The sequence below is a fragment of the Scomber japonicus genome, chromosome 12 (assembly GCF_027409825.1).
Source record: "Scomber japonicus isolate fScoJap1 chromosome 12, fScoJap1.pri, whole genome shotgun sequence".
Classification (NCBI taxonomy): Eukaryota; Metazoa; Chordata; class Actinopteri; order Scombriformes; family Scombridae; genus Scomber; species Scomber japonicus.
In genome coordinates, this window is record NC_070589.1 from 18,425,811 (window position 1) to 18,685,832 (window position 260,022).

General features: G+C 41.1%; 8 protein-coding genes across 11 annotated transcripts; 3 read left to right on the forward strand and 5 right to left on the reverse strand.

The window, feature by feature from the left end:
• Positions 1 to 2,371: 2,371 nt before the first annotated feature.
• Positions 2,372 to 26,000, reverse strand: bcl2b (BCL2 apoptosis regulator b). The gene is made up of 2 exons (XM_053330141.1): positions 24,947 to 26,000; positions 2,372 to 5,291 (listed from the first exon to the last, which is right to left on the reverse strand). Exons 1-2 carry the CDS (start codon positions 25,487 to 25,489, stop codon positions 5,154 to 5,156), a joined length of 681 nt encoding a protein of 226 aa, XP_053186116.1. The 5' UTR covers positions 25,490 to 26,000; the 3' UTR covers positions 2,372 to 5,153.
• A 753-nt stretch (positions 26,001 to 26,753) lies between these two features.
• kdsr (3-ketodihydrosphingosine reductase) lies at positions 26,754 to 33,008 on the reverse strand. The gene is made up of 10 exons (XM_053330077.1): positions 32,608 to 33,008; positions 31,713 to 31,802; positions 31,355 to 31,411; positions 31,159 to 31,224; positions 30,970 to 31,065; positions 30,315 to 30,506; positions 29,996 to 30,079; positions 29,799 to 29,882; positions 29,593 to 29,694; positions 26,754 to 29,452 (listed from the first exon to the last, which is right to left on the reverse strand). Exons 1-10 carry the CDS (start codon positions 32,794 to 32,796, stop codon positions 29,333 to 29,335), a joined length of 1,080 nt encoding a protein of 359 aa, XP_053186052.1. The 5' UTR covers positions 32,797 to 33,008; the 3' UTR covers positions 26,754 to 29,332.
• Positions 33,009 to 33,349: 341 nt separating this feature from the next.
• vps4b (vacuolar protein sorting 4 homolog B) lies at positions 33,350 to 43,773 on the reverse strand. 2 transcript variants are annotated; one of them, XM_053329383.1, is made up of 13 exons: positions 43,394 to 43,773; positions 42,066 to 42,177; positions 41,698 to 41,798; positions 39,210 to 39,321; positions 38,684 to 38,834; positions 38,491 to 38,549; positions 38,245 to 38,364; positions 37,891 to 38,047; positions 37,638 to 37,786; positions 35,516 to 35,597; positions 35,209 to 35,428; positions 34,952 to 35,092; positions 33,350 to 34,860 (listed from the first exon to the last, which is right to left on the reverse strand). In XM_053329383.1, the coding sequence occupies exons 1-13, from the start codon at positions 43,412 to 43,414 to the stop codon at positions 34,759 to 34,761; spliced, it is 1,527 nt and encodes a 508-aa protein (XP_053185358.1). In that variant the 5' UTR covers positions 43,415 to 43,773; the 3' UTR covers positions 33,350 to 34,758. The 2 variants fall into 2 exon arrangements, with proteins under 2 accessions (XP_053185358.1, XP_053185359.1); XM_053329384.1 differs by lacking the exons at positions 41,698 to 41,798; positions 42,066 to 42,177; positions 43,394 to 43,773 and adding an exon at positions 40,475 to 40,677.
• Positions 43,774 to 44,952: 1,179 nt separating this feature from the next.
• On the forward strand, positions 44,953 to 96,919 carry LOC128369650 (laminin subunit alpha-3-like). The gene is made up of 77 exons (XM_053330728.1): positions 44,953 to 45,225; positions 45,773 to 45,925; positions 54,146 to 54,263; positions 55,462 to 55,580; positions 55,679 to 55,849; positions 56,525 to 56,619; positions 57,399 to 57,514; positions 58,233 to 58,351; positions 58,798 to 58,888; positions 60,396 to 60,527; positions 62,086 to 62,136; positions 62,249 to 62,296; positions 63,471 to 63,605; positions 64,245 to 64,379; positions 64,778 to 64,912; positions 65,158 to 65,210; positions 65,707 to 65,806; positions 66,650 to 66,702; positions 66,837 to 66,942; positions 67,057 to 67,156; positions 67,694 to 67,850; positions 68,451 to 68,589; positions 68,777 to 68,919; positions 69,052 to 69,155; positions 69,359 to 69,515; positions 69,757 to 69,920; positions 70,043 to 70,151; positions 70,236 to 70,333; positions 72,704 to 72,902; positions 73,078 to 73,204; positions 73,497 to 73,645; positions 74,159 to 74,274; positions 74,578 to 74,789; positions 74,914 to 75,118; positions 76,003 to 76,147; positions 76,260 to 76,400; positions 76,769 to 76,930; positions 77,534 to 77,635; positions 77,720 to 77,803; positions 78,447 to 78,677; positions 81,816 to 81,929; positions 82,587 to 82,705; positions 82,787 to 82,867; positions 83,004 to 83,104; positions 83,190 to 83,243; positions 83,325 to 83,476; positions 84,084 to 84,194; positions 84,555 to 84,666; positions 84,886 to 85,053; positions 85,255 to 85,451; positions 85,662 to 85,778; positions 86,052 to 86,206; positions 86,418 to 86,559; positions 86,694 to 86,793; positions 86,882 to 86,998; positions 87,105 to 87,275; positions 87,429 to 87,580; positions 87,715 to 87,909; positions 88,007 to 88,155; positions 88,362 to 88,524; positions 88,652 to 88,779; positions 89,133 to 89,280; positions 89,394 to 89,489; positions 89,597 to 89,745; positions 89,833 to 89,950; positions 90,074 to 90,214; positions 90,309 to 90,439; positions 90,648 to 90,782; positions 90,940 to 91,060; positions 93,299 to 93,423; positions 93,602 to 93,782; positions 93,878 to 94,036; positions 94,175 to 94,340; positions 95,114 to 95,268; positions 95,632 to 95,725; positions 95,848 to 95,967; positions 96,639 to 96,919. The coding sequence occupies exons 1-77, from the start codon at positions 44,962 to 44,964 to the stop codon at positions 96,779 to 96,781; spliced, it is 10,218 nt and encodes a 3,405-aa protein (XP_053186703.1). The 5' UTR covers positions 44,953 to 44,961; the 3' UTR covers positions 96,782 to 96,919.
• A 2,197-nt stretch (positions 96,920 to 99,116) lies between these two features.
• Positions 99,117 to 110,139, forward strand: LOC128368883 (tetratricopeptide repeat protein 39C-like). Its single transcript, XM_053329787.1, has 14 exons — positions 99,117 to 99,475; positions 103,144 to 103,192; positions 104,339 to 104,467; positions 104,629 to 104,743; positions 104,923 to 105,328; positions 106,479 to 106,647; positions 106,741 to 106,834; positions 106,916 to 107,023; positions 107,105 to 107,214; positions 107,306 to 107,429; positions 107,562 to 107,659; positions 107,897 to 108,001; positions 108,099 to 108,137; positions 109,367 to 110,139. The coding sequence occupies exons 1-14, from the start codon at positions 99,330 to 99,332 to the stop codon at positions 109,454 to 109,456; spliced, it is 1,782 nt and encodes a 593-aa protein (XP_053185762.1). The 5' UTR covers positions 99,117 to 99,329; the 3' UTR covers positions 109,457 to 110,139.
• Positions 110,140 to 112,627: 2,488 nt separating this feature from the next.
• LOC128369651 (oxysterol-binding protein-related protein 1-like) lies at positions 112,628 to 132,951 on the reverse strand. Its single transcript, XM_053330729.1, has 27 exons — positions 132,830 to 132,951; positions 131,849 to 131,930; positions 131,684 to 131,758; positions 131,371 to 131,482; positions 131,186 to 131,271; positions 130,567 to 130,711; positions 130,289 to 130,356; positions 129,436 to 129,480; positions 129,023 to 129,096; positions 128,211 to 128,274; positions 127,953 to 128,054; positions 127,702 to 127,821; positions 127,483 to 127,561; positions 126,984 to 127,090; positions 121,135 to 121,303; positions 118,990 to 119,182; positions 117,028 to 117,103; positions 116,175 to 116,309; positions 115,800 to 115,897; positions 115,478 to 115,660; positions 115,285 to 115,392; positions 114,933 to 115,022; positions 114,134 to 114,260; positions 113,921 to 114,037; positions 113,685 to 113,808; positions 113,225 to 113,315; positions 112,628 to 112,752 (listed from the first exon to the last, which is right to left on the reverse strand). The coding sequence occupies exons 1-27, from the start codon at positions 132,949 to 132,951 to the stop codon at positions 112,650 to 112,652; spliced, it is 2,895 nt and encodes a 964-aa protein (XP_053186704.1). The 3' UTR covers positions 112,628 to 112,649.
• Positions 132,952 to 142,082: 9,131 nt separating this feature from the next.
• On the forward strand, positions 142,083 to 146,532 carry LOC128369084 (histamine H3 receptor-like). The gene is made up of 3 exons (XM_053330048.1): positions 142,083 to 142,329; positions 142,672 to 142,838; positions 145,780 to 146,532. The coding sequence occupies exons 1-3, from the start codon at positions 142,083 to 142,085 to the stop codon at positions 146,530 to 146,532; spliced, it is 1,167 nt and encodes a 388-aa protein (XP_053186023.1).
• A 9,364-nt stretch (positions 146,533 to 155,896) lies between these two features.
• LOC128369162 (zinc finger protein 521-like) lies at positions 155,897 to 249,500 on the reverse strand. 3 transcript variants are annotated; one of them, XM_053330154.1, is made up of 8 exons: positions 248,660 to 248,764; positions 241,479 to 241,535; positions 234,576 to 234,776; positions 206,943 to 210,445; positions 206,675 to 206,759; positions 173,334 to 173,465; positions 167,168 to 167,283; positions 155,897 to 156,615 (listed from the first exon to the last, which is right to left on the reverse strand). In XM_053330154.1, the coding sequence occupies exons 1-8, from the start codon at positions 248,697 to 248,699 to the stop codon at positions 156,586 to 156,588; spliced, it is 4,164 nt and encodes a 1,387-aa protein (XP_053186129.1). In that variant the 5' UTR covers positions 248,700 to 248,764; the 3' UTR covers positions 155,897 to 156,585. The 3 variants fall into 3 exon arrangements, with proteins under 3 accessions (XP_053186129.1, XP_053186128.1, XP_053186130.1); XM_053330153.1 differs by having other exon boundaries at positions 234,576 to 234,779; XM_053330155.1 differs by lacking the exons at positions 241,479 to 241,535; positions 248,660 to 248,764 and adding an exon at positions 249,366 to 249,500.
• Positions 249,501 to 260,022: the final 10,522 nt, after the last annotated feature.

Consider the following 260,022-nt stretch of genomic DNA (forward strand, 5'->3'; position numbering starts at 1 on the left):
AACCACTTATCCATTTTACTTTTATTTACCTTGAACTTTGTCCCCCTATTTGTTAACTAGTTTTCATGCACTCAGTAGCAACACATGCTGTTTCTGTTACATCTGACTCCTGTCATTGGGAAATGGAATGGGGCTGGAAGGTTTCTAGTTATTGCGGAATAAATATACCAAAGATGAGCCTTGCTCTAATCCCATTTGCGTGTTTATTTTTCTCATTCTCACAAATATATCATGTCATGTTTTTGTTTTGTTTTTTCAAATTAGTTGACCTACTACACAGTCTTTTATCCCCTAGTGAATGTAGTGCACCCTGGGAAACCAGCACTGCTTGATGGGAATCATACCTCTACACTACTCTGCATTTTACTACTGAACATATACTCATGTGTAGATGGGTGTGTTAAGTTTAAATAAGTGAAATGATTGTAATTAGGCAAATTTGTGCTCTAACTAAACTTAGACATCCATCTTTGGCTTTGATGTTCACTCAGAGACCAAACCCGACTGTTGAGTTATAGTGTTGCAATAGTTTCCTAATTTTGCATTTTTAAATCATGAATATGAGGAGCCAAAACACTGGAAAAGTAGCTCCACAAAACAAAATTGAAAATGAATTTATGTGGTTTCACTGACATGATTTGTGGTTGGTAGTTCTTACATCACATCTGTCTGCTTTCCAGCTTTCTGGCCACATTATGTGAGATTTGGATGCTTGTCTCAATATTTTTAACCCTAATCCTACCAAAATATTTAACATACAGGGGATTACTGACTGGGGTTCCTGGGGACCCCAAGAAAAAACTACTGTAAGAAACATATCAAAATGTCAACATTTATTCTCAAAACATTGTTAGTCATGTAATTAATGTCATCTGAAAACAAACAAATTAGGACAGTTACAGTTAATTTGCATGTTGTGTGAAACAAAAATATACACTGGTACTTTTCTTTAATACAAATTGCAACTTTTATCCTGAGTACAATCTTTCAACAAAGCCTTTAAAATGACTTAAAGTCAGTGTCCCTACACCCTGATAGGAACAAATTGATAGAGTCATGAAAAATTGTGACGATCGTGACCTGCAATATATTGTCGGTAGGATTAAAAATGGAACCACTGTTTTGCCAGCCACAGACAGCTGAGCAGCCATCACGAGAGGAACAGGCAACTATGTGCCAGAGAGTGCCGGGAAAAAGCTGTTTTTAATTTCAGCTGATCGTTACAGCAGCTGAAGCGTCATGTTCTCTATTCGAATGTGATCTGTGCCGTGAAATCTGCTGCGGCTAAAGCAAAAATGTGCAGAATCTTGGCGCTTCTCTCAAAGTTTCTCTGATCCTTTTGGAGCATTTGTGAAGAACATGTTGGTAACAACCACAAGGTGACACTATAGCACACAGTTCAGGCAGCAAAAATCAGTCTCTACAGGTCATCCCATCATGTTGTAATGAACTATTTCTCATTGAATATTTACATTCCAATATGAATGATTTCTGTGCAGTGCAGTTTTTTTCTTTAATCTCTTTTAAGGAAATGGCCAGATTTCAGATGGAAGTTTTTAAACCAGTGACGGTTGCTTCTAAATTAGGCAAAGGTAGCCTACTGTGAGTGGATCTGATGGACTTCTAAATGAGGGGTAAAACTGGACCAGACTTACTCCAGACAATCCGCTTTGATCTCCCAATCTCCCCTGTGATATCCAGCACTGGGAAAGGCTCCTCTACACCTTGTAGCCCTAAAGCAGAAGAGGCAGGAGGGCTTCACCCTCCTCCCCTCACTGCCCATCTTTCTTCCTTTCTTTACACATACACACATTCACCATCCTTCCACACCCACACTGGACTCTCTTTTGAAAGTCTAGGGCCTGATTTAAAATTCCTCTTCAGAGCGTGTCATGCATTTTATATGCATGGCGAGCAGGGGGAGAGAGAGGAGGGATTGCGTGAGGCTCCAGCCCAAATGAACTTCCCTCTGCTGTTAGTCTCCTCGGGGATATATGCACACACACACACACGCACATACACATACACACACCACCACCACTGTCTTTCACCCCTCTCCCCTCATTTTCTCGCACCCACTCAACTCTTTCAACATTAGTTTTACTGCATCATGCTTTTCACAAATTCTACTGAGCAGCAAGAGTGCCGTAGCCTTTGAAGACAAGTGTGATCAGAACAGAGGCAGCGGGTGTAAAAACCTGGCCGCAGGGCATTTTGGGTTTTTGCACTCGTGTTTAGCAGCGTATGGAGCAGAAGAGGGAGGCTGACAAGTGCAGTGTTTGGGGACAGCTTTGATGTCTGACGGGGTGCGGCTGCTGCTTTTCTTGCACAGTCCTTCACCAGGAGACTGTCACGTTGACACGACTAGGCTCAGAACATAGCTGGAGATAGATAACAGATAATCAAAAGAGTACTGTTGATACACTGCTCTCCACCTAAACATCTCTTATTCTCTTTCTGTTTTGTTGACATGCACACATGCTGACAGACGAAGCTGTGAATTGATAAATAAAAATAAAATGGAAAAAAAAAACAGCAGAAAGCAAGAAGTTGGACTGCAGATGCTTTGAAAAATCTGGTTTATTAGGAACAATATTATCCCCGCTAGCTTATCGTGGATATATCAGTAAACAACAGAAACACATTTCACTTTTTTTTTAAGTGCTACAGGTCTGCAATTATAGACAGAAAACAGTACAGCAACGATAGTGCCTACATTCATAAAATGCACAAAGAATATAAAAATTACAGTATATTGCTGTTTAACTGTTCCTATTCCTCCTCACAAATAATCACCCTCTGCATCTCTTACACACACACCACTGGGAATATCACACACCATCAGCTGTAATAGTGAGAAAAGGTTTAGATCTGGCAGGTCAACATTTTTACACACAAGCACTGAGTTATCATTCCAGCACAAAGTTGATAAAAGTTAAGCGGATATAGTACAGTAACACTAGACAAGCCCTCCACAGAGAGATCATAAAACCTCACTGAATTGAGTCTTGGTGAAGTCAAAGTGAAGCCACATGTATTCTCCTTAAGCTACTTCAGTATTTTTTTTTTTAAGTAAAGGATCATACAAGTTAACTTTGGTTTCCAGCTCTCTAGACCTACACTACTATGAATTTGTGGCAGTTTAAGCTGTAAGTAAAAGTGAAATCAACAGTATAGCAGCCTTAAGCCATTATTAATACGACACAAAAATTCACTTTTATGTTTTTTTGTTGTTTTTGTTATGATAGCAGCCAGAAAAATGATGTAGTTACAGTGTGATTCAATAGGACTGAAAAAGTGAAAACAATTGATTTGTTTAATCAAAGTACTGTTAAAAAAATCTGTGATTTGGTACCTCTCAATAAATAGAAAATGCAATTCCTTTGTTGTTATTTGTTATCTTCTACACCGTTCTGATATAAATATGGTTACACATAGTGATTATTCATCATGTGACGTATCTTTCATTCATGCAGCAAATAAGTTGAAGAGAAGGAATAAAAACTACTTTTGTACAACTTGCTGAACAACAAAATATGTTGGAGCCATTTCGGAAAAATTTCTGTCGGACTGTAACACAAGACAAATATCGATTTAAAGAGGAAAAAAAAAACAGACTGAAAAGGAACCAATCAATGTTGCATTTGCAGCCGGAGAGAAGAGGGACATCTCAGGTTCCGGCACACGGGACACACACTGGCTTAAGTCCTGAACTGAAACCCTGCTGCCGTGGTCTCCCACACAGTTTATCTATGGGCAAGAGAGAGCAAGCAAGTTTTTTTTTTTCTTCTTCTTCTCAGTCCACATCAACAACCGTCTATGTCAGAGTAGATTCTAACATTAAAGAGTCTCTGTGGGGCCTCAGCAGCTGGAGGACAGATGGGTGAACCTGGGTGAGCCCAAACAATCTGACCACAAATGGAGTAAGTGAAGAGTAGCAGAGGTAGAAAATAACAAAGGAGTGATAGATTTTAGAATTACTAGGTGCTAATAGGAAGGCCGGTGACTAAATGAGTTTTTAGGGTAGAGGATCCATCTTGTTCACTTACTTGAGGAATTCACACTTAAAATCTCTTCCATTCATGTTGCTCCCTTCTTAAGATGCTAAATGCATTTTTTTCATTTACCTCGCTCTTTTGTGCTGTGCTCAACATTTCTCTCAGCAACATATAACATTTACAGTATATCTGCAACAACAGCTTTCTTCTTCACATTTCTCATCCTTGAAAAAAAATTCCATTCTCCTCTTTTTGTCTGTTAAAACTACAGGACTTGGGGTTTGGTGTGCTGCAAAAATTCAAACCAACATAAGACTTCTCGCAAACGAGGAATTCTGAAAACTCTGCAAGAAGAAAGCTCAGTCCTCCACTCGGCTAACCCATCCTTTATTAAAGTCCAGAGAGAGTATAATGGTGATGTGTGTTCTGAGTTTCACTGGAGCTGTCTGAGGAGGGAAATCAGTAGACACACACCGCACTGGTTGTAGCAAGCTGTTTCCATTATACATTCTGAGCAGCTGTTGTGTGGAGGAAGTCCTTTGAATGACGGCTGCGGGGGGGGGGGGGGGGGGGGGGTAACTGGAGTCCACAGTTCAAACAGGGTTCTTCACCCTTACAAGCAGGGGCGGGGCCGCGGCCACTTCCTCTCTGGTGTGGGGCGTCGTCATCATTGTCCCTACACCCCCCTATCATCAAGGCCTGCTCCAAATGGAGGTCCCGCATGAGCTCCCTTTCGCCCACATTGACACATGCAACGTCTACACTAACACTCAATGTTCATGCTATAACTAGTACAGAAGCAGGCAGAACGAAACAAAACAAACAAAAAAAGATGCATGCCACTGATCCCTCCTTTCTCCTCAGTTGTGCTCAGCTTAGTCTGATTACATCTAAGCTGCCAGTGTTCAAGATGTCCTTTGCTCTGTACAGGCTGTGCATCTGGTTCCTTTAGTTGTTTTGATTTGTGTCTGTTTTGACATGAAGGGGTGAGGAAGAGGGGAGTTTCTAAGAGAAGGCTTTGAAGAGAGCCAGATTCGGAAGTCTGAAGGTTGTCTCTGAGGGGGTCAGGGGCATCTTTAAAAGGAAACAGAAAAGGAGGAAGAGGAAGAGGAGGGAGGGTTGAGAATCAAGTTGAGCTGATAGAACAGGGCTGATTCACTTCTGCGTAAGATATGCTCCGATGGTGAGGCTCGCTGCCCCGAGTGCAGCCAGACCAAAGACTGTCTTGATGGAGGGCCAGGAGCTACTGAAGACTGAATCCCTCTGTCTGTCATACAGCTCCACAAAGGCATCCTAAAGAGAGAGACAAGAAGAGAGACATGGTTATATGTTGTGTTTAGTTTTCAACAAAATTTCACTCAAGCAGGAATAGAAGTGCATTTGTCTAGTACTATATTCAGGAGCAGATCAATACACATTTGGTACGTGTGAGTATTTATGTGGAATTGACTCAAGCTAAAATAAATGTTCATGTTTGATGAAAAGAACCTAGGGCAACAGTGTGACTCAATGATGTATTTTTAATAGCATTTGGAAAACAATGAAGGTCTATAGAACAGAGGAAGTTATACCTGCCTTCACACAAGTAATTGTTTTGTTTTGTTTTCTTCATGAGCTTTCTCCACAGTTAGAAAAATATACAATATTGAATATAGAATATAGTCGGTTCGCCCAAATCATGAAAAAACACATTCTCATTTTACATTAAGGGTATCTAAGCATGCTGAGAGGCTTGTTTTTTCTCTCTCTCTCTCTCTGTTTCCCCAGATTTGATATAAATATGTCAGTGAAGGTGAAAGGAATTTGTGGTATGTCTAAGAGTCAACAGTCATACACTTGCAGTTTTATGAAGATGTTACCCCCAGCACAATGTTTCTTTGAGTTAAATGTTAATGCCAGCAAACTATCTTGTTCACAAGGACAATGTTAATGTGCTGGTCTAATTTTTACCATGTTCAGCATTTTAGTTGAACATGTTAACATTTGATAATTTTCACTTCACACACAATTTTCACATTTTCACACAGTAAGACTGATGAACATCATTATTTTTGCAGGTATTTAGTCATAAACCAAAGTATTGAAGAAACTGGACTGATGACCTGATGATGGCGCTAAATGAAAAGATAAGGTATCATTGAAGTGATTACAGTTTGTCATGAGGGGAATATGAAATATCTGTAGTGGCTATCTGTATAATTGTTGTTTAATGAATTTTAGTCTGGACCCAAGTGTTGGACCAGCAGACCAACATCCCCAGAGTCATGCGGCTAGTCTAACAATGGTTATTCTTCAATGATCCAAAAAAAAGTGGACACAGATTTTTTTTTCTCTCAGGATTGTTATCCTGAAGAAGGCAGTTTGCCAAAATACCGATCTTCATCTGATCAAATAAAGTCATCTGAGTTCTGAGTGTGCTGCTTTTTAGCTTTTTTAATGTGTGCTTGCAAGCCAGCACGTCAAGAGAGGAGGTGTGTGCTTTCTCTAAATATTTTACTCTTATATCATCCATTGGGATTACTTCTTGGGTAGGAAGTAGCTCCAAAGAGAACTGATCACAGACAAGTCAGTAAATTATCTTCTCTTCTCTGTCTGAAAAGAAAAGTTGCTGATGAATTCTACAACGCTGTGAACACCACATATAACATGTGAGAATGTGTGTTCAGTTCCAAATTAATAAATTCACTTTCAAATTATAGAGATTCAGTTTTTCAATGCAATGATTCAAATTGAACAATACAAGTTCAAATTATGTGTTTGAAATTCAGTTTTTTAATGCAATTATTCAAGTTAAGCAATTCAAATTCAAATATAAATTATTCAAATTCAGTTTCTGGTGGCACATATTTATATAAAACCGACTTTATCAACATGACTAGATACCACTGGAGATAATCGTCAAAATATGTTTTTGTAATTTGAGTGAACTGACCCTTTATGATGTGAATCCCTTCAGCCGTCACCAAATATGGGTGGAAATAGAGTGTTATTACACCCATGCTGCAGGCAGATCCATTACTGATCATCACTTCTCACACCCTCCCACACACAACCTCAGACGCCCCTAAAAAGCATCACGTGCCCAGATACACACACTAAACAAATATGGGAATCACCAAAAGAGCTTATTCGTAACTACACATCTTTCTTTTTTTTCTTTTTTTTTTTTTTTAGCATAAGTGCGAACTCTGCAGCTCTTGGGTATAAATATATTAATGTTACGCACATGCTCATAGGGTGTTCTGCTTCCTGCTGCTTGCTGGAGTTTTCAAAGGAAGACTGTTACAAATTAAGAATGTGTCTGTGTGTACATAAGGAAGGTCTGTTGAGAAAATGCTACGGCTGTGTGTCTAAAACGAGGAAATACAGACATCTGCTCATAGGCAGTGACAGCAGGAACAGCTGGACAGGAAGTCATACTGCTAAGCCCTCCCATACCCCCCCCCCCTCCCCAAACACCACCACATGTTCGAGTAGATTACCAAACAAGAATCGAGAGGTTTAAGTGAGGATATATCAACAGTTTCCTTTTAAATATCAGCTCTTTTATTATGAAGGAAACCACATCAGTAGCAGTATTAAAAGGCTGTGCACTGAAGCTCCTTTGAAGCTTGTGTTTTTAGCTGTAACTTGACCTATCTGTGAACAATAGTGAATTGTTAAGTTTAATTCAGCACAACATTACTGTGTCAGTTCTCATGGGGATCTATTATAATTCTATTTTAATCTGTCTTGATTTGACTCAATTTACCTACAGTAATTATGTTCTGTGTAACTCTAATGCACACATTTTATCTGACACTGATCTAGTAGGAGAAAAACTGGGTTAAGTGTCACATTTTAATACACACTGCTTCAGTTTATCAAACAAAAGCCACAGGACTAAAAAAAAAGAAGAAAAAAAAAGAAGTCATCCATTCTGAAATTCTGTGGGGAGACAAAAGTATTTCCTGTTCCCTCTCCTCCCTTCCTGTCCTGTGGCATTCCTGAGGCTCGGGGGCCATAGTCGGTGACACAGAGGAGGAAGGATCAGCAGATTCTTCCCAGTTTAGGCCCCTCTGGTGTCAACACACACCGTGCTCTAAAATCAGCCGACAATATCTTTAACCACATGGTATTTCCTTTGTTACAGAGCAGTATTTAAAATTATCCAAGGCGAAGAAACTGACAGCAGAGTGTCAGATAGCTTCATTTTGGAGAATGAACAAGCCCTGTCTTTCAGTAATAATACCCACACCTCCTCCCTGCGACTCCCCCAAAGATATAGCTATTAATTAGAGAACAAGCTCTTCAGTCAGACCCCCAGCTGAGAAGAATGTGTTGGTTGGCAAAAACACTGCCTTCCTCTTTTTGTATACACCTACTCCAGGAAAATAACGGATTTTCTGAGGCAACAACCAGCCACTGGCTTGGACAGCAACTATGTGTGACTGACCGTTACTGTAGCAAGGCTCAAAAAAAGGGCAAACTCATGATGCATGTCCTCGATATGCCCCAGACAGTTGGCATAGATTATCATCTATTTAAGTCTGAAACAAAAGCGGGCCAATTACGGTAAGAGGTTCATAAGAGCGGTGATGGATGAATCCACAAGGGCATGGACGGTAATAACTCCAGACTGAGTCAGGGGAGAGCTGGGAAGTAGAGATAGAGGAGAAGGGGGGGGAGGGGGGGGGGTCAGGTGGATATCATGAGACTGAGGCATGCTCCACTTCAGCTCTTGGAACTTTTTCACCCACACGTTAGCTGCCACAGCCATGTGAGTAGTGTGAAAAACAAACCATAGCACTTTCTATTTCTACCTCCCTACCACTCCTCTCTCTCTCTTCTCTCGCTCCTTCAGAATTGACTTGCCATTATGAAAGCCTAAAGAAAAACAACCATAAGCAGCTGACAGAGGAGGGCACAGAGAGTTGCCAAGGACAAGGAAAGGACAAAACATCAGCATTTATCGCATCAACAAAATCCTCCATAACCCTGCAGCAAACCATCTGCTGTTGACAGCAGGTGTGCATCTGGGAAATAAAGTCCAGTTTGCAGCTCTCTACAGTGTTCATTTTTTGGATCAATGCCTTTTAAAAAGGTCACGGCAGCCCTGCAGAAACCAGGGATCCAATTGGGAAATGCTTAGACAGGTTTACACACTCCCTTCCCAACATTTTTACTGCACACAATGAAACCCTCTGAGAGAGAGACGCATACAGAGGAAAAGAGCACTGAGGACTTTAGAGGATCCCATGCTCAGACATGGGGTGGCAACTTGCTGCCCGAGTGTCATGGTTACCCAGGCTGGAAGCTTCACACATGATTTGCTTTTCCCACCAGCGGGAGAGAGCCTGTGCTCGACCTCTGATTTGTTTTTCACATGATTTAAACCTCTGGGTTTTGCTCTGTGTCTTTCTCTCAACACAAAGAGATTTTACACTGTTGTCTTCCACTGATTGGCCTTACGCAATCTTAAGGGCAACAGGAAATACCATACATTTGCCAGTTCCTTTGGGTATCCCCCCTCTGCTATTGGGAACCATCCCTTGCTTTGTGTAGAAGATAATGAGTCATCTTGTGCACTTGGCTAGCTCCGTTAAAACCACAAAGCACTGCTTTGCCAAAACAGAGAAATGATTAGGCAGTTATCTCTGTTTTGGGACATTTCTATGGGTAATTGCGGGCAGACTAAGGCTGAGAGAAAGGGATGTGGGTTAAAGTTCAACTTGTAATTAAAGTGCCTGTTGTGGCTTCGCTGCTATTTTCACCTCTGAACTGAGCTTCTCCCCATGCTCTGTTTATTTCCTAAGCATTCACATGCTAGCATACTTATAATATTGCATACACTGCTGCTGCTGGCCCTCTTTGATTTTCTAATGAGGTTCTTGCAGATTTCTCCTCAGCTAATTAAAGTCAAACAAAACTCCTATTTCAGGAGCCATGGGGGAGTAAAGGGCGGTGAAAAAATGCAAGGAAGGCGTTAATATCCTTTGTAATTGATCTGTTTTGATCAGTTATATCTCTCTCTTTCATTTATTATGCATCATTTTATTTGTTAATGCATACACACATGCAACCCCCCAGCCCCCCCCCCCCCCCCCCCCCCAAAAAAAAAAAACCCACTCCAGACACAATAGGTGACAGGACAGCAACCTCTCGTCTGGCAGCAAGGTCAGCACGAATCTCTGGAGTGTCATCCATTGACCGGCCGTGCAAAAATTGAGATGACGGAGGAGTTTGTTGCAATACTCATTACCCAGTAAATCCCCCTGTGTCAGCGCCACCAAACAGCTTGGAGCTGAGGACACTGAGCTCTTCACTGCACTGTGACAACACTGCAATACTTGGAAACAACAACCTCACAGCAAAATGATGACAGTCAGGATGGAAAGCTGTACATATCCTAAACATACGCCAAGTCAATACATAAACATTTGGTAGCGTACGTCAAGGTGCTGAAGCTGATTTGCATCCTTGCATATCCACACAGACCAATTGATCAATTAGTGGTTCAACAAAAAACTACATATTGCTATTAGGGGATATTCATTCAAAGCAATAATTCATGCTATCCTAAGCTAAGGTAACCAGCTGATGACTGTGGCTTTATATTTCATGGACAAATATGAGAGTGGTATTGATTGTCTCATCTAAAATGAGGAACTATTCCTTTAGGTAATTCTTGGTGAAATGTGACACAAGTTCTGGTTCCAGCTTTTTACATATGAGAATTGCTGCTTTTATCTATTTTTTTAGTATCTGACATTTGGTCGGGCAAAACAAGTAACATTTAATATCAGCTCAGGCTGTGGGAACCTATTTTACTATTTTTTTTTGACATTTTACAGATTGCTCGATTCATTTGGATAAATAATCTGCACACAAATCAATAATAATTGAATGCAAGCCCAATCCAAATGATGGTTACTAATTTCATGGTTTTTCTTTAAGGTAGTGCTGAGATCTTTCTTCACTGTTTTTTCAATTACTCTAGTGTATACTTCCAAAGCACGATTTTTACACAAAATATAAGTTTTAATTTGTGACAACATAACACACATTCCATGAGAAACCTTGGAAGTTGAAGAGCTGGACCAGCAATCAACATGCACAGCATTTAAAAATAGTCAAACAATACGGAAACTGTGGAGTTATCTTGGTCTGATGAGAAAGGAAGATCAAGGGAGATAACCTTTTTAATTTCCTCCCCCTCGAGTGTCACTGAAAACTCAGGTTTATACTTGGCAATAGAGTCATTACATTGTACTCGACCATAAAGGGAGAACCAATTTTGACGTTGGATGCGACCCTAAAGGCTCATAAATATTCACATTTCCATCAGCAGCACCGGCAGCATTTGTGTGTTTACAAAACAGCTCACTCCGCCTGTGGGTGTTGGCATGCTCCACTGGAACGTGAAATGTGATCGCCAGTACATCACCCACACTGCTCGTGACACTCCTCTTTTTTTTTTTTTTATTGTCTCCATTATTCATTGTCTAAACTGACAGATTAATGAGAATTGTAACTTTACACATGAGACTTTGGTTTCTTTGGAGATGAATAACGCTTCAGTAAACCTGGTTTTATCCCATTACGGAGGCAGGAGAGGAGAACCGCTGCAGTTAAACCGTCCAATTTGTGCAGCAGCTCCTAGTATTTCTGGGTTATTTTGGGGTGAGAGTACAGACAGATTTTGAGTTGAAAAATATTTTGATCTATTCACTTGACCTTGACTAGACAGTTTTATGATCCGCATAGGCTGTTTATTCTTGTTGAGCCCATCGATTTGTATTGAACAGCTTTGATCCAACATGAAATGGTAGGACTGGATGACCTTGCTGGCTAAGAGTGAGGTGAGGATAAGTGGATGGATGCAGATTGTGTTTGCTCTTGTCACCTGCCCTCCCACCTCCTCTCCTCCTGCTCTTGTGGTTTATCGGCATCTCTGCACACCTTCTTGAAGCTCAGAGTGTATCATTTTACAATCAGTCGCTTCAGCATGCAGAGCAAAGAGACATCAAAGGATAGGGATGGCAGGCTTTTCTCTCACAGTAAACCAGACATCAGCAGCTCAGTCAAAACCTTGCTTTCATTATTTAAAACAAGATACTCCTCTGATTTTGACCTTGAAACCTATTTCAGTCTTCACAATTGCCAAAACATGGGGCACAATGACTCGCTCAAAAAGACACAATGCAACTAAAAAGGGGATGTCTGCCTCTTCTGAGGATGTCTGCAATGAGCCCATCTGGCCCTCAGCGGAGGAGGAAGTGACAGAATCGAGCCGGACGGAGCAGCATGACTGCTGTGCTGCTATAAATACCGAGAGCCTTCATCTCAGCTCTCAGTTCAGGGCTGCCCAATCTAATAAAGCTCCTCTCATGTTTGCTGCTTGGCCCCGTTTAAAAGGCCACTGATGACGTGAAAAGCAAAGGAGAGAATAGAAAAAGGGGTCGCTGAGTCATCATCCACACTTGCAGAGGGTGGTGTGTTTGGAGTGCATTAAACCTGGGTTGAGAGGCTTTCCAGTAAAGACAGGATGTCTGGCATTTGGGCATCTAATAGCTCCAAGGAAGCCTTGCATAGAACATCAGCTGCAGTAGTGGTGTGTTTGTGGCTTCAAAAAATCCATGTAAGCAGTGTGAAAGCCAATAAATATAGTCCGTTTTGCTGAGATAAATAGATGTGTATAACTGTCCATTCCTGGGCTGCTTCATTCAATTGGTACTCAGGAATGCGAGGGTGCTCGTATTAAGAGCCACTTGGTAAATGAAAGTAGTATCAATGGCATTTAAAATATGTAGTCAGTGGACAAAGAGGCAACGCAATGCTTCACCCCACAGTTAATGATTAGACATTGAGATAAAACATTCACATTTTTAACTGCTTTAAATCAGCATTGAATTGCTATGTACAGGAACAAGAGCACCACTTATTTTGGCAAAACAAGGCTGAGGCTGATTGGTTCAGAAAGAAATCTCTGATAGAGACCGTGGGAACCAGCAGATTCCCAGGTGGCCTGTTGCTACTCATGTGACAAACAGAGCCCATGGGAGAAGCTCATTTCCTGTGACAGGGGCGGCACGCTGCCTCAAGCCTTAAAAGTCATATCCACTGACCCCTTAAGACCTCAAGACCACACAACCACCATCCCAACAGGCAACTCCGGTGGAGCTGAAAATAGACCGGGTGATGTGAGCCAAAGACGACTACTGTATAAGGAGTAATGAATGGGATGTGTGGGAACACCATCTGTAGCGGGGCTTCATACTCGATGCAATGTGGTGGTGATTGTTCTGAACTTTCCAGAGAAATGAAGTCATTTGGTTTGGGATTTTCATGAAATGAGCTTTTTCTCCATTGTTGTGGTTTTGTGTGCTTGTTGTGCATCAAAGCTTTTTTGTTTCAAAGCCTGATGTAACAGAATAACACAATCCTGATGTGAAAAGGGCCTTTTTAGACATGAGTGACTGGCTACCTCTTTGTAAAAGACCTCAACAGCTCAGCGAGTGTTAAGTCACTTCCTGTGCCAGACGCTGTGGGGATGACATCACTGTCTGGTTTGAGACTATAGCTTCTCTGTGGTAGAGCCAAGTATGGGTAAATCACAGAGTCTGTGTGGGTAACTAGGGAAAGACTAGAGGCAAGCCAAACATGTAGTCATACTAATACCGTGGAGAAAGGGAGGGGGAGCAGCAAGGGAGAGCTACAGTTGGTTAGATACTGTAACTAAGAGATTTGTATTTGTTTTGAACCATTAACTGACTCCTAAATCTGAGCTCCAAGTCTAGGAAAAAGCATGGCGTAACAAAAATGGGAATGTTGTGATTTTTCCTTTGATGAAATCCCAACCTATCCTTGTAATTTAGTCAGCACTGCCAGACTAGCTGAGCGTAATAACATCTAATAGAGAATTAAACATGTCAGTAAAGGAGAAAGTAGTGGAACATCAAAAGCGAGATGCCCAGTGCCTCACGTAGTCTCCGCTTTCATCCAGGAGACATTGTGTAAAGCCAGCCGCTAAATGAAAGCTTGTCAGTTTTGGCAACAAGATATTGTAGCAGTTTACGTGATTGGCGTACATGGGGCCAGGTTTCAGGTTTGTTCTCCGTGTACCCATGTAAATGAGAGAGGCCGCAGTCTGGGAAAGGGCACGCTGCAAGCAGAGCACAGTACAGCAGGCAGATGGAGGATCTCAGATGTCCCATAATGTCGGAGAAAACAATAATCTGTTTGATGAGAAGCTCCCTCAGGAACACCTTTTGAAGTGGAAAGAAGAGGAGCTGACACGCTTTGAAAAATTTCCACTAAATCATAATAAAAGCAGTTCTCATTGACTGTTGTCATATTTGCATCAGGAACTTAAAAAGAGAAGACGCAAAGAAAAACTCAACATGGGAAGGAAAGCAGCTTTCCCACAGACTGAGGACTGAAATTGTGCAATGCCTGACAAAACTTCTCTATCCTGCATGGAGCATGAGGTCATTTTGAAACAAGGGAAGGGGAAGTCATTATTATTCTTACACAATTCAACTTCCGACAATGATATGTAAGCATATATCCCAATACGTCTTTTTGTCAACTCCGTTACAGGCAATCTCAGAATGAAACCCAGACACTCTTTGACAAGAAAACTGTTCCTCCTTCCTCCTTCCCCCTCCCCTTTCTCTTTTCAAGCTGGGAATACTGGGGAAAAGTTCAGTGACCCCTCTCAAGCAACCAGCTGATTTTCATCCAGGCTGGGGGAGAGGAATGAGAGGAATGCATTGATGTGTGGAAACAAACAACTGCACTGTTCACTCGAGAGGCCTGATATGAGACAGAATGAACCTTAAGATAACCAGCAAGGAACACAGCTTCACAACACGCTTGTATTATGTAATAAAAGAACTAAATCCAAACACTTTTCAGTGATGGATGAATGTAATTAAAGCCCAATCAACTATATAAGGACTAGGGGTTTGACATTATTTCTATTCCCTTGCTGGTCCTTGTTTCCTTTATGTCTGAGTTCAATGTGACTCTGAGAGACCTTGGAAAGAGCTATGTTGAGCATTATGTTGTAAAAGACTGATTGTTTGAACTATCTAGAGCAGGTTGGCTCACATCTGAGCTGTGTGACCTTCCCTGTCTGTGTGCAGAGACCAAAGGGAAACAAGCACAGCCGACCTGATGAATGATAATAAGTTGCCTATTGTGACAGTGAAGGTCTGGTGTGAAAATGTGTGGAAAGCTAATAAGGCACATGCCAGTTTTATAATAGAGGTTTTTTTTTTTCATCATTTACTCCCTGGAATAATCCATGGAAAATGTCATTAGTGAGTTGAGTAGTCTTGATGCTGATGTATGCTGAAGATTAGAATATTCTGCTTCAAACTGAGACTTTACATCATACAGAAAATATGTATGTAGTGTCTATGTTGAGCTGTGATTGCTGAAAATGTTCTTCTATATTTCTGATTCATGCTATGTAATGCCCATGTGGATGTTGCACGAGTACATTCCTCTGCTTTCCAGTCAGCAGATGTATCAGCTGAGAATCAGATGATTGTTGAGTCAGATGACTTTAACAAGCAAATTCATCCAAGTTTTCTCTATAAATGTTTATGAAGTCAGCTAATCTATGTCTCCCATTTTCTTTTTAACAGCATGAACTCCAATTAAAAAAAACATTTGGTGTACTAACTCCATTTTGCTTTGCTCTTTCAACCCTGCTGGTGACCTGTTCATACTTTTTCCATACTTTCTCAAGCAATTACATTTGGCTGTAGCTGATGTGGCAATCAGAAGTACTGGACTGCCTGTTTATAGCTTTATAAATCTCCTCTCGTTGCCACTCAATCTCTTCCTCCCCCTCCTCCTCTTCCTGCTCCTCAACCCTGTTAGCCTCACCTTCTGATCAAAGACACCTTGTGAAGTCCAACCATTTCAACCAGGAATCCAGGAGGAACACTGTGTACTCCCATGAGTGCAGGAATGTGGACTCACATTAATTCAAATCAAGAAACAGCCAATGTCAAGAGGTCTGAGTGCCTGTCCTGATAGATAGGGTGGTATCAGAAAATGAGCTTGCAAAGTCAGCTGATTATGTGCACTTGGTGACAAATGAAAATTCTTTTCACGGTGATATACTGAAAGTCTGTTGATGAAGAAGAGAGAAAATAGATCGTTTTTGGGCTCTTTCTCCTTTTTTTCCCTTTTTTCTAACCACCAAATGCCATAAAATGTGAAAGATAAATGAAGCACTTTATAGGTCAATTTTCAGAGTTGATTAAACTGGTTAGATTTGCAGACATGGTCCTCGTCTAGACATGTCACAAAGTTAACAGTCCTCTATAAAGCAAAATGGCGCCTGACATAACTGAATCCAGGCATCATAAACATTTGCTCTGACATAAGTCAAAAGATGACTGCATCCTTACAATACCTATACCTATACAAAACCTTAAATCATTACTGTATTGTCAAGAAAATACCAAAAACACTAAATAAAATACCTAAGAAGAAAAGGAATCACTGTCAGTTGTCCTATTTTCAACTTCCCCTGTTTTCTTTGAAGTATCTGTCATTATTTGAAGTTGTAATGACAGCTCAACAACCAATTAACGGCAGCACCGTCAGAGTCGACCCAGTGAAATTGATGTAATATAACACCACAGCAATATTGGGTATGCCCCTGCTGGCGTGATATTCCTGTCTGAAGTAGCATGCAATGGCAGTCGTCTGAAAACAGCAGGGGTTATCCCTGACAGTGACAAAATGTCTGTTCAGTGCAGAATTTGGTTGTAACTATGGGAGGACGGCAAGGGTTTAGCATGCTGAGGAGTTTCATGTAAGTAGAGTTTAGGTGATCGCTGCCCTGAAACACTGCAAAGCAGCAGCAGCAGCAACATTCCCTTGGCAATGCTTTTATCTTCCGAACATCAGGGGTGTATCATTTTCTCTGCACCTCAAACTTAATCAGTCATCATCAAAGGTGACTGCCAACAGGGCGGTGCTGTGTGAGCTTTGCCAAGAGGGAGAGCCCCCTGGTTGCCATGCACCAGCCAAGAGCCAAAATCATAAAGGTGCTAAAACATGGGTCTTCTTCAAGGTCTTATCACAGAGACACTTTTATCTTTGGCATGGATTTCAATACATCATCTGCACAATCTGATATACATCTATTTAAAGACACTGTTTCGCTGCCTTAATTGAGCCTTACATAGAGATACCAACATAAACCATCTGAAATGCCCAGTCAATGCAACATAGTCAAAAGTGATATCTGAGCAATGGCTGACCTCACTTAGTGTCCACTGAAACAGATCAGATTTCCTGAGGGCTATTTGCTCTGCTGCCAAAAATCACATTGCGCAGTGGGTGCAGACAATTATTTATCCCAGACCTCCATGGGACGAGGCAGAGAAATCTATTTACTAATCTATTTTTTCATATGTATTATCTGGCTGCTGTCACTTTTTGGGAGGCCATGTACTCAACATTTCAGAGAGGAGCCAATGCTGTTTGTTAATGGCCAGTGCTGTGGCTAGTTGCAGCGGGAAATCCCTGTGGAAATGGTAGTGGTGTGTGCAAGTGTGTTCATATGTGTGTGTGTGTGTGTGTGCAGAGGCTGGATGGCACAGTGAACAGGAAGCAAGGCACCCCGGGGCCATCTGCTCCCTGCCATGGCTCACATGTCACCCTGTGACAACACAGCATTATTGATTCACACCACCACATCCGCTTTTGTGTGTACACGCTGATGTACCACAGTACATGTGTGTATGCATATGTGTGTAAGTGTGTACACAGCCATTTTGTGGACAGCAAATAATTGATTTGCACCAGTACATCCGCTTCTGTGTTTGCCTTCCTGTGTGTGTATACAAACTATATAAACCTTTAAGGTTTAGTTCACCCAAAGACATATTATCTGACTTGCTGTATTGGCTTTCTGTAAGGTTTTAAAACTACACTTATCTATATTTTTATATCAGCAAACAGCCAAAAAGTTTGGATAAACCCACTACAGCAACCAACTGGTGAACCCCGTGGTACACTTAGCAGCTAAAGAGACAGATAGTTTGTCAGGAGCTGATAGAAATCTGACCCCAAATTAATGCTAATATATGTCTGTAATTGCTGGATGTGCAAAAAGGCAACTGTTCGCTAAGATGGTCGCACAATCAGGGGATAATATGTCAGTGCTGTCTTTACAGTTTGTTCTGTTGCCCCCAAGTGGCCAAAAATAAGTTATTACTGCATTGAGATTTTTCTGTCATAACTGCAAGATGATAGAGGTGAATTAATTTTTGTTTGTGTTCATCGTAACAGATTCAAATTAAAAACCCCTCAACAGCAATATTTTTGGTACTCTGGAAAGACCATAAACCTTGCTGCCAACCTTTTTTGCACTGCTTGGGGTGAGCTCTTTTTCTCCGTGATTTAGGTGTATTGACGTTTTAATGGCTATTTGGGTTACGCTATGCATGCAACAGCCTTTCTCTATGTGAACAGGAAAGTAAATTAAGAGACACTCCCAGCTGTGTATCCAACAGTGGCCATTGTTGCACTAGGAATTAATTGAGAATATCAAATCTGTTTAAAAAACCCTTTTGGGGATTTGTCCCAAAAATATCTACAGTAGCAAGACAATGGGAGGAACCATTTAACCTTGCCCTATATTGATATGCTGCACAGCTTGCAAGGGTGTGCCCAATGGCAAAGTCAACTAGTGTCTCAGTGGGCTCCTCATTATCCAGCTCCCACTATGACAGGAAAGGTGGAAAAACTATTTTATCTGTGCCTCAAATGGTTCATTAGGAGTTTTTTTCCACACAGTTTGGCAGTGGGTTTCTGATACGAACATGATAATTGCACAGAAGCAAACAGGGTTGGGGATTTATGTGTAACATAACAATTAAAGGACCACATGGGAGCAGTGATGGTACCACATCTATATTTAGAGGCTTCTCACATGTCCCTGCATTTTTCAGGGATCTGCAACGTTACCTGACACTGAAAGCCAGGTCTCAGGGTATTAGTGTGTTGTTCGTGTGGGTCCGTTGTTGTGTGCATGGAGGGATTTGGCACGTGTATGTGTACAAATAAGTGGAGGGGTTAGATGCAAACAGAGGAAGAAGGATTTTTTTCTTTTAAAAGAAGAGGGAAAAAGAAGATGTTATCTCTTGACTGGAGTGCACACAGCCTTTAGGGTTCTACTTGATGGATATCCATTTAGTGTCTGAGTTTATCTGCTTTATGTATTATTCATCAGTGTGTGTTCTGACTTGGATGGAAGTACCTTTAAACAGCTCGGGCACGTGTCCCTCATGAAACAGGAAAACAGCAGGTTGAGGTGATTACGGATTTAGACAAAATAATAAAAGGAAACACAATCATATGGGTCAATTCACAAACACACATACGTACACGTGGTTCCTAATGTACACATGTACCTACATACAGAGAAATGTGAAAGACTAAATAAAAAAACAAAAACCGTGCTCACGTCAGCACGCCAACCGCACACAGTGGCTCCTAAATGAACTACGCTCAGCTGACATGATCACCCAACAAAAGAGCAAATTGCCCACACCCTTTACTGGCCACTCAGGAAAGAAACACCCAGTTCGTCTCCATTATTTATTTACAGTCGCAGTTCCCCAACAGACATTCCTCCGGCTCTCCTGAGGAGGCCCAGAAATAAGCACACAGGACAGGACAGGGTGGAGGGTCTCTGGGGAGAGGCGAGGTCGTGGAAACAGGCACAGCTTTCACAAAAGCACCAGAAGTGATGTCCCTGAAACTGTAACAGAAGAGTATTTCTGTGCTAATCTTTGCTGCTGTTAAAGTGATCTGCACACACAGCGAAGGTTGCACATTTCTGGCGTGCTCGTGAAATGCTCAGCATGTATGGAATGGTTAAGATGGCGTAAACATGACATAAAAACAAGGAGTGTCATGCTAAGCTGTAAAGACAAAAGATGAACTCATCAGTTTAACCATACATTCATATAATGAGATTTTAAAAAGTCTTTTATTGAGATGAATTTAGTTTTAGAGAGACAAAACTGTCAGTTTCTTCACGCCAACCTTCTATTATTATGACTGACAGTATGTCTCGAACTCGAGGATCAAGATGAGCTTATTGGCAGAAAATACAAAAAACAGAGATGCAGTTCAGATTTTGAATACAGAGCTAAATTATTTATTACGTGGCATCAAGCTACAACTAAAGCTTGTTGTTATTTTATGTAGTGAATATCAGCCTTTCTCTAGCTTTAAGAAAATGTTTTTTGGTGAAAATGCCTATAAAAAGTTTGAATTTTTAATCATTTATTTTTGTAAACAGTTTCATAGAAACCTACTATAATGAAAATTAGTGCCACAAAACTTCACAAATAGCAATTTTTGAGTAAAAAACATCATGTCCACATCATTCAGTGCCCTAGAATGACTTCTGAACACACATGCATGCAGGTATAGACATGAATAGACAAATGATGTCACTTTCTTCAATGTCAAAGTGACGATAAAAGTGAAATTATGTCATGATATGTGGCTGTGGTTCAGATACAAGGAATCTCAGGGAACAAAAACTGACTGAAGTAGCCTCCTTATTGTTGCTCAAACTGCAGCTTAAGCTGTAAAGGGTTAACTTTCCAAAGTATTCAACACACGTGAGTGTTTGGAACAAAGGTCTTTGTGCTTTGAGCATCTCAGAGGCACAGATAGCAGAGAGACTTGAGATCTCTCCGGGCCTTCTCCTGAAAGAAAGTATTCATGTCAGACTGATTCACAGAGTTACTGCCCTGAGCTGCCTGCGTCTGTAGGAAATGTTTCTGACATTACAGTTGCCGGGCTGACGGGTGTAAACACAGCGGCAGATGGTGAGCAACCGAGGCCTGTGCAGCAAAAGGGGTACAGTGCAGGGGGGAAATCTTGGCTGCTTCAAGCCACACTGAGCTCTTTTATGGTGTACAGTCTCCATTACAGCACTGAGAGTCCACATGAAGCCATAACATAAGTTGTTGAAATCTCCAGCCTTAGTTTAGTGCTTTTTGCTCTGTTTTGTAATGATGGAGGGAAGGAAAACCCCCTAAAATTGTGTTTGCATGAGTAATCATTTATTCGTTTGATTGCTGGAAACAAGAATGCAGAGTTTGTCCCACACTCTAATTTGTGAGGCCCGGATGATAAACAACTACAAATCAAGAAATGAAAAAAACCCGAAACAACTGCAAGCAGAGTGAGAGGAGGAAAGGATGGATCAGTCATAACTTATACAGCTCGTTATACTGTAAAAGCGCGTGTCCTCAAAGATGGATCTCCTTTCATTGTCAATGGAGACATGTTTTTGTTAGGAAAACAGTTCAAAGTCATGGAAAGCGAAGCCTTAAAGATTCCTTGAATGGTGCCACATAGTGTTGGCTTGTGTTAAACAGATTTAATATGCATCTTGGAGACACAAATTGAACATAAGTGAGATCTCATTGTGAGGTCTTTTTTCTCTCCTGTGAATGTTTGCATGTGCCTCCTTTGTGAGTCAGTTTGTTTGGGTTTTTTCCCCCCACTCTGCCGACATGTCACCTATATGGAGATTAATGACTTCCTCGCTGTCCCAGATCCACTCAGCCTCAACGAGGGACGAAAGGGGTGCAGCCAGATGCCCACAATACCATGGCAACATGCAGGTCCCACCCATCGACTAGCAGATTGTGACCAGGGAATCCCCCACAGGATGGACCCAACCCAAGCCAGCATACATTGTCTTCACACACACACACACAGAAATAGGCTACCTGGATGGCAGCATTCCTCAGACAACATGATACTACTGTTTGAGACTTCAAAAAGGGTTTCCATGTGAATTAACTCCTTCCTTCCCTCTGCTAAAAGACATGAAGAACTCAAAACACAAAAAAGAAATGATTTCTCAATGTCATCTGTGAAGCAGTTCTCACTGTTTTTCTCCAGAGCACAATTTGGCATTTAGCACAGCGCGACCCCTCCCTCTCGTCAAATGTCTGAGGTCAAACATATAATTTCAGAAGTCGGACGCCGTCTGCCACACTTCAATCACTTGGTATTTACAGAGAGCACCTGTAAATAAACACAGGTGCACAACATGTGGGTGAGGCTGAAGCCTAGATGCAATCCTCCCCTGATGAGTGCAATTTCTGTCACCACAAAGGATGAATTCATTCAGGTGGAGGGTGTTCGGAACAATGAAAGGATAGTGTTTCAGGAAAGTAATCAGTGCAGAAAGGGAGCTGGGTTTTACAAATACAACGACTGCTTTGTTATTTCTACAGGGCAGATAGTTTTTTTTAACTAGAGTATATTTGACTCACCTAGACTCAACAACGATTAGTGGGCACTCCTATTTTTTAAGATTTTATCACGAACAACAGGAAACAGTATGGCTGATAGAAAGCTGTTTCCACACCACTCTCACATGTCAAAATGTCAGTGATAGGTTGATTAGGCCCCAACTTTTGTTTTAAGAGTGGCAGTCACCTCTTACACACAATAACACAATGGTCACAGCAAGTGACCACAAACACAACCTGTCTAAACACACATATAATGATGTTTACTCAGTTTCTTCATTGTTAGGTCAATCTGTGCAAACCATCAAGCAAAATAATGTCTCTAAAAAAAAACAAAAAGCTCATCAGAGAGGTGAGGGACTGAAATGATTTCAGTTTCTAACAGCCACCTGACAGATGGTGGAAGAGACTGGCAAAGTGTATATGACCCAAAACAGATAGAGTCACTTAGCAAAGTCCAATATAAGCAGATTTGATGTAGAAATGCAGCACAAATACTTTATAATGATCACAAAGACTTCAAAACCAACTAGCTGTCAAATTAGTAGCAGTCATTGTCCAATCCAAACAAGGCTGCAGATACTTCTGAGGAAACAGAGGTCATGTTTTAGTTTTTTTCCCCCTGATAATTTATTTTCGAAACCAGAGAGCCAAAATTCAGTCCACTCAAGGGAAGTGTCTGATAAGAAATGTCAGATATTCGGGCTGTAAATTCATAATTTAGGAAGAGGTCAGAGCACAATCGACCAACTAAATTGTCATCTGCACCAAAGAAACATCCCAATCTCTAAGGTACAATAGATGCTCTTTAAAAGCATTATTTACAACCAAACAACCCTCTTTGGCACATGCTGAATAATACAGTGACTTTAATTATATTTGAAAGACTAGTCAACAAGTCAATACACACTGAGAAACTGGATTTCAAAAACGCAATCAAGAACACAGACAAAGCTCTGTGTCTGCAGTCTAGATGTCTGGTAATAACTGAAACACACACCTCAGGAAATTCCCCCACCTGACAGCCGTTCAAATTAATATAAATCAACATCAGTGTCTGTCAGACTCCAATATGTCTCGGTTGAAGCTCCGAAGCATTCAAATCATAAGTACACATGAGCCAGTGATAGAATATTCTGTTTTAAATTGTTTTAGAGCCAAAATAATCTGGTTGAGAGGACATCCACCAAACTGACCCAAACTAGGAGCACACGCTTTTGAATAATCCTGAATAATCCATTGGATTAAAAGACTATGCTCTTTCTCTCTCCAGTGAATGCAGAGCAGCAGAGATACAGCCATCTCCGCCCAGCTGGAAAACACACTCTTTGATGACCTACATTATTGTACAGTGGGCACACAGTAGGCTCCAGAGACCTAAAGCAGGAATCTCAGCAGCCCAACCTACGCCAGCTTCAAGGCACAGGTTTAAAAAGCAGACAAAAGAGTTCCAACATAGATGCACAAGAGGACTGCATGTTAAACACAGTGGCTGCAGATTAGCACTCTGTGTTCCTGGAGGGCCCTCCTTCTGTTGCCTGCCTTTGATATGTGGCACAACCTGTCACCTCCAGGGGCAAAGCAGACTCAAGGGGAATGTTAAACGGTCCTTCCCTTTGAGATGAAATGTTCGATATGAATCATTGATGACCACCCCCCTTCCACATTCTTACACCTTCAGGCTAAGATAACTGAGCAGCAGCACAAATGTTATTCTCTCATTAACGGCACCCCTGCTAATTAGAGGCTAATTCATGGCAGATTGGTTTAATGGCTGAACAGCAGCTGCAGAAAAGAAGAATTATTGCAAACGATTATATGATATTGCATGCTTATTTCAGTTTTATTTCCTTCTTGAATGTGTGCACCTGTGTAGGCAGGTAAATGTGGTGTGTAGATGCCTCTCCTCATTAATACTTGGAGCTTATGTGTCATTTAAAATGTGCAGAAAATGGCACTGATAGGTGAACTCTGTCCAGCCATGCCTAGAGGCCTTAACACATTAATTCAATAGTTTTCTGTCCGCTGACATGTGCCTGGCCTTCTCCTTCCAGCTAGAACCATGACCTACTGCATCACATCACACTAACACTAGAGCAATTTACTGCATACAGCTTCAGAAAACAGGTAAAGGCTAAAATTGCCATTCAGTGATTTCTAATTGGATGCATTAAATACTCTTTTTGTGAATTTTATCTCCCTCCTTATTGCATCGATCTGTCAGCTTTACCTCAAGACAGCTGCGTGGCTACCACTGTCTTTCCAGTTGACAGGGCGGGATTTATATTAGAGCGTCGGGAGGTGTGACAGAGCAGGCTGTCTGATTGGTCAGATACGTTTGACAGCCAACATGAACATCAAATCATGGCAGTGCACTACTGAGGCCGTCCATCTGGAAGGTTTGCGCTGTAGTGCGTAATGGGCACATAGAGAGCGCTGTGGGTTGTCATTAGTGATCAACTGAAATTATGGTTTCGATTTCACATGCCATGATCAGAATACACCTTCTGATCTCAAGCAGACATTTATACCCCAGATGAATTCACTGGTTAAAAACCTCCTCAACCACAGCAGCAAAGGAGGACTTTTGCGCCCCCGTGGCACACTACTGCTAACCGCTCAACTACACGGCATCACACCTACCCATCCCCCGTTGTCTTGTATCCAGCTGTAAAGAGATCCATTTAAATACTCCGTCATCCAGTCCGCGATGTTGTCCACCTGCGATGTCATCTCCTCCTTGGCCGCACACTCCACGCACACCGTGCTCCCGAACTCGAAGAAAGCGATAATCCGGCCCCAGTTCACCCCGTCCCGGAACAGTTCGTCTATCACCTCGGCGAATCTCCTCTGCGCCGTGTTGGAGGTGAGATACAGCTGCCGCGACATCTCCGTGAAGTCCGGCTGGTATAACCTTTCAAGTTCATCTCCAGCCTCACGCAGAACTCTGTGGATCGCGGCGTGCGGGTCGGACTGGGGAAGCCGCTTGCAGAGGTGGGGGATGCTCTCGTTTTCGGGCCCGGTGCTGGCTTCACGGCACCGGCGCACCAAAGTGGGGGCAACTACTGACCCATTATTAGCAGCGTCTTCATCTCGGACATCATCAAATCTCCACACGTAGCCGCGTTTTGTAAGTTTATGGCAGATATACTTTTCTACAATATTGCGATTATACTCGTTCGCCATTACGGCTTAATTTGGCACTTTGTATTTACAGAGGGTGTCCTAAATAAAATGCATCGTGACCAAATGTGTGCACTGTACACTGCTCTGCACAGGCTTCTTCAAAAGTCGATTATATTCGAATATAACCGATGCAGCGCGTAATCCCACACATGGAGCAAATGCTTCGTGAGTTGAAGAAAATCCCCGGAACAAAACTGCGCATGAAAAAAACAAAACCCAAAACGTCTTAAAAGTCAAACAATAGTGAGTCCATGTCAGCAGCAGTCTTCATTTTCCGAATCCTTGGAGGGACACTGGCGACCTTCTCTTTGCATAGAATCCAATATGCGGAAGAGGTTGGAGTAGTGCTGATCTATTCCTGTGCACATCACCCAGACGGGGAAGTGTTGCGACTAAAAAACATGAATGAGAGCAAAAGTTGTACGCGCTTAAAGGGGCATTAAACGCCGCCAACTGTTCTAGCACCGTTTACGCACAGCCTGGTGCGGGACTGTGAGCCAGACAAGGTCGGACTGAGTCCTCATCAGTCCACGATTTCTCCTCATATCCTCTTCAGCTCCCTGCCCACCTAGTGGCTCTCTATAGCGAAATGTTCTTGACGTCATACGCTGCGCTCGGAGACTCCAAGTGCACATGAAGAACTGCAGTAAAAATCACTAATAGCTCATATTGTCATAATTGCTTACAATCCATCAATTTTATGACTGAATACGAGATAAAAATGTACAAAAATTACAAATATAGGGTTCTCATTCATTTAGCTTCTTATTAAGACTTGTGCAAAAAAAGCTCTAAGATCCTGTTTAATTCATGAATGCAGGAACGTCCCATTCTGAAGGGCTGCTTTGATGTGGTCCAGCCACCCCCTTGTGGATGGGCCTCTAAACCTGCAGTGCAAAAATTAATTCAGGTTCTCTCTTCTCTCCGATTCCCTCTCTAGCCTCTTCAAATCTTGCATGCCTTAATCATATTCTCTAACAGTACACATAAATGAAGAAATAATCATTTTCTGTGTATCTGAAAAACCTGCTTGGCTCTGGAAATTCCCCTCATGGAAGATTAAATCTCTTCTTCTGAAACAGAATACTTCAAATCCCACAGCCCTCCCCAAAAAAACCTCTAACTCACCCATACTGAATTCCTTCTCAGAGAGGGAAATGGCTGTGACAAAGCTTTGACGCCAAGAGCAATTTAAAACAAGAGCACACCCACAAATTTAAAAAGGCATGGTCAAATCAAAGACAAGGACTTTGGATTGTTTTTTTTTTCTCACAGGTATTTATTTAGTTTATCATGTAAGAAAATAAGACAAAGAAACGTTCCACTTCTCACATTTTCTTTCAATGGCACACAAGGTGAAGGTGTTAAGTTTTTTGGCAGAAAAAAAAAGCAAGAAAAAGATTCAAACAAAACAAGTGCATTATGACTTTCATGTTCAATACTTATATTTTCATATTAAGTATCTGATGATGACACTATTAAATAGGGGGAAAGTAGCATGACTTACACAACTCAAATCCTGACTGTATATTCAAACATTGTAAGCATAGGCTTCATTTGCATAGCTTAAAAGGTGTTAAAACAAAACTGCTTTTTTTATGGGCTACATGTTCTATCAACTATGTGTTGCTACCTCCAAGATAAAAGAGAACTTCTGAAAGCAATAAATGTACAATTATGAAAAGCTCTTGAGTGCAGGACAGTATGCCTTCAACCAATATCAAATGAGAACATCATCAAACATGAGTCATCCATTCTCACTTTCATATCTTAGGTTTCAGTAAGGCGTCTTTTTGTCATACAAAGACTGGAATTGACGAAATACACAAAAAAAAAACAACAGTTGGCATTGTACTCTGAAAAGTCATATTAAATGAAATGGTAAACCACATGTGGGTTTAAGCCACATTGATCTGTGGATGGGTCCATTCTTGTAGCATTAGCTTTATCAGTAGTCACGTCTTAAGGCTTAGAATGAGTCCCCACACCGCTCCACAGCTTTAACAAACTAACTCTAAGATCAACAAAGCAGCAACATCGAAATAAATCTCAAATAAATGCATTGCATCTAAAGAAATTGTCTTAACACATTTTGGCATTCGAATATTAGTGTATTCAAAAAAATAATATTCCTATGTTCTGATTTGTATGCTTTGTATTAAAGTACATTCTCCCCATTTGTGATGGACCATAGGAAGACTTGCAAGAGTTCACATTGTACTTTCTTTCCCTCTATTTGTAAAACAAGAAGGTGGTCATATGGTTAATACGATCTTTTTATTTTTTCAAGGCTTGACAGAAATCAGGAGGGAATCGATCGTGTCATTTAGGGAATGACAAAGTCCCAACTGTGAGTAACAAGGTGACAGCAGGTCAAAATCAGAGGGACAATGATCACTCTTCCATGCAAGCCCCTCTACTATTTTGGCCTTTATGTAAAACAAATCTCTAGCGCCCTCACTAGACCTACAGGGACATGACTTGAACCAGCAAGTCTTACCCTGACCTGACACAGATCACCCCAGCTGATTATGGATCCCACTTGGACCTTCACTGGGGTGGCTGAGCATGTGCACTGACACATAAAACTGCATGTAAAAATGATACACATCCTTTCAACACATTTAAAGAAAGAATGGACGAAAAATGTGTATTATACTTGGTCAAATTCACAAGTGAAACATCAAATCACCTGTGCTGGTATTTTTTTTTTTCTTCTTCCTGTATCCATCTGTTAACTTCATGGCTTCAACCCATAGTACCTGCTTTCCTTTCTTAAATAAACTGGGATAATGAGAAAATAATATGATGAGTTAATTCCCGAGACAATAACAATTCAGTGGCTTTTCTCTCCTCAGGGGTTGGCTCAGTCACAGCAAACAAATACACAAACACACACACACGAAGACACACACAGTTCAGTCGTAAGTCCTCACCCTAACACTGCGTCTGCAATTTTTGGACATTGTCTGGAAATTATGTTTTTGCCCGAGTTATATTTTAAAATCAATTAAAAACATCGCACACTCTCTCTTTCTCTCTCTCTGATATCTCTGAAGAGAACTGTTCAAGCTTAGTTCACGCATAGAGCACAAAAAACAAAACATCCCGCAGCATAAACAAAGCACTGAGGGTCACAACCGGTTTCAAACACAGAAGTTATTCAGTCAAAAAGGAGGGTGCTTTGCCTGCAAAGACTTGTGGTACAAGGTGGTGGAGATGTAGGGGCTTATTTGGAGAAAACAGTCAATATCTTTAAAAGGTGGACCTAGTTTTCGTGATACATGCAGCAGAATGATATAAAGTGAGAGCTGTCATTCTGGTTTTCACTATAGCCCCTGGTGGGAGAGAATTTCAAGCCATATTTGGAATAACCGGTCAGACAGGCCATCTACTGCTTTCCCTCTCTGTGAGGGTAAAAAAAAAAAACAACAACACTGTGCGAGTGGAAGCAGAGAGGCCTGCGATCTGTCAGTCCTTCATAAAGCTTTACTACTTTAAAATAAGCCTGCGGGATATTTATTCTGCCCTCATTCCCCTAAAGTAAGGCTGCTCCCACAAAAAGAAGCACGTGGACACATTAAACTGAAAAGTCACTGGAATGCTCTGAGAGGATAGAACAATTAAAATGGCTTGTGTCACTAGACAAGCAAAGAGTAATCATCTGCCACTTTATTTTCATCCCACCTGTTAAAATCAGAAACACACACACTCAAAGCTTGGCCTTTTCCCCACCTACGGTTGTGCACAGGTTGGAGGAGGGGATGGAATGGAGGGTGTGAAGGAGGAAGAGGAGGAATGGGAGAAAGAGAGGAGGGGCTGTGAAGCAGGTAAGGCTGTTTGTTACTCCCTCTTGTCAGCTGCTTTCGACTGCTCCCTCTGAATCATGCAGCGGCGTACAATGCTGTCAAAGCTGCCCAGGTAGAATAGGGCGATGGTCCGAAATAATCCCATAGTAACAATCTGTACAGGAGAAGGAGGTTAGAATTAAAATATATCAACCACACTCTGGACAAGCACTGCTTTTGTGAATGTTAGTCCCATTTATTATAGATGCATCATCTCATTTTTCAGTGGGATCAACATAATGGACATAGCTGTACCTGCTGAAGACCTTCTGTGATGGAGGTGACAGGTGACATTCCACAGGTGAGGGCTGACAGCATGTAACCATCAGGACCCACAGAGCTGTTAAAGTTCCCTTGCTGTGTGATCAAACAGAGAAATATACAAAATCATTTCAATAAGTGCTCACTAAAACTGGACAGGAAGAGTGTCGCCTCAGTAACAGACAAGCAAAGTGTCTTACCACTGCATCCCGAACTATGATTTTGGCCACTTGGTCTGGTTGACAAACTCCAGAGGTTTCAGAGATTAATTTGGTTTCTAGAGGCTGTGATAGAGACATAGGGATAGATGAAGAAACGACAATTTATTAAAATAGGTGCAAAAATAGATGGAACAATGTCGCTAGAAAAGAGTTATAACTGTGTATGCAATGTATACCTTTGTTTTGTTCTCCTCAGCCAGTCCTGGGGTGTCTGTGTCAGGGGGGTAGGCCACAGTCACATAGATATTGTATGGCTTTATCTACAGAAGGAGAACAGCTACATTAACTCAATATGTTATAAGAATTTTACCATGGCGACATTACTAAGTAACATTTTATAGAGAAAAGGTCTTCAAAGTGAGATCAAATTAAATATGTGCTAGAACATTTTAACTAGACGCACTGTTAAGTTGACTAGCGCTGAAGCATTTACTTGGTGTGTGGTGGAAATCTGTGTGCATTAGGGTGTTGAAGCGAAAGAGGCCAAACACTCACCTCCATCTGCAGCGACTCTGCTAAGCCACGCAGAGCAAACTTGGATGGGGAGTAGGCAGTGTATCCAAAGAGGCCAATCTGGCCTGCTTGGGAGGAAACGAACATGATTCGGCCCATTCTTCGCTCCTTCATGGTGGTTATGACAGCCCGTGTCGGGTAAACGCTGCCCAGGTAGTTCACTTCCATCATACGCTGTTGGAAATGTGGCCAAGGTTCATAGAAATTATCTCTTCTGACTGACAGCAAGCAACCCCCCTTTCTTGGCAAATGTCTATTACATAACGTATTTTCAGGCAACTATTCTGTAACATGTTGGTCTTGTGCTTGATTGTTTTTTATAAAATCAGACAAAAGTTTTTTAAGTAAGCCTGTCACTCACACTGGTCTGACAGCCAAAAAGATGTTACATTATCTTGTTATGAGGCTGTATTTTCCATATATAAATAAAACAAAATGATCTTCAGGAAAGTTTAAATATAAATCCTATTATACACTGGAAACACATAGCTTTACTTAAGAACTTTTTAAAATAGAGTAGAATACATTTATAAAATTACCTCCTGTTAATAGATGAAATTGGAGCGGTGAAAATATTTCAACAGCCTATTGACTTCTGAACATGTTTGTGTGTTGGGTTACACTGTGTGGTACCTACTTTAAAACGCTCTACCTCCATTTCCTCAAACTTTCCAGAAAAGGACGTGCCAGCGCAGTTCACAAGCATATCAACAGGGCCCAACTTCTCTTGAGCCTGCACAAAAAGGAAAAAGCCAATTCAATACAACAGCAATAAATAATCAAAAGGCAATCTGAGATGTTCCACTGTTGATGAGGATAATGTTACCTGTTTTATTACACTTTCCACCTGGCTATAATCACTGGAAACATCCACTGATATGCAGAGCACCACCTGAGAAAGAAAATTGTAGAAGATGTTATATAATCTAAATCACATCTGTGTGAGCAACAATACACTCATACAAAGTGAAAGGTCTCAAACATAGGTCTTTTTCAGAAAAATACATGCTTAAGCCACATACCTGTTTGTCATTGATGGCATATTTCTCCAGCTCTTTCTTTGCTTGAAGCAATTTAGCCTACAGGAGGGAAAAACTGCATGTTTAATCTCCTATGCCATGTTACTCCTTTAAAATTGCATTAAAATGTAAGAAATCATCAGGACATTAATGCTCATGTGCAGGTACATGTATTACCACAGAGTACAGTAAGTTTTCTACTTCAGAGGAGAAATAATCTTGAGATAATCCTTCATTTGACATGGAGCAGATTCATTTTTTAAAATATGCTGCAACAATGTTTGACATTAACTCCTAAAATAACAAACAGGTTAGGACTAAGATAGACAAGAATGACTGGTTAAATATGGTTTCCACTGACCTCATCTCGAGCCACCAAAGTAATGAAAGCTCCTTGTCTGTAGCACTCAATTGCGATGCATTTCCCAATCCCACTTGATCCTCCTGTCACCTGAACATTGAAATGTTGAAAAAGATCATTGATCAGAGGTCAAATATAGAGTGGCTGTGCCATAAACTCTGGCGGCAAATAAAATGCAAATGCTATTATATTTAGTTATTTATTTTCAATTTAAATTATTCATGCATTATGTGTTATGAAATGAACTCAGTGGACAGTTCATGTAGTAACTACACAGAGCTAAAACTATCATGCAGTCTAATACCACAGATCATTAATGGTCACTTTTTGTTGAAAGAGTCAACAGATGTTGATTCATGGTCATTAAGAAGGATGTAAGCTTATCACCACAAAGTTAAACATGAGGCAACAGATGTTGATTCATGGTCATTAAGAAGGATGTAAGATTATCACCACAAAGTTAAATGAAAGTTGAATGAACGCCTGTCTAATCCAGTTTCAACAACAAAAAAAATAACATTATACATTCATCAAAGTGTGATTGGTTTACTCAAGGCAGCTGTCTTAGGCAGCTTTAGCACAAATGAGCACCTAACAATCCATACAGTGAGTTAGTTTAAGTTGTTAAATTAAATGTTATTTAACACATTTATGTGGGTGTGTCACTCATCTGACAGTTGACGACCGTTAAGAATTAGGGCACACAGAAAATACATTTTACCGTCAAAAAGTTTTAATGGTTATTTACTGTTAAATTAGTGCTTGTAAGACTATGCAACCTAGTCTTACAACGTAAACCCAGCTATCTGAATACCTAAAGCTTAGCTATAGTGATAAATTAAGATTAGCTACCGTTACCGACCTAAGTAGTGAAGTAGCACTCTGGTGCACTTACCACGACGTGGGCCCCGTTCAATTTCAGAGGTTTCGGACTAATAAGAGGCGATATCATGTATAACAGCAACACGAAGGCAACAATAAAGGCAGCAACTACAAGAAGCATGATGAATGGCAGGAGAAGCCACCAGGAATTGATGAAAAGCCAATCCGTGATCGTTGAGCTCAGCGCTTCTTCAGAGGACATGGGTGAAATCTGGCAGTCGTTAGCTTGTTTGCTAACTAGCAGGCCAGCTTCTGGGGTCCAATAACGGAGCTACGAGGGAGGCGGCGGCCCTGGAAAAGAGGGTTGTGAAACGCAGACCTCGGAGGAGGAGTTGTTTCAGGGTTTGGCAGTGAGTCAAAGGTGTGTAAAGGCCAGGTTTAAGTTATGCTATGGACCTTGGCTCCCCGGGACAAAGCACAGTCTGCATAAACCAAAACAAATCGAACTGTGCACTGTAAACGGACGTCTAACGGCCGTACTTGGTACTTGTAGTTCTTAAACCCAGTGTCTCTATGGAATCCCAAAGCCCTGAAGTACCCATGAACCACAACTCCCACAATGCAATACGTCGCTTCCTCATTCGTCGTATCCGTGTCAGTTAGCTACACCTCCCTTCACACCCAACCGACGTATGTATACTGATAACTAGGACAGTGGACAATAGTGCAGCTTTTCATCATGGACCCACATCTCTAGTATAAATAGAATCAATGATGAATTTGTTATTTAAAAAAAAAAAGTAAACACCTTTTCTTAACGTAGCTATGACTTTTATTTACATTATGGAAACGAAACAGAAGAAAATCGTATGCATGGGTGACCTCTTGACAAAGAAAATGCTCAAGAATAGACTAAGTTATATGTATAGACATATACAGTAAAAAAAAAAATGTTCCCCATCAAAACTCAGAGTTTGCAAGCCCTAGGAGAGTACAATTGTGTACAATCTTAAAAAGAGAATACATGAAATGTGCAAGTATAATACATTTCTCAACTGTAGTGACAATGCACTCCATATCTAAGCATCACAACCAATTCAGAGATAAACCAATAAAAATAATCTTGCAGCTTTTCGAGAAGGCACATTGTGCACATCGCCACTTATGGCTACATAAAGTTCATGCTTTCAGATCCATGCCTATGTTGTTAAATGTACAAAAAGATGATCCCTCCTTCTGAGCCATCAGTGTCCAACTTTAATCACCAGTCTTTAACCTAATTCTCAGTGATCTCTTTATATATAAGGCTTAATTTTTTTTGTGGTTAAGAATGATCAGCAAAGCCTGTGGATAAAAATGAACAATATGTACAGTATGCTGTGAAAAAGAAACCCATGAGCCAAAGTGAGAAAGTATTTGAAAGCTATTGAGTCCTTGAAAATGATAAAATAATGGTCTGGCACCTTTGGTGATCCATCCTAATAGCTGTGTAGAATTCAAATGACAGTAAAAACCATATAATTGTCATTTGTTAGGAAACTGAATTGACATGACAATCCAAAATTGCCCCAGTGCCTAATACAGTTCCCATCCTGAGTATCCCTGTCTCAAAACTATAATGTCCATCACCTTGAGACCATGAATACATATTTTAGCATAATGAATCTAATGAACTCATGCCCAGTTTCACCTCCCCAGCCTATGCAGCCTTAGAATAACACATTCCACAAAATACAGTATACATTATAAAATGCTTGTTTTTTCCATAATACAAAATAGAGAAGATATAAGGGGCATTTATTAGTCCAGCGATGTGCCCTGACTGGAAAATAAGGACACAAGAGCTAGTCCTAACAAAATAAATTATTTTTATTTAAATGGCCTAATCTAAAATGTGTTGTATGCCTGCTTTTAGTTTTACCAAGTTTCTTGGGTATTTTTTCCTCCGCAATACCTTTAATGCATGATTCAAACAACCCTCTTAATTCCACATATTGTTTCCATTCTTCTTTGGACAGTGGTGAATATCAAATAAGACTAAGTCTTCTACCCTTTCTGTGGTTATCAGACTGGCAAAACAGAGCAGTAATCTTATCCACATATGATAAACCACAAGGCTTGATGGATAGTTAGGATGAGACAGAGAGAGAAAAAGGGACTAGGACAGTAAAGAGAGACAATCGCATTTCCTTTGCTTTGGTTTGGCTTGCTTCAAACATCCTGCCTAGCCTTCTTGTCCAAAGTCCTCTGTGAATTTTTTCAGTTTGTCCAGATCTTGTTCATTAACTGTTGGCTTGGTGTTGGACAGAGACCTCAGCATGTCAGACTGAAAAGAAGAAAAAAAAAATTAAAACTTTTTATATGCAGGTATATTAACATAGAAATGTAGGCAAAATATAGTAGTTTTATATCCTTACCATGCAAACTACAGGTTCCAAGAGCTTTTCCCCAGGGACCTCCATCCACGTCATTTCAATTGCCTGGGGATCCCCAGGTGAGCAAGGAGTCAAGAGGTCATCTACAATAACGTTGGGGTCAGATCTCGATGGCCCTCGTACCTTGTGAACCAAAATTAATTCAAAACAAAAAGGAAAGGAAACAAAAGTGACAATTAGTCATAGTGAGCAATGACACATAGAGCATAAACCAGTGACAGATGTGTAAAAAGGCGTACCCGTTTGAAGTGTGTTGCTGACTGGACCTTTCTGACCGGCTGCATTAGAGCGTCTCTGACAATGATACTGACATCCGCACCAGAGTATCCATCTGTTTTCTTGCCCAGTGTGACAAAGTCAGACTCAGTGAGAATGGTGGCGGTGGAGCCCAGATGGAGCTTGAACATGAAGGAGCGGGCATGCTCTTCGGGCAGCGGGATGTAGATCCTCTTTTCAAATCTGATGAAGTGGTAGCATTGATGTACAGTGAGCATAAGTGAAAGACAACATGGTCACAACAAGTGTTCATCAACTAATAACAAGTACCTTCTCCTGATGGCAGAGTCTAGGGTCCATGGGATGTTTGTTGCCCCGAGTACCAGGACTCCTTCATTGTCATTCCCCACACCTTCAAAAAAAAAAAAAAAAAAGATAGTAAAGGTCAGGGTAAAAACTATCTCACTGACACATGATGGCCCCTCTAGCTCTCCAGCTTGCTACAGATTCATGACTACATGTTACATCACATGTAACACTTATGAAACATACTGTAACTCAAACAGACAAATATAAGCCATCTGACATCAAACCTGTCTGTATGTTAAAACATTAATATTCAAACTTGATCACAAATTTGTTACTTCTGGGTTTCCCTGCAGTGTTTTACTGCTGATGTGTGCCACCTCACGTAAAATGAATACACTTTATTGAAATTAAATAAATAAATAGCAGAAATGATATTTAACACAGCATCTGCCACATATTTAATGTGTGGTGACTGTTAAGTTAGTCATCTGCAAACCAGGGCTGCTTGATTATGGAAAAAAATCATAATCACAATTATTTGGGTCAAAATTTAAATCACGATTGTAAAAATGTTTTTTTTTGAAACATGCTGCATTTATTGGACATTCGGCTTAATTAATTTTCCCTCCAACCAGCAGCCTTTTATCTGTCGCTTAACGCAACACACAGCAGAAAATGTGCAGGGACATTAGTGCTGAGCGGGTTAAGATGACGATAGTTCACACAACACATCCTGGTCAGTAAACTCAGCATTGTCTGACGCAGGCTGTGTGCACTTTTATTTACAGTTAAAACATTTCGCTGTGTGTTTCAGCTTCTGTCAAACTAATGGAGCTGCTGCGGCTTCCGGTGGCTTCCAGTGCCTTCCGGTCTAAGCTTTCAAAATAAAATCTTTGTTATTGAGCACTTCTCATTATTATTAACAAACAAAGTTGGGGCTTGTAAAATTACGGTAGATTCCCGGGAGAAAAGACAAAATGGGAGGGGGGAGATGGGTCTAAAATACGGGAGAAACCTGGGGAAAACGGGAGTGTTGGCAGCTGTACAGTTCATGCTGTGGGGGAGGGATGGAAATACGCATGTGCGGCTTTTTGCAGACTGTTTCTATACAATGCTGCACAACAGAAAATGACAAAAAATCATTTCCCCCCGATTTTATTATCTTTGAGATCGTTTGGTCCCAAAATCATAATCACAATCAAATTTGGCTTAATTGAGCAGCCTTACTGCAAACTAAAGTAATCATAGGATGAGATGTTTCAGGATCTACAGTAGCTTTACATATTTTATCTTTATATAAGGGACTGATAATCTTTTTGATTCCATCCACTTGATTTGTCAATTTATTTTATATAACCAAATATATTTGCAAACTGAATCCCATTAAGGATGTTTAATGTATGAAATGTTGCTCTATTACATACATTTTTCACTTGAAGTTAGATTTAGTTCAATCATTTCTATAAACTAAAATAGTTGGAGGAAGCTGAAGTTGGAGTTTCACTTCCCGCCACACCTCGATCAGTGATGTCATAGCAGGTGTTTTTCTCTCACCTGTTAAAGAGCATATCTTGGCTGACATCTGTTTGAAGGTGTGGCTCTGAGTGCGTCACGCAGTAATGTTTGATTCTGAGCACTGATTTATAGTGCTGTACAAGTAATTTTCTGTCCCATATGATTCAGTGCTCAGTTAAAATTTAAATTCTTTACGCTTTACTTAATAATAAACGAGTTGCTAGGGAGAAGTTGTGAAAAGAGTGCACCCACTGCCATTGTCTGAAACAAAGGCCAGGAACCTTATAACATTTGTCTCAATGTTGAGCCAACAACCAACCAACCAAATACTTTAAGGGTGCCTATCAGTGCCTTCTAATTTGCCCACTGCAGCTATAATTTTATCCTGTACAGCTTGAGTTTCTATGGGGACAGATTTGTTTGTCCCTCACTATGTCACAATAAAGATTTCAGTAAAATGTAGGAGACAGAAAGGGCCTGAAACTAAGTTTTACTCAGTGCATAAACATGAATTTTCTTCTTAAACTGCCATTTAAGTTTCCATAGCCACAACAACTATATCTTAAATTAAATAAGACAAGAATTTTCATTTTATCTGAGGTAAAACAATCACAAAAAACTGACTTACCCTGCATCTGAACCAGGAACTCTGTCTTAATTCGGCGAGCAGCCTCACTCTCGTTCTCACTTCTTGAGCCACACAGGGAGTCGATCTCATCAATGAAGATGATGGAAGGCTTGTGCTCTCTTGCAAGGCTAAAAAGGTTCTTCACCAGCCTAGAAAGCAGATGAGACACTTTGAGTAAGTAAAAAAGCAGCATGCTGGATCATATTTATATATTTAACTCATGTTTCTCTGCATCATTGATGATACAACTCACTTTTCACTCTCTCCCAGCCATTTGGAGACAAGGTCAGATGAGGAGATGGAGAAGAAGGTTGAGTTGTTTGCCTCTGTGGCAACAGCTTTGGCCAGATATGACTTTCCTGTTCCTGGAGGTCCAAATAGCAAGATCCCCCTCCATGGAGTTCTCTTTCCTATTAGTCAAACAAATAGTTACTTTAAACTATATTAGTGGTTGAGGAATGTCAACAAAAAACATCATTAATCCCTCAGTGATGCACTGTTAGTTCGGCAGTTTGCCACAACAGCTCAAAGCAAAACCGTGTTTGATTCTGTCATTTCAGAGCAATTATGGGCTGACCTTCCTATTTAGGTCTATTAGATTAAGTACCTGTGAAAAGGTGGGGGAATTTGATTGGAAGAATGACAGCTTCTTTCAGTGCCTCTTTGGCTCCCTCTAAACCAGCAACATCATTCCACTTGATGTTTGGCTTCTCCATAACAATCGCACCTGGAACAACAAAATGCTGAGTTTTTATTGAGATATTCGCAGTTAGCATGTAAATCACAAGAAATCGTGAAATTTTATGTCACCACTATTTTAAGCCCGCAGTAGTCCTAATAAAAATTTACTAACCGGAGAGCTGATTTTGGAACTTCTTTTTCTCTGGATCATCACCTTCATCACTTTCATTCCTGGGCACACAAACATAATATTATAAAACAAATATGTAACTTTGATTATTTTTTTCAATATGTCATAAGGAACACTGATTTTCCTTCAGATCTGAATCAGCAGACATATCCGACTGCCCCACCCACAAACATACCCTTTGTCATCAGACTGTGACTCTTTGACAGGCTTAGCGGGAGGAGCTTTCTCTTTCTTCTTTAGATACTCTTTCAACTTCTCTGCTCTGTCCAAGTACTCAGCACATTTTGCCCGGATACTCTGTTTTGCTTTGTCACCCTGGGCTTCATCTGTAGGGAATAAAAAAAAAAAAAAAGGTGCTCAGAAATTATTTCAGGCTTGAGTATTTGTTTTCAGAAGCACATCACCCTCCTTTTAGCATTTGGTATATGAAGCGACAGTGCTATTAACAAAAAAAAATTAATTGGTATCAAACATTTCTTTTCAGTACTCTCACTATCATAGCTTTCATGACAGTGTACACAATGACTTTCTTGTCACTTTGAGAAATTTGAGGCCATATGTAATTAGACCTACAACAAGCTACCGCCATTTCAAGAGGGATGACGTGAATATCATATTCGACTCCTATTTGGGCAAACAGCTGTTGTCATCAGATTGCAGACACAGTACACTTAATGCCAATGTGCCGTCTAATGACTTACATTTCACTACATGAAGAAAGTACTGAACAGCAGCTTGGTACAGACGCAGAGCCTCATCGTAGTTCTGAGCTTTATCCTCTTGAGCTGCCTTGCTGGCAAGATCAATGGCTTTCTGAAAATAAAAAGACAGAACAATGTTTGTTATATTGTACCGTTCATAAGACAGATGAAATAGACATGTAAAAAATTGAAGATGCCTAAACCAACCTATGCAAAGTAAATTTAATGAGATACGATTATGAAATAACTTAAAACAGAGATGCACCGATACCAATATCAGTTGGATACTGACTCAAATAGCTGGATCAGGTATGGGACACCCGTACTTTGACAAACAACAACTGTCAATTTTTTATCTGTATTTATTTGTTGCATTTTGTTTTACAAAGTTAGGATAACAATGTATAAGTCAAGCCTGATGTTGTCTTAAACATACAAGACTGATCCCAGTCTCTTCCACAGAGTGAGGCATGTGTTATTAATTAAAAGCACTGTACTCGGTATCGGCCGATATACAACGCCCAGATATTAGTATCAATATCGGAACTGAGGTACATCCTAAGTCTGAAATAAGGGACACATACTTCAATCGTTGTGTCAGTGGTATTTCTATATGCAGCTAAAATGTAACTTTATATGTCACGCATCCCGTGTGATGACACGACGCACACTATGAGTGCCTGAATGCACTTGCTTTCACTTCCTTTTGGTGACCTATATATATACATAAAACACAATTAGAACACAATTTGAAGTTGTAAGACAATCTACAGAATATAAGGCAACAGTTCTGCTTTATTTTTGACGTGGATGTCCTTGTAGAGACCAAATGCAACAAGCAGGCAAACAGCGCTAATCTCATTAGCTGTTTTGTCAAGTTAATAAAAGCTCACCGTGATGTTATACAACAACTGGCAGAACTCCGTGTACTGTTGGGATGGGAAACATGAGCTTTTCCCTTATATATACGCCATATTGTAGGCTTTTGGTGGTCATTTTGTTGTTCACACGTTAACTGTCGAATTAAAGCCTTGGATAGCTAACGCAAAGTGAGCTAACACGGCTAGTTAGCAGCTAATGATGCAAATGTTACGTCGCTTTACATCTTCGGGAAACATTTCTCCAGAAAGGCAACCGATAAAAATAGGACCAGACGTTTCAGATTAAACAACTAAGGTCACTTTGTAGTTTTAGTCGTTGACGTGAACAACTTTGTTAGCTTATTTACACGTTTTAGCCAGCTCTAGGGTTGGTCCTCAACTTACCTGTAAATTATTGTTGGTAGCCATAAGGGCCGATCACTTGTCCAATAGTCGAAACGAATGTAGCACCGCAGTGAGTTGACAACTTTTAAACACTTTGGTTTAGACTCTAGCCTCGCCAGTAGACTGTTAACTTCAAAATGTAGGATTTTCTTAGACCTGTTTTCGTTGTTTAGATCGTTCCCGAGGAGGATCGAGGAGGGAACTTCCGCATTGAAAAGTCGACACTGGCGTGTACGGTATGTGATGACGTCAAGACGCAGCCTCCTTCAGAGCCAGGATGAACAGTGATCAGAACAGTGCCAGTCTATGGTTTTATAAGGCAAATATCACGAAAACGTACATCAACATGTTGTATCGTCTATATTTTGAATATTTTGCAGTTCTATGGTCTGTTTTGCAGCTCATGTAGCTTGTTGTGTGGTGTCTGTTCTATAATACCTAATCCACCCTATTTCGAATTATCTGCCAATTTGTCTGACACTTTCTCTTGAATTAGGTTTAAATATTTTTTGAAAGAAGCAGTCACTCATGCTGCAGCACACCCACACAGCTTTGACTCATAATAGATTCTGATTTTATCGCCATAGAAAATGATGTCCACCAGGGGCGACTTTAGAGCCTTTTATGGGTGCTCAAGCACACTTGCAGGGCATTGCATGTCAAATTCTCATTAGAAGCTGAGCCCCCCTAAAGGTCTGATCCTAGAATCGCCCCTGATGTCCACATATGTATTGTATATGTACAGTCACCGGCCACTTCATTAGGTACACCTGTGAAATCTAATTCAATCCAATACAACAGATCTTCCATAAATTCTACTTTTTTGAAATGTATACATTTTCAGTTTTTGTTGACATTGTCAAGAAGGTGATAATTCTGCTTTATGTTTAGTATTGAGGTCATAGTGGGCGATGGTGGTGGACCAAGGTGCATTATATTGAATGGTGTTCCTATTTTTTTGTTCACTCCATTAACATACATGAGAGGGGCACAATATTAGGACCACCATTCAATATAATTCACCCAGTTCACCACCACCAATTAGTACAATCTCAATAATAAACATAAAGTAGAATTATCACCTTTTTGACAATGTCAAAACTGAGAATGTATAGACTTCAAAAAAGTAGTATTTATGGTAGAGCTGTTGTATTGGATTGAATTAGATTGCACAGGTGTACCTAATGAAGTGTCCGGTGACTGTATTTAATCTCTGTAACAACCTCTTTATTCACAAGGTACTGCTGTAGTTCTTCCACTCTGTCCAGGTACTGTTTGCATTTATCCCTGATCTTCTGGTTGCCATCTTTACCTTGAGGTTCACCTAAAGGGAAGGAGAATATTTTTCTTTAATAGCATTCTGCAAAGTTATTCATTCTTGTAACAGACATCTTATAAACAACCTATCATAACACATGAAAGAAATGTTAGAAATGAATACTGGCACATATACACAACCAAAAATATTGTTTATTGTCCACCTGGCATTGATATGCAGACAATAAAGATGACCTGATATGTCATAATTTATGTAGATGTGGTATGTAAGTGTGACATGAGATGCATTATGGTTCCAGTTATGGTGACTCACGTTTTACGATGTGCAGAAAATACTTGACTGCATGTTGGTAAGAGCGGATGGCCTCTTCATAGTTCCCAGCCTGGTCCTCCTGTGAGGCCTTCTGTGCTACAGCAATAGCTTTCTAAATGAATGATAAATGAAATCGCTACATGAAAGAGTGCATGTGAACCCAAAACCTTGTAACTTTGTAGCATTTTAGGTCCGATGCTGCATCAATCTGCTTCAGCTGAAACAAAAGTAATATGGGGCTGTGTTGTTATAACAAATGGCAGTGAGTACCATATGACCTATCAACAAATCATAATCATCTACACAAATGTCTCTACTTTGAGCTTGTGCTGAATATTATAATTTATTGACTGACTATAAGTTACCCTGCGACCCTGTACATAGCAGATATTTTCACTTGTCATTGCAGAAAAAAACATCAAGTGTAATTAATAACATTAAATACCACTGAACCTGCATGCACAACCTTGGAGCTGCTTTGCCAATATGAAATGTGGTTGTTATTAATGATGCCAATTACACAAATGTCTTTTATCAGCTTTGCTATAGGAGGATTTACTTTTTCTTCATTCATGTTATAATCTATTTAATCATTTAGTTCTCAGACTGCTTTTCTTTACTAAGTCAAAAAAAGTAAGTAGGCTGTAGCTGTACTCACCTCATAGACATAACAGCTTTGCCTTCATATAGAGTACATTCTCAATCAGAATGATAGATAGATAGACATATAGACAGATAGATAGATAGATAGATAGATAGATAGATAGATAGATAGATAGATAGATAGACATATAGATAGATAGACATAGATAGATAGATAGATAGATAGATAGATAGACATAGATAGATAGATAGATAGATAGATAGATAGATAGATAGATAGATAGATAGATGGTAATACTTGAACTACAACTATCATTTATCAATTGTCCACATTATCTGCTTAAATCATTTAATTAAATGTGAATGAATGATATTTCACAGACTGCCATTGAATCTGTAGACTCAATGTGAAAACATAGTTGGTCAATGACAGAGTTCAGTCAGCTCTTGCAGTGCAAAACATTGTTGTCACAACAATGTTTTGCACTCATTCTACGACACTCTTGTTCTGGGCTACAGTTAAGTAACATACGAGGAAATAAATAACTACACAGTACACACGTACATTTGAAATGTCTGTTTCGATACAACTAAACTGTCACAATGAATCCCGTCAGACTACATTCATGGATTAGGCTATGAGTCTATGACACACGGTGGATTTGTTCCTATCGCTTCTCCACAGACAAACAGGGGACTTCCACTGATGCATGTATTCATCCTACCTGTAGATTTGTGGGCTCCATTCGGAGTCCTGTTATTATCAAACAACAGATTCAATCCGCGGTCCTCGCCAGTCTTGTTTCGTTTATCCTGCCTATGTTACTGTATAACAAGTTCCTGTTTGCTTATCACTCCCTCATCTCTGACACATGCGTCCCAGAAAGCAGCCAGCCAAGTTAAAAGAATGGCAACTATCCTGAGACGCGGAAACCCTCCTGCAAGTGACTCACGGCTCGTAATTATTGTTGTCTAGGTTACCAATATAAGAAACACAAGTTGCCGTGCTTTAGTTTTTATTTTGCCCAAACTAGAGTACTCTATAGGCACTCTAGCCCAAACAAAAACAGCTGCTTACGAATGTCACAATTATCTGATTTTATTGAGAATCCTTTTAGGACAGTCAACCTGAACAATAATGCACAACAACACAGAACATGAGTCGTCTTAGTTGTAACTCAGTAGGCTATAGCAGCTCTTGTTACAGAGGTCGAAATATAAAACCTGGGATTTAAGCAAAGACTGGATTTGAGTGAATGTGCGCGTGCGCAACATAAAAAAAAAAATCTAACAAAAAACCCAACACACGTCACTAGTGAATTTCATGTAATGGCCGTGAGCTCCACTAGAGATCGCCACAGGACAATTTTAAAAGGATCAATAATGTTTACACCCCATCAAAAAACAAACAAAAAAACAACAAACTACAAGTGGGACCCTTCGTAAGTTTGAGGAAAATTAGTTTTGGGTGTTCTTCTGAAGAAGTATTACTGTTAAAACCGTATAAACGGTCTAAAATACTATTATAGTCTATATTATGCAGAAATGTTCATTCAGCTGTCTTCATCAGCTACCATATTTATAACAATTTAGTTTAATATTCCAAATCTAATATTTCTGTTTGGGTTTGGACACGATTTTTTTCCTTTGTATTTATGTTTATAAAATAGAAACCTGTTCAGATTGACTCATAAGTGTCAGAAGAATACTGTAAAATAATAAATGTTATTTATAAAGCACTTTACATTTCGAAAACAAAACTCAAAGTGCAATACAATAACGTTTTCCTCAAAGTCTCATTAAGCAAATAAAACACTTAAACCTAACCCTTTTTTTAGTAATAGCCTAGGTAAGAGGGTTTCGTATCATCATTATTATTATTATTATTATTATTATTATGAGCAAAGAAGATGATAAAAGAAGCTGCTGCTGGGCAACGCTGTGTAAACTGTGATAGGGGACCTTTGGCCCAACACGCAGGATTAGCGTCGAGCTCAGACCATCGTCAGCCTGACACCTGATAGCTCCAGTGTGGCGCACAGTTTGGTGAAGGAGACGAAGAGCTGGCGTTATTCGCCTGGAAATATGCTTCCGACAGAGAGAGCTTATCACCGTCAACAGCAGAGGATCAACTTAAAGCTTTGTTTGAAATTAGAGGACGTGTCGTCCTGTTGAAAGAGCCTCACGCGTAATTCGCGCAACCCATTAGGCGCATTTCATGGACATCTATAGATGACAAGACCTGCACACTGTGGGTTGCTCTCAGCATCTACAGGGATCACTACTGTGGAACATGGCGAGAGGGATGAGAGGAGCTCATCTCCTCGCTGTACTTTTTACTTTTTCGAGTTTACTTTTCAGGGATACAGACGGACAAGCCTCTTCTGATAGCGTGATAGGTTTTAGTTTGAGTCCTCCGTATTTCAACCTCGCTGAAGGATCCCGTATCTCTGCAACAGCAACCTGTGGGCAGGATGAGGCTGGGAGAGCGAAATATGAATTATACTGTAAAATCGTCGGGGGACCGACTCATGGACCTCCTACTCAAAATATACAGGTGAGAAAATAATATGGGAACTAGATGCAATCTTACTAAATACAGCGTTCTGTCCGTGCGTAAAAGTGGCACTATACTTGCACTTCAGTAGAAATTATATTGTCGTCTGGTATGAAATTGAACACGATGTTAGATTTAACAATGAGCTATTTTGTTAAATTTTGTTAAAGATTGTGAATTCTAAATGGCTTCTGCGTCTTTGTAAAGGTTTAGAGCGCTCCGGGGAACCCTGACAACTCTTCCCTGACCAAGTTGTACAACTGCCAAAAATAGTTTTACACCATTGTTGTTGAGTCCCAAGTTTTCAAAAGGAAATTCTCTTTCAACAGTGGTCTTGCCACCCTCACGACTTTTTCTGTAGTGCCCTACATACTGGTGTAAAAACACCAGTCTGACAATGAAAGGACTTGCATTATTGGTGCTAATATTTTTTCATATTTTGGTGTAGGTTAGTTAGTGCCTTCATTCAATGTGAAATGTGCATGCAGTTTGCTGTGACCATTTGGTTGTGAGTGTTTCTAAATAGCAGCAATTTGACACCATTCAGGGTCAATTTTGTGACTACTGCAAATCTGATGACCCAAACAAAGCCTACCCGGTGTCCAACGCCATTGATGGGACAGAGCGGTGGTGGCAGAGTCCTCCTCTCTCCAGGGGAGTAAACTACAATGAGGTGAACGTTACCCTGGACCTTGGGCAGGTGAGATTATCATACTTTACTGTGCTATGAACAGCTGTTGACCTGCTACTACCTGCAGTGTGAATAATGACTGCTCTGTGGTGACAGTAAAATATAGCACCTTGGTGTTACAGAGGGAATGGAGGGAAAGTATTTCTGTTTTAGCCCCTGCTTTGCGGCTATGAGACATTTGGAAGAACCCTTTAAAGTGATGTGAAATCTTAAATTGAAGTATTTTACTGACTAGGAAGGAATTAGTTTTGATGTTGTATTTCATTGACAGATATTCCAAAGGTGTTACATGATTATGTTTTAAGTTTGAGCTTCATCACCCCAGCCGGCAGTGATCATGTGAATAATGTCCTGCAGTTGGATGCTTGCCAGGAATCAGATTCATGCCCCTTTGCCTGCTAAATATGCTTCCATCACTCGACTCGTGTCCCTGGCAGGATTTTGGCTCATGGCCCATAAAATTGCACCTCATGCTCAATTATCTTCTGCGAGGAAAGAGAGGAATTCTTTCTCCGGATAAGGGATCAGACGGATGTTAAATCTGATTCGAAGTGCAGGTGGAGGCTTGGATCTCTTGTGTGATGAGGGTTTCTACCAGTTCTGGAGTAGACTTCAAAAAGAGAGCAACAAAAGAGCTCCTCTGCACGCGTGTTGGATGGATGGCTCCAAGTGGGCACTATGTCAGACAAAGGGTGTTGGCTTTTCGATCTCTGCTTTTAGACAGACTGAGCTGAGCAAAGATCCTACATGGCTAAATATAGTCGACGTTTACAAGTGGATGGACACATACAGGGCCTTCAGGGATGTCTGACTTTAATACGTGGTAATGCTCAGTTTATTTGGGAGCAGGGAAAGCAGCATTATTGCATTATGGTGTGCTATAAAGAGCATGAATAGATCTCCGACTATGACTACAGTACCAACACACACACACACACCTGTCACACACGATATCTGATGTAACCACCGAGACTGTAAACAATGCTCACCTGCCACCCTTGCATCTTAGCCCATACAGTTATTTTGGCATCCAAATATTTTCTAACCTACAGTGTGAGGGAAACAAGTCTGTGTGAGCAGCAAAAAAACTGACTTGATGAGACAAAGCCTGGTATGTGTGGGGACAGATTTTTGATTTGCCAGCAAGTACAGACTTTCAGCTTCCTATCTTTTGGTGTAACAAACCGGAAAACTTGGATAAACAGGCTAAATTTTGTGGCCAATGAAATATGTGGGCTGGGCTCAGCTGAATGGGTTTTGTGGTTTCTTTCAAGACCTGCACAGGTGGCTGTTCTGCTGTTATCTATATTGCTCTCCATAGATATTTTAGATAATGGCACACAGCAGATGTTTATGTTAAAATGGTGAGGTTCAAAGAGAGGGGCCCTTTTTGACAGAGCTGTTTCCGGTGGTACATTGAAGGAGATTGTTTAAAGCAAGGTCTGTCTAGTTTAAAGTTAGAACATCTGATCAAAAGTAAACTAAATTGTTTGTCAAACGAATTAGACCGGGGCTGTGCATGAAATACAACTTTCAACATTATTTAACAGCCTATTTTCAAGTCTTTGTCACTCTGATGTGTCAGATGGTTTGTTACACAAAGCCACATGAGAAGTCGCTCATGGAGACAGTTTGGAAAAGGACAGCCAAAAAATACTTGGCAGGTGATTGGATGAACCATCTGTCTATCATGGTCTATCACTGTCTTACCTTGCAAGGCAGCTGGATTCACAAGATCATGAAATCATGTTAGAATCTTCATAGGACACTGATCAGTCTGAACCACCGGTTGTTTGCACAGAAGCACACAACTTGATGCCTGACAAGATGGATTCTCACGTAATCGCATGATAATGTGAATCCAGCTGCCTTGCAAGGTAATAAATCACTTACCACTTCAATAAATCTCCCTAGCATATGTCTCATGTCTCATACAGGTCACTGCAAGCAGACTAGCTGCTGCCTGTTTTTGTGGCTTCTCAACTTTTGCTCCTTGACCCGTGACAAACTTTTCCTTCAGTCAGGAAATGATCTTGGTGATCTTTAACTTTTGTATGACAAATTAAGATGGAGTGTGACTCATGGTCACAGGTTTGAAGTGTGTGAACATGGCTATACTGTATTGTATGTTGATACCTCATGGAGCTATGACTGTATGTATATTCTTTTATTTATTTATTTATTTTGTGTGTGTGTGTGTGTGTGTGTGTGTGTGTGTGTGTGTGTGTGTGTGTGTGTGTGTGTGTGTGTGTGTGTGTGTGTGTGTGTTTGTATGTGTGTGTGTGTGGTCCAGAACAAGTAAAGCATTCCTTGTGCATCCCATGGTATCTCCACCAAAATACTGGCTATTTTCCTGGAACTTTTGCCCTTGTTAAACTATTTAAAGGACACAGTAGGCAAGCCATTGTTCTGGTAAACATTTACACCACGTATCAGACTGCCAGTCACTCCTTTTTTCTGGGGAATGTATTTTAGGAGCCCTGACCACATGTGCTTATCTGCCTGAGTGAGCCCAGAGTAGACCATGTGAGGCAAACATACCAGGGCTTACTGCTGTCTCTCTCCCAGTTGATCAGACTGAGGTGCCTCTGATTGGTGGGTGTCAGGTGCTGAATGAACATCAGACATTTGTGGTTTAAATTAAGTTTTTTGATTTGTGTTTGGATTGATGTCCAAGGGACTTACTGGCATTTACATGTGAAGTTGGCTGTTGATTGTTTCTGTTGGTGACAGGTGTGTTGATGACGGAGCTTTGTATGGTGGCTTCGTGGCTTTGAAGGGACTCCGAATATAGAGCATCTTGTTGTTTATCCGTGATTTAGAAGTTGTTTGCTGAACAGATGATGATGTTGCTTATACTTGCTTTTCACTATGTAGAATCATAATACAGGCAAGACTTGACTGAGAAAGTTGGAAGATGGGAATGATCTGGTTCAGGTTAGTGTAATGGCTTTGGCTCTGCTCACAGATCTGCAATCGTCAAGAGACAAATCTTCCAAGAACTAAATTTGAGAGACATTCCCCTGGAACCTAATCCCCTCTCTTAGGGGTGCACCTCCCACTGGAGTTGATTTGAATGTTTTATTTGCAGCCGTCGCCCCCTTTTGTGTAAGAACCCTTCCAGGCAGCATTGTGTGACATCCCCTCTGCACTCTCAGACTCCCACAAAGGTTTGCTTCTTTTTAAGCCTCACTGAAAGTGACCTGCCCTACTCTTTTTACTGCATAAATGGATAGAAAGTGAGATGGTGGCGTAATGTGGTGGTGAGAAAGTACTTAAACAGAAAACACTCACACACAAACACTCAAGTCTTATGCTGAAGACATTCCACTTTCCCTTGACATCTCTTGCTGAATAGACATTCAGCTATAACCACACATGATGCTGCATGCAAGCATGATCTTGTGGAGACAGATTCATTATGCATGGCTGCACTGCATCCTTCCAAATATGTATATTATAAAACATGTAGAGGCTGTAATCCTAAATGAGATGTATATGTAAATCAAAAAGACCAAGAATGGAGTACATTGTTGTTAAACATTAAGTTTATCCTGCTGTACATATAGAGTACGACTGGTAATAAAGATTTGATCATACAGTGCAGCTGGTTCAGTGTGACCCCAGAGACAAGATCGACTGTTAAACATGTCCCTATTGCCGTGGTGACGATAGAAATGATGTAAGTGCCTGTATTTAGCTCAGCTGCCTGGGGCACCAAGCCAAACCAGCAGATATTTACTACTCCACCAACAGCCACCTTGTGCTAGTTAGCTGTAGCACTCTGGCCGGGTGACTGTTGGACTGCTGTTCTTTCTTGATCTGAAGTGCCGATGTGGAAAGCTTGCAGGATTTAAAGTGGGATCTGTTCACCTTTTCAAGGCCTTTGTCGCTAATTCCTACATGGAAATGCTAACCATTGGTCACAAGTCTTCTTTTTTTAAATTTTGTTGGCATAGACGGCTTTATTTATCAGTACTGACAGGAAACATGGGAGAGAGAGGGGGGTGTGACATGCTGCAAAGGACCTCCGATCGGGATTCGAACCGCAGTCAGCTGCGTATATGGCATGCGCTCTAACCACTCGACTACCTATGCGCCAAGGTCACAAGTCTTCTGACGCAGGCACTGACGCAATGGCATGTGTTAGAGACCAGAAGTTTTCCTAGACCTGTTTGATAGGGCTGTTTCATGAACAGTAGTATGCATCAGTCTGCTTTCATTTGAGGTCACTGATATATGTGAGAAAAATACTGCAATATTACACATATTGTACTGAAATGTTAGTATACCATCCTTTATCAATTCATTGGCATCTTTGTAAATAATGTTAAAATCTAAACACACTGGTGCTGAATGCTCACATCTTATAGCTAAATTTGATAATGACGCCTCATTAATAGTCAAACATGTAGTAGTCAATTCAGAAAAGTGCTCTGACATTTTTGTATTAGTAACTGCACCTCAGGTTTTGACAATGAGAAAATTGCTAACAAGTAGAAACTTGTAGGGTATATACTGTATGTTTTCTGTTACAGTTCTCTTTTAGCAAAGTGCTCTTTGGTTGCTGTAGCACTAATTTTGCCATGGAGATAGAGAAAAATACACTAGACTACCCCACTCCCCTTCCACCCTCCACCTGTTGCACACAGACAAACAGTTGTACATTGCATTGTTACAAAACTGGAGGGCAACTGCCTCCCCCCCCCGGGCTGCCTTGTGTTCTGTCTGGCAGGGATGATCCACTCTAACAGAAGGTGATGCCTCCTCTCCTTTGTATTGCATTCTTCTGATCTAACATCAGACTCTCAGGAGCTCACTCAGATGGCTTATATATGTCAGGATTGTAATTTCACTGGTCCTCTTGGCTCTGTGGTGCCCTCTGGTTGGAATTCAGGATTAGGAGATGCAATATCTGCTTCTTGACTGCACTTGCTGAAAATGTACTTATGCATGTTACATTACCAGCTTACATCTCATGCCTGGTTCGCATTACATTACTGTAGATAAGATTAGATCCAAGATATTGGATATAGTTTCACATATACCACAGCCACCACACTTTGTAAGAGAAAGTCCAGAGAGAAAATCCTACTCAGGCCATTTTACATTACACTCCATTTCATCAACACAAAGAGATTATGATTGAAGAGATCCACGTGGCAGGCACAGCAAGGAGAATAACTGGCAAAGGGTCACGCAATCACACTTCTTTTAATATAATTGTTTTCTTTGGTAGTGTGAACCGCTCCTCCCCTGCTCTGTTACCTGAAGTTCAGGCATGTGTGAAGCTAGGGAGCAAAAACCCTGTGTGAGGCAGCAGGGCTTCTGCAGTTCTCACTCAAGGGTGTGCATTTATCACCCTTGAGCTGTCTCTCACACACACACAAACTGAACCACCAGGGGTCAATAATCAAGACGTAATAATACACACATGACAAGACATATCAGGGTCAATGAATTTAGGAATAATGTTACTGTGTATGTTTGTCAAAATGCATTTACACATTGCTGCAAGTGTACTGAGGAAGGGAAAATGTTAATATACTGTTGTTAAAATGGTGTTTGGTCATGAGGGACTCGGTGTGCTGTTGTGTTAATTAGAAGGTCACAGGATGTCTGGAAACTTTATACCTTGTATATGTACCACTATTGTAGGGGGGCAAGGTCTGGAATTTGAGATGGGGGTAGAAGGCAGAAAGAGTAGGTATCAAACAGTCCATACCTGTCACACCTCAACCCCTGACCTTTCTGACACCCACCCACAGCCTCCTACAATAAACCTCCTGGCACTTGTCTAAAGCCTATGGCTGCAGAAGCAGGGAGGGGCAGAGGATGGTTTTGCTTTCCAAGTGTTTTTGCCACAAGCTTGTCAATCTGTTTCATGTCTTAGTACACCACTGGAATCCTGTGCTGGTGTGCTTAGCATGCCATCATGATATTTCATGCTCCCTTCAAACAATATGTAGGTACTGGACATATTTTAAGAGTGTGTGTTTAGACTGGCAGGACAGAACTGGAGAGACAGGCCTGAAATTAAGCAAAGCTATGCCAGGACAGGCCCCATCTTCCAAGATCATGCTGTCTGCTTCTGACTGGGTTTTTTTTCCAGAGCATTCTTCCTCCCACCACTCCGTTACTGGCATGGGTATGAGATACCACTGTTAAAATCATTGCCACATTTAGGCTAGATGAGAATTAAGTTAAAAAATGTGTTGCTTTCATTATGACTTTAAACTCTTTGCAAAAAGAAAGAATAAGTACAGAATATTAGTAGAATATAATATTACTACTGAGGCTGTTGGAATTATCTTTAACATTTGACAACACACTGAACAACAGGCCAACTAATGTACCAGAACCAGGACAGAAACAATTCTTCTGTATCCATGACAAGTGATGAAGAAGATTTTCACTGCTGTGCATTGCTGTCAGTGACAGGTTCCTGAAAGCAGTGGCACGTTCTGCTTTGGGGGCATTAGGAGGGAAGGGGAATGTGGCGCTATGTTTGGAATCTGAGATGAGTCTGCATGCCAGCCAGCACGTCTCTGGCCACCCCTACCCTTTTTACCCTACCCCTCCAATCCCCCACCCACCTGCCTCCCTTCCCCCGGCCTTCCTTTAACGTCATCATAGCCCGTGTGAACTAAATTTCCTCCTAGTCCTCAGCAGAACCAACATATTGATAGTAGGCAGCTCAGCTTGTCTGCAAAGCTATGCTTCTGTTTTTAGCAGGATGACAGCACACATCTTGTTTGGCTATGCCATTCTTTTTTTTTGTTCTTTGCGCATCCTGTTACATGTGGGTGGAAGCGTTCCCTGATTAATTTCAAGAAACACCCAATTCAAAGTGAGGTCAGACAGAGGCTTCCGAAGCTATTTGATTTTTGACTGATTTGCTCAACGACAGCAGTGATTAAAGGACTGTCAAATAGACTATTCCTGGTTGGCATCCAAATGATTGTATTGTTTGTTGTAAGTTATTGTTAACATTTAAAGAAGGCCAGACTATTCTCCAGGTGCCCTCTGAACTTTCCCACAATCCATCAGCCCAAGAACTACTTCAACTTGAGGCTATTACTTCTCAGGGTTGGGAGCAGGAATCCATCAAGATAATTGTGGATCCTTCTTGACACAGTCCATGGCTCCACAGCAGACACTCTGCTGTGCTTTACTTTGCTTTGATATGTTAGCATAGCTGCCTGCCTCATGCAAGGAGAGACAGACACCTGAATGTTTCAAATGCCCACTGGGGTTTTCATCAAGGTGCTGAGGGATGCTGGACGAGTGCGGGCCTGTCTTCATCCTTCTCAAAGAGAGACAGTCTATAGAAATGTCTTGTATTTAAAGAGCACACTATTCTAGGTTGAGTTTTCATTCATCACTTCAATCCTGAGTGTAGGTTCCATTTAGCAAGTTTGGCAAATATGCCTACAGGACCCTGTTTTTGAAACATGCTAAATGTTGCTTTAGGATCCCTGCCAGAATTGATATAAACTCAGGTGTGGTTAAGGCATTTTATTGACACAGCAGGTGTCACGTGAACGTTGGTGTCACAGGGTTTGAATTTCAAACCATGCCAAGTCCATGTCAGGCTGTAACAAAGACAGCTTTCATTATCACAAATTACCTTTCCATTGTGCAATGTTCAATCAAGCTGAAGTCACCCGCTTTTAGGGCTTGATGATAATATAGATGAACTGCAAAGAAAATGCACTGCACTGAGCGTCACGAGCCTGACAAAAAAGCTCAGTGTTGGCAGAAACAATCACTGACATATTTGTCTGGCCTTGTATGGTTCTGATGGGAAATAGAGATAGAGAGCTCAGAGAACAGATGTTGATCATGTGGGCTTAGCTGATGTCTTTTCACTAGCCTGGCTGCACCTGCACCACTTTTATTGACTTTCTGATGACAAATGTTGGTGAATTGTTTGTGCTTTACTGTATGGCCACACAAACACTATTGAAGTAAAGCTACAAGAATGAAAAAGAAGCTCAAAATAGGAAGTCTTGATCTTGATTGACTCAAATTCTCTGGTGATACAACCACCAAGGCGGCCTTGTGGCTTTTACAACAAAGGAAATAAGAGTATTGTCAGAGTGGCTGGCCAAGACTTAGCCCTTACTCGATAGAGCAAGCACAGCACAGGAAACAACATTTTTCCAAAATCCGCTCTGTACAGTGGCTGCCTTTTGTTTAGCCTGCTCTTTGTGTTCTGGTTTTTAGCTCTTCCATGTTGCGTACATCCTCATCAAGTTTGCTAATTCACCTCGTCCTGACCTGTGGGTGCTGGAGCGATCTGTAGACAACGGGAGAACCTACACCCCCTGGCAGTACTTTGCACGTAAGTTCTATCCTGGATTTGTATTCATGGTATTCAAAAAATCTAATTACTTGTTTTATGACTGAAATGTTGAATCATTATAATTATATTCCCCATTGGATTTGATGGTCAGATTATGGTTTGTAAGTACAGCTTGTAAGTAAATCTGAAATGCATGTTGGTGAGCTTTGGAGTAAATCTCTTATGTTCATATTCTTATAAGTAAATGCCACTAATCTCTATTGTCAACTGTTTAACTCTGATCTCTAAAAGTGCAGTACAAAAACACTACATTAGCAACAAATTGTTAACAAAATACAGTAAAAAACACAAAAACACAGATTTGGGGGATTATCAAGGTCCCCAAATCCAGATTGTTAAAGTCATCACACTCTTTGACAAGTGGTCTGTGTCTGAAATGACTCCCTTATTCACTCATTCACTACTGCATAATACATACAACCCACATACTCTACATCTATATAATAGACACTAAATAGTTGACTTAATAGTGAGTAGCAAATGCAGATTTTGGACACTAATCATTGTCACTTGGCATCATCACCATCTGCTGTAGAGTTGCATGACAGTAATATTTACAAGCCGGTTAGAACATCATTCTAAAATGAATAAATTCCAGGATAAATATTATGATTAAAAACTTGTATTTTGTATAGAAAGTGGCAGGTGGTTACTTGCAATCAATATAAGACTTAATTACAAGGGCTATAATGCCACAACTTGTCCAAGTGACTCCAAACTACATGCCTAAATACATATTCTAGATTCGCTGAGTTGGTATGTGAGTCACAATTTCTAATATCTAGGAGGCACCTGTGCACACAGATTGCCAGGAAACACACTGTGACTCATCGGATTTGCAATCTCAGAGTTTCTCATTGCTATCGACTTTGCTTGATCCAAGCTCATGTTCTTTCAGGGTCATACAATGCTCAGAACAGACTCTTCATGATTCACTGATTTAGCTTTAAGTTTACTTTTGAAAGCAAAACACCAATTTTGATAAAGGAAATTTCACATTTTACATATTTCACTTATTCTTATATAAACCTACATTAATTTGTTTGACATCACACAACATGATTTATAAATATGAGGCAACTTGGCAGCTAACTTTGACTCTAGCACCTGAACACAACATTTGGCAATGTTTCATTTAATTGACAGATTAAAAGTCTTTTCTTTAATGTTTTGGCAGATTCAAAGCATGAGTGCCTTCAAAGGTTTGGAAAGAATCCCAATGCTCGTGCAGTAAATGATGATGACCAGCTCTGCACCACAGAATACTCTCGGGTAGTCCCCTTGGAGAATGGAGAGGTAGAATATCATGTCAAGTAGTTAAATCAAATCATAAATGTTACGTTCTCTTCGGTATCAAAAATGAATCTGTGTGAAATGAATGCTGTGCTGTGTAGGTTGTGGTGTCTCTGGTCAACGGAAGGCCAGGTTCCAAAAACTTCACCTACTCGCCGGTGCTGCGAGACTTTACAAAGGCCACAAACATCCGCCTGCACTTTCTCCGCACAAACACCCTGCTGGGCCACCTCATCTCTAAGGCTCAGAGAGACCCCACCGTCACACGCAGGGTGAGCCATAAACTGTACAACCTCGCACTGAGGTGCCATGCTGGCAGACTCTTGCCTCCCATTTGGGCAAGCCAAATTTACAGATCTGCACCGGCTTCCTTATTGCTGACACAAACAAACTCCCTGCTCGCACATTTATCCTTTTCGAGGCATAATGCCAGATCTGTCTGTCCAGTCATTATGATAATTCCCTTGGTAGAGACAGCCAAGATGGTTTGGAAAGCTTCCACAGGCTGCAGGTGTGGGGTATGGCACTAACATGGCACTTCAGTAAAAAACCTGTGTTTTGCAGATTTTTTTGCAGTATTGGCTAAAGATATTCTTGAACATAACTGTAGTGAAACTGTTGAGATTGTATTGTAAAATTAATCTCTTGTAGATGCATTTCCAGAAATGTATCCTCAACATGTATGTGCAGTAATCATTTATTTAACACAGTAAGTATGAATGAGTCATGGATGTCAGCTGTGGATTCTTATCAATGTTTATCATGCATATCACTCCATAAAACTACCCTTAGCTCATTTAGCTCATAGTTTGTTATTTACAACATGTGTGACTCACCTCTGTTGCCAGGCCAAGCCAGATAATGGTCAGCATAATGAGTTGCTGATAACACCACTAATTACCTTGTATTGCTGCTGGTGGTAACATTTTTTAATTATTTGTTGACAGTATTACTATAGTATCAAAGACATCAGTGTTGGCGGACGCTGCGTTTGTCATGGCCATGCACAGGTGTGTGGTGGTAACCATGACAACCCAAACAGGTTAGTAATGCTCTTCATCTTCAGCAGTGCTATGAATATTGGTTTCAATACATTTGTGTGTAAACTCCTGGTTGAGGCATTTTTCATCACTTGTTCATTACAACCTTTTAATTTCAATTTAACTTTGAAGAATAACTTCAAACAGTAAATCCATCTCACGTGTTTATTCATTAGCAGGGTTACATAGGCATTTTGTAAAAGTTCCACTTTGTATAACTGGTGTCGTGAGATGATTTAATGAACACAGAGATGCTGCCAAATGTAGAGATTTGAGTGTTGATCTGAGGAAGGACAATTACCTCATTGACATCACCATTGTAAAGGACAGCAGCTTCTTTTAGTTACTCTGATTACTTACTGTGATGCTGTAAATGGATGGTAAAAGAAAAAGATGATGTGATAAAGTGCTGCTTTGAACCACAGTAGCCCTCTGTATTCTGAACAGATAAACAACAAAACAATATAGGATTCTTGTATTGTGTATGTTTTATAGTGAATTGCCCATTTTAAGTGAATGTTCCCATTGACTCTTCTAGGTGGCATAAGTAGCTGTTTTCAGTGAAAAAGTTATGATATGCTACGTGCTTGGCACAAAGCAGCTAAAGAAACAGACATTACTATCAGGAGTTAGTGGAAATAAAAACAGAGTTAAAAAGGAGAGTGAACATAGTACTGGAGCACAACTCCAGACCACAACTTTATAAGGGGATAATATGTCAGTGCTGTGTTTAGAGCTTTTTTTTGTCATTAAATCCAGGTGTTTCATTTTCTTTCTTCAGACGTCATTGTGAGTGCCAACACAACACTTGTGGTGACTCATGTGACCACTGCTGCCCGGGCTTTAACCAAAAGCCATGGCGTGCTGCAACTTTTGACAGCCCCAATGAGTGTCAGCGTAAGTGTACAATGCTTCCTCTGACTACTACCCACGCTGCTAGCTCCTTGAATTACGACCCCAAAGGAGGACTGAAATGTGCTCTTGCCTCTGATTTTTAAACCTGCTTGTAGATGCCCTGATATGGTATTGTAGAGAGTCTCAGTGAAGAGTTGAGAGGACATTCCTCATATGGTATGTGTGATGAACAGGACAGTGCACAACTAGCTCCAGGATAACCGCTTTTGTCTGCATAGCCAACTAGTCAGCCAACTAATCAGCACCCCACTGTCCCCCCAATCCCCCCATTCCAGTTTATCAGCGAGCCATCCAGTCAGCCAGCAGAGCCTGTGTCAGCTGGAATCTAATTGCTTTGGAAAGTTGACAAGATTTTCCCTCCATGAAATATGACCTTGTAGCAGCCACAAAAGCAGAGAAAGCAATATGAAGAAGACTTGTAATCCAATCAGTGTACTTATGTTGTGGAAATGCCCTCTAACCATTCATAAACATTAATGTGACACTGGGGTGGTATACAGGAAGAGGATATGGGGTCTTGTTTAGTTTGGATTTTATAGTTTCTCTTAATACTTAACAACTAGACATATCACTTGGTTTTGGAGAATGAGTAGCTTAAGGTGCTTAAATACATACATGAAAGACGCTGGTAATTTGCTGAGGCATATAGAATAATTGTATGTGTGTGTCTGTGTGTGTGTGTCGGGGGTTTCCTTCTTAGCCTGCCAGTGTTTCTCCCATGCCTTTGACTGTTATTATGACCCAGAGGTGGAAAAGAGTGGAGCAAGTTTAGACACCTTCGGCAGGTACGACGGAGGAGGAGTGTGCATAAACTGCCAGGTATGAAGTGCATATCAAGTCTAAACTGATTCCTCTGTGGATGTAGGATAGGAAGGGGGGGTATAAAAATGAAGAAAAATTCCTTGAGTGTATATCTTTATGGAGCCTTCCTCTATAGAGCATTTCATGTGCAGACAGGATTGTAAGGCCACAAACATTTCTGTAATCTTCACACACTTTTCTCTCACCAATCCAAGAATACATTTTATTTTCTTTAATTAAAGTAAAGTTCTATTGAGTGTAATGTTCACACAATATCTTTCTGGAATATGATACAGATTCAGAGAGTATGTCAAAGTACTTACAAAATGCATCCATCTGCAGCAAGAGGTTTCTACTGTAGAGAGAACATAAGGCTTGTCTAATAACATGCTTTTAGACGACTATTGTTCTGTTGATTCATTTGTGAGTTATGGCTAACACATTAGTTTTGTTTTCTTCTTTAGCACAACACTGCTGGAGTTAACTGTGAGAAATGCATTGAAGGCTTCTACAGACCTTATGGAATACCTCCTGCGTCTCCCATTGGATGCATACGTGAGTCATGTTTTCTGTTTTTTCTTTTTCGCTGAAATGCACATTTTTTAAATGACAAGTACTTAATTATTTAATTTAATTATCAAAATGGTTTTAATTATCCGAGTCATTCAGAACGTTGGTGGAAATTTTGGCTGCAGATGCAGGCTTATATTCACTAGTCTTACACTTGGGAATTATGGCTACCCTCTGTATGTGTGTGTGGTATTTTTCCTTATTCTATACAGGATTATATGTGGATCGAAATGATCATTGTATCACATGACATAGAAAAAGAAATATAAACATAAATACAAAATAAAATGCCTGTTGAGACAGCAAGTGTAGAGAAATGTAGTGAGACATCTTAGCAAACGTTGTTGAATGTTGAATAGATGTTGCACAAGCATGAATGGCTTAGTAATTATTGGGGGAAATAAAGACAACATGCATAGTCCCAATAGCTGTAACCAGCATAATTTGGTAACATCTGTGGCAAAATGTCCTTTGGATATCAGTTCAAAACTATTTACTGCTTATGACTTCTTTAATCAAGTTTTGAAAATGTATGAATGTGTTAATTTGGGTTTTTGCTGTCTTGTGGAAGTTGATAGTTTGTGAATGAAATATTGTCTCTCTATGTAGGTGTTTGACCTACAGTATGTATGACTAACAAGTGAAGTCAAAACAGCTTTATATACCATACTCTGACAGAGACAGACACAAATGGCACCATTGCTCAAGCACCACTGGCACCAGAGCTTGTCTTTTACTAAACTGGGCTCCCCTCTTGTTTACATTACTTTTTAATGGTCTATGGCTGTTCCCTGCTGTATAAATAGCTGCCAGTTGTGTTTGGACATTAGAATTAAACTGGTTGCCCTGAGCGCTTTGAAAAGTAAACTATAAAATCCACAAACTCAATTAAGTGAGCTTAACAACGGAAGGTGTTCATTTAAGCAAAACTAAGTAAGTTAAGGTTTGGTAATCATTATTTGCTTGTCAGATCTCACATTTTGAGACAGTGGATGGTGAAACAGTTTCTGTACTTTTAACTGAGATTTCATGTTATGCACAGGAAATGACTTTTTATTAGACTGTCAATAATTCTATGCTCTGTTGATGGTAATTTATGTCCAGTGGTGTTAGGTAACTAAGGACATTTACTTAAGTACTGCATGAGATACTTTTTATATCTTCTCTCCCATTAATCATTGCAAAACCCCTCTGATTTATCTAGTGACCCCTTGTAGAGGTCTGACTCCTAGGTTGGGAACCACAACTAAACTAACTAACTGTATATAAAGTAGTTCAAACTAGCTCCACCTCCAGCAGCTACAACAGTAACATGGTGCTTACACACTGATGCATCAGTATTAATAATATAATGATGTCATATATAATAATATGATAATAACACTATACCATTCAGAAGAAAGTACTTTTACTTTAATACTTAAAGTTAATTTTGCTGCTAGCACTCTTAATACACTTTTACTTCTTGAATATACACATGTGAACCCATCAGCCTGCAGATGTGATGAAAGGACTACAGCTAACTGTGAAATGGGATCTGGAAGGTGCATCTGCAAACCACAATTCTCTGGAGACAACTGTGATCGCTGCGCTGATGGATACTATTACTATCCTCAATGCATTCGTAAGTTTACTTTTGCTTAAACTTATCAAATGCTAGAAACCCATTTATTTAAAGGGATGAATGTGTTATTGGGTTATTTTCAGGTTAGCAAAGTCTATAAGGCATGTGGTATGAATCACATCAGTGATAGCTGTAAATAACGGCAGTGCCAAAATGGAATGAACAGCAATGTAATTAAAAACAGTTCTGCCTTACTATTGTCCTATTAAAACTTTAGAGAAAAGTTTAGTATTTGATAAAATGGTCTCTGTGTTTGAGAACTGAACCCACCCTTTGATGTTTGGAATTGGTTTCATGTTCACCTTTTTTAAAGCTCTTTGTGTTTCAGTCTGTCAGTTTTTCCCTTGAGGGGAGAATGCTACTTATTTTGGACTCAGCTTATTTGAAAGAAGTATGCCTTTAATGTTGCAGGGATACATGTAGACGGATGTATGTACATGTTCCAGCATAGACTACCTTTGTTGTGATTCCTCATGCCTTACCTTCATCTAAATAAATAGACATAGATATTAGACACAGAAGAAGATGTTTTTCCATCCTATCTGACTCTGATCTAGCTAAAGACTCTGTAGAGTCTGTAAGAGCATCATGATAAGCCACCAGGCCTTTCATAATTATTAGTAAGTTTTGTTTTTGACTGACATTGATTGTTTTTTTGTTTGGTTTGTGGGTGAACATGCCCCTTCTGTGTACCTGAACTGACAGTGTAAAAGTAAGATTAATGTTTTATACAGTCATTACACAGATACCAACACATCTGAGGTCTGCCCCAGGTGTATTGTTTGTTATGTCATATAAACTTAAATTGTCGACAGATAAATTTAGACTTGGCATTTTAATGAGAAATAGATTTATTGTGATATCTGGGTCTCTCAGCTTTGGGTTGTTAGCCTAGAGATAGTCAAACAAACTAGTCTAAACATGTAGACACAGTTATTAGAAGGCTGTCTGGGTGTCAGGAGATTTTTCTCTGCTGTTTTGTGTCACTGTATGAAATCTCTACATTTAACATTTAAAGCAAAGCTATTTAATTTTTGAATGGCCTCTGTGGCCACAGGTAACAATTACAAGATAATAGTTAATGCATTATGCAATAGTAGAACAAGAAGAGAAGATGTCAGTTGACAATATCAACCTACAGTTTGTGAACAATAGCTAAGCCATCTTGAGCTCCAGACCAAGAAATGCATTAGCAGCAAAAACCCTGGGTGCATTGATTTGAAGAAGGGTGTGTTACATGGCTTAATAATTTAACTTCTTTTTTATATGGGGGAGCATATGTTATCTCTTATTTCAATATTACATAGTATCACTTTAATTTTAGCCAACTGCTGATATTGTTGATCATTGCTGGTGAAGGCATAGAAGGATCACAACACTAATTGTATCAGGTTGTCCTCAAACTGCATTGCAGTCTCTTTATGTTTATTCCATAACGTGAATTATGATTCTTGCAGCAATTTTTCACTGACTTAAATGAAGCTGACATTTGAGGTATAAGTTAATTACAATTTTACATTTTTTACATTTTACAATTTTACCTTTGGTTTGCTATCAGGGTATCCCGTATACCCGACGACCACCAAATCCCCTGCAGGACCCATTGTGGGTAAGTTCATTACACAAGTGTTTGCAGTGTTTCATACCAGGGTCTAACCTAAATATTTAAAATGTTGTTGTTGTCAACCCTCTCTTGTCTTTTTTTCTTTCCCTTTGTAAAGGCCCCTCTGCCTGCCCTCCGGGTTATTTTGGCTCACCCAGCTGTCAGCGTGAGTATGATTAGACCTGATATGTTGTGCTAATATAGAGGTGTTTACACTGCTATGCAATGTTAACTACTTTTATTGCTTCTACTCTCTGCTTTTCCTTTATGTAAAAAACACTGTTGGTACTGTATCCTTTTTAGGTTTTTTTTTTTTTTTTTACAGTCCAGACCATGACTTTTTTTGTCACCTGAGTCACATTTACTCTCAGGCAGCCCATGTTGTTACAGAGGGCTTTAGAGGACTGTGTAAGGCACCACAGAGTCTGACTGGGTTTTCAGTAGAGTTAAAAGTCACCAACATGTGGCATAAGTCAGTCAAAAACGGCTTAATTTATTCAGGCTCGACTAAAGGTCAGGTCATGTTTATAGACCTTATGAAAACAGAACTGTCAGTATATACAGTATTATGTGTGACTTTAATAGGATTATTAAAATGCTTTTTTGTCAGAATGAATAAATCTGCTCCTCAGTGACAGCAGATATCTCAACAATTCCTGAGCAAAACAGAGTGATGTCCTTAGATTATCATTTCCATTAGGGGGGATTGAAGTTCAAGTGGTCTCTGTCCTCTCATGATAGTAGTAGTCATTTGGGACTGTTCAGTGAGAACCAACCAGTCTATTATTAGTTACGACCCCCGTTCTAAATTCCCTTTTCTGGCTTTCTTCAAGCTGGGAAAGCCATTGTTAGTAATATGGCATTTCAGTTAAAACAAAGACCTCTAACCCTTGGCTTTTTCCTTCTTGTTATTTCTCAGAAAATGTAGCCAAACATTGACTTTTCCTTTAACTTGTTGTTGTCTTTCATCTCGTGATCTGACTGGGGAGGAATTTCATCTGCAGCATTTGAAAAGCTGATTTTAATGTTTGGAAGCAGCTTAGGGGCAAAGAAAACTGTGGCAGTCTCTCCAGTGGCTGTCCTGTCTTAGTGCCAAGTCTATTCACATACCAGTACCAGGCGAGGCTTGGCAAGATGTGGGCACCAGTGTAACCATACCTCTGCCACAATATGAACAGAGTTCAACTGACAGAAGTTTGTCAGCTAGCTGGACCAAAGAAATAGCTCAGGCTCATTTATAAGCAGGATTCAGGGTTCAGCAGGGTTACTCATTTGAATTTCTATTTGTTAGAATTAAATTAGTTTAATTGAGTGATAAGCATTTCTGTGTTTGTGCGCAGAGTGTATATGTGACTACAGAGGGACCGTGTACGGGGTGTGTGATGCTTCAGGACGCTGCCTGTGCCGTCAGGGTGTGGAGGGGGAGCGATGTGACCGCTGTCGACCAGGATACCACTCCTTCCCAAACTGCCAGGGTGAGAGAAAATCACCATGCCAATGAGCAGTGACCCCCCACTGAAAATTACAATCTCATCAGTGTTAGCTGCAGAATTATTATGAAACATGAGATCTAAGATGTTACACTGTAGATGTAAACAAAGGCAGCCAATCAGAAAAGAAAAGGGCAGATATTTGATATTTTGGACTAATTGCAGACAGTGACACAGCGAGGGTTGGTGTGCAAAGAATTTAAATGGTTTGGTCAGCAAGCTTGTACATGCTGTGTGCTTTATTGCTGCACAAAATTGTGCATTTGTCTGCATGAACCTGCTTGCACTAGTTTCTGGAGCAAATGTGCTTTGTCCTACAGGCAGGGCTTTTTTTTGCCATTTTAAAGTCTAAGCTTGAAACCTTTGACACTGGAACCCCAAGGTTATAAAATGACCATAATCACAGCTCTGATCATCCTCTCATCTAGAACATGATTTTTTATAAACAACTTCCTTATACTTCCTATACAAATTGATATTTTTATTTATCTTTGCTAAAAGCAGCCTGCAGAAGATACAATGAATTATGATTAATTGTTTTTGATTCTAATGAGAAATTAGGAGTAATAGATGAGGCAAAATGGAAAAAAACAACAGCTCCTAAGCTTGTTTCTCTTTCTCCAGCATGTCGTTGTGATGGAGCTGGTGTAGCTAACAGTGACTGCAGTCCGAGCGGCCAGTGTGTTTGCCTCCACAACTATGGGGGGCAAGAGTGTGATGAATGTGCACCAGGGTTCTATGGATACCCAGACTGTGCTGGTGAGTGGATTTGGCCCCTCTATGTCTACCAAAGTAACTACAATACATATACAAATTAGATGTTTATGATCCCTGTTGATCTGAGTGCTGGTGGAAAAAATGTTGCTGCTGGTTTCACTGGGCTTAATGTGGCTAATTCTCATGACTGTGGAGCAAATATCCACAGTCTCCCACGGCACCCTGTACAACCCTATGCTGTCAGACAAATTGATTTATTTAATGTATTCTTGGTGACTCGACATTTCACAGACAGCCTTCTTCCTTCTAAGGAATCAGATTCCCATGAATAGACAACAGGGGATCACTAAAGGAAATCTAATTTTTGAAACAGCACATGTCTTTTTGGACCCCTTTGAAACATTGGAAGATCTTACTTCTACTTGTTTCCTACCCTCCAGCCTGCCAGTGTTCACAGGAAGGCTCGTATGGCAACACATGCAACCCACTGTCAGGTCAGTGCCTGTGTCTCCCTGGGGTTGTAGGCCAGCAGTGTGACCACTGTGCTTCTGGACTCAGGTTCCCCCACTGCTCAGGTAACCATATCAGACACAATTATACTCATAAATAGAGACATTTTAGGACTGAGACAGAAGCAAGAGTTATCAATTATATTAACAATGTAATGTTTAATGGTAGAGTTTGGTAAAGTTTTAAAGTTATTTAATGTAGTAGGAAATCTCACTTTTTTCACCTTTAATATCACATTGCAGAAAACAAACCATACAACTAAGATTTAGACCTGTTTTTTCTTCATTGTGTATTCATTCTGTACTTTCAGCCTCCATCAGTCAGTGTAATCCAGCTGGAACTGACAGCACTGATCCTCAAACGGTATCCCACCCTTAATAAACTTTAATTCTCTGATTATCACAGCCCAACCGTGATCATGTTTTTTTTTTCAAGCCTTGATAATGGAAGTGGTCACAGCCTAAATCCAGCACACACAGTCCTATCACTGGTAACACAGCTGTACTGCTAAAACATAATCCTGCAAGGAAGTGTTATTTTCCCTGTGCTGTACATGCAATTAAAATAAAGGAAAAGAGACTTCCTCTCATTTTGAAGAGGAAGAAAAACAACAACCTTAGGTAATGCTTGGCTGTTTTAGGGTTTCTGGAAGGTCATTTCCCCTGTATTTATTTTGGAACACGTCCTATATTTGGAAGAAAAAAACCACAAACTGCAAATGACTAGTCATTCAGAAAACTGGCAATGCAGTAAAATATGCAGACACAAATAACCATAACTTGGCTTTTATCAGTAGCTACAAGTCTCAACAATATTTATGTATCAGTTATGTCACTGACTCCCTTATCTGTTGTTTCAGGGATCCTGCCGCTGCTTACCAAACATAGAAGGAACCTTGTGTGACAGGTGTAAGCCTCTATACTGGAATCTGGTAAAAGACAACCCTCATGGCTGTATAGGTATGTGATTGCAAGTCTATTACTCACTTACTTTTGTAAATGGTGCAAGAAAAAGTGAGAAAAATCTAATAAAAAAGTCCCTTTTTTTCTCAAGGAGTATTAGTTCTGATCACTGACCCCATTTTTCTCCACAGTATTAAATCTCCAGTAGCAATCTGACAAGGTACTGATATGGGTCTTGGCCCTTCTTACCCAGGGGATATGTCAACATACCCCTGTCAACAAGACCGGATCTGCCTTCCTGTCCCTCAGAGGGGAGCTGGGGAATAACACGTTAATACAGGCAAATTCCGGTTAACTGCTCTCAGCGTGGAGCTACAGCGGATCCTGTGATATATTACATTGTAACAGAGCAATAATAAGAACCCAGTGCCACATAAAATACCTCTGGACTTCTTCTCTTGACCCTTCTTCACCCCCATGAAAAACTAACTGTGTACTAATCCACTGAAATATACTTAATATGGGACTAATAAGGTGGTTCCTATTATCCAGCCAGTCAGGAAACAGCTTCAGGCTTTGTCCAGATATCTGTCTAATGTTACAGTTCTGCTCTTTAGCAAGAATGTTATCACTACTACGCTGCCTGAAGAAACAAGACGAGAAAAAAAGAGCCATTAATATCCTAAGAATGCCTCCGGTTAACAGTGGCCGGACATTAAGGTTTCTTTTTACTCGGTTGAAAGCAAGCAACTGAACCTTTGATGTGCAGATCTCTGAAGATTGAAGGGTTTTGTGCTGTTATGTTATATCCATGACAGTGACAAAATCCTGTAATCAGAGTCTATTCACTGCTGAACCCACCTTCATACCTCATAACCTTTTCACTCTCTTCCATATCAGAGTGCCAGTGTGATGTGAAAGGGACCCTGAGTGGTGTTGGGGAGTGTGAACAGGTGAGTATTTCATAATTACATGTGGTGACTGATACACATTTATTAGACTAATTTCATTACAATCAATTCAGTTTTGACTCGACTCTGCCAGTTAAAACTTTGTAATATTTGCTTTTGGTTTTATATTTGTGTAGAGAGGTGGACAGTGTTACTGTAAGCCTCGTGCATGTGGACATACGTGTGACACCTGTAAGGATGGTTTCTTCCTGCCACAGAAAAAGAATTATTTTGGTTGTCAAGGTGAGTCATCAAGGCAGACTAAATTTAAGCCAGTCTAACATTACATCTTATTGTGTCCTTATTTCTGTAAGAACTTAGAGCAGACTAATGGCTCATTTTTTTCTCTCCCTTTAGGTTGCCAGTGTGATGTAGGTGGTGCCATTGACAGGGCCTGTGATGAGGTGTCGGGTCAGTGTCGGTGTCGGAAAAATATAGTTGGCCGTAAATGCACTGAGTAAGACGTTTTTTACTTTCATGTTTAAAGGGGACATATCATGCTTTTATGATTTTCTGTTATCTATACACTGTTATGATGTCTACATTGAACTTCTTATGTCATGTTACCTCTACTTCCTCCTTGTGATGACATCAGATTGTTCGCGTATGTGCACAAACAGCCATCTGTTACATGGCCTTTGTTCCTAAGGGTGTTCCATGGATTGTCTGCATCTACTCGCATATATTGGAACCAGATTCTGACTAGAACATGTATGGATATATTTGAGCAGTTTACATTTCTAGTACAGGAAAAAGAAGTGAAATCCTGCTACTACTGTTTATTTGAATTGAAGGGCTGCATAAAGAGCCAGTATAAGATAAATGAGGAGTTTTTAAACTATAAATCATGGAGATATATTCCAGTAGAGCTCCAGAATAAAAATACAGACCTGGAAATATGCATGATACATTCCCTTTAATACAGTTGCAAATCAAGACAGTTATCGTTATTGCTTCACTTTGTTTTCATTTAAAACTATATTTACCTCATTAGGCCAGCACCAAGCTACTATTTTCCCACTCTCCATCAACTGAAGTTTGAGGTAGAGGATGGCACCACACCAAATTCCAGACCAGTCCGCTTTGGTTATAATCTCCAAGACTTCCCAGATTTCAGCTGGAGAGGTTATGCTGTACTTTCCTCTGTACAGGTTAGTTGATGCTCACAATGCATGTTCATGTGATTATACTATCAATCATGACTGAAAAATTATTTTTGGGACTACCTCTCTGCCACTTTAATAACTTTATAGCTTCCTTTTTTTAGTCCATTCTGAAAGCACAAAAAAAGTTTTGCTTTTGCCAATGCACAAAAAGTCCTACTTGAAGCAGACGTTCCTCTTTTATGTCAGCGCTGATGTTGGAATGTGGACACCAGCTGTCCTAGGACTAACACTATGTCTCTTCAGCCAGAGGTGATCCTCATGCTTACCCTTGGCTTTCCTGGCCCTTTCCATATTGTAATGCGCTACGCCACCCCCAAACATAGGGGGAGAGCACGAGTGAGAGCAAAGATCTTGGTGATGGACGAAGCCGACTTTCAGTCTTGCTGTGACTGTAAGTGAAGGGCTTCAATTGGCTGCATTTCCTTCTCTTTGGCTTGCTCGCTCTTTGTTGATTAACTCGCCCTGTTTGCTGACCTGCTTGGCCCACCAGACATGATTTTTAACATTTCCCTTAACGTAACCGCTCCATTGTCTCAATAATCCTGTGCTATCGCAGTCAGCAGTTTGTCACTCTTATCCCTGCAGAATGAAGTCAGAGTAACAGTGCATGTTGACCCAAAAGATGGGAGGCAGCATTTATACCGTGTGGTTCTGCGGTTCACTAACCCAAGCAGCAGCAGTATGACTGGTAGAATCAAGGCTACCAGTACCAGAGGCACTGCAGGTAAGGCTGCCTCTGAAAGTGACTCAGCTCTTAAATTATACCATAAAACCATCAAATCTAACCCGTCATGAAGAACATCAAATAACTAATTGATTTCCATCATTGCATTTATTTCTGTGTTGGATCCTAATGCACATTAGTTTTCTGTGCTCTCAACTGTGTGTGTGTGACTTTTATGCTTCTGCAGGGTCAGAGCAGAGTAAGGAAGTAATATTCCCAAGGAGTCCTTCCCCATCCTTCCTCACTGTCCCAGGAGAGGGCTTCGCTGAGCCCTTTGCATTGACCCCTGGGAAATGGATCATTCACATAAGAGCAGAGGGGATTCTGCTGGTGAGTCCTATAAAGAGACATTGATGTAGAAGAGCATTTCATGATCATTCCTCTGTGTATTTCTTAATTGAAGAAATAATAAATGTCTACTAGACTGAGTACTGAAATATGCATTGTCACTCTCACTCTCAGGACTATTTAGTGCTGTTACCTCGGGATTACTATGAAGCACCACTGCTTCAGGAACAGATCACCCAGCCCTGCACATACTTACCCACCGCAAACAGGAACACAAAGTAATTCACTCTTCATTATTTTACAGATCTAGCCCTACGCAACATATCCCTCAATATTAAACAATATGCTGAGGAATGCCTTACAAATATGCTCAACTTTACTTAAGTTCAACATCAAATGAAACATGATGATTACATACTTATCTCTTATCAGTCTTGCTGGTGGTAATCACTGTTTCTGCCTCTGCCTGCGTGTCTCCCAGCTGTCTGTTATATAAGCATGTAGCCATGGATGGGTTTAGCTCTGTGCTGGGCTCGCAGGGAGTACTCTCCAACCGGAACGGGCGCAGGAAGAGACAGGCTCGTGTGCAACGTCCTACACCGGATCACCCTGAGATGGCTGCTCTTAATGGGAGACAGGTGGGAGGGCCTGGAGTTACATTACAATACAGAGTTTATTTACCAGAGTTTGGTTTCAGTATTGCAGCAACTAACATGCTCAATTAAGTCTAAATCTTTTAAATCAGTCCTTGAAAATGTTTTCATACATGATGGCGCTTTACCGGTCATATTTATTGTCTTTTTGTTGGAGTTAATTTTCCTTATGTTCCTTATGGTCCTTGTGGTGTCAACATTGTATGTTATGTTATTTGTCCTGTAGTCTCAACTCCAGCTCAGTTTACGTGTACCCCATCCTGGTTTATACGCTTTTGTCCTGGAGTATGCCAGTGAGGTGGACAGTGTCCAAAATGTCAACATACTCATTAATGGCCAACCAGGTGGCCAGATCCAAGCCAGGGCCAACATTTACAGCTGCGCTTATAGGTAAGTCCTGTTTTTGTTGCACCAGCTTCCAAAGCACTGATTGTATTTATTGTTTGTACTAACACAACAGTCCTTGACAAGTTGCAGAATATATATGTTTTTAAGCTGTTTTTGTGTTGTAGTTTTTTGTGCCGGAGTGTGGCGGTGGACAGCAGTAATAAGGTGGCGATGATGCAGCTTACTCATAAGACAGAGTTTCTACTGCAAACTTCCACAACCTCATTCCTGCTGGTGAGTGAAATGTTTCCACAGAAGAATTATCATAGTCTATAAACTAAACAACAACAAAAAACCCCCATCTGTTTTTGTCTGTAGTACAAAGTGTATGCAGTGCCAGCAGAAGAATACTCCATTGAGTATGTAGAGCCCAAGGTGCTATGTGTCTCCACCCATGGCCACTACACTGAAGACAGGTAACTCACAATAAGTATATCCAGTCACAAGATTTTAATAACACAGTCACACAGAGGCTTTTTCATCACCCACCAATATAGGCTGCAATTTAGGTTTAACGCTACAAAACTAGACCTTCATTTTGTGTTGTTGTCTTGGAATATGGACTCACACATCTGTTTTCCAGGTGTGGTTGCATGCATTCCTCCAGCAAGGCAAGGTCACTCACCTGAGGCTGAACTTAGGGTCAAATTCACTTTCACTCACTCTAAATGTACTCTCACTCAGCACCTAATGAGCAGGTTAGACGTTACACTCACACATGTGTTTACAACAGTCAGAGAGCAGTCCTGTCATTTACTGCATAATCCATCCCATATAGTGTAGAGAAGGGGTTTCCAGTAGGCCAAAATATGTTAAAAAAAGAAAGAGTTAGAATTATCTGGAAAGCAATGGTTAAGTTTAGTTGACTCACAAATGAACGTGGTTGCAAGGCACAGACCACAATGATGGTTTAATATGTAGTGGGCATTCTATGTATGCATTTGTGTGTTTGTGTGCTATTGACCAAATCAAAGGGTTGCCTTAGAAGTGTGCTTGGGTTTTCCTTTTCTATTTTGATTCACTTGATTATTCAGATACTTTTTGCATTTTTCCTATTTGATGCATCTGCTGCTTCCTTGAAAATATTTGACACAACATTAGAGATCTTATGTATTTGGAAAAGTAAACTCACTGAAAGGACTATAAGTGCAACAGTTTATAAGTCTGGGTAAAAAAAAACACATTTGAAGTACGTTTTGATCATATTGGAAGGAAATGAGGAGGACCTAAGATGTAGAATCAGATAGAATAAGAAAGGAAAGAAGGAAATGCCAAAGGGTTTTAGTCTGAAAATTTAGAGCTTTCATTAAAAGTGTGTGTACAGTTAGGTCCATAAATGTTTCGACAGTGACACAGTTTTATTATTTTCACTTTGCAGACCACCACAATGTATTTGAAATGAAATAATCAAGATGTGATTGAAGTGCAGGCTCTCAACTTTATTTCTAGGGATTGGACAAAAATATGGTTTAAAAATGTTAGGAAATTCAAGCACTTTTATACACAGTCCACTTATTTAAGGGGCTAAATCATTTGACTGACTCGGCCATTGCAGAATATTCCACTTCTTTGCTTTAAGAAACTCCTGGGTTGCTTTCGGGGCATGTTTTGGGTCATTGTTAATCTGTACTGTGAAACGCCGTCCAATCAACTTTGCCGAATTTGGCTGAATGTGAGAAGACAGTATATCCCATACACCTCACCTCAGAATTCATCAGGCTGCTTCTGTCCTCTGTCACATCATCAATAAACACCAGTGACCTATTGCCATTAGAAGCCATGCATGCCCAACCATCACACTGCCTTCACCTTGTTTCACAGATGATGTGGTATGCTTTGGATCACGAGCCGTTACAAGCTTTCTCCACACTCTTTCTTTCCCATCACTTTGAGATAGGTTGATCTTAGTTTCATCTGTCCAGAGAATGCTGTTCCAGAACTGTGCTGCTTTTTAGATGTCTAATCCGGCCTTTCTGTTCTTGACGTTAAAGAATGTTTTTTTCAACCTGTATTTGCTCTTGTGAAGTCTTCTCTTTATAGTAGACTTGGATAATGATATTTTGATTCACTTGACTGGATGTTGTGAAGGGGTTGTTCTTAACCGTCAAAAGGATCCTGGGATCATACACCCGTGCAGTCTTCTGTAGACATCCAGGCCTTTTTGTGTTACTGAGTTCACCAGTGTGGGGTTTTTTTTAGCTTAGAATGTACCAAACTGTTGATTTGGCCACTCTTAATGTTCTTGAGATCTCAATGATGGAATTTTTTTTTTGTAGCCTAAGGATGCCCTGTTTCACACGCATTGAGAGTTCTTTTGATTGCATGTTGTAGGTTCACAGGAACAACTTCCAAATGCAAAGACCACACCTGGAATCAACTCCAGACATTTTACCTATTTAATTAATGATGAAATAACAAAGGAATTGTCCACACCTGTCCATGAAAAAGCTTTTAAGTGAATTGTGCAATTATTTTTGGTCCCTTTAAAAAGAAGGTGGTAACAAAGAGTTGTAATTCCTAAACCCTTCCTCCAATTTGGATATGAATACCCTCAAAATAAAGATGAGTCTGCACTTTAAAACCATGAATTTGTACTGGTAAACAGATAAAATAACAAAACTTGTGTCAGTGTCCAAATATACAGTATATGGACATAATTATGTAAGTGTTTGATTTGAATTTCTGAATATTGAGATTGGAAAGATAACACAATTCAAGAGGATTGTTGGAGATCAGTGTTAACAGTCTTTAAGTAACAACATCTTGTTGCTGTTTAATTTTTCCAGTCGCCACTGTGTTCTGAGGCAGTTCAACAAACCACCTTCAGCCCGGATTTTGTATGCAGCCCGTGATGGGAAGCTATCTTCTGTATCGGCTGTTGCTCCCCAGCAAGTATATTATGAAGATGGGAGACGGAGACGACAGTCAGGGGTGTTCCCTGTCCGTGAACCTCATAGCGATGGGGTACTGCTTAAATTCCCTCAGGTATCAGAGTGAAAACCGTGTTTTTCTTACAGCCTTGTTGAATATTTGAGTTTTTCTGGAGCTGACTGTACTGCTGGGGGCTGTAGACATTCAACAAATAACTTCTGCCCTGACATTAATTTTCTATTTCACCATGACTTTATAACACTAAAGTCGCCTCTTCATTCTTTTTCAGACGGAGATTAGTTTCACCCCTGAGGTGCCCCTGCCTGGCAGGTATATGGTAGTGGTGCATTATCACCAGCCTGAACATATCTCCTTCCCTGTGGAGGTCCGGGTGGATGCAGGACATTCCTGGAAGGGTGAGTGTGTCTGAGGAAGTGGTAGGTTCCCACCTGTCTGATCACATGGAATTAAAGAGTTTATTTGCTCCTATTGGATATAAGTGTGTTTATTCTGGCATTGACTGGGAAAGCCTCTCAGTGAGCGGAAGGGGTTCTTCTTTAAGATTAGTCCCAGGACTCGTGACAAGATAATCACAGGCCTTGAACACACTTTCCCGTATGGCTTTAATGGAGAGACAGATTATTGTGGAGTTTGTTGACATCTCTTTTCAATTTTCTTCTAATCTGTCACTCTGCTCTTCTTTTGCAGGTTCTATAAATGCATCATTCTGCCCTTCAGTCTCAGGATGCAGAGAGGTAGTCGTCGCTGATGGGCGCGTGGCTCTTGACTTTGACAAGCAGCCCTGGCAGCCGCCAAGCATCTCTGTGATTGTGCCACATAGGAAGACCCTTATTTTGGTCAGTGGATTATGCGATAAATCAAGCACTGTCGAGATCACATTTACCCACTAACTTAAGAGATAAATTTGAAAAAAATACAAACATGTTAGTGAGATATAACTTTGCGTAAAGTCTGGAGGTTTGAGGAGACTTTATTTCGTACTGTATTTGTTCAGGTTGAGAGCTTGGCATGCTGAGGTCCTTTCTCCTCAGTGTTATACCATGTCCCTAACAACAATGAAGGGACTGTATTCTACCTGGCAGCCACACACAGTTTTATAAAAGCTAAGCTTTCAACCTCTGTAAGGCTCTAGCAGGTTGGGCTTTTGCTTTTCTGCTGTTCACTTTCAATTTTACTACTTCTGACAAGATGAAACATAAGAATGTGAATGAAACACTACCATCCAAGTTTAATCATTTTCTGCATCTAACAGATAAATATGTTTTAAAGAACAAAAACGAATCAAAGTGGAAGATTTTGCTGATATTTTGTGTGATTTTCATCATGTTATGATTTGCATCTTTGGACAGGATTATATCATGTTGGTTCCTGATAACAGTTACACGCCAGATCTCCTGAAAGAGAAGCCGCTGGATAAGTCTGCAGATTTCATACAGCAATGCAGAGGAGAAGGGTTCTATATTGAGTAGGTATCCACCATGTTGGTAAAACAAGCTGGCCTCAAATCCATTTGAAATGGTACTTTAAGGATTTGATATGTTTATTTGTTTGTTTGATAAGCCCTTCTTTCTTCTTATCTGTGATATATTGATTCTTTATGTTTTTTCCAGGGCAATAATCTATTTTGTCAGCAGCAGTATTTTTACAGCAATAAGCGTTGGTGAAACAGATGTTTTTGTAAATAGTGCCCTCTAGCAGTGATGATTGACTATAAAATCATACTGTAGCTGTGTTTGACAGAGCTGCTTTCATTTTTCTGTCCCCTCAGCCCCAGAACATCATCTCAGTTCTGCAGGGAATCTGCCCGCTCACTTGTAGCAGCTTATAATGATGGAGCCCTGCCTTGCAACTGTGACAAATCTGGCTCTACAAGGACTACCTGTGATCCAGTTGGGGGACAGTGTCCCTGCAGGCAGCACATCATTGGTAGGAAATGCACAAAGTGTGCCACAGGATACTATGGCTTCCCCTACTGCAGACGTGAGTGAACATTTGCTTCATGACAACATATGCATAATAGAGCATGTGACTGAGGAGTTAAAATTTCTGGGGTATTTTAATGTAGTATGAAGTTTGCCTATTGAAATCCCCTCTCCCTCTGCAGCTTGTGAGTGCGGCCAACGATTGTGTGATGAAACGACAGGAAGCTGCATCTGCCCTCCTCAGACAGTCAAACCAACATGTGATGCTTGTCAGAGAGAGACTTTCAGCTACCACCCTTTGGTGGGCTGCGAGGCCTGTGAATGTTCTCCAACTGGCATCAAAGAAAATACAGGGCGTGACTGCGATCGTGTCAGCGGACAGTGCAGGTGAGTGAAAACATACTCTTGACAAGGCTGTTTACTTATTAAAATTGGACATATGTTTTTATTAGTGATATTAGGTAACTAAACTGTGCTTTACAGCTCATAGTTTTTTTGGTTTCTTGTGTAGCACTCTAACTAACGGGGCTGTACATGTATGTATGTATTATGTATTATCACACTACAGAAACGTTATGTAAGTTAAAGCTAAAATGTTCTTCGAAGTAACTTAATCAAAACATAAAATACTCTTAAATATTGAAGCAACAAAAGAGAAAAAGAGCTGTAAAAAAAGAAGACCAGTAAGATAAGTGTTTTAAGTCACTGCTGGAAAGATCAGTCTAAAACAATCTTTATTTATATCACTATGAACTGAAACTTAGTCTATTTATGTTTTATTGCTGATTGATAAGATGAAAAAACTCGCTTACTCTTATAATTTCTTAATAATATATTTTTTACCAACAATTCTTAATTATATGATCGTATAATTAATTTCAAATCTGTAGCACTGTGCTGAGTAATGGTTTGTCCCTTACAGATAAAACGTCTCTTTCATTCCTTAATTTTTGAGGGATGAAAGAGTCCAGTGAGAGCAGCTTCTATTCTCACAGTGAAAGTGAAATATAATACTGAAACACTTAAAGCAATGAATGGAGGATTAATTCACAGACCAGTCATGTTGACAGTCTGTCTTTTCTATTATGCATGTTTTCACTTTCAGCTTCACCACTCAGTCACTGTCATACAATATGATTATTGCCTTTGCCTGTACACAAAGATATGTTCAAATACAGTCCTGATATTACACATTTATGAACCTGATAAAATTCTATTGTAAATCACATCTAGGAATTTACTAAAGATAAGATGTCTGTATTTTTATGTAGTTGCAAGCCTAGGATTGGTGGACGGCAGTGTGATCGTTGTGCTGCAGGTTATTATCGCTTCCCTGATTGTTTATCTTGTGACTGTAACCATGGTGGTGTCGCACCTAACGTGTGTCACCCAGACACTGGGAGGTGTCTCTGCAAGGTGAGCTAAATGGCAGCAAATTGCTGATCTAAAACAAACCCTTTTGTTCATTTTTGTATATTCCTCTCGCCTTGTTCTGACTTTCTTTCCATCATTGCTGCCATGTTTGTAGAGAAATGTTGCTGGTGTGAGGTGTGAAATCTGTCGGGAAGGTTCCTTCTATTTTGACCCCTCTACTCCTCATGGCTGTACCAGTTGCTTCTGCTTCGGAGCCACTGACCAGTGTCAGAGCTCCAGCAAGCGCAGGGGGAAGGTGTGTTTGTTTTAACTGCATGTCCATGAATGCCATTGGAAATGCATGCAAAGCTTTCTGGCTAATAGAAAGTATGTGGTACACATACAAGCTGAACATACATACACATGTTCAGGAAAATCACCTACAATAGCATAGCAGATCATAGTATACATACCAAAGTAGTTTTACTGGTGTCTGAGCATGTTTTGTGGTGTCAGTCAGTTATTTATTGTTAATCATCTAATGCTAATCATAAGTCTTGCCGCTCTGATCTTAAGCTTGTGGAGGTGTTTGTCTGTGTTTGAACGTAAATGACTGTCAAAAAATAAGAATCAAAATCAGAATTACTTGTTTCCCTTTAACACCTATACAATTCCTGCTGTTAGTTTGTTGAGATGCGTGGCTGGCATTTGGAAAGCCCCGATCAGGAGGAGGTGCCATCTGTGTTGAACACAGCCAGTAACACAGTGGTGGCAGATATCCAGGAACTTCCTCCCACTGTTCAAAATCTACACTGGGTGGCGCCATCATCCTACCTAGGAGATCGGGTGAGTTGATGTAGGGATGGAACATAATGGCAGCAAAAAAGGCTGGTGTTAGTAAATATTTACTAATGTTTAAATAGGGAACCAGATACTTCAATAGTAATGTCATTTAATTGATAAATTGAGCCCAAAAAAGACAAGATTAAAAGAAAATTAAGTAATTTTGAGGGAGTTTGTCTGTGTTCCCTATGTTATTCACTGAATTCACTCAATTGTTGAGATTTGATGATGTAGCAATATCACTGCATTTGCATTTTATTCTAATTATTTAAAGCTCAATATCCTAGCTCTATTTTGACCTGTTTGACTTGTAGTTGTGCATACACACAGGTTTTCAATGTAGTGAATGAATGTAATGAACAATGTAGGCACTGTATAGTTCATTTTTCTCTCCCATTTAAATAATTTGGTTCATATTATTTTGTTTGATTTGGGATCTATTAATAGAGAAACTGACTCATTATAATTTTTGCTCTAATGGACACAACAACATTGATCTCAGTAAAATGGAGACCAAAATGGTGTAATGACTGATAGATATGCTATGTGTTATATGTCTGAATCTGCAATTCTGATAAGTTGACAGTTGCTTCTTTCTTTTCCTAGGTTTCATCTTATGGTGGTTACCTTACCTACCAGTCCAAATCCTTTGGCATTCCCAGGGAGGGGATGGGTCTAATGGACAGAAGACCTGATATCCTGCTGACTGTGCGTAATCACAGTTTCTTCTCTCTCAGACTTTTTTTTCATATATCATTCACTTCATTTAATCATCTCTGCATTTGCCCCTAGGGCCAGGAAATGACCCTGATCCACATGGCTCCACATGTCCAGTCTCCAGACAGACTGTATCAGGGTAGAGTCCTGCTCATAGAGGTAAACAACACAATAGTTCTCCTTTTTGTCTCAAGAGTGTGTAGGCAGTGATGTTCATTTAGTCACCTAACACAGAACTACATACTTTCTTATTTTGAAGGCCTTATCAGTAGTGAGGAATTAAAATCTGGATCGTAAGACATGTTTATGTGAAGTTTAATTTTAAGCAGGAGGGTGTCACTACAAGAAAACTCAGTGAATATCTGAAAAGTTACAGTAGGGGTTCAAACAGATAAACTAAAGAAATCACGATTCACCCTTGTCAAGCATAAATGTTCATACTGAAATTAAAGACAATCTGGCCAATCTGTAGGTGTTGAGATATCTTGCATTAAAGTGTAGTGCGTGTTTATATATATATATATATATATATATATATATATATATATATATATATATATATATATATATAAATATATAAATATATATATACTATATATATACACACACGCACAAACACTATACTATTGTATATGTGTATATATATATATATATGTGTGCATATGTATATTTGCATATACCAAACCATATTGAATATATATATGATATACCATATTAAACAAAAAATATAGTATTTCTATCTGAGTTTCCCCGTACATATTTCTCAGTATTATTACCCCAGTAACTTGTCTTTTGTCTGCAGGGAAACTGGCGCCACGCTGGCACCAACAGGCCTGTGTCCAGAGAGGAACTGCTGATGGTCTTAGCCGGTCTGGTGGATCTGAGGATCCGAGCTTTGTACTATACACAAAGCCAGCGGCTCAGTCTAGGAGAGGTGGGCTTTGAGGAGGCCACTAAAAATGGGACTGGAGGTCCTGGAAACAATGTGGAAAATTGTTCCTGCCCACCTCAGTACTCCGGAGACTCTTGTGAGGTGAGGAATTAAAAGGCCATTAAATATCACTTAATAGCAGCAGACTCTTTATTTTTTATATGTCAATAACATGATGTAAATATTTGTTGATAAATGTAAGATGATTATATGTTTCTTAAGTTTCAAGTTGTATGCCATTTTCAATCAGATTTTATATTGAACTTTATATGTTCATATCTGAACACACAAGCACAACTACTTTTTTGGTGAATCCCTTTTTGGGCGTTGACAAAAACTTGGATCTTACTCTACTGACTTTCACAACTTCCACACAAAAAAACCCCAAGGAAACAAACAAAAAGAAAATGTCCATACTTCTTCCATGCTAACAAATCCTTAACCTGAAAACCATATAGGAAATCATCATGGAAAAAGAACTAGTAAAAGATGGTGACAGGGTGGGGAGATAATGATAATTTTGTCAGGTCCAAGAAGCAGAGAAGAAACAGGCAGGGTGGGGCAAGTGCTGATTGAAATGGGCTCTTGTCATCTTTGAGGAGTGGGACCTCCTCATACTTTTTGAGTGTCCTGACATGCCTGAACCAACTACCACACCCTTTTCCTAGAGGAAAAATTCATCAGCTGAGGAGCCTTTGGTGGAATGTACTGGAAAATACCGGCCGGAGAGCTGTGCAGCCAAATTGTGTAGCCCGAGGGTGGGATATGATGCACAATCACGCAGACATAATATTAGTGATTATACAGCTATAATCACTGGCATGGCTACAGCTTACAGAAATGTACAGCAAACATTCACAATGTTGTTGCTAAGGAGACGCTTTACTTCATTTTATTCTGAGAATGGTATTGACTTAGTGTGTTTGTGCCTCTCAAATCTGATCTGTATACACACGATTCCAGTAATATTACCCACAAAAGCTAGAGAGAATGGAACAAACAGTTATTTAAACAAAGAATTTTAAAAAAGGTTTTCATGTAATAGAGATCATTTTGTCAGGGAGAAACTAATATTTGGAACACTTTATCAAATATTTTTCTTGTTTGTGGAAGTGCTGTTGCCATAGATTTGGTTCTGTGTAAATGAATCATCATGTCATCTGGGGTGTTTCGAGGAAGGTGATTATATGTGCCCTGGGGTAGTATGACCAGGCGCCTTACCTTGATACATGGGGTGTGGCAGTTGGCAACACATTGTTACTCATAAACCTGAGTGCACCTACAGTCTGTAAGGACAGCCGACACGCCTAGTTGTGTTTATTGCGTGTCTGAGTGATGTGATTCAGGTGTGAGTTCTAGGTCTGTGTTGTCTAAAGATGTCTGACTTTCCCTCCCAGTCATATATACTTGCATAAACGATGTTGTAAAACACACACACACACACACACTCACACACACACACACACACACACACACACACACACACACACTCACACAAGATATATATATATATATATATATATATATATATATATATATATATATATATATATATACTATATACTTTACACTTTACATTGTTAAACTGGCTATTTGATGTAGAGGCTTTATCAAGTCAAGATGTTGTTGATTTTCCTTTTCTCTACTCACAAATGCTGCCACATTTGACTGTCTGGTTTTTCTCAAGCAATTCTGTGTGTGTGTGTGTGTGTGTGTGTGTGTGTGTGTGTGTGTGTGTGTGTGTGTGTGTGTGTGTGTGTGTGTGTGTGTGTGTGTGTGTGTGTATGTGTGTGTGTGTGTGCGTGTATGTGTGTGTGTAGGGGTGGGCATGTGTGTGCTTGTGTACACTCATGCTGATCTGCAGTTCTGACTCAGGTAGGACACGGGGCGTGTCCTCTACGTATGCGTTTGTGTGAGTGAGCGTGTGTGTTTAAGAGGCTGAGGCAGAGGAGAGTAGAGCATTATTTCACACAGACTAAACGATAGGAATGTCACATACTTGTATGGATAGACATCGGAAGAGAGGGATTCTTTTACAGACCCTGTTATGGGGGACTTTGATTGGACTATGCTGCGCTGGTCCTAGACCATTCCATAGAGGGCATCGACCCCGCTACACCAGGCATAATGAAAGATGGACTCAGAGGATACAATACCCTTCACTGCATGACCGGGCAAATCAGAGGATAGAATATCCATCAGTTAACGACCAAGGAACCCAAGGCATACGCTACCCATCAGTACACGACAGAGGACAGACTATTATCTATCCTTCTGTCGATGATAATGATGCCAGTTCTCAGATTAAGGTAAAATCCTGTGAGGATGCGTCAAATCGTATTATTTAAGATATATTATTGTACTTCAGCTGCAGGTTGTACTTGTCAACATCTCATGTGTGGATTGTTGTTCACTTGAAGACTCCTATCTCTCTAAAGCAAAGGGCATGCTTTGGCTCTTCAGTGTTACTGTCTTAATGACACTCAATTTCAGGTCAAGTTCATCGCTGTGTGTTCAACAAGTACTTTTTCTCACACTTCATGACAACAAACTGGTTATCTTCTGTAAATAGCAGTCTAAAACTGCAGAAACATTGCTATTTAGGCAAAAATAAAACTAAGAGCTTATTGTTTAAGTTTAGATAGTGTGTGGCTATAATTGATATTATGGTACAACATTGGTGATGATGATACCATTCCAATTTGGATAATAATATGACAATATACCATAAAAGGATAGAGACAGATCAGCTGTTACAGATGTCAGTTTTAGCATTTATGATATTTATTATTCTAGTTGTATTTGGCTAGATTTTTGTCATAAATGAGCATGACTGTTCTTTGGTTATATTGAATTTACAGATTTGTTTTGCATCAACCTGAAGTATTTTAATTTTCCTGGTATTCCCATTCATTGGAATCGCCAAAATAGTCATTCTCAGGTGTTTTTTATTTTATTTACAGATTCTTCATTCAATTTCCAGAAAAATGTACTATATCATGATATTTATTAATTTCACTGCATACAATTACATACAGTATAGCATGATAGAAGACTTTATCTAAATTTCCCATCCCTAGCATCATTATTATAACATAATATCAGATACAGTATACTTTGACTCCTGTATACTCTTTGTATATTCAAAGAGCATACAGTGTTGTCTAGGTATATGAGGTATAGCTACATTTATTTTAATGATGGTATACATGTCTTTATATTTGTGCATTTGTTTTGCAGAAATGTGCTCCTGGATACTACAGAGATGGCAGTGGGCCTTACCTGGGCCGATGTGTGCCCTGTGACTGCAATGGTCTGGCTGATGAGTGTGAAGACAAGACAGGGAAGTGCCTGGTAAGAAATAATCTCAACATACTGACACTGATGACCACAAATATGCACCTGCAAGCACCTTAAAAACACAGAATGATTACATCAGCCCAACTGACTCTGTGTGTTAGCAGCCACAGTTAAGTCAGAGTCTAGACCTCTGAGCTGCAGGGTATATTTGTGGGCATACTGTTTCCAACCAACACTGCTTGTTTGGCCATAGCTGTATTTTATTACCACATCAGAAGCACTGTTTGTTATAGCTTCCTGATTTCCCATAATAGGGGCCCCTCTCGCTCTCATTATTGTCCTTGATGGGAGGATGAGCCTGTATGCATTTTTAAATCTCAACCATCTATGTGGTGTTATTTTTACTATTATGCAAGATACTCAAGACTGGGCCTGTGTGTGCAATATACATGTTGATCCACACCCTAGCAGTTCAAAGCCAAATGGACAAAAGCGGCTGAATGTGCTCTTTGCAGTGAGATTGATTGATTGGTTTGCTTCAGTGTAAGAAAACACGTGATATCTGATTGAGTTCATACATCATGTGTGAAAAATGCAAGCTACAGTCTACATAAGTATCCTGAGTTTTGTATTTTCTTCTCTTTACTACTCTGTACATGTACAGTGGTCAAGTCACAAGTGTTTTAATGATACATTATGTGTCATTTTCAGAACTGTCAGCATAACACAGCTGGGGACCGGTGTGAACACTGCAAAGAAGGTTTCTATGGAGACGCGTCTCAGAGGACATGCAGAGTGTGCCCATGCCCATTCAGTTCACCCACAAACAGGTGTGTGAGAAAAATAACACACATACAAATAGATAAATTTGTATTTCAGGAATTAAATATTAATCTTTAATGGATTTGCAGTTTTGCAGTAGGTTGCAGACAGAACGGTGGAGACTTCCAGTGCATATGCAGAACAGGATACACTGGAGACAGATGTGAGAGGTAAGTGTCAGATTATTGCAACATGCCAGGAGATTATCTGATGTTCAAATACTGTGCAAAGAGATACTGTAGAAAGTCTGCAGAGTTATTCCTATTTTATCACTTATTCCATCTTATTTATTTCTCTTTCACATAGGTGTGCTTCTGGTTTCTATGGTGACCCACTAACACCAGGAGGAAGTTGTCGGCCCTGTAATTGCAATGGCAATGGCAACAATTGTGATCCAAGGACTGGAGGTTAGATTGTGCAATTCAGTCATACTGTTTAAAAAACTCTATAAGTCTAAAAAATATTAATCTAATGTCTTTATTGTTTCTGCAGTTTGTAAGAACACACTGGAGCCAGGAGACACAAACACTGATGAGCAATGCTCAGGTTAATAGACACAAAATAACATTCAGTTTACAATATTTGGGGTAGGCTCTTTTGTTAACCAAACATGGCTTTCTTTTCCAGAGTGTGATAATTGTGCTCAGACTTTACTAAACGATCTGGAGAAGCTGGAAGATGAGATGGGAAAGATCAAGGCTCAGCTGGACAATGCCTCTGCCAGCGCCTCCTCTCAGGACAGGCTGAAGAAGTTGGAGAAGGCCGTGGCAGACACTAAGGTAACAGACACTAAGGTGTTAATGTACCATAACCCTGCCAGCTAGTTCTCAAGGCTACAGACGACCAGTGAAGAGCACCTGCAGAGTTCCAGATTATGTGTAGACACAATAGCCAAGACGGACTTGACATGTCCTGATACCAAAATTCCTAGCCACAACATGTACAATGAGATCCATAACTTTTTGTAATTTCCTCTTTGCCCATTTCTTGCACATACAGCACAACTGCATGTGTATACGCAGTCACACATACACACATACAGTTCGGGGCAGGATGGGTGCGCTTACGCTAACATTCCAAATTCCTGCTGATAAGCAACCTTAGTGAATTTTGTCCCACAGCCAGTATGTCAACACAAGTTAGAGACTACACTGGTGGAAGCCTGTGTTTGTCGTACCAACTTGTTGTTTCTCATTCCCTCGTAATGTGAGCGTTACATCCATATCAGTTAAATGTGTACCCTTTGAGTGCGTTCATGAGATACAAGTAAATACTTCTCGCTGTTTTAAAAACAGCTCATATCAATCTTAAGCTTCAGTATATCACTTGCAGCATCTGAGTCTGACATCATGCAGCTTACTTTTCTGTGTTTTCTCTCGCTTGCAGATTCTAGTGAACAAATTCAGCTCCTCTGTCACCAACCAAAAGTCCAGAGTCAGCCAGCTGGAAGATGACATGGACACTCTTTCAGATGACATCAGCTCGCTTAAAGATAAGGTAGGTTCTGGGTACAATGCCCGGTGCAGTAGTTTATTGAAATATCAACATGTAATAATAACCGTGAGAATGTGTGTTGCCTGTTTGAACTGTTGCCATCAGGCAGATGTTTCAGATCAGTTAAAACAAACAGAGTTTTTATCCTACAGCCATTACCACACTCAATACTGCTAATTAATACTATTTACAACTGACTACAATAGGGCTATGCAATGACAGGATGTAACCTTATGTGGGTATACTTGGGCTGTTTTTATGTATTTTGTGTTTTATGTATAGTATTTATTGAACATTTCGTTGTACTTGTGACAATGGCAATAAAGGATCTATCTATCTGTCTATCTATGTTTTTTTATTTAGGCAGATGAGAGGGCCGCTGATGCTGACAGGGCAGTGGAAGATATTGAAAAGACCCACAAGAGGGCTAAGGATATGGACTCAGATATTAAAAACATGCTCAAGAAAATCCAAGGTAAAATGAAAACTTGCTGTAAATTCAGTCGCAACACAACTACTTTCACTCCGTCATTTTTCTTTTGGCCTCCTGCTTTCTTCTGTTTTCTGCATTTATAACCTTAAATTAATCTAATTTTGCAGTACAGGTAGTGTCACAGCCTTCAGTTAAATTTAATAGTAATGATCAAAGCTTAAATATTTGCTTGACTGTTTGCGTGTTTTTGTATGTTTGCAGCTCTGCTTGACCAACTGAAGGAGGCAGGCACCAGCGGTGATATACTGCCCAATGAAAACCTGGTTAAAATGCTAAAGGACGCTGAGCGCATGGTGAATGAGATGAAGAACAGGAACTTCACCCCACAGAAGACTGCTGCTGATAAAGAAAGAGATGAGGCCAAGAAATGTATGACATTTAGTCTACAATCTAGAAAATAAAAACTTGAATTGTGAATTCCTCTAAGACCTGTAAAGAGCAGACCTTTTCAAAATTTCAGTAGATTTTATAATCTTTGAGGTCACTGCTTTTTTTTAAAAAGTGTGAAGCATTTTATTTTCAATATATGTATGATGATCCTACTTTAATGTATTATATTCTGTTCTCCAGTGCTAGACTACGTCATGGATAATGTAAGTAAGCAGTGTGACCAGAATGAGGCAGCAGCAGACAAGATTCGGGGCCTGCTGAAGGCTTACGACACCAAGCTAAAGGACCTGGACAAGGCTTTGAAGGAGGCGGCTGATATGGTGAAAAAAGCCAATGCCCAGAATGGACTCAATTCTCAGGCACTAGGAGACCTGCAGGTAGTGACATCTAACTAAAACAGTTTATTAGTTACAAAAAACACTTGTTGGTTAATAGTTAGCAACTTCTTTTTGTTATTTGTTTTAAAATAGTTAAATAATTTGTACAGCACACCGTAATTGTAAGGTATTATGTAAGGTTAGTATTGCCATAACAGTTTTTTACTGTAGGTGTACTTTTAATTAAACTGATGTATTTGTTCCCTACAGAAACGTATCACTGACTTAAAGAAAGAAAAGAAGACCGTTGAGGACCAAATGGCCATGGCAAAGAATGAGCTGCAGAAAACAGAGGATTTGGTGAAAAAGCTAACAGACAGTAAAATGGTATGTTTGACAAGCTTGACAAACATCCTTTTACCTTAACTATTATATATATACTATATATTCTTTTACTACTACAAATCCATGTAATTATAAAGTTACATGACTTGTAATATATTGCCTCTCAGTACCAGTCCAAACATTTTGACATACTGTGGATTATTATTTATGAATTAATGATCAATGTTTTGCCTGTTATGCTCTGAGGTGAAGTAAATGGTATTTCCTGGCGTTACGAATAACTTGCACCCATTCACTTGTCCTGTCCCTCTGCAGGAGTATGAACAGCTGGCTGCACAGCTGGATGGTGCCAAGACTGACTTGACCAAAAAGGTGAATGAGATTGCCAAGGCAGCAGCCAAAGAGGACATTGTGGAGGCAGCAGAGGAGCATGCCAAGAACCTCAACAAGCTGGCTAAGGAACTTGAGGAGTAGGTCTATTGTCCTTACAATAAGATATCTATTTTTTAACTTGAGGTTGAATCCATGGACTCAGATAAATATTGTTTGTTGTTTTCTGAATTTCTTTCTTTCCTCATCACTTACATAGCTTTCTGTGTTATATCAAATTTTTTATGTTTTGTGCATCCATTCTCCATGTATCTTGGGTTTATTTTCCTTTCTTGTTATCCTGTGTGGCAGTGCTGTGCAGACGGCAAGTGGACGTACTGAAGTGCGTAATGCCAGAGATGCCATTGATGCCTACAAGAACATCACAGATGCAATCAATGCTGCTGAGGCAGCCGCTAATGAGGCAAAAGATGCAGCAGACAACGCATTGAATGTAAGTCTCAGTTGTTAATACTCTATACATTAAGTAACCTTTCTCGGCATGATATAAAAAAAGGATTGTCATGTATGTATTTATTGGAAATAATTCTTAAATAACACTGACAATTATATTTTTTCTTCCTTTAGAATGTAAAAAACCAGAAACTTACAGAAAGAGCAAAAGAACTGAAAGAGACAGGCACTGACCTGCTGCAGAATGCACAAGAGGCAGAGAAAGACCTTAAAGGTATTCAGCTCTCTTCTCAGTTTGTTACTATTGTTTAAAAATAATGCAAAAGCTCAGTTACTAATTCTTGTTTTTTTATTCTTAACAGATGCCACCGAAGACCTCACTGCTGTGAAGAAGCGCCTGGAGAATGCTGAAGAGAAGAAGAAAGCACTTGAGAAAGACCTTCTTGATGCACAGAGACAATTGAATGATGTTAAAAGAGGTACAACAAGTCAAGGCATTATGAGATTACGTTTTTGTGTGTTTGGATATTTATTGGAGCACATTTCCTCTTCATTTCCCCTAATTATTCATTTCATATACATCAGATGACATTGGTAATATGATCGATGAGGCCAAGAGGAAGGCAGCTTCAGCTAATGTCTCGGCCAGTGCCACGATGGACACACTGAATGACCTCAGGAAGGAAATTGACAAGATCAGTGTCGCCCCTGTGGATCCCAACCTAAACAATATATTGGATGGTGTAGACAAGACAGGTGAGATATTGAAAAAACAAGTCACTTGGCACTATGTTTCTCTTGTTTTTTTGTAATTTATGGCACAGAATAACCTTTTTACATTATGTATATTTAGGATTCAAAGAGGCTACCTTTTTTTACACATTGCATTTTTTTATCTTCTTTATTTAGTGAAGAACTTGTTGGACACCATTCCATCTCTGAATGATAAGATCTCAGAGGTGGAGAACCTGACCTCACAGTTCTCACCTGTGACCAACATAACTGAGAATATCAAGAAGATCAAAGAGCTGATTGAAAATGCCCGGGATGCAGCTAACAGGGTAAGTTCCCTGCTCTTTAAATACGTCCATATGCAGCCATTTGCCATCCATTCTGTATACACATCCAATTCCAAATCAATCAGACCTTCCCCTCTTTGTAATATATATGTCCTTTTTTTATTTCTTCTCTCCAGATTGTGATCCCAATGAAGTTCACAGGAGTGGGCCATGTGGAGTTGCGTCCACCAAATAATCTGGAGGATCTGAAGGCCTACACATCCATGTCTCTGTCTCTGCAGAGACCTGCAGGCAGAGGAGATGGAAACCGCAGACGCAGACAGAGTGGAGACACAGGAGACATGTTTGTGTTGTACCTTGGCAATAGAGATGTAAGTTGGGTTGGCTAAAATGAATGCCCATATTAATCATTTAGTATAAACATTTTGTTTGTGATTGTGCAAGGCATTAACAAATTGTCTTTTCTAGTCCTCAAAGAACTACATAGGTATGGCTCTGAGGGGCAATGTGCTGTACGGTGTCTATAAGCTCAATGGAGTCGAATACGAGATGGAAACAGGTTCAATCACCATGTCTGCAAGTGAGCCAGCCAAGTTTGATAAAGTGGATCTTCGCAGGTAAACTGTTTTGTCTGTCTGTCATTTTATGTATTTTTTACTGCAGTCAATGTTGTATGCATAAATGCACATTTATGGCATTTGACATGTATCTACTGTGAGTTACTACACAGTAGTTTGTATTTAAAAGTGGAAGTGATACAGGAAACTTGTGAAAGGTGTCAATGTGATGAAAACCTTTTTTTTATTTACATCTCATGATTTAGAATTTATCAAGATGCAGAGATGATCCTCACCAAAGATATCACGTCAAACAAACCTGCTGATCCAATTAAGAGCAATAAGCAAGGAGAAGAGACGCAAAACCTTCTGGACCTCAGCCCCAGTGACATTGTTTTCTACGTCGGAGGCTATCCTGACAACTTCACTGTGAGCTCCTAAACACACTACCGGCCATCAATATGTCTAATTACTGGAAACAGGATTTGCAATACTAAGATATTATTAACTAGCATGTGCTTTGTTAATACCTTTCCTCTGTTTTGCTTCCCCTCAGCCACCAAGTTCTCTGAACTACCCCAAGTACAAAGGCTGCATTGAGTTCTCTTCCTTTAATGACAAAGTCGTCAGCCTCTATAATTTCCAAAAGGCAGAGAACGTCAACAGGGAGACTCCATGCAAGAGGTTGGTCCTAGCATGATAAGTCTTAAAACTAACTTAACAATAGATCATATTCTTTTTAGCTATAAACACATTGGTATACCTTCTCTGTAACCTGTGGCATTATTTCAACATACAGCCGGAAATATAGGCTACTCATCAGCTCTTTGTTTTGCCATTTTGTGTTTGAAATGTTCAGTGTCACTCCAGTTTCTGATTACATCACCCTTTAAGACAACAAAGACAAACAGACTATAAATCTTTTTTTGTGTGTGCTTACAATAGAAACATTTGTTCAGTGAGAAAATGTTGGGACTTCAGAATTTTAACATTTTGATTTAAAACAAAGTAATTGTCTGATTTTTCCCTGCCTCCAGGTATGTACCTCCATTGGACTCTGACTACTATGAAGGCTCTGGATATGGCAAAGTGGTTATAGAGCCAGTATCAGAACTCCTGACCCTCATTAGCATGACTATCTACACTCGTTCAGAAAATGGTCTGCTCTTTTACATTGGAAATGAGGTAAGTTATTGTTCTCAAGGTTGTTTAATAAATCTTATATTAGATGCAGTCTTTATACAATTAAAGATGCTCTTTTCAAAGAATTTGATCATTCTATATCCTCTTCAACTTAGGGCGAATACTTCACTCTGACAATGGAGAAGGGTTCTGCTTTACTACGTTCTAACCTGCTCAAAGAACCAGCTACAATAGCTGAAAAGATATTCCCAGTAAGACACTTTTCTCTGTTTTCTTCAATCACTCAATCAACTAGTTTACATTGCTGAATACAAGATTGTTAATTGAATGGCATCTTTCTCCAATATCCTTTTTTCAGCCAAAGGATTGGACAGATATCCTCTTCATTATTCGTAAGGGCATGTTTATAGTCCGCATAGGCGGCGGTAAGACGTGGGAATTCAAAACTCAGTACGGCAACTTTAAAGAATACTATGTCGGTGGTGCACCACCAGAATTGAGGGAAAGGTATGTGGTTATCAGTTCCTCTGAATCTTTGTTGATTAAACCTTTTCCTACATGAGCAAAAATAACTATTTTCTTCCCCTTTCACAGGTTTAATGTCACCATACAACCTTTCAAAGGCTGCATGAAGAATTTGAAGCTGAATAGAAACTTTAAACCTCTTGATGAGCAAGTGGGCATCAGCAAAGGTTGTCCCAAGGAGTCCCTGGTAAGACATTAACCTCAGCATTACAAACCAGTCATATATTATGTTCAATATTCATATCACTGCCCAAATTAGGTTCACAGGTCAACTAATTAACTGATGTCTGATGTCCATGTTCTTGTCTAGATTACTCGTAAAGCAGAGTTCAGCTTGGGAAGTTCCCTGTCATATACACTCGAAGGCTTCAACTTGGCTAATGACATCACTGTGTCCCTTGGATTCAAGAGCACAGAGAATCAGGGTCTCATTCTACAGAACAAACAGCTGGTCAGTAGCTACATTTATTTTCAAACCTTTTGATTTGTGTGAGATGACAGATAGAGCTTGATCAGGTTTAAAACCTTTTATTTCTTTTTTCCAGGCTAACGGGATAAATCTTGCATTGGAAAATGGCTACGTGATTCTGTCGTTTAATAACAAGATGTGGAAATCTAGCAAACAGTACCACGATGGCCAGTGGCATTATTTGACTGTGACCAGTAGAGCTGGAAGGTATGTAACATTGGCTCAGTGTGGTCGTCACATGGGCACAGTTTCACATATGAAAAAGTACCTGGACAGCGAGACCTGTGGCCCAGTAAATTAAATCATACACTGGACACATACAATAAAGAAAAATAAACTAACATTAGCAAATTCTCATAACCACTTTAATCTAAAGCTGATGTACACTAATTACTATAACCATTCTCCTTATCAGGATTGACTTAAATATTGATGATGAAGATAAGGGTCAACAGCAGAGTGGCAGCACTTCCATACGTGAAACAGGAGGCCTCGTGTACCTGGGTAGAGAAAACTTCAATGGCTGTATTTCCAACCTCTACACAAGACGGTAATTAACCCTCAGTCTGCATTTTATAGCCTTGTAACTTTATCATTACTCAATAGATAGTTTTTATTATCAGAGTCACACTTTGTTTGCTCACTATATAAATCTATTCACTTTGATACACTGTGTTAACGTTATCTGAATATTCATTGTATTGCAGGCCAGGCAATCTGTACCAAGCTGACGACCTCAGCGTATTCAATGCTTCTGGTGATGTCCTGCTAGATGTGTGCACTACTGACAACCCTGTCCAACTGATGCTGGACCGCATCTCTAAGAAGGTGAGGGTTTATCATACACATTTACCGCAAATACATTTACTCTAGACATTTTTATATGTTAAATACTTGTAAACAAGTGATTTGAACTCAAATCAAGGGACATTATTGTTGTACATCTAGAGCAATCCATCTTATTTCATGGGATACATTGTCAAACTAGCATGTCATTTTGAAAATGGTGACTTCTTGCTACCAGTAAGTCATACACATCTTCGAATTCCCTCCTTTGTACTGTAAATGTGTACGGTAAAACTATCCATTGCATGTGAATGATTTGTTTCCTTGACACTGCTTACATTGTGTTTTGCTGCCTTATTTCCAGAGATAAAGAAGAAGGGGCCCTAACACCTGCTGATGTTGACAAGAATCTAATATTGACATGAAAAACTGACAGATTGATTCACAATGTTCTGTTGCTTTTTGCACAAACTCTTTTATTATTTCACAGTGTACTTCAATAAATAAAATTTGCATGAACATATCTATAATTATAGCAATCATTAAATGTATTGTATCTCATCACTGTCTATTCTATTTAAAAAAACAATCACTAAAGACATAAACTTGTGAATAACAAGCTTGAAATCATCTCATGTCTCTTCTCTTTCTTCCATGTAACTCATTTTCTAACAATTGTTCACAAGCACGCTCCCTCTAACTCACTGTTGCCAGACCTAATGGACACATTCAAATGCAAACATGCCCATATATGGTATGATAGCAATATAGCAACTTCTCTCTCAGATGATATTACTAATCATTTCCTTGAGCACAGTAACTTTCACTATGTAGACTTCTCAACATTTGCTGGCCCATAAGCCTGTTACAGTTATTATAAATCATGTCATGTGAATTTTGTAGTTTTTTGTTCTACTTTTATGGACATAGTTTTAAAGATAAGAGATAAGAGATATAAAACATGTTATTGTGGAGCAGTAAAGCCCTTTGAAATATTGCATCTAATATAGAGTTACACAAATAAACTCTCTTTACAACTCTCAAAATTCTGGATAATGCCCTAGCAATAAGGCTGAGAAACACTGATCTACATTATGATCAAATAATGATGCCAATGAGAAGTTTAGAAGAATTTGCTGAGACAAAATGGCAGCATTTCACAGCTACACTAGAGCTGACAATGTTCTGTAAAAGCATGATTACACTTTCTTATATCTTCTTCAAGTCATGGTGACCCTTGCATGCTCATCATATTTTACAAATCACAACATCTGATTAAAAACACTATCACAATCGCATTCTGTTCTCCTACAACCCCTGACCCACAATGAACTGCCTGGATAATTATGTCTTGTCTGCTGCATGACTTTATAAAGGTGCAATAACTAGTTAACACTACAAGACAGGCTGCTATGAAAAATATAAGGGGTAACAAACCCCCAAAACGCATGGGAGACTAATGCTTGAAACTGTGTATATAAAATATATAGTATGACCCACCCCCCAAAAAACAAACAAACACATCCTTCTCAATTTTCCTCTTATAATATCAATCAGAGTTAATAATATTAATATTAGTAAGTTCATTTTTTTTCACAAGGCAGAGAAAAATACTATATTTTTAATTTTTTTTTAATTTTTGGTGTAAGCTGAAAAATCAACCCATTCTTTTCTATATCAGTTTTAGATGATCTTATGATGACAATAACCTATTAACAGTTTTATGATGTCTAAAGGTCTATGATGGCTGCAGGCATTATCCTTGAGTGCACACCAAACTGAAATTACTCAGATTGTCATCAGATGTTGAAATCAAACACACCCTGAGTAAACAGAAGGGCTGAGGTGTTCAAATACAATAATTACTGAATATGATGATAAAAACCTCAACATATCCAAAATAAAGAATCTACTTTATTAATGTTTGGTTGTAGTTACAAGATTCAAACTGAACTACCAAGCAGCATCAATACAAGATTATAGTATTTTGTCGTCTTTGGATGAAAAATAGGTACTAGAGGGTGGTATATACGTGTGTGTGTGTGTGTGTGTGTGTGTGTATGTGTGCAAATATATAGTTTTTGAAAAATAGTATAATATTTATGTATTAGTGACAACTTTGACTGTTGTCACTATCTCCATGGATTTCTGTATCATTCTTCCCTCTTTTCTTAACAAAGTGCAGCCAATGGGAATACTTCTTAAAGAGCTGTGTCCAAACAATGATATAAGCACCAAAGTTGTACCTTCTGCTGACTGTTTCTGTTTGTGCTGTTTTAGGATGGTGAGAAGCCAGCAATGAATGAGAGTGTATCACCGTGTGCACTACCGGCCCAGGTTAAACATGGTTATTGTCTGGGGGGGGCCGTTAGCAGCCTCAGCTACAGCCTTCCGCTGCAGCCCAAGTGAGTATTCTGTCTTACCTTACTGCACTGTTTCATAATACAATACATACACTTGCATGCTAACACAAGTGACTTTCAGTGACACATTTGTGTGCTGAGTCTGTCTGTTCAATAACAATGTGTGTCACAGCCAACACACACAGACACTGGAGATCATGCCTCTCTCCTACCTTTACAGGCCTCACTTCTCACTTGATGTCAGGACTCGATCTCCTGAGGGTCTGCTGTTCTTCGCTGCTACCAGAGGAGGGCGCTCTCATCTTGCTTTATACATGTCCAAAGGCAGGATCAGATTGTCTATAGGCGAAGAAAGGGAGATCTTCAACCGGGAGAAGTACAATGATGGAAAGTGGCACTCGGTCAGTGACCTTATGTCGTACTAATCTCTTGTATTTTGAGACAAAGCCAAACTTTGGTACAATTTTAAAGTGTTTGGTGAAAATGTTTCCTGTAGGTTATATTCAGTTTGGAGAAGAAGAAATTCAGATTGGTTGTAGATGGGATCAGAGCCCAGGATGGACAGATGACAAATGCTGAGTTCCTATCCATGCAGCAGTTCCTCTTACCTGTGTACTTGGGTAGTGCCCCAGAGTCCCTTCATAAAGCATTAAAGGTAAAAACACACACACACACACACACACACACACACACACACACACACACACACACACACACACACACACACACTGGCTACTTCACACAAGCACAGAAACAAGTTTTAAAATATTGTTTGATGTTTTTCTGCTTTCAGTCGAAGGCCCTTCCAAAGCAAAGTGTGTCTGGCTGTATCCGTAATTTTAAAATGAATGGAGCACCAATGTCAAATCCATCCTCGAATCGTGGGGCTGGTCCCTGCTTTGAGGGACAGACACAACGAGGGGCTTATTTCTCAGGGAATGGTGCACATGTCATTATCAGTGAGTACACCACTCTGATGGTACTATGATTATACTGGCAGAAAATCCTATACTACTACTGGCAAATAAGCAAACTACTTGGAAAGTCTTCATATAATTTATCTTAGGTTTATTTGATGGATTCCATGATATAATGATATATGTTTAAGAAGTGTCATGAAAAGGGTGTTAGGCAAGGGGGAACAGGGGGAACCCAAATGCAGGAACTCAGACTCAGAGGTTTATTAAGTGAGTTCTCAGGGAGTGAGGGTGTCCCTACCACTACTGTGTCACTAACCCTAACCCTAACCATTTATCCAAAAATCAGCTTTTTACCTGTTGGGGACAGTAAACTGGGGCACACAAAGGGCTATTGGAATTTAAGACTAATTATATTTCAGTGTGTAAAAAAAAAAAATATAATATACTATTTACATAGAAAAGAGCACAAATGACACAAACGGATTTATGAGATTTTCTATGTTCAATGACCCACTGTGTGCTTATTAAGATACTCTCTAGGTTACACTAGACATTAATTGAAAGTAATTAATTAAGGAACACTGTCTCAATTTACTCTATAATTAGGACCAAATTACACGGTTCTTTCAAGGAATCATGTCAGGAAATTAGTTACATATCAGTTCCTCCCAGGAAACTATCAGACCCATAAAAAAAACTCCTTGATATGTTAACTTCAGTGCTGTTTTCTTCATTGTGTAGATACTAAATTATGATATCTATAATAATACCTATGATGGCAACCATGATGATATTTCTTTTCTGTATTTCAGATGACTCTTCTGTTGTGGGCTCCAGCTTTGAGCTGCTGTTCAATATTCGTCCTAGGACTGAAACTGGACTCCTGTTGCATGTTGGTGATTTGAGCAGGACCCAGCATGGATCTGCGATGGGCCACTATCTCAGTATTTACATGCTCAGAGGAGAGGTGAGACCTGACTGTCACTTTATTGTTGTTGTTTTTCTGGACAGATACTTAATTTATGTTGCCTGATTAGACTGCCTCAGGACTGTGTGGGCATGTGTTGTTATGGGACAATTTACACCACCACAATAAATAAACTTGAACTTGAAACCACCCTTGAAACAGCTTTTTCATCAGACAGTAATGAAAGCTGGCTGAGTTTAACGGCTTTGATTTCATGGTCCTGGTATGCAAAAAAGTCACTGTTACTGTTGTTAGTAAAATCTTTACTTACACCATGAGTCAAAAAAGGGCCTTTAACAAGTATGTTTACATGAAGTGCATTCCCTGCATGTGTTGTTTAAAGCTCTCTATTTCGATTTGCAGGTAGTAGCACAGGCGAACAATGGAAAAGGAGAATTCATGGTGTCGGTGAAGCCAAAAACTACATTATGTGATGGGATGTTTCATAAAATTTCAGGTAAATTACACGTTTCATAAAAGCTCTGTATAATTCTGTTTAACCTGAAATTGTTATTTAACCCAATGTATACAGTGTTAAAACAGTTATTGACATTAAATCTCTGTCCATGTGTCTTCTAGTGATCAAGAGAAAAAATGTTGTACAACTGCATGTGGACACATTGGGTAATCACAAGATTGGACCACCAATGTCCACTACTACGTTGACCAAAGACCCCCTGTATGTGGGTGGCATTCCTGGTGAGTGTTAATCTGTTATTTTGAGCGTTAATGGACTTGGTTTACTTTTATTTGAAATTTTGTGTGCATAAATAAAATGTGAAGAACAGCAACTGACAACAGATGTGTGGCCAGTGAGGTCAAAAAAGCTAAGAAGCTTACAGGAGGAATATCATGCACATTTCCAGATCTATATTTATATACTGGGCTCTACTAGTATATCTGTGCATGATTTACAGTTAAAAAAAACCCTGGATAAAAAACTCTCAGCCCATATGCAGCCCCTCAGTTCAGCCACTGACTGCAACAGACTGTTTAAGCGCCTGTCTCTTTAAGGTTATGGTTAAGCTTTTAACTTTAGGGGAACATTTTTACACATGTTCACCTCAAGTTTTGGAACTTTGATCATGTTTAACTTAGACATCGGACATCATAACAGTATAAAATGACAGAAAATTACAAAATGCATGATATGTCCCTTTTAAAAGGCCATCTGGGAAAATCTAACTACACAATACATATGACAGTTAGATTATTATATAAACTGGTACCACAGGATTTGAATTCATGTGTTCATGTCAGATAGTATGCAAATAGATGATAAAGTCAAATCAATGTGTACAAATTGAAATCAAAGTAATTGAAATAAAGAAATCACTCACCAGTTTACCACATGTACCTTTTTGCTACAGAGAGGTCAATGCGACAGATGCTACCAGTCACCTCGTCCTTTGTGGGATGCATCCAGGACATGAAGATAAATGGCGACTCAGTCTCCTTCAACAGGTTGTCTGGTGTGTTCGGTCGAGTCAACCTCAGAGAGTGCCCGGCCTAAACAAATGCGTCTCACTACATCATCACAAACCTTGGGACCAGGTCCACCGTCAAACATGTGCAATCTGTTCTGAAGACAGAGAATGTGTTTATGTGTAAGAATATATATAATATGAGGAGTGTGCGTGTGTGCGTGTGTGTGTGTGCGTGCGTGCGTGTGTGTGTGTGTGCGTGTAAAATAGAAATGTTGTATAAGAAGCAGCTTACAGGTTCATATTTGCTGCTCTGTTAAACATTTCTGTATTTATTTTGTGATAAAATCATGCATCACAACACCAAATCATGAATGCATTTTCTAAAGGTTGATTGCCAGTCCGATATGTTGGATCCATTAATTCTCTTTCAACAGTCAAATGCTACTGAATGCAATGCACAATGCTTGGTGTTAGTCAGGTCTGCGGTATAAGTAACCCAGAACAGCCCTTTTGTGATGGTGTTTTAATGGAGATCAACATTATCAGTTAATGCCTTTTTATTTTTTGTTTGTTGGACTAAAAACGTTTGTATTGCAGTTTACACCTACGGTGCTTGATTCAATGACATCTTCAGGGGCTGCCAAGCTATTTAATCTTGTATCATGTATAATTCTGCATTATGAGGTTTAATAGAGTTCACACAGACCATGAAATAAGATGTTTTTTCCCCCACGTATTGTATTACTGTTCTGAATTAATTTTTCATTCCTTTTGCATGCATTGAGGTGTTCTGTGTGGCTGTCAGTGTCAGTTACACCAGAAAACAGCATGTACTGAATTTTAGGTGCATTGTCTATGAGTTGAAATACTACATACATGCCATCATATGTCTCACAATTGTGGTCAGTTGTGTTTGGGACCATTTAGCCCATATTACTAGAAAGGTGTAAGAAATATTACAAAAAACCAAAATGTATTTAAATTCCCCTCAGAGTGTTTACTTACTTGCTTTGTACATTTGTATAAAAAATGTAATAGTAGAAACTATATGCATGGTAATTGGACATATTTTTTTTTACATGCATTCCTTGTGACCACTGACTTGTAAACTATTTGATAATCTCTCTAAATAATGTTCTGTATAAATACTTGTTGGTGCCACAAGAGGGTCTTGTGAAAGATCTTTTTATGATGACAACTCATAGATTTCATATGTGGAGAGATGCATTTTTGAGACTATCTGGGAATTTATTGTTGAATTATACTCAGCAATATGTGTATACTTTTGATTGTAAAATTAGATAAATATGATTTACAACTTTTATTTGAATAGGTGTTGTGTTTAACTTAACAATTGTGATTCACATCTGCAATACCTCCATTTTAGGAATATTTATTAATGGAAAGCTTAATTAGCATTAGTTTTAGTGATAGATGAAGTGTTATTCAGTAGTTACAATCATAAGGGGGGAAATCCCCTCTTTGTTCACACACCCTAACCCATAGGAATTTATAATATCCTTAAATTTGATAACAAAAATCTGCTCAACTTGCTGGGTCCTGTATTGCAGTCTTATCTGAAACATGCTCATTGGCTGGCAGGATTTTAGCAAAAAAAACAAAAAGACAAAACAAAACAAAAACCCACGCCCACTCTGATGCTGCCTTCACTGACTTTTTGTAAAGTCACGACTGAAAGTTGCAAAGTCGTGCTAACAGGCGCTGCTGCACCAAATGGTGTGACCTCTCAGAATCTATGACCAAACTGAGTTTAAAAAAAAAATCAGATCTGATCACATATTTATTTATTTGTATTATAGTTTTCTATTACAAAAACAGTGTCTCAATAATATTTTGATGTTAAGAGAAAAAGATTGCATATATACAGGGATGAAATCAAATGATCAACAAGGTTGATAGTGGTACAGCAGAAACTGTTACGATACAAGATTGTAAGCTTACACTACAATTAATTTTGCGTCCATAGGCATGAAGACACACACATTAAACATATGCTTACACATGTGACACTTTTTATAAACATACAAAATACATCAAACAGTCGTGACAATCGTACATTTCAAATGTCATCTAGACTCAAGTCTCATCATATGATGTTGTGTATAGTGTCTGCCACTAGTACCTACTTAGTCAATCCATACAAGGTAAATCAGTCAGATCACAGAATCTAATAGATGACTGGATGTGGTGAAACACCTGTATGTCTCTTCATCCTACGGAATATCAAAATCAATACTTATTGCTTTGATAAATTGCTCCCATTTTCGTTGCTGTGTAAAAAATATGATAATTCCGATAGCAACTGAATGCAGCACAGTGCACAGGAAAACACACAAACCACCAGGCAGGCTGCACAATCCGGAACCACGACAGAGCCGGCGGAACAACACTGACACACACACATGTAGCTAGAGGTTAGTTATCCAAGCCAGTCCATGTATAAGTCTTCTCATGTAAAAATATGAATATGACTGCGTTTGCTCAAAACTGCGCCACTGGCTGAGACTATTCTACCCGTAAGTAAACTAACCAGACATACCACACGCCCCCTCCCTCTTCCCCTTGAACGCCCCGGCCGCTTTCAGTTCCTCGCCTCCGGTGTTTGGTGTCTCAATGGCGGACCCGGCGGAACCAGCGCAGGGGAGCTCGGAGGAGCAGAAGCCGGACCGTATAAACGACGCAGAGATGGCTCTGAAAGGAATCAACCTGCTTCTCAACAATGGATTTAAAGAGAGTGACGAGCTCTTCAGAGCATACAGGTCTGTGCGTGTTTCCGTCAAAGACTACAGGCAGTATTTCGGGTTTTACTCACTCTGTCTGTCTGTCTGTGGGGTGGGGAGGCTTATGAGGGTGCTAAATTGTCATGACAAGTGTAGCTAATGTTTTCAAACTACTGTGATCAGCAGCCCAGAATAAGTATGAAGACACCTCATCAGCACTGTCTGTGTTGGTCTGGTGCACCACCATATGATCAAGTCACAAGCAGGCATATTTAAATACCTCAAGCAAATATCCACACCCAGCAACTTGTGATGTTCAAACAATCCAGTGACTCTTTATTATTATAATAATAATAATAATGATGATAATAATCATGATAATAATAATAATGATGATGTGCTCTGTCTGTGGAGATATGCTATTGTGACACTCTTTAGTCTGTATGAACACACACACACACACACACACACACACACACACACACACAAACACAAGTTAAACCGGTTAGCATTCCTGTCATGACATTAACTTTCTATTGCTTTAAATGGGTATTTGTTCACATCACAACCACATGTCAGTTATTGGGTAGTTACACCTGTCTTGGCTTGTTTTACCAAGGTGTATTTGTTAGATAATACAATAGAAAGTCTATGTCTGCAGGTTGATGACACAGTTAATCATTTAGTTTATGACTTCTCTGAAACTAACACATCTACAAGACTTGTTTTGGTCCAACAGTCTTCAGTCTAGTCTGAATACTTTACATTCATAATAGAGGAAGAACATCTATCAAATCCTCACCTTTCAGAATCAGGTACCAGCAAAACCAATGCAGTTTTGCTCTAAAAATATGATCAATAATTAATTAACAATCAAAATAGATGCAGATTCATCTTCCATCACCCTTCTAACTGAGTGTTTCAAGTAAATGTTTCAGCTCTAAATCAGAATTCATATCTAAATGTTAAGGTTCAGCCTGAATTCCCTCCAAAACCCACATGCTTAGACCAGAGTCCACCTGTGTTTGTATACTACATTCCTCTGTCACGCTGTTTTTTTAATATTACAGATGATTATCTCTGTGAAGGGTTTGCTTTCAAGTTGAATGTTGATGTCACAGAAGGGCAGCCCTTATGTGTCCTGACCCCTGCTGAAACCTTAAATGTCACCTCTCCCACTAATTGCATCTAGCAATAGGTGCCATCCTGTTTTCATTCCATCAGCGAAAAAAATGGAGGGAAGTGAAAGAGGCAAACACAGCAACTGAGAATGAGCTTGTGACTGGCTGTATTAACTAGGGTTACTAAGGTTGCCTTAAAATAAATAAATATATATATATATATATATATATATGTGTGTATATAAATAACACACAATGCCAACCAATATCCAAATATTATGAAGGGATACCTGCACCTACTAAAATCAACAAATTCCTGTTGAATAAAATTGCTTTTGTGTGACTGTCACCTTCTTCATGTTTTTTTTTTTTTTTTTTTTTTTACAATGGACACTTACTGACTGTCCCAGAGTAAAGGAATTTCTTCATCAAAGTTTATAACTTTAAAAAAGGTTGTAGATATTAAACATTGCATCATACAAAACTAAAATCACTTTCCATTTAAAACAAAAAAGAAGTTAAATTCCCTATGTTCAGTATGTTGTTGTTAATCATCACAGTATTGGTTTGATTGATTTCAATTAGGATTTGAATCTAGAGAAGGTAGAGCATTATCTGATGCAGAGTATTGTCTTTCAAAAGTTAACAGCTCTAATGGAGAGAGCTGACTGGCCAAATTCAGTGGACCTGTGCTGTACTATACAGTTACTGGATCTGGTAGATGCTCTTCTTTGCCTGATGTAATATGAGCATATTGAAGCAAACTCTGACAGTATAGGGGAGAGCAAGACTGTGGATAATTTTGTACATTAAGCAGGAGTGTGCAATGTAGACAACACTATCCAAAGCTGGATGATGGTACTTTGTAATTATATAATAGCAATGATACTTTGTAGGAATTTTGTAAAACAAAATGTAACAAATTAACACAAAATGTACCAAATTGCTATATAATATTAAAATAATATTATTTTATTATTAAAATAATAAATCCTTCTTTCTTCCTCTTCAGATATTGCAAGGAAGTAGCCTCTGGTAGATTTTATTACACTTACAGTAACATAATGAGTGTAGTTAGTTAGCATCACACACATTGAGGGCTCAGCTCAACCCCAGGTGAACTGTACAGCTCTTTAATACAAAGGTCATTATTATAACCATAAAGATCTCTCATTAAGCCTTTATGATTCTGATGTGTGCTTTTAAACAGCAAGTCGGCGTTTCAGATTCAGAGGTTTGAGGCTGAGCTGCAGGGTTGAGTGGAAGTGTGTGGGGAAGTTTGTTTGTGCTATTAAAAGCAATCACTGTGAAACAATCATTGATCTGATTCACCGGCTTTGTTACTGTCAGTATCCTCTGCATACATTTGAGTCATTACATCAGGGCATACAGTAGGAAGATTGTTAACATATAAGCTAAAGGGTACAAGGCCCATAATAGATCCATAGGGTACACCTTAGGAACAGTCAAGTTGTGAGGACAGATTTTTTTCCAATTAATGTGCATTGTCTTTGCATTGTCAAATAGGACTTCATCTATTTTATTGTAGTTTCAGAAAAATTAAGTTAAGACCCCTTCACTTCCCCCACAGGGAATTCCAAACTGGATTCGCTGCACAGCTATTTTCAGGTCTTTTCAGAGATGCTCAATCGGGTTCAAGTCTGGTTTAATACATTTCTAAAAAAGCCTTTTTGGCTTTGTCATTATGGGGTATTGTGTGTAGATTGATGAGAGGAAAAAAAGGAATTTAATCCATTTTGGAATAAGGCTGTAAAATAACAAAATGTGGGGAAAGTGAAGGGGTGTGAATACTTTCAGGATGCACTATACTGTATGTCCTGTGTTAAAAAATCCCCAAGTTGCTCTGTTACTACTTTTTCTATGATCTTTAATACTGTTGGCATAATACTAATGGGCCTATAGTTTGCCACATATTTTGGTTAACCAGCCTTGTAAATGGGTGAAGACTTTCAGGCTTTTGGGAATGTTGTCTGACTTATGGAAAGATTAATAAGATAGGTAAATGGTGCCAAAAGAATCCCCTTATTGCTTTTTAACCAAGAGGAATTCCATCCCGTAAATGTGTTTGACCTTTAGAGATTTTTAGAGTACTTAGAAACTTGCAAATTGTCTTCTCATGTTCATGATAGAGTTAGGTTTCCACAGATGTCCAGATCTAAGGCTTTTCTAACCCTGGGCCTGAATCTTTCTTTGTCGGTGGTTTTCTATGCCATTTTGCAACTTCGTTTTGACTTTATTTCTGACATTAATTTAAAACAAAAGTGCCTTAGTCTTCCTCAATTCTTGTACTACTTTGTTTCGTAAACTGTGAACTACCAGTTTGTCTTGTCTCAAAGCAGATTTTAAATGTCATTTTCAGAGTAAAATCTTGCGGTTTTCATTAGGCTTCATAACTCAGCCAGTCATATCAAATTACTGTTTCTGTGAGCATTTCCAATTTTTTAAACTAATTTTAACAAATGAAATACTCATTGGGTATATTTTGGTTCCTTTTATGTTCTCTAGATGTGGTAGTTGATTACATGAACCATTTCTTAGTATTTCTTTATTATCCTTCTGTTTCAGGAACTATAGTCCTTTGATGAGTTTCGGGGCCAGCTTTGTAAGCTTTCTGGTGAGTTGATATGCAACGTCCTATTGCAGCACGCTACTGTTTTACTTTGTGGTCCAAATGCTGAGAAAACAATAATTGTAAATGTCACATTGAAAAGTACTTGTGTTTCATTATGAGGTTCAAGGAATTTCCCTTGTGTACCTGGGCACAAAGCCAGGCATCTTATTTTTTCTGGCTAAAAAAAAACTGTGTGTGACAAACTAACTTGGTGCACTATTTTGAAGGCGGTTTTGTATTGCAGTGGTATTTTTTATATCCAATTTTCACCCAGATTTGTTTGAATCATTGCATAACATTACATTCATTTGGCACAGAGCGACTTACAATGACAAGTGCATTCAAACCCAACAGGCCCAAGATCCAAATGTCCTGAAAAACTGTAAGTGCATCCCAAATAAACAACAAAAGGCATATTCAGACAGCATGTTATATTTAAAAAGAAATGAAATCATGTTTTCATTCTTATCAATTTTCACACAATAAAATAATTAAATATAGTTGAACATGACATTCACTTGACAGGTTTACTTTGAACAAAAACAGTCTCAACTCATGGTGCAATTACTCAGTTAACCCAGAGCTGTTGACTACACAAGGTTGTTGTCAGCAGTTGAGATACAAGTTTTCATTTTTTTAACAAATATAAAAAAAATATGAATATAAAATTGAATTAAAAACTAGACCCTAACCCATAAAAAAATTGAGACATCTCCTGTTTGCTCATCTTTGATGGCAGTTGATGCCACCATCTTTCATATTCAGTAGGTGATCTGACAGTCAATTAAGAAGCCTTTATTAATTTCAACTCAAGGGAATACTTCATCCCATTACTCTAAAAACTCAAAAGACATTTGTGTGATTGACCCTTCAAGGGCAAAGAAGGCATGTCAAGAATGATGTGTGCTCAAGGGGTGAATCTTAACCCAGAATTCAGTGTGATGATCTGTGTTAATCTTCTTCTCATTCCTAAGAAAATTGAGAATAATTTTTGAAGATTCTGAAGAGAAAGGTCTTGTTTTCCTGCTTTCTGGACTCTGGAGTTAATCCAAAATTCAGTCCAGGATTAGATTTTCCCCTTAATTTTCAGTACTTGGAAAGATTGCGTATTTAGTGTTGAACAGGATTGTTAACAGATTTTTTTTGTAGAATGCCATGATGACATTTGAAGAGGAGAAAATGCAGGTGGCTTTTGATGACCTCAAAGCTACAGAGAGGCTGTGTGAGAGTGAAAACACTGGTGTCATTGAAACCATCAAAAACAAGATCAAGAGGAGTGTGAGTAATGTCAACAACAGTTTATTTAATGAAATGTATGCAGTACTGCATATAGTATGACTGAAAAGTTGCCTTCTATAGGGTGTCCAGGTTTGCTGTTACCTCGCTGACTTGACTGTTTACCATACTAGTCTGTAAATTTGAGGTATTTGTATGGGCAGGTGGACTCTCAGAGGTCAGGGGTGGCTGCAGTGGACCGACTCCAGAGGCAGATCATCATTGCAGACTGCCAGGTTTACCTTGCAGTGCTGTCTTTCATCAAACAAGAGCTGTCAGGTAAAGCCCTATAATATATCTCAAACTACTAAAGAATTAAAATTTATTGGTGCTAAATGAATGAAATTAATTAGCTCTCCAACTTTAAATAACTTCAATAACAGATGCAAATTAGTTTTTTGTGTATTGGAATATTTGTAGGATAAGTTTTGCTGACCTAGTCTTCAATCCCCTGACAGCATATATCAAAGGAGGCTGGATCCTCCGTAAAGCCTGGAAAATGTACAACAAGTGTTACAGCGACATCACACAGTTGCAGGAAGGGAGCAGAAGGAGGGCATCAGAACAACAAACGATGCCTTCCCCAGCTCTGTCATCCTCTTCAGACCCATCGAGCCACAGCCGCTCCTCTTCACCGGGGCCAAGCCCATCTCACAGACTGGACAGTATCAGCCCTGAGGTGTTGGATCGGCTAAAAGGTTCAGTCAGCTTTGGTTATGGCCTCTTTCACCTCTGCATCTCGATGGTGCCGCCGCACCTACTGAAGATTGTCAACCTGCTGGGTTTCCCCGGTGACCGTCTTCAAGGCTTGTCAGCGCTCACATATGCCAGCGAAAGTAAGGACATGAAGGCCCCCTTAGCTACGTGAGTATGTGAGTGAGTCTGTTTGTGTATCTGCATATCAGGCTGGAACTGAAATACAGTCTGACTAATTCAGTTGTAAATAATATGACAAATGAATGCAAACATAACTTTTACAGGAATGAGTCGTGCTGTAAACAGAAGTAAAACATTTCAGGACCTAAATTACCAGAACATTCACCAAAAACTCATTACATTTTTTAGCCTTATATAATTAACTAAATTTGTATGACAAATACAAAATCTGTGGGTGTCCTGATGTAAACAACTCTAAAACTAAAAACTGGAAATTTGGTTCCAAGTTTTGTGTATGTCAGTTAATAATTGTCATTAATGATAACATTACATGACAGACAGTGGGGTCCAAAAGTCTGAGACCACATGGAAAATCTCTAATATTTTCATGTAAATCTGGATATAATCAGAAAGTTTTAGGATTCAAACCTTTAAAACACAAGTTATGACATGTAATAATTAAGATTCAACACTATTTCTAGGTCAGAAATTTGCACATCTGTGGCACTGACCAACTGAACTCATTTGTACAAAATGTGTGTGTGTGTGTGGGGGGGGGGGGGGGGGGGGTAGAGAGAGAGAAGCAATTTTGTCACAGATATAGAGTTGACTAAATAAAGAACGCAAGACTCCAATCACCAAAAGTACTGTCAAAAGAAGACCCGAATTCTTGTAGTGGTCTCAGAGGACAAGTAGCAGTTTCTAAACCACTTCTCAGGAGGGGAAGCAAGGCCAAACGCCTCGGGTGAGATAAGAAATTTCACAGTGGATGACTAGAAAGAAAGTCCTATTTACTGATGAATCCAAGATTGAGATTGAACTGAAAGGTGTTTGTAAGAAGACGAACAGAAGAGAAAGTAATATTGCAATGTATCAAACCCACAGTGAAAACATGGTGCTGGAAATATAAGTTGGACATTTACCAAGTACCAAATGTTAAATACAAGTATCTTGATTGGGGTCTCAGACTTTTGGACCCCACTGTATGTTGTTTTCAGGTAATTTCTGTATTTATTAAACATTGTGAGTCTTATTTGGTCAAAATCTTTGCAAATCATTCAGATTTTGTATGTGAAAACTTGAATTTTCTACTCTACACTGTATTCAAACTCATTGCAGCCTCTGCATCCCCACACAGCTTGGCCCTCTTGTGGTACCACACGGTGGTGCAGCCCTTCTTTGCGCTGGATGGTACAGACACACAGGCAGGCATACTGGAAGCCAAATCCATTCTTCAACAAAGGGAGGCCATTTATCCAAACTCCTCTCTCTTCACGTTCTTCAAAGGCAGAGTCCAACGCCTTGAGGTAAGTACATGTTAAGAATAAACCTTACAACGACTTAGGAATGCTCAATATTGTCCCAGCCTGTAACTCACACCACAAAGTTCCCCTTTCTAGTGCCAGATCAGTAGTGCCTTGACGTCCTTCAGTGATGCCTTAGATCTGGCTTCTGACCAGAGGGAGATTCAACACGTGTGTTTATATGAAATAGGTACTTTTCTCCCTCTCAGATTTCAAACCACCTCACTCAGCACTAGTCTGCATCATAATTTCTGATTGCTGAATGTTACAGGTTGGTGCAGCATGATTGAACTGAACTACAGAGAAGCCTACAAGGCTTTTGAGCGACTGAAGACTGAATCTCGCTGGTCCCAGTGCTACTACGCCTATTTAACTGGAGGTACTAACAGTACAGATGAATTGGGCTTTCAGGGCATTTCTTATCTTCATATTGGCCCCTAATCCATTATTTGTTGTGTAGTGTGCCAAGGAGCCACAGGTGATCTAGAGGGAGCTGTCACAGTTTTCAAGGATGTTCAAAGACTATTCAAACGCAAGAATAATCAGATAGAATTGTTCTCCATGAAGAGGGTAAGTATGTATTCATATATTCAGCTGATTTTCTACTGCAAATTCTTGATGTAAATTACATGGAAATCAATGTGTATGCACGTTTTATCAGGCTGAGAAGCTAAAGAGCACCAGTCTATCCAAAGAACTGTGTATCCTAGCAGTGATCGAGATTCTTTATTTGTGGAAAGCTCTGGCCAACTGCTCCACTGCCAAGCTGCAGACAATGACACTAGGTACTCTTCTATAAAATCTTCATGGATGATGGTGTCACACTTGAATCAATGACTATTTCAAATGACAGTTTTTGTGTATGATTTGCAGCCTTGTTTGTTGTTTTTATTTATTTACTATTTTTTTTATTTTAGTACTGCAGAGGATTGAGGATGCCTCGAGCACAGGCCTGAAAAACCTGCTGCTTGGTGCTATAAGCAAATGTCTTCATAATACCAAAGATGCCATTCAGGTACCGTCATATTTACTTACTCTGAAACTTAAAACTACTCTTACCTTTCTTGCATTTCACACAGCACTTTGAAAAAACTTGAACAGCAACAACCCCTCCTCCAACCCCATATTTGTAGGATTGTTGTAGTAATAGTTTTTACTTTACAGGCAATGGATAATACTGTGGTAATGATGGTTATAAATAACTGATTTTAAGTAGTAGATTGTCTTTTTGTTTTCCTTTTTTTTTCTCCAGTATTTCCATCTGGCTGCACGGGACGAAGTGGGCCGTCTGAGCAACTCTTATGTGCAGCCGTACTCCACCTATGAATTGGGCTGTGTGCTACTGAACATCCCAGAGGCAAGTCTTGTGTGTGTCAAAGAGAGATATAGAGATAATTCCCCTTATCTGAAATGACAGTCACATGGTCACATTTAATTCTGTTGATTTTCTGCAGTCTGCCGCAAAGGGCCGAATGCTGATGCTTCAGGCCAAGGTACAGTAAAAGTTTATTTTTATAAAACACTCACTGCCTGATCAGGTGATGGCATGTACAATATAAAGAGAAGCAGTCCTGTTGCTTGACTTCTCTTAGAGTCAGTGGGCTTTAGAGAGTTGGGCATTAGCTGCTAACTAACTCTGTATGTCATAGATCCGAATGCCTGTATGACAAAAGACAGGCTATTGCCTTCACACTCAACTGCCAGATCATGAGACAGCCTAGAAAACAGCAGGTAGAAATCACACCTCTCTCCTAAAACTAGGCAACTATGACAACTGATGTGTTCATAATGCAGCTACAGTATCATTCTCTGAAGGAATGAGAAGGGAATGTGTACCAGTCCTGAAAGAGAGAGAGAGAGAGATAGAGAGAGAGCAAACATGTCCACCTCAACAAGGGCGACATTGACACTCCTGGACAACACGGGATGTAGTCTCAACCACCCAAATCTCATTTTTGAGAGGTGTCTGGTGCAGCAGCCTCGACTTTACCAGTGGAGGAGCTGCATTGCAACATAGCACTTGCACTGATGTAGCTGTTAGTCAGCTCTGCATTCTTGAGCAGATCCAGCAATGTGTTTTAAGCTTTTGACAGGTGCTCAATCATTGAACATGCATAGCCTCGCAGTGAGAGATATTGGAGGGTGGAATCAAACCCTGACAGAGATAAGCTTGTTAAAAGCAGGACTGGGTGTGGTGCTACCTGATTGCAATGCATCAGTCTCTCTGAGTGCGCTGGGGTGGAGCCTTGGCAGGGCTTAACTATTGGCTATACTTGTTTGAGGGAAAAGCTTAAATGCAAGGTATGTACATTTCTACCGTTAGGGGTCTCTCAATCAAAACAATAAAATGTCCGGAGGGGCTGCAAGCTGAGTTGCTGCTAAAGTTTGTTCAGCTTGTTCCTCTGATAATTTAAGATCCAGACGTCTGATGACCTAAATCCTTGATCTGATTAAAAGACCAGGATCTAAAAGTGTATTTTAATTATGTGGCTTAAAATTTGATAAAAATTCAATTTTGTGACAGCCTTTGGCAGACAACCACGATGCTGATGCAAGTGCAAAGGGGGTACCTTGATGAGAATTATGAATTTCTTTGGGTTTGAACATTGTTGGAAACATTCGGGATAACTTAACAAAATACATAACCTAGGTCTATGGAAAGTTACATATTGGGCAAGAATTGTATTATTGACCTTGTTGTCTTTTCCACTGGACTATGCAGGAGGACTACGGTGGCTACGACTTTGAGAACAGGCTCCATGTGCGGATTCATTCAGCGCTCGCCTCTGTGAAAACTGCTGCTCAACCATGACCAAGTTTTACCTTCACCTCAGAAAGAACTGGAAGAAAACAGTCTTTGAAAAGCCACAATGTCATTCTGAGCACTTAAGTTTCAATGTTTTACTTGTTTAAATGAGCCAATGCACCAATTTAAAATGTTTGCAATATATTCAATAGTATTTTATGGAAGAAGAGTTGTGAGATACATTTAGCTGATCTTTTACTGGACTGCACAATAAATTAATAAATATGTTTTTTATTGTTTACATGGTTCATTTCCAATCTAGATGTCAGTTAAATTAAACAGAAGTCTAAAAATGTATTTGAAAGGCATCACTCCACACAGGGACACATTTTCCTCTGACCTGGAGAAATGTTAGATCAGGTAGAGTAATGGCACAAAGTATTAAAGTAACAAGGCAATTAAAATGAATGACTCAGTCTATGACTTTGGGAAGTCGATATTCTCACTCAGTGTTGGTAGTTGACTGTGACATTTGTGCTGTAAAGGCTTTGCTGATCCATAGGCATTAGTACATCACTGTAATTTTTTTAAGCATAGCCAATTTTTAAAGCACGTTTTTTATTGGTGTAAATAACGTCTTACGCACAGGTTTTATTAAATGTAACAACATAATGTGCCATTTTTGAGTGGCTGAGATGCACATGCTAATCTGGTCCTTTATATTGTATGTTTCTGGTTATTAAAATTAATGTTTTATCGGCTGTATTTGATTAAGTATCATTTGTGTGGGACACCAAGTCAAACATGTTGTAATCAGCAACAGAAATAATAATATTCAGAAATGATCAAAACAAAGTACTGATGTTAACTGTCAATCATTCTAACTAATCCACAGAAGGCAAAATACAAACATCAGGGAGCATCCATTTCACTTTTAAAGTTGAGCACAAATCAGGTGCAGCTGCATGATTAAATTAAAGCAAATGTACAGGTTTAAAAAAATGAGGATTATTTTTTAAATGGGCATGTCTAACTTTTTATCAGTAACTTGATACTAGTAAAGTTTTTATGCTGTCCAGTTCATGTCTATTAGAGCTGTGCCATATCATACCGTCCTCAATACCGGTATACATTTTTATGTGATAAAACAAAAAAGTGTCATATCACCATATCAATGATATGGCAGCGCAATGATGTATAATGCGCATGCTGTAATGAGCTGGCAAACACAAATAAATACATAAAGTTGCCTCCCTTTAATAAAAGCATGAACATTTGCAGTCATGTTACTTGATGTCAGTCACTCTGGTCTCTGTAAATGGAGGTCACACAGTGTCTCATGGTGCCGTCTTACAAAATATATAAAAATATATGCAATATCAATAGACCACAAACTGCAATAGAGTTAGAGAGGTAGCTGGAAAATTAACTATTGATATCAAAGTGGAAATTGCTGCTGCTGCCATCTTGTGGCAATAGATTCTAAATTCGGTCGTCAATGAGAGCACCTCACTGGAAAAGTAGGATGGAAAATGCCCTTCATTTTGTTTGCACAATAAATGCTGCTGCCTGCAAGCTGCAATCATTGATAACATGTTTTTTTCCTATATCATCATAAATATTGTTATCACAAATTTCCTTAAAATATCGTGATATAATTTTGAGGGTATATCACCCACTCCTACTGTCTATACACATGTTTTTATGGTGAACTGCTTTTAAAACTTGAGATGTAATACTTGGTAGCAAAGAAAAAGTCTGAGGTAAACATCTGTACAAATTCTGGGTTGCCTCACACATGCTTTTACATCAGATTGCTCATTTCTTGTTTGGGAGAGTTTCATGGCCTGATATTAGACAATTCATACATTAAAAAGGGGGCAGTGCATGTAGATTCAAGATTTTTCCTGACCCTTAAGAGTGTTGATCAACTGTGAAATTGAAGTGTCAGCAAACACAGAATAACTAAATTAGGAGGGCCAAGAAAATATTTGATGAAGAGTACAATGTCACCCATGGTAACCAAAGCAGTGGGGTAAAGAGCACCAAGCAATACGGCTTGTTCAAAAAGTTAAGATTAAAAGGACAATGACACAAAACTCAGGATGTTCAATTATACCCAAGCTTTTATTTAGCAACAATAGAAATTCAGTTTCGATACCCAAAGAATGATATAACGGAAAAAACTTAAACCTCTAGCTATCCACAACATGAGAAATATTCAGTGCTTGACCGTGAAGGAGATAAGGCTTGCATAGTTATATTGATGCACATGCATTGATTGTAACAGTTAAATTTCAGTGAGATTTATGCATACAGCACTAAGAACATCTAGTCATACTTAACTATGGCAAGACCTTTATACACACTCACACACACACACAAATCTATATAGGCAGGGCAGTGTCCCTGCTTCAGTACTATCAGACAAAAAGTGCTACTGCGTCTACAGTCAGGTAGACATGTGCAACAGTGTTCATCTCTATACACATCTATACAGTAAATAGTTAAGGGCTTGTTATTTTTGACATTATACAAAAAAGTATTATTGTTGTAGTATTGATCTGATATGGTAACATTTTACTTGCCATCATTTTTGCAGAGAAACAGAGATGCAGAGAAATATCTAGATGTTAGTTTACAATCAGGCAAATTTTGAACACATCAGTCAAGCTTTAATTATCTAACACTTGATGTCTGATGCGAGAACAAAGGCAAAGGTACCTAAATGGTCTATTTTAATACATTGCACTGCATAATTTATCACAAGTAGGATTAGTGTCTAAGATTTCTGATCAGTGTGCTTGGACTTCATCATGCACTCCAGGTCTGGCGGTGACACCACTGTCTCTCTGCAATTAAGTTGATGAGGAAATGTTTTCATAACCAGCAGGAATTCTGGATAAACTACACACAATAAAATTGAGGTTTCTGTTTAAACACTCTATTTGACATAAAATATATCTAAAATACATTCTAGTTTATACTCTATACCATACTTAAGTAGCCAAGAACCACAATATATAAGAAAAAAATAGCTTTTGTGCTTCATTGTTCACATAGGTCTACTGAGGTATGTGTACTGTACCTCTTGGTTCATTCATTGTTTTCTGGGTCTTTGACAGATTAAAGACATTTTTTAAGCATGTTTTTTTTCTCAAATTGAACCCAATAGCTGACCTGATGTAACCCCCATTCTAGCAGATAAAGCTAAAAGGTGGTAAATATGCATATGTGTATATATGCGTGTTTCTACTTATTAGTAGATTTCAGGCATCTGAGTGTAGTTTCTGTCCCAGTAGCCTTTCAAGTAGATCCAGTCCTGAGCTTTGGTGTAAGGGTTGGGTCCTTGCTGAAACCACCTGTGGAGTTTTAACAACAAGAATGATTTAATATGAATGCACCACTAGTCGTTAACAGAAAAATAGGAAAAATAAAATCACAGTTGAATCAAAACACAAAAAGCGCCACACCACTTTGTTCAACTGGGGCAAAAAGTATTCTTATTTTAAAAGGATCCCAATATGTTTCTGCTAATAAGTTCAAACCAAACATCCAATGTCAAAGATCAGTTTCTTCATGAGAGCCAGTGTCTGATATATTTTGTGCAATTCTGCATTTTGTCCTGAGGAGGGTGTAGTGCAGCAATTCACAGCAAAGCAAACAGCAAGAAAGCAAAGCTTGGAACCAAACCTTGGTCCAAGTGCAATGTTCCTTCTCATTTATAACAAAGGGGTCAGCATAGTTGTTAACACAAGACAACAGGGAGGCAGTTAGTAAAACAGACCTAAAACTGGAGCAATGACATTAGAACACATTTTGTCAGTGACTAACCTGTTTTTCCATTCCTGTGTTGATTTGCTGCGATCTTTCCGAGCTGTTCGCTGTTTTTCCTCAAGTCTCTTCTTCTCTGCACTTGCCAGATCTATAAGACAGACAAGAGGAAACCGGATATTGCAAGAGATGGAATAAAACAAGTGAATCAACCCCCCCCCCCCCCCCACCCTAAAGTAATAACCTTTTCTCCACTAACTGCCTAACTGCTTTTTAAAAATAAGGTTTTTAGTTGCCAATCATACCCTAAATTGTCTTTCTTTGACTGGGGCTTTTCCATTATTACAGATTTAACTATTCAATAGTAAATAAGGTAGTTAAAAGCTCCACTTCCAACATTTGCAACAGTAAAATGCTATTCTCACTTTAATAATGATCCAGTAAGAAATATAACACAATGAAACAGGCCATTCTCCAGTAATTAAATTTAGCTGGAAATATGTCTTGAATATGATCATACCTATATCTCCATTCTCCATGGCCTTAATGTCAGGTCTGAAACGACTGTCTGTTGGTGGAATAACTCCCTCCATGCTCTCCTCTAGCTCATTTAGCTGCATGGCGAACGTGGAGAATGCGTAAAACTGCCACAGAGAGAATAAAATTAGAAATTGATGAGAAGCAACAAAATGATAATACATTCAAAGTTCAAAGTATTTTTCATTTTTGAAATTCATCATCCTCCATCTCTTCTACCTTGGCTGAGTTGTCTGGTCGAGGCGTTATCTTCCAGATGAGCTCACTGCCTGGGATGACCTCAACCGTCTCAGCTTCAGGTGGAGGCATCTCTTCTGGCTCCTCGTCCACACTGCTCTGAGGCCAGAGGCACACAACACATACAATTAAATTTAACATGACCCGAAAAGAGACAGAGCACAGGTGAGTTTGAATGTAGTAAAAATGTAATACCCGTTTGCTTCCTTTTTTGTCCTCCGAATTCTTTCTGTCAGTCTTTTTGTGGGCGTCGAAGGTAGCAGCGTCTACTGTGTAAAGGCATTCGGTCCATTTGCCGTACATTGCACAGAGCTTCTTTTTACTGCAAACACATAAGGAACATATGTTAGTAAAACTACTTTAGATACCTTTGATTTATCATCACTGACCATTACTGTTTTAGTGACAATATGGTAATTTATGACAAATTCACTACTTTCAGGCAATACTGAACATCAGATAAAAATTGAAATCAATAAAGGACCAATATGTAATATATTTACTATACTACCTTATAAAATAAGCATGATATGTTATCAGAGATTAAGTAAACATGCTAAATTGAATTACTGTCTTCTACAACTATAATACTACAAGCCAGTATGTTCTCCTTTACAGTGCAGACTGTTTCTGTTTTGGCCTGAGTGATTGTGCTCACTGCCCATTCAACCTGATTGTGATGCTGGAATGTAATTTTAACACATTATGTGACACCACCACTTAATGCAGTGTTGAGAGGTCATGATCATTTAACACATTTCTGTGAGATCAGGTTTACAGTCATTTCAACACCTGAGGTTGCCAGATATGAAAATATGCAAACAGAGTGTGCTGCAGCCATGGAAGCAAGCAAACAAACTGGATCAAATGAGATAGATTTGACCTAAAAACCTGTGTGAGCTTCGAGTCTCTCCAATATTTTGAATTTGGACTGGAGTACCCACACCTGCTGTCAGTGTTACATATTTCTCCTTTCAGTAAAAGAAGACAATACCTTTTATCTAGTATGTATCCTTCCACTTTATGGAGCTCTTTTCCAAAGATGCCACAGGGCTTGAACGTCATGCTGCATCTTTCTCCGGTCCTGCCACAGAATGACAGACTGTTTACCAATTCTCTTTCACTGTTTAGCTTTGTGCAAGTTGAAGCTTTCAAACATTAATTATCCTGCTCACTCTCTTCTATTTTAATGGCAACTGTTAAATCTTAAAGTAGATCAACACTCTACTGCACTGCTCAGAAAGGAATATATTAATGCACCCAAGACTCTGTACATGTAAATACACTAGGCAAGCACACATTTGCACATAAACAGAACAGCACAGAAAGATGGGAATTCTTATTACTTGTGATTGATCACTTCTACGCTCCCATACTGCTCAATCCAAAGCTGACCAACAATGATATTGTGGACACAACAGGTGGGGTTTGTCCAAGTGTAGGCTTCATTATATCTGTAGAGATAAAAGTAAAGAAGCATGACACTAGCTAAAAAGGAATCAGCACAGACATACAAAACTGTTTTAACCGTGCACTTACTTGGGCAGCTCCAGCGTGATGAGTCCTTTGGGCTCTGCTTCTATGCACTTACCCCAAAACTTGAGTTTGGGGCAGATGGATCCATGGAAGACAAAATCCTCTTTGAGGCCCTCAGCTTGAAAGGCACTGACAGGAGGGTGATGGCTTACTTGCTCTGACACCCACCTAAAACCTAAATCATCTCTGATGGAGAACAAAGACACAGTTGGTGCTGTAGGTTAGTCCACTTAGAAAAGTACATCTTTACTAAATGCAAAAAGGTTTGTTTTCTGATAAACAAATGTATGCATTTAGTGTACACATGAGGAGTTCAATGTCATACCTGATGAGCTCATAAGTCTCCCCCAGTAGTGGGTTAAAAGGCTTCCCAGTCCTTTCCCACTGTGACGCTACAGCTGACACAGCAAATGCTGCAACACACTACAAAGCATTCACTTATGATGACCTGATTACAGGTAACTAATTCAATATTTGATAATGATAAGACATTTAGTCAGTTCCTTTATAAGACACCAACATTATATTACACAAGAAGCTGATAGCACAAAATGTAATTATACGACTCTACTGAATGACCTAAATGAGATTACAATGTTGAATGAGACTCCAAATTAGAAACTGACATTTAATTTTGGAAATTAGTCCTCAGATTTATATATGGTGTTATTCAAGAAAGTAAACATGGGTGTTTTGGTACCTTCATCCTCTCAACAGAGTCTGTTGTAGCATTGGCCTGGTGGATGAGGTAGGTGTGCTCCATGTACTCCGTTAGCCGCTGGAGGAAGCTGAGAGGCTCATTAAGTACTACAGGCATGGCAATCTTTGACAGCTCCTGAAACAGGAAACGAGGAAGATGTGAGCAACTGTGAGGAAACACATACAGCTGAATAAAAATAACTGCAATAAATCCTGTCCTTGCAAAGTTGATAAAATGCATAAATCTGTTAAATAACATGTATACTGTATACATGCACACCCAATACCATAATGCCCCATCATTTGTCTTGCATGTGTCATGTTATGGTGTTATCCACTGATACTATTCTTTCTCGTCTAACATTTAATTGTAATATTTTAGTGTTAGGCCACAGGAGAAATCAGTTTAATGTTTTGCCTGATATGCAGTGGTTTACAACAAAAAAATGATGTGAGATATTCTTAATACAACCACCACATAAGGGCACTATTCAACGCATTTCAGGCATACCTCATAAGTGTGTATATTGATAGACACATATCTGTGTGTCTGCCCACTGATTTATGTCTGCAGGAATCATTAACCACAGTTAATTGGGGAATAAAACATTAACAGACATTATTAAATGTAATTAAATCCAGGCAGCAGCTGTGTATGGACTGAGATCCCTAAGGACTTCAGGACACAGACACCAATGATTATTTCTACCAAAAAATGTAATGAATTGCAAAACATTTTTACTCAAATTCAGTCCTTATTCAACAAGCCTTCTTCAAACAAACAACAAAATCTCAAGTTAACATTGATTTTACGTAAAGGGCAAATCTGTCTGAGGAGAACTATCTCTTCTCACCATGCCGATGCATTTTTTCAAGATACTCCAGATGCTGACTTCATTCCTGGAGAACATGGGAGACGGTAGAGATGCTCTTCTATGGCCCAGCAGTATAGAGAGAGAAACACTGTCAACTATAAACAAATACATAAACAAACAGAATATTTCTATTGGTGCACAATTCATTTTCAAGTTCTCTTCCTTTTGCCCAGTATGCAATTTATAGCAGGCACACACTGAATCCTTCAGAGCATGTGGTCTGATTTCTGTCATACTTGAATATTTAAATAGTTGTGACTTTTAAGAAAAAAAAATCAAATTAAAATCATAATTTTGCCTACATAATAATTTGAGTTTTGTACCATCTAAGATAGACAGTAGACAACATAGCTTGACCCTCCATTTGGGAACAATGTTATCGGACACCTGTAAGCTAATGAGCTTTCAGCTGGTTTAGACAAGGCTCATGCAATACCCATGAATGGATTTTCAACTGCATGTGTGTGTGTGTGTGTTGGTTTTCATGACTTCTTATAAGATTCACTCCTTAAATAGCTCTTTTTGCATATAAAGCTTAGCTCAAAAATAGTTCTCACTTGTAATAATGTAATTTCCACACCACTGAGAATTATGACACAACTTATATGCATGCAGCCACTTTTCTAATCCACCTTTGCCTTTACTACTTGAAAAAATTAATTCTAATTTTGAACCGTTTTTACCTTCAAGACTTGCTGGCAAGTGTAGTGTGAACTGTTTAATGGGTATTCTGGCTAGAGGCAGATGGTGTCCTTGTTTAGGAATAAGGGCTGAAGCAACTACACAAATAATAGCCATTACTTCAGCTAAATAAACAAAGGGGAAGAGGGTGGGGATTTGCTCCATTTGTAGGATGAGCAGAGCAGCAATCCATGGTAGACTATACTTCTGGCCTAGTTTGTGTTCCACCAGCCTCTGCCTTTAATTAAAGAAATCCTCTGAGCAAAAGAACTTTCTTACAAACCGAATCATGATAAATGGCTGTCTATTTTCTAAGATAAATCATATTTACTATCAACATCTACCTTGCTGATGCAATTTCACTGAAAATGTTTACCCATTTGACACTGAGGCAGGACTTTCTATACACATGAACATGCTAAATCAATACATTGGAGCAAGCATTTATCACAGCCAACACAGTCTTCAAATCATTATTTTATGCATGAAAATAACTCAATGATGCTTCTATGCTACTGTATTCTTGTTAGGATGTTGTTAGAAAGGTTACAAGTCCTGTCTCTGGGCGAGCAGGGGCATATGTATCTTTGAATGACAGGTGTAATTCCAAATAAACAGACACTTCATACATCTTTAATGCACAACACACAAACACGTGCACATGAGCACACGTATCGACACACATCTATTCAAGCAAGTCCCCTTTCCTCCAACTCAGTCTCTGAGCCAGCACATGCTAAATTATTCATGTATCACTTGTTGGATTAAGGAATCTAGAATTCAGCATCCACAGAGATAAAAGAGATTGTCCAATCTTCACAGAACAAGGCACCAAAACACTAAGAGCAAAGCAGATTGTTCGCTTGGGGAGTTGGATCTGTCAGGAAAAACAAAACAGACTATTCTCCGTGGAATAGACAACAAAACACCTGGCTACAAAAACAGACCGGAGCGGAAAGGTGGTATCTCATTACATGTACTCTTTACCATTTACCTGCCTGTCTTTTTACTGATCGAGGTCTGCAACCTGCCAAAGTAACGCATACTACTTGTACAATATACATTTCAAGTTGCTCGCAAATGTATTAACTTGCAATCAAAAGTCATAAACTACTGAATTCTGCTACTAGTCATGATAATCATCTGTGAACAGGTTGTCTGTAGAGCACTCAGCATGACTGTCTTTCCATTTCCGCTGGTCTCTTTGCCATCATTTAAACCAGTAAATGAGCATGACATCATAACTGGAACATGTCCCACCTGTGCTTCTTCACTCCATTATGCTGGGCTGGTCGGTTGCCATGGTTACCCTCCCCTGACATTCCGGTAGGCCCCCTGAGTGCGCTGAGATCGCAGAGGCTGCTGAGAAGGGGGGTGTCTCTCCCCTCGTCTTCTTCACAGGACTGACTGGCCACAGACAGGAAGCCGCTCACAGAGAGCTCCGACTCCGACTCTGTGGGATGATGACAGGGGGCAGATGCTAGGTCATGCCAAACACTCACACACACAAACACACACAAGAGTGGTTTCAAGTGGCCGGCTCAGAAAACGCCAGCTTTGCAGCCTAATCGGTACAGTGTCCGCAAAAGCACTTCTGCTTGAGTTCCTCTCCAACCCTCCCCCCTCCCTGCTGCCAGCCAAACCCCACCTGAGGATTGTTTTCCAATGAGAGGCCGTGCAGAGGGTTCATTTCCTCTAACAGTGTTTGCTCTGTGCTTGCTGGATGCTGCTCCACCCTAAGCCTGCAATGTCAATGACATTACAGGTACTGTCACAGACACAAAAGGAGAGGAAACAGTGTGGTGTCTGTACGCTCTATAACAGCTAGTCAGAGTTAATTAGTCCATGTACCTGTATTTGAATCATGAGATCAGAAATGACATGATAATTTCAGACATCAGAGTTGCATGTTGGTACTGTGTTAAATGTGTTACCACATACAATACTGCTCTGTACACACAAAGACATGTGATTATGTTTCAGCTCAGCATGTGAAAATTCTTATATGCTGGGCACAATTTTAAGTCTCATGGGAAGAGTGTCTCTGGCCAGTAGATAACTCAGGGCTATTTATGAATAATAACACATTGCCTGAGAGACATTGCTTCACAGTACACAAACATGTAGTAGGAGAAAGTCTGCTGTATATACTCACTGTGGTGGGGTATATAAATACTTTTTTTTCTACTTTAGACTGGTTTCTGCAGACACTGTACATTGTTAACATTCAGTGCAGTAACCACTGTCAAATACTCTCTTATCTACTGATACATTGAACTTGAAAACCCAAAGCAAAAAACAGCTAATCACTACCTCATTACCACTTAGTCTAAGAGAAGAGGACATTGGCAATGTTGTGTGGGTAATCTCAGTGACAGAGTGCTGATAGACTGAGTGTCAATAGGACACAGATACAGACACACACACACACAGACACACACACAGACAGACACACACAGACACACCATCCTAACCTTAACTTGACCTCAATTCACACCTTAACCCTAACCAGGACCTCAGACATAATGTTTTGCCTTATTAGCACTGGGCTTTGTTCCTCATGAGGACTACTGATCCTGATACGGTTGGTGTTCATACCGACACATGCACACACTTACTCTAACTATAACCACTGACCCAGAAATCAGCTTTTTACCAGCTTGGGACACAGCATTTGTCCATAGTTGAACAAGCCGTTCCCAATCAAGTAAGCTAAGTCATACCCACCCACTACATATTACATGGTATGTAAATGTGTGGTACTATTTTTTAAGTTACCATGTGGGGTTTTGTTGTAAACAAAAGTTATGTGTACATTCAGCGCTACTCACAAAAACACACTGTGTATATCACAACTGCTGAATATGCTGAAATCTAAACATTCACAAAGCCAAGGGAACATATTACACACATTTAATGGTCTATATTTTTAATCTGGGGGATCAACTATAGTATCTGTATGATTTATTAAAAAAACTCAAACTCCTTATTAATCTTATACTGACCCTTTATGCAGCCCCTCAGTTCAGTCTCTGTCTGAAACACACCGTTTTAACTCCTGTCTCTTTAAGGCCCCCTGTCCTGTGGAGCCCACTCTGTTCTGACTGTCCTGTTCTTTGAAGCTGCCCTTTGGGAGACTTCCACCAGCTCCGAAGGCTACATCAACAGACCATTGCAACAAACTATGGTAGTACGATTTTACTACTTTTTCTTTACCCGAAATGTCAACTTCTGAAATACATCTGCACATGCTCGAGACAAAATCTTGGTAACTGGTAAAAGTGGAAAATGACAGGAGAAGATAATGCGCACTATTTAATGACCGAGCCAAGATACTAAAAAACAAGATCCACTGTACTATACTGAAGCACTGGTCTTGATTGTTAAGCTATAGGGGCTGCTGACCTGACACAGCGTCATAGAAGTCATCTTCAGTGAGGGTACTGAAGGTTGACAATCTCCTGCTCTTACACAGGGACGGCTTGAGTTCGTGGTGCTCAGTTGCCAAAGTCTGCAGGGCCTCTGTCAGAGCTTTGTTCTTCTCCACCTCCTGCTCTAACTTCAGGCTCCACACCTGGAAACACAGGCCCACCAGACAGACAACACAGACACACACCACAGACAAATACAGATTATGAAGAAAATAAGCTCACATACTTTATATTGATCCAGCATATGTACAAAAAACGTGGCAGTGATAGTTTGATTGCTATCAAAGTACTGATCTGCTTCTTTGCTGGCTACAGTTGTGTGTGTCTTTGTGGTTCTGACGCAGGTTATTGTTCTAATCCTGCACGCAGATCTGGTTTCCTTCAGTCGGAACCATACACCCCAGTCTCTGAGAGCTATGTGACCCAGGATTGAGTGTCCCTTCAGAGCAACCTGAGCCAGGCTACTGTGGGACAGACCAGATCAGCGTTTCCTATTATCTAGTGCTGTCATAGTCTGTCCTTCACATTCTGAAAAGAAGACAACTAAACAAAACTGGGAAAAAAAATTAAAAATGCACAGTTGCTACCAATAATGCTATAGTGTCCGATAACAGTACTAACCAAAATAAAACGATAATAAACAAATTGACCTAACATTTTTAAACTCAACTTACTAATGCATTTATAAACACGAAAAACTGAAAAAGCTATTCATAAAAGTAAAGAAAGCACACTGATCATAAAAAGTGGTCTCTAAAGTTTGAAAAAAGCCTTGTGGAAGTGACCTTGAGGAAGGTAGTAGAGTGTAAGAGAAACAGGAGCTTGTAAATCCCACTGTAAATCTGAGACTGCAGAGCAAGGGCATTGTCTTCTATTGGAGATGAAAAGTTCAGCTGCATCACTTATACTGACTGAAGCACTGTGTGTGCAGCTTTGGGTTATACATTGGGTCAACATGGGTTATTACTCACTGCATCTGTGGCTTGCTAATTTCCCTTTCTGTTATGTGGTTATAGCCTCACAGAGACACAGTTGTCAAGTGGTCATCATAAAAATATGCGATTAGCAAGTCCAAAAAATAATTTGGGTTAAAAAGGTCATGATTCTACACCAAGATTTTCAAGTAATCAAATACAGTGAAGTGCTCATTTTGGTAAGGCTTTTTAAAAATCATACAGGAGGACAATGTATTATATATCTTATATGCACTAAAGGTGATAAGTAGCTTTAAATGATTCCATGGAAGCCTAAATGGTTACATAAACAGCTTCAGACTCCTGTGTGGTTGAGATCTAGCCCACATGATGAATAAGGCAGTGAAAACATTGAGTGACTAATTTACTTATTAGCTGATTTGTTTTTACTGGTCAGCCAACTTTAAAGCCGCCGATCTAGCCATTTGTATTGCCTATCAATCAATTCCAATGTGCACATAGTCGCTGCTCCAACTCCAGTTAAGGTTTAAAAAAAAAAAAAAAAAACAGTAAATACATGACTTTAATGTATAATGAGCATCCAAATTTTTTGTGACCCAGACTTGACTCAGCAAAACTTTCATACACACACAGACACCAACACAGTGTATATATAGTCAGAAAGGTGGGGATAATTACAACAACACGATGATAACAACTCAGCAACACAGAGAGCCATAAAACACCTTTGATTAGAATATTTTAAGCTACATTAAGTTTATATGAACTGACGCATTCACGGCTATGCCCATATCCACAAATACACACAGCTGACACAGCCAAACTCAAACTCAAGATATCCATGAGCAACACTTTCACTCCTTCTGTCTGTTCAGCTCCTATTAGGTCATGTTCTGTGTGGGAATATACAAGTGAATGTTCAGATTCTGATAAATGATATTCAATTCATATTTGAGAATAAACCTCTATTGTTCTGTCCCTCAATACAGATAGGGGAAAAACATAATTTGACATGCAGTCATGTTTTTGTCTCAATTAATTGAAAAGCTAAAAGCTATGGAAAACAATTTCAGCAGAATCCAATGACCAGATTTATCCTACTGTTCTAAAATGTCTGCACTGGGACTATCAGTCTATTTGCCAAAATGTAACCTCTAATGTGCTTCCAATCAACAACAGCAAACAAGCATTCAGGCACTGGTTACACAGAGCAATTTGGCATCTATGGAATGCACAAAAACTCCATAAAAAGACTTTTCTTGCAAGGTCCCAGTTAAGTTGAGCCTCTTTGTAAATATATATATGGTGTAAAGTAAATGAGCTTGTGGTATGTCTGCATTAACCCTCCCTGTCCCAAGGACTTGGCTTAAGAGCCCATCCAGGAACAAAACACTTTGTTGTGTAACTATCCAAGCCAAGTCTTTTCGCTTTCACTGCATCCTCTCGCCTGAGCACAAACAGCGCTATTTTAAGCTCTGCTGAGGCTGTGTGCTGTAGTGGAGCCTGGGAGGGATGCTTCTCCTTGGCCAACACCCCAAAGAATAAAGCTTTTACTTTGCTCTAAAATTTGCTTTCCCTGCTGAAGGAGAAAGTAATTCTCAGAGGCAAATCTGTTATAGCTCAGTATGGTACTCTGTAATGTTAACTGTATGTCAAAATGTACGTGAATGCATGGTGACTGTGAGTTAAGCAATAAAAATGTACATTTTGGGCAAGTGTGAGTTAAGTACTAGGCGCAAAACAGATGCAGTGACCAATACATAGAAATACTATGGAATTTTGCAAGTCACTCTAGACTTAAAAAGGTCAAGAGTGGTAAAAATCAAAAAGTCAAGTCTATTAGAAGTCTTATAAGACACAAAAAAGGGAGCCAACAGAAACATCACACAGTGAAGTCTCCTCTTGGTGAGAGATGACAGTCAGTAGGTCAGTAACCCATGCCGTGATGGTTGAAGTAAAGGTCAAATGGCACTTTGTGTTATCACCAATCCCCAGGGGATGAATATGTAAATAGAGAGAGAGAGAGATAGATAGATAGATAGACAGAGACAGAGACAGAGACAGAGACAGAGACAGAGACAGAACCCCCAACTATGCTGCCATTCTCCTGTCTTCACAGTGATGTAAACTGACAGATCTGCTTATCTGTGTGTCACCATTAAGTGGTTGCATGCTGTAAGCCTCCATATGTTTTCTTGACAGGTGTGGAATCCTGCTGCCTGAGAAACACAAATAGGGGTAGGCTGATAAAATTGTGTTGTGTATATTGAGACTCACATTGAGTCACAAAACCCAAGAAGGTTTCTGCCCAGGACTGACAACACCCAGTTCAATCTTCATAAGGGTTATTGTGTAGAGGCAAAGTTAGCAGCACAAAGATCTCTACTTTAAATGTCACATACTCACCAATCAGCCATACTGTGCCCTGCATGTACTGTATACATACAGCATTCTCACTCAAATGCATAATAGACTAGTACTGTAGCAGCTGTTGAAGTGGGTCAGACCACATCTACTGTGCTGAAGGGGAATATTGCTGCAAAACCCTTTGAGCTGTGAATCAAACCACTCTCTTACACATCTGCCTAAACATCAAGGCAAAATACAACACGTGATGACTGTGTGCTCTGTTCTGTAGAAACCATGTGGAAGTGGAGGCAACACAGGCTTCTGAGGCAGGACAATGGGATGGTGGAATTAGAGTTAATACCGACTAATACAGCAAATCTCAGCACTTGTAGGAAATATAATCCAGTTAGTACACATAGTAGTGGCGGCTTAGCATGAGGGGCGTGGATGTAACATGCTTGTAAAGACATTTCCTTACTATTGCACAATCTGGTTATCAGAAATTAATTCAGCGTACATTGTTATGACTTTTTTAGTCCTGTGATAATAACACTGGGTTATTCTCTGTGATACGGTAGTGGCTGTTGCCAACTCATGTATAAGATAATGTGATTTGGTAAAGCAAACATCCCTGTGTAATGCTGCACTTGGGCACTGTGTATTTAGGGCTGGGTATCAGTACTCAATACATTAAGTAGTACCAAAACTTCTCTGGTGATTTGATCCTTTTTGCACCATAAAAAAGACTTCTTTTATGGTTTTGCTCGCAGCCAATCACTGCTAGCTATGTGACATGTGACTGCCCCACTACCGCAGCTAGTGTGGTGGTGAAATCGGGCACAGTGTATTTGACGGGGTTGGTAGCTCAGCGTGTCGAGACACCACAATAATAAATATTTAGATCATTTGAACATTTCAAAATGCATTCCTGTATCATTTTAAAGGTACCGGTATCTGTACTGGTATTGTAGTTTTTTTAAATGATACTCAGCCCTAGTGGTAATATATCTTGCCGATTCCCAAAGAAGAGTTTTACTGTATCCGATAGAAGACTAAATTTAGTGATGTTCAACCTATTATACAAAACCACACACTGTGGACACACAAGACTTGTTAGTTGTGTCTCCATATGAAGATAATCTTAGCTCCTTATTTCCAGAAGTTTCCAGTCAGAGCTGAGGCACAATATCATACTGTAATCACCAATCACTAAACACAGTCTCAGCATTTCAGCATGGTATGTTGACACGAGTGCTAAATTGGTGATGACAGAAAAAAAAAGGTGCGAGACCAATGATATGATCTCCCAGTTCTCAGTCTAGGCGATACAGTAAGGTGAAGTACAAAAGAGCAACTGTTAAAATGTACAAGTTCAAAATGTTCTTATCGCAAAAGCTTAACTCAAAGAAGTCCCCAATGCAATCTAATCTATGTAAATTAGTCTCTCTCCATGTTCTTAATTTGACAAGATTCATGATATTTAAAAGCTGATCTCATTAAAAAGATTCAATGAGCAGTGTAGCATTCAGTACCACTTTGAATACGCTCAATTTCACACTCTGAATTAATATCATTCCACATCCATAGAAATTACCTCTGCATATTGATGAATAGCTGCTTATGCCAGTGCTTTACACCCAATTCTTAAATCACCAGTACACAAAAAGACACCAGGATAAATCCATGCCATACTGGGACCAGCCCACTACAAACAGTAAAAAAATGTCTAGAGAAAAGCAGAGAATCTAACTGTTAGGGCTGTACCTGTGCAGATGCTGGATCAGAGTGCCGTCCCTGTTTCTTATATCTCCTGTGCTCAGATGCTTCAGCATGTGGAGGTATGCCTGGGAGCGTGTATTCTCAGTGTGTGAGGATGAATGCATGTATCTCCAGCTGAGCCCGTGAATATGCACGCGCTTGAGTTCCCTCGCTCAATGCACAGCCTTTCCCTAGAGCGGCAGTGTGTAGATCCAAGTCCAAGGGGGTGTGTGTGTGTGTATGTGTGTGTGTCTGTCTCTACACTGATCTGCAATCTGAATGCAGAGCTAAGCATAAAAGCGGATCTTGCCTGTGTCCTTCCTACAGACATGCCAGTGATTACCACACCGTAACATTGTTACTCTCAAGGGCAGAGCACAGCCGCTAGGACAGGTGAACAGGGACACACACGCGTGCACGAGCAAACTTCAAAGCTGATTGGTATGAAAGAGCTAACGTAAGGGGGAAGGGCTTGAGGATTTTGTAACCATTCATTATAATTCAGACAGCCAATAGGAGCACAGCACATGGTTGAGCATGGAGGAAGGAATCAAAGAGATGAAGATTCATACATTCTCTGTAAGCTATAGCCAATCTAAAAGAAAACTAGCTTCAGGTGTAGGATTGGAAAATATTTCATACCACTAGATTAAATTTTGAAATCTTGGTTCTGACAGGCATTTAATAATGCATGACAGTATAACAGTACTGTATTGTGTTTCTTAGTTTGCCAGCCTAGTGCATGCTGACATGATTAAAAAAGAGAAAAATATTACCCTACCTCCTCCTGTTTTGACAGCAGTTCAAGGCACAGATGGAGAGCAGCACAGGTTTCACTGGAAAGCTCACTGGTCTCTTTGGCTTTCAGTAGAAGAGGAGCAGCCAACACTTGAGAAGAGGACAAATCTATTCTCAGTGTAGATTTATATTAACATAGACTGTTTACAATAGTAAAAAAAAATCGAGTTGAAACTCAACTTCATCTTTACTTTGGACTACAAATTTCCAAAAATCTGTACAGAAATACCCCAAAATCACCAAAGCCCACGGTGCTGTCATCAAATTCATAGTTTTTCAGATTAACAGTCGAAATTCAAAACATTATAACATTTACAGTGATAGCAAACAGAAAAGCAGCAGATCTTCAAAATTGAGAACCTCACAACAGCACCAGAATAATTATTGACGATTCATTTTCTGACAACATATTTTTCTTAAACTTGGGCTTGGACGGTAGAAAAACTGCATTAATAATAGGTCACTAGATCCAGGACTCTCACCACTATTATCCTCATTCTTCACCATAGAAAAAAAAATTGACACCTCACTCTCCAATTTCAGCTGGCAAGCACTGGCGGCCTGAAAGAGGACAGGAAAAGAGAGGCCCTTAAACTGTGCTACATTAAGCACATATATAATGACATATATAAGCACTGAAAAGCACTCATTACTTTCTATTGTACTTTATCTTCTCTTTAAAGTTTTGAGCTTAATCTCACCTGAAGGGCTTGTGTCAGGCTCCCCACTGCTATGGCATCATCATCATTATCGATAATGTGTTGCTGGGTGCAGTGATAAGTGCTGTAGGATGAGTGTGCCTCAAAAGCATCCAGCCATCTCTAAACAAAAAAATACCAGTAACATTTAGTATTTTTCTACTTGTGCAGATACATTCAAGACAAATCCATCAGTTTATATGCAGAGGAGGGGGGGGGGGGGGGGGGGGGGGTAAAGGTGAATCTCATCTCACTTTTCTTGCTGCCACTGAATCTGTCTTTGAGGAGACCTTAAAATAATGTAAAGTGTCATCAAAGCACCTGAGCATGAAGACGCAATGGTCCCAAGGTTTGACCTGGAATGACAAAATAAATAAAATCACCTATGGTAATGCTTGCTGCACTAGATGTCAAACACCATCATATTATAAGCTGAATGCGATTACAACTGAAATGCCTGAGAACAACATTTTGTCATTGGTTACACTGAGTCTGTAATGGCTTCTACCTACCATGCAGTAGGCTTGTGTTAGAGACTTACAGCCCTGTTTCCTGACACCCGCCAGTGCATCAGCCCTAGAAAAAGAGACAGATGGAAGAGCACTCAGACAAAAGCCTTCAGGCATCCGGCTCCTGGCACATAGTACATAGAATTAAGACAATTCAGTAATCACTGTTTTAAGCTCCAGTTTTAACTGTGCTTGCTAAACCAAAAAAAGAACGAAAGACTTCATCTCAAAGTGGAATTACTTGGAGAAAATAAGAATTATTAAATGATATAAATGTATTTTAGCCACAGCAGGTATATTCTGTCATATCATACAAGTACTTTATTCTATCATTACAATTTTTCATGACTTTCCCAATCAATTTGTTCCTTGTGACTTCAAATCATTGTTTTTCTGTTTCTGTTTTAATTAGTGCTTTTTAAAAACGCCAATGTACTGGGGGCATATGCAGTTTTAACAGACGCAACTATTCACATAGTTCATGTTTGCTATGGGAGTATCACACACACTACTGGGGGAGGGGCAAGATTTTGGGGGGGGCAAGATTGTACTTGGGATAAAAGCTGCTATTTGTATTCAAAGTATATATTTTTGTATATCCAAATTAACTGTAAATTACAGTAATAAAGTAATAATCTGTTGCTTTTTTCCCCAAGTTAATTACATAACTAATAATTTGTTGAGAAGGAATAAGTGAACATTTTATGATGATGGTTGTTTCTTACAGTAGTTTATTTTTGGGGTCCCTGGGAAACCTCGTCAGTACATATACATGTTTAGCTTTAGAGAACTGCATACAGATAAAGTTATCTCACTTTCTGGGGTACCAGGAGAGAGTTCCATCCTCAATTACCACCCAGTGGGAACGCCATCCAAGGAAGCGTGAACTCTGTCAAAGTCACATGGGAATCATTAACCGATAAACGTATAAATATATCATGTATAAATGGGGAAAACATTATTGTCTGTATTTCAAACTTTTGTAGCATCACACATTTTCTCTTCAAAATAAACTAGTGTATTCACAGATGACATTTGAAGACATAAAATACTAAATAATAAAAAATAAAAGATCTATACTTTTTTATGTAATTATAATCTAATGATTATACTATGTTTAAATCCACAGGAAAAAGTTAGTCTGCACATCCACATGTGGAAAGGTCTGAACAAAACCGTTGCCTGGCCTTTTAAGAGATAAAAAGAATACACTTTAACATCTGGGTACCTTCCAAAGAAGGCCTTCCATCTTGTGCACTCCACTGTTCACATCCTAGGAAAAAAAAACATTTCAGACAGAAACCATTGGAGTTGTATTTTTAATTCTAATAAAACCTGCATAATTTCAAAAGGTGAACAGTATATAGTATTTGTTAATTTACTTGACAGCTTTATGCTTTGCCTTTTTTGGATGACTATGCAATGCTCTGGATTAAAGCAATGTCAGGCCTATCTGACATCCAAGCAAGAGCTAGGACTGATGACTCGCAAGAATTTTACTCCAAAGTGTGTAACGAGCAAATGCACCAGGTAATTACAGTACGTGTACATCCTACCATATATTTAGTCCAGGTGCAGGATAACAAAGTCCACTTTTTCCTTAAAGAGAAAATGCAAAAACCCAATCTGTGATTAAGGGGCTGGAGAAGCACCAAAATTTGATTTATTAGGTCATGGAGATCCTAAAATTGGCACGCTAAATCCTCTGGGAAACATGAAGGAGGAACAGGAAAGAAACTCCTGCTTTATAGAAAGTTCACAGAAATCTCATCATTAGTTTGATTCTCCTTTGCTATATTTTGGCCCAATGGTGGTTCTTGCCGAGATCCCAGAGGATCAAAGTAATTTGGAATCATCCTGTGGACCATGAGTCAAATTCCAAAATTTGGAAGCAGTATAACACTGCTTCCAAATGGAGTTCATATCGCGAGTTGGACAGCATGATAGACTGACTGTCAGATACTAAAAGTGAATACTGAAAAAATTTGCTTCTGTACCATAATCTGCTCTTTCCAAAGAAAAACCTACCTCAAAAGAGAACGAAAGCTTAATTGAAATGATATACTCTTCTCTGTCCTCACCTTGTTTTGATAGGCTGCAAGAATCTGTTTCAGTTCATCAGTGCGGACCAGGTCCAAAGCGGTCTGTCCTGCAACACAGTCAGCCATACAATACATTATGAAACTTTCAACACTTTGAATCAGAATATAGTCTTTGCCATATCTGTACAAATGATAATTTAAATTATTAAATTCCACCATACTAAACTGAGTAACTGACCCACGTTACTGCACTGAGTAATGTAATGAGTAATGATGAATTTTAAGAGGTGATTTTGAGAACATGTTTAGGGATATACCATTGTTGTTTTTGATACTGGGGTCAGCTCCAGATTTGAGTAGCTTTATAATGCACTTCTTCTGCCCTCTGTAGGCAGCACAGTGTAAGGGCGTATTGCCCACCAAATCCCTGCAGTCAATATTCAGAGCTTCCTTTCCACTGAGCTACAGAATAAAAGAGTGTTAACAGAGACAACTTGAAAGCAGAACAGGTTCACATTCACACATTTAATAGCACCAAAATCTATCTACACATATCTGAATTATATCTACCTTTATCCATGAAAACATTTTACATTGACCTAATTGTAAGCTTGAATTGGTGATGCCAGCTGTTCTTTTTGAAGATTTTGGACTATCTGTACTACTCAGCAAATAACAATGGCAGTTATCACATATTTTGACTTGCTATCTATCAACAGAACCTCAGACCTTTTTAGACCATGTTATATCAAATATATACGACTCTTGCAACCAGAAATGAACAAATACAGCTGTAATCATGCAGTTTGTGCAGGTTAACAGTGGGAATCTGGACTGCAAATGTGTGCATGACTATTATTGTGATCATTAAGCTGTGAAAAGTGCAGTAAAATGGCCTTTATTCAGCCAAATTTCAAAGAAGGACCTGACGCCGACCAGCTTAGACAAAGTGGAGATTTCCCCCTCTCTGGCTGCGTCTAGAAGCCTCTCCTCTCGCCGTCTAGCCTCTCTTCTTTCTGCAGCTGCACAAACCAAACCATCAAACAACATTTGAGAACAACAGAAACTGATCTACAGTCACGAGAAGCCATCAGCCATTTTTTTACTCTATTGTTTCGTACCCTCCAGCATGGTAATGATTTCATCATCCTCTGTGACATCTTTGGGGATTTGAGCTGTTCCATTGATTATGTTGGCGCAGGCATCATACCGCAGCAGCAACAGAACAATCTCCTAAAGGGGGCAAAATAAAGAAAATCTAAAAATCTGAACATCACTTGTCATCGCTCAACAGCTTCAGTTGAATAAGTCGGTGATAGTAATTTTAGCTGACAGCTTGGGAGAAGTAACACCATGACTTAAGAGACAGCAACTCTCTGTAAACATATACTGTATGAGGTGGCAGGGAAGCAACTGTATTTTCTCTTGCTTTACCTTTCTTCCAGTGTAGGCTGATTTGTGTAGGGGTGTGTCACCCATGTTATTCTGAACATTCACATCAGCACCTGCCTGCAAACAGGTTTCAAATCACACACACATCAAAAGAGCTATTGAACACACAAAATAAAGTGCAAATCATCCACTGCACAGCTCTCTCACCTTAAGTAACTCCTCCACAACATCCTTGTGTCCAAAATAACAGGCCAGATGGAGAGGTGTCCATCCTGAGCTGGCTTTACACCTGGCTGCAGAGACAGAGAAGAAAAATGAACACTCTCCTACCTAGCTGTAAGTAATGCTAGCAGGTCTTTCGTTGTTTTCACTCACATCTGTAGTTAATGTTGAAAGAGCTGCTTTCAGTGGTGGACGAAGTACACAGACCACGTACTTGAGTAGAAGTTGAGATACCTAGTGTAAAATATTACTCCAGTAAAAGTGAAAGTGCTCCCTTTAAATGTCGACTTGAGTAAAAGTATAAAAGTACTTGGCTTCAAATGTACTTAAGTATCAAAAGTAAAAGTAATTTGGTGTAATGTAGTTCCAATGTCTTGGTATGTCCTTTATACACTCAATCAAGTCATTTAAGGTTAAAAAGCCCACTAACACCACCCTGAAAACAAAATGTTTTCCATTTGTGATATCTGGTATTGATATCTTTTGAAATTATCATAAGCACATCATACTAAATGGAAATCACCTGATTAGGAATTAATAGGGAGGGGGAAAACCACACTAGACACATATTTCTTTAACTTCCATGTGTTGGCAGGGCAGGCTACTGGACAGCGAAACTTTGTCAAATGAATGCTAATAGAGATATGGATGGAGGAGAAGGCAAGTTGGGACAAGTAGCCAGGTAGGGGGCCGGGCCAAAACTGCTCGACACACGATGTGTTCTGATTGGTACACTTGCGGTGCACGTTCATTTGGACCTGTCACAGCAGCTGGTCAGGCATGCATGTTGTGGAAAGGAACATTGAAAGGAACGACAGGTTTTTGGAAAGTAGTTGAGTAAAAAGTAAGATTTTCCTCTTCCAAATGTAGTTGAGTCAAAGTATAAAGTCTCACAAAACAATGATACTCAAGTAAAGTACAGATCCGCTAAAAAGTTACTTAAGTACAGTAACGAATTACTTGTACTTCGTTACTGTCCACCACTGGCTGCTTTGGTCAATCCTCAACTGAAGGAGCCTCTGAACATGAGAACTACTGCCCTCTTTAGCATATCTGAGAAGCTGTTCCTCAAGGCTGTCAGACTCCATCACCGCTTTAACTTTCTGTGGCATATTCAAAATCCAAGAACACTGAGAAAACAATTAGCTTCTCCTTCAACAATGAAGTCTTCAGCAACAAATTCGTCAAAGTGGAGTGTCTGACAGTTTATTTAGCTTGTTCACTTACTTTTGGCTTGACTGTCGAGGGGAAACTTTAAAAAAAAAAAGCTACGACTCGATGTAATTTGCGACCTATGAGACCAAAGTACTGACTGCAGAGCAACTAGCTGGTTAACTAGCAAGCATGAGACAGCAACTTCACACTTACAGGTAGCAGGTAGGGAACTAATTCACTGAACCTTCGTAGACTTTAGTTCAGTTACAGCCGAGCTAAGAAAACACAACACAACTTCACACCTGAAATATGATCATTTCAACCAGCTGACAGCTGCTGGCAGCCATCATGTGACCTACCACTTGGCTTCATGGGTGTGTGCAGGGGCGTAGCTGGGATTTCTGGCCCCCCAGGGCTGGCTCAAGCTTTCAAGTTGACACATTTTGATTTAGGGGCCCACCACCACTTCAGCACAGCCAATACTATTGACTATTGTCAATGCTTAATCATTCAAACATCTAGATGAGGTTTTTGGACGTTTTACATGTCTGGAAGGTTATGATGGTTGGGTGCACTATTTTGGATTTAAGGATTTACTTAATGAGCAATTAGCAAATGTACTCGAGAGCACTGAGAATCACAATGTGTTTAGGATGATGAAGTTCTGCAAACAAAGCAACTGAAAAAACTGTAAATGTAATAATTTTTTGGGATTATTATCTTCTGCCTATCTGTCACCCAGTTAGCCTGTCTGTCAGTATTTCTATATAATTTAGTTATTCTCATTGGGCCTCATTCACAAATCTGTGCTTAAACCATGCGTTATAATGTTTGATGCACAAATCTTTAGTATTTTATTTTCAGTTTTCCAACTTACAAGAGTACGAACAAATTTACAACCTCCTCAGACCATGCGTATGCAGAACTGATGGCAGGGCTGCAGTGCTCTACGCTGTAATGCAGCATCTTTAATGATAAGATTAAATGCCTTATTGCAAAATGTATACTAAATACATTTGTGAAATAATTAACTTTTTCTTATGAGTTTACCGTCCTTTGTTTTAACTTCCAAATTATTCTGTCCAAATTGAGGATTTGTTCATCCCGTTACTGCTGTATTACTTTTACTTCCATCCCTTCTCTTATTAACATTATTGGAGTTCTGTGCTCAATATATACTATTGTTGATTTATTAGAAATAAAATCCTCTCTCATGCAGACAATATTTCCAAATAGTGCTCATTCTTCTGGTCTTAACTTGACTTGGTATTAATGAATCCTTGACCAAATTACTCACTGGAGCCCAATTCTTATTGTGTACACTAGATGGAAGCATTCACTGCACCACATGATGTCTTCACAGGTTGGAGCAATGTGTCGTTCCATAGGAGACACATCCAATGTTTGGCTAAAAATCACACTGTAACCTGCCCATTTTTAACCTTATACCTTTAATTTTTAGCTCTTTTCTATTTTAAAGGTCACTCATCCTAGACAGTTTGAGCTCTGTAGAGAAATGACTGTACACTTTTTTGAGGTATTGAAGGTCAGTTCTATGTGCGCAGCTTTGAAGGCCCTGCTTACTTCAAGCAATTAGTTCCCAAGAGGTATGTGCAAATCTGCCAGAGAGGGTTATCAGAGGTCATGCTGTAATGAAGGAACTTGTCAGAGAGGACTTCAAAGATGCTTTAGTCACCTGTGAGAAGAGAGATGTCTTTCTAGGGCTGTGTTGATCAAGAACCTCGATCACAGGGAAGGCTGATACTCAAGAGAGCTGCAGCGGAAAGACAAAAATGGACTCAGACTGAAATGCTGAACTAACTAAAGCACATTCACAAACAATGCCACAGAGAGTTATAAAATGCAGCTATAAAAGTATAAAGTCTGTGCTGGCTTGATGACTCACTGTCAAGTTGAGACATAATGACCAAATTAAATGTAGGAAATTAATTAGGAGGTTGTTTTTCTTCTTTTATTATATTCAACATTATTATTAATTGCTGTTTAGGTTGACTACATACTTGATTTACTAAACAGTATCTATGTTATTTCATTATCGCCGCTTATTTTACTTTCGGGTAAGACAGTGGACAGAGGGGAGGGATATGTAAAGAAACGAGGGCGTTTGGGAAGGACGTATTGGTATATGTTTGGATGTGCTGAAATTCAAAATGCCAAAAAATTCAAAATTTGTCAAAAAAGTCTCTAAATCATCACTTTATGATTTGTGGGTTTTCAGAGCAACATGAAACAACCAACAGCACTCCAACAAGAACAATTCAGCTGTGCCTAAATTCCTGGAAAATCTACAAAACAAAAACTGTGGAATTACTTCAAGGGGAATTCAGACAAACAACTCTTGAAAATCATGATAATTATGACAAAGACAAACCGTGTTGAAACAAACCAAACAAAACATATGAAAGACAAATGTTTTTTGTGCATTTTAGGTATTTTGCAGTGAATAGTTGTTGACAAAAACAGCAGCATTTGGCCTTGATGGTTCTAACCATCATCATCTTTTTTTTTAAATATCATGATTGTGTTGGGACTGCTAAAAATGGTGTTACACACTATTAGAGAGAAACATGTGCTTTCTCTCAGCCCTGTCACTTTTTTACAGACAAAGTCATGTGGGCCACCCCATGCAGGGGGGAAATAAAGCCACTTCACAGCTCTGTTCGAATTTTCAAATTTGGTTGTTGGTGTACAGTTGTAATCATTGCCATGCTCTACATAAAGCTCTAATGTGGCTTATATAAACAGGTAACTGCTTCCATCAACAGAAAAATGTGTCATGGGTTAAAGGTGGTCTTTTCAAGTGGTTGTTCTGATCATAATTTGCTTCACACTTCAGGGATGTTTGTATTGATCTTATTGCAATTACTGCTCCCTACACTTGTCCAGTACCTAAAGAAAAGGTTCTCTGTGGCAGGATTGACACAGGTTTTCCCTTTGTCCTTCAGAAACAACAGACACTTTTATTTGTTAACATATATCAGTCTGTCATTATCTGTGATGTGGTTAATTACAACGGTTCGGAAGTTATGGAAACACTGCTGCCGACATTAATCAAAGCATATTCATCAAATCAGGTCTGGTGAGGGAAAGAAGCGCACTGGGCTAGTTCCTGCTAATTAGCATGGCAATTATTGTAAGCTGTCACAGTTCTTAAGCAACGGGGTGGACTGTGTGTGCTCCAGAGCGTAATCCCTCACAAATTACAAGATAATGGAGGCAAAGAGAGGCCACTGCTTCAAAAGGAACCAGGAGATAGAATCCCCAGCAGGGACATTTTAGGGACAGACAGGGAGAGCGACAGCGAGTGAGGGAAAGGTAGGGGAAAGAAGTACAGCATGTATTCCCTTCACACAGAGTAGTGTGGATAGGAGAGGCTTATTTGACTGCTTAGTAAAGTGACTGACTCCAAAGGAAACAGGTCTGAAGAGCTGTTCTTTTAACACATTATGGGTTTTTTAAATTGTTGTTAAAATTGTAGTATTTTGCACATAAAAGCCAACAATAAATCTTTGTTTCCAATGTATTTCATAATATATGAGCTCAGTGGATGATTCGAACAGTAGATATGATTACAAACACTAAATTGCAAAGCAAATAGTCAGAGTTCAATAGTCTCTCTTTCTCTCTCTCTCTGAGTCAAAAATGTGAAATGCTTACCTGTGGTGAACAACACATTAAAAACACCTTATTCTAAGTGGGATTCACCAGTTCTGATGTTTCTTTTTAGTGTCTTGGGAGCTCTTGTAAGCTAAATTCTTGTAAAGAAACAAGAAAAGATAGCCGCTAAAAAGTAAGAAAGCACTTTACAGGAAAACAGTCTAATGCAGCATGTCTGATAACAAAGTAAAACAGTAGACAATCAGCAGACAACTGGTCATTAGTTTTATTGTGATTCATCCTTAAATGCCCTGCGCACATACACAGATGTTTTCACTTCCGATCAATAATGCTTCTGCTCCCGTTTAAGCTGTGTGGAGCTATGACTTCACCAAAGTTGGTGAAGCAATAAAAAATGATGGCAGCCCAGCCTGGCAAAATAAATGAAAACACCCAGGTAAGGCACTGTTAAATCACATCATGGTGTTTTAAGAAGTTTTAGAAAATAAATGGTGCAAGTAATTAGTTACTATCTCCCGTCTCTTTTAAAATATTATAGCTCTTTATATGGAAAAGCCCATGTGCCACATTTATTGCAAAGTTTACAATGTTCAATAAAGCAATTTTCACAACTAATATGACTCGTCAACAGACATGTGCCACGTGTTATCTCTAAAATGCTCTCAAATGCATTGTCTCTTATTTGCATGAACCCCAATGGATCACCAGGTTTAGCTATTATTTTCACAGGGGGGCTGTCTGTAACACTGATAAGTGTTAAGACACTGAAGCATTAATATTCATATGAGGAGTAATATTCTAAAGTAATTGCTTTAAGAGTGCTTTGATATTGCAAGATGACTTGCTGCTATTCTGTGATAGATTACCTCTGGTTATTAAACTAATTAGTCTATTAAACTAATAACCAAAAAAAGAAAGAAGAAAATTGAAGTGACATTTTCTTAATGCATATTTACATCACAATAATCAAAAATGATTCAAAAGCAAATGGAAGCTTTTCAGTGTAAATTAAAATAAACCACAAAAGCTCAATGCATCATAGTTGATGCAAACATTTACAAAGCAATACAAAATCCAAACTGTGTTTGCCACTTTATACATAATACATATGAATATAATACAAAGGCTTAATTCTGAATTATATAAACAGCTCAACTTGTTGGTTACTGTTAATTTAATTTATTTTAGCTTAACAACATGGCTTCTGGTTATTCAGCATGCACCTTTTCCTTTCAATGCTTACATAATTGTTACAGTAATTGTTATTGCACAGTGATGCTCACAATGATGGCTTACTCAATAAATGTTGGAATGAGGGTGGGGTACAGTGATGCATGGATTAACCAGCTTGGAGCTTTTGAAAATGAGATGAAAAATTTAACAAGTCAAAATACTGCCACGGTGAGGCACACCCACAGCATTTCAATGAGCTTCTGTGGAACTGAAGCATAAGATAACTGCCAGCACCCTTCATCGCACAAGCAGCAATGCCAAACAGATTGTAGGGCTGTGAAGCCATCCAACTATGAGTTTGGCTCTTTCATTAATGATTAGCATTTATTATGTAAACTGTGACAGCTCTTATGTGATGTGAAGACTTAAACTGTCAGGGGAGATTTCTGCTATGTTCAAATGGCAATTAGCCTATACCCAGCATATTGATGTCATCATATTCTGATAACATGACACAGGTAATACAGGTGCATTGCTGTTGTATTGTGAGATATAATGTTGACATTGGAGGGCACTGGACATAAAAGAAACTTGGTGGATGTCATGATGACAATGTCTCCAAATGCCTTCAAAAACAAGTTCTGTTAAAATGTATCTTTGCTGTGGGCACAGCAGAATAAGGGCCCATTGATGTCCAAAATCCCGAAGACTTGACTGAAATATAGCAGTAATTGTGCACTAGTGTACGACTCACTACTGCTCACTGTGTTTTTATGATACTGGCATCGGATGGCTGTTGGCTATTTAACAGGAGCTCCTGCATTACTCAGAACTGCACAGAGCCAAAATCACAGCAAATCAGCACAATGATAGGACTAAAGCAATATTTCTGCTCATGCTGTTGTTTGCTGAATGTGAGATTACTACAACTGCCACTTATTTATTCAGATCAATTGCAAAATAACCACAAAGATGTGAATCATGAAAAACATGATTAGAGCTACCAGGCAAGAGGAAAAGAGGAAGGCCACAGATGAGGTTTATGGATTTATTATGTTGAGAATATACATGCAAGTACAACAGAGGAAGAGGAAAAGATGGAAACAGATGATCTGCTGTGGTAACCCCTAACAGGAAGTGCTGAAAAAACAGGAGGAAAAGAAGTTTGACAGCTGTGACATTCTGCATTTAAGAGACTTGATGGGCCAAATACTAAATTACATCATTAGTTTTAATAAATAAAAAGCCAGACTATCTACAAGGTAGTCTGAACTCACTTTGTCCTTTGTACTACTTTGTCAGGATTAGGTGTATGCAGTTTGTATTTAACTTTCATATTGTCAAATTATTGTCATCTATTTATAAAAACTACAGATAAGAGATAATCTTTCTACAATATAAACATTATGAGTATGATCTCAGAAGTACTCCTCACTTTTATTGGGAGAAATGGGATGTGCACTGCACATGTTATCGTTTAATTTTAGCTGTGATTACTGTGGTTAGACACACTGTTACAGTATGATAGCATTAGTACCCAGCATCCATACACAAACACTTCAGTACTAGAGTAATGGAGAGCCACAGCAGGGCACAGTATAATTGGCAACACTAGAGCCTCTGTGTACCCTCTGTGACACTGCTTTGTTTCTGAGTGCCCTCCATATTCAGATGAGCCACTGCACTTGTATTTCCAAATCCAGCAACACTGCACCTGCCAAACTGATTACTTCCATGACACTGTTTTTTTTTCACAGTCTTTTGAATATGTATGCAGTGTTTTACACAAGCCAGCCATAATTATATTAAAATAAATACACCTTGAGTTGTGAAAATTATGTCCACAATATTTCTTTGTACTACTCAGTATGTCATCAAGAACACCTGAGTGCACAACATCTGCAGTAATATTCACATACTAATGTTTGGTTGATGAACACTCATTTAATTCTGGGATGATCATTTTTTCTTGTAATGCAAGATGATGCACCTCATGATGGCTGACATGATTTTTTTCTCATAACAATCTGTCTTTGAGGCAGAGTGATAGTGAAGCACTAGTGTAAATCTTTATATGCATTAGTTTCCATGACGGCGCAGTGCCAGTTTCCATGATGTCTCTGTGTCTTTGTTGTATATTTGAATAACCTACATCCTACATTTGCAACTAATGGGTATTTCACTATCACAAGCCTTTTATAGGCACTCTCAAATTGCACTACCTGAATATTGAACTTTTGGCTATTAAGGAACAATTTTATGGAAACTCATCCTATTCAACAGGGTTTGGGAACATTCACAGATGAAACGTTATTTATAATCATCCTTTTTCTTGGTTAGCTTATATACAATATGCAAATCAATATACAATTATATGCAAATATCTTTCAACTCTCAACTGCCTCTCCAACATCCATTACAATATGATTTTGTACTATTTTGTTTTCCCATCAGCCATCATGAACAACAAATCACAAACACAAATTCTTGCATTTTTCACATGATAAATCACCTAGTCATATTGGTTTTGCCAAAACTAACACATCAAAAGTGAGAATTGAAGCATACGATTACATCACTTAATTAAAGAGAAGTGAGAAGAGAGCAGTGAGGTCAGCTGATTTGAACAGGCATTCATCTTAACTGAGTTTATTGTGAAAAATATGGATTGAGGAGTCTGTTTGAATAAAGCTGCATAAGAACTGCTACACCTGCTCTGTGTCTATTCCTGTACTGGCTCCTCTGTGACGTGACTAACTGAGAGAGATGGTGTTGGTTCCATTTGTGAGAAAATAACAGTAATTCAAGCTGAGCTCTTTCAGTCATTTCTACTGTTCTATAGTGTTTCTCATTTCTCTTGGACCACAGCTGGGGAACTGACAGGATATAAGAATGCAAATAAGGCCCACAGCCTTTCCCAGTGTGTGCAACTGGGACGTTATACACACATAAGGAGCTTAACACAGGAACATGAAATAGACAGATTCCCACATACTGGACTTTGAGTTGCCATAGGCGATGATACTAAATATTTTATCAAGAATGGTTAAACTGTTAATCCCACTGGACATTTTGATGAGAGCCTTAGTGAGAGAACCCCGTTATGTGTACCTCCCACTCTCTCTTGTTTTGTCCATCATGCTGTTGCTGGCTTGCACAGCTTTTCATGTCATTTATATTGAAGGTGCTGGCTGCTTGCAGAGTGGAGGGAAAATGCAGAGGCTGTTCACAAAAATCTGAGATGTATTTCAGGCAGAAATGTCTCAAACAATTACCTCAATTTTATGCCTGTCTCGTAGTTTCACAGATAACAGAGAAATACTGACATGCCAATATAGCTGAAATAACACATAAAAGCACAACATTGACAGCATTTTTAGTTACTTCATTGTTTGATTAACTACACAGTTATGTTCTTATTATCTCATACAATGGGGTCATCTCAGTTTGACTGTTTTCAGATTGCTTTGTCCTGCACAATATTCTGAGCATGCTCATTAGAAGCAGCAACCGGAATTGGTAGGCTGCTTGGGTGGTAAAGTGCAGGGCAGAGACTGTCTATTCAATTGTCTTTGCTGGTGAGGGAGTGTGTGCCTGTGAATCAAATATGAGGTTTCTATGAATGGGTTTGAGCAGGGGAATATGTGACTGGAGACTATTAAACAGGTGGATCAGTTTACTGTGTTGATTTGCAACAAGAAATTGAAATAATTTGAGCCAAATTATTTAAACCAGCCAATGTCAACATACAGTAAAGAGATGTTAATCAGGTTTGCTGTTTAAAATAGGTGTCCACTGGATAAAGTGTGGGATGCTTGAATAATTAATCACCTTGTTCCTTACCTATCCATAATTAGTCAACTCTTTCAAAAAACAAACATTTCCATGGTGTTTTTGTGCAAAGCTTTTCACTTGCATCGTCATGGTGCCGATTGGAAATGTTTTTAAATTCGTGAACTGTGTGAGAACAAAAAAGTATTATTTTGATATCATCCATCACTAACGCAGGGCACGGCTGAATGCGTAATTTATCAAGTGTCCTGGCTGCTTTTTAAGCAGAGCCTTGTGCGCTCTCTCGTGGATCTCTTCGGACAGTGTGCTCAGTTTAAACAGGACAGCGAGGCTTTTCTGAGGATATGTGGGGGGTATTGGATGCAGTGTCAATGCGCCTGGCACCTGTTGCTGGCTTTATTCTTTTCAGCACAGATCTACTGAGGATTTAACGATCGCATCTTGACCTCTTTTCAGGACCATGTCGGAGGAGATAAGTGATTCCAACTCCACTGGGTACTATTTTGACAATGCCTCAACTCGAGTCCACAGCAGCTTCGCCTTTTCAGGACCTGTATTTGTCATTTTGATGGTGATGATGGTGACTTTGGTTATTGTGATAGTTATGGGTAACGCACTTGTCATCTTTGCCTTTAAAGTGGACAAGAGTTTGAGAAAGCAATGCAATTACTACTTCCTGAATTTGGCAATATCAGATTTTCTTGTAGGTAAGTCCAACTTTTGACTCCTGGAATATCAGAATAGAGAGTAAAGTTCAGTGTGTTAGTTCATAAAAGCAATTTTCTGTGTGCTATGATGTGCTGTGATATATGCTGGAATATGATAGACAAGGCTTTAGCTCCTGTACCTGCCTGTACTGTAGATGTGTATTTCTGTCGTTCAGTAGCTGAATAGGTCTATATTAAACATTTAAGTAGCTGCAAATAAGTTAAATTAATGTGACCAACAATAAATAGAATATTAGTGGTTCATAAGTTATTTTGGGTATATAATACATTTTATGAGTGCACATCATTTAGTTTCTAATCCCTTTCGAACTGTCTCTGTAGGGGCATTCTGCATCCCAGTATACATCCCCTACATCATTACTGGCAGGTGGACACTGGGCAGAGGACTGTGTAAGCTGTGGCTGGTCATAGACTACCTGCTTTGTTCCGCATCTGCCTTCAACATTGTCCTCATCAGCTACGACCGTTTCCTGTCAGTCACCAGAGCAGTGAGTGAAACCTCCAGTGCCATACATCTGTAACGGCCATAGCTATCATAGTGAAATTCAGACTGTGACACGCAGTTCTGTCATATCTTTAGAGGAAAATGAAACACCGTCATGGTCAAATGAAGGTAAACCACAACAGGTTTAGAATTCATTCTCAGTTTTCTTTGAATTATTTTCTCCATCCCACTTTCCTCCAAGACAGAAATATATCTTTTCACATTTATAACACATTTAAATCAAAATAGTAAAAGTACAAGAGTCTTTTTCTTTCTAGCAGCACTGTGGCTTAATGTCTGACTGGCAAGTCTCCCAGGTCAATGGTAGGGGCAGCCCTGCTTCATTTTCCCAAATGTACCCATCTGCAGAGGTTAATCATTCTTGACCCATTCAGGCCCTGTGCCACCTCTAATTATAGTCCTTCCTCATGAAAAACATAAAAATTCACATTTGACTACAGAAAATACACAGAAAACACACATTAGTTTTTATAAGCTTTAACTTTTGATACTTGAGTTGAGTTACTTGAGTTAGATAATAAGATTATGAATTACTTGAATAATTTAAATTTCCACTTCAAACTATGTCAATGCAACACTGTTCCACTGTTATATATTTTGCTATTGTACAGCATCAGTAATGTTAGTTGTATATTTTATGTCTGTCTTGGTACAAATGCATCACTTCAATTTCCAAACCTCTGCAGCCCCACTGAACCTTTTGCTAACACCTGTCTGTGCATTGGCTGGCTGACTGTAACCTATACACATGTGTGTTAGCTGAAATGTGGGATGAGGCTTGGCATAACAAAGAGAGTGTTCTGTTTCTTTTCACAAGCAAACACTTAACATCAGAGAAATGAATACAAATAACACCAGAGAGAGAGAGAGACTCTTCTTTAATTAGCTAGCTTTGATCATAGAGATCCTTCTCTGTGTCATGGTCTTTCCAACCTGAAGAGATCAATCATAGAAGAAACAGGCCACCGGCAGCTAAACAGCATTCTCCTAAAAGCATTTTCTCCTTCTGAACAATGAAAGACAACAGTCACAGGACAAAGTTTGTCCATAAAAAAAAAGATAGAGTCAGATTAGATGCATATATTTGACAGTTAGGTGAGATGTCAGCATATTAGCAAAATGTTAACTGTACGATATAGGGAGAAGATTTCAGATTTTGTATTTTGTTAGGTTTGATTAGGGGAGGCTAAAGATAATCATGATCAATTAATCTATCAATTATTGAAAATCATGTCAAATTTCCTGTGCTGTAACAATATAGAAATTGACATTGGATTAACACTGACACTTGATTCTTCTCCATTGAGTTCTGCATCACTACATGCAGCAAGTGCAAGAATGACACTTAATTTGTACAAATCACCATAGAAGTTACACCATACCTTATGTTCTGAACAAGACCTAGTGGTAAATTTTTGTCATTTGGAACAGCCTGCTGAACAAGAATGTGAACAGCGACATAGGAAGTGAGACTAAGGCAAGGGGCCATGAGAGGTCCTTCATTGACTTAACACAGCAATACTGTACTCAGCCAGTCAGTTCCTCTAGGGTTTTGAGCTCCTTTTGTGATTATTTTAGTCAAAAATGCTTAAGTTTGCACCAGCTTTTCTCAAAAATAGCAATACAGTTTGCAGTGTTTATATGCTCTTCTTACACAATTGAAAGCAAAAGAAAATATTACAATTAAAAATAAAAAATCTAGTGCCAGTAAAGAGTCACGTATAATCACTTCCTTAGATAAAAACATACTGCATATCATAGAAACATCTGTATTTCAGTGCTAGAAACATCTGTATTTCAGTGCTAATTTTTATATTTATTTTCTGAACATGAGAACCATGGGCTCAAAGTTATATAAAACATGGCAATCTTCAGGATCTGTTAAAGTACCAAATCATATGTCAAATGATGATGACTATGACACATGAAACAATAAACACAACTCATCATTAAAAACAAACAAACTTGAGTCAGTTTACTTACTGTGATTGAAAACTGTTTTTCGGGTAAAACTCTGATTGTATGATGTATCCACGCAATCTTTTGCAGTTCTGGTGTTATGTGCTTAGCTATTTGTGCTGATGCAGTTAGGTATATCACACTTATATGGGCTCAGAAAATCGCTGTGTTACTTCGGTCTGGTGTCACTTTCAATCTGGTTATCTCCTACGTGTGTTCCATTTACAAGCCTCTATTTAATCCAACATTAGCACCAAATAAAATCAGTCCATAATACCATTAAAAGAAACTGCATGCTCTTGTAAATATAGCGGAAATTTCTTGAATTTGCATGAATTATTGTTATTGTAAAATCACAATTTCCTGAAGGGACTGATTAGTGTCGGACACATTATGAGTTCATATGTTCTGTCTCTGCATTATGTGGTTTCACAAACGTAATTATGTATTTGTCAAGAGATGCATATTTTATGTTGTAAAATTGTTCAATATTTTTAGTTTAATGATATATTCATTATTTTTGTAGACATAAAACCTTAAAGTCCCTCTTCACTCACCATGTTCTCTTTTTGTACCTACAGTTGAACATTTGAATTTCATTGTGAAGAATGATGTACAGAATGCGTGAGTTTGACACTGGATGGCTGTTTTCAGATTCATCACATGTAGTTTTATTAACCAGTTGTGGTCCCATGTACAGCTTACACAAGTACAGTACGATGTGGTAACTTGAAGCATCCAGTGCACAAACACTGAAAATGGAGACATCTTGTGTCCAGGATTTAAACGTCTGAAATGAACTATATATATATATATATATGATGTATATATATATGTATATAGTTTTTTTTAATTTAAAGTGGTATCTGTACACTGTGAATAGTTTAAGGAGGTGCATGTTTTGTTTTATAGTTATATTGTATGTATAAAGTATATTTTCTAATTTATGCTTGTTTTTACTGCAGGTAAGTTATCGTGCCAGGCAGAGCATGACTCATCAAGCCATAATTAAGATGATTGCTGTCTGGGTGCTAGCCTTTTTCTTGTATGGCCCAGCTATCATATTTTGGGAGCTGGTGATGGGCAGAAGCCGCGTGCCACAGGATGAGTGCTTTGCAGAGTTCTATTACTCTTGGTATTTCCTGCTGAGTGCTTCCATGCTGGAGTTTTTCTCTCCTTTCATCTCGGTGGCTTTCTTCAACCTCAGCATTTACCTCAGCATACGCAGGAGGAGACTCCACAGCAGGGAGCTTCAGCTCCACCTTCAACTGAGCGAACCTGCCTCTACCCAAGGGGAAGGTATCCCCTTGTCCAACAACTGGGGGTTGGGGATGAAACTGGCTGTAAGAGGCTCTGTCCACTCCCAGGCCTCCTCTCCGAGTTTGGGTAAACTAGATCCCTCAACCAACAGGGCAGCCCATCCCAGCCGTCTGTCCAGGGATAAGAAAATTGCTAAGTCCCTGGCTATAATAGTGTGTGTGTTTGCCATCTGCTGGGCACCATACACCCTACTGATGATCATCCGTGCCGCCTGCAGAGGGCGGTGCATCCAGCATCACTGGTACGAGGTCACCTTCTGGCTCCTGTGGCTCAACTCTGCTATTAACCCATTCCTGTACCCGCTTTGCCACAGTAGCTTCCGCAGGGCCTTTAGCAGGATTCTCTGCCCAAAACGGCATACTACTCCCCCGTCATCTGTCCTTCGTGTTGGCCAGTGACAAGCGCTCATGGATGGATAGGGACAGACAGTGTGCCAGAACTATGGAAGGAAGTATTCAAAATATAAGTTCTACAGTTTAAGCAGATGAAGCTAAACTTTTCACTGCATATAAACCATAATTAACAGCTGTGCATTTCAGTGTTTATATTTAATATGTTAGTACTGTACAGTATATTGTCGGTCAGTGTGTTCAACTCTTAAATATGTACCAGACACACTGAAAATAATTGTAAGGTCTGCCTATGAATCTGAATATGTCAACAAAAGTATTAAGATAATTTATTAATTAATTGTGAGAACAAGTTCACCATTGTTGCGTCTGGTAAGAAGAACAACAATAGAGAAGATAGCACCACACAAGCCATTTAATCTCTGGCAGGTATGAATTGTATACTGTATGCATCTTCAAAATATGGGCACAAACACATTTTCATTGACCAGTTGCCACATATTGGACACTTACTGTAAGTAGCGAAAGTATGTGATACTATGGAACACAAAACCTGGCAAAACTGTTGTATTTGCCTTGAATGAGCACCACATAGGCTAAATACAGTAGCAATTCATTGATTATCTTGTCTAGTTCTTGATGTGACTTTTTGTCTTTGGCATCTTTGCTTCAGCTGAAGTAAATCAGATCAATATCACCCTCTACTGTTACAAGGTTTACTACTTTTACTATTTCAGAAGCACAGTGACTAAAACTGCCATTAAGTATGAACGTATATAATATCAAATGTGTTACAAAAGACTTATAACAGGCAAATAATGTCTCTTTGTTGGGCACATTTTTATACTGTAGAACTGTAAAAAAAAAAATTCACCATTTTCTGCTCATTCATCACCCTGTTTTAGCAAATAAATGATTTTCTGTACTATAATGTTGAAAAAAATTACTTAAGTAAACATAAGTTTTTATTGTTTTAACTCTCACTGCATTACTACAGATTTTTTTTTTTACTCAGTTTATGTTGAGAGAGGAAGAGAAAGAGGGGTTACCTGTTTACCTGTTTACAAACAATGCCAAAATACCATTTTACTGTGATCAGCAGGTGTATGTATGCTTTTGTGCCACTAGATGTCACCATTAACCTTTCAAGCTTCCAGTGTGTGCAGTGTTTGAGAATTAAGCTTCAATATATGATTGACTCGAGTCAGTCTTCGGGACTGGCCGTGATTTCTGTATGTTTTACTTCATGTGTTTGAATTTTCATTTAAATGCAAGCTATATTTTTGCATCAGTACCCTGACTGATTTGATGTAATAGAAGAGTGTAACCTAATAATAACAGGTCAATAAAATTGGAAGATGGATGGTCTTTAGATTTATCAACAGAGACTCCTTTCCCTGTCAATTGTCACTCGTAACTGTAAAACTTGAGCATTTACAGTCCTATGCTTTAATTTTATTATATTTTATAACCATTTATGTAACTGAATTATTATAAGTGTCATCTGCTTGGCCCAGAAGAAAGGAAATGTCTAATTATGAAAAGATAAATACATTTTTGTGTGTACTTTACGTGAATAAAATTTAGGACTTTTAAAAATAAACACATCTGTGTAATTGCCTGAGGGTCGTTATGCACAATATAAAAAAACATTGATTAAATCTAACTGTGCTGCATTGTAAATGACTATTTTCTGCCCTGTAGTCGCTGTCTACCTGATGGCTAATTGGGTCAGTGCCAAGTGCAGAGTGGCTTTTGTTTGATGTGCAGATGAATTGCTGACAGTGCAATACCTTTTTTGTATTGTTCCCCAGTATAGGTAGCTTTGATTTGATAGATTAAATTAGTTCTTTCCAGATGTAGACTTATTAGACCTGTAATTATGCCGTCATGTTAGATAGTGGAGTTACATTTGCAGGTGCCTGGGTCCCACAGGGGACTTACATTGCTCAAATTGTTGCTCTTGCCCATGAGCACATCTGGGCCCCTGGTCAGGTGCTGGGAATAAGGGCACAGCTGCTGGGAACAGGCCTCTGCTCCCCCTCACTCCCTCTCTGCCCATGGCTTGTTGGGGGGACAGAAGCACACTTCTGACCAGAGGGATGCAGACACATTTCCCTTGGGATGACAGAACTGCATTTATCAGCAGAATTGAAAGCCTGGGTTTACTCCCTGTGTATCTAAATGCGACAAGCAAGAGCCGTATCACTGTGAGGAGCGCTTGCACTCTGTGCAGTTATATTAGGGAGAGTGCTGCTATTGATTTTGTTGATAGATTGAAATGTCATGGCATGTGTGCCAAACCGATTGGCTACTGACTGAGGCTGTGTTGGGAATCGTGCCAGCTTAAATTGATCTAAGGAGGGGTGCCACCATGAAAAATACAAGAGAGGTGTTAATCTGGTGCACATACAACTGTGTTTTTTCAATTCTATTTACAGTGTATGTCATGGTGTTTATGGGGGGTTTGGATGTCTGTGACCCCAAGCAATGCATCTAAAAGCTGTGACCCTAAATGGAGTGCACCTGTGCCCCTTAAGTTTAAGAACCCCATTAGCAAAGACTCAGTCAGTGATCAGAGGGGGGAGAAGGCATATAACATCCCCATGAGAATCTCTGAACAGTTAAACTCTTAGAGGTTCCCCTCTAGTACTTTGTTAGAATGACTTAATGCAGAAATATCTTGTTTTGAAATTGGTGTGAAAACACCTCTGGTTCTACAAAATAGAAGACAATAAAAAGCGCGTGGACTAGTGGACTAAAGCCATTGCGCTGTTTAGCATGAGTTGGAACACAAAAGACTCCATACTACAATGCAATGACCAATATGTTGTGGTATTTTGAAGTAAAGCTGAATCATAAAAGTAAACCGGCAAACAAGACCAAACCACTTTAGTCTGCAGATACAGGTCAATACTGTGACCTCTTTTGAAGTTATAGCATCACTTAGTGAATGTTTTCTCCCGGTGAAGGCTGTTCACTTTCTCAGCTAACTAAATGTAAACCACAGTTAATATTTCATGAGGAATATACTCAAAAAGCAAAAGAGACTATTTCTGCTTGATTTTTGCCTTTTCTCTTCTTCCGTTTTCCCTCTGCTTTTTCCTGCAGTATACTTCCTGACTAGAGATTAAATAATTCCATTGGAATCCTCTTAGGATGGGTTCCCAGCACTTGGCAATTAAACAATTACATTTAATCAGCATGGGGCGACGCTTCAAGTCACCCTCATTTCAGACGTTGATTAAAAGCAATTCTGCAGTGGTTATTGCTGTCGACTTTCGAAACTGTGGTTCACTTAGGTTTACTGCATCTGTGGGGTCAGGTTGGATAGCAATATGGCAGGTTCAGTGGTGGTCGAGAGCTGTATCTGCCTCTGGTGGGTAAGACAGTAATGACAGAACTCATGGCAGACCTTATATTGTCCCTTAAGTCGGAGCTAGTTAGATTACTTCGAGACATTTTGACCCTACAGCAAAGAAGACTCAACGAACAATGGAAAAGAGAGGGGCATTAAGTTATGCATGTGGGAGTCCAGATCCTGTGTGAGTGTGTGTATATGCACACTTTATACAGCCATTTCTTTTTGCATCTGCATTTATGTGCATTTAGCTTGAATCAAATCCACTTTGACACATACAGTTTCATCATGCCATGCAATAACATCTCCCCCTGTGACGGCAAACAAGCTGAGAGGGGGCGCAGGAGGAGGGGTGCTTTTGTGTGAGCCATATTTGACATTTTGCTTGAGTGAAAGAGGGCTACGTGGCATAGCGCTGGAGTGGACTATGGTCTTCCCTGTGCAACACAGATAAGTTGTGATGGATACCCAGCTCCCTCTTGTGAAACCCAGGTGCCCCTGTTTCATAAGGCACCCCACTGGCTCTCCAGCCCTCTTAATTAGCAGCTTCCGTCAGCTGGCACCCAGGCCTTCAAGCACTAGTCACTGGCCTCTGTTGTTGAAGGAATCCAGTTCTCTCCAGATCTTCTGCTGTCCTTACAGATGGATACAGGGGCGGGCTGAGGATGAGACATCAAGGTTTTTGCAAACCTGTAAATCATCTGTGAATTTCCTGGTGTTTAAATCAGATGCATGCTGGAAGAAAAGAAAAATACTGTTGAATGCTTTAGTCAGTATGTTTCTTAGTTTTAACAAAGATGGGCAACTGCAGAGAATTGGCCGTGAGTCTCAGACAGAGAGTCTCAGCTGCAGATACACTGATGATTTTTATATGATGAAGTCAAATATAGATAAAAGGTTTCACCAGGATGGGAATGTAGCCTTTTTCCCGGTGCAGTATCATAGCAGTGCTGTAACAATAGTCTCCTCTAATGACATTCCCCTAGTAACTTCTTGCCTCTATGTATCTCAGGGGAAACCGCTACAAAAAGTGATAATTACATGAAATATACATAGAGAATAAAGGGAGTATGTTTACATAACCAGGCCCATAAATATCTGACTGAGAAGACATTGTTCTCCGACTCCTTTTAAGCTGATCTCCTAGGGATGCCATTTTAATGACATGATGGTTTAAAGAGATGCTGCTCCATCTCGTTCCATATTTAATTAACTTTTGCTTTTCTGACGCAGAGGAAAAACAGAATAAAGAAAGCTTGATAGAGACAAACACACGATAGCGGGGAGACAATAACAAATAGCTGGGAGAACAGAGAGGAAGGCAGGGGGAACATGAGCAGAGACCTTGTCATGCTTTTGTGAGCTGTTTACAATACAAGAGATGCAAAAAGAGAGAGGAGGGGTTGTGGAAGAGCGAGAGGGAGACAGACTGACATGGGTTAGAGTAGGTAATAGTAAAGAGAATGATTGGGAAGCTCTGAATTAAAAAAAAGAGGGATAAAATTAAGAAAAAAGGAAAAGGAGAAGAGATTGGAGAGCGCAGGGGAATACTGGAAGAATGAGGCCCTTGTTCTCCCGAGGGGCTCCATTATAGAGCATTTTTAGTTCATCACCACCAAACAAACATGCAAAAAAATGTGAAACTGACAGCATTAAAAAAATGCATTTAACTGACATTTCAGGTGCCCCAAAATAAATGAATAATAAAAAAACAAAAACACAAAGTAATCTTTTGATTAACAAAACTAAAATCATGTTCTAGTTTGGCCTTGGCCTCCTTCACCACATTTATTTTCTGCAAAGCATGCACACTTACCAATGTTTATCTGCCATGTGTTCATTAAATAAACACATGGCAGATGTCGGTGAGCAAAGATTATTTCACATCAGCGTGTACATACAGACATTTCTGTTCATCATAAAACATCACTAAAGACACCGAATGCATTAAATAGTGCAGAAATCTGTGGTGACATTTCTACATATGTGGCCATACACACACATATAGCGCTGAAACATATGAATTGCTTTCAGGAGGCCCAGCAAACTCAAATCATTTAACCAATTAATTCATGTTCTGGCACTGAGATACAGTACAAGGAACTCAGCACAGAATTCAATGTGCCCTCCTCTCTCTCAGGCAGTGTGTTTTCCATTTTTACTGTCAGCTGTATACAGTGTACTCTGCATTATTGATACTTTCTTTCCTTTTTCTCCCCTCCTTTTAAAATCATACCAGCCACACTGGCTGTGGAGCCGGGATATCTGCAGTGAATTTGACCCCACCAGGTCTATGTTTTATTGCTTAGTGTTTAATACATTTTTGAAAATCCTCCCCCATCCCTCCAAAAAAAAAAAAGTCTGGTGCCTTGTCTATTTCAAGTGTCTATCTCGGTGAGGCAGAGGGAGATGACTGGAGGGGGATACTCACCTTCAGCTCTCCCAGTTCAGCAGACAGGGGGGATCATTAGGAGACAGGCTACAGAGGAGGGAAGAGTGTGAGTGTGTTTGTTTGTCCAAATGTGTGTGTTAGCCTGCTGATACACTGGCGACATGTCCAGGGTGCTTCTTACCCAATGTGTTGCAAAGCTCCAAGTCCTGTATGCCTCTGAACAGGATAAGCGGTTTAGAAAATGGATGGAGGGATAAATCAATTCAGAATAAATGTTATATTTTAATAGAACATTTATTTACATTTTCTAGCTTGTAATGGTGTGGTTCAAGGTGTAGGATGAGGGGATTATTTTGAGATTCACCAGACTTGAAAGTGATATTCACAGCTCCAGGACCTGCTCTCTAATTATATCCTGAGAACTGTGTTTGGCATACGTACATTTGCAGAAAAAAAGTCTTTAAAGTAACTCAGAGGAAGAATATGTGTACTCACTTTCACAACTCTCTTTTTACTGTTATTATTTCTGCAATTACATTTTACAGACAGAAACTGTGTGTATACAAAATTACACAAGAGATACACAAAAGACAATAGCAGAGGCCCTTGTGCTCAACCCATAAACACTCTGGCAGGGCTACATACTGAGGTCGAGGCGTCCATTTTGCTGACACAGTTCTGAAGTGAAAAGATGGCTCTCTGGATGTGGAGTGCCGGTGTGAGAGATTGGGTTACCCCAGACACTCCCAGTGGATCTCCCGGCCAAATGGATCTGGATCTCACGCTTGGGCGCACATATTGAATGCCATAAGAGGTCTCCAAGGTCTCCTTCAGTGGGAGGAATGCGCAGCCTAACAATGTGGAGTTTTCACCAAACTAAATTTTGCACCAAAGAAGAGCGATAGCAAAGACACTTGAACACAAGGGACACGAACTGTAATGTATACTTATATTTGTGCTTGGTTGTTCTTGCCAGATACAAATTTCAGCTTCCTGGACTGCAGCATACTGCACAGGTTCAGTAGGCTCTCATAATTCTTTAATAAAGTCTTAACACAGGATGGCACTTTTCCTCTAGAGGACTATGGGTATTAGGCTGTTACATAAAAAAACTAAATGCCATTTCACACACATCTTGGACAAGAACAGTGGTATTTCAGCTACTCACAAACATCTGGCCCAACAGCCCAGTTTCACTAAAGACTGGCCTGGCTCTTAGCAGCATTGACTACCACATGCATTGAGGTTATGTTCATGCAACAACACCATAGGGGATTAGCCAGGCTAAGTTATCTCTGAACAAGCCATCCATTCTGCCGCTTTCTGATGGAAGAATACTTGGGGGCTGCGTAATTATATTGCTTTAAATGAACCCCTGAGAACATCCCTGCCAAAGCGCCCACAACGTCTCACACTTGGGCGAGTGTCAGAAACACAACACTTGTGTACGCACTCACGTGTGTAGCTGTGTGTATGTGTGTGTTTTACTGCTTAGGCTGGCGTTAAAAGGGAAGGCCGCCGTGGTCCTGATACGCCTCACAAGTGAATTTAATTAAATCATAAATATGAGCTGGAGGCCGCCACCCAATTTAATGTAATGGATGATGTGGGCCAGTCCATCTCTGGCAAAGCAAAGTTCTGGACCCGTTCAAATGCCCTTGAAGCTTATTAAAAGTGCCTGGCACAGGGAGATGCTAGCAAAGTTGTTTAATGGATACCCAGCTTGCATTCAGTATGACAGTTAATGTTGGGCTGTACCATCTCTAATTTGAACAAGGGGCTCCGTCCCCATTGTGGAAGTCTGTCCCTGTAAGAGGCCCTGCCAATTCCTCATCTGATATTCATTATAGTAATGTAATAAAAGCTAATAAATGACAGACAACATGCACATTTGATGTTATGCTTGAAATGGAAAAATTCAATGAGACAAGCTTGAGAAAGCTTGTCTCAGATGTATTATAAAATACTGCGTGTGATTATTTTCTGTGACAAATGAGCTTTAATATCATCATCCAGAGGGATTTAATACATACATAATTTTCTTAATCAAAATACTGTCAAATCAACAATACTTTGTTTGAATTTGACTGGAACTGTACATGTGTCTATATATGCATGTACATATAAGAATATTATACCAATATTATTTGTATTTATAATTTCTGTTTAGAGTATAACATGCAATACAGTACCTGCTGTATATTTCAAATGCAGCATTAGTTTACAGTCATTTGTTATTCACGATATAACCTAGTTACAAAGCTAAGAGATGCAGTGCTGAGCCTTTTCAAAACAAAACTGAAAGCTTCAACAAATGTTATGCTGCTTATGTGTCACTGCTGATGAATCATTTGCTGAGACAGACAGATGTTGTAGCATGGGTTGTGTCCCACTCGGCAAAGGCAGAAGAATCTTTTCCTTGGTCCCCCGGAGTGCTGGAGGCTCCCTAAATAGACCTAGCGCAAGGGTGTGTAGAATGGGACCGCACAGGGTGATGGGTAATGGAGTCATTAATAACACAGACCTCCCTTAAGATGCTCAGATGTTCGTTAGCGGGAGCCACATGGGAGTGAGGAAAAATAGGATGCAATTTGATACAATGAAAAAGAAGCAGAGTAAGCTTTTGATGATGATCGTGTTTATGCTGTCATAGTGCTTATCTGATGGGTTAATTGTGTTAACACGCATGCACACACACACACACACACACACACACACACACACACACATATACACATGCACGTGCGCGTGCATACACACACACACACACACACACTAACACACACACACACACACACAGACACGCAGTTATTAACATACAGATACACAGTCTTTCAGATAGATAATGACGGGACATTGGAGCCATTTCCTCATACAGTTTTTAATATTTCCATCACATGTGCAACACAAAAAAATGAGGTCTGCCAAATACAGAACTCCATATTTGTACAATACATTTTAATAACATTGGAGATAACTGTCCTTTTGCTGCAGGAGATGGTGATTTCCTGTAAACTGTGTACGAACAATTCTCAATCAAAATGTCAAAACATTAAAGTTTCATACAAAAGTGCATCTCAGGTTCAATGAATGCAAAACATTTACATAACAGAATGGTTTAAAGTTTTCTATGATGCCACAGTGGCTTCCAGCTTGAGCAGAGAGAGAGCAAGAGCAATGGGACACTGCAAAGAAACAAAAGGAGTACTCGGGCACTCTCCAGGAGAGCCAGGGACAAAGTTTTAAAACTACGGTATATCCCCGAGACAGACTGGCATTATGTTCAGTCTTCATGACCCCAAATCCAAATGGATTGACTCCCGCATTTGCAAAAAAACAACAACAAAAAAAAAACATAGAGATAATAAAACATTTAAAAAAATTCCAGTAATCTCCAGGCTTCAACGAGCAGTAAACATTAACAACAGAAATGTACAGGTTGAGTCAGTGGGCTGGAGATTTCCCCATGCTCTGAGAGCCACATGGGAGCTTCACGCCTCTGTTCACGAGCCAACCGTAGGAACTAGCCTTTTCCAAATCTGTGTCACTGCGTTTGCATATATCAGCATCCTGTCCTGTTTTTCTGTTTTTCTGTTCTCTGTTTTCTCTCTCTCTCTCTCTCTCTCTCTCTTTCTCTCTCTCCCACTCTCTTTCTCCCCGTTCTCATCTGAACTCCAGCGCAGGCAGTGCAGATTAGTCGCACAACTGTCCTCGGCTGGTCCTCTGGTAGCCTTGTTAAGACAGACAGACAGACTAGATCACAGTCTATATGCTGGTGAATCAAGATTTCTACCCCATAATGATTGACCATGTCAGGATACAGAGTGACATACTGCGCAGTAGGAGTGGTGCTGATGAAAAGAGTTCTCCTGACAACATTTGCCGGTTCCTACAGCTTCCTACGCTCTCAGTGGCACCCTGTTTTTCCTTTACACAACTGGTTGAGTCCCATCTGGTTTGATTGACAATGTCATTGATCTTTTTTTTTTCTCCTCTTTTTTGAACAAACATTTTGAACTGTACATTGGCAAATACTGTATAAGATTGCAATATAGCTGTAATTAAGCAACACATGAAGAATTCTATGTACAAACAAGTTGGCTTTTTCTTTATTTTTGAAATAATGGTTAGTAAAGGACAGAGAGGGTTCTTTTATGCCCCCCACTCCCTTTTATTTTCTTTGCTTTTCTTTTTTCTTGCTGTGGCATGGTTCCTTGTGGTGTAACTGAATCGAAAGTTCAGTGCAAGACAGTCAGTGGGAAACTGCACTGACGGTAATTGGCGGTCAGACATTATTCTCTGCGTCATGTGATCCTTGTTCTTGGCCGTGGCGCTGATCTTTGCCATGTTAGCTGCTGTGCTGAGTCAACGTGTGGTTCTGCAAGGACACAAAAAAAAATGATGATCAGATACAGCAGATAGATCTTTTTCATTTACAGACAGACAACAAAACATTATTCATTTTCCATACCCAAGGACACTAATTTCCTTGCACCATGTAATTTATTTTAAATGTTATGATTGACAGGCACTGTTTTTTGATTGTCTTGACATTTGAGCATTATCATTATTATACTTTCATTATCCAGATCCAATTGACATGCACAAGAATCAATCAAATCTGTATGTGGATAAAGTTGGCTGTGGGATTGGCTGATGAGCATAGTTAAGGCCTGGTCTAACACAGAAGTATGAGCCCACTGACAGATAACATCCCATTCCTCAGAAATCCTTCCTCCCAATCAAAGGCTGTGTCGATGGAAACAGATCCTTAACAAGGAACTGCCACACCTGATGGAATATTGTCCTTAGAGTCTTGTTTATCCAGCACCTTCATGTATTGAATACACTACAGTATGTGCAGTATAGAAAAAAAGTTAACAAATACTTTAGGTGCAGGTGAGGCCGTTGACTATTTGATCTTCCACATTTCTGTAGATAGACACAATTTACTATGTAAGGATAACAAGCTGACAATATCACTCTGTTTTGCTGTTATCTCCCAAATTTATGCAAGCACACACACAGACCACTGAGAGTGGTTGTAGTGGGGCAGCTGTGCCAGGTTCTTTAAAGGGAGTGTGGACCAGGGGGTGTGTAACTGGTGTCCCTGGTGGGCTGAATCCAGGTCATCTTTTGAAGTGACTGCTAATCCCTTTAATGCAAACTACATGCCCCACTTGCTGCGCTCTGTTTAAAACACGGCCTTGGACTCTCTAAACTGGCATGGACTAGACACACCTGTCACAGAGTCATCAGCACGCATGCATGCACGCACAAATACACACACACCTCAGTGCACACATACATTTTGTCCTGCACATAGGCATATAATTCAGTGCACAAGTATGTAAAATGACATTATTGCTGCCTAACTAGTTTTTCAAATATAACAGAGAGAAAAGAGATTCTATCTAAAATGATTACTGCAACCTCAGTGAGAAGGTTTACCAAAGCAGTCACCTTCAGTCCTGTTGGTGCAGTATCCCTTGGGCAGTGCTAGGAGACGACTATTAGCCCCCCTCACATTCATTCCTCCCCTCTTTACCCTTTCAGCTGCCTCCATATAAAGCATTTAAACACCTCGACAGCTTTCCTTTCAGCTAGGGCGATTACTTCCCGACAGGTGGGGTAATAAGCTGTTTGACGGGGAGCAGGAGTGTGACCCCTGTAAGGGGTAGCGTGGCTCGCCTGGGCCCTGCTCTCCCTTTTTTAAAGAGGCGGCCCCGGACAGCTCCTCTGCTTCCTTCTCTCCTCTCTTGCTGAAATAAAGCTCCTTTAAGTGAGTCTGGGAGGAGACTCCCCATGGGACGCTCTTTCTCTCTCCCCACCTCACCTCCTCCCCCTCCTCACACTCCACCAATCCCCTACCCCCCGGTGAAGACATCCTTGGCGTTGCTGAGGAGGGACAGGAGCACGGCAACCTTATTAATGAATGCGGCCCATTACCCGTCAGCCTGGCTCCTCGGCGACTCCCAGAAGCCCCTGCAGTACGTGACTTCAAATGGCAGGATATTGACACGGGGAGAGCAAAGCGGCTAGCACTGAGTGTGTGTGCCCATGAGTGTGTGTGTGTATATGTGGCAGAGTGAGAAACAGAGAGAAAATTTGTGCTCAACTGAGTGTGCATGCCTTTGTGTGAGTGTGCCAGTGTGTCTAGGTATGTGTGTGTGTGTGTGTCTGTGGACCCCAAAGGAACGTAGCTCCTTGGATATAATGTAGGGCTCGTAACAGCTATTAGAGGGGAAAATAACCCCTCTGGGGAATGGCTCCCCCCTCTGCTTGTCCCAGCTCTGTCTGACACACACTGCATTCTACCTTTTCCTTAAACATGCCAGGAGTTTTCTCACTGAGGGCTTTCTCAAGGACGGTATTAAACGACTTCAGTGGCTGTGGCAGCCATGCAGACTAAAGGGAAATAGAGAAAAAGAGGGGGGAAAAACGTTAAAAGAAAATGAAACTGATACCTTTATCTCTGTGGATACTGAACTCCGCAGAGTAACTATAAACTGTTCTGTGTATGAGTATGGATGGTGGAAGGGAGGGAGGGGGATGAGAAGGAAATTCTCTCTCCAATCTTCATCCTTGTCAAGTTCTTCAAATACCCCTGCACTTGCACTGGAAAAGTTAAATACCTACTAACCACAAATGTCAAATTAGATATGAAATGCAGAACTCACAGCTTATGCAAGAAAATGACCAAAAATGTCCAGCACCCTGGCAAGGAGGATGTCACTAATGGTGTCACACCAGAATCACTGCAATTTAGGATTAGATGCCCTCCATTAAGCCTTTTAGCTCTCATCTCAACTCCCTCTTTCAATGCCATCCTATTCCCCCTGAAACTCTGCCATTCCCCTTATCATCCATTTCCTTCCATTCTATCCAACCCTTAATCTCTTCCTCGATCCTTTCAACCACCTGCTGGCCACACAGGCCTGCTGCAGGGCCCAGTTACCAGCAGTGTTCAGGTAAACCATAGCAGTCAATTCTCCACTAAATTAAATTTTGCTCTGATCAATAATGCGCACCCGCTTCTCTCTTATGAAGACTGGCTGCACTGGCTCAGAGCGAGCCTCTTCCCCCTTCTCTTATTCTCCCACCGACTCTGTGCCACTGTTAAACCACCGCTTTCATCTGATTACATCACCCTACTGCAACCCCCTCAGGGTTAGCAGAAGAGGAGGGAGAACACCCGGCAGGGGTCTTGTGTACCCATGCAAACAGGTGCAACACGTCTTAGGAATTTAACGCCGCTGCGGAGAGGGAGGGGATGAGAAAAAATGGGTAACGACTGGGGAAGAGCAGGAAGCGGGAAAGTGCAAGGAGGCTGGGGAGTTGATTTATTAACTAATCATTCTTTATGTCGTTCCCCATTGCTCTGGTCTCCATCGATAGCACCCGGTCTCCAGTGAGGCAACAGAGGTGCATCTCTTACATCAGCTCTGCAGAGGAAGACCAGTGGACTTGCAGACACATTTTCTCTTTCATCTGATCTGGCTGTATTAAAGATAATCTTCACATTGTCCAACATCACAGAGAGAGGATGTAAAGCTTAATCACAACGCTAACAATGTTTGATTAGCATAAAGTTAATACCTGCAGAGCACATGTTAAGTACAACGTGTCTGCAGCACTACCTGGTGTTATCCAGCATGTAACATTAAACCCAGGCTTTATCGAGTTGTTAGAGAGCTGAGTGAGCAATAACGACTTTTTAAGCTATGGCCTTTTCAAGACTTCACAAACAAGTAAAGCAGTGTACACTTTACACAAGAGTGGAGCTGACCAGTAAATTGACCAGAATCTGACATATTATGTATCACTCAAGTTCTACTGTAAGTGCTGTAATGTCAAATGATAAAAATTTTAGTGCATGATCGCACACTTGAAAATGGATTGTTTAAAAAGGTGTTAATGAATACAGTGAAACATGCTGTCATTACATTATATTAATGACAAGGTTCTTTCTATGTTATAACTTCTTATCTAAACTAATACATAGGAAAAACAAATGAAGTTGATTTATAATTCATCTTTTTAACTGGTGCTCATAGTTATAAACTCATTTACAGAAATTGATGGGTTTGGGTTGAGTTTTTGAGGCTGGAAGAACTGTCCCTTTAGAAAAGACATCACACTATTGAGCTTTTAAGATGCTTCATTTTGTGACTTCAAAACATATACACAACTTCATATAAAACATTTAAAAAAAAATAAGATGTGTTCAATTTTATTGACATTAATTAGCTATTTGTAGTTGACCTTTTAAAAAAAAATCATGAATGGTTACTCTCTCACAGTAAAGATTACTCATTAAAGGAACTATTTAATTAAAAGATTTAAGCAAATTCATTTTAACCCCTGCAGCTTAAGTGTCTTGTTTAGTTGATCTACAATCAAACATTTGAAGGAACAGTCAAAACTGTAAACATCCCCCTCTAAGCTCTGATTAAAAGTGTTATCAGTCTGCAGCGACTTTCTCTTTTACCCTGCATGGCTTACAGTATTCTGCATAGCCGCATCTGGAGCACAGGGAGTGTGCACAAAACCACTGAGACCTGTGCATTCCTGTAGTCATCACTCAGGAATTTAATTAACGCATAGGAGAACGTCACCAAATGATACTAAAACAAAGAACCCATGGTCTCTCTTCTACACGCCAAACTGCAGGGTGACTTTAAGCAATGAAAACACAATGAAAATTTAAGCTCATTTATGTTAGTGTAATGTTCGAGTTCCCTGAGATGAACAATGGACTTCAATTAGTGATGACCGCACTGCGTCTTAGTTTATTTGTGAAAATTCTGCCACTGTGTAAAGTGTTTTCTTAGCATTCAGGGCTGCTCTGGAGAAAAACAAGAGTGCTGCATTCTTCCTTGATCTTTAATGGTGTGTTGAACTCAGTCCAGTATTGACTCAGTCCTCCCTTTGTGCATTCCCTACTGTTGACCAGTCCACTGAGGGAGTAATCCTTCCCTGCTTTGACCTCAGGCCAAGCTTACTGCTGGCTAGTTTAGCCAATGAAGAACACAATCAAATAAATAAATAAATAATACAGCAGTTGGCATTCTCCACAGTCATCACTTATCAGGCCGTAGGGAGGGTTGACCCCAAACACTGTTGTGCCACAACCGGCCTGGTCTCCTTGGTAACAGACTGTCTTGTTTGAAGTGAGGTGGCCAGGGAGTCATGGTCATACTGTAACAGCACTAGGCTCGGGTGGAGTTGACAACAACAATGGATTTCAATGTCTTCCATGTGTGTCGTTTTGTGTCCGGTCATATCTGCACTGAATGCTTGTAAAAATATATAATAAATACATAATGTTTGAAATGCTTTGATTAGATGTCTAACTACCCCAACCAAATACTTCTGAGGTGTAACTGGAGATGACGGACCACCCTTTTTGTGGGCTGGTGCTTTGTAGCTCCAAATGATACTCATTACCCTGTCTAAGTAGACAAGTGAATGGTACTAGAAACACACTATGCAGTGATCCCGCTGTTTGACTGAGGTAGCAAAACAACTGCACAACTGCTGTGTTATTATGGGGCCTCATTAAGTGAGGAGAGAGTGGGAGACGGGTAGAGGGAAAGCAATAGAGAGAAGGCCAGCGAGAGGGAGAGAAAAGAGAGGAAGGGAAAAAAAAAACACAAGAGAGCGATACAAACTGTATTCTGAGGTGATAGCAACACACAGATGCCTTTCCAGCCAAAATGAAGACTATGACTAAAGAACCCAATTAAGGGCTTTCTTAGGGGAGCCATCTTGGGAGGGGGATGGGTCTTCCTGGGACACGAGCCCTGGGCTACATCCTCTAATTAGACAGAGCGAGGTGGGAGGATCTCTGCCTGTCACTGGGAGGGAGATGGGGTCCATGGGGTTCCACATGTCAGTCCCAGAAACAAAACACAATTACTCTCACATTTAACCACTTCAGTCAGGGACAGACTTTGACTAGGGATGCTACAGAGCACCCCCCACCCTCCCCTCATTCTCCCCTCATTCTCTCCTCATTCTTTGCTAGATATGCCATTTCATAAATGCAGAGATTTTTGAGGACTAAATTTTCTCCTGCATTTCCACGCTTCTCTGAGAAGGCAAGAGCTGATCTGTACTCTCATGTTTTTCAACCGAATGGAGGAGCGAATCAGAAAATTAGCTTCTAATTGACCACCAATTGGTGTCATTCAGCAGCCTTTTCCAAAACTGAAGAGTTAAATTACTCCAGTTTTGCAATGAGCGGATATGAAATTCAAGAGGGAATAATTGTTCTAATGCTGTTTATTTTGGCCTTCACTGCATTTTGTTAACATCAACAGCATAATAGACACTCGAAAATCAAATCACTACAGACAGTAAATTAAACCTGTGGTGAATTTCCTGAGACACGCTTAAAATGGTATTCATCAAAGTTGTTGAACAAGTCAACTAAGAAAGTAAAGAAGACATGTTTGAGGGAGAGTTCCGGTGATGGATTCTAGCATATACACCAAGCGTCTCCTCTTTGTTTGGATTTAACTTTCCCCAGTGGTGCAACAGAGGAAAAAGAAAAAAAGCACAGCTCAAAGGCTTCTGGGAGTTTTTGTCATGTCTCCCTCCAGACAATGTGTTTGCATGCACATATCAGACCCTAGGAGAGACAGAGACAAAGACAAATACATACAGCACACACACAGATGTATACACACTAACACATATTCACAGGCACACACACAGAGAGAGAATATCCTCCCAGGATCATTAGGTCTGTCATGCTGTCTAATTCTGATCCACCTACAAAACTAGAACACCACAATTGTGATACATCACTAGTCATCTAAGGGTGTTAATGTCCCCATTTACAGTGCAGAGCAGTGTGTGTACAGTGTTGTACATAATTATAAATAAGCTTAAATATTAATGATGGCACCTCACAAGCAGCCATTTTTTTCTCATTCATTGTTCTTTCATTTTGTAGTGCAACTTTTTGAAATGGTGACAGAATTCTGAGCACCTGGGGTGATGAAGAAGAAAACAAGTTGTCATATAAAAGGATGAAAAAAAATATATACAACTTTCAAAAGCGTGAGGAGCTGTCATACTTGGCAGATCAAGATATTCAGAGGAAATGTGGTGTTTGAGAGTCGCTTAGGGACAAACACGTCAAGCTTTTGTGCGACACGTTTGGGACGTGGGGCAATAAGGGTGTTTTTGGGGGCATATTTTAAAATTCATTACTTAAAAAAACAAATAAAACTTCCAGGGAATTAGGTCTCTATAACATGGAATTTTTAGGTTGGGGGGGGGGGGGGGGGGGGGGGGCGCAGCCTAAAATATTGTTTTTAAGATGACAGAATCAACTTTAGTAATTGCATGCATTATAATAACCTCATTATTAATGCAAAACCTAATTTCTTTAACTCATTTCAAACACTTGTTTCCTCTGCTGTGCTCCCACTCCTCTACAGCCTCCTCTCTCTTCAACTGTCAATCTCTCATTTTCTCTCCCTATTTTCTGCCTTAGATGGACGTTATGACATGCATAGCTGTTTACACTGACCTGGTGACTGTGAAGCCTATAAATATGCTTAATTAAAACAGTGGAATTGGTCACAGCTTGGCAATAATGGCTATCACACGGGGAGAGGAGAATCTCATTTGTGTGGGGAAGTAGAACATGATGCAGATGTGCTCTTGTCACTTTCAGCACTCATTAAGGCCAGGGAGCTTCGGATTGTCTTTGAAGGAATCCTTTTAAAAGACACTCCAATTAAGGTACGTGTCCTGCGGGCGTCTGAGGAGAGGGAGAAGTCATGCAGTACCCCAGCCCTTCCACTCCTCCGTCAATCGCAGCGTGACTTAACACATGACTTACAATCTCGTGTCACTTCCAAGGAATGATAATGAAATTGGAGGATGGAGGGAATAAAAGACAGCACAGCTTAAAAGGGACAAGGGAATCTCAGGCAGAAAATGTCATCTTCACTGTTGTGTAACTTCAATCCCATTGTCTTGTCTTTGGAGGAATTGGGATCATTGGGAGAGAAGCCTCCAACTGCAGTCCTCTAGTACACAGCACTGCTAGAGGAGCTGAACTAGTGTGTTTCTTCACAAATGAACTGCACTCAGAGAAATGTCAGATTTAAGCTGTGGCTAATACTGTGCATCCATCAGTTAATGAATCTGGCTAATTAATCCAGCCTTGTAGCATTGTCATTGGCTCAGTTCCTTCCCCAATGTGAAAAGCTACTGTATCTGAAGCCACCGCATGGGGAAAAGGAAGTTTATTATCAAGTTTCACATTGCAATGTGGTCTTTGCTCGAAGGACCAGGGACTTTTTTTTCTCATATGGGGACAGGCGAGAGAGAGGCTGCTTTTAAAATGAGAGGCCAGTAGATCTTATTTGGATGAGAGGATATAGTGAAACTATGTCTCCTAGTTGCTTAAGGGGTGGGCAGTAGTTGAGGGTCAGAGAGAGCGCTGCACAGCGAGCCCCCCATCAGCACCTCATGAAATATCTAGACTTTGCTCCATATTTTAATGGGGCAAGGGAGAGGGATGCACAGGGTGGAGGCCGTGAGTGTGTGTGATGGTGGAGGGGAGTCCTCTGGAGAGTTTCGGGGGGAATGGTGGTCTATGCATCTCAGTGCTTATTTTTTGTCTGTGAAAAAAAGAGGAAAGAGAGAAATGGAGGGAGAGAGAGGAAGAGCAAGAGAGATTATTCTCCTTTGGAATCTGGATTCTGGGGCACACAGGCCCAGGAGTCAGTCAATCTGGCCGGTCTGAGGGGGGCGGCTGGGCGGGGGGTCCTAGGAGGGCTGATTAGACGGATGCTCTCCCATCATCCATCTCGACAGGCTGGCGAAAATTGGCTAGCCCCTCGCAGGGTAGAGTTCACGGGGGGAGGTGGTGGAGGAGGATGTGGAGTGGTGCACTGGATACCTGTCACAGCCTTTGGTCTGTTTCAGGATCTCAGCAGCAAATTAATAAAATATCGTTCCTGCTTCCCTTTACCTGCCGTGGCAGTTCTCTCTCTCGTCGCTCCTTCTCCCAGCTTGCACTGGCCCTTTGACCCCTTCGACTACTGTGAGAGATGAGGAGCCCAGGCAGCCGGCGAGTGGGCCAGAGTGTCAGGGAGAAATAGGGAGAAACTCCAAACTCAAGAGCTGGCAAAGAGAGAGAGCTTCCACTTCTCTCACTGCTGGAAGACAGCTCTACTTCAGACAGACTGACAAACAACTGCCCTCTGTCAGTGAGACATTTTGAAGTGTGATGCATGGGAAATGGCAACCGCAAACAAACAACAACCAAAAACAAAAGTCCAGCCTGCACTTTGTTGAAGAGGTTTAAGCTACAGAGAGTGAAAAGGCAAATGCAACATCCAACGTTACTAAGTTCAGGGGTTGCATCTTAAGATAAAGATGTATGAAAAACAAAGGTTGGATTGGGTCACAGTATTAATGAGCTGTAGATTTCCCTGTATAAACATGTTTAGAAACAGTATATGTGTGTATATATATGTACTAAGCATGTGCTGAAGTGACTGTGAGCATGCAGTCACCTGGGACCACCTTTAGAGTATTGCACAGGTTGAGCATAATGATCGTCTTATCCCCTAAGCTCATTGCTGCTCTCCTTTCATAACCCTGTTTCACAACAAAGTGCCATAGATCTTTCATGTTCTGCTCTTGTCTCTTCACGCACAGAGTGTAAAACAATATAATCATGCATGAAACAACAGCTCCGGGAGGCGGAGATTGCTTCATTCCAAAAAATGTCAAACAAAAAAAGTAGGAAAACATCCCCTGGTTATTTGAGATTGTTTACAGGTACCTGCAACAACCCTGCCTATATAGAGAACACTCGTACCAATGAGAGATGAAAATGTGATAAATAGGAGGCCTTGGCATGAATGAAAAGACTCCATGTTGGCAGTTTGTAGAAGCATGAGGCTTGTTAAATAACCTTCTCCATTGTGGAGTTGCATGATCAGGACTTGTTTTATTCATGGTTTCGTTGCTCAAATGACCAGTAGATAATGATCACATTCACCTTCCTCCTGGCAGACACACGCCTCTGTGTTTACAACCTGAATCTCAATATAAAAATCGTTGCCGATCAATGGGCAGCCAAGCTCTGTATACTTCCTCTGGCTAACTGCTAATGCCTAGTGCTGCTAATCCACGTTTCAGATAGATGTATTTGGAGGATATGGTTGGGAGCTATAAGCTTCTCTCCGTGCTTTAAGGCAAATTAAAAATAATTTGAGTGATTGGATTGAACAAGGTGGTTATAGGCTACTCATATTTTAATGATTCGGTTTCAAAAGGTAATAGAAAAAGATCTGGATATTAGAAGTGTGCCATGTGTATGGTAGAGAATCCCCCAAACAAAACAGAGCTGCTTGAAAACACCTCCACTGTGAAATAATATAATAAGGTCTGTTTCATTTTTTCAGGTTCTCCAAGGACCAAAGAAAAAGATTGCTAGAAAATGGATTATCTCTCTAACATTGCAAGTTCATAAGTCCAACTACTAACTTTGTTGAAGGGCAGATACAGTCTCCCAGAGGACAAAGCTCATATTTAGCCATGAGGCCTCCTCTGTGATTAGGAGGGGAGATGCAGGCATATTGACTCAACTGTGTTTTTGCCTCTGCACTGTATGTAATTACCTCTTCAAAAACGAGCATTCCACTAATCCTCTAATTCCAGATATTTTAGTGCTCTGCTGGTCTAATAAGCAAATCAAATCATATCTGCACATCACAAATGAGTTTTGGAAACGGACTGAAATAATTCCTTCTGAGTCTCTCATCCCAGCCGGGAAGGAGGGGATAGCCGGAATGCAGTGAGTGGTGTTTAGTGTTTGTTAAGCTGTCATGTATGATTAGCGGCTGCAGTATCTGCTGGTGGCCCTTTTACACCCCCAGCCCGAGGCTCACCTGTAACTCTGTCTGGAAGAAGAACTTTTGTGGGCACTGCGAGCAGTCATAGATCTTATCCTCCTGGCCGTGGGCAGAGAAGATGTGCTGCTGAAGCTTATTGGCCTGGACAAACACTGCTCACATAAGAAGAAAGAGACAAAGGGACATAGGAGAAAAAAATGTGTAATTGTTAGTGCATACTTTATAGACTTTATGTAGACTTTATATGTCCAGTGCATGCCTTATTTCAAAAATTGTCACTCTAACATGCATCTACTCTCTTCTTACTGTTGACTGTCATAAATTAGACTAGGCCCTTGTTGCCTGCATTAAGGGAACAAAGACAACATCATAATTGCTTGAATAAAAATTGTAGACAGACTATGTCAAATGGCAAAGAAAATTACTTAATTACAAACAAATGAATGCACTATTAACAATATAAAAACATTGTTATGAGATATATAATTGAAAAAAAAAGCAGAGAACAATTTAGATGTCAACAGCAAAACTAGAGTGGTCATATTCATGGCACTAGAGCTAGTGAATGCATAATGTTTTGGGAATAATGATGCTCTTTATTTAGCACTACTGTGGGGACAACAAGCTGGAAAATAAACAACCACCAAAAATTGGCATGGCTTCAAGTGCAAAACATGGCCTCCATTAGTCTACATCGCTAATTATATTGACAATATAAATATTCATGGTGTTGCACTACTTATTCATGCAGACTCGGACTACATTCACCATCATATAAACACACAACTCGCTGGCACTTAAAACATATAGTATATATTTGTGCTTTAATTAAGCCATAGTCCACGCTGGAAAGCTAAGGGGGATGCAATTGTGTGCGTCTTGTGTGTATGTGTCTTGCGTGCGTGGGTGTGTGCGTGTCTCTGCATTCTCCAAGGAGCACTTCAAACATGCCGTTTGTTATCCCAGACCCTTGTGCTTTAAGGACGGCTGTCTAATCTCAAAGGTCTGGATGCTCTGGAAAAGTTAGCATGTGGGGGCTTCATTTGAATTTCTTACAGCTCAAAATAACTTTTCTTCTAATGCATGCACCGTGGGGCCACAAGGAGAGAAAAGAAAAAGCACAGCCACAAAAGGTGAGGTGTCTGTCGGAGATGGCTTTGGGGTCGCTGCAGCCCCGTGGCGGGGCTCTGCAACATTAACGTGTCCCAATTTGAGCTCACCTGGGAGAGCAGTTATTAATTATTGAGCTGTGTACACTTGAGACGCACTCGGCTTCATTGAATGTCACACTCCTGACCTGGGAAATAAAAGTTTAGATCCAGACCAGAGCAGACACGCTTTGGTGATGCTTTCAGACTGCTAATGTCTGGGTGACAGCTGTCTCAGGAACATGGCAGCATGTTAACCAGAAATGAACAAACCTCCTCTAATGAACAAACAACAACTCTATGGTCCATTTCTGAAACTAATGACCACAGCAATATGAAGATAAACATAATTGCAGATAGACGGCTGGTTTTACTGTCAGTTACAAAACATTTCCGGTCAAGGTTAAGGCCTCAGCCATCATGCATATTTGCGCCTCAGTTATGCTCCAAAAACGATGACAATTTTCTTTGTGGGGAATGTCATGCTCTGATTGAAAAAATGCGCTGATAAACAATAGCTTTTTCCTTTCGCTGTGTTTTGTCTGCATATACTGTACAGAAACAGGTCACAGCAGCTGCAGGAAGCCTTCATTATGTCTTTGGCTAGAGGAGGAAAAAGTCAATACAGCAAAAATAAAAATGGATTTGAGACTTGGGGGGCCTTCAAATACTGTAGAATAGGGCTAAACACAACTGAGATGTCAAGTTAGCTGTTTCTCCTTGTTTACATGTGCATCTGATCCAGTTCCAGCATGAGACACATTTCAATACCCACTGTATGCATGTATCAATTAGCTCAGCATTGATTCATATGCAAGTCGACAATGGCAGCTGATTTAAAGGGTCCAAAATGCACCAATAGCATCCACAAGTCTACAAAAATGTAGAAGCGGTAAATACTGACTTGGTTAATGACAGATAAGAAACTTAAGACAAATATATAAATTGCAGCTCAACAACTTTTTAGATCATTTGTACAAATCAGTTTTGCCAAGGCTTGTCTTATATTTATTATTATTAAAGCTGATTGCAAATTTTGCAAAGTTTACTTATATAAACTGACATTTTAATTAGTGGTGAGAATAATAATTCAGACAAATTCTTTGTCTTCAACGTTGCTGCTTACAGTTAGCATTTTATAAAGGGATAAAATGACCTGGGCAATGATGGGACACACTATTGGTATTTGGCAGCATGTGACACACATGAAATATGCCATGCAATGCCCATTTAGAGGAGGAATAGAAGCATGTCTTCCTACTGTAGAGGGTTAAAATGAGGACATAGAGAAACAGGGAAGAAATAATCCAAAACCACATCCAAACAGGATCAGTGGCTGGCCATTGTGTTTCTCCCTGCTGAGAATGAGAGAGAATAAGGGAGAGGGACAGAGAGAGAGAGAGTGAGAGTGAGAGAGAGCGAGAGAGCGAGACAGAGAGTGAGAGAGAGAGAGAGAGCGAGAGGGAGAGAGAGCGAGAGGGAGAGAGAGAGAGAGAGAGAGAGAGAGAGAGAGAGAGAGAGAGAGAGAGAGAGAGAGAGAAACTTTATGGAGTTCGTTGGCTGTGGAGCCAGAGCTGAACAGAGAGCTGAGCTGGGTTGGGCGTCAGGGGTGTCAGGGCTGAGGGGGCTGAGGGGGCTGAGGGGCCAAGGTCTCCTCGCTGTGGGGGATATTAAGCCCTCTGATTAGATCTCAGGGGCCGCCCATGGCAGACGTCTCCTTTACTACAGGCCCCAGCTCATCTTTATTTTGGCAGGGTGGTGCTCTCTGCAGGCTGCACTGCACCAATACTAAGCTGTTTGTGCAGGGAGGAGAAAAAAAAGTTTATCCTTTTTCCACCCTTTCTCCTTTTTATTTATTTATTCGTCTAGCCTACATGTGTTCATTTCTGCTTAATCCAAAAGTTCACAATGCAGAGGCTGATCCAAGTTCTGAGGCAACACAAACAAGTCAACTGGGAAAGTTGATTTGGAGCTAAAAGCTGATAAATACTAATTTTGGGTTAAAGCTAAGCCGATGTAGGCTTATGGATACGAGGTGTCATATTTAAACAGCAAATTTTTGGCAGGAACGAAACAAAAAACTAATTAAACTACTGTATTTGTCAGACTCGTACTGTACGGAGTTGAAAGCAGAGCATCCTGTAGTTTTTCAAGTTTGTACATCATGCTGTGAGTAGAAGACAAGCATATAAACACACACACACACACACACACACACACACACACACACACACACACACACACACACACAAATACACACATGTACGACTTTCATCAGGCACACTTTCTTCTGTTTTGTTTGTCTTAAGCACATATTCCCAATCACAATTTCCACACCAGCCCTCACTACTGCTCCTAAGGGTGCAGGCAGACACTTCTAGCTGCAGGCTCCCCCACTTCTGAAACCTGTCAAATCTGTCCTGGGAGAGTCAGCCTCTCTCTCATCATCCAGGGGCTTATGGACCTCTCTCCATTTACCCTCCCTCCCCTACATAGCTCTCTTTTCCTCCTCCTCTTCCTCTCTTTCATCTCATATCCAAACTTGCCAGTTGCAACCTTCTCAGCTTCCTCCAAGTTTTGTCTCCTTTTCTCCTCTATTTTGTTTCCCCTCATATAATGTCTATGACTTACTTTTCCCAATACTTTTCCTTTGGTCTGTTTTGTGGTATAATTTGTACTCTTTCTGTTTCCCTTATGTGTGGATTGAGGATAATCAGGTATGTCAAAGGATGAAAATCACTCCCTGCCTCCCACCTAGTTTTGGGTCACATGGGGTAGATCAAACTAAAACACAGATATCAAATTAGGGGGTGATCTTTTAAGCAAAGAATAAGCTTGTTATTTAAGTGACCCAGCCCCTATCACTGCCACCAAGTTTTGCTTTTGGATTCATCTGTAAATAAAAACAAAACACTGAATATCTGGTAGTGAATTATAAAAAATTAACAACCTAGATTTACTTAAATACTTTTTTTACAGTTTTAGATATTACTTGACTATTATCATTTTTATACTTCTACTGCCCCTCATTTCAGAGTGAAATATTACAATTTCTACTTGACTGCATTTAGCAGACAGCTTAAGTTATTCGTTTACTTAGAAATCATATGGCCATCTACAAACAAACTACCCAACAGTTTAATTTTGCTCCACATTGAACCTACAACATTAAAATGCTGCTTACATGCTGTTAATGCATAATAATCCAGTAATATTACATGGGGAGCAATTCTACATAATGACTTCTTGTAGTTGTGATATTTTGCTGACAGTACCGCATGTGGTTATGTTTTGGACAACAAAAGCAATTTGGTTAAGGTTAAGAAAGAGATTGTGGTTTTTGTAAAATGTTAATAAAGTAAATATGTTGTGTCACTGGTGCCTTTTAGAACACTTCACCAAGACCACAATTGCAGAACTGAAAATGCTTCAACAAAACCACAAAAAAAGTTGAATAATGCTTTAGTTCCTACAAGCACAAAACATTGCGCAAGTTGCCTGATATGGCAATTAAAAATGTTTCCTCATTATCTAGATTAAAAAAAAGAATCAGGGTGCATTTGCTGTTTCAATTAGCATATCAACATAATTTCTATGAGGTAGGGCTGTGTACATTTGAATTAAAAACGTATTAGTAAGTATTTTAACTTTGTTGTACTGCTACTTTTGCTTAAGTAAATTCAAATATGTCACATTGAACACAATAAAAATAAAAGGTCAGTTCATGTTGGGCTGTTAAACTAGTGTTGTTTCTCTGTTTTATGGCTGGATCAACTTGAAGAAATAAATTCAAGGACAGCTATGAGCCAATTTCTCAATCCCACCTTTTCCTCTGAGTGCTCTGACAGTCTGCGTCTCCCCTGCATCCCCAATAGAGGGAGGTCTTTCAGTCCATCCATACTCTCCTCAGCCTGCCTTCCCCACAACCACAGACCTTCGCCCATCTGTCTGTCTGCTCTGCGACCACTGTCCTGAGGGTGTACTCTGTCTATCCCTCCTCCCCACTCCCTCCCAGCATCCCTCTCTCTCATGCGCCGTGATCGATATGGACGCGGAGGGAGAGGGGGGACCTGTCTGTCAAAGCCGGTGGTGGAAAATGAAGGCTCAGATGAAGGAGGCATGCTCTGTATATTAAATGCCCAGACCCCTGTGAGGGGTGGGGGGATTTGGGGTGGGGATATATCAATAGGCTTCTGCTAAAAGAGAGATAAGGCAAAAACAGCAATGAGAGAAGTAGAGTGGTGAAGGGAGTGAAGGGAAAGAGAGATGAGGAAAACGAATAGCTGAGCAGTTAGGTGGATGAAGAGGTAAAAAATGTGAAAGAAAGATCTTAATGTTAATTGATGTAACAAGTGGAAAAGAGACAAATTTGCTTTTTTTGGATGGTGGGATGGGTGGGTCGGAGGGGTGCAAAGGCAAAGGAAGGAAATGAGCTGAGGACCCAAAAAGTGAGAGGAAGAGTAAAGAGCTGAGAAGGGAGAAAGAGTGAAGAGCTGAAGTTAACGACTTTGCAGATTTCATTATAGAGATAGTTAACCCTGTTGACACTGAAGGAGGGCGCTATCCTCTCAGGAGGAGTCCGGTCCTTCCACCTCCACGCACAGAGACAGATGAGATCATTACAGCTATCAGCACCACTGCCATCCACAATTAGCACATCTCCTTTTCTTTCCCCACTCCTCCATCCCCCATCTCTCCTCAGCTCACACTGTCTTCCCCCCTGCTCTCTTTCTTTCTCCCCTTCTCACCTCATGACACTTCTTTGGCCTTGATTTGGAGGTAATTTGACTAAATAAAAAGCCACATGCAGCAAACTGCTCTCAGCTTTAGTTGACCTGCTTGCTTGACCTTTCCCAACTCATTTAGAAACCATTTGCCTTTTCATACAAAAAAGACAGCTTAGAAATGCAAAGCTTTGCATATGAGGATGTAAATGCCTCCAAAGCTGACATGTACTTAAAACACTGTGTTTCTAATCTTTGGATCAGTTCATTGGGTTTGCAAATCCAAGATACACACGCTTGCATGCACACATGCACATGCACAATACACACCTGTAAAGCAGACTGGACACTTGAAGGTTCCGCCCATGCCCTCAAAGCTGTGCTCAATCAGGTGGCATTGAAGCTTTGCTGGTGAGTCGAATGACTGACTACAGAGCTTGCATTCATGGTTCAATCCTTCCTCTGTAAAAAAAGAAACAACAAAAACACACAGAAAACCATAAGAGGGAAAAATAAACAGAGCATGAATGGCAGAGGAGCCAGCAAATGGCTCACTCTGCCTTGTTTCTTTTCTTTTCTCTTCTTGTACTTCATTCTTTCGTGTGAAATTTAAATTCAACACATTTTTGACCAAGACTCCAGCCTGTGATTTTCATGATTCAGACAGGAAATAATGTAACGTGTGATCTGCTCCCATCAGGCATAAATTGGATGACCAGCCGGGGTCCTAATCGCTCAGACTAGGCATTGCACTTTGAACATGGTGAGCGTCATCTTTTTGATTAAATTATATGCAAAATCATTTATTTTTAGTGTCTGCAAATTAAAACACACTTGAAGGGAGTCCAAATGAAGGAAACAGTCGTTTGTGCTTTGCAGATGTGAATCAAAATAAATCCAAGACAGTCAAATTTCAAATAGCTAAAATTGGTTATTTGAGCAAAGAAGCAACATTTTTAATACAGTGATATGACAGTTATTTCAAGAGCAGGACAGATTCCCAGTTTATCTGCTTGGCATTAGAATTCCCCACACGTCTATCTCCACATTAGACTACCTCAGATGCAGCCACTGATAACTAAATGTCGTTCAGACTGTGAACCTGCACACTCATTGGCAAAACGATCTGCTGACTCAGACTTCCAGAGAACTGCCCATCTCCAGTGCATCAATAAAAGGCCTATACACTCTGCCATGAGCCTATACACTCTGCCATCTATCAAACTCCTGCCAAGCCAGACATTAGGCCAGTTTCTGCAAGGGGGTGGGGAGGACACACTAGGGACTCATATAGGGTTTATCCCCAGCTCCCTACAGCCCAGTGCCCACCACATAGGGCCTGGGTACCAGAAGCATGAACACACAATCTACCTAACCAGCTGTGCCCAGCTGGAGCCCTGGAGGATGCAAGTAGAGGGTTAATCTAAGGTGCTTCAGGCAAATCTGGCAAAACAAGTCTGCTGAAAAACATTGCTGCACAATAAACTAGTAACTTGCTATAGACAAGGTAACTCCTGCTTTGTCAGTCTAGTTTGATCACCACAACTTTGCTTTTTAAATGTTGAGATTAACTTGTTTCTACCACAAAAAGTACACCTGAAACTCATCTTTAAGTTGTTTTTTGTTCACCATCATTTTCTATTATTCTGTTTTGATTTATTATTACAAAAAGCATGCCTAAAATTACAGTTGTCTAAACTTAAAATACTGTGTTACAATAACTTCAAATTATATCCAAAAAATTAAAAAAATATATTTTTTTGCTAAAATGCATCATCTCAGCAGTGAAAACTGCAGACCTTGCAATTTCAAGGGACATATAAAACTATTGAGCAATGAAAAACAGGTATCTAGGTTTCCTCCCCTAAAGATTGATTCTAATAGGGACAACTGCAACACAGTGACCCCTGATATTCCAGGAAAAGGAAGAGAAGGGAAGAGAAACATCTCTCGCATTGCCAAAAGAAATAGTGGGAGTGTGCGCAGTACATATTGAACTTTTTACTGTAACATATTACCACATGTTCTTTTACAATCTCTTCTCAATAACATAAACATATGGCATAGTATATCACATAGGGTGGTGTTTACAGCATAAAAACAAACCATAAATTGGGCATCAGCACAAGCTTGAATCCTGTTCCCTAATGACTATCTGGAAAAAAGTAGAGGCCAATCAAAGCAGCCCATAGTAGTTTGAAAAGGAAATAGTTGATGGCGTGTTCTGCAATCATGCATTTGACAGATGAGTTCTCTTTCATAATATTTCGTTCGATGTCTCACTATGGGATGCACGCCTCGCTGCAGCCCTCAGAAGCATTTATCTCATTACGCCAATCCTGATTGGCTGGTGAACGTGTCCGTCCGCCACAGGTAGTCCCACCTACCTTAAATAGCTCATGCGGACGGCACCACCCTCATTCAAACACCTCTTCTCACTCGGAGCATATCTCGCGTCCAGGGCTAGCTAGCTTAACTGTCCATAGACGGATCTTATTTAGCTTCTGTCGCTGGGCGCTACTAGCTTAGGACATTTTTCTGCTTCGTCGGTCACACCAGATCGAACTCAGTGCTTTCCTGCCCTCCACGGCTTGGTCAGCACTGCTCTCGACGCCCCACCACGGCTACTCGAGCACCGGGCATTAGCACACCAGCTAATTCTCGGTTTCTTTACGGTTAGCACACCAGCTAACTGCCTCGGCTCCCTGCCTGCACACCAGCTCGCACGGAATGGAGGCTAAAACCCCTCACACCAGAGGGCACGGAGACTCCGGAGCCAGACTCTGTCGCTGCGGGAATAAGATATCGAGCATGGATCCACACCAGGTCTGCTCGTGCTGTCTTGGGCTGGAACACGCCCGGGCGGCTATCGAGGTCCCCGGCTCGTGTCAACACTGTGCGGTGTTCACCATCAAGAGTCTCCGCAGACGACTAGCCCGCCAGGCTAGCCTGTCTGGACATGACCCCTATCTCTCTTCCGACGGCCCCGCCGTCGAGGGCGGAGAGGAGGTGGGGGTCGCTGCGGTGGCGGCACCGGAGGCTAGCAACAGCTGGGGCTCCCAGCTCGAGCTAGCCGCGGTTCCCCCGCTGGAGGAAGACGTCCTGGATTTGGACTATGGGGAAGATGATGATGGCGCCTTGGATCTCCTCATATCAGAGGATGAAGAAGAGGACGACATCTTCATCACGCCAGCTCGGGCTGCAAAGCCCGCGGCTTCCGTCGACTCTCGGGATGGAGATGAGAGTAGCACACCAGCTTCTCCCTCCCCCAGCTCGGACATGCTAGACGTGTGCAAACGCGCTGCTGCCCGGCTGGGCATCCCCTGGCCCGCTGTCGTAGCTGAGACCACCAGATCTCGCTACGAGGGGAAGAAATTGCCCTTGGCCAAGAGCGCGACGAAGCAACTTCTCCCCGTCTTCCCGGAGCTGCTGGAGGAGGTGGCGCGCTCATGGAGAGACCGCCCCTACAGCAGCCGGAGCCCGGTTCCCGGGGCCTCGTCCCTCGACTGTGAGGCGATGGAGAGCCTGGGTCTGCTCCGCATGCCTCCGATGGAGCCACTTGTTGCAGCTCACCTTCACCCCCAGCTGTCAGCGGTGTCCTCCCGGAGCCCCAGCCTGCCGTCCAAGTCCGACCGTTTTCAGTCAGCCCTGACTGAGAAAGCGTACAAGGCGGCGGCGCTCTCGGCCAGAGCGCTCAATGTCCTCTCGCTGCTCACGGCTTACCAGGCTGAGTTGTGCGAGGATGTTGCGCTAACTCAGGACCCAGCTGCGTGGGAGGAGATACCGGTCATCACCGACCTGTGTCTCCGTGTCCAACGCTGCGCGGTCCAGGCCACGGGAAGAGCGATGGGGACCATGGTTCTGCAGGAGCGAGCGCGGTGGCTCAACCTCGCCAGCCTGTCAGACAGAGAGAAGGACGACGTCCTGGACATGCCCATTGTCCCGGAGGGTATTTTTGGTTCCGCCCTAGCATCGATGCAAAAACGGTGTGAAGCCAAAAAGAAGGAAGACGAAGCTCTCAAGCTCTGCCTCCCTCGCAAGCCCCCAGCTCCCTCTCCACCTGCGCAGCGTAAATCCTTCGCGCAGGCTGCCTCCCAGGTTTCGCAGTTCAAAATACCGAAACATCCGAAACCTCAGCCCGCCCCGCCGCCCGTGCCCGGGCGGCCCGGCTGGTTCAAGAAGCCCTCGGCCCCAGCTACAGCTCCGCCGGCACAGCCCGCGCAAGCTACCAGCCACCAGGCCAGGAAGAAGAAGAGAGCGGCCTGACCGCCCCTCTCTTCACCGGTGATGCAGCTGGAAGTTCCCCGTTCTCCAGCTCCACCTGTTTGGCTTCCGAGCGTGCACTCCGGGGCCCCCCACGCCCCCATCTCCCGGCTGCCACGGACCGTGCCAGAGCAGACCGGGAGAGACGGACATCTGACGGCAGAGGGTTCAGCGGTTGCCCCTCTCCCATGTCCACAAGCACGCACACACACACAAGTTTTCATAAAGAAAATAAAATGTGCCCCGCTGTCGCATCCAGGCCGAGTGCCGAGGGCGCAGCGCATAAAAGCCAAAACTATAAAATGTCCTCCCGGGCCAAAGTGCACAGCACTGCCCAGAGGCCATGTCAGTTTTCCACCACGAGAGGGCACCACCGCACCGCGGTTGGGACCTCTCATGGTGGAGGAGCTGCAGCGCGTCTCACCTCTCTGCCGCAGGTGGGAGAGGTGGGCTGCGCTCGCAGCTTCACCCTGGGTGTTGAAGACGATTTCGAGAGGTTACAGGCTGCAGTTTGCCGCCGTTCCCCCTCGATTCGCCGGCATAATACACTCCCAGGCTCAGGGAGAGTCAGCTCGTGTTTTACAAGAGGAAATCCTCTCACTGTTAAACAAAGGAGCAATCTGTGTCGTTCCTCCCGCACAGTGTCAGAGCGGTTTTTACTCCAGGTACTTTCTGGTCCCAAAACGGGGGGGGAGTGGTATTCGCCCTATCCTGGATCTACGTGCTCTGAACACATTTCTCAGGAAATACAAGTTCAGGATGCTCACACACGCATCCCTGCTGCGCCTGGTGCGACAGAACGATTGGTTCACTTCTGTCGATCTGAAAGACGCGTATTTCCACATTCCAATATATCCTCCCCACAGAAAGTATCTGAGGTTCGCTTTCCAGGGGACGTGCTACGAGTACCACGTGCTCCCATTCGGTCTGTCTTTAAGCCCGAGGGTGTTCGTCCGGTGCACGGAAGCGGCGATAGCCCCGCTGAGACAGCAGGGCATTCGCTTGGCCACATATCTGGACGATTGGCTGCTTTTGGCACAATCGAGGCAGGAGGCCATGGCGCATACGCGTATTCTCACACGGCACCTATTAGACCTGGGTTTTGTGATAAACGCGGAAAAGAGCATGCTGTGCCCGACACAGGACATAATCTTTCTGGGATTATCCCTGGACTCGGTGATTTTCACGGCGCGCCTCTCGGCGGAGCGAGTGAGAGCTTTCAGAGCATGTCTCGCGCTTTTCCATCCAGGCAAATCTGTTCAATTCAGATTGTGTCTTCGATTACTCGGACTGATGGCGTCAGCCATTCTCGTGGTTCGTCTCGGTCGCCTCCACATGAGGGAATTCCAGCTCTGGGTGGCCTCATGCGGGCTGGATCCCGTGCGTCATGGCGCACGGAGAGTGTTGGTTACGCCGGGGTGCGTCAGGGCACTGCGCCACTGGCGAGCCCCGTCTTTTCTGACCCGCGGGGTGCCCATGGGCTCTGTCCTGTCCAGGAAGGTGATCACTACGGACGCCAGCCTGACAGGGTGGGGCGGAATTCACGAGGGCCGGTCAGTGAGGGGCCGCTGGAGTGTGGACCTCCAGCGGTCTCACATAAATTTTCTGGAACTTTCAGCGGTGTTCCTCTCCCTGAAACACTTCCTTCCGTCTCTCATGGGCCATCATGTCCTGGTGAGGACGGACAATACCACGACGGTAGCGTACATCAACCGCCAAGGGGGGTTGCGCTCTCGTCAGTTGCACATGCTGGCATGCAGACTGATCCTGTGGAGCTGCGGTCGTCTCCTCTCCCTGAGGGCGACGCACGTCCCGGGAGCTCTGAACACGGGCGCGGACCTGTTGTCCAGGGGCGCGCCGGTATACGGGGAGTGGACTCTGCACCCGGAGATTGTGGAACAGATATGGGCCCGTTATGGTCGGGCCGCGGTGGATCTGTTCGCGTCAAGAGGAAACGCGCAGTGCGCGCTGTTTTACTCTCTGCGCAGCCTGGATGCTCCCCTCGGCATAGACGCACTAGCGCACGTCTGGCCGCACGAGCTTCTTTACGCGTTCCCTCCCTTGGCCCTGATACCCGCCACTCTATCCAGAGTGAGGGACCACGGCCACGCGCTGATTCTGATAGCTCCGCATTGGCCTGCGATGCATTGGCTGGCGGAGATATATCGGTTGCTGTGCGCGCAACCTTGGCAGCTCCCGCTGCGCAGGGACCTGTTATCGCAGGGGGGGGGGACGGTTTTCCACCCGCACCCAGAACGCCTGGCGCTGTGGGTTTGGCCCCTGAGTGGTTCAATTTGTCAGCTGTGGGACTCCCACAGCGTGTGATTTCCACTATACAAAGTGCTCGAGCCTCTTCCACTAGGTCTCTGTATGACTGTAAGTGGAGAGTGTTTGAGGACTGGTGTCACAGAAATGGCCATGTTCCTTTTCAGTGTCCAGTGGGTGTGATATTGTCATTCTTACAGGACCTGATTGACAAACGAAAAGCCTTCTCCACAGTTAAAGTGTACTTGGCAGCTATAGCTGCCTGTCACGTGGGGTTTAGGGAACAAACAGCGAGCCAGCACCCGCTGGTTTGCCGTTTTATGAAGGGAGCGCGCAGGCTTCTCCCCGTGTCCAGACCGCTGGTGCCACCATGGGATCTGGCGGTGGTTCTGGAGGGGCTCAAGGGTCCTCCTTTTGAGCCGCTGGGGGGAGCAGGCTTGAAACACCTGTCTCTCAAGACAGTGTTGTTACTGGCTCTGGCTTCGGCTAAACGGGTTAGTGACATCCATGCGCTTTCGGTGCATCCATCATGCACTCAGCTTTTCCCGGGGGATGTGAGGATGATTTTGAAGCCCAACCCGGCCTTTGTGCCTAAGGTAGTGGGCTCATGTTCTCCTATTGACCTTGTGGCCTTTGCTGCCTCACCTGGAGAGCAGCGGTCACATGCGTTATGTCCAGTCCGTGCGGTGCGCGCTTACATGGACAGGACTAAGGGTTTCAGGAGGAGCGATCAGCTGTTTGTCTCCTGGGCTAATCCTCATAAGGGGAAACCTGTCACAAAGCAGCGCCTGTCCCACTGGGTCGTGGAGGCGATTGCTTTGGCTTATACGAGTCAGGGTTTGCAGACACCTGCGGGTCTGCGGGCACACTCGACTCGGGGCTTGGCCGCATCCTGGGCCTTATTCAGGGGAGTTTCTGTTCAGGACATCTGTGCTGCAGCGAGTTGGTCCTCGCCTCTCACTTTTGTCCGTTTTTATATGCTGGACGTCTCCGCTCCGTGCGTGGCACGCGCGGTTTTGCTGTCCTGATTGGAACAGAGTACATTTTTCCCTGTGGGTTGGTGGACGCTCGATAAGCTTGTCTGGCAATACGGGAGCAACCATATCCCATAGTGAGACATCGAACGAAATATTATGAAAGAGAACTTTAGGTTATTTACATAACCCCGGTTCTCTGAGTAATATGAGTGAGATGTCTCACCAGACTACCCTTCTTGCTTGGGCGAGTGAGAAGAGGTGCTTATCTTGAATGAGGGTGGTGCCGTCCGCATGAGCTATTTAAGGTAGGTGGGACTACCTGTGGCGGACGGACACGTTCACCAGCCAATCAGGATTGGCGTAATGAGATAAATGCTTCTGAGGGCTGCAGCGAGGCGTGCATCCCATAGTGAGACATCTCACTCATATTACTCAGAGAACCGGGGTTATGTAAATAACCTAAAGTTATTCTGTAGCCTACATGTGCGTATGTGTAGCAGCAGGCATCAGCAAAAGAGGGGGGTGGGGGGTTGCACGAGCGCATCCACACAGCCGTGCAAGAAGATCACTGGCCTCTTTGATCACCACTGAGTTTGCTTATCTATGTTAGGGTGTACACTAAGGTCAAGCATGCTGCAGGGTTCACAGATCTATTCTTCTGCCATATGCACAGCCCTCATTTGACCCTAGTGCACAACACTGTCCCTTTAGAGACCTGGCCTGTTTCATTATGCAGATAACTCTGCACCTGCCTGACTGACCTTGTGTGCGTGCATGTGTGTGTTTGTGTCTGTGAGCAGGTGCATCAAGGGAAAATGGCAAGGAGATATGAATACTGTATATTTTCACATTTAAAGAGTAAAGGTTTTTTATCATTCTATACTTTTCTATTTGAAAAAAGAAAACAGTGAAAAGACTAACAATGTAATAGTCTGTCTCACAATACTTTCCTCTACCTCATCTGTTGCACTCAGCTCCAAGCTTGTTGACTCCTACCATGGCTGTAAATTAGGTCACAATTGTATAGTTTCATTAAAAAAGGCTACGCAATTGTCTAAAGTACTTTATACACAAACCTGATCTTAAACAGTGCCACATACAGTAATATATAAATAGACAGATTTAGAGAGAAATAAGTTGGGAGAGCAATAGCTCTTTGACTGTGAGTCTTTCATGAGTAAGTTGTGCTCTGTTAGCCCCTGTAATGCAGCTTGTGTAGGGCTGGGTTTGTATTCAGCAGTGTAACAGGGGTTGGATCAGGCTGGCAGCCTGTTTCTTAGTGAGAGCCAAGGGAGGAAGTCAGCTCACTCGCCCCTATAGCTGCCTCACTGGGCTGAGGTCACTTCCTGTCGCTTCCCCGGCCCTACTCTAGGGCTGCCCAATCAGCATCGCCGTGCATGAGCCCCCACCCCTCTCTATGCACTGAGCAGACTCTGGATATAGTTACAGGGCCACAGGGGACTGTCAGCTCTCTCTCTCTCTCTCTATCCTCATCTCTCTCACTCTCTCCCTCCCACTCTCTGTTTCTGAGTCTCCCGAGTGTTCTCCGCTGCCACCACCCTGTCCCTCTGCACTCCTAAGAAAATCCTTTAGATGAGAACTGCTCCTGTGCCTGCTCCCTCTAAGCATCCCTGACACCAGCAAAGTAAGCCCATCTGCATATCCACAGGGCCTCGCGTTCCTGTGGCTCATGGTTTATGTATTTCACAGCTCCTTAAAACACAAACGCCTAATATCTCTCCCATGTGGAGGACAGGAGAGAGAGAGAGGAAAAACTACTCTCAAAAAGAATGGTCTTTATTTCTCTTCACTGTTTACTTTATCCGGGCTGAAGTTCATGTGCTGTTGAAGGTTGTTTGGGACGCTGGGGCTTGCAGGTCTGGCTTGCATAGTTTAGTAAAATCTTTATGTAACAACGATACAGTTGCCGCATATTGAATCCTGTAAGTTTAAGGCAGGGCTAAAGGTGTCTGTGAATTTGATAGACACATCTTAGTTTGCTTAAGAGTGTCTGTACACAGCCATCAACTGACAGGGAGTTAAAGACTGAAACCAAAGTAACTAAAGACAGTCTAACTTTGTGATAATAGAGTGTATAGTTAAGTATAACACAGGGCATTGCTTAATTAAAAATTCTCCCTCAGCTTATTCCGTTCCAACACCTACACTCCCCCCACCACCACTGCCCCTTACTCTATTTAAACAATTCTGCTGAGAAACAGTTGGAATTGAATTGAATTGGAGATCGCTTTTAGCATTTGGCTTTGGAAGAGAAAAATCTGATACTTAGATTTAGGCTCCTCTCTGGGGCATAGTGAATGGTTCTCTGAAGCTCACTCTTAAGGGGGGAACCACGCTACTTGTGTCACCAGAGCAGCACACTCTAACAAATGATAAAAAGGACATCAATCAAGTCACGTCTTTGCTGAAAGTAATGAGTAAACAAGTGGGAAAACAAATTAAGAATAGTTATTAGGAAGCAATGGGTTGTTTTAGGGAAAGCGAGGGATGGAATCACCTTAGAAATCAAGGTTGGTCCAGTCAGACGGGTCAATGCAATACCAAGTTTTTAAAAATATAAAACCTTGCCATAAACCTGCTTGGAGAGATCATTTTTATGAGGAATTTCACCTTTAGCAATAGTCTGCTTTCTGTTCTACCATCTGTCTCATAATATTCAGCCTGATGTTGGAGTTCTATGTTAATAAACCTAAAAGATTTGGTTTTCAGTGGACTCACTGCTGTATATACAACCCACTATGGGATTGTGGATAGTAGCAGAGTAGACAGCTTCAGGCCTGTAAACAGTAGGTGGGTTTACTTCTCTCTTCTCTCCGCAGGAACTATCCATTAACAGATAATGGGGGGAAAATCAGAGTGATTAAGGCCCAGGGAATTATGGGTGAATACAAATTGACTCCACCTCCGTGTGGTGTGCTCTCTTGAGGTAGAAGCACTGCTCACAAACTAATTTCAGAAGTACTACAAGGCCCATTAAGGCCTGGAGAATGCTGTGGATGGGGGTAGGAAGGTGGTAGGTGGGATCGCAAAGGGATGGACTCCCGCTGGACCAAAGCTGATTGGAGAACTGGTGCCTGGGGGGAACATTACTAATATCTATTTCCTGCCTCCACAGTTTGAGAAGGACAGAGTGAATCAAGTGCAAAATGTTGAAATGAAAGTACAAGATTTAATCATGGCACCTCGAAAATTCACCTCATTCTATCAAAGAGTTAATGTATTACACGAACAGTGATGGAAATGTGGTCGAGTGCTAGCTAATAAAATCAAAGAGATTGGAAAACTATCACAGCATGAACAGAGAAGCTTTACTGCAGTTTGCCTGTAGGGAAGTGGGCATGTAAAAGATATATTCTGTGTCTGCAAGAGAAAAGTGAAAGACAAGCTAAGTGAGATACCGAAGCCCTAATGTCAGGGTCCCAAGTTCTATGCATGCATGATGCTGTTTTCCAACATCCACAGGGAGAAGGGGTGAGGTGAGATTGTTGGCTATGACATGTCAGTGGTGGTGACGCCCTCGCACAGCAAGAGCAAAGGATTCTGGGGGAACATGTCTCTGGGAGAATGTCAGCTCTGATGCATGGCAGCTCGTTGGAGGTGCTAATCAGAGCAGGGCTAGACTCCTGCTAGGATCAGCCTCTTTGCGCCTACATTAACCGCCTCACAGCTCCCCTGGCTACAGGGCCAGAGGTAGAAATCCCAAACTGACAGGTTTTTGTGTTGAGATAAACATGCGTAACGCATGAATGAATGTTACAAAAGGTTTAGCCGACTAGAACACCTTTTGGAGTTGACTAAACATGAGGGACAAAAACATAAGGACATTTCTCCTTTTGCCTAACATAAACACACTGAACAGACATTTTCACTTGAGTTATTTTGCCAAGAGCTCCTCAAAATACAGAAACTAATGCCAGTAGCCATTGTTGTAGGGTTAATAAGAGGAGAGAAAACGTTACTCTACACTATCAATTTACAACAGTAGACCTGAGACCAGATGTATAAATGATGGTTCACACAAAATAATACATGTGCCAGGTGCCTACACTGTGCCTGGTTGTGTTGTGGCAATGTAACAAAAAGTGGCATACAATCAAAGAGAAAAAGAGATGTTATCTTTCACAGTGCTGTAGCATGTTGCATTTCATTCAGTAACATTTCTGCTATTTTTTTTTCTTTCCACAAGTATTTTTTTTATTCTAAAATGAGTAACTGTATAAATAAAAAAAAGTAAGAAAAACACACAATGATATTAAGACAAGAAAAACATTGTGAAATTTTGGATTTTTACTTAGCCAAAGGACTAAATTTATATATAAATCTGCACTCTTCAGCATGCCAAGCTCGTAAAACCAGGTGAAGCTGGTGTTTCAGCAGGATTTGGTGTTTACTTTACGCTTTGAATGATCGTCTGCCATTTTGTAGTTCGTCTGGACTACATTACCTGCTATTCTTACAGTTGGAACTCACAATGGTTAAGACTTGGTCAAATGAACAGCGTGTAGGTCACAGAGGTAGAAGAAAAGAAAAAAAGAGAAGGGAGAAATCCACAACAAAGGCAAGAGCCGAATACTTGTTAACGAATGATGTGTAGGCACTGCAGCTGCAGGCAGGTACGGAGGTCCATTGGGGACAAACAGTGCAAGCTGGTGAGATGGATTGCATGGGAGCTCCGGACCCCCTGCAGCCACACAAACACCATTCTGAACTGAAATGCTCTAATTTACTCTATACATGCCTATTCTAAACTGCTGGGCTTTTTCTTGTTGAAAGGAAATAAAGGTCAAGTGACGCTCTGACTTTCCAAGACTCTTGTGCTCTTTGAAAGTTACTGTGCAAAGTTAAAGAAAAAAATGAAAAACACGCAAAGAAACAGTTAAATTGGCAAATAAAAACTTTCTGGCAAGCAAAGAGGGGAGAAAATCAGAGGTTTGAATCTAACCAGAATCTCTCTTTCAGGTCTCAAAAGAATGAGTGGCCTGAATATAAAAAGTTAATTATGGGCACATGCCTGGCTTTCTTCGCTAGCCTCACTGTGGCATTGTCAGGCTGAGGTATATGGCTCTATGGGGTCTGTGGTCCACACAAAGGAGCAGGGAAAGAGAGCGTTGTGGAAAGGCCCCTTGGCTGGGCTCGCAGCATGGAACACTGTACAATTAGCCAGCCCCTGCGTTCTGCCGGCTTATAATTATCAGTGCTTGCCTTAATTGACTCCCTTAGTCTGCTGCAGAGGGACCCCCCCTTATACCCTCTTCCCCCCTGCTCGACGCAGGCCGCTGAGCGCCACGCCGGGCTCTCCAAAGTCATTTAGAAAAGCGCTCATATTTTCGACACAAAAAAGGGGAACATTTGGTGAGAGAGAATTCATCATCAGGTGTCTAGAGGTTTTCCTTAATAGAAAAGCTGAGTCCCACTGAGTGCGCTCCGTGTAGCGGCCAGCCACGCATGCTCAGGACCAGCAAGCCGCCGTTCGCAGCGGGCCACAAGACATTAGCATAATTTTATATAACACAGGCACCCGCACTGGAAATTTAATACATCTCAGCAAATACGAGACAGGCGTTTTGCATAATTTTTTTCTCATTCTCTACCTAGCTTCCTCTCTTCCCTCTACCTCACTGTCCTCGCTCTATGTCTCTCTTCAGTCTCGTGTTCGTCCTGCTTCCCTCTCTCTCTTGCAGCCACTCTCCCTTGCCCCCACCTCTCCCTCACACAACCACCCCTCTCTCCTCACCCCATGGTACTGCTCTCACTAGGAGAGGGGAAGTTCATTACCTCAGCTAAATCAGAATTAGTCCCTTCATTTTGACGGGGCGAACTTCATTAGAAAGGCCCTTCCTTAATCCAGCAGGGAGAACTGATGAATCTACATGGGGGCAATAATTTGCTTCACACAGCACATTCAGCCACTTCCTCCACAATGTTTCCCCCTTCCTTTTCTCTGACTATCTGGCTTTATGTACTTATGGTTACATTTTTATTAGATCTACAGCAAAAACCTGAGAAAGGAAAACACCTGCATATAATTAACTAATGGCAGCAGAGAGGGTGTAAAGAATGAGTTATGCTGTTTGGAATGTCCCGTCTCCCCAACAGGCTTCAGGGCCTCTGGAGCAGCCATAGCTGACTTGGCCGACACTCAAACACAGGCTGAGTGAGCACGGCCGACAGCAGGCTGGGTCTCTGAGTCTGAGGTAACTATTCAAGATGGTTTTACAATGCCATGATTATGTTCCAGTACTTTAGCATACACAAATCTCCTCTGTGCATGTGATTACAGTAGGTAGGATGAGGGTATAATCCTTGTTTTTTCTTTTTCTTTTTGCAAGACCTACACTGTTGTCCAGATACTTAGAACAAACTAGAGAGCGAAGAGATGTGAATGAGGACAGACAGCCCCTGGCTGCCATACCACAGCGCCTGGTGTCAAACAGATGTGCAGTTTGGCAGCTACGCTCCCCAGAAAACAGAGAGCACAAGGATTCCAGGGTGGCGTTGAGTCGTGCTTCCCTCCCCCTTCTCACCACTCCCCTGTCCCCCAACAGTCCCAACTCCCCCACACTGTGCCCCTGCAGTCTCCCTCCCTCATCATCTCTACACAGGGGTCCCCTGACTGGTAATCTCGTCCCTCGAATGTGAAATCTCCTACAGTGATGCCCCGCGCTTTTACCCCCTGCCTCTGTGGCTGATGGGTAAATTGGAATGGCGCACCCTGCTGGCGCCGAGAGCTCTGAACAGACAGCAGTACACACATGCTGAGGCACCCCTCGCACGTTCTGTGTAATATAGTGGACATGCACACTCTCTCCAAGCTGCAATATCCATGCACAGACACATGTCCAAGCAGAGTTGTGCACATGGGAACAAACACGCATACGCACAGACACACACTCACAAAAGCTTCCGGTAAATCACATACACAGCCTCATAAACATACACACATACAGATGCAAGGTAAGTGTTCCATGCATGATCTGTTTGCCCTCATCTGCATAAAGATTGAATATGATAAATAAAGAGACACTGGGAACTGAGTTAATATATGTTCAAATTCAAATGTGCATCATCTGGAATGGCTCAGCTTGGGTCCTTTTGCAGAAACTACACCTGACTTCTGTTGCCATAGTTTTCTAATATGTGTATGATATAGAGCACAAAACTGAAAAACATCATAAACCGCTGAGCAGATGAGCACACAGCTAGGTCCATAGTCTGCATAATAAGCACTGCCAACTTGATGTTTTTCAAGAAGCGTACTGTAAAATGTTAAATACATTAAAGTGGAGGCTATCTGTTTTTTATATGCAGCCAGGCATCAGGGTAGGATTTCCCAAAGCGCTGGTTTAGCTGTCCGATGCTTCCACTCCATCTATCTGTCTATTTTTCTCCCCGCCGATTCTCTGAAGCATGTGTGAACGGTTGAGTCCACCCTCAAATCGCAGGGACGTCCTGAAATAGTCAATGGGACCTGAAGGGGCTAAAGATCACTGCAGAAGAAGCCACTGAGGCCTTCCTGTCAAAGGCAGTGCTTTCAGGGGGCCAGGGGTGAGGGGAAGCCAGAGGGAGAGAGCCAGAGACATGACATACATTTCATTACACTTAAACCAACTGTGGGTTCAACTCAGAGCCCTGGTTTTCCGATGGCGTCTCAAAGGATGGAGTAAGTGGAGGTATAAGAGAATGGTTTTTACAAAGAACACAATGGGTAGGTGGACAAAGCCAGGCAGCCGGACTAATTGCTTGGGGGCTTATAGGAATATTTTTCTAAGCACTTCTGTTTAAAGCTCAATTTAGTGCCATACGTCACTCTGGTGAACATTAAATGCTGAAAATGTAAATCTCCAAACTCCAGCTGCAATTAGAACGAATATTATTATTAGAATTGGCATTTCACTTACATATATTTGTATTAATTTTTTTAACTATCACACAATTTTTGTAAAAATAGCTTTTTTAGTTTCTTGATAAGATAAAACAACAGAATTTATGATTTCTCTCTTCTCCTCTCTTCTCCTATCTTCTCCTCTCCTCTCCTCTCCTCTCCTCTCCTCTCCTCTCCTCCATTCTCTTCAATGCTCACTGCTGTTTGACAGCTCTGTTTAATTTCTGCCATAAGCACAACTTTAGATGGGCCTGAGATGAGAAAGGAGAAAACAGTATTTATCTCAGACATGCCCAGAGTGGTATTTTCAGCGAGAGCTCTCCTGGCCTTGTAGAGAGACTACTTGTCCATTAAGACTGTCAAAGGATGCTCTCAGAAATGAGAGGCCATATCTCTGGAGAGGTCTGCAGGGAGAATGCTCAGACGGGGGCTGGAGTTAACGGAGAGTGAGCCGGATGGGTGTTGTGTAGTGGCCAATTCTGCACAGGGTTAAGAGAATCTGCAGCCTGGTTCTGCATCACAGTTTCCCGGCTTTGGGTATGTACATTCTCTCACAGCATCAAACTGTAAAGACACATTTCCCGACATCACTGCTGCATTATGGAAAATATAATTTACCATCTAACCTACTTTGATTTACAAAGAAATGTCTATTTAAAACCCCTTGGAGTATTATTAAAAGGGCTATAGAATTACAAAACACTATTATTATTGCTCGCTTGGGGGGAGCCCTCGCTCATTAAGCTTCTAAGATATCGTGGGTTTTGATTATTCTATCAGCTACATTCTCTTATGACAAACTCCTGCTATTTTGTTGCCAATCTTCTTCCAGCTGTCATATCGTTTGAAAGATCACAAAAACCTTCAAACACACTTGTGATATGTCTTCAAATTCACCAGACATTGCTTGATTCCCCCATTGAATTAGCAGGATTAACTTGAGGAAGAAACGTCTCATATTTCTTAACTGGTTGCTACGTCTGACATCAGAGTGTATGAGATTCTAGCATACTGGTATTGTCCAGGGGAGGGAACCCTCACTCTAACCGTCAGCGTTTCTCCAAGTGGGACATAGATGATTAAAACACACCATGGCTGTGACTGACAGACTCCCCACCGCTTCTAGAAGATGACATGTCTCCAAGTCACACAGAAAAGCAACTCCTCTAATTTTAACTCTGACTACAACACCGACCCCCTCTGTCAAAACCCACAAAAAACAGCCATGCTGAGATTCTTAACCACAATAAAAGTGATAACAACTTAACAGAGAAATAAGTTTAAAAACAACAATGGGGAGGGAGGAGACAAAAGGGCTGAGAAGGCGCCATTTCCCTCTGGTGCACACAAACAGCAGGAACCTGTGAGCTTGTGACAACACCTTCAAACATTTCTGTTACTTTCACAGAAATATCTGATGCTGATGCTTGAATGTGATGCTTCCGCAGCAGTCTTGTCCCAGCGCACATTCGACTTGGCAAGCGCTTGGTTACCAAAAAGAAAAAACACTCTCCTAACTGACTGTGTTTGACATTTGTCATGACAGGAATACAGTGAGAGGAGAAAAGAAAAGAGGAATGAGAGTTGGGAGGGGGAGAGGAAAATGGAGGAGTGGCACAGGGTGATCGATGTGTGAAATAGTATGTTTGAAAAAAAAAAAACTCATTCTCTCGGTTTGTTGCAATTCTCATTTTTTCACGATAAGGGGGACAGAGGGGGGTTTCCTGTTATTGTCACGTTGTGTAGAGTGCTCAGGGTCGCGTACTAAATGATTCACAGAAAACGGAATCTTTTACATTGGCGTCAGCAATTCAGCCAGGCGCCCTTGTGGGGGAATTCTTTTTGTGTGTTTTTATTGAAGTCTGCACTGAGCGCGCCCAAAAGCTCTGACAGGGGGCCCCCGAGGGTGCTTGTCTTCACCTCCAAATCATAAGATGGAGAGACGAAGCTCCCTCTGTGCTCTCAATTATACCCCTCAACACCCCTTCTCGCACACAGACTCACAACTCTGCCCTCCCCACCCAAAAAATAAAACAGTGGCAGAGAAGAAAAGCCTTCAGTAATACAGTCCCAGCGGAGGGCTCCACGATCGCTCTGCGCTGCTGGAACAGCTGACAGGCTCAATGCGGCGGGTCCATTCCCTGTGGTCTGTCAGAGTTGGTGCTACAGCATGACGGTTAGTACTTCTTCTCTGGGGATGTGCCTTCTTTGCCTGCCCCTATGTGCCCCTCACATGACAGGCCCCTCCTCTGACCCATGGAAGCTCCGTGGCTTTGCCCCAATTACTGCTGAGGGTAGGTGGAACTCTGGGTTATGTGCCCCCCTCATGTCTCTTTACCTCTCCCACTCCCCCTGGTGAGTGGGAGACCCATCCAAGGTTCCTGGCAAATTCAAGTGGTGGTGGTGGGGGGGTCGGTGGTGGCATAAGGGGCAGAAGGGAGGCGTGGGTATATTGCAAGGGGGTTGGTGTAATTTGATCACAGGGCACAGCTGCATAAACAGAGGTATCGAGGAATTTCTGTCTGCTTGATGGAATTGACTTTGCATGAATGGCCCCTCTTTTCCCCCCAAAGTGGGCCATTTTCCACATGTCTCAATGAATATGACAACCTCACTAGTAATATGAGTGCAATGGTGGAACTGCACCACAAGCTAAGAGTAGCCTGAGTCTTTTCTCGAGCTGCAAAATTCGCCCTCTCTGGCTGTCTTTGCTAAAGACCTCATCCAAGTCATGTTGCCTGACCTGTCGAAAGCAGCCCCATCCTCTCTAAAATGCCCAAACAAAATAAACCAACAACCACTGGCAGGGTCAGAGGGCAGTTGCTCTGGGTGCCTGGACTCTGGCGGGCCCTCTGATTGGTGGAAAGGGCAGTGAGTAAAAGGGAATCTTTTCAAAGTGAAATCTCCAGCTGATGGCTTAGAGCTCCACACCCCACAGTTTGTTTCTCTTCGCTGCTGTCAGGAGTTTTGCCCGAGCCATTTGGAAGGATTAGAAAAAGTGGGGGAAGAAAAAAACTGAACTGGGCAGATCGTGTGTACTGTAGAGTCTGAGTGATGGCTCCAGGCTCCCTTGGAGAGTGATAAACCTTTGACCTTGACAGCCCCCTGTGGTGACCCCTGACCTCTGGCTTTGTGCCACAGACTCAGTGAGACAGGTGCAGGCAGGAGAGTGACCACACCCCCACTGTCCTGGCCAAAATTTCCCTCATCTGACCTACCTGTCCTGATGGTCCATACTCTCAAACTATCTAAGAAAAATATTAAGTCTCCAATAAGAGTTAGAACAACTGATGTTTCGAAATAAAGATGGAAATGTGGTGCTTGCGACAAAAATCCTGTATTGTAGAATATTGTCATACTGCATTTACTAAACTAACACTGTCAAATTTGTATCAATAGATCATTATATCAAACATCTACTGTAGGAGGAAACTGCAAAAAGAGTAATTGAAATGATATGGAATTGGTAGTGGTACAGAGGCTGTAAATTACTGCTGAGAAAGACATAGCTAACAAATGGATTAGGTTCCATTTTTTAAAAATTGTAAATTGATGCACAATGTTATTTAAGAAACATAAGTGTGGATATTACTGAAGTGGAGGTGTGTGGTGAGTGGAGTCACAATGACACGTCACACAGCCTCGTTTTCTGCTCCGCAGCGGGCACTAGCTCCAAGGTCGCGCCAGTCCGCGCCAGTCTTTCTGCAGATCCATTTCCTCTCCCTAGGCACTTCCCTCATGTTGTTGGCCCAGTGATTCAGTGCCTTGCATTAAGAGCAATTCACCTGCCTCCGGCGTCCCAGCGGCACAGGTCCCCTGGGGAAACCAGGTGGAGCATAAAAAAGTTCCACATATGGTAAAGTCAAGCTGCTCGGAGGCTGCCGAGTGTCTGCTATGGGGATAGAGGCTCCTAAAAGGCCCAGCTGGTACTTGGAAAAGGGCTTCTGCATTACTACACCTCAGTGTCTGTTTGGGCTCCCCTTTGGAAAGTGTTGGCCGGCGCACATGACCAGCCATTTTAGATTTCTCCCTCTACCCCGCCTCATCCCTCGCTCCCTCCCGCCTTCCAACTGGTTCTGTATCCAATTGAACATTTGGTCCTCCACTGCTGGTTAATCAAATTCCTCCATCTGGCCCCCCTATCCCTATGGAACACAAAAGGTGCAGCCTGAGCTCGGGTCCAAGTGCATATTGGGAGGGAGGAGGGGGAAGGAGACAGGGACTGCCTACCTAACTTACACAGCCCAGTCAACTAGATCAGGTAGAGAGCACGAGGCCAGGCCTGATCGTTTTGGGCAAACAGGAACAGCTTGGGACTAAGTATCAGAGCCCTGCTGTTCATATAGAGCTCAGGGACGGCAGTGGGTTCATATGACAGTAGGAGGGTTTTATGAGCTAATACCTCCACATACACTGTAGAATACAGAATAGAGTGGAGCCTAAGTACTACTGGCTACAACAGAAGGGAAGCACTGCCCTGACACACTGATGCTATTTAGTCTCCATGGCAGTAGAGGGCACTGTTCATGGAAAACACTGTCCAGAAACAAAGAAAAAGGAAAGAAAAAAGGGAATTAAGAGATTTTAAGTTAAAACTGCAGATTTGCTTGTTGTCTTCTTACACTGCTTCCTTGAGTTCAAAGTAGGAGTGTGTCAGTAACTAAGCAGTGTCTAAGCCGCTGCTCTGATCAAAAAAGAGCTATCTTAAGATATCACACAAAACCAGCAGTGATCTTTTAATCCCCCTGAGAGAGTGTGCAGCCTTCACAAAATATCTCCTTAACTACATATTTATTGGAAGAGACCTTTTAAAAAGCACCACCACCACACAAAGTTAAACAGGTTTTAAAGTGCAGTCACTTTCTCAAAAGGCTTTCCTTACAGCTGCGACATATCCAACTGATCATGTCTGCTCTTTGCTCTGATTCAGTAGGAGAACCTGATGCAGTGAGAAGACAGGGACATAAATGAGTCACAGATACAGAAACACATGGCATCTCAAGTGCTAGCCCTACCCGTCCATAATATCTATTGTATGATTCCTATTCATGTCCAACCATCCTTTCCCCTGCCAGGTGGCAAAACATGTGTCAATAATTAAACTGCTTTTACATAACAGGATACAGGAACACAATGCAATTTGCTCCCCATATTTCATTGGGCCTTTATGAAAGCACATGAGAGAGTGTAATTAATCAAACCACTGGAATATGTGAACGGCAATTTCCACTTAATGGCACTTACAGGGATTGGGTCCCTTAAGCACCACATTCTGTCTACCCAACGAACGGGATTCATTTTCATCTTCATAGTTCAGACAATAAACCTGGTGTGGATGTTAAGCAACACCCATTTCACATTAGGAAGTCTGACAACAGCATCAGACGGTGTCCATGTGACTCAGTCTCATGGTTTTGGACACACCACACTGTAACTATGCTATGTGTAGCAAAAGTTTAAGATGATCTGATACAGCTATAAAATTATGAATGTCATTCTTGGACTTCAGAAATTAATATTCTTTTTTAATGATCTTGCGTTGACCTCAAACCTGAGTGGATGTTCTGTATTCACTTAACCACAGGAGGCTAACCGCCTCCCAGCCAGGGACAGGAAGAGGATCATTCACTGCTTTTAGTGGCTTTCTCTGAGAAGATGGTCCTAGTCTAAATGGCACCCATGTCCCTAAAAGTGTTTCTCTCTCCCCCACCTCTCTCTCTCCCTCTGCCTCTCAAAAGACTCCTCTAAGTGCAGCATCTTGTTTCAGTAATTCAGCCAGGGCAGAGACAGTGAAGAAAGGAAAGTAATCGATTTCTCTCTCATTTGGTTCCTCCTAGACTTGCTGTAAGGCCTCTTAGGGGAGTTCTGGACTATTGGACAGCACAATGTTATGGGAAAGAGTGTCATTGCGTTTAAGGTCATCGTTACACCGAGGTTTCATTTTGAGCGTATTTTTATTGGTGTATGGAACAAAGCAGACAAACAAACAATACTGCCATCATTTCCAGGATGGCAGACATCAAGATATGCCTTTACTGCTCATACTGTGCATCACCATTCACAGCGATAAAGAGAAATATCATCCACTAAAGCAATAAGATCCAGTGTAGAGATACACTCTGAAAACTGCTGCTAAGTACCAAGCTTTTAGTAAGGTCCATAGGTAAACCTGTCTATAAAAAGACACATTTCTAAATAATTTAGAGGAAATGTCTTTACTGTATGATTACTATTTCTGCTTCATATCATCTTTCCAAAAGAGGGAATAAAGAAAAAAGGAGACTGTGGAAAGAGAAGCAGTCAGAGTTTATTGCCTTTTTGATATACTGTATATTTTTACATACAGTGAAATTAATCAGCTTTATTGCAATGGTGAGTCATTCTGTTGACTCTGCATGGCATGTTACTGTATGTGTAGAGAGAAAACAAATCCAGCTGTAAACAGCAGTCTGTCTGCTCCCACTAGACATAGCATTATTGAGCAGTACCAGTCTGAATCTTCCCTCCAGCTTTATAGACTCCCAACTTGGCCTCATCAACAGGTTTGTGGTTGGTTCAGTCTGTCTCACCTCCAGTTTGCATTGCCTCTTCATTTTGGCTCTTTATGGTACCTAATAATTCACTTTGTGTTTCAACTCCAAACCAGCCATCTAAATTCTTAATCACAGTCCATAACTCAGATTGAACCTTTACTCATTTACATCTGATTGAGATAATTCTTTAGCACAAACCAATTAAAAATGCAATACAGCATTATTTTCAAAATAGAGACCAATCTCATGTGTCATTAAAAGAGAGGCAGCTGAAATACAAACAAGACAAATATATCTATTGTTTATTACCTCCTTAGGCATTTTACCCAGAGGGCAGAATAAGAGAGGGAGGGGCAGAGGTCAGCATAATTACCATTCACTCCTTCCTTGGAGTCAGACACTGCAGTACTAAGACAAGCATTGGCAAATTCCATGGCAGCATCGTATATCATATTACCATAAAGCCCCAAAGAGCTAACCTTTGTTCAATTCCATTTGATTCTAAGAGAGGAAAACAGTCTCACTGACAGCCTCATCCAGCCTAAGTGTTTCATGAGTTCAGTTGTTTGTCTTTCAGTCTTGTGACTGCTCTTGCTAAAGATGTGCTATTCCAAAAATAAAGCGTCAGGGGACGTGGGGGATCATTGAATCATCCTGGGTAGAATATCACATCATCTGGAGAGCTTCAAGGTTTAGTCTCAAACTATGCCTGAGAAAAAAAAGGCAGTTTGTCTCGAAAATAACACTGTGTTTAGTTCCAAGCTAGTCAGATTCAATAATTATGCATTTCTATAGTTACTCACATTCTGATTAACAATTACACTGATTTCTATTTTTTCCTGTGACACTTAATAGTATGCCCCTGATATTAGAATACAATTGAAATAATAGCATTCAGTCTCTGGAAGCATTCTCCATTTTGGCTTTTGTTGACAAACAACAAAGCTTGAGCATTTGCAGCATGAGTTCACTCTAATATGCCTGTTGACTGAAAATAAGAGCACTAGCGCTGACAGAATGTGAAATATTGTTACTGAGCAGAGGAGGCTTAGTGGCAACGTCTTTAGTCATGCTTAAAGCCAATGGCTTCAGTTCTCCGTGGCAATCTTTAGGCGGCACGGAAGGACAAATGTTGCCACGGAGGATGTAAGAAATGAAAAGATGAGAAGGGGCAAGTAGTAAGCAGACAGAGAGAGAATGGCATAGAAGGGAAAAATGGAGACACAAACCAAAGAAATGAAAAACTGTAACGATAGAAAAAGAGAAAAAGAAAGAAAGAATGAGTGAAAGAAAGAAAGAAAAAAGAAAGAAGGAAGGAAAGAAAGAACGAACGAGAGAGAGAATGAAAGAAAGACGCACAGAAAAACAGATAGAAAGAAAGAATGAAAGAAAGAAAGAAAAAGAGATCTGTGAATTTCCCCTTCCTCCCCTGAGACCTCCCTTGATGCCAAGCATTCATCATCCAGCCTCTAATATCAGTTATTCTGTGGCTCCTCTGCTTACAGCAGAATTAATTTCTGCTTTAATTACTCTCATCGGCGGAATGCTGATGAAGGAGAGGGACGAGGCATTCTGGGACTCGGGCCTCATTCCACCGCTTTAATTTGAATGAATTCCACCCGGAGACGCTGGCAAACAACTGGCAGCCGAGCCCCGGGAGCCACTCTGGGACTGCGCAGAAGAGCTGCAGCCGTGGCCCCCACCAACCTAGCTACCTTGTGTGTGCCTGCCTGTGTGTGTGTGTGTGTGTGTGTGTGTGTATGTGTGTTTTCTTGGCTGTGTGTATTATGTGGAGCATGTTGATTGTGCATGAGGCTGAGCACTGAAGTGAAAAGGTAGGGAGAAAGAACACACAAGAAGAGGAAAAGAAAAAAAAGGATTGATGGATTGAGTGATGAGTGTGTGTACAGTACACAAGCATGTTTACAGTGTTTATTTGTGAGTGTGCATCTGTGTGTGCGTGCCGTATGTGCATGTTTGCATTCACATAAATGCACTCAGGGATGTGGTTTGAGAAAGCAGAACATCTATAGAAACAAACAGTAAACGATTTCATATGGAGACAGACAGTGAGAACATATCCATATGGACACGAATAATATGAAATATGAACAACATCACTGGCTGCAGCCCACTATGTAACACAAGTGTTAGTTTGAGAGCAAAAATCATTAATAGTTAATTTGATTATTCCAGATATGGCACATCACACTCCTCAACAACCCCCCAGTCCATGTATCATACAAGAACTAGCAGTATAAAAAAGAAAAATAGGAAATAACCGCATGAATAGGAAAAGGCTGTACATGTGAGATGCACACAGACCATGTTTGCATAATGAAAACAACTGCAGCAACAGTATAATATCACAGCAACACCGGGAGAGGAGCAGAGAGAGAGGCCATAATTGACTTTTTTCCAAGCCAGCTTGGTAGTTACAGAATGTAGCATATTGGATAAGGATTGTGATTGATTATGTGGGTCTGCCATACCGATTCGTTTGATTAAATGTAACCATGGGTTTCTTTTCCAAGCCCTAATGAAGCGGCAATTTAAAACTGAGACTAGAGGACGATGAGCCAGGCTGCTTTCAGCCCAATGCTGTCTATCGGTGTGTATGGAGCTTCATGTCAGGAGTCATCAAACAATTTCCATTCACTGTATCTGTGTTAAAATACAAAAAAGGTACGCTTTTTTATAAAGATTTTTGAATAAACAATTAAGAAAACTAAACAAATGATTTGCAAAACTCTAACTTGATGCAAAATAAAAAATAAAAATAAATCTAGGATTAGTGCTCTCTTGCTGAAATACCCTGAAATAATAGCAACATTGAAATTCAATGACTAATTATGTGGCATTATTCTCTATCGGGAAAACACACATTTCCCCTCACACCAGAGTAACATGACTATAATTAATATGTATGTTGATATTGTGTAAGAAAAAGATCCTTACAATCTGGGTTGAGTTTTAAAAATCACTTGAATTCATTACACTTTGGTTCATCAAGAAGCGCTTTTTAAGTTACTTCCACAACACACACCACAATTCATCTCTTCCAATTTTCTGTTTCAAGCCCTCCCTCCTCCAGTTCAGCAGAGGGCAGGGAGGTAGGTAGGTGTGACCTCTACCGACCCTGAAACCTCTGGACAGGTGGGCGGTGGCCTGCATGCACTGTCCGTTTTGGCAGAAGCTCTCTTCCCTCCCCGGTAGGGAGCTCAGGCCATGATGAGCAGCTGGGTCGCAAACACTAAGCACATTAATATCTTCTTAATGATAATAATCATTATGGCATAAGCACCTTCCCCAAAGTGGGAAGGCTCACGGAATGTGCCAGGGTAGCATCGTCGTTAAGCTAAAAAAAACTGAGATAAAATGACTCTTTTAATGGGCAGCAACTTACAGCCACCAGGATAATGCAGACACTAATGTAATAATGTGATAATGAGATACACCAAAGACGTTAGGGACAGCAAAAACTCAATGAAACCAGTGTGAATGAATAAATAAAATCTGCTCTTGAAACTGGCGTTGACACAATAACCAGTGCAGATGTACATTGTGTGCATGTATACACCACACTGTGTGACAGATATATGTTTTAATTAGTACAAACTCTAAGATGAAATGCTTCAAGGCCTTTCTGGAGTTACTTCAGCACCTTGTCTCCCTGTGCCTTTGACTCCACGAAGTGCTACTTGCAGTACTTGCATTTCCCATATACTCGCCTCATTTAATATAACTGTCAGTATTCACCTATCATAGGCCATTATCTGTCTCATCCGCGTTCATTATTGAAGCTAATGATCTGTTGTCCTCTCTGCTCCCCATTGAAGGAGGACTACATTAAAAGTCTCTTACTAACTTAATTAGTAATTATAAATGTTAAAGATTAATCAGAGAGTGAGTGGCTTAAGGTTTACGTCTCTAGGCAGTGGTGGGACAAATGGAGAGACAAAGAGGCCATGTCGCTTCAGTGTTCACACTCCACTGTCATGCTGGAAATGGAACAAGACATATGAAAAGAGTGGAAGTGTGACCATTTTAACTCTAATTACTGTCACGTGTATTTATGTCAGTGTATTTCTACTCAAAGAAAAGAAAAAAAACATTAAACAAACAAACAAAAAAACACCAAAATATGATAACACTTCTTCTTCTTTCTTTCACAGATAACACAGAGAGCTTTTGTACATAAAATATCTTAAGCTACAATACAGCCAAATATAATATTTTGTTTTCATTCTATAATCTACAAACACCTACTGTAGTAGATATAATGCTGTTAGAGGAAGCACCATTTAATATTATAACCTATGATGCATGCAGTACTCACATTATCTCTTTCTAACAAGATGGAAATAGATCCCCTTAATTAAATCCTGGGTGTACACTAATTCCTTACTAAATCTGCACCTCTCTGACAATTCCACATCAGCAGCGCCATGCACTCCAGTAAACATATAAGCACTGATATCAACATTAAACCTTAATAACTAATAAAGCTTTCATCCAGGGAGTTCCTGTGTGATTTCCATTAATGTGGGGGGAATCGCCCAGGACCATCTCCCTGTTTTCCGGAGCATGTTGACGCTCGAGCCGGGGGTTGGTACTCTCGACGCAGGAGGAAAACAAGGAGGCAACTTTAGCTGTGCTGAGTTGTGGGATGGTACACATGCAAATTGCATTTCTGCCGGAACTTCACCCATATGTGCAAGAGAAGCTGCTACACTTTTATCTGACCAGAATCTAAATACATTTAAATTCTAGTTAAAGGGGATGAACAGGGCTCACAGTGAAACAAAGAAAGAGTAAAGAAAAACTGTCTATTGTAAAGACAAGCAAAGATTTTTACAGTAAACAAGGATGGGTATCCATTTCATAGCTCTGTCCTCTCTCTTGTAGAGGAGAAATGGCGGTGCTTTGACTGTTGAGCAGGGAGTCCTATCACACAAGACACACAGAGTGGGGTGATGGTAGGGGGCTGGCCGGTGGCCCGCAGCACCTGAAACCTATTAGAGAGCTTTGGAACATTCCACAGGGTTCTTCCACTTTGGCCAGAGGGCATCGTAAAGGTCCTTACAGAGAGACTCAGGAGCCGACAAACAGCCAGCAAGGTGAAACAGTTAAGCTGGAGTCTGATATGGAAAAGCATGACATCTGATGATACTGCAAATGACGGTGTTGCTAGCTTTGTCACTAAGAAGAAAACACGTATTCACTCGATCCGTATGTGGTCTAAAGACAAAGATAACATATTCTGTTTTTAGATTCAGAAGCAGTTTATCTTAATAAAGGAACACTATGATTAAAACATTTACCGTTGGCAAGCCAAGCAAAACTTTTATCAACTTTTTATCAAATGGTTTGCCATCTGGACTTAAAACAGTAGGGGCCCAATAGTGCGCTGACACTAAAAAACAAACATGCATAAACACACACAACCTGCTGCCAAAATTCTTGGAGATAGCCTTATCTTCTCCGCTCTGTGTGTGTATATATGTGTTTTAGTGGTACCAAGGCCCATCTCTTTGGCTGGATCTGTTTCCATGCCTCAGTGTTATGCTCACTGGGTTTAGCTCTATGGGTGTCTGTGGCCTCTCCTCTGGCCGCCCGTGTCCATTTGCTCTGCGGGTATGGCAGGCCTGAGCTGACAGATGGCCGCCCCTCTCCATTCCGCTCCAGAGTAACACAGTAACTGGTTTTTCCTCCGCCGTTGACCTTGCCACAGCCAGCCAGCAATCCAGGCTGGCACTCGGCCTGTCGAACAGGAGGGTAATGAAGTCCAGCGCTGCTCACATGATTATTAAGGCTTTGACGCTGGGGGGCCTTTCAGAACCCTATCCCCCTCCCTTCTCCTCCCCTGTCTGCCATTCACACAGCAAAAGTTCGACGAGGATAGTCATTCGTTACATGATACTTTGGAAAACCACCATTTTGTTCCATAAAGAGAGTGAAAACTTTTTGTGGTACTCTTTTGGAGTTTGTATGCATTCTAAAACAAACCTCTCTTCGCCTACAAAACATACTTTACAACAATTTTGAGAACAACACTGAAACTCTTTTCTATTCAGTAGCATACTGGTGTCCCAGCATGTATGTCATTCCAAAAACACACTAAGTGAGAGCCGATACACAAAGTTAGATCAGATCTGTCAGACTACTAGTTGTGCTGACAACCTCTAAAAGCAATGCAGCTCAGCAGTAGCACACCACTTCACTCTGACTGTAATTCTCCCTTACCACAAGCATCTCTAGGCACGACTGGAACCCTGGTCCCATCAGGGCCAGGCTGGGATTTGAGAGGTGTAGGTTGCAGCTCTGACCTTTACTAAGGCAGGACTGTCTGTTTGCACTTCTCCCAAAAGCCCCCCTCCAGTCAGACTGCTAAGCAACCCCATCAGACCAGGGGTGCGCATGCACCTACGGCCTCAGTGACATCTCAGAGACCATGGGGAGGTGGAGTAATGCAGAGGTTAATTCTGATCATTCAGTATTTATGGGCTTCACTTCAGAACAAGGGTTGACATTAACACTCTAAAGGAGACATCCCTCCTGTATATCAATAAAACATACCCTGAAGAACAGGAAGAGCCTACCTTTATTCAGGTCGTCCTGAACTAGACTTGCATAGGAGGATTCTAAAAGTACACCAGTGAAACCTTCATTAGATAATGCCTTTAAATTCAAAGGAAAAGTTCATAAAAATCAGTATTATTGAATTTAGTTGTAATTTATGCTGTAGAAGGAATAACTCAACAGCGAACACTGTTCGACCAATCACTGCAAGGAATTTTCACCAAATCACCATGGTGACATGAACCTAGCAATTGCAATGCAGTAAGGGGCAGCAAGTGTTCACTCAGAGTTTGTACAAACAGGCTGTATGAACTGAGAGCATCAGATATTTTCTCACATGTTGGCCTAGTCTGTGAGGTGTGGGGAAATGTCAGGAAAATCAATAGATAAGGACCACATCAGACTGAGCTTGTCTGGCCTAGCAACAGAGCATCCCCATGGTGATGTCAATTACCTCTGCTTTACAACAAAAACACCAAGAAGAGCAAAGCAGTCTCTGCAATGCTGTAAAACTTTTAATGCAGTCTCCTGGTTACATTGAGGAATTTGTAAGAAACTTGGTGTTTTTTTTGTTTTTTTTTGTTTTCAAATCAGACTGGTAGGTAACACAGTGAATGTGAGATTCTTACTGATAGCACCTTTTTGCAGCTCACTCTGTTTTCTATTCTCCTCATGGACGCCACATTAGTCAGGGAGAGGTATAATGTAACGAGCAGTAAGGTGCGCATAATTGCATATTAGCAGCAACACACTTGGCTGCACGGGAGGTGACTGCGCTAACGAACAGAGAGGCGTTATTAATCACCAATTAATAAAAGCAGCCAGATATCACACTCAGTATATGGCACGCATGGTTTCCTTTGTTTCCACTAGCTGGTCCAAGCCTGTTCTCTTATTTATTTCATAAGATTGATCCTGTTCCTGTGCTGTGTTGTCTATTGAGTGCTGACTCTGATCCAGCCCCCTAGGAGTCAAATGAGGAGTGTTTGGCCATGTTTGTTAGCAGATTACATGTGTATGTGCTCTATGAATGAGTCCCAGAAATTGAGGGAACAGCATCAGACATAACTAATCAGGAAGGGTTATAGGAAAAGAAACAAAGAATGAAAATACCATATACTGTTTATTCACCAGGAGGGGAAACATGGAGTATTAAATGTGCTGCCACCAGGGCAGAGACAGTGATGGAGACCATGCAATCAACATACACTGGACAAGTTGCTCTAGGGGCCAAAGACAAAAGGATATGTGTCAAGGATAATTTGCGGCCCTTAGCAAGAAACAACACATAGCTTTCAGCTTCAAAAACTGTTACAGTGTGTCTCTTGTCTGTTCCCCAACTAATAGCCAACACAGTATGTTTTGCCAGGTTGGAACTTGGTTATTACAAAAATATGAGTGCTATATAGTGAGGCAGAGGAAAAGGGAGAGATAGTGGACAGTGAGGGGTGGAAGGAGAAAAAGAGAACAGAGAGGAGGAAGAGAAAGCTAAAGGCGTCTCACTCGCTCTCCTCTCCAGCTCTGTAACGGCCCACAGTGCCTGCTTCACACAGAGCGGCCAGCTGTACAGCAAATGTGCCTTTCCCTCTCCGCCCCCGAACCTTTCCACTCCTCCAGTGCCCCCCTCTGCCTGGGCCGACCAGGCCACCGGCTCCTCTCTGTGAGAGAAGGCTCCTCCCTGACTTGGCTTCTAGCTCAATGCTGTCACCAACCCAAAAAATCTGTAGAGGTGACCCCAAAAACACTTTTTCTGGGATGTGGGTTGGTTTGTTTGTTTACAATTGTCCTTCTGAACACTGCCACCTTGGCAAGAGCTGCTTGGAATGGACAGGAGTGAGATGAGAATTGGATTGAAAGCAGATATAACAGAAAAGCAAAAACCTTTTCACCTTTAAAACCCTTTAAGACAGAGCCTGTGCTTCAAAACATGTCAGGGCTCTGAAAATCCACATAGGGACATTTGAAACAGCGCGATAAATGGGCCAAACGTGCCCCCCATGAGGCTCCAAATGTCATAGTTTACAGTGGGGTCAAAGTGAAGCAATGGGGTGGCTTGATGGCGTGCTGATAAAACCAAACTGGCTTTTGTGTCAATGAAAGACCTTCAAAGGTCCTCGTAGAAAAAACAAAAAACACATAACGACTTTGAGAAAGGACTGTGATTTTAAATATCCTGTAGTATGGCATTACTACAAATGAAGACAACAAATCAATTGATGGACAGATTTTCTTTCTTATCACAAATAAAAATAAAAATAAGGGATTTGATAGTGACTGCAGCAGCTGAAAGCTGTATAAATCTGTGTCTCTGGAGAAAAATCGGACACCCTCAATTCTGTAAGTGTGCCATGCCAAAAAAACTCTAAACTAAAGAGTGGCCAGCTGTCTTCTGGCCTGCTATTAAATTGCTCCTTGGATGGTGGCGATATCATTTTTTTCTCCATAGGAGTATCACACCAGGTCCCCAAACAGAGCGACCAGCTGTACAGCAAATGTGTACTGATCCATCTGGGCCCTAGCAGGCTGTGGCCTCCATCTTAAGACACGTGGGGCCGTTCACAGGCTTGGCTGGGTCTGGTCTGCAACACACCCTTCTGCACCCATGGCCACCTCCTTCCCTTTCATTTACCTCCATTATCATAGTAAATGTCGAGTAGCTGGCCACCAGAGCTGCGCTTTATGTCTGAACTAGGATCGTCATCATCTGAGTGTAATATTCATGCATCAAAATGTGCTGGCAGTCGAACAGAAGAGGCAGCCACGAGCACTCCGGCTTGATGGAAGGAGGTGAGGGTGGAGGCTGAGTGCACTTGGTTTAGGAAGACTATTGTATTACAAAGGCAGCTAATGTGGACTTGTCTGGGTGAAACAGGCTCAGGTTTTGTTGTCCCATACACTTAGCACTATGGTTATGTCACGGCACATCACTATATATAGAGTTATCAGTGTGAACTGACACCATGGAGCGGGGCTGAAAACAACACCCCTATGAATCCAGCGTCTGCTCCATTACCTACGCTAATAACGCTGACAGCTGAGCGGAGATGACCCCAGCCCCCTGTTTCCCCTCTCCTGTGCAGATGGCCATTAAAAGGAGAAAGTGTCCCTTTTTTCAGTAGAGAAGGTATTTAGAGCTTTTCCAAATGAGTATTTTTTTCTCTGTGTTTTTGGCCCAAATTAGCTTTGCAGTGATTATATGTTGGATCAGAATAAACCCTATTCTACATTAAAAAGGGACCAATTCTTAAGTATCTGTTAAAGCCATGAGAACCAACATCAGTATCGTTGACAACTAACCTTACTACATCTTCAGTTAAATATATTTTCTTTATTCTATTCAGATTCCTTTTTGTTTGTTTGTTTTACAAAATGCAATCACTTCTTGACAACTTCATCTTTCTACTAAATTGTCATCACAATGAGTTTTGTTTTCTCCATATTTTACAGATCAGAAAAACAAATGCATCTAACAGAAACCCTTTTGAGGAGTCTGATGAAACCCGTGATCATGTCGAATACAAAGCAATGGCATATCAGAGAAGTAAGACATCAGACAATAACCCAATCACCTATCCTCCTGTTATCTTAAGCTGTCTGAATTCCACTATTATAGGGGAACGGTGTGCTTGTGCGGCTGAAAGACATAAAATAACCAGTAGGGGGGTTTGTTTTCTACCCTCCCAGTGTGCTCCGTGCCTGCCTTTGCGAGAGAAAGGACTAATGCTGGCATGGTACTGTATTAGGCACCCCCAGTAGACTAGTGGGTGAGCAGATCGCAAAGATGAATACAAAATACACACCTACACACTCTCAGCTCGTCTCTCTCCTTTGCAAATACACCGCAGCATCAAAATCACAAATCACATGCTTCTGATTGTTTATGCACAAACAGTGGGTCCCTGATAGAATTGCCTACCAGTCCTGATAGAATTGCCCACCGTGTTTAAATTCACCTGCGCCTAGAAGCGTGTCCCAAACAGAGAGGCGGTTTGGTTCCAGATCAATGAGTCTCTCTCCCACTGAAGACAACAGATAATGCAGTGTAATGAAAGAGCCGCCAAACGAGCTGAATAAATGAATGAATAAAGGAACGTGAGACCGGAATTCGCCTACTTACTGCAGGCAAGAAAACCTGTTTTCCAATTGTCTGTTCTTCACAAATTATTCTGCCTGCATACAAATGACAACCAAAAGTAAAGACATTTTGAAAATTGTGGAGGTTAGTGTCACACCAGCACTCTTTGTTTAAGAATCTAGGAATCTTGTGAAAGGGAATGAGTAATTTGGAATATTTTTGATGCACAATGTAATAAAATAAAAAATCCATTTCTTCAGTTGATTTGACGTCATTAAATGCAGAGAGCATGAAAGTATGTTACCAAATGTATTCAGATTTCAGTCATCTGAATGGACTACTTAAGTGAAGATGCATAAAAAACAACCAAACCAAAAATATACAGTAGCAATGTGGAGATTCTTCAAAAAATGTGGGATAATATTTGGAATTTTAAACAATTTGAATAAAATCTGTATTGGATTTAAATATTTCAACAATCTGTATGTTTCCACTACTTCAAACTACCTTCATTACAGAGTGGTTTGAAGTGGAGAGATTCTGCTCCACAAACATGCACACATACTATACTTAACCATTCACATGCATGGGGAAATGAAGATGATGGATTTATAAATGCACAACACTGGGGATGCAGTTGATGGTCAAAATATTAAAATAATTCCACCTATTTGGTGATGTGATCCAGATACTTGTGAGCCTGAATGAGACAGGGTCAAATATTTTATTACATATATCACATCAATTCTCAGTATGTGATTCATTTTCACAATTATGAAAAGACTATGTCTGAATTTATATAAAATTATTCAATATTTGTTGTGACATTGGGTGAATTTCCCTTAATGATTTGTATATTGTATTGATGATGGTCATATAAAATCATTCCCTCTTACATTTAAATCACACACCTAAAAGCCACACCGATTAAATTTATGCTACATTGAATACTTTAGGAAACGTAGAAAAACACATTTACGTTGATAGTACACAAACATCATTTTATATGGCTTGTGTCACTGCAGGATTGCAAAAGAGACCATAATGAATCAAACAAAAAGAAAATCTCCTACCCAGCATGTGGTTGGCCACATGAACTTGGATGTCCCATTCACTGTAGAATACCATCTGACATTTGATGCACTGGTATGTCTTCTTCTGTAAATATGTCAGAGAGGAAAGAGATTATTATAGTCAATGTTGAAAAATGAAAAAGTGGAAAAAATAATATGACACATTAGAAATATATATTTATCTTCCAAAATTAACTTTGTAATACCAAACATATGTAAACCAGCATTTTAAAAGTTTCATCTTAAGTCAATACAACATTAAAAATACCTCTTCAGTTTGTGAGGGGCTGGCTCTGGGCATGGGGGACACCTGGGGGGTCTTGAGCTGCCCACTGTTACTGTCCCCTGTCTGTTCCCGGTGCACTGTCTGGACATGGTTCTGCAACTCTGCTTCAGACTCAAACTTCACATTGCAGCTGGAGCATCGTGTCTTTGCAGCAGATGAGGATGATGTAGAAGAGGATGAAGATGATGAAGAGACTGCTTTGCCTTTCCCCTCTCCTGGGCTGAGACTCTCCCCCTGGATCCATGTGGTTGTTGCTGGATTGATGACACCTCCATGCTGCTGTTGTTGCCTACTGCCATTCACTGTTGGGCTGGAGCTTTTGGAACCAGCAGCTGTCACACAGGATGCACAAAGTCCATATGGCAGTCCATTGATGTCCAGCTTCACCAGGTCCAGTTTGGACCGAAAATCTTTCAGGCATGAAGCGCACTTGAAAGGTTTCTGGATATGGTGTTGCGGCTGGTTGTGAGAGATGATATTGTTGCGGTGTATGGGTTGGTTGGAGGACATAGTGCCTGTCTTTTGCATGTGGAAGGTACCATGAATCTTGAGCTCCAATGTGGAGGTAACTGTCTGCATGCACACCACACAGCGGAAACCTGTCAGGGAATTCCTCAGGTCAGGGTGCATCTGGCAATGTTCCAGAAAGTCCTCCTCACTCTGCAGAGGCATCTTACAAATGCGGCAGCTGCCTGTGTCCAGGCTCTTGCTATGAGTGACCTTGTGCTCAGTCAGGGTGAGCAAGGAAGGGAAGCGCTCCCCACAGATGGGACACATGTAGTGTTTGACAGGCCCAAGGTGGGTCTGCATATGTTCCCTCAGCCCAGCCTCAGAGAAGAAGGTGCGAGAGCAGACATTGCACTTGTGGTTGCCCTTGATCATATCAGCTTTCCTTTTCATCATGGCACTTTCACCAGGGCGTATATTGTGGTCTCTCAACTGGTGGTTAGTGAGGAGTGACTCCATGGTGTAAGATGCCCCACAGATGTCACACCCATACATGGGGTCTGCAGTGTCCACCTCTTCCTCACTTCCATCATGGCTGTTGTGGGACTCCACCACAGATCCTCCTACTGCCCCTGTGCCATGGCTGTTGGTTAGGAGACCTTGTAGCTCAGCATCTTCTTTAGGCTGGCCATCACCACCACTTACAGTAGAACCATTAGCACCACAATTCTGTGCCTTTCCCTCAAACACACAGTGTTTCTCCCTCAAATGCTTCTCCAACAGGACGATGGCATGGAAGGCCTTACTGCAGAAGCGACAGTTATATTTCTTGCTGTGGGTGGTGATATGACACTGCAGCTCAACCTCTGTGCCAAAGGACTCCCCACAAAAAATACAACGATGGGCACGGCCCTGGTTTTCCAGATGGCTATGTTTGACATGTAGCTGCAGATCTGTCTCATGCCTGAAGTCCCAGTTGCAGGAGGTGCAGCGGTACACCTTCTTCTCGTTGCTGTGTTTTACAGCCAGGTGGAGTTGGGTAGACACCTTTGAGTCAAACACCTCTTGGCACAGAGTGCACCGAAAGAACACAAAGGTATGCATGTCAAGTAGGTGCTTCTGCAGATCATCGACTGAAGTGAACTGCTTGTCACAACTCTCACAGATGTAATAAGTGGAGGTTATAGTAAAATGAACAGTCACATGCTTCAGCAGGGACTCTTGGTTTGGGAACTCTTTGTTGCACTGTGGGCAGGTGAGTTGAGGCTGTAGGCCATCCAGATGAGTTTTCAGGTGAGTCTGGAAAAGGTCTAAGCTGGTGTACTTGGCTCCACACTGGTTACATATGAACTCACTGGTAGCGCGTGAGGCTGAGCTACCTTGCTTCAGCATGGCAGTTTGTTCCAAAGATATTGGAGAAGAGGGACTGAGAGTGCGCAAGGATTTCTTTCCATTGTTAATGTAGTTCAGCGCCAGTGGAATGTTCTTGTGATTCTCCTTGATGTGCTTGTTAAGCTTCAAAACACTGTTGAATATTGGAGAATTGGTGCAGTACGAACAAGAGTACACTTCTACTATAGGCTCCTTGGGGGTAACAGCCAGAGGGGAGTCAAAGCGCAGGCTTCCCCCATCACAGTGAGTCTGACGAACATGCTCCTCCAAAGTGGCCTCTGTCAAGAAACCCATGAAGCATTGGGGGCAGAAGAAGGCATTGCTCTCCTTGGCCACAGGGCTGGGAAAGCCATGGGAACAGCGGATGTGTTCCTGCAAGGCGTTGAGATCACTCAGCACCTCAGGGCAGAAGTTACACTGAAGAAGGGCATCAGGTAAGCTGGCTAACAGGGCAGCATGGTCCTCTGCATTGTGGACCTGCTTAAGATGTTCATTTAGATTTAATAAAGAGGGCAGAACCTCCAAACAAAACTGGCAAGTATGGGCCTGCTCTGGCTTGTCCAAGTGCATGGTTCGCAGGTGAATCTGAAGCACAGCCAAACTGGAAAACACTTGCTTGTTGCAGTAGATGCAACTGTAGGAAACTTTAGGCTGTTTGGAGGAACGTCCCATGTCTGATGTGTTCTGAGCAGCTCTCTTTCTCCTTCCCCTTGTCTTGGGCACAGGTGGCGCTGTCTCTACCATTGTGGAGCTATCGACAGAAAGGTTGGAGTCAGGAGTGGTACTAGAGACAGAGGTGTAGCCCACAGTCAGCAAGGAGGGGCTGTTACTATGGTTACTAGATTCTGGGAGCTGGTGGATGTCCATGTGAGCATAGAGGTCCTCAACAGACAAAAAGTGCTCAGAGCAGATAGCACAGGTGTGACCCTTCCGGTCGCGACTATGAGCTTGGTCAATGTGGGTCAGCAGGGTTCCCTCATCACTGAAGGGCTCATGGCAGTAGATGCACTGCAGGGTGGCCCCCAGGCCTCCATCCTCTGATGGCGAGCACTCAGGGTGACACTCAGCAATGTGCCTCTGGAGCTCTTCTGGGACATCAAAGCCCTCCTCACAACGGCTGCATTTACGGGTTTCTTTCAGCTTCCATTCATCAGATCTAGAAAGGCTTGAGCTGCTACCATCTTTGCCTCTTTCGTGTACTTGCATGTGGCCGTGGAGAGAGCTGGAGGAAAGGAAGCCTCGGCGGCACACAGGGCACTTGTGGGGTTTGTTGGAGGCGTGAGTTTTCATGTGGATTTTGAGGTGATCACTGCGGGAGAAGGCAGAGTCACACTCTCCACAGTGGTACTTCTTATCACCGGTGTGTAGCTTAACGTGTCTATCGCGGCTGCGCTTGTGCTTAAACAAACGGCTGCAAAAGGTACAGCTGAAAGGGAGTTTATCCCCGTGGCTCTGTTCGTGGCGCTTGAGAAAGCTTAGGCGACTGAAGGACTTGTCACAAAACTGGCATGGGTATGGCAGACCAGGGCCCCCTTCATCCTCGCCAAAGTCATAGTCCTCACAGTGTCCTGGAGAAGTCTGGTCCTTACTGGAGGGAGATGATGCTGGCCAAGAACAGGATGGGTCATCCTCAATATCAGCACCGTCTGGGGAACAGAAATAGGGAGAAGGAAAGAGGGAAAAGAGGATATCATGGGTAAGTCAGAGGGGAAAAGATGAAGACTGTAAGAGAATTTTCTAAGAATGTATTTGCACCTAATTTGTCTCACTCTTTTGAGTAGAAAAAGTGGGCAACCATGCCGTTATTTGTCATAATAATCATAAGGTAGTCATGAATTCTTTGCAACTTAGACCCTTTTTTCTTCAGCATAAACAATACCTCTCCTTAGGTGTTATCTTAAAAGTTACATTTAAATATGCAATTTAGAGTATAATTAGAGAAGAGAATAAATGGAAATACTTTTACTACAATTAACCTTGTATGTGGCCATATAATGGCTTAGCCCACTGTGACTCAAAACACAATCTCTGACATTTAAAGTCAACACAAGACAATGGGTGTGCTTTAGGATGTAAGCCTGGCATGAGGTAAATTAGAACATTTCTATTATTCCTGAACAATTACTAGAATATTTTTGAAAAACAAGAGCCCTTGAAATGACCTTAAAGACAAGCGAAAAAAAAGCAGGGAAAAGCAGTTGAGTGAGAAGGTGGGTGAGAAGATTAAATGTGCAATTTAGACCACAGCGATGCATAGCCTTTAGGAACCTTCCACTGCAAAATAGATGATTTTCATGAAACATGGGCCTTTCAGAACATCAGTCAATAGATATCAGATTATGGAATATGCATTATTAGTATATTTGTCAGTGTGGTCTGTCCTAAGCTGTGAGGCAACTGATATTGGATGAATGAATATTCCATGTGCTGATACAGGGGAAGCAATAAGGGGACGGGTGAACATATAGGGGAGTGAGTGGCTAACTATCTCACTCAAGGACAAGCAGGTGCAGAGAATGACCAGGGAACACCAGCCAACTGACAGTACAGCTCCCATGTGTGTTACAATTACTTTAACGTCTCCCTATACAAATCACTTATTTGCCGACATTCCTTTCCACTGTTGCACTGTGCAGTGATATCAATGGAAAACACAGGACACCACTTTCCACAAGTTCAAAAGGTTACAGACCACTTCTTCCCGCTGCCGAATTCTAAGTGCTGTGAACTTCCTTACCTAAATAAAACAACGTAATCCCAACCCCTTCAGAAAAAAAAAAAACTGTGTCAAAAGGCCAAAACTTGGAATGGGAAAAACAAGAGGAAACTGCAAAGATTTATGAGAGGGACTAAGGAAAAGCACAAGCTCTTTCCAGGATCCAACCTCTGTACTCTCCTTCAGCTGACAAATCTAAGTCTCTCTCTCTCTCTCCCTTTCTGTTGTTTTTGCTGGGAGATCTGCCCTTTGTCAGGATATCATGCCCTCTCTGAGCACTTACCCCCATCAGGGCCTATCTTCAGGAAACAGATGGGGTCGGAGGCCATTCCCTTGCCCCTCCAAACTGCTGAAAGCGGCACATTGAGAGCCCACCTCCACACCGTGGCCCTCCCGGAAACCTCCCACCCCTGGCAAAGCGCCCACTCTGCACACACATCTCACTCAAGAAGAAAACCTTGCCTGATTTACTTGCTTTATCTCTCATACATGTCTCAATGTTTTTTCTCTCTCTCTCTGGTTTGAGGGAGGATGGGTGACTCAGTGCTATGCCCTCCTCCACAGAGGGGGCGGATCTGCCCTCTCTCACACTGCCTCCCAGGGTATAGGAGAAGAAGACAGTGCAAGAAGAATGACCCCAGCCAATGCCTTACAGTCAAACATATTGGCTTCGAGACAACAGTATGAAACAAACAAATAAATGGGCCTGTATACAAGGCTAAATGAAATTCTACTGTCTTAAATGAGGATGTCTTTGCCTTGAGACATTACTAAGCTGTCAGGACAACCTCATTCCATTTTTTGTTTGCTTACTTGATGTATATTATTTATTTAGTGCCTTTACTCCAATAAGACATACATAAAGTTATATCTGTAGGGGACATGTGGGGGTTGCAAACAGCAGAGTTCAGTTGACAAATTGAATGTGTTTAGATGAGCAAATAGTTATGTCTATATAGGATTTGTAAAATATTACAGAAACTGCTGAATAATAATATCAGAGTATAATTTTAATAATGGGTTGCACCTTTTGTCTTACTAAAGGTATCTTCACACCAATGTAATGTAAAAAAAACACATGGTTGCTAAGTTACTTTTCTTACTGTGATGGCCATCAAATTAGAAACAAAAAAACAAAACAAAAAACAGCGACATGTTTTAGGGTTGAAACTACTTGTTTGGGTACACTGTCCCACATAGTGAGACTTACTACAGTTTCACTCTCTCTCTCTCTCACACATACACACAGTAAAATACACAAGAGAGCATGTGCATACTGCACACCCACTCACAGCAACAGACATATATGTGCACACATACATGTGCACATAGAATACAGATACAAATGCAATGGCCGAAACAAGTGTGTGAACAACTGTAGATGAAAGAGCAATCTTCCTCAGGAGACTTGAAGAGGAAAGAGAGAGACTTGTTTTTTTCCTTCTTCACCCAGACAAGAAATGCCCAGGCCTCAGCAGCAGCCTGAGTAAATAAAAGAACGGGCCTTACTTCCCTGTCTCTCGGGCCGGGGGCCTGTGCACGCCAGCACTCTCTGTGCTGCTGCCAAAGGGGATGCTGGGGCCTGAAAAACTACACCCTGCAGCTGAAGGGCTGTCTTTGTTGGTCTGCCAAGGCCTTCCTGAGCATCCTCCAGCCAACAGCCTGTCACGTCCTGGGAGGAAGACCTCCATCTTAAGGCCTGTCCCTCTCTGGGAGTTCTGTCCCTACCCCCTCCATCTTTCTCTTTTAACTGTCTCCTATATGGAACAAAACAGCCTAATTTAGAGTGTTCCTATAGGGGATGGCATAAAATGTGCTTTAGTAATATTTACTAGTAAGATATAATTTCTGCCATCAGTTATACTATATTAAAAACATTTAAGATATTAAACAAAAAAGCCTAGCTTGTCAAGTTCAAGTATTCAGTATGTGTAAGTTGAATTAAGATATATGCAAAAACCACACAAATCAGTTTATCTTTTTACTGAAATTGCAAATGTAAGTACTAAAAAATCCCCCTTCACACGCAGGCCTCAGTTTCCTCAAGCCAGTCTGAAGTACTCTTTGTGCACCACTTCCTCTATGCTCATTTATAGCAACCTTTCCTAGAGTAAATACTCCTGTTCAAATAAGATCCTTAATGCTGGGAACAGGTACGTTTGCTGCTTCTCTACACACTGCCATCACTTCTAAAATGCAATTAATGTATTTGGGAATTAGCAAAATATATAAATATAAATTCAAGGGAGCAAGTCATTAATTTTCTTGATGGCATTGCTTCCCATTGGAATATAAATACATATGGTGGAAAACATTGCCTAATTTTTTCTTTAAAGGCTAAAGGATACACATAATTTGAGAAGATTTATTACAATTGCCTTCTTTGCAGACAGAACATATGATTGTTGGATTGATAATACGGCTGATAACATTTCTCTGGTTAGTGGAACAATAAATAAAATATGTGTGAAAAAGTGATACAAAACCAGTAAAATCTCCTTGTAGTGACTGCAAAAGTATGCAGCAATAGAATATGTGATAGTTTGGTTAGTTGAACAATTTGTTTGATAAAGAAAGAATTAGAGAAATCATGTCTACGAGTCAGAAATAATTGTAAAAAACGTACAATTAATTCTCTTGTGTAATGTTTTGCTAGGAAAATTTATTGTAGTTTTCAAAATAAGTGAGTTCCTACCAAAATACTGTAAAAAAGCCTACATGCCCAGTTCTTCAGCAAAACTAATATGTTAGTGACAAACCCAAACACACCTTGGTGTCTGCATTTTGAAGTTTGTGAAATGTATTTTTATAATCAGCGCCACAACATAGAAGTAAAAGCTAGGTGCTGGGTGAAAATAATGATTTTATCAAGGTTCTGTATAACCTATATTTTCAAAGTGAAATAAATAAATACTTATGTAAAGTTTTGTTTACATAATTATTTGTTTGCAGGTTTTGTCCAAAGCTTACACTTGTGCTTATTAAACAGACATTTGTGATTCTATTGTTTTTATCTCGTAATATACCCGTCTGAAACCTTTCAGGGACTGTGGTTTGGGAATAACTCACTACTGGCACTCAGACGTTTGTGTCTGAGGTCCTGGAAGCAGTTCAAGATGGCTTATCACTGCCTAACAGCAACAGAGTACATCTCCTCTATTTAGGATGCCAAACTTTTATCCAGGTCCAAGACCTTATCTTATCAGAAAAAGTGTTTTTACTATCACTCATCTGCCACTTCTATAGCAAGCTAGACTTTATTCAAAAGCCATTCTAGAGATGCAAAGGATGACCATGCTTTAAGCAGCCAAACCTTATCTTCCTCTGTGTTGTACTAGAGATCTGTATGTAGTGGTTGTCATAAGAGATGTGTTTGTGTGAGTGTATTTGTGGCACATTGGGGATTGGGGATTCATTGAATAAACAAAAAGCTGACAACTTGTCTAATGTAACACCATGACCCCACTTCATATTCAGAAAGGGGATCTTTTTACAGTTACTGGGAAAAGTAGTGAGCGTTCCCCATGAGACAATGCATGTGTCATCTCAACGCTTTTCCTGTTCTGATGCCCAAATAGCAATATGTGTCTGAACAACACAGTATCATGTACAGCCCTGTTTGTGACACAACCACTTAAGATCTAATAGAAAAGATAGCTAGCAAAATTTTTACATTTGCCAAGACTCCAGTCTCTCTGACTCAGAGTGGGTGGGTTCAATTTTGCGGGACTAATTCCAGTCAGATGCACAAATCACTCAGTTGAGTCAGGACACAGAGCTCAGAGGACACAGAGCTATTGGAAGAGGCCCAGTGCTGGGCTTTACTCACAGTAGTCCTGCTACATCCCTGTTTTAAGACATCAAATCCAGTCAAAATGAAACACTGATGATTCCTAGTAGTTGTCAACAAAAGTTCCAGGTGGCTAGACATGGCTTTTCGCACCACGCAACTGATTAACACACACACACACACACACACACACACACACACACACACACACACACACACACACACACACACACACACATACAAGCCAAACCACAGGCATTTAAAGGACCTTCTATTTACCATTAACCTCAGCTATAGCATTGTCTGTGTGTGTGTGTATGTGTGTGTGTGTTGTGTGTATACTCAGCCTGTCTCTCTCTTTTCCTCTTTTTTTCTTAGCAAACACAATATGTTTTTTACACATCACTGAGAAATGTCAGGTCCCTCTCCCCCCTTGCTACAGATCAATCAAATCCACTATGCTACAGGATGAGAAGGAGGGGTTGTGTGAGACAACTGGAGGAGCAGTGATCAAGGATGCCATCTTTTACTGGATGAGGTAGAAAAAACAGTAGATGAAATAAGGATTCACGTCCCGGGGATTTTAACGGTACCGTGTCAGTGAGTTACTCTGGCCTAACATCATGTACACAACACATATCTGCACACACTTGGAGGAAAAATGCACACAGCCCAAAGCCAGCAGCAGTCAATGGGGATTTTTTCACACAGGGCCTGACACAAAGAGCTGGGACATCAAGCACTGTCCTGACTCTGTGGTCTGGGTGTCCATTATTCTAGCCCTCATGGCTCTGTCTCTCAACCATGGGGAAGCAGCAAACTGTCAACCACTTTGTCCACATTACCCACGTCCCCCAGCTCAGACAGGAGCACTTGGTCACTGTCCCAGAAATCACAGTGCCCCAGTGGCATCCCAGGAAAGTTAGACAAATGGAAGACCAGAGAAGGAAAAGTAGGGCGGCCAGTCATCCTTTACTAGGCTTTTTCTTTCCATGATAGTGAGACACAATGAAAAGTGGAATTCCATTACTTATCACAACCGTGTCCCTGCTACACTGTCTTTCCATAAACACGGAGAAACTGAAATCGATGGTGATAATCAATGATAATGTTTCTTAAAATAATGTCAGGCCTGTAAATTGAAGGATGTTTGTGCTCTGTGCAGGATCTGCCTCATTGTGTTTCCTGTGAAAATTAGCGTCATGTAACAATCCATAACTGCAGTGTTGGAACTTTGAAAGCATGCCAAAGATGATTTACTGCCGGATAACACACACATTGCGGCCACTCAGGTCAGAAACACACTTTAAACACATCATTTTTATGTCAGATATGGATGAACAAATCTTTAAAGATGCTATAATACACATATTTCACTGTATGGGATTTAAATACGGTAACTATTTATAATATAAAATGGCCATTTATATAATTTGCAGGAAGGTAGTCTTGTATCATCATGTGTGGCATTGCCTGCAGTAGTTGAAGCATTATTCTGCAAGAGAAGTTTAGTGTTACTGTTCATTAGGGCAGGGCAAAGTCACAGAGACAGGGTTAACAAGAAATTAAATTGTCAGGAGTGCTTCATTTTGCCGCTTTCAAAATTAAATATTTTTAAATGAGAAAAGGGAAATTAATGAGAGGACAAGAAAAGGGAAAATTTAATTACACCATTATTCAAGAAATGTAGATTCAGGGTTCATAATAGGTTACTATTTAGAGTACAGTGGGAGGGCTTGAGGGCTAATGTTGATGTCCTATTGTTTAAGTTGAATTTCCCTTGATTTGAAGTGTTTGGATTATTAAAAGTGAATTACATTGGCACCAAAATACCAGTGTAATTCAGAGTTTTCATAAATGAATTAATATTAATGACGTAAAGGTGGATACTATCACCATGGCAAAAACAGCATGTGAAAGTGAAATCCTTCAATTCTAGGTGGCCAGGCAGCCATTATTAAGCTTTGCTAGTGGAAAGACCAAAAGGTGTTGCAAAGCAAGATGGTTGGAGCTGTGTTTAGGAGCAGTTTGTGTGTGGGAGTGGTGTGGTGGTTGTGGTGTCATCTCCCCTAGAGCTGAACGGCTGGTGGTGTGGAGAGGAAGAACAGTTGACCACTTCAGGTAGACTAAGGCACAAACAGGAAGGAGGCTGTTCCCCAGGTCTTGGCTGGACCAGCAGCCACAGTGAGCCTCCCAGGGGGAGAAAGGAGGATGACAATCTGTCCCGCAGCATGCCCCTTCACCGCCTGCCTCACTGCACTGGCTCTAAGGGAGTGCTGGGCCAGGCGGGACTAGGCTGGGCTGGGCTTCAATAGGCAGGGGAGCATCGGTGTGTATGTGTGTGTGTACTGTTCCCTCAACACTGCGGCAGACCAGGCGCAGGACCCAGTGGACAGTCAGCTAGCCAGTCAACCACTGTGTGAGATGCTGCAGCACTGTGCTGTGCTGCTATTCTACAAATATTTCCTCACTGTGAGGAACTTTAGTTAGATGCTCTTTTATTTTTCCCCACTCTTAGTTAATCATGGAAATTTGATTTATGTGATCAGCATGGAAAAGAAAAAACTGTTGTGCGCACAGAAATATGCTGAGTTATTGTATGGTTGCTTCATTAAAATAGGGTTTGCTCTGCAAGTTTGAAAAGGCGCAATCCATTACTTCAAAACAAGCACAACACTCGCTGAATTCAGAAAATAGGGCCCATTTCTTTTTAATCAAACTACCTCATAGTGACCCATAAAACTTGGACTAGACTTCAACAAACAAATATTTCACTTTTCAAAGTTAGCTTCAGACATTTGGACTGTTTTAAACAGGACAGTTAAGTCTGCCAAGTGCCTATAAAAAAGTCTTATATCAACACTTCTTTTTTTCACTGCAGCAGCATGATGAAAATCACATACATATGGACAAACAATCCCAGCAACTGAGTCTTGTATTAGCTTAGCATTAGCATTCATTAAAAAAAGGCTAGCCCTGCTTCTTGACCCATGACCTCTGGTTCCCCTGATTAATACACTGTGGCTCTATTTGATATCTCCTCAACGCCATCCCAGCTTGTCAGTGGTAAAACAACTGGAGACAGCCCAGGAGGGAGATGAAAACATGCATCTTGGAAAGTAGAGCGGGAGGGGAAGAAAAACAAGCATCAACTCAAGCAAGACGATGTATTTTCATGCATCCCTGTCTTAAATGTCAAGATTTCTTAACCCTCAGTGACTGCAGCACTGACACCTCTCCAAGGTTCAACAGAAACCGCATTCATTAATAATTAGCTTAGCTGTGAGGACAGGGAGAGAGACTGGGAATGAGGGAGTGAGTGAGCTAAAATTTAAACTTCTGTCCTTTCCCGAGAGAATTGGATCTCACTACAAGTTTTTTCATTCTTCTTCATTTCTTGTTTTCTTGGTGTGTTGGCCAGAATCCCGCAGGCGGCCAATGAGCGAGCAATTCAGACGTCGCATCAGCCTTACTACTCCCTCCTCTCCTTAATCATGGCTCTAATACCCTCCAGATGAATAAACATCTTCATCCCCTCTCTGTTAAAGCCAGAAGGCTCCTCCACTCTCGAATCCAAGTACGAGAGACAGAAAGAGAGAAAGAAATGGAGAGTTGAAGAAGGAGCACAGGCAAAGGATGACAGATGGAAGGGTGGATCAATGTCGAAATGAACCAACACCAAAGTAACAAAGCCACGGCAAGATTTTTCTGGTTCTTCCCATAAATCGTCTGATCTATTTCCCCCTTGACACAATTATCACAGTCCTCCTAATTATTTTTCTCTTCTTAAACAGATTTCTAATGGCAGGCTGTGCTTTTTTTAAGATCATGTTTGTAAAGTGGAGGTTTTGCGAGCTGTTGTGCAACCTTGTCGCCTCAGACTGTGTCCACAGACTGCACAGGAAGGGGGAAGGGGAGAGGAGAGGGAGGAGGTGGTGGTGGAGGGGGGTTGGTCTCTGGAGAATGGGCCAGGCCCCAGACCAGCACTTCCCTGGCCCAGTAACTGTGCCAGAATACTCATGACATGTGTGTACAGTATGTGAGCACAAATGGCAGACAGATTTAGGGGTTTGCTTTGTTTCCCCTTCTATTGTTTTCTGCTGGTATCCAGGCAGCTCATCATCATATCTTAATATTACTAGCCGAAGTATTATGAAAACACGCACACACTCACACACTCACACTCACACACAGACACACACACACACACACACAAACATGCAGGCACGAACGCACACACACACACACACACACACACACACACACACACACACACACACACACACTCATACATGCAAACAAACATGCACACGCCTCATGGACTGAAGCGGTTCCTTCTGTGCCTTCACCCTCATCTTCATTTGCAGAACAGGGCTGGAGTATGAGGCCTGAATACAACCAGACAAATGACTACAGGGCATTTTACTTATTCATCCATCACTTCACATTGATTTATTCCTGTTTATCTATTTATCAGCTAGAAAAAAAAAACCTTTGGATTGTTTTGCTAAAAGTTTGCATGCTGACGTACTTAGTGGAAAACTTTCAGGGTCACTGTTGAAGAATCCCTGAAAGAGCTGATCAGGGTTCATCTTACCTTTGAATACCATCCTCTCACTCCAGCACCTCAATGTGGATATGTCTCTCTGTATTTACATAGGCCCAGCGCTCCATGGCTTAGTAACCATTTACTTAGTTACACCACCACCTGGGAGGCTATTTAAGTCTCTCCCAAGAGAGAAACTCAGTATGACTACCAACCAGCACCCCTGTATGAATTATCATCCATTCAGTACCAGTACACTTAAGGAAAGTTCTCAGATGTTGAGTATGACTTTACATTTAAATTAATCCTCAGATACCATATTAAGTGAATACATTAAATATTTGAGGTGGGTTTTATAATTAAAATTGTAAATGATTAAATCTTTCGGTATTTTTGTAGATATTACTATTATTATTTTGTAAATGTAACTCAACTGCAGTAATAAAGAGTTTTCCTTCTTACATGTGGTAATCTCAACGTCTATCAGAATGTGCAACTCACTGTGATGAACTCATTTCAAGGATCATAATTCAGGAGAGTGAATGTAATAGTCCCCCAATATCAGTTATCACTGACAGCAACATTCATATCGCCTAATTACTTTTCATTGGGCTGTTGTAGAGGAGAGGACATCAGCCTTTATCTGTATATGAAAGGAGAAGACATTACTGTGGATGAGCTAGTGTTACTGTACTGCTAATAAAGAAACGTCATACAATGAGATGGTAATAAAACCTGTGTCGTACTTGGCTACTTTAAATATCAAGAGAATATTACAACTAAGGTGACCTTTAATTAAATTTGGCATGCAAATAAGTTGGCGAGTCAGGGAGAGAGAAAGAGATGTTCTAAGATTACCATTGGAAACCTGAAGACACGAACATACCACATAAAACCCTACCGGCCTGGTAAAAGCATCCATGCTGGGTTTTTTTCTTTTTTTCTTTTTGTGTGTGTGTGTTTTTAACCACAGTACATCCACCACAAACAATAGCCATAAGCCATAGGTCAGAGCAGTGACTTCTCCCTTCCCTAATTTGTATTTTTCTTAGCATACTTAGGTTAGTGAGGTGACTGTCATCTCTGCGGCTGTTCATTGTCTGAGGTATGAGTTGAAGTTGGGGAACATAATCCCACGCACTATGCATACAGCAGGGAGGAAATATGGGCACAGAGGTGGTGCAGGGCCTCCTGGGTAATTTGTAAAACATGAGCCATGGCACCCGAGTGCCATTCTGAAGCTCAGGTCAGGTGACTCAGTCACAGGTGCACCATGGGAAGATCTCTGGTGAGGAGACACACCTCCCACCACAGGGTATGATGGGCATACAGTGTTTTCTAAACATGAAACTCTCTAGAAAGTTGCCTCAGTCTTTATTTTTAGGAATGTGTTGAGTGCTGAAAATATCTCAGAGGTGGTAGCTACATTGCTCTTTATATTTTTGGGATCTGTTTGCCTGGGTTATTAATTTGCATCTGCAATTTATGGTGGAAGGTCAGAGATACTGCACCTTTCCTCTACCGGATTAAATGTTGTCATTGATTTACACCAATGAATACAAAAACAACGCACACATATTATACATGCCCAAGTCCAAACATGTCGCTTTAATAAGAAATCTTGATTAGGATTCGGCAGACATAACATCCCGTATGCATGTTCTCCGCTTTGCTAGGCCTCAGATAACCTTTATCCTATAGGGTTTAATTAATGTCAGCCAGTCTACTCTGCCTTTCAGAAGGAAACGACTTATTCCTCTGCCCTCATGAAGCCCAAATCCCTCTGTTTCACTGGTGAGGCCGGCTGCCTTGTTTATCCCAACTACAGGTACTACTCCCTATTAAGGCCAGCACTTGTTACAGGGAAAAGGTTGAATTATTTACCAACAGCAGAGGGGGAAGAAGAGAGAGGGAGAAAGAAACAGAGAAAGAGGCATTTGGTACATGGAATAAGATTTTTATGTTTATTGTTTTTTCTTTTTTTAAGGTTATGAGCGAGGCAAGATTAATGATCCATGGACATTAGATACAGGTGCTGATTACCAAGGAAAAGGGCATCTTTGCATATAGTAAATAGAAAATAAGGCCACAGAGAAGGGTGAGTGAAATGCCCCAAAACATTATGCATTAAGTCTCTTGGATGAGAAACACCTTACACCCTGGCTTTAACAGTATAGTTTTACGAATTTGGTCATGTGTAAATAGATGAATGTGTTTTGTTAAATAGATACCAAGGTTTCTTGTGCGCACTCTTCACCCAGGGCAAACTGTCTGCATTCTATCTGCATCTCAGCCTCTCTGCACAATACAACAAAACATACAGAAAACAAAAGGGAGCACAGAGGGGGAGAACGAAGAGACAGACCAAACAATAAACTCAACCACAAGAGACAGAGTTTGACTTTGTGTGTGTGCGTCTGTAGTGTGTGTGTGTATCGAAGAGGGAGACAGAAAGCGAGAGGAGGACGAGGGAGATGAAGACAAATGCAGAAAGGGAGAGAGACAGAGGGCGGCAGAGAAAACGAAAGACAGAGGGAGAAATCAAATTTGCAAGAACATAACAAAAAGCTGTATCTTCGACAAAAGAGAACACACAAGGGTATTTGTCTAGCTGTCTGCACCAGCAGGATCCTCTGAAAGTTTATTAAACTAGAACCCTTCAAGAGAAGGCAGAGAGTAGTAAACTATACTACTGGGGAGGAAAAAAGAGAGGGAGAGGGAACAGGAGTGGAGGGAAGGGGGGGTTGAAAAAGAAAAAAAGCTAGCTTTTCAGCCTCTGTCTCTCAGAAATTCTTTTATTTCAGCCATGCATTAAGTAACCTCCCCACTGAGTTCTGCTCCCCTTCCTGGTGTGGATAAAGCCGTCCCTCGGGGGAGCCGCTGGTAATTTCCAGCTTCGCCAGAAACTCAGGTATTAGAAAAGACCGCTTGGGGACCTGCCACAATATACCTTCAATTTCATACGCTCTGAAAAAGAAGGAGCCCCTCCCTCGCAGCCTACCCCCACCCTCCCAGTAAACCCCCTCGAGGGTCCCCAGTTCAAATTTCTGAAGTGCAGACAACGGGTGTATGTGTGGGGGAGGGGAGGGTGGTGGTAGGGGGCCCGTGGGACTGAGCACCAGCAATAGAAAATCCACTGCATAGAGGAGAAAAAAGCATTTCCTCTCTGGTCTGGCAGGAGTGCCTTTTTTCCCCTGGCTCCCACCAGAGGCTTTTTACAAAACATGTGTTGCTGACATGTTGACAGATTGCTCAGTGAAGTGTTAGGCGCATGCACACGGCTGGCCATTTAGGGGGACATGGCTTCCTACCCAACATCCTCTACCTGAGGCACCATGTTTTATACATCATCCCCCAAAGAAAAAAAGGAAACAATAAAAGGTAAGGGAGTTGCTTCCTTTGTGAGGAAAGCAGAATATCAGAGAGCAGAGAGAGACTGCGTATAATGCTGCCTTAGCTTAACTGCAGCGATAGGGAGGAGCAACGGAAGTGAGAATAAGGGAGGGAAATGGTTTGAGGCAGGAAAGACAGAGATAAAGCAGAGAGGTGGGAAAAAGAGCTTGAGGATGGATGCATGTTATGTTTATGTACAGCAGGTGAGCTTGTCAAACCAATAAAAAGCCCACAAGACCTCCTCTTTGTCTTCCTGTACTGAAGCCACCAATAGCAGGCGAGTGGATAGAATCTGATCAAAGGCCAGTATCCAGATCCAACTTCTGCTCCTATCAGGGTATCGACAGCACACGTCTTAATCGCCCTGCGGCTCCAAAAGTGCTGCCGTGGCAACAGGATGGAAATGGGGATCATAATGTATTCATGGTGCCGGCGACCTGGGGGCTGCGGAGCGTGCTCTCTGGGGACCGCACTTTACCCAGAGCCAGACGTGTCTGGGCAAAATCACTCCACACAAGACAGCAGCAGAATACTGAGGAGCCATGACAGAATGGAGGGAGGGAGAGAGAAAGAAAAAGAAAGAGGGCAGGCAACAGAGAGATGCTGATAGAAATGGAAGATGATAATAGAAAACAAAGATGGAGAAGGGTTGGTACATTAGGGGTAAACAACAGCTGCTGAATGGTGTCAGAGATTACAGTAAAGAAAGGAGAAATGGTTGTATTAGTTCAGTACTGAATTGAAACTTCAAAACACAAAGGACAAAAGATCTGAGGCTTGAGGAGGAAAAAATACAGGATGTGATTGGTGGGAAGGAGCTTACTGGGATGAGTGGGTCTACCTTGAGAAGCCTGATGCTGCTTGACCAGGTGGGTGGTTGGCTGGGAAATAAATTGCACAGGAAATTGGTCCAGATTATCAGGGCCACAAAGAGACATGGCCCTTTGGCCACAGGCGAGGATGGATAAATGGCTGGATGAGTAAATGAACAGAGGGATAGAGAGAGAGAAGATTGATGGCTGAGCAGTTGGATGGTTCAGTTGTATTGAGAGTCCAGTTACCCACCACCCCACTAACCCCATACGTATCCTATCTGTTCCTGAAAAATAAATGCTTACATTGTAGATATATCTTTTCTTCTTTTTTTTCTCACAGAATATAATGTGCTTTCCGACCCTTTACAACCTAATGATCTCCCCTTCCTCCTCACGAACATACACGCATATATACACACAGAAACACACAAACTCATACACACTCAAAAAAATGCTCACACGCACAAACAAACAAACACAAAGCTATAGCCTGACCTGCTTTTCCTCAACAGGAGGGCAGCTACAACAGGCACCATGCCAGGTAAACATCCTCAAGCCTTGTGCACTCACTGCAGAGGGTAAAGCTCAATGCTGAAAACACACTCTAAAATACAAGGAATAGTCAATTATGTTTAGGACTGGGAAGACATTCTTAGAATATATATTCCTCTTACATGGCCCACCTGCTGTATTGTGAAACAAAAAATAAAAGACACAACTTCGCTGCATTTTATATCAAGATTCCATCTGTAACAGAAAGTCATAACACTCCCCTGAAGAGGTGATAATTCAACTGCATTAAGTCTCCCAAAATGAGAGGATTCACCTGCAGACTGCGGTGCGTCCTTCTGCACTAACTATCCTCAACACGTAGTACACCCTCAGGCATTAAACCTAGGGCCACAGACAACTCCCCTGTCTGTCTTTCCTCCTTCCCTTTAGCTGACAGGTTCTTCGACTGCTAAGCTCCAACACAGACCTCTGTGTTTGTGATGACTGTGCAGAGCAATCAAGGGAGAGAAAGAAAGAAAGAGAAGGAATGATGAAGAGGGACGAGAGAAGGAGTGCAGGCGGAGAAGAGGTAGAGAGAAACAAGGACATCAACAACGTGTTCTCACAGAGAGATGACCCCTGGCCATCCCGAGGCATCTGGTTTATCTGGCTGTCTGGGTAAGCCACGCACACACCTAATGACTCCAGCCTGGTCCATGTCCCATAGGTTTTTTTTATCCAGGATTACGGATAGAGAATGACAATGGGCTGGTAAACTACTATGTCTCACGTCTAAGAGCTAATATCAGACAAGGAGTTCTCCATGATGAAAAGACTGGGGTGAGTTGAGAACAAGGTTCAAAGTTTCTGAGAAGGTTATGGTATCCATTGCTAAATTATATTCATAATATGGTGTAATATTAATGAATCCTTTTAAAAATGTTTACAATAATTGGTTTAAGATACCTATATTTTTAATGCTTCTCTAATGCTGATTTGTATGCGCCATAAATAGTATATTACTTCTCAAAGTGAAGGTCAAATATACCCACAACTCTGAGTTGCGCATTATGTTGGAGGCCAATATGGAGATGCAGTTTGGACTTTAACCTCCCTCTTTTTTTTCTCATGTTGCATGGCGATACTGAACAGACCTCAATCTACTTCTGGGGTGGAGATTAGTAATCATCTAGGGTCTTCATATTGATGGCCAGGCTCAGCTTGTTTGCATATTTACTGGCCTCAGAGCCCAGTCGCCTGAGGTGAGAAGCAAATTACATTTCTGCTTACCCCCACGCACACAACCCTCTCTCACTCTTTTCGATTTCTATCCCTCGTTTTCTCCTCCTTTTTTTTCAACCTTGTTTCTCTTAACATGCTGATCAGTCATCTTGCAGTAAGCATCCTTGCCTGCTCTGGCTGCATCCGAATAGCGGTCTCATTTGGCTAACATCATCACAGTGTAATCTTGTTGGAGAGAGCAATCAGTTTACTTTGGAATTAGGTATTCCGTTGGTGGGCCCAGAGAGAGGGAAGGCTCCGAGGGTTTAAAGGATGCAAACGAAAACATGCTCTCCAGAATACAGTCTTGAGCCTGATTGGGTGATAACAACCCACACAGTCTCCATGTGAGAGTAATGAATGGCCAATGGGAGGCCTGAATAATAATGCAATTGGATTAAAATCCAATCACACGATGGTTTTGTCTGTTGACTTTGTTTGTGGGGTATGTTCTACAAACCAAGTTCATGATGAGAAAGATGCATCATGCTTTGACTAGGGGCACATAATGTCCTAATATCAAGATTACCACTCTGTTTACTACCGCCCAATCTCTCTTGGCTGTCAGTCAGTCCTGCAGGATTTTGTTGATCTGATTTTAGTGTGCATGCATTGCATATACTGTAGAATGAGTCTGCTAACATGATGAAGTAATGGTAACAGTACATGTTCTTTGCTGTCTTATATCAGTGGATTATTTAGAGAATGGCTACCACAGGTGGTGAGTTACTATTTAATCAGAGATGTTAATGTCTCGGTTTATTGCAGAGACATGTACCAAGCTGGCACACTCTACAGCCTTTTGCAGAATCCCTGCCACTCATTGGGAGGCCATCTCTTAGGAGAGACTCTCTGATCAAATCGATTGTCTCCTTAAGGATGATCGATCAGCAGGTTGGAGGTGGAATAGATTAGATGACCTTTACATTTTCAGTGGTGTTGGACCCCCCACTGTCCACTGCTCTTAACATTAAGATGACATCTCTGTACTACCTGACCGCATGACTTTACTGTCAAACCATTACAGTCTGTACTGACACACACTGTTGGCTGTGCCAAAGCATAGTCCAGCTGGTGGCCTTGGAGACCTTAAACGACACCCATCCTGCCCATAAAACTAAATTTATGAACCCACCTTCCAGTTCGAAAATGGCAATTAGTACTAAGGAACAAATGTGTTACTTCACATGATATTTGAGAATCCCTGTCCTTGTGGGTGGCTGAACTCCCCATATCCTGAAGTGTAGGAGTGGCTGTTCCACAGAGCCCCATAGCAGCCCCCACCCAAACACTACCCCCTGGCCAACAAAAACAACCCCTGGGAGGGGTATAGGAGAGGGGGAAATGTTGAGTCGGTGATAGTGTAGCCCCAAAGTTCCCGAAACCACAGTGGCTAGCAGGATGCCGTCACAGCTGGCTCCACTCCTTCCTGTGGGCCTGCTCCACAGAACTCAGTCTGCAGGGAGACATAAACCTGTCCGACTGGTCACTCTTTCCACCGCCCTCCATCTCCCTCCTTCCTTTCCTCCCATTACTGGCAAGTTTGGCAAAAGCCATCTAAGGAAAAAGCCCTATGGGGATCAATGTGCAGTACATTTCCACACAGACATAAGCAAAATCCTATGACCTTTTCATTAGGGAGGATTAACATGATTCAGAAGTCTGTAGACATTTCTTTTAGGTGTCTGTGTATGAGGTACATGTTTATTTGTGAACTTGTCTTTTGTCTCAAAGCCATGTTACATCCTGTTAACGCCAGGTGTAAATTATAGATAGATATATGGGTCACAGAGAAACATGCCACAGTAAAGCTCTTTGGCATTTGATATGCTAATACTGAGTTTTAATTAAAGACCAAGTGTTTATTCGTGTTACACACTTCACATGATTGTTTATAAAATCTAACCAGAGCAAATAAAACACTAATTTGCTACGTAACACACCATACACCTGTTGAGATGCTATCTGATCAAAGGAACTAGGAACTGGGACTTACTCCAAAAAAAGTTTAAAAATGTCATCTTAAATTCTAAAGTTTCTTATTATTAGCAGTAGTGTTTACCACGAACACTGCATTTTGCAATTAATATATTTAAAGGCAGAAATAAGTACCAAAACCTTTCACACCTGAGTAGATGGAGAGTAAAGGGAGGGAGGAAATCAAATCTACATTTCACAAAGCAAACACAGTCCAGAAGGTCCATAAAGTTTTTAAAATACATTTTTGCCTTATCTTTGTGCCTAGTTACATTTCTCTGTATCTGGTTCATCATTATTCTAGTGAGCAGTCCCACGTTTGAAAGAGAAAAAAGAAAATCATTTGAATTCTGGGGACCCAGAGGAGAGTGAGCAAAACCCAGAGGTAAGATCCAAGCTCGCTCTCCGTGCCCTTCCGTTGGCTGCCTACCTGGTAAACATCTCCACAAGCTCCTTGCTTTCAAAACACGTCAACCAGTGCCTATGTACTTTAGACTGGCCGGCCAAGCAGGAATTGAGACTTTATTTGTTTTTTTACTTTTTCCTGTTTCTCTTCCGAGCCATCGCACATAACCTGTCTGGCATTAATGATGTTGTTAATAAAATGCGGCTGGTCTGTGGGTGGATTTGCCTGGCAGGCCTGGTGCCTGTCCTTCTCAGAGATAAGCCCACTGCCGGCCTTATCTACCTCCCACAGCCCCACCCAGCAGTGCCGTGCACTGGACACACAACCAGTCAACTCATCACTGGCTAATTACCACCTCTGACTGCCTTACAAAACAGGCCTGGAATCACATCATTGCTGCAGCTAAGATTGGCTCTCCCCCACCTTGACTGTGTCTCTCCACTTCTTTGTCTTTTTCTACCAATCTCCTTCTCAATTTAACTTCTCTTTTCCTTTCAATATATTTACTTTTTCTCTCTTGGCTAGTTTTGTCCATCCTGTACTCTATTTTATTTGTCTCAGCCAACTGACAATTCTGAAAAATTTCCAGCGAGTTTTACGGCTATATTTTCCAACTGTCACTTGGAAGGCAATATGCAACAGTTTCATTGTGGGTGGTCAGGTAAATCCTGTGTCTATCTTCCAGCGTATGTCTATGAATTCTGAAAAGACCTAATGTCATTTATGTTACAGTTTCTCGGTATGGGCTTAAGCCATTTGTGAGCTGGAGTCAGTTCAGTCTCATAGCTTCAACAGAGCAGCCGAAGTCACTTGTGTTACAGAGGGAGGGAGCGGTTTCTTTTATTCAATTGTTTTCCACTTCCACGAGCGTGTGCCAAGGGGGAGGAAAGCGCCGGCTTAACACGCTCTGCAATTCAACACGGCCAGACGCAGTCCTATTAAGATTTAATGTGCCATTCTTCTGCTTGTGCCGCTGAAAAAGACTTGCAGGCTGAGGAAGAGAGTGAACAAAGAGCAGGCAGAGCCAGGGAGAGATGAAGAGAGCAAGCGAAACCGAGACAACTGCTTCATGGCCAGGTCTTTGTCACACGACTGAAGTCAGTAGTTTCAAAGGGATGCTACATAGTGGAGGGGGAAATAACAACAGTGTCGTTAATATAGTGTTTTCACTCAGTGTGTGTAGTTCTGGGTGAGTACATGAGATTATCTCTGTTTTGTCCACATGTCATCCCTGCTATTGTGGCTACCTACTTAAGAAAGAGGTCAACTGGATGAAGTCACAGCATGTGTTTAGCCTCTTGGGCGATGAATTATGTGTCGTCTAAAATGCAAAGTGTAAGCACGCAGGTGCTGTGAGGAAGCATGTGTGCGCGCTTGCGTGTTAATACGTGTGGGTGAGTGTTTGCATGCCTAAGCAGATGACTGATTGAGCAAACAAACACGTGAAAGACGGAGTGTGTAAGATAGAGGGAGATGTGAATATGAAGGAGGCAAAGAGTTGCAGTGCTGGCCATTGTCTTTCCTGCCTTGAACACACAAACACATGCGTAAAACGTCGGCTCTTCTATTCTTACTTTGATTGTTTTTCCACAGAAAATGCAGTCCTCATCTGACAAAGACCAATAAATACTTTATACAGTGCATAATGTGTGCGGTGTGAAGCGCAAGGGAGAAAGAAAGAGGGCGTCCTCATGAGGGTATATGCTTTGAATTCCTAATGACACTCCTGTTAATGTTGCTGGCACTGCCGCACAGAGAGGAAATGCACAGGGATGGAGTCAAACATCTACTATAATACTCTCTTTCTCTACGTTTCTTTCTCTGTCTTTCTTTTATCTCCACCTATTCCTCTTTCTCACATAGACACTCAGATGGAACATGCCCCCCACATAAACACATACACACAGGAAGGACTCAAGCCCAATTCTGAGAGCTCACTGTAGCATGAGGTCTCTTTTCAGTGGCTGCGTTGTGCCAGAAGTAGCTATTCTCCCCTGACCGCCTCTCCTCCTTTCAAAGCCTTGTAATCAGTGTGCTGCTCTTTGTACCAGGATGTCGCAAGACGCCCCGGCAAAAACACAGCAGAATTTCTGATGAACGGCAGTGGCTCAGAGTTCGGCTAATCAGGTCTTGCTCATGTCGCTTTCCTCTTATGTGAGCCCTTTTGAAGCAAATAAAGTCGTTGCAGTTTGGCACATTCTTCTTGGCAGCCACAGCGCAGCTGTTGGATCAATACACAAAGTTGAAAGTTGAAAAAACCCAGTACAACCAATCGGAGCCTGTTGGAAACAGTTAGTAGAAAATGCGGACTGCCAGGAGCCTGTTCATAGTTGAGGGTATTACTGAATGTTTCCATGCTGCCGACCCAAAGACTTGATGTAAATGAATTCAAACACTTCAAATACACATGTCATGGTTAGGAATGGAAGGAGGAAAACATATATCAGTGGATTTAAAAAATGTGTCTGATTTGCCATCACAAACAGAGACTTCATATATACAAATGTGTCTAAACTATTTCTATCATATTACCACGCTCTGCATTGTGGGGAGATCTTATTGTTTTCACAGAGTATTAGTATTTCATTTGTATTTTTCTCATAAATCTGAAATGTATTTTATTGAAGCTGAGTGCATTTTGCAATGTCTACAGGGAAGAGGAAAGGGGAAATCTACATAATATAAATCCATATATGGCCCAGTTATCTCTCTCTCTTTCTTTGTTGCACCCTCTCTGATTGATTCCTTTATCTGAGGGAAGCAGAAGACATGCTCTGTTTGCTCGCACAGTGGCCGGATGGAAAACAGAGAAAGACACTTATTAAAAAGGTCATCTCACAGAGGGTTAAAATAGCAGGGCACGGATCTCTCCGGGGGGAGCAACCATGCCCCTCCTCTACTGAAGGACACAAGAAAAGGTATCGCTCAAGGGAGCTGGACCCATAATGAAAGAATGGCCACCAGGCTGACAGTCCATGTGTGCACTAGGCTATTCAAATACCTTCAGAGACACAGAATTGTAGAGCGGACACTGAAAGACATTGTGAGAATGCAATCTTTTTGAATTAAACTCTGAGCTAGAGATGTTATTTTTATTTACAGTGTGGGCTAGCTAGTAAACACAAGTGGAAATGAGTTGAGGAGCGCGGTATTTCTTTGGCGTTCAGGTCTGAAGGCATGTTTCCTTGCCTACCACTGCAATCTCATATGTAGCAAATGAACACGTCTCGTGCCAACTGAGAACAAAAGTCAAACTACAGACACAATTTCTCTCTCTCTGTGAAGGATCAGTAACAATACAAGGGTGTACAGACAATACAGCAAGACAGTGAGACAAAGCTTTTGTGAAGTGTTTTTGGAAAGGCCTATGGAATAGCAGTGCCTCTAGCCTCCTGTCTCCTCCCCAGGGCAGCCTAAAGCCCTGTCGGCAGGATGCTGATCCCCACACGGAAACCTGATCCGCAGCCATCCTGGAGCCGGCGGGGGGACGGGGGATCGCTCTCCCCCCGCAGAGCCGCTCCACTTCTGCCCCAGAGTTAAAGGGGTGCTCTGGGGGAACATTCCTCTAGCCCTGCCCCAGCCAGCCTCCACTCTCAACTCTCTAGAGGAGCATTCTTCCAGCCCTGCCCTAGCCTTCACTGGGATCTCCTGGGGAGCATTCCTGAAGCCCTGCCCCAGCTCAAGACAGGCTCCCTGGGGACACATTCCTGCAGCACTCTCTCTCTTTCTCTCTCCCCATCTCCCTCCTTCTCCCTCACTCCCTTTCTCAGGCTCTCGCCTTCCTCCGCAGTCCAGCATTAGCGCGATCAATAGCACCGATCGCATCAGGGACACGAGGCAATCCATACCCATGCGCTCCCTTAGCGCACTGCAGTGGTCACAGCTTAAGTGCATGGAAAGGTGTTATACCTCTGCCAGATGGGGGGTGTGGGGGGGTGTGAAGAGACAATGGCCACCATTGATCGCAGTGACATGTAACATCTTTCTCTTTTTCTCTGTCCATCTGGGTGTGGTCGACATACAGCGAGAATGTGTTTGGACTTTGTTTGGTCTGTTTTGTCTCACTGTACTTGTGAAACTTGTGTTTTATTACTATAACAGACACAAAGAACGATGAGACCCAGAATACACATAGTGAGATAGTGGGTGTACATGGGCATGTCTGGTTTTAGTAATACACGATACATGCTTACAGCATATCAGCTGGGGGGGAAAGAGCTGAGTTCTGTCAGGGACCAGCAAGCAGATATCTATATGGGGATAGGTTCCAGTCAAGCTCTGCAATTTGTTTACCAAAAATAAAACATAAAATTGGAGGGTTTAGCAGGTGCTGGTGGTTGATTAGAAAATGGTTCTAATAAAGGATCCATCTGTGAGTAGAGACTTGATGTAAGGCAGATTAATTGGTCATGGATGTCTACATAATGCCACATAGGAAATCTCCTCCCATATTCTAGAGAATACACAAACACACACACACACACACACACACACACACACACACACACACACATTCAAAGTACTTAGTATGCCATCTAGAAGTTTCTTTTCTCCCACTGTGTTTGAATACTAATAGAGTGTTTCTGCACAATCACAATACCCTAATGGCAATTAGATTCTTTTGTTTGGTTTCCACAGGGGCTCTTATCCAAACTGTGTTTTTTTTTCATCATTGAGCAATTAAGAGTTATTTGTCCGTAAGATTGAGATTTATAAAAGCCAGGCTTAATTATAGAAAAAATATAGCTGAGTCAGTCATGACCACATTGCGACAGTGCTAAACATAAATTAATCAGTATTTCATGCATGGATCAAATACACAACCTTTATAACATTACTGACTATTACCTGATTATTACACCATAAAATAAATATAATTAAATATTAATTCAAGAAATGTTTGACTATGTTCCCCCATGTCTTAAATAATGGCCTTTTGTGTTTTGACTTCATAGGTTGTTCACAAATCTGTGCTAGCTTGATGGAATTGTTAGATTGAAAACAGGGCGACAGGAGGTTCTGCACTTAGTTTCGCTCAAACCAATGAATGCTTTTGTTGGATGACAGTAATGTGAAAGTGGACAGCGCATTGATTTTCACAGCTTTAGTCAACTGAGCATCACTCTTTTTTGAATTTGCACACACATGAACGCACCGGAGGCACACATGCATGTAAACAAGTATGCCTGCACACACAAAATCACTTCTACAATGAACGTGCATGAATTTCTGTGTAAATTAAGAACAATGGGGGTGTGACAGAATGCATATGTGCATGCTTATATTCACACACATATACACACAAACAAACAAAATACTTGGTTCATGAGGCTGTCTAACATTTAATGGAAAATCTTTGTAAAACCCGTAGGATATCTACCCTATAATTTGTGGTTTGCTGATGGGTGGGTTGCAAAATATGAAATCAAATTGTGCTTGAATATAAACAGAATAGAGACTAAAGTAGCTTTCTCTTACACAGTACTTAGAATTTGCTTTGAAACAATATATGGGCGCTTCTGCTCTATATCAGTAACAGGATCATTACATTTTCGACTGTTCATGTTCATTTAAGTCTGTTCTGTTTCTGTACAAGACATGAGGAGACAAGGTCTGTGCCCAAACATTGGGAAATGTGTGTCAGATGGTGTTTCTCAATGCAGGCCCATCAGGACGTGTAAAGGAGGACAGCAAGTCCAGGAGAAGCACATGGAAACCTTCAGTTCACATCATTAGTTCTGTCTGCCACCTTGTCAGAGTATTTATAGCCCTATTCATCCATCAACAGGTCAATGACACAGTCTGCCAATGGCATCCTTCTCTTTCAGTCCCACTAGGTATTACTACTGCAGCTAGCTAGCATTGGGACCAGCTAAGGGACTTTCCTGGAGCAAGGATCTGTTTCCAGTTGGTGGTCTGCTTACTGTGGGACCTTGTAGCTGCATGTTACAGTGTGGTAATGTTAAAATTAGTATAGTGCTGTATAAAATGTACTGTAAAACTGAAACAGGCAAGTATACAATGCACATTCTATAAAGTGCATAGTACAAGGATACAATATACATACTATAAATAAACATTCTGTAGCCTATGTGTATGTCATGTCTGTAGATTGGAGTCTACATTGTCTGTAGACTGATGCACAGCAAATATAAATAATGTGCTATGTGTCTGAGGCTTGTGTGTTGTTGGATAGCTACCAAGGAAACTGGTAGTCTGGTGTTGTGCTCCCCTTGGTGCAGTGTACTAACACACATAGTGTGGCATATTCTCTGATGAAGGCATAGAGTGAGAGTGGGAGTGGGAGAAGAGCTGAGTGGCAGAGTGAAGGGGAGGCTCGGTGGGCTGAACGTTGTTTACCTGTCAGCTGGCATTGATTAATCTTGTGTTCGGTGAGATCGCTCAGCGACTCGAACACCTGCCGGCAGCTGTCGCAGCTGTGCAGTGCAGGCTCCTCGTCCTCCTCCTCTCCCTCCTCTCCTTCCTCTGGAGAGAGCAGTCTCTTCCTCAGACGCCTGGTCTCACCATCCTCCGCCGCCCTCTCGAGGGCGCACTCTGGATCTGCTGAGCCACAGGAAATGACAGCACCACATAGTCAGAAGGGTGACCCACACAGTGAGGTACTACAGCTTCCTCTGGGTGACAATAAAATGGATTTCTAGACTCTGGATTTAATAAAAACAATAATAAAAGCTGTAATAAAAATGCAGGTTCAATTTGGGCCTCTGTAACTCAACCACTCATGCCATAACAGAACTGTTGGGCAGGTGAGGGTGAGAGATATACAGGCACACACAGACAAGGTGGCACAATACTCACACACACAAATCGAACACACATATACACACACCTCTGTTATTAGAAATGGTTTTACGTTGTGTTTGCCCTGCTTCACCCAAGCAAAACTTCAGTATATGAAACTAGACTGATGGGAATATGTGTAGTTAATAAATCCTGGATTGCAGTTTTGGCTGGACCAAAGAAATATGAAATTCCACCAGTGAGTGCTGAATTGCATCAGTCAGCGTCTATCAAAGGAGACAGACCTTGCCATATTACCCAGACATCTAGGCCAGCACTGTGGATGTATGGAGTGTAGCACAGTTAGACACACAAAACTCAGATTGGTGTGTGTTAGGCTGTCGTCACGACACACTTCCCTAAATTATTCAGCCTTGCTCGCAGGCAGCCGCGGGTCGCGCACATCAATATTCTTCAATCCATCTGCAGTTTTGTCTCTGGTTGGCTTTGTGCTGCAGCAGTGCCAGGGGTAGGAGACTGACTACCCTGAACCAGGACTAGGAATCATCTTTCAAAATACCACTCTAATCATAAGTTCTTCATGTGATGCCAAAATATTCCAACAACAAATCAAACCTTGCATTGTTCACTCACAGCGTACCAATAAACATCTTCACTAACATGAATAGTTCAGCGAACGTGGCTTCAACAGCACCTTATAAATAGGCAGCATGGCCTGCAGCTCTTTTTCTCCCCTGCTGTGACCATTACACTTTACAATAAGACTGATTAAAAAGCCATACTTACAATCAAACAATCATGTCACCCTGGTTAAGCCTTTGTGGGGCAGAAGATCTCTTGAAATTCACTGGCAGCCATTTTAAGCCCCACTGATGCAAGTGTTCTTCAGCTTGTCCTAAAACTCCGGAGGGGAACATTAGGAAGAAGCCTGTTTTTTTGCCTAGCACACAGTTAACAGTGCCCGAGGACAAGGAGTGTGTGGCACTGATGTGCGCAGGTGTGGGTGTATGCGTACTGGGTCCGTATACACATGGGCGGCCATTTTAAGACCTCCTTCTGTAGGGTGCTCTTAAACTGTGAAATTCCTTGAGGAAAGACGTTCCAGAACTCATCAAGGCCACCCAGGATTTTTCCTTTCCCCCACTTGCGCCAAGTATTGATGTAACATCACACCCTCCATTGTCCTTCCCTCTTGGCGACTAAGGCTCTCGGAACATGCCCTCTAAAAATATCAGCACTGTGGTCCCCGGTGGGACCATGCAGAACAGAACAGAAGGTGTTTCAAGAAAATGAAAATCCCAACCCAATCCTCACAAATGCAGGCCTTTCTTGCTCTAGGGGAAACACTTCTGACTGAGGCCAAAAGCCACACAATATAGACTTATGATTCATCCACACACACACAGACACAGAATTCACAATATGCACTGAGATGTGAACACGTCATGTCTTTTTTTTTTTTTTTTTTAGAGGGTGCCTGTGGAGGAGGTTAAGACTTTGATATTTTTTTCCAACGGCCTTTATGAATCATTAATTTCTCTAATATTACAGCTCAGCTCTGTCAATGGAAACAAGTGATGGCTACATTTAAGAATGGTATGTTTTATCTGAAATACAAATGCATAAATCAGCACAGGCTCCAAATGCATTTTATTGTGCTTTTCACAGTAAGCTGATATTCTCATACTTTTTAAAAGTTATATCAGATCTACAATTATGAATAAAAAGAAAATGGAAGTTCATAAGCATCCCTTGTTTTCATTTGTTGAGACTGACAAGTTTTAGCTGCAAGTTCCAGTGAATCCAAGCTGGGTCAGTGCTCTCGGTCAAGCTGAGTGACCTCTGGTGCACCACTGTGATGCTGTGCTAGAAGTGTACTGCTACATGTTGGGGGGGTTGGGGAGCAGGGGACACAGAACAGGGGTGGGGGGGCTTGACACGGCAAGGTCACGTCCAACCCTGGGATTAAAGAGCCACATCAATACTGAGGTTCCTGTGCCTCTGGGCCTCATACAGTAATCCATCAGATCAGGACATCCTCTTCTACCAGTCTCTACAGGCTGGACACCAGATCAATACTAGCATGCTTGGAATGGCTGACAATTACATGTGAAATATGTGGGGAAGATGTGTGGCATATTGAGAATTTTTCATCATCCCAAACACCCTTGTTAATTTTGTTAATCAGCTTGACAATGTTGGTATAGAAGGTAAGGACAAGAGGGAAGCTACATTGACCACTGATCCATATTCTGATAAGGTCAGCTCAAAGTAAGATGATCGTAGCTCAGTCTGAGAAATTATTCATGAGTAATGAAGATCTGACAGAAAGATTTTTAAGGATGAATTTTCAATCTTTATGGAAAGATTAAAGCACATTAGTACTGTACTAATAATATGTGGAAATCTGGATTGTGATTGACATCTTCCATCTTTAGACATAATATACATGTGAGTCCAAGTCCATCCATCATACAGACTCTTGTCTCTTATGGTGTCTAGTGACATTTATCATGCCACAACTTTCATCTTGTGAGTTGAAGAGTCCCTTGGACCCCCCACTCTTATATTATTGAATATTTCTGCTGTTAAATATTTATAACCCTTTAATTGATATTCTCCTCTCTGCTCCATTAGTCCCACCAGGGACCTGTGGTCCCTAGCAGGGAAGCCTACACTAGTCCCCCCACTGTCTGGCCCACACACTGAGACAGGTGGAGACACTGACCACAGGGAGAGGAGGGAGGGTATGAATGTATAGGAATACTCGTAGAAGGAAAAAAAAAATAAGTAAAGAGATTAGTCTGGCCAAACTGCAAAGTATTAACTCAGTAATTTTTATCTGAAAAGTTAACTCTAACCATGAACGCTGCTTTTAACCTCACTAGAGAATTTATGCCTAATCCTAAACTTAAAGATTAAATAAAAAATACTGAGCGCCTGGAACAAGGAAAAGAGGCATAGAGAGTTGTTGTTGGGTACTAAGCTATTTTTGAAAAGCAACATGTAATGGATGTCAGTGTTTTAAAACTGAAATTCATTCAAATCCAGCCCCAAGACACTGAGCCTGAAAAGTGTGAAATCACTGAGGGCTATGCTCTTACTTGCCTGTAGATTCAGTATGTCGAGCTCCATCAGGGTCTACCCTGAGTCTTTCTTTGTGCAATGAAAGACCTCTGTGTCGAAAACATCATTACCAGCTCACCCATCTCCTCATTTCCCTCTCATTTCCCAGAGATCCTGATCCTATGATGCCCCCTCCTCAGCAACCCACCCTACAACCACCCACCCCCAAGTTCAAATTAAGAATTTATTTTAACCAGCGAGCAGCTTCTGTCGACACATGTCGGCGGGCCTGATCAAAGGTGAGTACGCTCCTTTATCAGAGTGAGGGAGGCTGTCAGAAATAGGAGGACATTAAGATTGAATAACCTTCACACGGTTGCCGGCACCTCATTATTTAAAAATCTAAAACTTTTGCCGAGCACCCGCCATATATATAGGTCACACTACATTCTAATGCCACATGTGCCTCCAAGTGTATCCTCCTCTGTGTGAATGGGATTTGGGGCTCTCCACTTAGACCGTCACATCCACTGATCCCCTATCATTAAAGAATGTCATGATCCGACGATGGGGCTGTGTGCTTGACACTTGCCAGATTGTTAACTAGCGTCAAGAATTAGCATGGGTAGAGTCTGTGTTCATATGGTCGGCACGTTACTTGATTTATCTGCTTCAAGTACTCCAGATCCACGGTTAGGAGTAATAGCGATTTAATATTTTGATGCATTTTAAATTTTAAAGTAGATTAATTGAGGTGTTTGTCAAAAGCCATTTATTTGAAACGCTGAACAAACAACAAGCACCAAGTAATGTGGAGACCGAAAATGTTTCTCCCCGTGTTATATGTTACAAATAAACATGCAGTATATTTATAAATGTATGATGCATGCTGGGATAAAGATAAGAGTACCACAGAGTGAGAAAAAGGTTCTAAACAATTATAGAAATATGAACAAACAATGAAGACAACACATAGAGTACTACACAAAGGAAGAAGCACATATAATCACAGGTATACAGACAGCATCATCCACCATTAAAATCTGCACCAAAAAATATCAGCATACAACGAAGAATGGAAATCAAAGCAGTTGAATGAGAAACAACGTTTGAACATGCCAAATGCTCTCTTTCTCTTTCTCACCCTGTCTCACTCATTCTCTCACAGGGAGTGATAATATTGAATGGAGCACCTTGCTATGCCATTAGTGCAGTAAAACATGAAAGGAAATGAATAATAGAGAATATGATTTTCTGAAGTGGTGGAGTGAAAGAATCCTTTCCTCTTCCTGCTGTAGTGAGCCTTGCAGTACATTGATCTGTGGGCAGCCTGAACCCCAGCCAGAGCCAGTGTCTCAGACACCGCGCTACTACTCCACACTACGGCACCTTGCCACCCAGACACCCCCTTCAGAACTCGATAACACTTCTATTTGCCTCAGTCCACTCCACTTTGACAGAGCTGACACCCTCTTCCTATAAACAGCCTGAATCTGACATAGCCAAGAGCAAAAAAAGAAAGAAGGAAGAAATAAAAGGATGTATATATAAGAGAGAAGAAAAAGCACGGAGCATGTGGTTATAATTACACACAGGCAGCGCAGTGGTAAAGCCAAGCTGCAGATCTTAAGCCTGCTCGACACTCTCTGGGTAAAAAAGCGCACTGCCTCATTAAATCTCAGATATCACACTGTTCTTGCCCTTCTATACTATGCATAATACTGTCTATCTTTTAGAGGGCCTCTTTTGTTAGCATTTCTCCATTGCCTTTGCTACATATCAAACATGAATGAGAAACAGGATGCAGGGTCTGCAGAACACTTGCAGAGTCACAGAAGAGCGCGACTGGGGGTCTTCTTATGAGGTAGATCTTGACACTACATCTGATTAAGCCCTAAGCTTGTCAGGAGTCTAATGGCTACCATGTCCATCAAAGTGGCAGATGCATGAAAAGCCGGTGAGCTTTTCTACTGCTTTTCAATTTGATGTTAAAAAGCTTGTTTGGGCAGCAGTTTAACCATGTCTATGAACAGCTGTTACAATAAAGACCTCAGACACACAGACAGTGGGGAAACGCTTAAAAAGTTGGTGGCAAATAGCAAAAGAAATCTCACGACATCGTAAAAGTTTACTGCCACAAACAACTCTTTTCTCATTGACCATTCGTCAAGCTATTTCCTGAGAGGGGGTTAAAAAATAAATCAGTCAGACAAAGTCAAATGAGGAAAGTGAGAAATTAATTTGTGTGCCCTCCTGATTTCTCCACAGGCAGACATCGATCATGTGGCGGCTGTCTCCCCTCACTCTGGAGAAAGAGGTGGTGGAGGGATGGGGAGAGGGAGATCCGTGTGTCTGAGGGGGTCGTTGTAATCAGGCACACTCATTAGCTCTGCTTTGGCTCTGGATGACAGGAGGTCTCCGAGGCGAGTCTGCCTCTTATGCCCAGTCCTTCATCCCTTGAGCTGGGGTTAGAGGGGCTAAGGAGGCTGTTTCTTTTCACAGAACCACCCACCAATATCTATCAATTTACATTAGCAAAGCGGCAGATAGATACTGCTCCACTTTTTCCAGGGATGGATGACAATGTAAATAAAATGTTATATTTGTGATCTTTTATACTTTTATCATTTTAAACACACAGAGGGATGATGGGTAACGTAAAAGATCAGAAACTACACTTTCTTTGCAGTAAGCCTTTCTGCTGTTCAAACCTATATCTAAAAACCTAAAGAGCTAATAACACTGCAGTCATAATAGTACTTAGAAAAGCCAGAATGTGTTATAATGGTTCATGCAGTGTCTGTATTTTGCACAGGGGCACTCAGAAAGCTATGGGTAAATGCTGGACTAATGTGGCAGCCTAGGAGTACCCAGGGTCCCCAGCCTGCTGGGCAAAACCATCCATATCGGGTTTAAAATAACCACGCCTGAGACTTAACCTTTACTAGAGACAAATGAAATGAAAATATACAGTGTGGTGCATCAGGAGCAGGCTTCATTCATAGGGGGCTTTCTGCTACCCTGACCTGAATTACCGCTCTGTTCCTGGAGGGCCACTGTGAATGGCACACGTGGAGACAGGACACATTCATCTGGGTAGCTCTATTCTACATCATACAGAGGGTTGGGAAACAAAGAGTCTAAAAAAAACAGCAGGAACACACAGAGACACAAGGACAGCTATAAGCACACCTGCATGTATGCATGCACACAATTACACAAACAAAGAGAAAGAGCAACACTGTACGGCCCACTGTACACATTCAGCCATGCAGTTTATAGTATGAAAACCTCAAAAACAGTAAACACAAGTCATTCTGAACCCAACTAAGATTTTACAGACACACAATCACACACATACACAGACACATGTACGTAGACACATGCGATACACTTTTCCAGCCGAAAATGATGAAATATGAAATGGAGCATTACCGCTTGGAATGGCAGTCCGCCCAGGACTGTGCTGGTCCTCTGTCACATTGTCTTCTACTGCCAGAAAAAGAGAGAGGGGGAAAAACGAGGGAAAGAAACAGTTAACAGCTAAAAACAAGTTAGACACATTGAGATTTCCTTCTTTTTTATTATTTACTACTGAGATTTTCTGTATGGAAACTCCAAGAGATTTCAACAGCTTTCGACAGCTCAACCTGTGGTTTGGGAATCCACGCAAGCCTTTCATATGTATGAGGTTTGGCAACAAGGCAAACAGCCACCCACGTAAATAACATATTGGACTGGGTAATGACGTGATGAATTATGAACGTCTCCCATGAAACGTCCCCCCAACGTCAACAGTGACCAAGTGAAAAACACCTTGATGACTGCATTAGTAAAAAGGTTGTTTAGTAGCTAGGTTAACTAAATAAGAAGATTTGTAGACTCCAGTATAAATATGGACCTTTCTTAAAACTGACAAAACTTAAAAAGCCATGAAGAAACCTGTGTTTATATAATGTTTTATATTCACACTATCTGCTATAACTGCCAAAGCAGCTGCAAAGTGCTTTTGCTGTTTGACAGAGAGGCTGACAAAATAGTGACGGCTTGATCGGCACTCAGATCTGTTCATTAGGCGCATGGCAACTAAACCACTTTTGACTTTTTGACAACAGCAATGGCCTTGAAAAACATGACTTCTGTTTAGTAAAAGGTAGGAACCTTTTACATTGGAGCCTTTTTGGAACTGGTGAGAGTTCCTTGTAGCGTGTCAAGTACAAGAAATGAAATGGATTTTAACAGCGGGAAGAGAACAAAAGAGTCTCCCACCTGTTCCATGTAAAATGAGGGTCTCACTGAGGACTTCTTACGCCTCTGCGTTCCACCCCTGCAGTTGAAATGCATTCTCCATTATGTCTTTTCTTTCTAGCCTTTCATTTTCCTGGGCAAAGAGGAAGGGGAGTCTGACAGGACCTCCCAGTAGGGGAGTGTGGCAGTGACTGCCAAAGCAGAAACTGGCGCACTTTTAAAATCGCACAAAATATCCTGTACTTTGCATAATTAAGGCAGGATCCTATGGTGGCAGAAGCCTTTCCCTCAGGGGAGCACGAGTCAGTGTCAAGCAGGGTGTCAAACCTCAGTGAAAAATGAAGAGGAAAGTGTCGAGCTGTTTCTTGTGAAGCCGACAAACGACAGAGCAACTATGTTTCGCTGTCAGGCCTTGTCCAGTCATAACTGAATTCTCAAGGAATTCTCATGAGAGGTTTTTATTTAAAATATTTGTAAAGACATGCCAATATTCCTTAAAATACATAAAAGGATATCTTTGATTGGAAATATTTCCCTTAGTAACCATTTTAAGTGATTTACACAGAAAATATGCTAAACAAATGGGCATGGGTCTGGCAATTAATTAATGAAATCAATTAAAAGTGATGGAACAGACATTGTTGGACACCATAGAGATACGTCCCTCAGAGCCACCGAAGAAGACTGTATCAGACAACACAGAAACCTTGTCCTGTTAAAGGAGGCCTTAGTGACTGACACCCTGAGAGTTTAATGAGTTTCTCTAGCACTGTTGAGCGCCTTGCATCTAGGATCATTTAAATGGGCTAGGGATGGGGGGTCCTAATAAATCCCCCATGGTTCTATCAGAGATTGGTGGTGGGAGCTGGAGTTTTTGTTTTGATTACTGTCCCTGTTGGTGGAATGAGGGAGTTCAGGCAGAAAATTCTATTTTACAATGCCATAAGTACTTAAACATTACGGCAGTTTGCAATGATTTGTCACCACTGTGAACTTATTAAAAGTTTTGTCATTTAAAGTAAACAACTTCCATCAGAGTGCAAATTCTTTTCTCATTTGCACCTGTCTTGTAGATAATTAATAGCTAGCTAGGAGCGATCATAGAGGGTAAGCTGCCAGTAAGGGCAAACTCCTGTGATGTTTCATAATAGCTGGACATTTGATCAAAAATCAGAGCACAGTAAAAATACAAATAGCTCGACAGTTTTAATTAATATGCTCTAAAGCTCATGATCATCTCATAATGACTATAACTTCAGCAGAATACAACTCAGTCCACAGTGTTGTTAATACATCACTGCTATCAGTTAATTAATGTTTGACAAGGTACAGTGTATCACTCAGCCGGTGACAAACTGTAATCACACTGCTAGCTTTTGTTGATACAATACCAAACACACATGGGACCATTTCAGCACTGCTCCTTTGATTTTCAAAACGCGGAGCAGAAAAACATAATCCCACAACAAGTGGTACAGCATTAATGGCCACTAATTAACACACTGGCCACACACAAAAATGAACGCAGAGTAACTGTCATTATATTATGAGTGACAATCCCCGAGACAGAATATTTCCTTTTTAGGGATGAATTAATTTTCCCTAGATAGGCGAGCAAAACTGGAGACTAAATCAAGATACAAAGTAAAAACACAAACACACAAAAAATACAAAACAAAATTTTTGAAAAACAGATTGATCACCACATTCACGGACCATAAGACATCACACCCGTGTAAAACTAATGATTTAACAGACATGAATAAGCAGAACATGACAAACTCTCAGCAGCTTAGAGCTTTTCTAATCCATCAAATGAATTCCTGCTGTGTAACTGAACTGAGTGAAGAGTGTGTGTGTGTGTATGCACGCAAACATGTGCGCATAAATACTGTACATGTTTTGCGCTTTTACGTGCAGATTGCCATGCATTTGTGTGTGTGTGCTTGTGTGTGTATGGGTATCTCATAGCACTTCTCAGGAATAAAAAAAGCCCTGAGTGTGTTCCTGGATATGCGTGACTCATCTGCTTGGTTACAACCAGCTTGGACGATACAGTGCTGAACACAATGGCTGTGTAATCCGCCCTGACTGACCGGGAAGGAGACGCTCGCCACAGGGACTACAACTCAATTTAGCTCAGGTCAAGAGGTCAACCCTCCTCAATTAGGGCTTGGAAGGGAGGGAGGAGGACACACACTGCACATGAATAACTTTCTTAATGAGCATTATTTGAACTGGTGATTAGTGTCATAAATAATTTGCAATAGAGGAGCATGTTAATCATGTTGCATAATATTTGTAATCCCTCATATATTTGCCATGTACTGTAAGCAAATCATATGAGCACTTTTTCTAAAAAAAAAAAATTAAGTGCATTAGTCGCACTAAAAAAAAAATCATGAATCAATAATCCCATTATGCAATCATCGTAAATTTAGCTTCCAAAAATATTAATACTACTCATACAGACTTACGAGACAGATGCAAATAAGCATAGCAACGTATCATTTCAACTGCAGCAGTGGTGGAAATCAATCATTGTCTCTAAATCAGAGCTCTTTCTCCATGTGGCAGACAATCCATGACAACAAGAGAGACACATGCCATGGAATAAGAAGAGATATCGGCCAGCTCCCGCGACACCCAGTCCAACACTCTGAGCCGCATGTCAAGAGCAGTGACAGCCGTGCTAATGGGATTTTTCCACGGCTCCATCATAATTTCCTTAATGATAATACTAACCATATTTTTGTGTCACATTAGAAAAGTGTTAATGGGTGTTATGCCACAGATCATTAATTGTGAACAGACTGGAATACTGCAGCTTCCCCTAAACTAAGAATGACGCAACTGCTAATAGACATTTTAACAGGAGAGAAGAAATCAAAAGGAATATTTTATATTTCTGCACTTTTAATTGTGCAAATTTAAAAAAGCCTTTATTATATCACACAAAATAAATATAGTACCTATTCAAAATATAAAGCTTTTTTTCTGTTTAAAAGTGCCATCACACTTTTTGTAAGTAAACAGGCCAAAGCTTATGAGGAGTGAAAGGGGGAGTGGTTTCTGCACCTCTAGGTGTAACAGAAATGCCATCAAAAAAGAGTGACAAAGCATCTTAATAATATCTGATGTCCTTTCCATAAAGAAAAAAATAAAAATTATGACAAGTGTGGATTTCTAAAAAATACAGATATATTTTAGTTTTCCTTATAGATTAAATTTCAATTGGAGTTGTACTCCCAGTAACCAGACATGAAGGTAAATAAAAGTGTTTCTCAAGCCTACTTTGTTTTTGTCTGAGAAGAAGAATTTTCACTTAAAACAGACTATTATGCTGGCGTTATTTTTAATGGGCTCTTCACAGATTTCATAAATCAACCTCTTCGGTGGGGTTGAGATTTAACGTGTAAAATAATATTTCCTTTCATATATAGCCAAGTAAAACTCCAGAGTTCACTCATGTGGCGACAAATTTCAGCTCCTTGAAAACATCAAATATTTAAGGTGTACATGACACAGCGCTGATTTCATGACAACCACCATACTTAAAGTAAATGACGCAGAAAATATATTTATATATGCATATGACAGACCTGGAAACTTCCTCCTCAGCCAATAAACACATCAGTACCGAGATGGGAGAGTGTCATTTGTGCTCCAAATGAAAATATCAACCCGGCCTCACATTATTCAGGAAGTGCTGTAGGACAGGCAACGTGGCAGTCATCACACGCTACATGCAGGATTTGGAGTGAGATCCTCCTTTCCTCGCTGCTCACCGCTGACTGAGGCAACGTGCTGACCCAAAGCCTCTGCACATCAAAACAAAATTACAATGTGCCTACAGTTGAGAAATGTAGAAGGCTCAGGATTGAGTAAATGTCAGTGGCTAGGGTGAAGTGTTTGCATATAAGCGAATGATGTATGGTCTCGCCCTGTGCCATTTATTCCCCCAAGCAATAACATAGCCGGATCTGTCTCCCTGACTTAATTGAAACGGGACTTGTAATGTTGCCCTTTTCCTCGATGGGACCAAAAACATAACCTCTGACTCCCACAAGCAGCCAATACTGAGAAAGTGGGTGTGTGCGTTGGGGTACACAAGGGGGAAAAAAAGAGTGCCAACTGTCACAGCATTATTTTCTCATCTCCTGTACATTCCATGTCCATTCTAGTCCCTCAAATGCCGCACGATGCCCGTTCTGCCTTCCCTCCATGTTCCATCGGCACCTCTGTTTATTTTCCCTTCCGCAGAACAAAGTGTTCTTTCTGCGCAAAAAAAGCCCCGTCCGCACTGACCACTGCCTCAAGTCAGCAGAAGACAACCTATAAAAGTGAAACCTGAACTCTGCAACCGCACTCTGTTTGCGAAAACATACAGTGCATGAAGACAGGCTCACACACACACACACACACACACACACACACACACACACATGCAAGCACATGCAAGCACATGAAGACACGTGTAAAAGCATGGTGTCACACCTTAAGGGATAACACTTTTGTGTTCAAAAATATTTTTATGTAAAAGTTCACAGTGTAAATGACAATTCTTGTCTTCTACAAACCATAGTGAAGAATGCAGAGTTAAGCAACAATTTTTTTTTAAAATGACAAGGAAACTTATTGTGGACATCTGTATAAGTGTAGCTCTGTCCCAGAGGAAAGAGATAGACAAAGAACAATAAATAACATCTGCCTGGCCTTCCTTGGGTCTGCTCCAAAACAGGGAAATATCTATGACGTATCTGCATTTCTGCTCCGCTCGAGCAGTCGGAATGAAGACATAAAAGTCGGGATCTTTTGAGTACTACATTTTTCCCATTTAAATTTTAGTGACAATAACAAAACAAACAATGTCATCACTCTGACTTCGTTTGCATACTGATTTTCTCACTCTCTGTCCCTTACACTCGCACGCATAGTTATACACAAATCTTAACAGATGTTCTTTTGAATGCACACACACACACACACACAACACACACACACACACTTGTAGCATGTACGCGTGCTGGCAGGAGACAATTATATATAAGTGATGTGTCTTTTGAGAATAGCAAATGTCACAGCAACTAACAAAAAAAACAGTCAATGCCAATCTGGTCTGAGAAAATAGGAAATCTATGTATAGAGCTGTTTACTGTGAATAGAACAGTGCAGATCTGGAAATAGAATGTGACAATTTTAAGATGTGCATGCACTCACATTTCCACCCTCTCCTGGGTATTGATTTAAAATGGTGGCTGCATGAATGTACTACCGCAGACCATGTAATCTTCCTTTGAGATGAAGACTTCCGAGAACGAAAGGGGAGAGAGAAAGGGGTCCACAGACCACAAGCTGGGAATGTGAAATTGTGGGCAATTATTTGCTGAGCAAAATACAATGCCTGCCAGATGAACTGGAGCTCAACCTCCAAAACCCAGCAGCTCCCCCACCAAAATGCTACAGAGAAAAGTGGTGTGTGAATATGAAAGTGTGTGTATATGTGTGTGTGAGTGAGAATGTGTGTATGCATGTTACTCTGTCTCTATTTCTCTCTCCCTCCCCCCCTTTCACCCTCTCACACACATGTAGGCCTACACTCAGACACAAATGTGTGATCAAATTACCACCAGTCCAACTGTTTTTTAAAAAAGAAGAAAAAAGTAACAAAAAATTGGGGAAAAAACAACAAAATCGTGTTAAATATTACCTATGCACATATCCTGACATGATGTGCAGAGATTTTAAAATATCAAAAAAAAGTTTAGCATATTTTCAAGATGTGAGCAGTCTGGCAGCTAAATCCAGATGTTTACAACTTTTTAATGAACATATCCAATTAGCACTCAACACTAAGGCCACATCTATGTCCTCATTTTAATTGAAGTACAAACACGTATAGCTACTGTATATATCCTACACACACACCAAACGCCCTCCCTTACCCCAACATATAAAATGTTTCCTCCTTAGTTTCTCAGACTGGAGGTGGGGAGAGGGGGGTGGGGGTTGTCACGTGACTCTGCACCCCATTCCATCAAACGGCTCAAGTTCCGACCAGGAGCGTCTTTAACACATCCAGATGTTTACCAGCGTCGCGCTGCACTGTTGCTCTTTAAATTATCCATGCCCTACCTATCATCACAATATTGTCTGAAGTGAAGCCGACCACTATTTCCCCGATGCCAAGTGCGTCCATGCAGTCGATTTCATGCGCAACACAACAGGAAGAACACTCCGAAATGCGTATAAAGGGGAGACCGTTATAATTTCAGTGAGCGATAAGTTCAGTTCATGCTCGTCTACACTTTGTCATCACCTTAAAATAAAATGTTTGAGAGCCACTAAAACATAGGCTTATCACTTACCTTTCAGAGATCTTGGCTTAGCTTGCTTGCGGCGCGACATCCTATAGAAAAAGGCTGAAGTTGCTCAGTTTCTGACTGATAATTTGTGTAAGACGGGATAGTCTAAAGGTAGATTCTCTCTAAATGTCACTGGCCGAAATCGCGGCTGCCCTTCTAGCATTACAGAAAGATGCAACTTAGCCCTTGCCGTGCGGTCTAAAACACGAGTTTGCTGTTATTTTGTGATGAGTAGGTGGATGTTATAAAATCCAATTAGCCCGATCGGTATATAGGCGACTCTATTTAGTTGAGCTGGGTATCGGGAAAAGTGTGAGAATATAGTAATCCCGTCATGCGCTTCCATTCTCCGGGAAAACACACACGCGTGCAGGCATGATCGTTCGTTTAGTAATAAAAGCGGAATATTTGCTTCTCGTCTCTCATCTCAAATGCATCCGCGTGAGAAAGACATCAGCAAAACGCCTCCTGTGAGAGTGCAAAAAAAAATGCAACAAAACCAAAAAAAAGGGAGGAAAAAATGATAATTACACTTTTCACTTCATATCCACCTAACAGCATCAAAACTATTATAGACTCTTCCTTTTCTCACTCCAGTCAGCTAATCATGAATTAGGTTCGGAATCTGATCTAAGTCTACGTCTAAATTGCTCTTAAAAAGAGGATGAAGAAGCAGAGAGAAGATGGAAGCTCCCTCCTCATCACAAACCTGCAAGGTCTTGGACTGCGCTGTCGCTCCGGTAGTCCACATAATAATGGAAAATGGAAGCAAGGCCCCCAAAGCCATCAGGATGGCTCCAGAGGGGGCCCCTACCCCGCAGGGACTCGCTCTGTACGTAATCACTGAGGAAATCATTGTCAGCCTGCCTGCACTCACACACAGACAGAGAGGCATGATTAAAATCCTAGGGATCATGGCAAGATGCGGATTGCTGGATCTGCTGGTCCCCGGATCCGGAGTCGAACTCTAAACCCAAAGTCGGCTTGCTCACCCTGGCGTCTCCTCTGCCTCAGCTCGCCGTCGGCCACTCTCCGTCTACGGCAGACGGACTGGTCCCCCTTCTGGTAGAAATGGTTAAGCAGAAAGACATTTAGTGTGGCTGTTGACATACATGACATGTTTTGGCAGAATCGTATTTTTGGATAAACATTTTCTTTAAGGATGTTTTTTTTTTTTTTTTTTTAATTCACTATGAATTAGATTTTTATCATTTGAATAACATAGAGAAATGTGTCTTTTCTCAGATTTAAAATGACATTTGTATTATTTCAGATTTGTCCAAAAAAAAAATAGCCTCCTCCATTTTTAATGTTTATCTGTTTTTGATTTGTTTTTTGTTTTTGTTTCATAGTTTCTGTAGACTAATTAGACTAATACCAGGTTTTAATAGTAAAAGACTAATTTTAGACTGTACACTTTGAATTTATTTAATTGCAAGACCTGTTATTGTGTAAGAAAGGCTTCACATAGACTCTTTCTTTCTTTCTTTCTTTCTTTCTGTCTCTCTCTCTCTCTTTCTTTCTTTCTTTCTTTTCTTCTCTGCCCTCCCCTACACCTTCACCTGCATGTGGATGTCCAGGCCCCATACCCCTGCTATGTGAAAATGAGATCCAGAGAAAAGTCCTGTGGTGGGCTTCTCACTCCGCACACTCTCTCCCAGCAGCCTGGAGGTAGCCTCTGCCAGGGGCCCCATCTAAAAATCACAGTCATTGTACTGCCTTTTCCCACTTTAAATGCATTTCTGTTCTGACGGATTTACAGAGACAATGTAAGAGGAAACCAAAGTTTTCACTGCAGAACTATTGGGAAGGAGAGAAACAGTTGATAGGGCAACTCCCAAATACGGGGCTGGTGTATAAGAAGAAAATTAACAACAACCTTTGATAGCCTTTACCATGGTGGAATCTAAATTTGTTAATGAAAATTCACTATAAAAGTTAACTATATCTATAAAAGTTAATGATGTGAGTACATAATGAGTCTGCCCTTATTCTATAGAGTATTCCCACTTTTCACTTTGGAGTTCATAATGAGGCCATATACTGTTACAGACATCTGAGGTACAGCAATCAACCAGCACAACGTAATGTAAATGTAATAGAAAATTAAGAGCTACAGAGGAGTCATTAGAAACCTCTTATTTTAAAGAAGCCTTATTATTTTGTATGTCCTGGCCCTAATCAGTGTTAGATGATCATAAGTGGCGACTTATGACCTACATATCATGTCAGGGCTTCATTCAGTTTGCTCAATTTGTATCTTGTAATTTACTCTGCACCCTTTGCTTCTCAAATAATTTCCCCACCCACATGCTGCCATAAAATGTGTGCAAAAGATCAATAAAACAAAGCATGACACAGATTGACGTGATGTGCTTTGGTAAATTCAAAGCCCTCACAAACTACAGTAAAGTTGGTACACACGCACATATGAAACATCTATTTGTAGGTGCTTGGAATCTGTCAGGAGGTCTCAGCTGCCTTGAAACTTCAATCTCAACAATGCTCCAAAGTTCCCCCCTCTCTGTTTCAACGCTCTGTCAGGCGGCTCTCCCAAAGTTTTACCACCTTGCCTCCCCCCATACCTCTCGAATGTTCTCTCAAACACAAACAAACAGTGCTCTTCAGTCCTCCAGGGCTCTTTGCTACTTTCATTAGTGACAAAGTACCTGGGAAAAGGCTTGACTTGGCTCGGTACTTGCACAGTTCAGTCTCTAAGTTACAGTACACTTTTGCTCAGAAGTTGTTGTTTTTTTTTCCTCTCTCTTCAAGTGGAAGAAACCTCATGTGAGGAATGTTGCTCATGATGCTCCAACAACTATCTGACATGGCTTGTCCCTCAGGGATAACCTTATAAATATGGAAAGGAGAATCAAATATACATTTTGGGGAGCAAATAGGCACAATGAAAATCAGCAAAAATGTTTTTGTTTCAAGTCTCGCCTCGGAGCGGAAGGGAAAAGGGAATCAAACAAAGATAAATAAAAAGTGTGACATATTTGCCATTTAAAAAACAATACCAAGCATGGAAATCTTCATTGGGCATGTACCTAGAATACTGCAAAATTAAGTCATTGATTTATTTGCCTGCATGGTGCATCTTATTTAGTCATTCACATAAATGATTTAATCGACCCTCTAATTGTGTTGTCTTTCAGAAATGCTACATGCACACTGCAAGCCCTTTAAATGCTATCAAACACACAAAGGCACAGTCTGTTTTCAGATCACCAAAGCTTCTTACCACAGTATTTGTAGTAAAACTGAGCAGTTATGTGGTGATTTTTCACCACCTATAGCTTTTAGTTAGACATCGAGACGCCACAGCAAGAGTGTGTGCTGTAGCATCTGAGATTTCACTTTGCCTCTCAGCAGGGTGAAATGTTCCCTAGTGGAAACTGCGGCCCTCGGGTGGTGGGATACTACAGCAGCTTTTTTCCTGACCTGTTGCCTGCTCCACCTCTGTCCATTTGACTCCAACGGTACATTGTCCAAAAGAAACAAGCTAAAAAAAAAAAAAAGTGGTAACTTAACTTTAAAACTCAGGGAAAGTTTTAATCCCAATGAAGTGTCTCCTGTAGAAATAATAATCACTGAAGGCTATTTAGTAGAATTCTCTTGCAAATGGTGAAAAACGGCGGCTTAAAAGCACAGTCGGTCAATTACGCTCGTTAGAAGAGGGCAGATGCACAGACATGCATGTACACCAACCACACACACACACACACTCACACACACTCTTGACTTGCCTCATTAAAACCCATCCAGCTACTAGAACTCAGAGATGTGAATGTTTCCCTTGAGGAGCAGGGCACGTTCATTTTGAGAAAGGCAGAAGATTCAACTTTTTTCTTACTTGCTTATAATTACAGAGATTGCTGGAATGCATGACCCTGAGAATAAGGCTGTGTCCTGGGAGAGTCCACCAGACGCATCACCATCTTCAGTCTTGCTCTCCATTGTGTGTGCTCCCTAGTTGGATGCCACCCACACCAGGCATGAGTGAGGTCGAGGCAGTGCCCCCATCACCAGAGGAGTGCTCCCTGGGGACTTTACACTCTGCTCCAACAAGCCAAACTCCTGAGGCTGAGAAAAAAAACAAAAAAAACCAAGTCAAGATAGCGAGTGACTGAAAACATTGCCCTCTCTGAGCACTGAGGCATACTCTCACAGTAAACTGATTAAAAAAAGAACAAAAACAACATGGAGAGCTAACAATCAGAAGCCTCCACAGTTGGCAAGCAAGGCGCGAGTGCTGCTTTCCAACTTTGCTGTTATCCAAATTGTTGAGCAATTAAACACTGGAGCACAAATTATCATATGTATGCAGTTCAGACAAAAATGGTCTCTTTCTCGACCAAGACATAGTGAATGTGATATAAAAAACGGTGTGGGAATCATGTAAGAATATTCCTGATTTTTCAGTCAATAAAAAGCTACGCCTGTTTCAAGTGACACGCTCCTTGTCTGAACATCCTTGCAAACTGAAGGATGTCAACAAAGTAGACAGAATGTGAGTGGTCCTCGTCAACAGTGACCTTCCAGCTGAATATCCACAACTTCCATCTTTCCAAGCCAAGGAGCCCCGTGGAGCAACTCCCAAACCGGGTCATTAGCGCAGTGGTGTCACCAGACAGCAGATCACGGGCCAGAGAGGGAGCGAGAGGGGGACTCCTGGCACTGCAGCGGCTGCTGTGCGGTTTGACATTCAGGGCTGGCTGATCTATGGGGCTGGGGAGACAGTGCCCTTGCTCTGGGTCTTCATGAGGAGAAGGTCCTGGCAGTTTTCCCCTTACTTACTCCATCATAAAACTGAGGTCACAAGATGTTAGACTCACGTAGGCCTCACTTGCAACATCATGACCCGAGCTGTAGGTTATTATCATGACTTCAGGGACAATATTGTCACCTGCGCCCTGGATCTTCCATTTAAAGCCATTTCACATCATCAACGAGCTAACTGGTAGCATGATAAAATCCCTAGTCAAACTAAAACCTCCATACCCTAACCAACCTCCAACCAGCTGGCTGCATTACTACAATGTCCAGAATATACACCTATGAACTGCAGATTTAATCCTTTAGACCAACTTTAAATTGGTTGTCATGACAATAATTGTCACAAAGATGTGTTATTTACGGTGGCGGAGACCCGCCATATCTGCAAATAAAAGTAACGCTGCAAACAAAAAGAAACGCTGCTGCAAATAAAAAGAAACGCTGCTGCATATAAAAGAAACGCTGTAAATAAAAAGACACACCGCAGCAAACAAAAAAACCCCGCTGCAAATAAAAACAAACGCCGCTGCAAATAAAAGAAACACCGCAGCACACAAAAAAAAAACTTCGGCTTCGGCTAACACGGGGAGAACACGGGGAGACCACTAACGAGAGTGGAAACAACTGACAGCTACATAGTTCCGGCAGCTTATTACTGTCGTTGTTCCGCCTACGGGACGGGTCGGAGGTTGGGACGTAGCCACAAGTCCTACTGAATGTTTTAAACACCAACCCTTAAACATATATATTCATGCCGTACATTGTTAGAAAGCATAGGTTGCCCTGATTCGTTCAAGACCACTCACGAATTATATTGGTTGCTCACAGCCGTAATAGTATTAGCGATTGGCTCGGCTAGCCACTCAGCTAAAGTAAAAACAGCTATAATCTCTACATACCTTCAAAGTCTTCCCTTTATCCACACCGATCATCTTATGACTCAGGACTTTCTGTACAGCTCGCCAAGTATCCATTCTTGTGAAATATGAAATCCGTTTCCATAACATCGAAATACTTTCCTCAATATGTCCATGTATTTAGTCCAACACGTAACGTAATAACACAAATAACAAACCATATACGGTCCCTTTTACGTTTTTTCCTGACCTACACGTACAAGCAACAACAACACAAGCGACATTGCCTGACCAAATAACACATTAAAAAGTACATGTAGCGACTCTTTCTAGTTCGTTTTCCAATTCGTAGTCCTGTTGTTGTTGTTGTTTCTTCTTCCGGTGTTTCGGCAAAAACAGTCCCCGGTAATCCACTTCCGTTGTGGCTTTTTTTATTTGCATCGTTTTTTTTTATTATATGCTGCGGTGTTTTTTTGTTTCTTTTATTTGCAGCGGCGTTTGTTTTTATTTGCAACGGTTTTTTTTGTTTGCTGCGGTGTGTCTTTTTAATTGCAGCGTTTCTTTTATATGCAGCAGCGTTTCTTTTTGTTTGCAGCGTTACTTTTATTTGCAGCTATGGCGGGTCTCGGCCACCGTAGTTATTGGCATGAAGAACACCATTTAACCACAATGGGAAGGTTTCATAGAGTGATCAAAAATCATACTAGGCGTTTTATGTCCTTCTCAAATGGCTTTGACCTCCACAGCCCGTCTACAGCAAATGGTGACCACTATGAACATGCCAAGAAAGAGGATCCCCTGGGGGCATTACCATGAGCCAAGACGAACATAAAAATCTCCCGGTGAAAGATGGACACTCTCCACTTGGCACCGCCACAAAAGATGAAAGGAAAAGATAGCAAACCACTTTTTTTCTTTAACTGAAACGACAGTGAATTCTTTCTTGCTCATTACCACTCTCTCATTAGGAGTTCTCGCTGCAAGATGAGATCAAGCCACTCACCTCTCTATATGCTGGTACAGTTAACTAAGCTGCAGCATGTAACTGTGCCCCTTATCATACAGAACATTTTACACAATCAGCCAGGTTCACCTCGGAGTGGTACCGATGTGTGATTACCAGGTTCAATGGATCTCACACTGAATTTAACAATTTAGCCAGCAGAATTAAACACTTCATGGCTAAGGAACATTATGTAGCTACAGTCTCTGCTGATATTAAGGATTACATTTTGTACAAATGTAGCCCTTGTAAACAGAGAACACACACAAACCTTGTATTGCCCTTAATGTAACCCCAATGAAATGTAAATTAAGCCTCTGTGAGTTTTTTGCAAACGTCTACAACTGTGTAGTCAATGACTAGAGAACAAATGAAAGTTTTCTTGACTCTTGTGCAGAGTAATGAGCTGTAGTGCAAATTAAGAGCAGCCATCTTCTCATCAGCATGTCCAATTTACTTCGGGATCGTCCCTGGAAAATAGGCAGCTGTGGAGAATGACTGGTGTGTTGTAGTTCTGTGAAGGCATGTGGATAAAGAAGGCTCTGAAGGATTACGCGAACCCTCACTCCCAGGCCATGCACGCATTATTCATCCCACCTCCTCCTCCTTCTCACCCATCTCACCTTCATCCCTACCACCCGCCCACCACCTTTCTAGCTCCCCGAAGACTCCCCCACTTTCCTGACAGTTGCATAAGCCCCAAGAACCTCTCTCTGGACTGCGGTGGCGGGAGTTGGGAGTTGGGAGTTGGGGCGGTGTTAATTAAAAGAAAAGGTTAACACACACGGGGCTGGCAGAAGGCACGTTGAGGAGACTCCCTTGGTAGAGCATCTGCTCACTGTCTCCTCCCTCAGGGGCCCTCAGGAAGGGACCAGGGACCAGGGATGGAAGCCAGGTGATTGGGAACACCAGGATGAAGGAATGACTGGGACATAAAGGATGGAGCTGATTTGACCCTCACACTATGGAGCAGCCAGGGGATGTAGCGAGTGGTTCCACTCACCTGTCCAGTGCCTCCCTGCCTGAGCCTTGGTTTGGAGCTGATTAGTGTGTCCCAGAGAAGGTCTCACCTCCCTAAACACCGCCCACACACACATACCTTTGTTAGACAGTGGGATGCATGCCAGGCCCATTTAGAGGAGTATGTCAGAGAGGAAAGGAGAAACAGACAAAAAGGTGAGATGAAAAGAGACAAGCAAAGGAACAGAAATGGCTTCTCAGAGAGAAAAAGTCATACTGGACCCCAAAGAAGGGGTCAAAGGGTTATGCTGTATTGAACAGAGGGAAATTGATTCTCAGTGAATTAACCCATCAAGATTCTGCACAGCTGTTGTCACTGACTGCACCATGGGTGATGTATTGTCTATGGGAGATCATTAAATAATGATAAATTATCACTTCATATTGCTCAAATATGTAGCATTATTTAAAAAAAAAAAGAATATTCATTCGGGAAAATAGTTGGCCTAGTTTAGGAGAGCAAACATTGAAATAGGTGTTTTGCATCAGTTGGGAATTCATGATAAATGGATTACATTTAGCAGCAATATTTTAGACTAATTCATTAAAGTAAATTAGGAACACAAAAAAATGTGTTTAATATTCCTAAAATATGGTTAAATGTTTCATTAACTCTCTTTGAGAAAACATGTAAAAACATGATTTCATGTCCATATTTTCATACTCTGCTCCCACCACATCAACACATGCAGTTTGTTTAGTGACCACTCAACTATTCCTTTCACTAAATTATTTCACAAATGGTTTGCAATACTCACCATCACAGGTCAATACATTGTGACAATCAAACAAAACACACTGATTGCCACTTAAATTAATTCCAATAAATACTCATGAGCTTTTAAGACAAACAAGAGGGAGTGAAACAGTTTTCCTTCCTTTCCCCCCCAAACAAGCAGAGATAATTAAACATCTATCCTCAGAGAAGAAGTGTTCCCACTGGAAGGTTGTTTGGTTTAAGGATTTGCTCAGTGGTTTGACTCGCCAGGGACTCTCCATTTGAGTCTCAAGGTTTTATATCTCTAACAAGGCTTTAATTGCCAAGGTAACAGACCACCTGATTAAGCCTGACAATAAGTCTGCTTTATCTGTGGGGTAGGAGAGAGTTGAAAGACTGTAGGGATGAGGAGGAATATTCAAATTCAGCTATCAGCGAGTCATGTATTCAAGCTCAATAAGGTTGTTATTTTTATATAGCCAACAAGCAATGACACATATTGTATGGTCATGCACCTCAGCAGTGTGAAGTTGACTCAAAAATTCTATTTACTGCACGTCAGCTTTGGAAATGCACAGTACTTGCAGGAAAGATCCTAATTCTACTGAGAGTGTGGAGGAGGCGGCACTCAAAGCCTCAGGTCCCATGCCATGTGCCCTCCTTATTGTAACGAGTGCATTTCTCTCCTCAAACTCTGACTGGTGAATGCATCGAGGAGGAGGGGTATTCTTCAGAGGAGACGGGGAGCGTCTGGTGGTGAAAAACTCTGTGTTAAAGTCCCATCTCTCCTGTCAGAGGGCTGACACAGGGCATCCAGGGACGTGGGGCCTTTGGTGCTATGAGTCTGGACACTGGCCTAGTTTCCCCCCTCTATCCCCCAACCCCCACCCCCTCCTATAACATCCCACCTACAAAACACTCCTCAGCCGCCCAATCTCATCTGTTCTTTACTGTCATCCTGACCTCAATGAACTGCCCTCCTCCTCCAACACCTCCTCTCCCTCCCTTCACATTGTCCTGTCTTGCTTTCTCTCTTGCTTTCTCCATCACTTTTTCTTGGTAATCCGGTGATGTTGGAAGTAGTAAAAGTCAACTTGAAAATAGAAATAATACAGGTATTTCACACTGGAAACAAAAACAAAATAACAAGAAAACCAACAAAAAAACTCTAGCTGGGTCACAATTACATATGCAAGCTAATTGTCAGCATGTTTTGAGTATAGTGTGTTTGAACTGGAAAAGTGACATACTGTAGCATGCATACTCAAAACAGTCAATATGCATTCTATAAAAAACTTGACTTTTGTATGGGCTGTGATGGATGCTATTCCCTGAAAATCCAATGCACAAAGAAAATTGAGGAACAAATTGTGGATGGTGGTAAAACAGCAGAAAACACAAATATAAATTTAAAAGTTTAAAGCCTTTGAGACAAATTTGTAATTTGTGGTTTTTGGCTATATAAACACAATTGATTTGGCTGTAATCAGTTCATATTGTGTGTAGTATGGTTTGGGGCCTGCCCTCTGTTGCCTTCATATTAAAACACTTCTGGGAGACGACATGTACCACCTCTGAGGGCATTTATATTTTACCTTAAATGTTGTGAGTGTGAAAGTTCATGACATAGGCTTGCTCTTGACTTCAGAATTTTGACAAAATAATCTTAATTCCAGATCCATCATGTCTGCAGATGAAGACTGTGTGGTGCGGTTGAAAACTGAGAAAAAAAGCTTGCAAATGGACCTTAAGTTCTTAAACCTTAATTTCTTACTTTATGCTTATTTAGATGTTTTACTCTTTTTAGTGTCTCTCTTAAGCCCTTCAGAGTTTTTGAAGATGTGAATGGATGTTTGAATCAATAATGTACATCTGTTGTTCTGTCCCAAACGACGTCAGAGACAATTTCCCACCATTGTGAGTGATAAACTCCTATTATGTTGTAACAGCACTCTTGACACTGCTGGTATACAATGTCAAATGCACAGAGAAAAGCATCTTGCACTATTGACTACTTTGTGAAATTGTTGATGTGATCTTTTTTTTTTTGTCTCAGATCATAGGATCATCTTTTCAAAGCTTTGCATGTGTGACATTATAAAACTGCTACTGTGTACAAATGACTTATCTTAGTAACCCAAAAACAACATTCAAAGCATCTCTGTCATGTGAACATGTTAAACATGTCAGATCATGAAATTCAGTCTGACATGAAGCTTTAGCTCTTGCACTTAACATCGTACATATGCGTATGGAAATTTTCAGTGTCAGGATGGTGCTCTGTCTCTCTCTCTCTATCTGGTGGGTGTAAATGGTGTAAGTTTCTGTCTTGTTCAACACCCATGCTATTTTGATGTGTTGGCAATCCCTTTGCCAGGCCAATAACTCTCTCACACCAACACTACTCTTTCATGCTGCCTGCTTTATTCTCATTCTTGGGGGGATCCTCTTGAGATACATAGTGTGCCTCTTAATTTCCCCAGGGATGCATGCAGGAAACATACACTAGTGATTTTTCCAGGGATGAAACACTGGGAAAACATTACAACAGAATATATCATGACATCTACTGCTGCTAGGTCAGATAACCAGTTAAGTGGGTTCCATAACATGTCACAAGTCCATGTTTTGCATTTTCTGTCTTTGTTTGTCTCCCGTTTTAGTTTGCTCTTTTGTTTTCCAGGCTGAGGGTGGAATTGTTCTGTACAGCGCTGCATTGAGTTACATGCAGCCAGTCAGTGCAGCATAGTAAGGGAGAATCCCAGGGGACGACGTGGCCCAGCGGGTTTGGTTTGTACACCCGTCACACACTTCTGAGGGGTGACGTGCTTCACTGCTCCACTGAGGGAAAGCCTCTGCCATGTTTACTGTCATGTTCCAAGGTATGCTACGTGGCTTCAAACACATCAAACACATCTACAGGAATACTGATATTGGGATTGCCATGGGGAGCCTTACAAAAGGTACAGACATACTCCTGAAAATGCAC

Coding starts and splice junctions, on each gene's coding strand:
- LOC128368883 (XM_053329787.1), top strand. CDS start 99,330: ATGGCGGACCCGGCGGAACCAGCGCAGGGGAGCTCGGAGGAGCAGAAG. Junction 104,468..104,628: donor AAAACAAGATCAAGAGGAGT/GTGAGTAATGTC, acceptor TTGTATGGGCAG/GTGGACTCTCAGAGGTCAGG. Junction 107,215..107,305: donor AATTGTTCTCCATGAAGAGG/GTAAGTATGTAT, acceptor ACGTTTTATCAG/GCTGAGAAGCTAAAGAGCAC.
- LOC128369650 (XM_053330728.1), top strand. CDS start 44,962: ATGGCGAGAGGGATGAGAGGAGCTCATCTCCTCGCTGTACTTTTTACT. Junction 69,921..70,042: donor ATTTACAGCTGCGCTTATAG/GTAAGTCCTGTT, acceptor TTTGTGTTGTAG/TTTTTTGTGCCGGAGTGTGG. Junction 73,205..73,496: donor TGCAGGACATTCCTGGAAGG/GTGAGTGTGTCT, acceptor CTTCTTTTGCAG/GTTCTATAAATGCATCATTC.
- LOC128369651 (XM_053330729.1), bottom strand. CDS start 132,951: ATGGAGTCTGACAGCCTTGAGGAACAGCTTCTCAGATATGCTAAAGAG. Junction 131,931..132,829: donor CAGTGGTGGACAGTAACGAA/GTACAAGTAATT, acceptor CTCTGCAGCCAG/GTGTAAAGCCAGCTCAGGAT. Junction 128,275..129,022: donor CTCTCCTGGTACCCCAGAAA/GTGAGATAACTT, acceptor CTCTTTTTCTAG/GGCTGATGCACTGGCGGGTG.
- LOC128369084 (XM_053330048.1), top strand. CDS start 142,083: ATGTCGGAGGAGATAAGTGATTCCAACTCCACTGGGTACTATTTTGAC. Junction 142,330..142,671: donor AATATCAGATTTTCTTGTAG/GTAAGTCCAACT, acceptor CTGTCTCTGTAG/GGGCATTCTGCATCCCAGTA. Junction 142,839..145,779: donor TCCTGTCAGTCACCAGAGCA/GTGAGTGAAACC, acceptor TTTTTACTGCAG/GTAAGTTATCGTGCCAGGCA.
- vps4b (XM_053329383.1), bottom strand. CDS start 43,414: ATGGAGCCCACAAATCTACAG. Junction 41,799..42,065: donor TTTTCTGCACATCGTAAAAC/GTGAGTCACCAT, acceptor CCTTCCCTTTAG/GTGAACCTCAAGGTAAAGAT. Junction 35,093..35,208: donor CAGCAACACACTTCAAACGG/GTACGCCTTTTT, acceptor TTGGTTCACAAG/GTACGAGGGCCATCGAGATC.
- bcl2b (XM_053330141.1), bottom strand. CDS start 25,489: ATGGCGAACGAGTATAATCGCAATATTGTAGAAAAGTATATCTGCCAT. Junction 5,292..24,946: donor TACAAGACAACGGGGGATGG/GTAGGTGTGATG, acceptor CTCTCTCTTTAG/GATGCCTTTGTGGAGCTGTA.
- LOC128369162 (XM_053330153.1), bottom strand. CDS start 248,699: ATGTCGCGCCGCAAGCAAGCTAAGCCAAGATCTCTGAAAG. Junction 241,536..248,659: donor TAAGCCAAGATCTCTGAAAG/GTAAGTGATAAG, acceptor TTTTTCTGGCAG/TAGAAGACAATGTGACAGAG. Junction 206,760..206,942: donor GCCCCTCACAAACTGAAGAG/GTATTTTTAATG, acceptor ACATATTTACAG/AAGAAGACATACCAGTGCAT.
- kdsr (XM_053330077.1), bottom strand. CDS start 32,796: ATGTCCTCTGAAGAAGCGCTGAGCTCAACGATCACGGATTGGCTTTTC. Junction 31,803..32,607: donor TGAACGGGGCCCACGTCGTG/GTAAGTGCACCA, acceptor TTCAATGTTCAG/GTGACAGGAGGATCAAGTGG. Junction 31,066..31,158: donor TGGAAAGTGTAATAAAACAG/GTAACATTATCC, acceptor CTTTTTGTGCAG/GCTCAAGAGAAGTTGGGCCC.